The sequence below is a fragment of the Epinephelus lanceolatus genome, chromosome 3 (assembly GCF_041903045.1).
Source record: "Epinephelus lanceolatus isolate andai-2023 chromosome 3, ASM4190304v1, whole genome shotgun sequence".
Lineage (NCBI taxonomy): Eukaryota > Metazoa > Chordata > Actinopteri > Perciformes > Serranidae > Epinephelus > Epinephelus lanceolatus.
The window spans coordinates 23,737,449-24,006,252 of NC_135736.1; the positions used below are offsets into that span (position 1 = coordinate 23,737,449).

Consider the following 268,804-nt stretch of genomic DNA (forward strand, 5'->3'; position numbering starts at 1 on the left):
AAGAAAAAAACCCCCCAAAAAACCTCACCACAAATAAAACTCATTAGTTCCCGGTGATACATTTGTGTCTTTTAATTATTTGTAAATTATCTGAGGTAAAATATCTGAGTAATTTGTAGTATTTGGGATCTTTTCCTCTGTAAAAGTAGCTTTATCATCACTTGTGTAATAATCTGTCATTTAAACCAACAATGGAAACTTTAAAATTTTGTGTGTTGCAAAAGGCTACATGTTAACTCTCACCCACACGTATTATTTTATTTTAGAATTTATCCCTGTGTTTTTAACTTCTGCACTATTTTATACCTTACATTGTTTTTTTTGTTTGTTTTTTTTTTGTTTGTTTTTTTAATTGCATGATTTCATATTTATTGAGCATTGTTGGAGGGAGCCTGAGATGCAAGACTATCATTACCATAATTGCTGTGCACATGAAAATAGATAACTTAAATCCTTCAATACAATAATGGAAGTAATTAGTACTTACTTAAGTACTAAATTACAGCGTTGAGTTACGTATAGTTGATTGTGTCCATTTATGCTATACTGTAAACTTCTCTGCTGCAGTTCAGAGGTAACTACTGTACTTTGTACTCCATTTAACAGCTGTAATTACTAATTACTTAAGTTGTCAGATAAATGTAGTGAAGTACAAAGCAGAATATTTATGTGATGAAGAAGAAACAAAAAGAAACACAATGGGGAGTTATTTTAGTAAAGTATAGGTATCCCAAAGTTGAACTCAAGTACAGCAGCCTAATGATGTGCTTTTACTTTCCATCACTGCAGATTATTTTTATTCATTAAGTAACCAAATAAATTAAGTATTTCAAAGTACTTTTATTTTGCTTTAGTATTTCCATTTTATGCAACTTGCATACATCTACTACAATTCAGAGGGAAGTGTACTTTTTAGTCCATTACATTTATTTAATGGCTGTAAGACTTTAGGGCTACTAATTACTTACAGATTAGGATTTTAAATGCTAAACAAATTAGTTTATTTAAACTACCATTAAGTTTATGAAGTAGTTAAAATTAGCTGCATCTCAACCAACAACACTACAGTGCTGCTAGGGTTGCAATGGTACAATAACCATCTTAAAAAATATGGCACTGTCAGAGAATTGATATTATTATCAGTCACAATTACCCTTAAAGAAACGACAAGGGAAAGGTCATTGTTGACTGAACAAACATTTTTCTACTATAACTGAAACTTCAACGCTCTTCTAATGCTCTGTCTGTCGGAGCTAGATCAAATGAATGATTCGTAATTGATTTGTTATCTGAAGCCTAATTTTTAAGCAAGGAATATTCATACTGGTCTAAATAAACAATTTTATTGTAATCCCCATCTTTGCTGAGCAACAGTTTTGTGTGAAAGGAATTAAAGGCCTGTCCCAAATATAGGCCTGTTGAATTCAGTGATTTAAGCAAATGCTAGCCCGGGCTACTAATTGAAGTTTTATGGTACTTCAGTTATCAAGTGGCTCTGTGTCAGTTAAAGATATACTGTGCTGGACTTTCTTAAAAACAGTGTATTGACTCATACAGAAGTAATTCCTCTGAATCATCACTTATGACCTGCTAGAAGTGTGTTGTGGTGTATTTATTTGCAGAGACTCTGCCCTCTGTCTCTATTTTCCTATCTTCTTCTTATTCTCTGTGTTCAGGATGTTCATGGGTGTGTACCTCTACAACACTCAGGGTCGGGGCTTTATTAAAAGGTAGCAACCAGGTGCCAGACTGTAAGCAGCAGGCATCCAAGAGACACAATACCAAGAAAACAGCAACACAAAAATAGCAGGCAAAACACCAAACGAGAGTGAATCCAGTCTTGGCATTTACTTTCACTTGTGCTGGCAAGCGTGTGTACAAGCAGTAACTGACAATCCTGCATAGTACACCTTTCACTGTGATGTGTTTTTGTTGTGGTTGTGTGTATCTGACAGTCACCACAGTCACAAAGAGAGCTTCCAAATGGATACATAAAAAAACGAAACATGGATATTAATGGCTGCTAATGGACTCCATCAATCGACAGCCTCTAATTTCCATCAAACTACCATAATTTCCTTTAAAAATGATGAGTAATACTTAACAACACTATTAAGTGGACACCCTGTTCACTTCCCTTATAATTAGTACCAAGTGCCCTTTCAAGGAAATGTCCAAAAGTTGCATACCAACATACTACTTAGAACATTTTCATTAAATTTGAAGGAAATAAAGGGAGCTGTAAAATACAGCGATGCCTTAAAAAGGTTATCAGGCAACCATAATTAGAGTGGAAGAGGCAGTCAGTGAAGAACATCGTCATCCTGCCTTTAACCAGGAGTTAGAAACATGTTCTGCATGGTTACCCAGCTGCTCGACAAACACAACAGAGGTTCTGGAGCCACATTTACAAAACAGTATAAGATGAATAGTAGCTCCTAACTGGCCGAGGGATGTATCAGTCCGAACGTCAAGATGTTGTGGACTAAGTCTTAAGTGCTATATCGTAGGCAACCGGAAATGGTTGCGTTTCTTGAAGACGTTTCGTCTCTCATCCAAGAAGCTTTTTCAGTTCTAAGAATTACGCTAGTTCACAAAGCATTAGTGCCAACAGTAGATCCCAAGACTGAGAGATGTTTTAAAAGCATATTTTAGATCACAGTAAAGTTAATATTGCATTCAGTGGCACAAACCAGTCACCTGACGTTCATACATAGCTGAGTGTCAACTTCTCTTCTCTTAGCTCAGCAGGTCTTCTGAAAAACTCTTCAGAGGAAACTCTTACAGTTCCAAGAGTGGTAAGATAAGATCCTCTGTGAATAACCAGGTTTAAACAGACAGATTCAGCTCTGATTTGCGTGCAGCAGAAACTTGTCACCAACATTGGACTGGTGTAGGTCACCACAGTGTATGTCTTCAGTGTCTAAAGGTTGATATATACGCTAAAAGGAAATGCTGCTGAGCAGGTGTGAAGCTGTGAAAAGCTCTTTCAATCTTGACCATTTCAACAAGGAAAGCATTTCTCAAACCTACTGAGTGACGAGCACATGCCCTTTCTGCAGTGTGTGTGCGCATACATGAAGCAGTCAAAGCATCAAGTGCGTCAAATTCTTTCCTTTGTCTTCCTTCTTCTGGCACCACGTTTATCTCTGAACTGTACTGTCAGCTCTGTGTTGGCAGTGATGAAGAAGAAGTTTGCATTCAGAGAAAAGAAGGAGTGTGGCTGAAATCAAGTTTCAATCAAGTTCAGAACAACCGCGTGGACAGGTCTTCACATAGTTTCAGTCCAGCATTATACCTGTGAACTCTGTAATCTGCAGCCAATCTTTTGCACCAACGACAGATCAATACAAGTTACAGTCTGTACAGCCTATGACCTCCTTTATCCTCTGACCCTCTTTTCCAGTTTGACGACATGTTGCACAACTTTGCTCTTGTTCTGTACTGTTAATGAGCCGGAGGTGTGATTTTCCACTGAGGGTGCCCTCAAACAGGTTTAGACTGTGCAAGACGCTAAACAAGGTTGTAACATTTCTAAGGGGCAATTTGTAGCCCACCTTCATCACTGTGTTGATTATTCATTTATCTAGTACTACACCTAATTTTTATAAAGCCTCTCCTAACTGGGAAAGAGAATTCAAGACTACCTGAATCATTTCATGCTCTTCATGAAGCCCTTAATTTTTCTCAGCAAATGTTTAATTATAGAGAAAAAATGCACTGGACTGTTTGTTGACTTGTAATTGTTTTTTTTAATAGTATTTAGATTCTTATTTACTTGAACTTTTTCATTTATTAAAAACATTTTACTGATATTTTTTCAGATATTTTATCAATGAAATATCCTGTAACTGTAAGTAAAATATCTGGAATTTTTTTAATTTAAATACTCACAGCGTGGGTTCTCTCTGGGCACTCCAGCTTCCTCCCACAGTCCAAAGACATGCAGGTTAATTGGTGACTCTAAATTGCCCATAGGTGTGAATGTGAGTGTGAATGGTTGTCTGTCTCTTTGTGTCAGCCCTGCGATAGTCTGGCGACCTGTCCAGGCTGTACCCTGCCTCTCGCCCGATGTCAGCTGGGAGAGGCTCCAGCCCCCCTGCGACCCTCAAGAGGATGAAGCGGTTAGAAGATGAATGAATGAATGAATGAATGAATGAAAAAAATCGAAAATATTTTTAAAAAATTAGGAAATATCCGAAAAAAATATTATAAAAAAAATCTGTAAAATATCCCAAAAAAATACAAGAACAATTATAAAAAATATTAGCAAATTCTTAACCAGTAAAATTAGATACTTACCTAATTTTCCTGGCTGTTTTTTTTTTTTTTTTCAAAAAAAAAAGTTCAAAGTGTTTGGTTCCTTTAACTGGGATGTACACAGAGGCAGAGACAAAATGGCGTGTTCCTATTTAGAGCTGCAGCATAAATGAAAGGTGTAAAAGTGGGTGTAAACTTTTTGCATGATTTCTTACACCATCATGTGTGTTATGTCAGATTAGTATCTTTTAATTAAATGCATCTGTGCAGCTAATCAGCATCATTGCTGGTATGATTGCTTGTAGTTGTGGGCAGGTGTCAGATGATGAACGCAGCTTTAAACCCCTTTCTCACATTAATCCTGTAACATAACAGGTTCAAATATTCATGTCTGTCATTCACACATAACCTCCTACACATAACATGACCATTCCAGGGAAATTAGAGGCAAAATCTGTAATCGAAATGTCAATCAACAGGGACACCCCAGCACCTAAATACATAATAGACCGGCAGAACTTTGACTAAAACAGATGATAGTGTAAAGCAGCACCACCAGTACTGAACTGGGTAAGGTTGTGTGTTCTGTTTGAGCATTTTTTTTTCAGTTTGTAAGAGAAAAGCTTTGAGAGTAATGCTTTGAAGCTGCATTAAATAATTTGTTTTATAACCTGGAATTTTTTTTACATGGCCGTGGTTTGCTGTGTGCTATTTTAATTAACCGCTAAATAATTCAGGGAAATGCCAGAAGTAAGCACGAAACCAAAAATAAAAGCAGCTCTTGAAACTGTTGATACGTGGATCCCCTTAATAACAAGAAATACAGAAAGAAAACCTTGCTGTTGGAGGTGTTATTTGTTGAGGAATGGTGAATGGATGTAAGTGGGGGTGAAGCTGGATGAGGGATGTCGTCTGTTAGGTTGCTCGGGCAGAGGGAGACTCAGCGTGGGGGTTCAGTGTCAGGCATTTTTCCCACCTGAGCTGATTACAGGTCCCCCAGAAGGTACCTAGAATGAGACAAGGGAGAGGTATGCACCACACTGAATAAGAAAAGATGAGGGAAGAAGGGAGGAGGGGATGGAGGAATGTTGGTAGGGATGAGGGAGGATGATGGGTGAAGGGAAGGGAAAGGGAGGGTGGGTTGAAAATTCTGAAACAAACAGAGCAAGATGGGTTGACCAGGTGTAAGTAGTCTTGGCAGGTAACCAGGGGTGTGGTTGAGGCATGGCCCTCCTGAACCTACTGTAAGTTGACCATGGCCTTTTTATTACAAACATTACAACATTACAAACCCTTTTTGTTCCCCGGGCAGTCTGTCCTTGCTGAGCTGCAGAGGAGACACAAACAGGGACATTTGTACAGACCAAAAAACCTTTGGAAGCTATTCACTTATTTGTTCAACACTGGCGTTTAAACCTCACATTAGCTTCAGATAAACTTTGGAGAGTATTTTTTTACACAGAATGAGGTCTGAGGATTTTTTCCTTTGTCACTAACATTGAAACTGATTTGTGAGCAGATCTCTTCAGGACCAGTATGAACAAGCGTAATTACAGCAAGCCAAACCTGTTTCCTCATAAACATGACTTCTTAGGAATGACTTTGAATTTCATCAGAATCTGAGTCCAACTTTTCTCTTTGAACTCAACAGTGATCTGATGTCAACTTCTTGGTCAAAGGTCACTGTGACTTCAAAACACATTAAGGGGCATAAATCAAGAATTAATTCGCCAATGATGACAAAACTTCACACAAATGACAACGGGATAAAATGATGAATTTATGACATTTTAAGGTCAAAGGTCAAAGTCACAATGACATCATAATATTCTCCAAAAACACTTTTCTGGCCATTAAAAAACATCTTAACTGAGGTACTCAGATACTGAACTGGTAATCTTGAAATTGTTCTGATTGTAAAGATCTTCTGTGCTGCCGGCCTCAAGAGGTAAGGTAGGGTAAACTTTAATGTCCCCAGAGGGCAATTTGAGATACAGACAGTAGTCATGAGAACAATAGATAACACAGTTTAGAGTATCCAGTATCACTCACTGTCAGGGGTAATCATGGGCATCAGTGGTCACTGCTGGCTAAAATGTGTGAAGCATCCACATTTTAGAGTTTGTCATGTCTTTGCAGCAGCATCCATATTTGAAGCATTGTCTACTGTCATGGCCACAACTTTGTGTTCTGTCCTTTCCCTCTGGTGGTCCACCACAACCACAGTTGAGTGCGTTTACATGGACGTAAAAAACTCATTTGATCGTTTTTTGGAGTATCCCGTTTATGTGCCATATTCCATTTATGAGAAACCCGAATACGCCAGTTGGAGTACTCTGAAAGAAAATTGGGACGTATAACACGGTTTCTCGATGCTCACGTGAACACCATATCCCGAATATGATCATAATCGGGATAAGCCTTACAAATGGGTTGTCCGTGTAACTGCACTGTTTTTGTTGGTCCAGTCAAAGACAAAGCTACAGTTCTCTGTACTTCTCTGTAAAAAGTAAAGACACTGGAAGTTATTCACTGGAATCATACATGTCAAAATAGTGATAATTTCCAATTTAAGAAAATGCACTTAATAGCTTTTATTAAATTTCCATAAAGTCTTCACTACATTTATTATGTGAGTCTGGACAAACATGGATGTAAACAGCAACTTGACTGGCTGGAGGAGGCATTCAACCTCGAGGCAGTAATCCTAGTCTTGTTAACACTTAAGAGGTTCCGACCCTCAGGACCTGAAGCACTGCTCTACAAGACAACATGATGTACAGTGGCTAACAATGCAGGGCCTGCCTTGGCTGTCTTGTTTGTAAGTGGTGCAACATCTTCAACAAACATACAATTAACAAAGTCACCAAAACTGATTGACATGCAGACATTTGGGAGCCCCGAGGGTCTGGGGCCTGGAGTAGTGTCAGATTTTGCCCTTATGTAAGCATGACCGGGTTAACCTGTTATATGGGCCCCTACTGCTCCCCATACCTGCCTCTGAGCAGCGTGTTACTGCCATTTTACCTTCATTTAACACATTTTGGGAAATACACGTATCTCTTTCTTACTGAGAGTGAGATGAGAGAATTGACAGTACTCTCATTTCTGAAGGATGAATATAAAGATAAAGCCAGCAGCTGATTTACACTGGCTCCGCACAAAGACTAGAAACAGGGTGGAACAGCTTGGCTCTGTCTGAAGGCAACAAAAGCCGCCTACCAGCACCTGTAAACCTCACATATTAATACATCACTGTAGGCCTGTATTTTGTTTGTGGACCTCTGGGAGATGACATACAAAACTGTTTCCCATTTTGCCAGGAATGCTTCTTCACAGGAGGGTTATGTGCGGGACTATTTCTTTGCTGGGAGCAGAGACTTTCTTGAGTCTCAGTGGGTCAGACTTGAACACAATGTGTAAACGTGTTATGCTATAGCCTAGCTAATCAGCTGCTGGCTGCGTATTTACATGACAGTGGCATCTATCATCTCTTCCAACTCTCAGCCAGAAAGCAACAAAGTAGTAGCCCTGAACCTTAGCCGCTCTTCACTGAAGCTGCTTAAGGTGCTTCTTTTTAGTGCACGGAGGTGTGTTCTTCCTCAGCGGATTTCAGATACTGTCCCTATGGTTTCATATTGGATCCAGAGCACTATGGACAGAGCACTGCTTATACCTTTAGAAGCTATACGCTTCTGGCTCAAGGACCAGCCATTCAACTTTTTCACATTTGGGACCCTTTTCTGGGCTGTACTAGAAATGATGGGGCCTAGGTCCTTAGGAGTGGACTGTATGGATTAGTATTGACTGAGGTCTCATAACACATCTCCAAGTAGGTTTATGTGCTCAATATGCCACTATCTCTTCAACATACCCAATTACCCCTTAGAACTGTGATTCTGTAAACCTTTATTAATTTATTCATCTTTATTTTTGTTTTGTCTGTTTTGATTTTTGCTTATCTGTCTGTGTGTGAATTGGCAGTTTGGTGCGGCTTCTGCAGTGATACGGGCACTGCGCTGGACCGTCGTGGTGTAGAGGGAGCTGAGCCGGAAGACGAAGCTTTTGATTTGCTGGTCCATCTATGTCCCAACCCTCACCTATGGTCATGAGCTCTGGGTAGTGACCGAGAGAATGAGATCGTGGATACAAGTGGCCGAAATTAGTTTCCTCCATGGAGTGGCTGGGCTCAGCCTTAGAGATAGGGTAAGTAGCTCAGACATCCGGAGGGAGCTCAGAGTAGAGCTGCTGCTCCATCGCATTGACACACATCACCAACAACAACAACACACATCAACGGGACGCATCTGATCAGGATGCGTCCCGTTGGAGGTGTTCTGGGCATGTCGCACTGGTAGGAGGCCCAAAGCAGACCCAGGATACGCTGGAGGGATTACATATCTCATCCGGCCTGGGAACGCCTTGGGGTCCCCCAGCAGGAGCTGGAAAGCATTGCTGGGGAGAGGGATGTCTGGGGTGCCTTGCTCAGCCTGCTGCCCCCGCCACCCGGCCCCAGATAAGCGGATGAACATGGATGGATGAAGGGATTTATTTTGATTGTTTGGTTTGGTAGTCGGTGTATTAGTTTATTTTGTATTGTTATGATCCTCAACTCAAAACATATAATCTAAAAAAAAGAAAGAAAGCAAAAAAGTCAGTTTCCCAAAACAGTTCTTTAACTCCAGTGATGTGCTGGATTAACAATCTCTTGGATTGTGGTGACTTGATTAAACACAGCTTTATTAGGTAGGCTACATGCAGATACACTCGTAACTAAAATTATATTTTGGCAGGTTTCTTGTCAAGACATGCCAAAGAGATAGATAATAATGAAGGACCTGATTCCTTTAAAGAATTTGCACATGATGAATTTAGCAAAACCATCTGAACCAGGGGCTCTGGGGGTCCCTGACTCTGGGGCCCCATGGCCATTGTCAGGTTAGTGACAGCCCTGTGTTTGTGTGCGTGGTTGTGTGTGTCCCCTGTAATCATACACTGAAAGTATGCAGTACTTGTGGTTTGGTTTGTGTTGCTGCTGAAGGATTGCTTGCATAGGTGTGTAAACAACTGCGCGCGCGCAATCATGTGGTAGTTTTGACAGGGCATCAGAGAGAGATAGAGGGGGACGAGAGGGAGAGTTGTAAGCAGCAACACATTGGTAAGAACAGGGAAGCAGGCGCGCGGCGGCACGGAGACCCGCCGGAAGAAGCAGCAGCAGCAGCAGCCTCAGCGCGAGCTGGACGCAGACCGACACAACACCGGCAGCACGAGCGACACCGAGGCGGTCAGCGGGGCGGAGAGGAGGAGGAGGAGGCACCTGCACCGCGACTCGTTCTCCCCCGCTGCCTCCGTCGTCTCTCCCTCTGTCTCTTCGCTCTCCTCACCCCTCGTTCCTCTCGGACCGCCGCCGCCGCTTCCTCGTTAAGATGGCTGACCCCAGCAGCGACGGAGAGGCACCGGAGAACGCGCGCGTCTTCGCCCGACAGGGAGCCCTCCGCCAGAAGAATGTGCACGAGGTGAAGAACCACAAGTTCATCGCGCGCTTCTTCAAGCAGCCAACCTTCTGCAGCCACTGCACGGACTTCATCTGGTGAGTGTGTGAGAGGGGGGAAAGGACACAGGTGATTCACTTGCTGCTGCTGCTGCGGCTCCGGTCGGCCTCCTTCCACACAGACACTGTTCAGACAACCGCAGTGTTTCATTCATTGTCATTGTCAAAAACACTGCGATGCGCCATTCCCCCAGTTTTCCACAATGCGACAGCAGCGCGGGCCTGTCGGGGGGAGATGCGTTGTCGGCAGCCGCAGAGCAGGCGCTGCTGCTCGGCGTTTACCGCATCGACCCGACACCCATCTCTGAAACTGGGGGTCTGGTGGAGGAATGCAGCTGGAGACACAGAGACACAGGGCCCCACTGTTGCTGCTGCAGCTGTGTGTGTGTGTTGATGTGGTGCTGTGTGAGTGTGTGTCCATGTGTGATTCGATAGCCTATCTGTTGGTGTGTGTGCATGCGTCATTGTCAGTGCATCTTTTGTGAATTCCCCAAATTTCTCATCCCTGTTTTCTGTCCACAGGGGCTTTGGGAAACAGGGATTCCAGTGCCAAGGTAAGAGCAGTGGCTCATTCACAAATCCTTCTGCTGCATATGGCTGTGGGTGTGTGGACGGATGTTCACTGTCTGAAGGAGTGTTGTTGTGTGTTTGTTGTATTCTGGGCCGCAGGTCTGCACACTGTTAGAGTGACCTGTTGGCTCTTTCGTTGACGCTGTGTTGGTGTTGGCAGGCAGGTGTCGAAACTCAAAGCAGGTGCCTGCCAACAGTGATAAATGAGAGTGAGAACACTCTGAGAGGCTCGAGCTGAGGAGACAGTGTGAGATGTAAGAGTAGAAGAGTCGGCGGAGTGGTTGAAAGCTGAGATGTCTGGTTTTGGCCAAGGAGAAATGGGAGGAAGAGACAAACCAGGAAGTTGAGCTTTATTTTTGTCTCTCTCTCCCCTCACACTGAGCCTGACATCTGATTGAAATTGTAAAATGGTGGGTTTGAGTGTGGGTGGGTGGTGATGTGTGTCCGTGAGTGGGTGGTTGGCTGGTCGTGGTGACGGGTGGGTGTCTAGACACGGACCTCTGCACAAAATGGTTTCACAAACAGGCCCCTTGCAGCAACACAGTGACACCCCTCACTCACATGCACGCTACAGTAATGCAGCAAATGTTGTGCTCGGGGTATCACTTCCTCCTCTTCACTGATCCATCTCAGACACCCACCTCAACTCATCTGTCATGTGACCTGCCATGTGAGCTGCAGGAAGAAAATGACCAGTGTTTCCACATTAGGCTCTTACTCAAGACATCATTGACTGGGAAGAGTTGTGCAAACCTGTGTAATTTTATCAACAGTAAAAAAGTCCCACTGATCTCCAGAGGCTTCACTTCTCACAGCTCTGGTGGTGGTTTTACAGGAAATGCTTTGGGGGTAGAGCAAAGTTAACTCTTTATGTGCTTGAGTGACTGCGCACAGCCTCCTGGACCGTGGTGAGCTTAAGAGTGTGGTGGTGAATTAACCTGAGCTGTTAACACACTTTAGAGAGCACAGACCAGTCAGACCCTTGCACAGGTAGAGCACCTGTCAGGTCAGGTTTCGTGGTGAGTTTCCAACAATTCACCGACAACTCTTACATTTGTCGACGGCCCCAATACAACGGAGAGATCAAAGGATTGTTGTGATGTTATTAGTCAGTGATCTTTGTTCACACACACTGAAGATATAGAAAGGAGTTAATCAGTGGATCAAGTGAACAAAGAAGCTATCCAGTGAGTACTGATCTAGTTTGCATGTCAAAGGTAGAGGCATCTAGGGTAACACAAAAAAAATTAAATAAAGATCCACTTGCTCAGCTGTCACTGAGCTGAACTGCAAAATAAATTAGGACAAGTTTGATTAAATTTGGTAAAGCTGCACCAGTTAGGCCTTGATCATACTTCAGGACAGATGCAAACAGCTGCACATTTGCTTGCAGACAGTGGACGTCTACAAACCACAGTCTGGGGTTTATATGTACACAGACATGTTCTACAAATGCAGGTGTAAAACACTACGACAACGATATGATATTTGCTAATATCATAAAGCCTGCCACAATATGACGACAGTTTTATTCAATATCCTGTTGCAGGAGAAGCTGCCTCTGTTTTTGCTTTTGTCCAGAAAAGATAAAAAACAACACCTCAAATATTGTAACCGCTTAAATGCAGTAAAGTTTACTGTAATCTGACTCCACTAACATAAAACAGCACATGGGATAAGTTAACCTTTAGGACTTTCGGCCAGAAAGCTCTTTTCTGGAAAAGATCTTTTCATTTTAACCCAAATCATTATCTGTTTCAAAAAACTTCAGGGCCATCTGGCTCAAAGCCCTGAAGGCAGACTTCTTCCAGCAGCCATTAAACACGGATTAACAGCAACATCATTTAAGAAAAATCTAAAATTCAGCTCAGTAATAACTTTAAAGGTTGATAGACAAAACAATTGTTTTTGCTAATCGCACATCATCAGCTTAAGCACTCTTGCGTTGCATAAATTAGCCTAGCAGCTAGCGGATTTCTCCTCTGCTCATAGCTAAACAAATTACATGTATTATTTATACTTCTTCTTACTCACTTTTGGTTTAAATCACTGCATCTCCTCAAAACAGCAAGGTTTAATTTCAGCCTGCATGCATGTTTTTTCAGCTGAACATTGAAACAGCAGCTAATGTCTCTGTAGTGAGAAACCCAGCCAGGCAGGTTTGTTGTGTTTCCTGAGTATTTTATCTCTTGACGGCATTGTTTACATGTGGCATGTGCTCCGTCTGTTAACCCGTATTTTCTTTAAAATCCAAAATATTTTCGCATCGCTGATTTATTCCAGAGTGTATAATCCTCACCATCTTTTTCTTGGCTGCTTGTCATTGTTAGTCTGGCGCTGTTTTCAAAGTTAATGCATATCCTTAAGATGATATGTATCGATGCTTTCACTTTGCATCAGTGATATTGGATTGTTGATCATCAAATTGATACAGCAATCAAGTTTGATGGATCAGCCCTACTAGGAAACATCATGACAACCTCCTGACATAAAAAAGAGCTCCTATGTTTGTTGTATTTCAGTGAACAACATGAGAAAGTCAAAAAAAGAGAGAAAAAAGTATAAGACTGCTTAACAAAAGAACAAAAGTATAGAGTACAAACGAGTATCCAGTTTGGTTTTCTAGTGCATGTGCAGTTGGTGTGCTTGACAGTCGTGGGCTTGATGATGAAATTATGTCACAAGGACCCATGTAGATGCAGCAACCTTTGGTCGATTAATTGATTGGTCATTGAGATAAAACAGATGGGCAACTGTTTTGATAATCGTTCAGTCAAAAATTCGGTCCTTAAATGTGAAAAATACCTTTTTTACCGTTTGAGATCACAGCCGTGGCCACATTGTGCACCCATTAAAAAATATATGCAAAAAAATCCATCACTGTCTTCATATTCTCGAATCAAAATCCAAATTCTTCTCCTAGAACAAAATATGACGTGTGGTTACGTAACCTAGTACCAACCAGTTTCAACCAATAATATCCGTCAATCAATCTGCAATTTTTCGCCACACGGAGCTAAGATTAAGTTAGCTAGCTAGCAACAGCATGCTACATCAGTGTGTCTTCATTTCCCCAAAAACACTGGGGTTACGGCCCTCTGGCTGAAATTAACTCACTTCGAGGAAAGCTCCAGATTATGTGCAAGGCATTTTACAGTGGACTGTCTCAGCAGCTAATGTTACATTTAACATGTGATAGACTGTGTCTCTCTCCATCTGGCAGATATTACTGTCCTGTTGGTATACACTGTCAGGGCCTCACTGTAATGACACACCCATTTTTTTATTTTATTTTTTTTGCAATCAAATTTATTGGTCCCAGCAACATGCTAAACCTGCCTGTTCTGTCTTCCTTGGAAATTTATCATGATACTGAAATTAGATACTATAATTATTACTACTACTGTTACATACTATTTTGATAATCAATTATTTGTCATATTTCAAGCACAAATGTTAAAAAGCTTCTCCCTGCTCCCCTGATGTGAGGATTTCCTGTTTATCTGTTTTATATCATTATTAACTGAATATCTTTGGCTTTTTGATTGGATGAAACTGGACCTTTTAAGAACCTCAGTGTGATGGGCATCCTTTGACATGTTTTCATATTTGTTGCCATTTTACTGACTTAACAACTAATCGATTAATTGAGAAAATTATTGACAGATTAATTGATAATAAAGATAATTAATAATTAGTTGCAGCCCTGCTTCACACGGAAATATTAACCCTTGACCTGCAAACCAAATCAGATCCCACTGGTATGACAGGTAGAAAACAATGAGAAACAGCATGTGGGTCTTATTTTGTTGGATTTTCTTGTCTTTAATTTCACCTAATTTGAGAGTCGGGTAGAGAAATCAGTACACAAGAAATATGGGTGGTTAAATAATGCCACCTTGAGGTTTGTTAGTAGTTGTTATGAGTTTAAAGGACTTCTCATCCGTGTTTGATGAAAGGTTAAGATTGGAAGTTCATTCTTGAAACAACAGGCAAAACAGCCTCACGTTTGATGCGTTTGATTGTATCATAACTGCTGTTTCCAATGTCAAGATCATACCTCCAATCTCAGTGGTGAACATGTCTTGGCAGAAGGCTTTGATTTGGCGACTTGCAGGTCATAATATGACAAAACTGAGGAGAATTTCATGAGAAAGTCAGTTTTTAGGCGTTGTCTAAGCAGCATTTTATGACTGTATTCCAACTTGTATTCCAACTTGTGTATTCCTACTTCACAGTGAAATATAGGTATTTAAATGCTGTTAAAACACAAAAATGTGTCTGTTGGCCAGCCTTTGAATCAACAGAAAACAGTGAAAAACAGTTTATGAGTCCTGTTCATTTGAAATGTATACGTCTTAATATGCAGTTAGTGGATATTCTTTTCCTTTATTTTACCTAACGTAAGAGAAAAGCAGAGATTTGTGTAAACAGTGGCGTCGTAAAGTGAGCTAGAAGAACAGGAATGGTGTAGAAACAGTTCTGTATGAACTGGAGGAGCACAGACCCACATGCAAATCGGTGCTCACTTCTTGGTCAAGAGGAATACCAGACATGTGGTACAGACTTGTTCTGACGTGTACGTCAGATTGTGTGTTTCAAATGTTATGTTTGTGTGTGAGTGACAAAGGTGCCTCCTCTTGTGTGGGTGTGTTTGAATACCTGTTCTGCAGGTAAAGATTTCTCTTCTCTCTTTCCTGACATCTTTTTTTATTGGTGTTCATTTGTATGCGTGTGTGTGCACACCTGTGTGCACTGACAGGAAAAAGAGGAAGTTACTCTTATTTCCTGCTTAAGAAAGATCCAGATGTCTGATCAGAGTTTGGACGTGAGGGTTATAAGGTCAACTCTCTTTTCAGTTTTCATATCAGAAGAGTTGCAGTAAAGTTTCACAACTATATGTGGCGGAACTATTGAGTTTCCACAAAGGCCTTATTTAATGCAGATTTTTTTTTTTTAACTTGTTATAGTTTGATATCCGCACATTCCTAATAGCATTAATGATCTGTTGGCTCTGTTATATTAAGTATTCTAGTAAACCATGACAGTGAGCCAGAATGCACAATAGGACTCTAAAACTGAAGCTGCTGAAAAGAATTCAGGCATCAGTAATTTTATTTTTTACACCAGGGCTTCTCCTTCTATGACATGTCAAAATATCTCCAGTTTCGTCCAACATTTTTGGAAGACAGGAGCCCAGAACATAAAAACCCAATTCAGGCTACTTTAGATTTTTTTGGACAATGATAACAAGACTAAATCAAGACCCAATCTTACACCCAGCACAAGGTGGCTTGCAGGGCTACTGTTGTTGCTAGTTTGAGTTGGACACACTTGACATTTTCATGGCCTGTGCCCATATCGTGTAAGTATGTACTTGCGTGAATCTGTCTGCCGATGGGCGTGCAGGTCTTAAAATGAGGTGTGGTCAGGTGCATGGTTGGTGGATTTTGTGTCAGAAAGCGACTTGCTTAAATGTCCCATGATATTTGCTGCTGTGACCTTACTGCTCTGACTGCATTACTAGCAGTAAGAGCATTAAGGTGCAGGGCGCAGATATGCCGCAGGGAATGGGATATGGCACTTTAATTGGTTAAATTCATGTTTCTCCAAAAGCCCACCTATGATTAAGTAAGGGACTAAGTACAACCCTTTGCCCCTTGGGCCTTACTTTGCACCACCATTATGCCCTCTTTAACTAGCAAAAGTGGAGTTGGACACACTCAGATGCCCCTTAAATACACATGTGCCATAAACTTTAGACCATGAGCTATAGATCATTTAAATAGGGCCATAAGAGTCCACAGCTACATTAGCAGGTCTGTGAGGCTGTACTTTGGCACCAGAGTACTGGACAAATTTGACCTGATGATGGGGAGAGATGAAATGTCAGTGGATCATGAAAATCGGTGGGAGTTATCCTGGAGACTGGACCAAAATTCATGATTATTTATCAAGTAGTTGTTGAGATATTTTGAAGTGTTCAAACTCCATGCATTGTTTATTTAAGTGTTAATATAGAGGACATTTCAAAACACAGATGGACAGGATGGTTTTTAGATTTCTAAAGAAGCAGCTACTGACATGTATAACTTTACTTGAACTGAAAGCGATCACTGTTTTATCACAGTATGTTCTAAAGGGACGGTTGCAGGTGTGTCACTTCTGGCAGATGTTGTAACTCCACCAAAAGTTGACTAGAGCAAAACGTTTTTTTTTTTTTGACTTGTTGAGGAAGTTTGAGATTTTCACTGATCTTTCTATTTCATGCCTTTTTAACCTTTAGTCATTGGCAGCAGACATAAACTCTTTATCAACAGAAATAAGACTGATGACGTGCAAATAGTATCTGTATGAGCTAATGTTGCCTCTGTGCCCACATTATAAGTGAAGAAACTCATAAACAGCAAGAATGGAGGGAAAAAGAATCTCAAAAATACTGGTTATTTCACCATTGTGAAGTGACATTGTTATTGATTGGATCAAAGCTGTGGTTTACCTTTAATCCTGATCACTGACGGATCAGCAGTTGAAGTAGTTTCTTTGTTATTGATCAGGTGACAGGCCCAGTTAATCTAAAGATATTGATTACAAGATAAGTTTGAGGCAACGTGGCTGAGAAAACAAACATATTTTAGAGTACGCCTGTCTACAGTGCAGCGCCTGCTCGTCAATAAGCTCCTTCACAATGAATTTTAAAGTCGACAGATCCTTGCAGCGTCAGTGCTCTGAAAATGGCAGATGTCAGGGTGGCTGAATGGATATTAATATGTCTGGAAAGGATATGAATTTTCAAAACAATCTGTATTAGGGATAGACGGATTGTTGGTGTCCTGATCAGCAGGGCTGCAATTCCTGATAGTCTTTCATTTAGCCATATTTATTTACTCCTCAATTTGCTTAATTCACAAAAGTATTTAGGTAGTATTTAAAACACAGAAAACTTGGACCTAAATGACTAAGGCCTATTACCTGTCAAACTGGTCAATAACCTAATCAGTTAAGTGAAGCTGTTACAGCTCTACCAATATAAACAGGCAGTTATTTGCTTTACACTGATGAATCAGTACCAGTGATTTACTAGCTGATAACTGTCGATGTGAACTCAACTGACCCACGTCACGTGACAACCACTGTGCGTGTTAAATAGCAGAGAGTAAGCTTGTATTTCCCTTTAATACTCTCCACTGTATACAGCCTAGTTCTGGTCAGAGACATGTGTTTATTCAGTTGTAAAGTTAATGCTCATTCCTGACTGTTAAAGGCTAAAGAATATGTGCGAATGGAAACAATCTTTATGTGTGATCTTAGTAGGTTTCAGCTAGTCTTCAGGTTTGTCTCAAGCTTGGTGTCGTCGTGTTTTCTTCAGCACCACCGGGGTAAAAATCCCCAACAAAAACAGTCTGTTCAATGTTTGCCATCTACAGTAACCAGCCCAGAGTTTGTTTACATTGTATCTCAGTGTTTGAGTGGTCCGTTTCCCTTGAATGCTTAGTTGTCAAACACATACAGCAGTCCACCCACTCGGACGCTTGGATGCATTTCTGATGGATCTTCAAAGACTTTTTCATCTTGCATTTAATAATGAAAATAAATCTGAAAAGTCTCTTTGGCATTAGTTTTGACTGAAGCAGTCGTTAATGTCTGAGGTCAAAAGTGCAATCGTGATCAGCACGGCCATCATCTAGGCCATCATCTAAGTCATGATAATGGTTTGAACTCTCTACTCTTTTTGCCTGTCTTACAAAGAGTGCAGTGTTTACGATCATCCAAGATTAACAAATCAATCTCACATCTGCTTTTGAAGAACCAAGATAGCTGGATAAGATTTTACAGAATCATGTTTAGTTCATAGATTGTATTTGATTACTGTACTGGAGGTGGACTGTAGCCCACAGACGATTTGTTGTTATTCCATTCTGTTTGGTTGACTGCTGCATTTGCACTTTTATAAACATTTGTTAATAAAAGTTGTTAATGTTATACATGTTTTGTTGTTATTTTTCAATATTCTTAGGCCTTTGTAATGTTTGCTATTCTGTTTCTGAACGGTATAGGCGCAAGCCGACATTTTGGCGACTCCCTCTGAGCCCTTTAAAGTAATTCTTAATTAGCCACGGTAATACCGTATACCCCGGGAAAATGTGGGGAAGGTTTAACGGTAACAAAATTTGGATACCGCCCAACTCTAGTGGACATAGCCATCTTGGCGTCACAGATTGGTTTGTGATCCGCTGTTTTAAAGCCTCAAGTTTGGCATTTTGGCCGTCGCAATCTTGTGTTTTTTGGAGCCAGAAGTGACCATATTTAAAGGAGAGGTTGGAGCTATGGATAAGCAAGGGGTGGCTCTGGCTGAGAACCCAAGGACACCAAGCATACCCCGCTTTAACGCCTATTTTAATCTAAATGGAAGCATGATTTACAAAGGAAACAGAATGATGTGTTGAAGACGACTTGAAACTAGTGATTGAGACCATGAACTCATTAGGAAAATGTTTACTGATGTAAGAAATCAAGTTAGAAGTCGGTTCATTTTGTCATAGACTTCCTCACAATTGGACTTTTTTTGGAGTCGCCCCCTGTTGGCCATGAGAAGAAATGCAGGTTTAGGCACCTCCACATTGGCTGCACATTCCAGACCAGGAGATTACCCCTTGATTTAGCCACATGTGAACACCAAGGCCCACATGTTTTCTGTGGGGTGTGAAAGTATGGTCGGGCAATGTATTGAATTAAGTCAGCAAGACTTTTGCACCACATGAAAAATGTCTAAATGCGGTTTAAATCACATTAAATTGGCTGTAGCAGGTCATCAAGAAATAGACCCTGATCAAGGTATCCACCATGGTTCGTATGATATCTTACAAAACTGGCTCATGATTACTTGGGTCGTATACGAATTGTGGTGCATTACTTTTTGTAACAGCGCACCAACAGTGTGTGAAACAGCTTCACCGTAGATAGACAAACTCCTTTTTAAATTAGCTGAATCGATTGTTTCAGTATTATTTCATTTTTCTTTAATGTAATTGAGGGAGGTTTTTGCTGCCATTTTGCCAACAGTTTGTTGATCCTTCTATTGTTCTTTTTACCAAGTGGGAGATATCGACGATGTAAGAAATTCCCAATATCCCCAGCTTAAGATTACAACTATGAGGCTGACGTGAACATTTTTTCCTGACTTAGTTGCTCGCGGTTATAGTCTAAAATGATATTATGAGAACATGGCATTATTGCCCCAACGTGTGTACACTACACAATTTTACCCCTGATTTTCCATTCGATGACGGATTTTGAAGACAAAAGCCCCAGATCAGAGGCAATTCAGCACACATTCCAGTGAGAGATAATTGCTATGTGTGAATTTTTAAATACGCGATCTAAGAGATGGGCTGATGTGTTGCAGATGCCCAAGAGAAATCCGGCAGGTTTCTTGGTTGTGTCTTTTCCTGTGTCACTTCCTGCACATTTCTAAAGGGCCAGTTTGTAGGATTTAAGAGGTATCTATTGGCAGAAATGTTATGTAATATTCCTAATTATGTTTTCATTAGTTTATATTGACTTGAAAAAAAGAATTATGGTGTTTTCCTTTCCCTAGATTGAGCTGTTTATGTCTACATATTGGGTGGAGTCTGCCATGTTGTTACACAACAGCCAGAATGGACCTGTGAAACACTGGCTGTAGAAAGGGCCATTGCGTTTTCACGTTGGCCACACAAGAGAAGTTTCAACCCTGCAACCTTACTGCTAGAGCCACTAAATCCTACACACTGGACCATTAAAGGTAGTTTGGAGAACAGACCAAACCACAACAACCTCACGATACCCCGTTTTAAGACAGACTGTTGTTTAATGTGAACAGTTCAGCAGTCTGACGACTTTAAAAGTCACATAATGTGTAGGTGCCATCAGAGAGCTGTTCAGTTGTAGGGTCTTATCTTGTTGGTTCAGTATATTCAGGCATGCTTAGGCCTGAAAAATGGTTATTACAAGTGTCCCTGTCTGTGGTTTGTGGACTGGTGCTCATCCAAGATGGAGGAACTTCCTGATGCTCCTGTTGATGTGAAACTGTCGGCCCGCTGTCATCCTGGCAGTCCATCGCAGGAGTCTTTTTTGGAGCGGCTCTGATTCGCTGCTAACGCTGTCTGTCAGATAAAATGGGGCGGTTTGCATGTATGTGTGTGTATTAGTGTGTAGACTTGACTGTGGGGCTCAGCCTGGTTGCTAGGCAACAGAGCAAAGACCTCCTCGGCAGGTCACTAGGCCTGTCTTTCAGTAGTGTGTGTGTGTACGTGCACAGGTGTGTGTGTGTGTGTGTGTGAAAGTGACAGAGGAGATTTATGAACAAAAAGCTTTAAAGTGTGACTGCATCCTTCGTTGTGTTTTCTGTTGCTCCAGTTCTGTTTCTGTCTTTCTGACACACTGCAAACACACAAATGAATCTCCACCCCCTCACATCGCCTCAAACCCAGCTGTGCCCCCATCCCTTCCTGCCCACACACACACATGAACACACACATGCACACACACATGTTCCTCTCTGACTTTATTTCGTCTTCACTCTTTCTTTTCCTCTCATTGTCTTCTTCTCTCTTCTCTGTTTCCCTTTTTTCAGTCTCTCTCCTCGCAGTTTGTCTGCTCATTTGCATTGTGCAGCGCTACACATGGACAGAGTTATTTTGAGGCCTTGGTACCACAGTCAGGGGTAAAACCTACATTTACAGTAGATCCAGGTGTCCACTGATGTGACCCACCCTCTCTCCTATGCAAACACACACACGCACTAACATAAACACTCTGTTGCTTAACTGCTAGAAAGCCGTGGAAAGTGCCGCCAGTTGCCACAGTGCCTCATGAAAATGTAACGACAATGTGAATAATTAAGATTAAACCACAGCGTAATGTCACCCTGTGTGTGTGTGTGTGTGTGTGCTGCTCTTGCTGTGGCTGTTGTTGCAATGTGTGCTAATATTTTCATAATGATGTTGAAACCCGAACCGTATTCACATCTTAATTCCATTTGCTGCCGTTCACCGTAAAGTGGAAGTGGTTTAAATCTGCACTGCGCAAGATTTTTATGCAGAAACACACCAGTGTTGTGAGGTCGAACCACAAAGTCAGACTACAGTAGAGAAGAAGGATATACCCTATTTATCTAAATGGAGTTCTGGTGTTGGTCATGTTCACGTCTTCATCTGCAGGAAGCGACTGATCAAAATTTAAAGGGATGGACTGTACTCTATTTCAATCTGACCCAGAGTGTGCAGTTTATAGGTTTTGATCTGATCTCAGTTCAGCTGGATGTCTGTTGGATCAGTCGCAGCTCTGCACAGATATCGAACATACCTGAGGGTTTAATACTCTGTTCTCATTAGCAGGGGTGTAATTCAGTAGTTTCATCATGATACAATATTATATTGATTCTTTGGACAACAATACAATATTTGCCGATATCACAAAGTCTGCCACGATATGATTTTGACTCGATGCAGTTTAGGGTTCTGCGATTAATATGAGACGATATCATCTGCCCATTTACCGAAGTCTTTTACAGAGGAAGCTGCCACCCCTTTCTTTTTTGTTTTTGGTCATAAAAGATAAAAAACCCCCAAATAAATATTGTAAATATTTGTAACCCGTTGAGTGCAGTATCATTCTCTTCAATTTGATTCCACTAACACATATAGCATAGCGCATGCTTTCTGCCAAAGAGACTTTCTGGGAGAAATGTTTTCATTTTAACCCAAACCATCATCTGTTTCCTAAAACTTCAGGGTTATCTGGCTTAAAGCCCTGAAGGCTAACTTCCATAAAACATGGATTAGCTTCAGCACGTTTACATTGCATAAATTAGCTTAGCGGCTAGCAGAGGTTTCCTCTACTCACATCTTAACATATGACATTTACTATTTACACTTTCTCTCACTAACCACTGGTTAAAGCCACTGAATCTTTCGACAGAACAGCTCGGTTGAATTTCAGCTGTAATGCTTGTTTTTTCAGCCTATCATTACTGAAACAGAGCAGCTAATGTTTCTGTATGGTATTTTATCTCATAACAGCATTGTGCTCTGTCTGTTGACCTGTATTTCCTCTGAAATCCAAAATATTTCCACACTGTTGATTTATTCCATATGTAACATTATCCTCATCGTCTTTTTCTTGGCTGCTTGCCATTATCTTCCTGTGCCTGGCACTGTTCGACAGTGGCACAGAATTTCAAAATAAAGGCATATTGCAAAGGTGATGATATTGATCTGTGTTTTCACTTTTCACAGCTGATACTGGATCGTTGATCGTTGAATCAATATATCGATCAAATATAAACTAAGCACAAAAAGTAAGGAAATTTGTGTTTGGTAGATTATTTCTTTGTTGTAACAATGCTTCTTGGCAATAGGCTATATCTTGTACAGTTGGAAAGCCTGTTTATTTCCCTTTAAAATTGTGCCACATTTATAAGGAACATGCATTTGTGGGATGAGCAGCAGAGCTGAGTATGTGGGTTGCGCCCACGAAAAATTTGCTAAATCTTCTCTGCCAATGCCAAACAGCTTTTTGTTGCTGTTGCTATTGACTCTTGATTTGATTTTCTGGTACCCCCAGGTGCTGATAGACGGGCTTTCCAAGGGTATAAGATTTATTGCCAAGAAGCATTGTTACAACAAAGAAATAATCTACCAAACACAGATTTCCTTACTTTTTTGTGCTAAGTTTAGATGGATCATTACACCCCTACTTTTGAAGTCATTGAGCCCATTATTAGACTACATTAAAAGGAGCACAAATTCAATCATACAAATTTAGGAAACAACCTTTTAAAAACCTTTTTCATGGACAAAAAAGCTTCAGACTTATGTATATCATAATTACCTCTCTAATATCTGCATAATATTGCTGTGAAGACATCAACACATTTCTCCTTCAAGCAGCTGTATTTATTCAAGTTTCTCTCAAAAAAACCCTACATTTTTCAAGATTACATTGAACACATCATGATAACACTACACTTTACCATAGCCTACTACTCATTTTTACCATTGAGAGCTTGAACGCATCATCATGTAACTCAATGCAGCCTCCCTGAGCTGTTAAATGGGGCCACTGGCTGCTCAGAGCTGACGTTAACTAGCTCTCCTCCTGCTGATTTTTAACACAGATTTGTTGTTCACAATGCAGCATTATCAGGGAAAATTAGGGTGTGTCCCCTGACGATAGTGAGTTTACTGCATCCTTTTGTCCTGAAGGCGTCCAGGGGAAGATCTCTGTTGGTCCCGAACATGTTTTCCATTCTTATCAGTGTTTCCCTTCTTGCAGATAACCAAGAAGTGAATCGGACAACTGATTTTTATCTTATTCATTTATTAGTAAGATTATCTAACCAATTTTCATGTGTACATTGTAGCTATAATTCTGAGAAACAGCCCTCAACCCTCAATTGTAAAGCTGTTAATTGATCAGCAAGTCAACAGAAATGGCAGCCTTTTTTAATTTAATGTTAAATAGAGTTTGAGTCATTTTTAAGCACAGCGTGCCAAACACTCGCAGATTTTTAACTTCCCAAATGTGAATATTTTTGCTGGTTGTCTTCAGCAAACTGAACCTCTTTGTGTTTTTGGACTGTTGGTTGGACAAAATGAGCTATTTGAGTGTGTCAGCTTGTGCTTTGGTGAAATTGTGATGGACATTTGTTAGTTGCAGCCGTGGTGAAATTCACAGTGATGGATCAGACCAGCTTGTCCATCTCTCCTACTCAACTCCTGTCAACATTTGGTACCAAACAGCATTTTGAATCTCTTTGTTTGCCGTTTGTCAGCATTCAAAAGTCAGCTCATCAACACACGTGTGAAACGTTCTTATGTATCGCATGTTAAATGCTTTATCTAAATTCACATTTGAATTTTGATTTATATTTTTACATGTGAACTGTCTGATAACCACATGTAGCTCTGTCATGTTTCCTGTGTAGATCTTCACACATCACACGAAACAACTGAAATGTTTCAGCATTTACTTGCTTGTTTCAGCTTATCAGCATTATCTTTAAATGCTTCAAGTGTAACCTATCTTAATTCATACATTTATTGCCACAAGATTTGGTCTGTAAAACTTTTTAGCTCTTATCACTGCTGTGGACGATGACACAGTCACGAAGTCTGATGCTTTAGCTAAGAAACGATTAATCTCTCTGACCAAAGATTTAAATTGTGAGCTTCAAGAATGCTGAATTTCAGTTCACTTTGCATACTGTTTGGCAGCTTAACCTTTAACAATATATTATAATTTATTAGTTGTTTTATATTTAAGCAACATCACATGAGAGGGAGTTTTGTTGCTGAATATAACAGCAGAAGATGCCGAAGATAATTGCAGTTGTGCTGATATTCAGTACAACAGTACAACCTCGGTTTTGATATTGCTTTTATACAACAGTTCTACGATTTGTCTCATTATTTAATGATTTATTTAGCATTGCCAACATGAATAGATCTGTAACTGGAAGTGAAGTGTCCAGGTGTCTTTACTTCCCTTCGTCTTCTTCTGATGACTGTTCAAAATTAAACTCGAATGTTATCTGATTAAATATGTTCCTCTTTGCGGTGCAACAACGACCCTTTATGTAGGCTAATTAACTGTTAATGTAATTAATAGTTCAGAAAAAGTGTTCTAATTAAATTAACAGTTAATTAAACTACATCTGGGGTCAAACTTTTAACGCAAAGATGAACGCACCAGGTACTTCCTCAAATAAAATTCAAGTTTGATTATGAATGGTGATCAGAAGAGGACGAAGGGAATGAAAGACACCTGGATACTTCACTGCAAACCTCCAGGTGTGCTCATATGACATCAGCTGCAGCCTCGTGCAAATCAAAGCCGAGATGATGGTCCGTACAACAGCGCTCCCTCTTGTGGGATATGGCTTCATTTTGCATTAATCTTCAGAATCTGTAAAGAAACTAGTCAAATCAAATGAATATTGTGGAGTCAAAAGTTCAGTATTTGCCTCTAAAATGTGGAAGTATAAGTGCAAAGTTGGATAAAATGGAAATACCCAAGTGCAAGTAGCTTAAAAATGTACTTCAGTACGGTACTTGAGTAAAAATACTTACACCACACCAGCCATCTTTCCTCAGAGGGTTTTTAATGTATTTCCCTACTTTGGAGCAGAGCTGCTTCTTGACTGTAGCCTGATAAACGATTTCAAATTTATCAAAACTAAACTTTGTCCCACGCCTTCTTGGGCAAATTTACACTTCCTCAAAAACCTGGACTGTACTTTTGTGTGTTTCTGTTTCTGTCTTTATCATCAGCGAGTGGACACCCATCCAAGAATAGTTCACCCAAAAACAATATAAATAGTATACAAGTATTCACCTCCCCAGGCTCTTTATGGTTCCAGAAAACGTTTTCTATCGAATGGCATCAAGGAGTGCGGAGCGGAAAAATGAAAGTCTATCAGTGGAAACAGACTTTGACAGAGGCTGTAACAAAAGATGGTAAAAGAGGCATGCGCACAACAAATTGCGTCATGGGGGGAGAATCAGAAAATACTTTGTTTAGCAATAGTTTAGAGAAAATAGTTCAGACACTTGGATAATGCTGCATTTTTTTTGTGTGTGTGTCTTGTGTTCGGACTCCATTAAAGTCTGTTCGCACTTAAATGCTTTAATTTTCTGATAGAAAGTGTTTTCTGTGACCATACAGAGTCAAGGGAGGTGGCCACTACATGAATTTATATTGTTCTTGCTCTTTAATCATAAATCTATTTAGTTTCCTCATAAAATGTATGAAAAGAGAATCAGGATCAGCAACCATGTGCGATATTAAGACAGAGAGTGTGCAGTATTTCATTCAGTCGCCACACTGAATGATTTTAGCACAACTTCAAGCAGAGAGCAGGAACATAGTCACCAGGTGTGTAGAGCCCTCGTGAGACGTTTCCTGCAGCAGCTTTGATGTTATGGGGCGTGATTAGGAGATGTCCCGCCATTCTGTGGATAAATTTAAAATCATCTTAAACTGAAGCAATAAAACTAAATATAGACGTCGACAGCAAGGAGGGAACAAATGGGAGCTGCTGGAATATGAGTAGCCTATTGTGCAGTGACTAATGCCACATAATTGACATATTGATTCATGTCTTTGTTGCCTTTCTGTCGCCTTATTTGGTGTTGCAAGGGAGCCCGAGTTTGACATTTGCCTTTTTTCTCTGTCTCTCTTTCTCTCCACCAGTGTGCTGTTTTGTGGTCCATAAGCGCTGTCATGAATTTGTCACCTTTTCCTGTCCGGGAGCCGACAAGGGACCTGCCTCAGATGTAAGTAAAGAGAATGGGAGTCAACGGTGGAGCCGGTGTTAGGTTAGATATTTATTAAACACATGGTTAGTGATTGTTTTGCTCCCGAGTGATGTTTATTAATAACATTAGCAAGGTCAGCACTGGCTTTGTGTGTGTGTACGTCCGAGTAGTTCCTGTATTTGCAGCTAGATGAACACACACATCCAAACACACAGATGTTACCTCCTGTCCTCCTGCTGAGCTGTCAACCCCAAATCACACCGAGACATGCCAGTGAAAAGAGAATGTGCTGCCTGGCTGCCTCAGGTTAATGGACCACACACACACACACACACACACACACACACACACACACACACATTTTGTGAGTCAGTGGATTTTGAAGTCATGTAACTGATGTTTATTAATCTCTAACTCCTCTGTCTTTCTTTGTTTTTGTTATATCACCAAAGCTGTTTTTGCTGTTTCCTATTTTTAAGCGTCCTCGAAACTCACTCAATCAGTGCTCCATTCTCTCTCAAAAAAATACTTTCGCTCTCTGTCATAATGGAAGCAACATTTTAAGGATTGGTTCACCACATATACTAAATGGCCTCGGGATTAAATAAGTCTCAGGGTTTTCTTCATGTTTTGGGCCCCTTAGTTACAATAAGGGAAATCGTAGTGAGGCAGAATAAAATGTTTTAGACAATAGTGATAATCCAACTATATGGCAACAATTTGGGGAAAATTCCTTCCTGTTTTACATGACAATGCCCCTGTGTTTAAGACTAGGTCCTAAAAATGTTTTTTTCCCTGCACAGAGCCCTGATCTCAACACCATTCTCGATATGGTTTGGGATAAATTTGAGCCTTGTCAGCCACCGTCAGTGGCCGACCTCACTGATGCACTTCTAACTGAATGGGAGCAAATCCCTGCAGACACAATGTCGCAAAAATCTTTCCCAGATAAGAAGAGGTTATATTATTGTATTATTGTTACAGTATCATACTAATCCACATAGCTTAATAAGATCCATAACCTTTACATATACCTGAATGTCCTGGTGTCCACATACTTTTGGCCACATAGCAAACCTCAACTTGTCAAATTCGTGTGGTTAGATACCACTGTGAGAACCTGTTTTTTTGTGATTTGGGTGACCTGACCTTTTGTTTTGTTTGTGTTTATGTGCTTTTGTTTGTTTGCTTTATTGTTTTGTACTTATGTGTCATCAACCTGTCAGGGACTGCAGATACAAGTTAGTCTCTTTGTCAAAATCTGGCATATTCAGGCTACATGATGGACCCAAGTGCTCATGATAATTACACATAAACACTACCCAACAGGAAAACTAGAAAACTGAACTTGCAGTATGGACTCTTTTAACAGAGTCTGAGCCGACCACAGATACAGGAACCCGACTGAAATGACCTGGATTGCTTTAAATATTGAATTCAAGTGTCTTCTCTCTCCTCTCTGTGTCTGTGCCTCTGCAGGATCCTCGTAGTAAACACAAGTTTAAGGTCCACACTTACTCCAGCCCGACCTTCTGTGACCACTGTGGCTCCCTCCTCTATGGGCTGATACACCAGGGCATGAAATGCGACCGTACGTACACAAATATCTGTGTGTGTGTTTGTGTGTGTGATCAGACAGTTCGTGCATATGGCACAAATGAAAGCGTGTACTTTAGAGGCTACAAATAAAACTTGTCCTCTTACCTGCTTTTCTGACCCAATCACTTGAATAAATGTTGGCATTGTATGTTCCTGCAGACAATGGATACGTTACATTTGCACGTCAATGTGTAACACATATGTTGATATATATGTTTGGACGCTGTGGTTAATCTGTAGTTAGGTTTAGGTGCAGTACCACTTGGTTATGGTTAGGGAAAAGATCACGTTTTGTCTTAAAATACCAGCTTTTGGTGGCACTATCCATGCAGCAAACGCAAGAATGTCTGAATAAAATCAGCTTCCTTTCATGGTAGTATACCCAAGGAAAACACAGTGACGGGTCGATAAAAAGCAACCACATTTGGTGGTTAAAAAGCTGTTGGAAACACAGTCATTCACACATCATTCACCGTCACATCCACCTCCCAGTGACAAAGTCAGCTCATATTTTTAGTCACTTTTGAAAGGTTGATATGATACCTATGAAATGGAAAAAATGTAACGTACTGATGTTTTTTTGCAGAAATATACCATGCCAACATTGTCTTCTGGGAACCAGGCTGATTGATGATATTCAGCCTGCATAAATGTATACATTTCCACCTCATCACTTTTTCGACCATTACAATTGAACTCTTTCTCAAACTGACAAACTTTTATAATTTTAGAGCTTAAAAAACACTAGTGATCGAACACTATATAATTAATTTAGCCTTTTTCTTTTTGCTTCTTTTTAACAGTTGGTCCAAGCATCAATACACAGTATGTGAAAGTGTCTTTTAGTGCCTTTAAGTTTACTCAGAAACACTAATGGTGGGTGGTGTGGTGGTGCGGTGGTGCAGTGGGTAACACTGCTACCTCACAGCGAGAGGGCTCTGGCTTCGTTTTGGGCCCTTTGGAGTTTGCATGTTCCCCCTCTGTTAGCGCGGGTTTTCTATGACTTCCTCCCACAATCTAAAGACAGAGACTAAATTGCTCATAGGTGTGAATGTGAGCGTGAATGGTTGTCTGTCTCTAACGTTCTGTGATTGTCTGCTGGGATCGTCTCCATACTCCAGTGTGTGCAGCACTTCACTTGGCCAAGTGTCAAGTGTCAGGGCTGTTGGTCAGAAATCACAGAAATGGCTGCGTAAGACTGAACTTCTGTCATTACAATTAATACTGTTTTACTCTATAGCTCTCATAATCCACATATTGCTGCTTGTGATGTGTGGATTGTAGTTCAGATAAAATCTTTCAGTCTGAATTTAGATTTCATACATCATTTACAATAATGACCTGCCCATGAGTCATAATGACAGACAGTTAAATGGATGTTATCAGCGTAATGACCGACAGTTGGAGAGATATTATCAGCTTCTCATAACAATGAGTGAATAGTTTTTACGTTCCTGCTGTCGTGTCATATTTATTGCTGACCATTTGCCTGTTGGCAACAGAGACACAAACAGGAAGTGGGCTACATCTCTGTAATGCTGTCTCCAGCTATCACTAACACTATTTAGTGGGTAGACAGTTCCTCATTGTACCTGTGCACACAGTGTTTGATGGACTTTGACTCAGCCTTTGCAGCAGTTTACATACATTTAAATGTAGTCGCTAGATGCACGCAAACACAAAAAGAAAACAGGTTGTTTTGAAATGGTTGATGCTTAAAACACTGTGGAAGCTTACAACACAGTTCACAAAGGGGTTATTGGGCTATATATTAATCCACATAAACAAACGACATGACTCAGAGCTCAATGTTTCTTGCAAATTTTATTCATATGAACAAATTTAATTTCTTTATAGCAAGCCTCCCCCTCCAAAGCACAATGCACCGTGCCACACCATAAAGACTGTTCAGGAATGGCCTGAGGAACGCCACAAAGAGCTCAAGGCATCAACCCCACCTCTAGATTACCCAGATCCCAATCTAAACGAGCACCCGTGGGATGTGCCGGTAACCCAGAGCCAAGTCCAGTCCTCGATGGGGCCTCCTTGGATCAGACTTGGCTCTGACTTGTCAAGGCATGGACACAGGACCTCTGGGACCACGACGTTGGCGACAGATCCTTTGAGTCCTATGGGTTGCGAGGCGGGGCATCAGCACGTCACACAGATGCTCGATCAGATTGGGATCTGGAAATTTGGAGACCAGGTCAATGCTTTGAGCTCTTTGTCACATTCCCTCTGCCATTTCATAGCAGTTTTTGCGGTGTGGCACGGTGCATTGTCCTGCTGAGGGTACTACTGCCCTCGAAGAGTGCTGTTGCTATGAGGGGATGTACTCAGTCTGTAATGATGTTTGGGAGGGTGGTGGGTGTCAAGTGGCATCCACATGAATTCAAGGACCAAAGGTTTCCCAGCAGAACACTGCATTGTAAGAAACGATCAGTATCATTCACTTCACCTGTCAATGGTTTTAATATAGTGGCTGATTGGTGTTTATATACATCAGTGATTAAGGTATGAGAAATGTTTGGTTGTGATATCACGATTTGGCACCAGTTAAATTTCAAATTAGATAACTAAAATAGACATTACTGTTGATGGCTGACAGGAGCTGCAAAACAATAGCCACCTCCCCTCCTGAAGCATCGATATTTTTCTGAATTGCAGGAAGCCACAGTGTTCTTCTCACCTGTCCCTCCTAGCCGTCTGTCGTACCGGAGGGACCAGAAACGGCATCACAATGCTTTTAATACACAAGCAAGGGATTTATATATTTCAGATCTGCTGCCATGATGAGATGAGATGTGTTGTTCTGCCACATCAAACACTTGTTTTTTTCTGGGTCATCCCTCCATAAAGTTTTAATGGACAGTGTGGCCGAGCGGAGCCAGTTAGAAAAGATGTAGAAGTTACATAAATGAATGACGTGTTTAGTGCACAGCCGGACGGAGTTATAAATAAAATCCACCAAGTTGTCATATGAAAGGTGCTAATCATGCCGAGGAAAACATACAAACGATTACTTTCTCACACCCCAGCTCTGCACCACCTTCAGTGAGTGGAGTGAAATGTGGAGCTCTGTACATCAGAGCAGTCTGACATCTAGTGGACAGACTAAGACAGTACATACAGAGTGTCTGGGTATATTTCTCAATCAGTGCTCAAAATTAAGAGACACACTATTGTGTGTTTTTTATATTTGTTTGTGCAGCCATACTCAATACAAATAAAGTGAAGTGTTCATCAGGCAGGACATTATGGGAAGTGTAGGATCCAGTATTTTGGACACTTTGAGTCCAAAATGCCCCTCTTCAGTCTGTCTCTTGTGAGTCCTCCACCACAACATTGCATCACTGAGGAGTGAAACATTGGTATTTTTTGAAACCTGGATCCTATTTTCCCATGTTTTTGTGTCAAAGTGCCTAATGGGAACAACATTTTTTGGAATTTTGGGACCGTGTTAAGTGAGACTGCTGCAGATGCTAAAAAGGCTGCAATACATCCACACCAGTCGTATGTGCACTGTCATAGTATGTCCCTAAAAGCGCTCATATTTGCCACTGACAGGCTCAGATTGGTATTCTAAGTGTATGACAACATTATGTAAAGGATCCTATAGAGATAGACCTTTTTGTTGAAGAGTAAGATTTGTTTTGTTTAAACAGAAAATGGCCCCAAAAATCTCTATTGCCAAACACACCAGAGTCCATTTAAAAAAGCAGTAATTTTAACAGCGTAAAACACACTTCATTCAGAGTCGACAGAAACAATAAAACTCACAAGAACCATCTTCTTTCATCTTTCCACTGTTCCAACAATCACCAACTCTGGTTTCGTTGAAATAAAAACCATGATTCAAGCAGTTAGATGTGAAAATATGCTGGCTCTGTACACACTGAAATTACTGTTTATTTAAATGGAGTCTGGTGGATTTGCTGACAGCAATTTCGGGGCTGTTTCTGGTTAAACAAAAAGGTCTTTCTCTGTAGGGATCCTTTCCATAATGTTGTCAGACACTTAGAATAATAATCAGAGCATGTCATTTGCAAAAATGAGCACTTGTAGGTACGTACTTTGATGGCGCACATATGCCCTGACTGGTTACATTGCAGTCTGTTTAGCTGCTGTCTCTCAAAGTAACAGACTTATTTCAAAACTTGTTCCCATTAGTCACTTAAATCCAAAATATGGGGAAAATAAGGTCCAGGTTGAAAAAAACAAAACAAAGGCACTGTTGAAATGTAGTGATACAGTACTTACAGCATTGTGATTATAACTTGAGGGTGTTATACGCTCTATAGATTTGTGGTTTTGGGCAATATAAATATAATTTAACTTGCGCATTTTCGTGTGTCTGTGTTCAGACTGTATGATGAACATCCACAAGCGGTGTGTGGCCAACGTCCCAAGCCTGTGCGGGACAGATCACACCGAGAGGAGAGGACGCATCCACATCTCAGCCCAGATCGCTGACGGCACTCTCACCGTCACCAGTGAGTGCACTCTCTGTCTCTTCATTCTCACACACACATACACACACACACTGATCGCCTCTCAAAGCTCTCTATCAGCCCAAGACTAAAACTGGAAAGTCCATTAGTCGATCAATGATCCAACGATTGACCCACATTGCCTCTGGAACATGCATCCACGTGCCAACTCTCTCGCTCTCAGACAGCTGTGGATTGATTATGGAACAGAAACTAAACTGTTGTTAAGTGTTGTCAAATGTAGCCAGAGTTATTTAGGGCAGGACTCACACCAATGCTTACAGGTTCACATGCTGCTGTCCTCTGGAAAGGACAAATTCAACACTAAACTGTCTAAGAGTGTGTTTTTTCTTGGGATGTCTTCCTGTGACACTTTCTGTAACCATGTCCTCAACCCCTCGCAGTCAAAGAGGCGAGGAACCTAGTACCCATGGACCCCAACGGCCTGTCAGACCCCTATGTCAAGCTTAAGCTGATCCCAGATCCCAAGAGTGAGAGCAAGCAGAAGACCAAGACCATCAAATGTTGCCTCAACCCCTCCTGGAATGAGACTTTCACTTTGTGAGTCCTATCATGAGTTTTCGAGGCTTTGACAAACTTATTTCTGGCTTTGTTTCAATGGAAGTGACTCTCTTGGCCCCGTTTTCAGTCACAAAAGCACAAAGCTAACTGGAGCTCCATGCAAGTGACCCTGTCCCCATTCTTTTTTCACCTCTTGCTTGTTATTCAAGCTATTCTGGGTTGCTGTGTGACTGCTAGGAATGGTGCAGGGATGAAAAAGTTGTCACTTGCTGAGGTGTTTACCAGTTTGAATAGGGAGAGATGTGATGAATGTGGCTTTGAAATCAAATTCATTTTTATTTTTTACCTATTTTAAGAACGCCCTTCATCTCACTGTTCTCCCCCTTTTCTCTCTCTCTCATAGCAACCTAAAAGAAACTGACAAGGACCGCCGTCTGTCAGTGGAGATCTGGGACTGGGATTTGACCAGCAGGAACGACTTCATGGGATCCCTGTCCTTTGGGATCTCAGAGCTACAGAAACAAGGGATAGATGGATGGTAAAATGTCAAAATATGGTGGATAATTGGTAAAATTACACAGGTGTAGACAGAGATAACAAAGGCAGAGGGAAAAGGGGTGTGAATATTTTAAGGGCTTTATTGTCATAGTCTGGCGATAATCCTGGATTTTATGATTTTATTCTGGGGTTTAGGTTTAAGATGCTGTCCCAGGAGGAAGGAGAATACTTTAATGTTCCTGTTCAGCCAGATGGAGAGGACGGTAACGAGGAACTGCGACAAAAGTTTGAGGTAAGAAACGGAGACACAAAATGACACCGTGTTTCATTTGTGCTGCTTTTTTGATGTGAGACTTTTTATTCTTTCATTATAATCTCCTGTTATTCCCTCTCTGTCCAGAGGGCGAGGGTGGGGCCGGGGAAACCCACAGATTCATCTTCCTCTTCTTCAGTTTGCAAGTATGACAGCAATGGCAATCAGGACCGGGTCAAACTCTCGGACTTTAACTTCATCATGGTTTTGGGCAAGGGCAGCTTTGGCAAGGTGATTCACATTAGTAGTGTTTTTTAATGGTGAGAAAAGGTAGCCGGGGACTGGTAAACAAAATGAAATCACTGCAAAGCTCATTTATTTCCTTTTTGTTGACTCCTTTTTAGGTGATGCTGGCTGAGAGGAAGGGCACCGATGAGTTGTACGCCATCAAAATCCTGAAGAAGGATGTTGTGATCCAGGACGATGATGTGGAGTGCACCATGGTGGAGAAGAGAGTCCTTGCTCTGGCTGGGAAACCACCTTTCCTCACTCAGCTGCACTCCTGTTTTCAAACCATGGTACGGATACACAACGTTTTACATTAACAAAGACAAGCATCTGCGAAAACATGGCAACACACAACTAATTTATTCTCGTCTTTATCTTTGTTTTCTAGGACCGATTGTATTTTGTCATGGAGTATATAAATGGAGGAGACCTTATGTATCAGATCCAACAGGTCGGCAAGTTCAAGGAGCCTCATGCTGTGTGAGTACACACATGCAACCCTGTATTTCTATACTTGTGAGGACACTCTTGCCCCTTTTACACAGCCTCTTTAAGGCAGGAATTTCACACCTCGCTGTTCTGTATAAAATGTACAGTCGCGGAATGGAGGTACCGGGTGATCTCGCCTTTAAGCCAGCAGCGGAGGTAGAAACAGCACTTAAACGACCTTTGGGTATAAGAGATAGCCGGCAGGATGGGACCATCGACAGAACGTTACATTACATGTGCGACCCACTGCTGGTGGATTTAAAAAGCAGCTGATAGCAGTTAGCAGCTAACTCAAAGAAGAAGAACAGCGGCCGAAAAATGTCCACAATTTGGGAAACAGTGAGGTTAAGGTGCTCTTTACACAGCGAGCAGATGATGCCATGTAAAAGAAAGGGTAAATGATGATGTCATTGCCGTGGTAATGCCACTGTTATTGTTTATAAAGCACTGCCGGCATCTATGTTATATGTCACACTATAGGCTGATGCTGTTGTGTTACATGTCACACCGATCACGCCTCTTTTTCGTACACAATGCCAGAAAGCTTTCTAAAATCACACACTGTGGCACTATGCCGCCATCATTGCAAATGTGGCATAAAGAAGGGACTTCCTAGCAGCCCTACAACGCAATATTTGCGTAAAAAAAGCGATTGACCTAATGCATTTTCTAGCTCCCTTATTTTAACCATCACAACTAAACGCCTAACCCCAACCCTTACCCTTAAGGCTCATTTATGCTCAGTGTTAGATACATATAGAGACACAGACAGTTAGACAGAAAGTCTGTCTGTAATCTACATTTATGGTGTCCGTATTTGTGCATGATCTCTGAAAGCTTACGGATAGAGAGAAACAGAGGAGCACACTGGAAATTGTGGGGTAGTGTAGCATAGTTTAAGTGAGAGACGACCGTAGGACACAATTTAGACATTTAAATAAAATGGAACAGAACAAATTGGTAATACTGTGAAAAGAATTCTTCGCCTACATGTTGCAAATGGCCTCACGGATCACTGACGTCTACAATGCTGCCTCCATTAAAAGGTTCATTATCACGACCTCCTCCACCATAACCATGTTTGTTGTTGTTATTGTCAGAAACTTTTGACTCTGCCCTCTGGTGCCACCTATTGGATGTATGTTTGCCAACATTAAGGACACATGGAGATAATGTGGGCAGTGATGGTTACAGCATTTGAAATGAACCTTTATATTTTCATTCATGAAAGGAATATGAATGAGCCTTTACGCTAACCTAAACCTGATTCTGACCTGAACTTTAAAAACCAAGTCTGAACCCTCAAACAAGCCTTTGAAGCCTCACTCTCAAGGTCTAAAACTGAAATTGGTTCTGTAGATAGATATACAGGTACACACACAGACATACACACTAAAGAGTTTATTAATAGGACATTTGATGTGATGTGATGCTCCTCTTTTTCACTTCTTACTGTTGATTAAATGTTTTTATACAGTAAATATGCTAAGATAAATATAGTATGAACTTGTGCAGCAGTTGCAGTAGGCAGTTCAAGTATAAGTGCAAGTAATGCTAACAGTGAGAGATATACAGAAGAAACAGCTGGAGGTATGAAATGATGAAATGAATGCAGTTTAAATGCTATAGATCAGATATATACAGTACAGACAGGGGGTATGTGGCTGTATATAGTGCAGTAAGTGTATGTGCAGTAATTTATGTATTGAGTAAGTTTGAGGAAGAGGCAGTCCCAGTGTAATAGCGAGTTAATAAGTTACTAGAATATTTTGCATTTAAAGGTCCAGTGTGCAGGACTGAGGGGTGTCTAGTGACAGAAATGGTGTATAATATTCATAACTATGTTTTTATTAGCATATAACCACCTGAAATTAAGAATTGTTGTGTTTTCGTTACCTTAAAATTATCCATTTATGTCTACATACATAGTGGGGCTTCCTCCAGAGAGTCAGCCGTGTTGTTCTACAGTAGCCCAAATCAGACAAACCAAACAGTGGCTCTAGACAGGGCCATTTACGTTTTCGTTCTACAACCTCATTGCTAGATGCCACAAAATCCTACTCACTAGACCTTCACCTAGACTCATATTATCATGTCAGAGCAAAGCAGTTATAAGTTCTTAAAATGCCCATTTGATTTTAATAAAAGAAGTTAAGCTGGTGACTGTGAAAATGCTATTTTTTTTGTATGAATGAAGTTGAAATTGAAATATGTTAACATATCTTCAAACAACCTCAAAATATATGGAAACATTAAAATACTGTGGAATTCTGACATCATAAAAGTGCCAGAAATATGTGCCGATATAATTATAAACTGGTGTGTGTGTGTGTGTTTTAGGTTCTATGCTGCAGAGATTGCTATAGGACTCTTCTTCCTTCACTCCAAAGGCATCGTGTACCGGTGAGTGCGTTTGTGAATCAGCTGGAGTCTGCATGTACAGCTTACAGTTATTTCAGAATACAGATGTGCATAATATCTGAGTGCGTATGTGTTTATTTTCAGGGATCTGAAGCTGGACAACGTGATGCTGGACGCTGAAGGCCATATAAAAATAGCTGACTTCGGCATGTGCAAAGAGAACATGTACGATGGAATAACCACAAAGACTTTCTGTGGAACACCAGACTACATCGCTCCAGAGGTGTGTTTACGTGCTGTGACGTACTTGATTGGTGCTTTATTAACGTCTGAATAAGACTCACAACTCCACTATTATGTCTTACAGATCATAGCGTATCAGCCTTATGGGAAATCTGTAGACTGGTGGGCCTTTGGAGTTCTGCTCTATGAAATGCTTGCTGGACAGGTTTGTATGCATTCAGCGTAGCCACTGTTTTTATGAACTGAGAACGATTGTGACAAGAGGAGTGATGACATATATTTGTGCCCGTCCAGCCGCCTTTTGACGGAGAGGATGAAGATGAGCTGTTCCAGTCGATCATGGAGCATCACGTCTCTTACCCTAAATCCATGTCCAAAGAAGCTGTTGCTATCTGCAAGGGGGTGAGAGCGCATACTCCAATGCACATAAACAAAGAGACTCAGTCCTAATGTGGCCCCTTCAACCTCTCCACGTCCACTATGAACACTGTAGAGCGCGCCAAGTTAAGGGCTCTCAGTCTAGAGTGAAAGTGTGTCAGAATAATTTCAACAGAGAGGCTACATCACAGCTAACTGTCTGTTAAATTACATAAACCTGTAGCTACGCTGTCTTTCCTCTGCCTTTTCATGGTGGGTTTAAGATCCTAAAACGTGCAGTAAAGTTAAATTTAAAAATCTGTCATTTAAAGAATGCATGTAACTTTGTCAGCTTAACATAGACAGGTAAGGTGGGAGAGAGGGGGGATGACACACAGCAAAGGGCCACAGGTCAGAATCAAACCCAAACCATTTTTAAGGCCTCAGCCTATATGGGGCGCACGCAGTACCAGGTGAGCTGGAGGTCGCCTCATTTATTTTCTTATTTTGGATATGTTTGTACTGTTTAACTGCAGTAATTGCTGCAGCAGAAACAGCGATAGCATCTTTTTTATTCCATGCATTCCTCTTCCTTGTCTAAACCTAGGATCTACATTACCCAGAATGCAACTGGACCCCCGACAGTTCAGTCGGAGAATCTGGTGTTATGCTAATAGTGGCTAATGTAGCCTTGAGCTGACTCCATACCATTTTTCAAAACGTGTTTATCCATAACTCAAGATTTCATATGCTAATGACAACAAATATCTGATGGGACAATTTATATCCCAAAGGTCATCTTGACTGTGACATCACAATATTCTGCAAAGGCATTTTTTCTGGCCATTATTCTACACCATAACTCTTACAGGAAATTATTCACTGGAATCATACATGCCGATATAGTGATGACTTTCATTTTGCCAAAAATACACTTAATATCTTCCATTAAATTCCTTCACAGTGCTGACTACATATATTATGAGTCTGGACAGACATGTATTTAAACTACAACAGCAGCTTGACTGGTTGTACTGCGAGGTGGTAATGCTAGTTTTCACTTTCAAACTCTTCAAACCTAACTTATACTGACTCAAGTGACATCGCTAGAGGCAATTTATCAGACCTAACACAGCTCCCTGTGGAGCCACAAAAAGCTTTTATACAGTTTTTCCCACATTATCAGTGGTTCTCCCCAACGTCTGTAAACAGACTTTGATGCGTTTAGAGATATTGGGCTGTTAGGTTGTGGTGAGATGGCTGCAGTTGCTGTAGCTTTGTATACATTTACTGAAAACTGCAATGTAAGTCAATTTGAGTAGAGATTCACCTGCTTGTTTATTTATCCCTTCGCCTTAATGCGGCTTCATGCAGTGAAGGCGAGTGTGTGGGGATTGATCACAGTTTCCACACATGCACACACACACATATTCAGACGCTTCTCACCTTGTATGTCTGTATGTGATTTTAGTTGATGACCAAGCACCCAGGTAAGCGTCTCGGCTGCGGTCCAGAGGGAGAGAGGGACATCAAGGAGCACGCTTTCTTCCGCTATATAGACTGGGAAAAACTGGAGAATAAAGAAGTCCAGCCGCCTTTCAAACCTAAAGCTGTGAGTATATTACACACACACTCTCTTCATCTGTTGAATAATATGTGATCTTTACTGATTACCCTATAATAGTCACAGTATGGAGGGAGATGACAAACGTAGTCAAGGTAAGTTATAGATAAGATCGATCATCCCCCGAACCCAACCATCACCTGCCATTGGTCACTACTCTGACAAATGCTGAGCTGAAATTTGTGAGTGTAGTCACCAATGATGAAGCTGAGATGTCACCGGCTCACATCCGGACCAATGGAAATCCACAGTTTCGGCTGTGAGTGATTTGATTGGTTGATGCCATGTTTTAGTTGTATTTCTCTTTTTTCTCTTTGTTGTTGTCGTTTTTTTCCTCTCATTCCTCATCAAACTCACTCCATCCCCCCCATCTCTCTCTCTCCACCTCTCTCCTCTCCTCTCCACGGCAGTGTGGGCGTGATGCGGAGAACTTTGATCGCTTTTTCACACGCCACCCCCCTACGCTGACCCCCCCAGATCAGGAGCTTATAGCCAACCTGGACCAGGAAGAATTCCAAGGCTTCTCATTTGTTAACCCTGAGTACCCTCACACAACTCACTGACCATGCCACACATCACTGGGCTGCACTAGTAATCCCCCACACCTCGGACACATACATTACAAACAGACACACAATCAAAAAGATCACCATGATGTCATATCCAGACTGCATTCGGCAGAGTGAAACGTTAAAGGAATAGTTCAGCATTTTGGGAAATATGCTTTTTCCTGAAACTTCGATGAGAAGATGGGTGCATAAAATTCAGAGCTGGACCCAGGAGGCAGTTAGCCTAGCTTAGCATTAAGACTGGAAGCAGGAGGAAACAGCTAGCATGACTCTCTCCAGAGTTAAAAAAAACAAAACAAAAAAGGAATGTAAACATTTGTGATTTCAAGGAAAGTTAAATGCAGTAACTAAAGACTCAGAGCTCTCACAGTCAGCCATCAGTAAGGATGCTAACAGGTTAGCTCACAAGCGGTAGTTTATCTTGGTTACTCCCAGCGGTCACATGACCCTCACCTTGCAGGTTGTTGCGGTTGCTCAAGAGTTTTCCCCAATGAAAACCACACCTTCTTTTCATTTTTCGTTATGGATTAAACAAATGAGATAAAGCGTCTTAAGTAATAGACTTTAGTTCTGGTTAAGGATGTCAAGTGTTAATTGTTTATCAGTTAGGTACTGAGAATATTTCTGACAGGTTACACATGTAGGTTTACAGGTGAATTTTTCTACTCTTCAGTTTACTTAACTGCACCCAACCTGGGTCTGGTGGGAGCTAACGTTAGTTAGCAGGGCCGATCATTCAGTGATTACCACCTGTGATGCCAGTCTGGCCCAACAGCATTGCTGTGGAAACATTTTGCCCACCCTCCAATCTCCCCCCAACTCTCCCTGGTGAGTAAGTGGCCCAATGTTGAGCTGCAAACCCCATTTAGCATTGTTTTACTGTTAGCTCTGTTAGCACTGTTAGCAGTGACAGCACGGCTAGTGGTGCTAACATAGTTAACAATGCTAAGGCAGCTTTGACTTTGACTGAGTCAGTGAAGCGCCAGACTAAAAGGGAAGGTGTGTTGTATTTCACATCATTTTCATCATTTTCTTAAAAATTAACTGGGTAGTTACGGGTTAATGGGTGTCGGGCTACTGAAAGCAAAACTTGCAACCCTAGTTGTGGTAGTAGTATTCTAAAGGAGAGCCAGGCGATCTGTTTCTCCCTCTTGCTTCCAGTCTTAATGCCAAGATAAGCTAATCACCTCCTGGCTCAGCTCTGTAACTGATGCTCAGACATAAGATGTTATCAGTCCTCTCATTTATCTCTCTGAAGAGAGATCAATTAAGTGCATTTCCCTAAAAGCTATTTCTCTAAATAACGTTCAGATGGAAATGCAGACAGGTGCTCAACGATCAGGAGAATTATTCAGATATTCACGTGTCAAGTTGCCAGTAGGAGACCAGACTTTGTTTCCAGCGGTGACACCGTTTTCAGTTTACTGTGGTTTAACACGTCATGTGACACTTGCTGATCTCATATCAGCTCTACTGGCTGTATTTCTATCTTTAGTGCAGAGATGTTGCTCGCTCCCTGAATGCCGCCCGGCTGCTCCCACCGGCAGGTTCACATTGGGGGTCCGACCTGAGGGCCGACCTGAACCTGCACTGTCTCTGTGTCACCCTCCCTGTGATTGCATATTGACTATGATGACCTATCAGTAATATTGATGAGTGTACTATGATCACATATTGGTAATATTCATACAGTGTACGTGAAAACTGACCAATTGCTTTGCTATGATTGTTTAATCAGTTTCCTAATGTTGACTTTATTTTGTCTATAGGACCAAATACTTCTACACTTTCTGTTCAGTCAGTGTTGTGGTGAGCTTAAACTTTTTGCTGATTTGATTTTTAAGGATAGAAGTCTTTATACATGCAGTCAGCAAGAGTGTAAGTCTGCGTCAAGTTAGTGATTTTTGACTGAAGTCTCATTACTTTTCTCCTTATTCCTTACTGGAAACATTCACCACATTACACTGTGTTTTTAATGACATATCTCTTAGCTCGTAAACCACCATATTGTGGGGAGAAATCACATATGACGAGTCTTGTGAAGCTGGTAGTTTGTTAGGATGTCCAAAAGTGCCAAAATAGGGTTCAGAATCACGAGGATGTGGAGAAAATATTGTCCTCAACAACTGTGATGAAGGGCAGCCATCTTGTGCCATTTTTGCAGTACATGTATAATTATTAGAATATGCATCCTAGCTTATCTGTTCTCCAACAATAAGATTCCCTTGGAAAGTCATTTTCATATATAAAATGAATGAAGACGTGAGTTTCATTGTGAGGCAGATTGTATTATCTTTTTGTAACTGTGTAACGATGCACGGTTCTAACAATGTGTCAAATCTTGTTCTTTGAGCTCGTATCAAAAAAAAGGAGGCGGCATCACGTTGACGTCACTGATGCACAAAGACGCTCGCTGATAAAGATGATTGTTTCTGCCAGGTGGAAAAAGTGAGCACTTATTGTGACGACAGTAACTGTGACGAATCAATGGGGACATACTGAGAGAGATATGAGAAGGATAAAAAATATATATATATGGAGTTCTATATCAGAGAGATATCTGGATAAACTGTTCTGGATGAGAGAGATGCTTCTGTGGATTGTGTAATTGTCCTGTATGACTGGAAACTGATAATATACTCACTGGTGCCTACCAGACTACTCCTGCTGTGTCTGCCTTGTTACTGTTGCTACACCCAAAATGGTACACTTATATAGAAACTAGTTCTTTGTAGATGTGCTGTACGTATATTTGGTTTCTTGCTTCTAGCTTCAGCCAGGAGCACACTAGCTCAGCTTAGCATAAAACATGGAAACTGCAGGCCCCCAGGAAAGCCGCTCAGCCTTGCATCAATTTTTTTTTTGCAGGGGCCACTCGCTGAAAAAAACCCTTGCGACCCAAAAAGCGTTTTCCCCATTGTAAAAGAGACGTCTGTAAAACTGTTGACAGGACACCTCAAACTGCAGGTCGATTATGACTCTTTCTATTCTGAATTTTGGAGCCAGGGTTGTTTTATATTTGTAAAACTTTCTCAAAGCAGAGAAAAACAATTAAAAAATCTGTGACATCATCACAATGCTAAGTCTATGAGCCGAGTGGGAACTCATGGGCGGGGCCACCGGGAGAAACACCACTGTGCATATTCAGTGGGCTGCATATGGTGTAAGTAAACCCTGAAGCTAGAAAACTTTTTTGGTGTATGTGCCAGGCAGGCAACTCAATTGAAATATATCAGAGCCATCATGGCGTTCAGTAAATATCAGTATCTAGTCATTAATAAAGTCTATGTGAAATGAGCTAACAAGCAACACAACACATCATTTTCCAATACAGTTGACTTCCAAAAACATTTTGTCATCAGTTACCTTGCTGTTAAAAGGGGGCACCATCTTGTAAGGAAAGCGCTCTGTGCCTGCTATTGTGGATCACTGCTTATCTTTTGTATTCTGTTTGACTAAATCAATCAAATCTAATGAAGAAGAGAATAGAAAAAGAAAATGGATTCTGCTGGGAGAAATTGAATCTCAGTTCCAAGCAAAGTTATTTACACAAACTAATCAACATAAACAACATATACATCAGAGTTACACAATCACTACTTTGTGAGCACAGAAAAAAACTACAGCCCCTATCAGAATTTAGCAGTGTGAGTACTGACATTATCATAACTTGGTTTCATAGGCATTGATAAAAGTCACCAAAGCTCTCGTCTAAAATCTTTTTTTTTTTTTTTTAGCTGTAATCTCTCTTTTTAGTGTTCACTCCTCTCTATCCGACTGTTACTACAGACACTCGCCTCTTATGTCAAGCAATGACGTTTAACGGACTTAGGTGTAGTGCTTAAGGGAAATGGTGTTTGTTAAAGGCAGTTAAAAAACAGAATTACTAAATACATAATAAAATTAGATTGCTTAAAAAATCTAATTTACACATATGAAGTGTGCCACACAATGCACTGTTAATAAAGCCTCTGTTCCAAGGCTGTATTTGTAGTTATTAGCAAGTTAATAAAATTTTGAATAAGGTTGTTTGGAACCCAAAAGTTCTGATTGCTCTTCAGTGCTCTATAGAGTCTTTGATATTTTGTCATGGTTTGGGAGCGTCAAATTTTTTAACGTAATACACCAACAACAATCTGATTATGTGTACAGCCCCCAAAATTAATTCCTCAATGTGGAGTTTCTCTTTTATGAATGACTAGTAACACATTATAACATAGCTGTAATCATATTTAATTATACTATATTGCACACATGAACAAATACTTACAGCCTATTAAGTGTTTATAAATGTATACAAGCTTTTAGGTTTAAATCTGATCATAATCTGATAGCTTGAAGGTTTCCTGACTTCAGAAAACGTAAATAGAAATAGACTGACAAAGAATTCAAGGTTCCTGACTAAATTTCATGTGAAGGTTTCAGCTGTATCTCACGGCCTTCATCAATAGATGCTGTTTTCTCGGTTGTCATGGAGTGATAAGTATTTCTAAATAAGTAAATACTTAATACATGTTAAAAAACAAATGCTTCTTTTTTTATTTTTGCGTCGAACACGAGTCTATATTTTTATTTTTGAGACAATACTGCTTTTAAAAGCTATATGGGGGTTATTATAGAATCTCATCCACAAAACAAAAACACTGCAGAGGTAAAATATGCAGCGTCACACTTGCCTCATACATTTATATGAGCTGATTTAGTGGTGAGTTCGTGGACCTGTGGGAGAGGTGGGAAAGTTTCCAGCCTCTCCTCATTTCAGCTGGAAGCCCTGTGATGATACAAAAGGCGGAGGTAGGATACTAAATGCTTTGTGTGTGTGTGTGGTACATGTGTCTTGCCTGGGGCTCACTGCTTCACTTCCCTTGTGTTAAATCCTCTCCGGTTGTGGTTTGGTCTGCAGCCGATCTGTTTTATCGATCCTTGTCTGTTCTGTACTGGAACGTTTTCCTCTCTCTGGCTTTGGAAGTTTGTCTTAGATCTTTCTGCATCTGTGCTGTTGAAATGTTTCGGTGGGTCTTCATCTTTTGACTGTGTTTCTGGGTTCTGTCGGCAGGGTGTGTTTGTTTTTTGTCGACTTGCTCCCCCCAGTCCTATATAGAATCAGTGGTGTGTTTTGCAGAGTGTAGACTCCTTGTGGTGCCACCGTTTACAGACGATCAGAGGTGTGGACTAAACTGTACTTTAAGACGTGCAATTGGACTCACAATTTAACAGCAATGACTCATGAATTCACTCAGACTTAAAAGACGGGGTCACAATATTTCAAGTCTGTCTTAAAATAATAATTTATGTAACTGTAGAAATTTGCAGGGCTGTAACCAAAACTGGCATTTTAGAAATGCTGAGGTCAGGAGACCAGATTCCTCTCATGCAACCTACTCAACATAAAAAAATCTGCTCTTAATCACAGCTATTAATCACACTACTGTTTCATACCTTGTAATTTTAGTCTCTAAGTGCTCTTGTAGTTTCTATTTGTTTATTTTGCTCTTATTTTATTTTTATATACCTCTTAACATTTCTTTCTTTTACTCTATTTATCTGTACCTGTTGCTGTCCCTGTGCAGTTGTATCAACTGATTCTTCCCTGCTGTGGGATTAATAAAGGTTTATCTTAATATCATAATCAGCCTTGACTGCACCAATTTGTGTATAACTGTAGAAATTAAAGTCTCCTCAGGCTGTACAACACACATTAAAGGAGAGCTTTACAATTTTTAAAGGCTGTCTTAACGGTCCTGTGTGTAGGATTTAGTGGCATCTAGTGGTGAGGTTGCAGAACTGAAATTTCTCCTGTGTGCCAAGCATGTAAGAGAACTACAGTGACTGTTGCAAAAACGCAAGTGGACTTATCTAGAGCCAGTGTTTGGTTTGTCTATTCTGAGCTACTGTACAACATGGCGGACTCAGTGAAAGAGGACTCGCTCTGTATGTAGATTCAAACCGCTCATTCTGAGGCAACAAAAAGACAGTTATTCTTATTTTCAGGTGATTATAAACTACTGAAAACATAGTTGAAAATAACACATACCATTTCTGCCAATAGATGCCCCTAAATTTTAAACACTGGACCTTTAAACCAGTAGATAGGTGCCCAAATGGACACTGGAACTTTCTGTAATTTCTCCGTCTGTTTATACTAGCCACTGAGAGATCCCTTCATAATGCTCTTTCACTAGACGTGATGGGGGACAAAATCCACAGTCCTCATTTGGTGCAAAAATGTGGTCAAAAGTTTGTTTGCTAAAAGCTAATATGAGGCTTCAGCAGAGGTTAAACAAAAGTGATTATCCCTCAAAGTCGCAGTCTTGTTACTGTTTTACATTTTCAGTTTTATGCACAATAAATAAATTTAAATTAATTTTTATAAGGTATAATATTTTTGGTAATGGATGGGTTGCATGGGAGTAATTTGGTCCCCTGATCTCAGTATTCCTAAACTCCTGTGTACGGCCCTGCATGCAAGAGTCAAAAATAAGAAAAACACCTGATCATTTAAAGCTTTAAAGTTTTGGAAAGCCTTTATGAAAGTAATAAATGCACATTTTAAAAGGCATATAAATTTATTTTTGTAAATGTAATACGCTGACTTCATAGATTTAAAATGGCATTACATCTGGTGAAGGGCATATAATGAATCGTTAAGGACTCTAAACACAACATTTAGGAACTGACCTGACTTGAGACTTACTTGTGACTTGTAAAACGATGACTTTGTCCCACCTCTGCAGATTATTAAAACGTGTCTCTCCATGTGCTGACACAATTAAACTTCCCTTGCCTCCTTCTCTACCCTCCATCTTTGTGCTTCTATGGGAGAGCTGTTCTTTTTGCTTGTTGTCAACCTTTTTTTTTTAAACGCTGTTCAAATTCACTAAAACTTTATTTCTGTAACACATTCTCTCTCTCCTTCTTTTCTCCCTCTGTGTGGCAGAAATCACGCCGTGACGTCGGCAACTTCGACAAGGAGTTCACCAAGATGGTGGTGGAGCTGACGCCCACAGACAAGCTCTTCATTATGAATCTGGACCAGAACGAGTTTCAAGGCTTCTCCTACACCAACCCCGAATTCATCATACAAGTGTGAGGAGGTCCTGTTGGTTTAGACGCAGCCCGAACAAAACTTTACTCGAACCAGTACAGCCCCAGTTACATCCACGAGGACTCATCCAGCATCTCATCGCACCACCACTGAAGCTAAAGCCACAGTGTCTCATCTACACACACCTCCGACCCACACCAGCATCTAAACTGGGCAACAATCAGAAACCACCTCGCTGGCTTTAGCTGCTGGTTGGTCACAGTGAGACTGAGTTTGACCAGTAACCACACGGTAACAGGCCAGTTTCCAGAAAACACCAGGCATGTGTAGTGTTCACACGACCTCGTGGTGTGCAGGTCAATACAAAGAGTCATAGTGAATGTGTAACTGTGTGTATGTGCTCTTATCGATCAACAGCAGTGTGTGTTTGTTTACTTGATTTTTTCTCCTCTTCGGCCTGTAAAAGTTGCGTCATGAACATTCCATGATCAATACTTCATGTATGTGCTCTCACACACACAAACACACACACACACACAATCTTAGGTCACTTTAGGGGAAGTCACAGACTGATCCTAACGCCTCGTTTCTACTTGCATATGTGCACAGAGATGAGGCAACCGAAAGTCTATTCATTCCTTTGGGAATCTCCGCGATGTCCGCTTTAGCTGAGAAACTCCTCCCCTTCATAATATTTCGGTCTGGACCTTGCCTTGAGTACATTAAAAAAATGAAATTCTGCGGTGGATTTCGGAGAGACTGCATGACAGTGTGCTAGCTTAGCTAACAGGCTGTTTTCTTAAATTCAGTTGCTTGTCGATTGTTAAGTGAGTTTGTTAAAAAAATAACTTGTTTATCTCATTTTAACACATTGTGAATCTGAGGGAAGTTATTCTGTTAAAATATGGTTATACATTATATACAGTCAGATTGTCTTTATGACTCGTTCAGCTGTTCATACTTTTTGTAAATGAACATTTCATGAAACATACCAAGCCCCTGGCAGGTCCTGTTTTTGTCCTGTAATGTTCCAAGTGCATAATCCAAACTACTGGATGGCGAAAAACGGACAAAATGAGGTTTCTATCTATCCGTAAAGAAATGCACTGCCTTTTATTGGACACTAGAGGCATCATCCGTATATTCACAGATCTACGGACATCAGTCACATACATAAGCGGAAACGAGGCGTAACCCTAAATTTGCTTCCCTAATCTTAACCCATACCCCAATTTCTGAACCAATCAGCTATTGGTCTGATGACAACAATCCTCTGGGGGCATTAGCCAGTATTTCAGGAGATCTGGTATAGCAATTGGATATGCGGGCCAAGACTTCCCCTTTCATGTGCTGGTCATTTTTATCTCTATAAGCAGATATCAGCATATAAAAAAGAAAATTCCACTGTTTGGCCACTACGAAAATTGGCTTTAAAGCCTGGCCCACTGCCTGAGGGCCTGTTTCCGCCTCTGTGCATTGATTGTTTACCTGCTGCTCAAGCAAGATTGGCCAGAAATGACTAGAAATGAAAACCTGAACACTTCGGATACTAAAATCTTATCCTGTTGCCCACAGATTCTGCATACATATGCAGATATCTGTTCATAGAGATTACCCTAACACTAACCTGACCCAAAAAACAGCTTTTTCCAGATTGAGACATGGCTTTGGTCCCCAGTTGGACAAGCTGTCCGCAGTGAATTGGGATCCCATACTAAAAATGTACGTACGGACAAACGCTAAATCGGCGTCTGCCAAAAAATGGTTGACATTTTCAACAGTCAGGCCACCACCTCACCTGTCTGCGTTGCCAGTTTCTCGTCTCCAAAATGTTCCGAAGCATGGGTCAAAGTTTCTCCCATCAAGTCTGTTTTTATAGATCACAACTTTTGTATTGGACGCGGCAAACGCCTCTTTCAGGCCTCCTTTTGTGTGTACGCAATGTTTATAGTCTGGTGTGTTTCCCCGAAGGTAACCTAAATCACACACACACACACACACACGCACACACATGTCTGTGCAGGCTGCGGTTTGGAGAGAAGGAAGGATTTTAAAGGTTCTGATTTTAACCTCATGTCTAAGTTAGTCCTGAACTTAGTCTTAAGCACGTATCGTCTTCCGAATTGATGCAAAAAAAAAAAAAAAAGAAGAAAAAAAAAGAAAAGAGAAATCCCCCCAAATGCCTGTCTGGCAGTGATATTTAAAAAATGTCTCTGTCTTTTTCTCTTGCTTAATCTCTCTCTTTCTCTTCTCTCTATGGCACTGTGTACGCAGTGGGTTAGTGCTGTGTAGGCCTATACAGTCTTTGTGGTGCAGCTCCTCTATGCATGCCATATCTGTTGGTACAGTAGCTCCCTTAAGATTTGCGTTTGACATCGGGGAGGATGAAAAAAACCTCCGGTGTTGTGAATTTATTGATGCAAGTCAGTTTTGAAATATCCATGCTCAAATTTTAGTTTCCACTCCGAATGCTGTGTATGCCTTCTCTAATAATGTTGAAATATGCTACAGAGAAATATGAGATTTTGTGAACTGAACATATAAAGTAGATGTAATAATTCTGTATGACTTGTATTTCGGTGTATGTGTAAATAGGAATGGGATCTAGAGCTAGAAGTGGTTTTCATGTTGTAATACACTTCTATACTATTCTTCACAGCCCCGTCTCCCTTTCTCTCTGCTCTCTGTCCCTGCCAGCACTCAGCTGTCACTTTTTACTTTGATTTCCCATTTTTATATCTCCCCTTTCTCCTCCTCTTCCTCACCTGTTCCCCAAACTCACATTCACATCGGTGCGATCTGGAGAGGAAAAGGAACTGGGAGACAAGTTAAGTGAGACAAGAGGGAGAGGGGGAAAGAGGGGAGAATAAAGTGTTTACTATGCAAAAGGCAGGAGAAGAAGGAGAAGAGGAGGATGAGGAGAAAAGGGCAACTTTTATAAAGCAACTTGAAGAAATTGTGTAACAGGAACAGTATACATATGTTGCATGCGCCGTCTTTACCTGCGCGTGAGAGACACTTACAGTATGATACCTACATTAAAGTGAATTATCATATACCATTTCAGTAACACTGGCTCTTGTGTTTTACTCGGGTGGACCTCGGAGTGACCTTGGAGCAGGAGCTTCAACCTTGCATGCTTACAAACAGAAAACAAAAACTACACATAAGCAGTTTGCATTAAATCTAATGTATTAAACATAATAATAGTCTGTTTTATAGTGCTAAAAGATGACACTCTGGTGACATTTTGGTTTGGCCTTGGGTTGGGCCTACAGAGCCCAGACTGCGCCCTTGTAAGATATCAGGCGAAAACAAACATAATCCCTGTCAGATCATCAAGGAGATCGGCAGACTGCTTCTAAAAATAACTTTCAAGGCTAAAAGTGACTTGTGTTACAAAGATAAATGATAGCTCTTCAGATTTGGCTCTGCTCACAGAGAGGAGAAAGCTACTCATAAGTGTAGCTGCAATTTTCATTTATACAGGAAAGGAATTTAGGGTAGTACTGTGTGTTACAGTACAAATTGGTTTTCAGCAGGTTCCTGTCATGCAACAGAAACACATTACAAACAGAAACAATCAGCAGAGGCAAAACAACAAAACATACGCAGCTCCAGAGACAATGCAGAGTAGAGGTCGCAGAATGGGATATGAGATTTAAATGAGGTGTTGCAGGTATGTCCTTCCATCAGATAGTGTTTATGTGTGTGGGTGAAATGTGTAATAGAGGTTATTGCTCTGATGTAGTGTGGGATCTCATTCCAGATTTTACTGTGAATGATAGTGATAATTTTCATAATTGTTGTACATAATAGGGTTTTGATTATTTGTTTCTTCTGCAAAATGTCAGAATATGGTGAAAACATGTATAAGATAGTGGAAAGTAGCAAATCCACACTTTTGACAAGCAGAGTCTGTTGACAAATTTGCTTCATAATTGACATCAACAATTTTCCAGGATTAAGGCTTGATGTTCTAAGGGTGGCTCGGTGGTGCAGTGGTTAGCACTGCTGCCTCACAGTAAGAGGGTTCCTGATTTGAACCCAGGGTTGGGGAGCCCTTCTGTGTGGAGTTTGCATGTTCTCCCCATGTCAGTGTGGGTTTTCTCTGGGTACTCCAGCTTCCTCCCACAGTCCAAAGACATGCAGGTTAATTGGTCTATATGGTTCTATATCGCTCATAGGTGTGAATGGTTGTCTGTCTCTATGTGTCAGCCCTGTGATATTCTGGTGACCTGTCCAGGGTGAACCCTGCCTCTCGCCCAGTGTCAGCTGGGATAGGCTCCAGCCCCCCTGGTGACCCCCAACAGGATAAGCAGTTACGGAAAATGAATGAATGAATGAAAGGTTTAAATACAAATGAATGTCAAAAAAAAAAATAGTCAAAGCGATCGCACCCTTTGTGCCCTCACAGCTCTGCTTAAATATCAGAAACAGCTGATAAACAGGACGTCATATTTAATAGTAGGTACTGGTTTTAAACATTAAATATTTTCAGTTACTCTTAAAACTGACACCAGATGTTAGGTGGAAACTTAATAGTATAATTTAGGGTATTGGATACAGCCTGAGCGGAAGAGTGTAGAGGCTTCTCAGGGCTGCATTTTTGGGTAAAAATATAATGACACTGTTTTCATTTACAGATATTTCTCCTACAAAGACACAAGTTGATAATCAATGAAGATAGACTTAACCATAGAAATAATAATAATATAATCAATGTCCTCATACGAGACAATAATAAAGTACTTCCTAATTAACAGCATCTGAGCTTGTTAGTGTTGATAAAGTTGGTCAAATTTGTTGCCATATCAAATATTATTAATTAAATAAACAAGTTTCAACTTTTAAATGTGATCAGGTTTTGTCCACTTTTGTGTCGAGATCGGCTGCCGACTGACTTAGCAAAAATGGCTGCCGTCTTTTTCTGACATGGATTACTATATTGTGCTCTTACTACCACTAGATGGCACAAATAAGTGTCCACGAACAAAGACAACAGGTCTAAGTTAAGCAGAATGAAGCATGCAGTCAAGTAAACCCAAAATATGATGTCCTCATATGAGGACACACGGTCTCAGGAGGATAATAATAAGTGAATTTAAAGGCTCATTGTTGATGCTGGAAATGGTAGCTTTAATTTTTGTCAAATATTTCTTACATGATATTATTATTATCATTATTATCAGAAAGCATCAGGTCCCTATCAAAGAAACTGTAAGTATGTTAGTTGTTGGGTAAATGTGTTTTATTTTATTTTATTTTATTTTACTTTATTTTTTTGGTATACTGACAATTTTATGAAAAGAATGCTTACTATTCTAATTATACTTTATTATTTAATAAGCTTATATAAATGAAGAAATTAACATGTCCTGACCACTGTGCTGCTGTCCATGGTGCTGAACTGATTCAGGCTACAGGTTGACCTGTTGACCTTAACAGGCACACACACACACACACACACACACACACACTGGGGGCGGGATCATCCAGCAGTTGGTGCCACACACAGTTGAGTTACAACAATCTCGGTGGTGTCCAGATGAGCTGCTGCAGCTGTTTCCTCCCATCAACTTTTTGTTTTATCGAGGATCTTGGTCTTCTTCTACTGTTTTCCTCTCTGATTGTGTGTTTGTACTGCTGATAAAACATGGACACATCCCAGCTCAGTGATCCAGGTCTTGTGCGGGTAGTTTAGATGTAAAAAGTCCCGTCCTTGAACCTGCACAGTCTGAGTGTAGCGCAGGTTGTAGAAGATGTGCACAGAGTTCCAGTTTCCTGCAGCCGTCTGGATCCACACGCACATCAGACACCGGGGGAAAGTTTATAACAGTTTCTAAAACCCGCTGGTCTCCGTCCGCTGGAGGACTCCTCGGTGAGGAGGAGGAGGAGGAAGAGGAGGAGGCTGGGCCGACATGAGGCTGTGTAACCGGGGAGTGATGATGCTGCTGACCACAGCGGGGGCTTTCTGCGCCTTCAGTCTCATGACCATCGCCGTGGGCACCGACTACTGGCTGTACTCCCGCGGGATGTGCCGCTCCAAGAGCCAGAACGACAACGAGACCGTCCGCAAGAACGAGGAGGTGCTGACCCACTCGGGTCTGTGGAGGACCTGCTGCACCGAGGGTAGGACACACGCTCCTCTACAAGTTTTACCAATATATACTGGTTTCTACAACTACAAGGAACCAAAACTCACTGCAAAACTTTCAAATATTTAAATATTATTGTCAGATATCAGCCAATACATTAGATACAAATATATAGAAATTGAATTTTGAATAGAATTTCAATGGAATTTAATTTGAATTTTTGAATTTCTGCTAATGCACATAAGAACATCATGTATGAATCTACAAATTCATGTAAATAAAGTCACAGCCTCTCACAGAAAATGGCAGATACTTAAATAGTACAGTGCAAAACATTACAATAAAGTAATTTAACTTTAACATTTCTGCAGTTGGAAAAAGGTGTAGGCTGAAGGTGCAATTTGTAACACCTACCCTTTTAACAGCACATCATATTTAGCAAAACAAAACAAAACAAAACAAAACAAGCCAACAAGGCAAACAACAACAATAAGAAAACCAACTTACAAAAGGCAGCGTACACACTTTAAGTCCTTGTACCCTGTTCTTGTATGTCAGTTTTGAAGTCTGATCATCCATTTTCATATTTAATCAATCCGTTATTTTTAAACCTTTGTTTAAACCTACTTAATGTTCTGCGTGTTTTCAGTTCGTCACTACAACTGTTCCATACACTCACTCCTTTAACTGAGACACAGTGTAGTTTGGCATTAGTCCTCACCAACAGTTTTCTGAACATATAAACACCTCTCACAGCATGTTGACTTTCTCTCTGTCAAACACATTTTGGATACCTTCAGGTAATAATTGTTTTTTTTGTTCTGTACATAATTCAAGCTGTTTTACAGTTGACCAAATCTTCAAATTTAAGAGTCTTTAGTTTGATCAATAATGAGTTTGTTGGTTCTTTGTATGAGGTTTTGTATTTCTCAGTATACAACAGTATACGGTGTATAATGAGGCTTGATTTAGAAGATCTTCATATAATATTGCAGCTGACTCTAAAATTTTGGCTTTGATGTGTGGCTTCCAGCGTAGTTTATTGTCTATCACAACCCCTAGAAAATTTAATTTCCAATACTCTTTCAATGTCACTTTATTTATCACAAGTTTGCTAATTATCAAAGTGTAGATCACACACACTAAGTCCCTATGGGTGACATGCCTATTACTTCCACATGAGAGCGAATGTACACCATGTCTCTATACTGGGTGATAAATAAAGTAAAGTCATGTAGTAGTACCCTAAGCTATAATGGTATTATAACAGCTTATAAGTGTTTTTATTCTGGGAGAATATTCACTGTATTTTTACCATCACAGCATCACAAAGTTTAGGATTTTGCAGTATTGACTATAGAATAAATATTTAAAAATGGTGAACATAATTTATAGCACCCAGTGTTGTTTTAGTAAAAGTAGCGTATTTAATTGAGTACAAGTCCTGCATTAAAAATGTTACATCATTACATGTCTGCAAACATTATTGGCAGAATGTACTTAAAGAATCAAAAGTAAAGAAACAAAATGACTCAGGGAGTGTTATTTTAAGTCATTGTAGTTTACAAGTCCACAGTGATTAGAACACATACAGACATTTGTTCCAGTGTTTCCAAAAACAAGAGGAACACATTGTGTCAGTTTATTAAGGCCACATACATTTAATCAATTAATCAGCACATGAATTTGTACAAAACATTCCTCAATACAGTATGACAGGAGCTTTAACATCAACTCACTCCTCTCCATCTTGGGGACGTGAGCAAGATTATGAACACATCATTAAATGTTACCTAAAGCTTTTTCATTTTTGCCTTACTGTAACTGCACCACATGTAGGCTGTACACAGAGGAGGACAGAAGGCTTCAGAAAGGGCTGTTTGAACATCTGCACACATGTGAAATTTATGTTCCAGCATATTGGCTTGTGTTGTGTATACAGTTTGCAACACTGGCGCTGCACATCATCATCCTCACCTAGATCATTCCTGATGATGTGACCTAAATCTCTTACATTGTTCAGCACATCCAGCGCCTGGTTTGCCATAAAGGAGGAAGGAATGTTTTGCTTTTGATCCTCCTTGGTTTTAGCAATCAGGATAACACGGTGTTAGTATTAAATTCAGTGTCATACTGCTCACCATATTTTGAGCAGAGTCTGAGTAGTTGCAGTAAGCCAGCACCATGAGGAGGACTAAATATCAGTGTAGCTACTTAAAGATAATTTGATGTGTAAGTAGCACTGTTAAAGATAACATTAACTATGTTATATACTGTTGTGTTGTTTAATGCATCACATGTTGTGAGCTCGTCATATGTTTGGCATCTAAAACCTTAATGTAGTAATGATTGTTGCCAGGTAAATGTAGTAGAGTAAAAAGTAATGGTGAAGTAGAAGTATTGTAAAACTTCAGTTAAAAGCCTAGTCCCAGTTAAACACCCAGTCTCTTTTACTAGCCTGGTGTGGCTACACATTTAGACAAATAAAGGCCTGTCTCTGTTAGAGGCCTGGTCTGGTTGCCAAACAGTTCTTTTTTTATAGAAGTTCTTCGGATGTATAAAACCAGACTGTTGACTTCCCACTTGACCAGCTTAGATCGCACATACAACTATAAATGTTTACACTTTTGTCAGTGTTAGCTTGGTACAGTTAATTTTACTGAAACCATGAGCACCAGAGAGGACTGTGATTCATTCAGATTTACCTGCATGATGAAAAAACAACTGGTGACTTCCTTTCGATGAAGCTGTAAGTTATTCATGTTCCTTTAGTCCATAAGGGTCCCCTGATCCAATGAATCAAAAGTGTTTTTCATAAGAATGATTCCAAGTTATAAATGTCCTCCTGAGACCCTGTGTCTTCATTAGAGGACATCACATTTTGAGTTTACTTGACTTTATACGTAATTCTGCTTAACTTAGATCTGTTGACCTCATTTGTGGACACTTTTTTGTGCCATCTAGTGGTAGCAAATGCACAATACACTAATCCTTGTAAAGTCTGCAGCCAATTGCGACACAAAATGTGGACAAGGTCCAAAATCTGATCGGATTTAATGGTCTAAACTTGTTTATTTATGATTAATAATGTTTGTAGTTTGATATGGTAACAAATTTGACCAATTTTGGCAACAGTAACAAGCTAAGACACTGTTAATTAGAAAGTGCTCGTTTGAAGACATTAGCACTTCATTAATGTCTCATTTGAGGACACTGGGACTTAATTATCTTTGACAGTGTTTCGTTTTTTATACTTATAGGATCCTATTGTTCCCAAGTAGCTAGGAGAAATTAAAAATGCATACCAAACAAGAGATCGGGTCTCAGGAGGATATTGTTTTAACACGATGAAGGTGTGTGTCAGTATGCCTGGTGCCGTGAAACAAGTGTCATAACACATAATTGATAAATTATTCAAAGCCTTTCCCAAATATAGGCCTGTTGAGTTCAGTGATTTAAGCAAATAAATAAATAATAAAAGTTTCATGGTATATAATAAAATAATTGAATGGAAATAGTCAGGGAAAGTGCAAGTGCATCAACACTGTAATAAAGTTCAGTAAATCAGTAAATGTTACAGTGTTACATACTGGTAGCACCCAAACAGTGGTGATGTTTGATTTTCTTTCACAATCAGAGATTAAACAAAGTTTAAACTTGCATTTACTGTAAAGTTTAATAAGTACACAAGTAAAACAGATTTCTTTATTGCCTTTTAAAATGCTTCAAGAGTGCAAATAATCTATTGTACCATAAAATATCAGACTTTCAGGGGACAGGTAAACAAAGAGAATAAAAATAAACTAATAAAAGCAGCGGCCCTGAGGGGGAGTTTGTTCCTCAGACATTAACTAGCCTTCATTAACCAGCCTTTTGAGCCAACAGCTGTCAGTTAAAAATACATTTGAGGCGTCATCTTTATTTTTATCTCTTCCTGCAGAATGAAAAACAGTTTCGTTAAGTCTTCTGTGAAAATCCGACAACACTTCCTGTATTTTAGCTCTGATGGGTTCGGTTGAGATTAATGTTCACGTCTTGTTGAGGGAGGGAGGGAGTGGAGTTTAAGACTTGGGTGTGTGATGGATGGAAATGACATTTTCAATTATTTATGGCTTTTTAATAGCAGCCCTCTGTCTCTCTCTTATCCTATATCCTCTGTTTACTAATTTTCGGAATTAAATGGGAATGTTGAGCTGTCTCTCCGTGCTTCCCTCCCTCTGCTGCAGCCCCGCTATCTCTAAAGCTCCAAAATGGTTTAATGGAAAGGTAACAACACATGCAGAGGAAATCAATGCTTCAACAGTCCTGTGTGTTTGTGTGTGTGTGTGTCAGTCTGCGTCACAAAAAGCCACAAGCAGACAGACAGACAAAAAGACAGGAAGCTGAAGGCTGTCTGTGCCTTGTGTGCCATACATAATCATAAGATGAGGCAGCAGTGTTGATTTCTTCAGGATTACACATGACAACAACAATAAATAGTGACATGTCAGGCGAAACATAGACACAGATAAAAAATAAAACCAAACCAGGGCAGACGGGGTTAGCTTGTGGTTGTGTGCACTCATTAAACACAGCACTACAGTGAGACATTTTTAATGGGGCCTCTCTGGGTTATTTTCATGTCAAGCCACAACCAAATTGTCCTCCAAAGTAACAGTGTGAATAAAGACTAATGGCACTAAGCTGGCAGAAGAACACGCCGCATAATGCAAGTGCTCAGAAAATATCTATTCTTGTTAAGAGTGAGGAAAAATATGCAAAACATGTTATCTCATCTCTCTTTGTATCCTGACAATAATTTGAATAAATGCTCTCTGAGTAGCGTCTCTCTCTCTCTCTGACCTGTTCAACGCGGCCGAATTACAGCTTGCTGAATGAGTTTTGTTTTGGTAACCACGGCAACCGAGTCCCATCATCAATACTGGTCAATCAGTGCAGCACATAGGGACACATTTATCAATATATCTCTGCATGTGCAAATGTTGAAAGGCACTGCTGAGCCAGAGGTTACTGAGAGCAGGGAATGTGTGCAGCTGATTTATGAATCTTCAGCAGATCAAAGTTCATGTTAAAGTATACATAATCCATGTGATAGTGACCATCTGTTTGTCATTGATTGGTGGGACTATAGAATATTTTGTTTTATGGTTTGAATTCTTGCCGAAATACTGTACCAGGAGATTTTCCCTGAACTGTGGGATGTTTTAATATGCTGAATATGCGCACAAACTGAAGCACTCAAAGGCATGAAGGACACAGAAAACACTTGAAATGGCAGCTAGTCAGGACTGCATTAGCATTATTAAATTTTCTCACTTTTCTGCATTTGTCAGCTTCCTCCTCCAATCCAATCATGTTATCACATTTGTAGAGAGATAAAGATGTTGTGAAGACACAATAATGATCCAAACACTGTGTTTGGCAAAATAGACATTAATTGACAACCCATTCTCGTTCATAACTCATTCATACAACAGCTTGGTCATTGACTTCAGATACCCCTCCAGCAATCTCAGAGCCCATCAGCTATCATCTGACAAAGATAAGCCTCTGGATGTGAGGGCTAATATTTCGTGACATCTGGTGTAGCAAGTGGATATCTGGGCCAAGACCTCCTCATCCATGTGTCAGTCAGTTTGGCTAGTCTCTAGCTACACATGAAAGCAGATAAGTTTTTAAAAATGCTAATATGAAGCTAAATTGTCGTCCAAAATTGCGTTTTGACCAGTGCAGCCATCCTCTCGACATCTCGACTGTTTACCTGTTGCTAAAACCTGATTGGTCAATATTACTTGCATTACAAACACAAAGCAGAATGCTTCCCTTACCAGAATTTTGTCCCGTTGCCCATGGATCCTGTATAATGCAGATATCTGTTTACAGAGATTACCTTTGTAGCCTCAGTTTTGGGTGTTTCAGTTTCTGCTCGTTACATGCATACAGTGTATTTTCAAAATAAACTTCCATGTTCAAGGAAACGTAGGTTTCAGCACCAAAACTACTTTAGCTTTAGGCAACAAATCTAAGATTGTTAGGTTTGGGAAAAGATCACAGTTTGGGTTAAAATGACACAGATATTTGGTTCCACATGATACCATTTATACAGGCTATACATGAACACTTGTCTCCTGGGTGAAAGTCCTGTGTTAATTTGACCCATCCATCCACCCTGACCTCGTCCTTATGCAGACTATTTCACACTTTATACTATGTCATTTGCTCTGAGTGTCTAATATTGCAGTGGATGGGTTTACAATGGGGTTAGATGATAGCCAGGTGCGTCTCATGAAGATGTTAAAAGGAGCCTTGTGCGTAAGTAGATGACTTGAGAATGAGACTAGGGTTGTTATATAACTTGGGTTGCTCAAGTTAAATATCTGCTCTTGTACAAATTAGATCAGCATTTCAGTCAAATTATCGTTTACTGATACAGTTTTTCATAATTGTTAAAACACTAAACCCCATTCTCTGAACCAAATTTTCAGTGGCCTAAACTCATTTTTCAAATCTTTTGGCCAAACCTTAAACACTGTTCAGGTACTTAGACTCAATTTGCAAAACTCATCTGCTCTTTTTTGCTAAACCTTAAACACATTCTCAGTCCCTAAACACATTTCACACCATGATACACTTATGTTGCAAAATTACGGCTAATTTAGTGTCCCTAATTAACCTAACCTGCATGTCTTTGGACTGTGGGAGTAAGCCGGAGTACCCAGAGAAAACATGCAAACATGCACCCCACCCCGGGTTTGAACCAGGGACCCTCTTGCTGTGAACTACTGCACCAACATGAAGCCGGATTTTGGTTTGTTTTCAGGTTTTTGGAGAAAAGACATATTCAGTCTTAATTGGATTCCCTAGTGAGCCAAAACTGAGATGAACGAGATGTCTAAATTCGCCTCTGCAGGACTGAACTTAAATCAGTGGTTCCCTACATAGCGGTCATGACCCCCAAATGAAGTCCTAACAGAAAACTGAAGGGTCCTAAGATGATTTAAAGGATATAATGTCCAGAATGTACACAAGAGGTGAGAGGACACACTTCCTACAGCAACTCGGTAGAGGACAATCGATGCTCAGACAGACAAATGTTTTTTCCCTGTAACTCTCTGGGCCGTAGTCTGATATCTTGATGTGCCCTATATTCAGAGCCAAATGTTCTACATTAAGCTTTGAGCTGAACTGTATAAAAGCAGGCAAAAAATCAATAAGAAACATCCCATCAGATGATAATGGTCAACATCACATTTAGCATAATGCAAGTCACTGTTAGAGAGAGCATGTAGAGTTTACTGGGTCAAAGACACTGTATACAGTCTGTATGTCAGATTATAAAATGATACAGAGTGAAAGGAGTTAACGAATCAATGTAATGTGTTTCTTTCACTTTGTCTTTTCTGCAGGGACATTTCGGGGGGTTTGCAAAGACATTGATCACTTTGCTGAAGATGCAGACTACGAGCAGGATGCTGCAGAGTATTTACTGAGTGGGTAACAAATGTGCTCATATAACTGTGAGATCCAACAACTATAATGGAAGTCTCCGGTGTATTAATGTTATATATACCCGATTCCTCTCCTCTCCTTAGGAGCAGTACGAGCCTCCAGCCTCTTTCCCATCCTCAGTGTGGGATTATTATTTCTCGGAGGTGTGTGTGTAGCTGCCAGCGAGTTCTACAAGTCACGTTACAATGTCATCCTCAGCGCTGGTATACTCTTTGTCTCTGCAGGTCAGAAAAACACGCAAACCTACGTGCATGCACGGATTTACAGTATTTATCATCCCTCTGACCGCCTCCATCTCTCTGAACTCTTCCAGGTCTCAGTAACATTATTGGCATCATCGTGTACATATCAGCCAACTCAGGTGACCCCAGCCAGAGCGACAACAAGAAGAGCTACTCCTATGGCTGGTCTTTTTATTTTGGAGCTCTTTCCTTCGTGCTGGCTGAGATGGTGGGCGTCCTCGCAGTGCACGTGTTTATAGAAAAACACAGACAGCTTCGCACTAAAGGCCGGCCATCCCTCATTAAGCCGGCCATCTCCCGGAACTCGTCTTACTACCGCAACCGTTACTACCAGAACCGCGGCCGCCGATACAGCTACAGGAGCAACCACAGCGGAGGGGAGTCGGCCTCACAATCCTTTCGAGCCTCCATGGTGCGAGACCGAGAGCCGTCCCTCTCAGCTGAATCCAAAGTTTTGGCAGGTTTGCCAACACCAGTGACAGTGGGCTCAGATTTCATGCTCTACACCTTAACCTCGCCTCTCAAAGACGATAAGATTGACATGGCTGTGGACGATTTAACTTCTGCAGCTGCTCACAACAACACAGAGATGCTGCCTGGAAACTGTGCTGCCAACAGAAGGACCACGCCAGTCTGAGAGGACAGGAAGTGGGGGAGTATAGACCTTCAAAGACTAAACATAAGAGGAACTTCTGTGAAAGGAGAACGTTTAATGAAAGGAAGTCCTCTCACTTTATTGGTAAAGAAAGAGGAAAGACTTTGGGGACTGAAACAGGGCTGCATTGACTAATCTGTCAGAAAATAGTGAAAAAAATCACACATTCCCAAAACCCAATGTAGCGTCTCCAAACTGCTTGTTTTAGTCCAAGACCCAAAGATCTTCAATTTATAAAGCAACAAAATGAAGCAAAACCTTGTGTTTGAGAATCATGAATCAGAGAGTGTTTGGCATTTTGCTTGGAAAATGCATATTTTTATGCTTTTTGTATGTTTTTCTGCTATGTTGTTACAGTAGCTATTAAGGATGCCCCGATCAAGTTTTTATGTCCCCGAACCGAGTCATTTGAGTATCTGCCGATGCCGAGTCCTGATCCGATATTTCTATTTTCCTAGATAATACAGCTGCACGGTGCACGCTTCAGGTACATTGAAGTTATTCAAATCAAATGTATATGTTTGACAACTGGGGACAAGTGTCATGAAAGGTGCCCAGAAATAAAATGTAATATTATTACTAACTGAATATATCTTCAATGCATTAAAGGATGACTTTGGTATTTTTCAACCTGGGCCCTATTCCCCCATGTGTATGTGTGTGTATGATTCATGGGTACAACTTGTTTTAAAACTGGTTCAGTATTGAGGGAGGCAGATGCAACCAGGAGCCGCGAAACGAGGTAAAACGGTAACGGGGGCAAATGCGTCACGTATAAGTTTGCACATTAAAAGTGCTTTTTTCGCCACTGACCGGTTCAGATCGCCAGTGCTATCTCTGTAAATAGCATACTAAGCGTTTTGAACATTGTTTATATAACATTACCTCCACTGTGTCTGTAGCTCTCTGTACTCGTGGGACAGCCGTTTTCTTGAGGAAGAGGTGTTTCGGGATTGGATGTCTTCTCTTCTTCGGCTGGCAGTAGTCATCTTAGGAGAAGTGAGCACTGCAGACCCGATGGTCTGCAAGGCGCAGTGTGTGGACAGGAGTGTTAGCATCCATTTGTAGCACAACTAGCCACAACTTCAGCATCTCGCTGTCTGACAAAGGCAGCCTATGAAAGCTGTACGGCGTGTTGCGCGACATCCTGTTCTTGCAATTCGGATAAGCACAAACACGAACCATTGTTTTCAATCGATGCAGTAAAACTCTCAACTGTACTCTGGGACAACCAGCGCCACTCTGAGCGGCGCTCAGCATGGCTTTTCTGTTTTCTTACGGCAACAAGCAAATCGTGATTTGTGATACTGGGCTTTATAAATAAAATTGAATTGAATTGAATTTATCACAAAATAAGTAAATAGGTATAAAATAACAAACCCTGTCTTTAATCATTTTGGCCTTGTCGCTGTCTCGAGGGACTGTCTCTGTCCCTTTAAGAGAGTAACCTGTTCTCCGGTGTTTGTTGCTTCGGTGCAGCCTTTGCATCAGTTACCTAAATGAACAGTGTGTTTATTTTTGTCGTCTGTACATATTTTGCAATATTAGGCAACATTAATGAACTACTTTTATTGACTTTTCACTCGCGGAGCTTTTATTGCACTTTGCAGCGGCGTGCTGAGTGTGGTTGTCATTGGTTCTGCACCGCTGTCTGTCTCTCCTCTGCCCGTGGTAAAACACCATGCACCATAAACACAAGATATTCTCATACTTAGCCGAAATGAAAGGAGCGCATTTAATTTTCATATTTAAAAAAAAAAAACAAGAAAAAAACAAACAAATAAACTGTCTCATACTGCATTTTTTACCGTTGTTTATGGCGTGTGGTGTTTTGCTGTGGGCAGGGCTCAGCCCCTGCTCTTACTCATACTCAGGAGCTCGGCAGAGTTTGGGAGAGAAAGACAACAGGAGAGCTGGAGACAGCTGCACTTTGCATGTCTCTGCACAAAACCTTCACAAGTAAAAAGACCTGTGACAGCTGGCGTTAAACAAAGAATCGGATCCTCTGCCTTGATCGGTCCAAATCCCATTCTTTAAGATCAGATCGGGACATCCCTAGTAGCTGTAACTACAGAGTATCTGTAGCGTGTGTGTGCAAGTGAGTGTATATAGTGATAGGAATGTGTGTATGAGAGGAAAGGAGGAACACACACACACACACACACACACACCCAAACAACGGTGAATGTCACCTAACTATGTCTCCCTGTTCCTGTCCTCCTTTTTTGTGGACCTAAGCTCAAAATCGAAACCCCATTAAATGCATTAGACCTCTCTCTATCTGTCTCTCATTGTGTCTGTATGTGTGTTTGATTGAGTGTGCGTTACATAGGCATGTGAGCATACGTGTAACAAAAGGTTCTGCCCTCTCGGCTGTGTCACAAAGTCTCTGTTTACATCAAATAAAGCTTATGTATTTAAAACAAAATGTGCTTTGGAGGGACCTAAGTGTGGTTTCAAGTGTAGTGTTGTTGCTTATGTGCTGCACAGGGCACATCTTGTGCCTGTGTGTGTGAGTGTGTGTGTGTGTGTGTGAGGGAGAATATTCAAGTATCTGTCCTTGCATAAGTGGGCACAGAAGCAAATGTCCAAGCAAAGTACAAATATAAAAACAAACAAGTTAGCAAAAATAAATGAGCCACCCCCTCTCCCTGTGCTCTTTGTGTGTGTGTGAACGTGCATGAGTAAGCTGTGTTAGAGATGATGATAGGACAGTATAAACAGCTTCACAGACCTACAACAAAACAGCAGGCAGACTGATGCGTTACCATGGCAGCAGCAGCATCATTCAGGCGAACATTCAAGGCAGTTTTGATGAATACGCTTTCAGTGCCATCATGTACTGACCACACAGGGAAATCAGCACCAGCAGACAGCTGCCACACCAACTGCACAACTGCCTCACAGATTCAGACAAACATTTTAAATGGGTTCACATATATTCACTCTTCCAGTGTTGTAATAGTCACACAAGAAGGTCTTCTCTTTACTTTTATGTGTGCATGTATTATCTTTGTTAAACCCTGGCATCAGTGGGATTCAAATCCACAACCCCAAAGAAACTGGAGTCTTAATCCAGCACCTTTTATTGCTTGGCCACGCTGCCTCTGATACAACACCTTGTTCCTACTTTCTAAGTTCCTCATAATGTCACTAGAGGGCACTCCGAGTCATCAGTGGTACACATACAGGTACACCTCAAAAAATTAGAATATCGTGAAAGATTTCAATATTTCTTGTCAGTTATTTCAGAAAGTGAAAATTGTACATATTCTGGACTCTGGACTGCTGACTTATCAGCTGATTCAGCTGATCACTCATTGACACTCTCCACAAGTAGGGTAATGGTCATTGCTGAAAGGGCTGGCTGTCCTAAAGTCCTCTTTTCAGATGAAAGTAACTTTTGCATTTCATTGAGAAATCAAGGTCCCAGAGTCTGGGGAACGAGCAGAGAGGCACAGAATCCAAGTTGCATAAAGTCCAGTGATGATTTAGGGTGCCATGTCATCTGCAAGTGATGGTCCAGTGTGTTTAATCAAGTCCGAAGTCAACCCGGCCATCTACCAGGAGATGCTAGAGAACGTCATGCTTCTGTCTGCAGACAAGCTTTATGGAGATGCTGCTTTCCTACTCCAGCGGGACTTGGCACCTGCCCTCAGTGCCAAAACTACTAGTAACTGGTTTGCTGACCATGGTGTTATTGTGCTTGACTGGCCAGCCAACTGGCCTGACCTGAACCCCATCGAGAATCTATGGCGCATTGTCAAGAAGAAGATGAGAGACACCAGACCCAACAATACGGTTGAGCTGAAGGCTGCTATCAGAGCAAGCTGGGCTTCAGTAACACCTCAGCAGTGTCACAGGCTGATGGCCTCCATGCCATGCTGCATTGATGCAGTAATTCATGCAATAGTAGCCCTGACCAAGTATTGAGTACATAAATGAGCATACTTTTCAGAGGGTCGACATTTTTGTATTATAAATTCATTACCTGGCAACACCATCACAGTTGCCATGCCAGGTGTACACACTACTTCAGTTTTCAGCACACCTTTTTAAAGCCTCAACATTTATTTAGGGTGCATTCCAAATCACATATTTTCTCTTTTACCACAGTTTTTATTGGCAACATGAAGTGGCCACACTTAATGAGTAGAATGTGATAACAGTTTCTTGTATCTTGTCATTAGTATTGTTTCTGAGTCAAACATGAGAAAATCCTGGCAGCGGTGGGATTCGAACCCACGCCTCCGAAGAGACTGGAGCCTTAATCCAGCGCCTTAGACCGCTCGGCCACGCTACCTCTGTTGGCTTCTCTAAAACCACTCATCCGATCGGTCTGTATGGATTTATGTATTAAAATGGATGGTGTAATACAGTAAATCATGTTGGATTCTAGTTTCTATTTTATTCGCTTTTATTTGGAAAGCCTGTGGAATTTAGTTGAGGAGAACCTGTTACATTTGATTTATATGTAGTATTTAACAGATTTGTCACTGTTCTTATTACCTCCACCAAGGAGGTTATGTTTTCGCCGCCATTGGTCTGTTTGTTTGTTTGTTTGTCTGCAAAATAACTCAAAAAGTTATGAACGGATTTTGATGAAATTTTCAGGAAAGGTGGATAATGGGACAAGGAACAGATGATAAAATTTTGGTGGTGATCGGTTGAAGCAAAGTGGATAAAATAATAAAAAGTCTTGGTCTGACAGCCTCAGCAGCAATTAAGACGGTGAAAATGGCGCCATCTGGTGGCCGGAAAGCACGTCCTGTTCTACTTGCTAAATATTGTTGTAATTCTAAAGTTGAAATTAATGTTCTGTGTTGGAAAAAAGAAAGTGAAAAATACAAAAAAACATTATATTCTGTGTTGGTACAAAATAAAAATGAAATAAATACACCACAGTGTCTCCATGGTGAAGGCATATATAACCTAATAATGATAGTGATGCAAATAACCTAATTGTGATGCAGGCTGCAAAATCTGATGCAGAGGGGGAGGGAATATCACTTACTTGGCGGAGGTCTGCACTCTCTGAGTGCTTTTCTGGTGTTTATTAGGTGGTTGATACCTTTGGCTGCCTTCTGTTTGGTGCTGGACAGGTAGTGCATAGTGGGTTTGCCACTGATTTTCTGAAATGACCAGATGAGACATGACCTGACAACTCCATTACATGTACCACAGATAACATGGTGATGGTATTTCAGTTTCCCTACATTTATGCCCTGTTCTGTAGTGTCTATTGCCCAATAGGAAGCCACACTTACTAAGTATTTCTTTTTACATTTTTATACACAAGACATGCTTGATATCGCTGACTACAGATGCCATGTCAGCTGTACAAACTACTTCAGCCTGAAGCACACCTTTTTAGGTGGGTCCACATTTAACGCATGTTCCACAGTGTCTGCTGCCCACAGGAAGAAGCCACTCTTGTTACTGAGTGGTCTTTATCTTCTCTCAGGACTTTGAACTTTGGCCATTGGCAGTTTTTCAGAAGTACACAGGATAAAATCCTGACAGCGGTGGGATTCGAACCCACGCCCCCGAAGAGACTGGAGCCTTAATCCAGCGCCTTGGACCGCTCGGCCACGCTATCACTGAAAGCCACCCAAAAGCAACTTGTTTACTACGATTTATATGGAGTATTATACAGATTTCTTACTATTATGTTTATTAGCTAGTTGTTATGTCTGAGTGTCTTCTGTCTGGTGCTGGGCAGGTAGTGTACAGTGGGTTTGCCACTGTGATTTTCTGAAATGACCACACCATCATATATTCCAGATGACATGGCCACTGTATGAACTACCTTATTACAGTTTTGCTACATTTATGTCCTATTCCACAGTGTCTATCCAGGTAGAGGCCACATTTATCGAGTAGGTCTTTTACATTTTCATTCACAAGACAACACCATCACAGATAGCTTACTACAGATACCATGCCAACTGTACAAACCACTTCAGCTTGAGGCACACCTTTTTAGGTGGGTCTGCATTTAATTCCTATTCCACAGTGTCTGCCACAGGAAGACACCCCTCTCATCAGTAGTCTTTCTCTTATGACTTTGACCTTTGCAGGGGTGCACCTAGTACAAAATCCTGGCAGCGGTGGGATTTGAACCCACGCCCCCGAAGAGACTGGAGCCTTAATCCAGCGCCTTAGACCGCTCGGCCACGCTACCCATGAAAACCAGAGGACAAATCACTCGATTTCATTTATCTGGAATATCAAACAGATTTGTCACAAGCATGTTTATTAGGTAGTCGATACCTTTGCCTGTCCTTGGTGTGGTGCTTGGCAGGTAGTGTACAGCAGGTTTGCCCACAGCTGCCTGCTGAGCATCGCTAAGATGCTAACTAAGGTGAATGTCAGAGAGGGGTGATGATTCTCTGTAGGTTTGTCCATATAGTCATCTCTCACATTAAAGCCTACGGATTTGATCCTTTGGAGATGTACATCTATGATCAGAACATCTATGGCTTTTCCTAAAACCCTATGCAAGATGATTCGTAGTCTACCTGTCAGTGTATATGGAGTATTAAACTGACTTGTAGCTATTTTGTGTATGAGCTAGTCGACACCTTTCCTCTGTCTGGTGCTGGGCAGGTAGTGTACTGTGAATTTTTACTAAAAGTGGCTGCCTGCTGTTTCTGGAAATGGAGTTAATAAAAGCAATGAGACTGGACCAAAACAGTGAAGTTGATCAGGTTTGGAAACCAAAACAGTGAGCTGAGATACACTAAAAAAAAAAACACGTTATATTTGTAATTTTCTGTCCTATCAAACACAGGATACCTTATCTGATAGCGACATCCTGGGTGGGCTTATCCAAATGCTATGTAAACTGTGCACAGGTCCTCTGTTTGATGCCCACGTTTTTATGAGTCCACATCTCCTATTCTACTCTGACTGCATGTCACAGGAAGAAGCCAGTCTTTTATGACGTGTTTTTCCATCAAGTCTTTACCTCAGCATTTTTTCTTAAGTATACCTACCCAAAATCTCTGGCAGCGGTGGGATTCGAACCCACGCCCCCGAAGAGACTGGAGCCTTAATCCAGCGCCTTAGACCGCTCGGCCACGCTACCTCTATGTTCCAACCAAAACCACTCATCCTATCGTTCTACACAGAGTATTAAACAGACGGTGAAATACAGAAAATCATGTTGGATTGTGTTTCCTATTTTATTCGCTTTCATTTTCCGATAACCCTGACAACCAAAGACCACCTGGAGAACAAGATAGTTCACGTGTATTTTGCAACCTTATACAGTCTATGTTTGCAACACATTCTCCGCTTTCGCCGTATGCTGGCACAACGTGGCAAATATTATAAGGATGAAAACCGGCTTAGCTACAGATTGAAGCTAGAACAATTGATTTATGAAATAAATCAATCAATTGATTTATGAAATAAATCAATTAATATTTATGAAATTGTAGGGGACACTTGACATTCCTGTTACGCAGCAACGTTTGTGTCCCCATTAATTACTTCCTTATATGTTCTTTAAAATGTATCAAATATTTTGACCCATGCACCAAATCGGTACCTTCCAGGTAAGCCGGTTTCTGCTCAAAAATGCTAAGAATGTTGAGAAAGCATTTCACGTATCGTGTGCATTTTTTAACTGCCAAACTGTTCAAACATTTGTTTTCTTGTCCTGTCGGAAGTGGTCTTCCATTTTGGCACAGACCGAAGTTGAGATAAACCTCTTGTCTTCCTCTGTACTCTTTGGAAGAACCCTGGCTACATCCGGTTCCGTCCTGCGCCATTTTGATGAAACAGCGAGGACAGAAGCGGTTTGGATCACCGAAATGGATTTTATGGATTTATGTTTAAGATTTATCTGGATAAGCAACTTTCAACCTCTAGTACAGGAAAATAGCCGTGTGCTGAAGAGGAACCCTTGCGCCTTGGTTGCCTAACTGGTGGATTTGTTAGATTATTCGACAGTTAGTTTGGGCAACATTGTTAGCATAGCGCCGTTAGCCATTAGCTGTTAGCTTTTGTTTTCATATTGTGTTGAGTGGCGAGGTAACGTTAGCTAATCTCGAGGTGTAGCATGTTAGCCTTGACATTAGCTAACTAGCTAATTTAACATTTACACGGTAGATTACGATATCATAATAGTCTTTTGAAGGTCTAACAGAGATAACGTTAAAGCTGTGGACTCGTTGCGGAAGCTTTCACGCAGTTTTGTGGACTTTTTCTGGAGCTTGGTAGGGTTTGTCCTGACTTGACAAATAAGAACTGTCCCAGAAAGGCAAGCCAATCACGGACTGATGCTCGGGAAACTCCAGGCCCGCTGCTAGCTACACCAGTGGCTTGTAGCGCAGCGGCCCGGGCTTTCCAACAGAGACATTTCACAACGGACTTGGCCTCATTCACACCCTTGTGGTAGATTTACTTTGTGCTGCATGGACTCTCTTGGATTTGGCATCCTGTTATGTTTTATCGGACTCTAAAGGACTGACGGGGCTCACGGCGCCGCTTCATGGCGCTCTGGCCTCACATCTCGATTATTTTTCTTTGGCAATAACAAGGACTCTTTCGTCATCTGCGGGCTGAACCTTTCCCCATTTTAGTACTTTCTTTGTCTACAGTGTTTCAGCGAATATAAAGAAGGTTTACCAATTAAAGTCACCAGATTTAGCTGTGTTCAGTGTTGACGCTGTTTTATTTTGTTATCTTACCAGGCCTGTGGGTTTTTTTCTTGTGCTTGATTGACTTAAGTGCTTAGACCTGTTAAAATGTCGTGTGTTCACTATAAGTTTTCTTCCAAACTGGACTACAACACAGTCACTTTCGATGGGCTGCATATCACCCTCAACGAGCTTAAAAGGCAGATTATGGCCCGAGAGCGCCTCAAGGCCACAGACTGCGACCTGCAGATCACCAATGCGCAGACTCGAGAAGGTAATGTGATCAACTAACACGTTATAAAATGTGTCACAAACATGTCAGTCGTTGTTGGGCGTTGATTGGTGGTAATTTTTGTCTGTCTTGACAGTAGGACTGATGGCAAAAATGTCTATACTCAAGATGTACAATAAACAAAACTGACATTTTTTATGTATATACACACTGTGATACATCACCTCAAGACTTCAACTAAGAGCTGTTTTCATTGCTAACGAATCTGCCAATTGTGTTCGCCATTAATTATGTGGTCTATAATAAGTCAGAAAAAATTGGGAAATGCCCATTGCAATCTCCAAAAGCCCAAGATGGCGTCTTCAGATTGGTTGTTTTGTCTGACATATGGTCCAAAACCCATCAAGATGTCAGATTACTATGATAGAAGACCAATAAACCATTAAAATGACTCACAAGAAGCTGGATCTGACCAATTTCTGGGATGATTGCCCTAAAGTGACTTAAAATGGTAAATCAATTTTCCAGACAGATACAGATGGACTTTCTGTCAATCCATCTTTATAGTACTTGTTGTCTAAAGTAACTATGTAAAGCTAAACCAAAAGAAAAAAGTGAGTGCCGCCCTGGGTCAGAATAAAGGACTCAAAAAACCACACAGGTGCTCTTTGTCAACAAGGAAAAAATTGATGTATAAAAAAGAAGAAGGATTGTCCTATTCGTAAACAGATATCAAAAATGTAACTAAACTTAAAGTCCAAGGCACTCTGGGGTAGTGTAAAAATCCTTTAATAAAGCGGGAATATCAACGCTTTTTGACTAAATGCGTTTATACACGACCAAAATAGTCAAAATGCGTTGATATCCCCAGAGTGCCTTGGACTTTTAGTTTGGACTACCTTTTGTTGCGTTTTTGATATCTCTGTTTACGAATAGGACAGTTCTTATTTTTTTTTATATAACTATGTAAAGCTATTCCTGAACCAGGTTTCTTTTTAAATTGTCAAAATGCACAGTGAATAAGATATAACAATCAAATATTATGAGTATTAAGCTTAAGCCAAAAATTATAATTTAGAATATAAAAATATTCCTGAGATTTGTATGAAGTATATGATCCTTTAGTTACTGTTATATCTTTTCCATAGCCTTAGTTAAAATTTTAAGATGATGCAAGCCATAGTAAACCCGCCCTCACCCTTTAGTCTGGCTCTTAATAACAACAAATAAATATTATGCAATGTAGTGGAAATTGTTGTCTTGGCAGTTTGTGGTAAGACACTGTGTACACATCTGATTAACTTAATACATCTGTTTTGTTTTCTGGACCCCAGTAACTAGACTGTTTTCTGCTGAACATTGTTTTGTGTTTTCTAATCATTTGTGTCTCGTGTTTTACAGAATACACAGATGATGAAGCTCACATCCCGAAACACTCGTCCGTGATCGTCCGCCGCACTCCGCTTGGTGGAGTAAAACCTGCTGGCAGGACGTTCATTGTGTAAGTATACCTAAAATACAAAATTATTACGAGACTCATGATTATGTAGCAACGTAGTTCATAATTTAAAGTCATGAATATGTTTACACTGGATTTAAGTAGACATCAGAGGTCTTTCTATAAACAAAACGTATTCCTGTTATGATGTAGTTTTGTCTACCATTGATGGTTTCTTTCTGTCCTGTTTGTTTCTACAGAGATCGTTCTGACACAGCTGTGGTGGGATCTTCTAGACCCGTATGTAAAACAAACCCAAAATCAACACACTCTCCTCCTCCTCTCACCTCTCTCCCTCTCCCCCTCTTTCTGGCTTTAGTCACCTTTCTCGAGAACATTCTGTCAGCAATGATTGAGTCATGTGTATCCTCTGTTCACTGTGTGTTGGCTACATTTGTGTTGAGATCTCAACCTCTATGTGTTATTTGATGTCTTTTTGGGAGGGTTTCCTGGAGTCACCGCAGTTAAATAGTTTGTTGTTTCTCTCTAAAAACCCTGGGTTTCTGTTTTGAAGTAAGCAGATTAACGTCTAAAGTTACTGAATAAGATGAGGTTAAGATGAGAAACAACAGACTAGCCACCATTGTTTTTGAATGCTCTGAACTGACCAAATGTTGAACTGTTGCCACTTTATAAGTGATTGAGAAATAATTTAAACTGTTAATGACTGTATTTCATAATGAAATGGTTTTGTAGCCTGCTTCAGGCCAGGCAAATGTATTTTTAAAGGGGTTTGTAAAAGGAAAATATGGTACTTTTGTATTGATAATTTATTGTCATTTTATTTTCTGTGAAAATATTTAATTTTTATGTGGTTTAAGAACCCAATGAAGAAAAGTGTGGCTGGGATCGATTGTTATTAACTTTGATTACAATTACAAGACTAAAATTGTGTGAGTGGAAGACTCGCCAGTGGTTTTTATTTTGAAAGATCATCCTGCTAAACTTTACTATACTTAAATATGTTAACATTTGCCAATGTCACTTGTTTTATCCTGTACAATTTCACCATGAAGATGTTCTATTCTGCATTGAGTATGGACTGCACATAACCCTTAAACCTCAAAGGCTCACAGATTTCATCTTAATGAGTTAAATGCTTTGAATTAATTTAGTTTCTAAGTGTCTGTTTTACAAAGACGCAGGTACGAGTTCAAAGTGTATTGTTACAACTGTGGTTGGGGGGGATCAGTGAGAATCTAGTTTTGATAATTCAGATACTGTGACTTGGCCACTGACGTATAATGTTGTGACATGATCACAAAGCACTATGACACATTTTCAGTAAAGTAAACATCTTGTCAATCTCTCGAGGCCTTCCATGGTTGCTGCAGTGAGACGTATACTGGTGTAGTGTGTCCTGTAAGCTGTAAGCTGCAGAACCTGTCAATAAAGTTGTTCAGTGGTTCAGTGTCAGAACCACTTGCACCAGATCCCTGTGTGTTCCCTCCACAGCACTCTGCCAGCAATACCCAGTCTTTGCTCCAAGCCCTGCATATCATGATGGAGAACCAATCCTGCCCACTCGTTTATTTTCTTGAAGAACATTTTCACAAGAATTAGGCAGAGCAGCCATTTTGTTTGTTGTTGTAAATTTTTCTTTTATTTTTGGTCTAAGTATGAGACTCGGTTCACGTAGTTAATTGAATCCCGTCCTGCATTAGAAATATTCCTCCAGTTGATTTCACCCTTTACTCTTTAGTGGTGTAGGGGCTGTTTCAGGGAACAATTTAAAGGAACACTTGACAACTCTTGGTAGTTTCTTTTTCTTCACCAGGCACTTCCTTTAAAGTGGAAACAGACAGCTTTTCACTACCAGTTTCATCAGTTACTTCAGTTGCTCCACCATTTTGACATTTCCACGATTGGGGGATACTAACTGCAAAGAACTTACGGATACCTTTTTTGTAACTGGTGATAGTTACCAGGGAAATCTCACTTCCTTAGTGCTATAAATCAAGCCTTCACATTCCACGGAGATGGAGAAGTGAAAGCGAGAGTTAAAGGTAACCAATCTATGCCCTGATGGTGTCCTTATTCTATAGCCATTACATTGTATAATCAACATTTCCGTCATAATGCTAAGTTAAAGCAAACTTCTCTATTTCCACTTTAAAGAGACACTTTTGCATTTGTCTCATCAGCTGTACACATTTGACATTTTACAATGTTGGCATTTCTTATTGAAACAGCTTGGCACCACTCCCCGCAAGCTCATTAGTTTATGGAAAGCAGTCTTGTTGAACTTGCGTCGATGACAGCCTCTAACAGCTATGACAACCTCTTTTGACAAGCTGGTGCAGAAACTTAAATCACTGTGGCCTGGTGAAGGGAAACTGCATGCTAAAATTAAATGTCAAGTATTCCTTTGAGAAAATCGCCCTCTCCGTACTGTAGCAGGAAAAGCTTTAGGACTTACAGACGGATGTGCCAGTAGTGTACACTTTGAATTTGCTGATGGTGCCCAAATAGTGAGGAGGGTTGAAGTGTTTAAGTAAATGCTTTGGTCATTACTACAGTTGAGATTAAAGACTTACAATATAAGCATGTCTGGACATGTAAAGAGCAGCCGGAGTATAAGTTTGCTTTACTTGTTAAATGTAAATGAAGCCAATTTATATGCTGTTTAACAGATGTAGTGAACATCATAAATGTTTTTTATCTGTAAGATTATTCAGGATAAGTTCCCATATGCACTGGTAAATCCTTTTGAAGCTTGCAACTTCGGTAAATGTACAAGAAGTGGATTTTATATATGACCTGTAATACTTTAATGTCACCTGGCCAGTGAATAGACATTATTTTTTGCAAGGATACTTTTAAAAAAGTAGAGTTACTCAGTGGACATCAACTTATTGTTCTTGTCTTTTAAAAGGCACCTTCTTGTTTGTGGGTTAGGTAATTATGTTTGAATAATTTCTTAATATATTCTCTGAACAATTTCGATCTATAATGTAACTGACACAACCCTAGACAAGGCTTTCACAACAAGTTTTTAAAAATTCAGTGCTGTCAGTAGAGGGATGAACGTCGTGCACAAGCCTCGTAAACTATGTCTCGATTTAATTGCTCACATGTCTAACAGCGTTATTTCATGCACTCAATCCTCGTCAAAGACTCTAACTTTGGTGCAAAGACTTAAATGGAGACTCTAAGGGACTGGACACAGATGTGGTGGGGAGCTATCTGGGTTCTTATCTTCCACTGTATGTCTATAAGATATTATGTGAAAACCTTTAATGTCTCTACTCTGATTCTCCTGCAGACTGATTCTTCTCCATCTTTGTCACTCGCCCAACTCGCCAAGGTACTGTTTGTGTACAACGCAGGCTGTACTTCCCAGAATATATTTCCTAAGTTGAAGAGTTTCCTTTTATCTCGCGGGGTTGACATTCTTCTTTTATCTTTTTTTGTCCCCTCTCTCCATTATGTGTTTTAGACTGCTAACTTGGTTGACGCTAATGCATCAGAGGAGGACAAGATTAAAGCCATGATGTCTCAGTCCAATCATGAATATGACCCGATACAGTTAGTATACACACACCTTGTTTTGGATTTGATTAAGCTTGTTACGCAGCGTACAAAACAACATAATTCTCTATTGTTTTAAAAATATGTTGAACTTGTCTCTGTAGTTACTCCAAGAAGGCAGTCGGTCCTCCACCGGCTCACTATACCTGCTTTCGTTGTGGAAAAGCTGGTCATTACATTCGACAGTGCCCCATGCTGATGGTAATTATCATGCGTCTTTGTGGTATTTATTTATTCTACATTGCAGTGTAACTTCTTCGCTTCTTTTTGGATATTGATTGTTATGTTTTTACTTTGTAGGTCCAGGATAAGAGTGTCGAGGGTCCCAAGCCAGTGAGGATTAGTAAGGGTATTCCTCAGAGCTTCATGGTGAAAGCAGAGCCAGGCACCAAGGGAGCCATGTTAACCAGCACTGGAGAATACGCCATACCTGCTATAGATGCGTAGGTGTCAACCAAAAGCACCCACAAAATACACACTGTTTTGCATACTTGCATGGCACATTAAGTGATGCCAATTTTTTCTGTTATTACAGGGAGGCATATGCACAAGGAAAGAAGGAGCGCCCTCCATTTGTTCCACATGACCAGTCGTCATCTGAGGACGATACAGACCCAATCCCAGATGAACTCTTGTGTCCAATTTGCAATGACCTGATGACAGATGCCGTAGTTATACCCTGCTGTGGAAACAGTTACTGCGATGACTGTGAGTCTGTACTCATAATGCGCTTTAGTGAGTCAAAACTAGTCTTTGCCAAGCAAAAAAAAAATAGCTCAAATATATTACTTTCTGTGTTTTCAATTCGCATTCATCAGTCATTTAGGGAAAACGCCGCTGTGAGAATGGTAGAAATATCATAATCAGCTGTGGTCTCTCCGGAGCACTGCAGCCCCAGGACATGCTGCATTTTGAGTAGTTGTTGAAACTCTCATTTTTATGTTCCACAGTGTATTGGAATGATTTCACGCTCGATCACAGGGAAAGTCGAAAATCATTCTTGCAAAAAGTAGAAAATGATCCTCTCAAATGTATGTAGACTGGCCAGTTTTAGGGGAAGGATAGTTTAAACAGAAATGTACATTGTCATATAGACAAGTTTGTCAAATGAATGTGAGCTTTTGTCTAAATAAGAACTGTTTGTTTTCAGGTATCAGGACTGCCTTGTTGGACTCAGAGGAGCACGTCTGCTACACATGCAAACAGTCGGACGTTTCACCTGACAATCTCATTGCTAACAAGTTTCTCCGACAGGTAACCTTCTTATAAATGCATGCATTTTGAGGCGTTACATTGTTTGGTTCATTTCACCTGAACTGAAGCAAAACTAGAAAAAAACAAATTTTTAAATGTTATTATCTGTTGGACTTCACACAGGCTGTGAACAACTTCAAGAACGAGACAGGGTACACCAAACGCGTGCGTAAGCAGGTCCAAAATGCAGCTCCGCCTCCACCGCGCCCTCAGTTGGTCAGGCCTCTGCACTCAAGACAGCAGGACCCACTGATGGCCAATGTCACTCAGCCTCCTCCAAGTGCACCCCCCGCTGCTCCTCAAGCTCAGGTCCCGCCTCCTGCTCCTGCTCCTGCACCGGCTCCTGCTGCTCCCTCTGCTCCTACTCCTCCTCATGCTGCTGCTACTGTTGAAGAACAAGCTGATTCACCAGCTCCTGCACCTGTTGCTGACCACCAGTCACCTATGCACCCCACCAGCCACGGCGAACCACCCCCACCGGGGTAAGTTCAGTCTAAGATGCAGTCTATGCACCTACATAAAAGCACATTCTCAGAAAGTGATGTTCGAGGTGGAGAGCCATTTCCACTACTCATGATGTGTCTATTTATGTTTCAGTGAGACAGATCCAGAACCTTCTGTGACACCAGAGTCATCAGGAACCTCTGAAAGTGGATCACAGGTGAGTCCACCTTGAACACCTCCATCTCACTAACTTAAAAGCATTTGCTGCAACAAAAGGCTCAATATGACAGCGCGGATAATCTGCTGTCGCTTTTGCCTTTATTTAGTCACCTTATGAAAAGTAAACGCAACAATTCATTCTTATTTTCAACATTTGTTGGGCAGATTTTACAATTGAGTGTGCTGAAGGTTTTCCCAGTTTGGGATTCGAGTCAGGAACCATCTTGGAAAATGCATGTTGGCCAATTTATCAATGGCAAATTTTTTAGGCTGTTGCATTTGTTGAAAAGAAGTATACTTGGTCTGTGTCAAGATGCGCTGTAAAGCTACTCACTTTTGATAATCCCAAACACATACTTGTGAATCCCTGAATACAAAAAAACCTGTAACTTCTCTTGGGGTTAAATACATTTTTTCTCACTGCGTTTCCTCCCACAGAACTACCATTTAACTGTTATTGGCCACCCGCCACCTGTAAGGGCGCCTCATCCACCAGGTAAGAGGTTCAATTTAGGTCACTTAAGGAGATTAAGTGAGCTTGAAGGAAAGACACTGTAACTAACAAACTGTCTCTCTGCTCTATTAGGTCACCAATCAAGGCCACATCACTCTCACAGAGGGGGAGGCAGACCCTGGGAGAGGTAAGGACCCGTCTGTGGGACTATCTGATCTACTAAACATTTGTATTGTAATATTGAGAGCCTCACAATGTTTTGTGTCCCTCTCTTTGCAGCAGGTTTTACAGAAGCAGAGGAGATCACCCCCCCACTCACCTCCAGACAGCTCCACCTCCTGCACCTGTTCCCCCAGTGTACCCAGCTCCGTCCCTCTACCCACCCCCACCACAGCCCTACCCCCCTCCATACACCTCTGGCCCTAGCCTTATCCCTCCTACCATCAGTTACCAACCTCAGCCTGTTTATGCCCCTGGACCACCGGGGCTCAACCCTCCCTGGGTCGCCCCTGGTGCCCAGCCCCCTCTTATCCCTCTTCCCCCCCTGTCTCAGCCGCCCCTCTCTAAGGAAGATTTCTACAGACAGCGGCATCACAGACAGGACAAGTGAGTTGTTTCTTTTTCTTCAACACTGCTACAGATTTTTTTCCAATCTAAATGGATGCAGAATGAATATTAACATCACTCAGGGATGGGGTTGTGAATTCAGTAAGATGAAAACTATTAAAGTTTTACACTGAAGTAGTTTTCAAAGTTTTTTCTTATTCCTTTTATCCACAGAGCTACATCCAAACTGGATGAGTTTACTAAAGACTTCCACAAAGAGCTTATGAAGTACAGAAATGCACCAAAGAGACGGAGACCGTCTTATTCAAGGTAACATAATTAAGACAACCTATCAAAATTGGTTTTTCGTTTTTGCATTAATTACATATGCATAATCCTTAAAGCCATTTGTTACATTTTTGCATAATCTGGTTTCTTTCTTCCTCTTGTTCTCCTTCTGGTCTTTTCAACCATTTCCTTTTCCAGATCCCGGTCATACAGTCGCTCTCCATTTAGCCGTTCTCCTTATTCTCGCTCTAGATCCAGATCAAGATCTAGGTCCTATTCTTATTCCCCTAGTCGATCCCGCTCCCGTTCACGCTCCCATGGCAGGTCTTATCCCCGCTCCCCTTATTCTAGACGAAATGGACGTAGTTATGGACGCTCACGGTCAAGGTCCCGCTCTCGCTCAAGGTCTTACGGGTATCGGCGATCTGGCTCACCACGTTCCCCTCCCCCCTACCGCCCAGGAGGCTGGGAGGGAGCAGAAGGAGCAGGACCCTACAGGTCTAGATCACGGTCTCGTTCCCCTGGCCCTGGTGGCTTCCGGAGCCGCAGCCCTGGTGGACGAAAGCCGCCTCCTCGGGAGCTACCACCATATGAACCGAAGGGTTTAAGTCCCGGTGGCAATGATCGCTGGGAAAGAGAAAGGTATCGACAGTGGGAGAAGGAGTATGCAGACTGGTACAACAAGTACTACAAAGACTATGATAACCAACATCCCTCACTGCATCACAGAGGTCGTGGAAGCAGAGACAGGGAGAGAGACAGAATGTCCCCATTATCTAGAGATTACTCCCCTCAAGGGAGAGGAAGAAGAGGGCGAGAAGAGCGAAGTGCTCCCCCTCACCATCCTCCATCATCTTCGTCAACAGGGACCAAGTCCAGCACTAAAGTCTCGAAGACAAAGAAGGTAAAAAGGAAGAGGACTGGGGAGGAACCAGAGCCATCGCATCAGTCAGTAGACAGAGGTGATGCTACTCCCGTCAGAGATGAACCAATGGACGAAATCCCTTCACTCACTAAAACGCCTCCCATGTCTTCAAAGGCCTCAGTTGGAGCCGCAACCTCTAAAGCTCCAGCCTCAAAAAGCACTGCTGCACCTGCTAAACCCTCAACCAAGTCAACATCCAAGACTCAGGCTGATAAGACGAAGAAAGAGAAGAGCCAAAAGGTAAAAGCTAAAGTTAAGACAGAGGGTGTGAAGGCTAAGAGTGAAAAGGTGAAGAAAAAGACTGGGGAAGGAGTGGTGACTAAAAAGAAAGACTCCTCTTCTGCCACAAAACCATTAAAGACCGTTAAATCCAAACCAGAAGATGCCCCCAACTCAACCGCCCCTAAAAAGGAAAAGAGTAAAAGTTCTTCAGGGAGGCCTGCGCTGCTTAAGACTCCTCCACTGTCCTCCCAGAGCATGCCTCTACATCATCCCTCTCTTCATGACGGCCCAAGAGGCAGCCACGACATGAGGGGGAGAAGAGATCTTCCACAGGGCGGTGGTCTTCTCCCCATCCCCCATCCACATGGACTCCAACTTCTCCACCGACCTCCCTCCCCTGACAGTCGGAGGAGGATGGGAGAGGAGGGCCGCTCTTTACTTGGACCTCCTCCTGGAAAGCTGAGGAGAATAGATGGGCTAGGGGGTGGAGGTGATGTCATGTCCCACTCTCACATGTCTCATCAGCCCCCGCTCCACAGACTCCCACCCCCCTCAGACAGACCTGGTCTTCTTCCCCTGCCAGTGAGCCGTGACATGGGCCGGGGAGATGCAGATCGGGGACCCATCAGACCTCTTATGGACCTTCAGGTGGGTTTGTAGCTTGTGTAGTCGTCAGAAACACCAGGAAACAAAGATTTATGTTTTCACAGATGTGTTAATCATCTCAAGTTATTGATGTGTATTCTGTATTTTCATAGACCAGTTGATTCCATAATTGAACAAAAGTGTATAAAATGGAAAAAAGTAAATGAAGAATAGTGGTGAAAATGGCACATGGCTTTTTTAAACACCTTTTTTTTTAACCCAGAAATCTAAACTGCCGTCAGTTAAACCTAAATTGCTGTCAATCAGCTTATCATTTCAGAACTCATCGTTGCAGTAAAAGCACAGAGCCGTTCTGAGTTAATCCCCTTGTAACATTTTACATTTGCTTCCATCCATATCCAGGTGAAGCCGACCCAGAGGAGGATAAAGCTAAACCGAGATCTGGGAAGAAAAGGCAGCACTGAGACGGCACCCTCAGACAGAACACCGTCAGGTCCTGAAAAGACGACCTCCACCTCAGACCGATCGACTGCTGCTAACAGCTCTGAAGGAGACAGACCTAGCGGTACAGCAGAAGGTGGAAGAAAGGAGCCGTCTGCATCTTCTGAGAGAGGAGTCTCCAGAGAGAGACCAGGAAGTGCTGGAGAAAGACTGCAGGGCTCGGACAGGGAGCAGAGCAGAAGCTCAGGATTGGACAGAGAGCGAGACAGAGCTTCAGGATCAGATCGAGACAGAGACCGAGACAGAGACAGGGGCGTGGCGTCTGACAGAGACAGAGACAGGGACAGGGACAGGGACAGAGTCTCTGGCTCCCAGAAGGTAGCGGCTACAGTGGAGAAAGACCCTGAAGGAGAGAGGCCATCAAGGACAGAGCGCAAGAACTCCAGTGGTGGAAGTTCAGGAGGGAGGTCTGTCTCTCTGGATAAAATGACCATCGCTGAGAAATCAGCCATCTCCAGGAGCATGACGGACCTTCAGGAGAAGCCAAGCACATCCTCGAAGGAGAGAGGGGAGGGGTCAGAGCGATCTGCCAAATCTGCCAGGTCTGTTAACATTTGTTTCACTGCTGCTTGTCAAACCATCCATATCCATGATGGAAAGAAAACTCGTTTTGCTGATCATATGCAGTGGCTCTGTAAACACAGTTGTTATTACGTGTAATTATATCTCATTCTCATTCCCCAGGAGTGTGTCCAAGGACAGAACAGAGAGGAGTGTCCCCTCAGGAGAGAAACCAGCTGCTGCTCACAGAGAAGGTAATTTGAATCTCTTTATGTGTGTGACGAGATGATAACTTTGATTTTGTCTTGTGCCATCTAATTAAGCATTGATTAAACCCGTGTTTCCTCCCCTCCTCCCTCCTCCACCAGCAGTGAAAGATGGTGAGGAGTCTGTTGTGAGGAGCAGACCCAGGATCAGCCGAAAGGCTTTGACGAGCCACACCACGAGCTCTACTAGGTGAGTCTGATGTGCCCTGGTTACTTAGAAACCATTTGATTTTTCATTTTGAAATATTGTATATTTTATTTATATTTTATGTTGCATTTGTTTTGTTGGTTAACATCACTGGTGCATCCTGTAATTTTTGTGTTAAATACCTTGCTGTAAATCAAACTTCCTTCAGGACAAAAAAATATAGAATCAAAGTTTATGTGAGTGCTGTTGCTTGGAAATTCGGGATAGGCATCGAGAACTGGCACTTAATTGATACCACTTCCTTGAGTCAGTATTGATAAGCTGGAAAAACAGTGCTGCCATCAGTATTTATGTAACATTAATTAATTCTAACAAAGCTGTTTTTTTTTTTTTTTAATTCCTTACCATCCCCTGACGATGACAGAGCTGCTGACGTCAGGCGATTTCATTTGCCGTGGCACACTGCTTGTTCACATTCTGTGCTCTCCAGTCACAGCTGACAGCAAAAACAACAAGGTTTCGTCTTTGCAGTTAAATGCAGTACATGTCAGAGTTAGGTGTATGTTAAGGGTGTAAAACCAGCAACCTCATGAAACACAAATACAACATTGTATAAATCTGAAGCAGTGCAATGTGTTTCACAGCTTTAGTGAAACAGCTGCTGCACCTACGTCAGTGCTGCCTCCCAGCTCTGGTGCTGATGAGATTTGCCAAACTAACACTGCACCTGCCTCATCAAGTTTAACTTTTAATCATTAAAAATAAGTCTGCTATTATTAACTCAGGACACAGTTAGAACCTGTTTTAGGCATTTCTAGTGAATGTTCCTCAACAGTCCCATAGACAACGGGTGTGTTCATAAATCCAATCTGATGCTCTTCACTAAAATTCGAGCACTGTTATTTGAAGAAAGAGTCATGCTGCCTTGATAGTGTTGCGCTCTGAATAACCGACGGGCATGATCCAGTTTGTGCCACGGTACACTCTGGTGCTCACAGTGACTGTTTACCAATGCATCCAGTGTTTGATGTCATTATAGCCACACACACCTAATTTTGTGTTGCTTATGGTTGTTAATATTTTCAAATGTAGGGAGATGACCACAGCCCTTAACCCTGTTGTAATAACTGCTAAATATTTTCATGTCTTAATGTATTGCACCAAATTATGGAAAGAAGAATATTGACAATTATCGGTATCAATAAAAATCTAATGATGCCTATCCCTATTGAAAATACAGTAGCTTTGGGTCTTATTTTCTGTAAGCTGTTGATTTAACAGGAAATAAACCTGTTATAGACTTTTGGTTATATTTTAAACATTTGAAATAGTTTCTACTAAGCTTTTAGGTTTGGGTATCAAAACTCATTACGGTTTGGGTCACTGGTATCCCATCTTCTAACTCTAAAGCGTGCAAGAGTATTTCCCAACATGTTGAACTATTTTCCTTTACATTTTAGAACACAGGCTTCTTTTGTTAAATAAAAAGATAGAGCTGAAACGATTGTCAAGAACAATTAATCGGCTACTATTTTGATGATTGATTAGAAGCCAAAAGTTTCTCTGTTCCCAACTTCTGTGTTTTGGGAATTAACAGCTTTTCTCTGTCTTATTAAATAATGTGAGTTGAATATCTTTGGACAAAAACCAATTTTTGCAAGTGCACACAAGCAGTTTAAAAACATCACCTGGGATTTTGGTCTTTCTTCACTATTTTCTGACATTTGATTAATCAAATACAAAATCAGCCAATTATTTGATAATGGAAATTATGGTAACTTGCAGCCTTAGAAAAAGTATTTTTGTATGCCAAGCCATATTGGCAATTGTGTGAAGAGGAATGATTGTATGTAACCAAGTCATGTTCCTCGACCCCCTTAAAGGGTCCACAGATTTTACACATCTCAAATATGTGTAAAAAAATTGTATAAAGCCTTTGTGGCTCCAGAGGGAGCTGCAAGAAGTCATAGAAGTTGTAGCGAATTTAGCAAGTGAGCTTGCCAAACTTCTGTAGCCCACTCCTCTTCTCTGCTGGAGATGAGCAGCTCAAAGCTACATTAGCTGCTATTAGCATTGAAAGCCCAAATCTGCGGTCAAACTGTCAGCGTTGTGAATGTAGACGGCAGGTTTTCACAAGGAAGACGACTGCATGGAATAAAAAAAAAGGTGATCTCTCTGTTCCTGCTGCATCCGTTTTGATAATTTTTGTTGTAGTCTGTCCTCTGTGAGTCTGACAGTTCTTACAGCTGCAAATTGGTGCTGTACTCTTATAAACATGTCTGTTTTACCCTCAACACTAGGTCAACTCAAGAAGCAAAGCGGGACTCGGACAAAGATCAGAAGAGCGTATTGTCTAAACCTGCAGAGCAGCCTCCATCTAGCCCTGTGAACAGCCGAGGCCGCAGCCCAAGTGTCAGCCCAGCAGCCAGCCCGGCCAGGGAGGAGCCGCTCATTCAGCCGCCTCCTCGCTCAAAGTGGGAGAGGGAAGATGACGAAGAAGGCCAGGAAAATGGACTCAGTGCACCCAAGGAGCCCTCACCGGTGCCACAGAGGAGCAGAGGCAGAGAGGGACAGACAGAAGCACCTAAACCTGTGAAGGGCGAGGGACGGGATGCCACAAGGGAGGAGAGAAGAGGAGCGGTGAGAGAAGAGAAGAAAGGGAGAGCACCAAGGGAAGAGGGTAAAGGTGGCAGGACGGCACAGGCGAATTCTGACAAACCAACTAAAATAAAACTCATGAGGGAGGAGGGGAGAGGTGGAGGAAGAGATGAGGGGCGAGGAGTGACGGGGAAGGAGGAGAGAGCCGCAGAAAGCAGAGGAGGACGAGAGGAGAATCGTGGCCCAGAGCCCAGGAGACAGCGTTTGTGTTCTGACCTGGGTCGCGAGACAGACGAGGCGGCCTTTGTGCCCGACTACAGTGAAGGCGAGGGCTCCGAGCCAGAGGGAGGAAGGAGTGGCAGCGGCAGTCTGTCCCTCAGCCACCCCTCCAGCCCCACCCCAACCAACCACAGCGGCTCAGTGACCACGGGGGACAAGAAGAAGAAGAAACACAAGAAACATAAAAAACACAAAAAGCACAAGAAACACGGCGGCCAGGAAAAAGAAGGAGAACAGAAGCAGCACAAGCACAAGCACAAGAAAAAGAAACACAAAAAGAACAAGGAGAAAGACGCGGAGGAAGAAGAGGAGGAGAAAGTGGAGAAAGCAGAGGAAGAAGGGGCTCCGTGCTAACGAGAGCTAAGCTAAGACTGCTCCCTCAAATCTGTAACCTTCTTTGTTAATAAGGAGATAATATATCTAGAAATATCGGCTAACGCTGGCCTTCTGCTCCAAGTGCAACTGTGAGGGGATGATGATGGATCAAATAAGTCTTTGACTGTCCACGACACTGGAGGGCTGTCTGGCAGTTAGTCACTTAATATCACTGCAGGACGCCAAACTTACCGACGGTACTTTGTTGTGCCTGGGCTGCAGCATTTTGACCGCTGCTGAGATTTCTTTAATGTTCAATGTGAGCCTCGTCTGTGTGACTTTGGGTCGGGAAAAACTCAGAGTGATGCTGTGCTGGCGCTGTTGTGATCAACACAGAGCCGGCCAGAAAGGACTTGATGATAATAACTGACCACGCAGCAGTGAGTCTAAATGATAGGAATAACAAACACTGTACTCAGGGATGTGATTGCTTCTTTGTAGAGGAGGAATTGCTGTTTCTCTGCCTCTTTATTAATTTGTAAATAGAGATGAACTGTTGCTTCACATAATAATTTTCCCTCGGTTTGTTTTGCTCACATCCCTGTGTGTGCTGTTCAAGGCTTAAGTACTGCATAACCTTCGTTGCTATGAAGGCCGTTGTTAGCTCTTTTCTTTATGGACTGTACGAGCAGTTTTGCATGTTTTAGCACATAATGTACAAATCGGTTTGGGTTTTCAGTTTTGATAATCTCATTTGAGGCAGCCATTGCTGCTAATTCATGCCAGTACAGCTTTTTTTAAATGTACGTTTAAAATGAAGGCAAAAAAAAAGTTCCTGGATAGAGTACCTATCTAAGCAAGGTTAAATCACTGTAAGGTAGATTTCCTACCAAAATTAGTATGAATGAATCCAGTAATTTTTTTGGAAATGGTGAGGATAATAATATTTGTGATTAATGTGCTAAAATGTACAAAATCACCTGTTTGGTCCTGTTAAGTTAAATCAAAGCTTCATGCATCCACGCTACACTGGATTGTATAAAACTAGGATGTGTTTATTAATAATGTCAAATCAGTTGGCATGTTTTTGTTCCCAAAGGTGCATTGGCTGCGTGTTGAGTGAGTGAGTGAATGTGTGTCTGTTGGTGTGAAAGTGAAATGAGACAGTGGGACAAACTGGAGGACTGTTGTTCTTACAAACGAGTTGTTTTTCTTTTTTTTAAATTAAAATGTTTTGACCTCATGAAAATGTCTGAGTTGTATTTTATCAGTGATTGAATACCTCATTGTGTAATGACCACACAGATGAAGGTTATACACACTGTTGTATTAAATTGACCATAATTGAGGAGTTTGTATCTTCAAGGGCAACATTAGAATAATTCAGGTGTCTGTAATAAGAGCTTTGCATATGGACATGAATATGAATGAATGAAGATGGTACTTGGGTTAAACACAAAGGATAAGTATGTTACAGTTAGTTACAGTTAAAGATAAATCAGAACCCACGCTGGAAAAAAAATTAATAAAAATTCTTAGAAATTTAATGCAATCAGTGTAGCCCTCAATTCTTGAAGAAATTCTGCAGAGGATGCCGAACACTGTCAATGAATGGTGCTTGAAATGGAGACTAGTGAATCAAGACAAAACGCAAATAGTTTTAATATCGGAAGAAAATCAGTGAAAAGAAGTTCAGTTCTTTCTAAATTTGGTTCATTACTGCTGTCCTGTACCAACCAGTATAAATACCTTGGACTGGCGCTCGACGAGGGCATGTCACTAACAGACACCATCAGTGTTCTACCTCCGTCAGTAGGTAGCGCACTGGGATCTGTACTGATCAATGTAGTGGCAATGTAGGATTTTGTACTTGAACACAACACTATAATTCATGTGCATGTCCTGTGTCTGACTATGCCTCAGGTGTTTCCAAGATCATACATGTTGTAACAGAGCACTATAGAGCCATTCAATCTTTCCTGGGTGTCCATAAATTTGCTTCAGTTGTGGCCATTAGTGGAGATATGGGACGGACACCTCCAAACATCAGGCATAAATGTCAAATGCTTCAGCTTTGGAATAGACCTGTGAAGATGTCAGATCAAAGACTCAATAAAAAGATTTTTAATAGGGACACCTCCCACTGTCATCCCTGGGCTAATGAGTTGAAATCATTATTTTGTCATTTATTTTTCAGAACAGGTTACTTTGTGATACACAGGAGATTAGGAGTTAAATGTTTTGCATGTTTAAAGAAAAATGGTCTGATGCTATACATGGTATAAACCAAAACTACGAACTTATTGTCTCATAAAGAACAGCTATAGTGTGGAACCTTACATGAAGTGTAATCTTAACAAAAGACAAAGAACCCTCTGTGCACAGTTGCGCTCAGGAACGTTATCATTAGCCTCCGACTAGAAGGTTTGACACCACCCCAGAGGAGGACATACTTTGTTGTGTAATTAAGGTGAACTTGGGAATGAGGTTCACTTCTTGTTTTACTGTCCTGTTAATGAAGACAAAGAGGTTGGTAAGATGACCTCTATCTAAAAATTTGAGTTTTGTTTCAGAAAGGGAACCTTTTTTGTGGCTAAATTTCTTTGCCAAGCCTCGGATAGGAGGCAGTGTATTCTGTTTCTAGACTGGATTGTTAGTGCAACGTCATTGCAATGGTTGTAAACCCATGAGAGTTGGGCACATGTAGTGTGCATGACACAAATAAAAATCAATCAGTCTTGATGTGTAGCGAACTTAAGTCACTCTGGACTGTACATGGCTCACAGTCTTATCAACAACTACAAGACAAATCTTAATTATCAGGGTTCACACCAGTCTCAGCATTACTGGTAAACATCTTAAAGCTGCGTTCACAACTGTCATGTGAAAACCAACACTTGGTAAAAGCCACTTAAATGTTGCACATAACAGTAATGGCCTTAGTGCTGCAATGTGATAATGAAATAATACCTACTGCGGAACATAACACGTAACAGTGTAATTATTCTTTCTTAAATATAGAAATTATGACAGTATATTATGTGTTAATGAGAGGTTGTTAAACCATGATGCATTTTTTACAGTCACTACGGGTACAACAGTATTAACCAGGGAAGAAAATGTGCTCATATCAAAGTATGCTAGTGAATAAATTCAATTTCTGTTGCACTCTCTTAACCTTAGCATAGTTTTACAAGCGTGCACTCATAAATTTGACCTGACAGTGTGACTTATATATGAAGTTCTTATCTGAAGACAGTTGGCTGCATTTCATGTCCCCTGCACCATTTCTGTATTCTTAAAAATTTGAGTAGCCCTGACTAGCTGAGGCCTGTAGGTTGGCTGTCACATTAATTTCCTCTGTGCTCCCATCATCTAATAATGTGTAAACACAACAATAGAGCATTAATCAAAATGCCAAACATTTGGAAGGGTGGTTACTAAAATTAGTAAAAATGCTAGGATGAAGTAGGTACGAAGATTAAATAGTAGATACAAATAGTTGCAACATGGTCTTAAAATTCTCCTGCTGACACTTGTTACAAGAAATTCAAAGTACAAGGGAGACACATACAGTATATGTGATAAAAGAACAAAGATGTACAGCAGCTCATTGGGTGTCAGATATATTTAGAAATAAGGGGATTTTCAGAGGATGAAGTATGTCCTCGAAAGCAGTTCCGCAGACACAATGGTGAGTCTCAGGATCTTTGGCAGCTCATTCCTTTACCAACATGAATAATTAAAGCAAAACGTCCCACAAGGAGCCGCGTGCAGTGAGACAGACTGAACACTGTGTGGAGCTGTAAGTCCTGCAACTTTTAACTAACACACAGAAACAGATTAACAATAAAAATCTTCTCTCATATGCCTCAGCTCCAAAACACAACCCCACATGCCACTACCTCTCTCCTCCCAGAGCACACAGCAATAAGCTTCATTGTGTGTGTGTGTGTGTGTGTGTGTGTCTTTGTGTGTGCGGGCATGTTGTAAGTGTGCGTACCTAGTCGGAGAGATGGCGTGACTGCTGGATCACAGAGGAAACAGGCTGAAGGCAGGAGATGGGTTCACAGACGGGTTGAGGGACCGCTGTGAAATGAGAGAGCAGCAGATGTATTTCCCCCAAACAGCAGTACATAAAAGCACATTCTCAGCTTAGTCCCTTCATTGTGTGTGTGTATGTGTGTGTGTGTGTGTGTGTGTGTGTGTGTGTATAAATATATATGTAAGGTCATCCTTAATGGACTCAGAGATCAGTGAGACCATTAGAGAAGATTAATACATTGTTTGTTTTAACCCCCTGTCCAGATTATCATCACACCACGTTATTCCTCTCATCTACCAGCCGGCAAGGTTCACTCTGCATGCATGTGTCCACACGTGTGTGCGCATGTGTGCACCTGTTATCGGCCTGTGTATTCGTGTGTCTGCTTGTGTTTTGCCTTACAAGCATGACATCATTTCCTGTCATCAAGGCCAAAGGTTGCTAAGCAACTTCACTTCTGCCGATTGTCAGAAAAGATGCTTCTCTGCTGACTGGCTCACAACCTAACTCTCTCTTATCCTGTCATAAATGTAATGTCTGAGGAAGATGCTGGCTGTGTGTGCATGATTGCCCATGCGTTGTACGGACCACTGTGCATTTATGCTTTGCAGACACAGTACAGGAGAAGCTGAGGGAGAGCGAGAGGGAGAGGGATGTGTAAATGTATTGTCTGATAGATATCAGTGATTCCTACAGCTGATAAAAGGGATGAGTCAGTGATGTTAATGCACGGCACAATCTCTCCAGTTGTTTGTCTAAAATGTAGCTACATATCAGAGCAGCTTATTATGCTGGTGAAAAAGCATTTTCAATTTGTCACTCTGACCATAACTTTTTTTATACATTTAAGTTTTGCTCTGATTATAAATGCAGTAATGTTTCAGATTACACGCTGCAGATTGCAGTGTAAATATTATGTACATATCAATAACATACTTACTGGGTATGTGTACAAGGACGCATGTAGATACAACTTTGTGTTTAGGAGGAAGTAGTTTTTAAATACAGAGTACAGATTCAGTAATTACAGGGTGCAGTCATGTTACTGGATAATATGGCAGACACATCATTTATATCAATGAGGATAGACTAAGTAATAATTATGCATTTTATTTATAGGCACCTTTCAGAGCACTCAAGGACACCTTACAAGACACAGTTAAAAAAAAACAAGCAGCAATGTATCCATTGATCATAACATCAAACAATGCTGTAATATACAACAAAAGTTAATGAAATGACTAGATGGAAATCAAGTAAGCAGTATAAGTATAGTAGTATAAGTATTAGAAACACATGATGGAGAACAACTCAAGGTCACCACAGACTTGAGCCTCCCAAAGTGATTGTTAGATCAGCACCTCCCTTAAACAGTTTCAACAGAAACTGAACATTATAATCTTCATGTAGTGGCGCCCCTAACAGGGGGCCAAACCCTAGATGTAATTCCTGGCCACCCCAATAAAAGGCTATGGCATGCATCATTTTTCAAGCTAGTAGTATCATGTGAGACTAGACTTCTCAAAGCACCCATTGATACCAACTGCACAGGCATAGCTTGTTAGTAAGGAGTCTAAATAATGCTCTAAAGTTAGGCAACATTTTGATAAGGGTACAACTGGCAGGGCATTTCCAAAGGGGTCCCTTGAACTCTCACTTCAAGATATCTGAAGTAAAATGGATTCTAAGGGCACCCACGAGTCTCCCCTGAACTCGAGAAGGCTTGTACCCAGTAAATGTTTTGTTTCTTACAGTGTACTCCTTCAAATGAAACTACCAGCCTATTTGAAGAACAATGAATCACATTTAAACAGGATTGGTTGTGCAACTGAAAATGTTAATTATAGTGTATGCACATTAGACAATAATAATATTAACTGTAAAATAAAAAACCAAAGTATATCAGTGTCCAATTCCGTAACTCTCGCTTTCTACTAACCTATATACTACAAGAGCATATTGAATTCCTGAAATTCAGTTATGGCTTTTGGTTTTGGTGTGCCGCCCAAGACGTTCAGCAGGGTGGCCAGATGGGGCCATATTCGGGGCCCCACTGCCTTAATGAAGGATTTATTGCAGGATTGATGAATATGACTGCATTGGTTTTAGCTAGGTGGACCTAATGAACTGGCAACTGAGTGTCTTTAACAAGGCTGAGATTCTACAGCCATGGTAGCAGCTCTGTTAGTCTGTTATTGGGCAGAACAATGCTTTGAGCTAAACGCTAACATCAGCATGCTAACACGCTCACAGTGACAATGCTTACATGCTGATGTTTGGCAGGTTCAATAGTAAACACATTAATATTTTAGTTTTGTTTGTTAACATGATACATTTTCCAATTAGCACTTAACACAAAGAACACCTGAGGCTGTCATTAGTTTTGCTGGTATTTGATCAAAACCTAAACTCTGGACAAATTAAAAATTAGACTCGATGATGGCACTGGGTGAAAAATTCAGGGATAACCAAAGTTATTAAAATTCATCCTGAGGGTAACATGAATGTCTTTATTAAATTTCACGGTAATTCATTCAACAGTTGTTGAGACTTTTCATAAACGTGAACCTCACTGTGGCACTAGAGGAAACATCAGGGAATAACCAAAATCATTCAGGTTATTTTATCTGGAAATGATGAATGGATGTAAAAAAAATTAATGGCAATCCACCCAATAGTTGTTCAGATATTTCAGTTTGGACAAAAAGTGGTGGACCAACAGACCTAGAATTATAGATTTAAACATCTAATTTTTAAAAACATTTTACTATGGTTATATTTTTATAGGTAAATTTCAATCAAAGACCATAACTACTTCCTCAGTATATTGGTATGGTCACCCTGTGCTTCCTGTTGATCCCAACGACAACGTTTGGGGTGAAAAATGAAACCAAACGTGAAAGTGCTAAAAACCGCAGTTCCTCTAATGACCACTTGAGGCTGGCTGTAAAACAGTCTCAATCTTCATAGACCCCCATGTTAAAATACCCAACTTTAAAGCAGAAATACATGTGAATACAGCCTGGTACAAGAACAGTTTTGGTCTCTATAGCTAATTTTAACATTCTTCACAACTATATGGGAACGATGTTTTTCTTACATCTCATCCGTTTACATTTTATTAATTAAGGCTTAAAGTTCTGCAAATTTAAGGGTCTCTTGAGTGACAGGCTGTCTGCGAGGCATCACCACAGTGACACAGTGCTTCGCCTTCTCGTCTGAATATGGTCTCTTCTGGCTTCAAAAAAACAAAATGTTGTCGGCCGAAAAGCCAAACTTGAGACTTCAAATCGGGAGTCAACAAACCAATGGATGACGTTAAGGTAGCTACGTCCATTATTTTATACAGTCTATGGTATGTACCACATAATTATTTAATACATAACAGGTACTTTAAAAAGTACCTACTGTCTTATTTCTTTTTAGGTCCCACTTAGATGCAAACTTGTTACCCCCCGTTTTATTTGCTTCACCCATACCCACAAGTATTTTATGAAAATATTTACACTGTAATTTGTGGGCTGTAACGTTAAGATATACCACAAACACTTAGAACTGTGCGTTTAAGCATCAAAGTAAAGACTCAGGGGCAGAAAAAAAACAAATTAACAGAAACAGATAATTACTGTTGTGTTCTCTGTCCCCCTGCTCTGAAAACTGAAACTTTAAGAAGCTGATATCGACACCGCTGACCATGCCGCACGCGTGTGTGTGTGTGCTCTGTTAACCTCTTGATACACTGCTACTGTAACCAGGTCAAGTAGAGCGGCAGGCAGGCTCAGTGTCACACTGCTCATGTGTTTGTACACACATGTGTGCATGTACAGTATGTGTGCCTTTGCGCTGTGTATCAGGATGTGCCCTCAGGTGGCTGTCATGGCAATTTCAATAATTGATCAGGATTATTGATCTGTAATCGAATTCCTGCAGTGTGTGTGTGTGCGCGCGCGTGTATTTGTGACAAAGGCATGGTATAAAACACTTCCCCGTATGTAATGTTATGTGATGGTCACCATGGAAACACACCCAAGGGGCGCCTACCACACACTGATAATAATGTTTGGCCTAGATACCCATCCTCAACCGATAACAGAGGGAATTTATTTCAGCATGTGTGTGTGTGTGTGTGTGTGTGTGTGTGTGTGTGTATTTCAGTGACTAATGTAAACCATCATTTGAACACAGCACAGTGACGGAGCTGGAGTAAAAAATGCATGAAATGATTCTGTGGAGCAGAAAGAGTCTTGCATGAGTTACACGAGACAGTAAGTGTGAGAAGGATGAGACGAGCTGGAAGGAGAGGGAAAATGAATGGGAGTGGGAGTGGAATCACACAGCTAGGGAGACCCAATAACAACCCATTACTACCAACACACATACACACAAACACAAACACACAGAGGCTTCCAACAATGCTCATCAGTTTTCTTCTCAGGGAGAGTAAGATCTTAGCTGTAGAGGTCTGTGTGTGTTGTCCTAGATCTCTTTAACTGTGTTGCTGAGATACTCTAAATGTTTGATGTTTGCTGCTGCTGCTGTAACAGTTATGATAGCTGCGAGGAGTCTTGTCAGCTGTGGGCGTTGATTGGGTATTGCACGGTGTTTCCCTACTCAGTGAAAATCTAATCTTAGTTTCTAGCCTCGCTGGTGGTGAATCTGGCGGTCAGTCTGTAAATCCAGCTCTTTGGTCCAGAGCTAAATATCTCCATGTTTGGCACAGGCATTCTGCAATCAGATTGAATTAGGTGATCCCCTGACTTCATATCTAGCACCCTCCTCAGATAACAATTTTCACTTAAGATAAGATAAAATAAGTCAGACAAGGCAGAAATTTATGTGATGGAAAGTGTTGTGCAACAGTTGCAGTACAAAGTAGGAAAGAGTACAAATATAAGATATCAATAACAGAGCATGTTTGGAATGGTAGTGAACAGTAAACAGAAGCACAAAGCCAAAAATATGAACAAGGTTAGTGGTAAGGTTGCTCTCTGGTGAGTTGCATATATGTATGAGAAATGGCATATCTACAATTTCAGATTTCAGGTGCAGGTAAGTGTATATGGTTAATTCAGTATATTAAATGATTATGTCCTTGATGTTACACCTAATATCCCATTCAGAAAGCTAGTTCATGATGAAATACGAATGGGTGACAAATTAACACAAAAACAAACATGAAGTGCACGATATTGGGCCACCACAAGCCTCCAGAACAGCTTAGGTGCTCCTTGGCAAAGATTTAGAAGTCTGTAAAACTTCATGGGTGGATTGAACCCCATTCTTCTGAAAAATATTCCCTCATTTTGTGTTTTAATGATAGTGGTAAAATCCTTTTCCCATCTAGGTGAGGTTGGTGTGTAGGTGAACTACGATGGCCAATGTGAAAACATAATAATGCGAATGACTCATCTAGAGCCAGCCAGTGTTTGGGTTGTCCATTCTTGGCTACTGTAGAACAACATAGCGGACTCTGTGGAAGAGGACCGACTCATTGTGTAGATACAAACAGCTCATTCCCACATTACAAAAACATTGATTCTTATTCTCAGGCGATTACACACTAAAGAAACATACTTACGAATATTAAATACCATTTCTGCCAATAGATGCCCCTAAGTCTTACACACTGTGCCCTTTAAGAAAACATCTACGTTTCTCATGCTATTCCTGTCTGTAAACTAATGACCCCATGGAGTGTCCCAGGAATGAGTCATTAAACTTCTAAATTAGTTAGCATTTTACCACTCACGGTTCCCTCGTCTCAAAGTCAGTGGGTTCTTAGAATGGGTTTTTGATCAGATAAGGTCTGTGGTCAACACAAGCTTAAGAGACTTTCACATTTTGTTCTACAACATAAAATATGTCAGTAAATACCCCCCAGTAAATACTCATGAACTTTGAAGCTTCTATGGGTCTTAAAAAAATGAGACCACAGAACGTCATCATGCTGAGCCATGCCAAACACAGCTTTTCAGTCTTGTTATGGTCCTGACATTAGGTCATGTAACTGTAGTGTAGTTACTTTATAGCCAATCGTTAGCTTTTCACTCACGCATTTAGGCTTTAATAATCATAAAAACAGTGTTCACGTGTGAAGATTATTTTGCTGAAAAAACCATCATAAATGCTTGTTTGCCATAGATCTTATTTTTTGGCAATAATCCAAAAAAATCCAGTCAAAAAATCCCATAGGATTTTGGAGGGAACTGGTGCAATGCTAACTTCCATGTTAGCCTACAGAAAAACATCAGCCTTGGGGCACTTCGTTAGTATCAGCATTTGTTGTATGTGAAGATAATGCTAACGTACCATGCTAACATGCTAAAGTTAGCAGGCTAATAATCTAGAACTTTGCATTTTAAACTAGCATGCTAAATATTAGCAAGTTAACATGCTTACAAGCCATAACTTACAAGCAAAGATCATAGCAGGCTTATAAGATAAAATTCTATATATTAGTCTACTTACTATACAAGCTAACATAGCATGTGACATGTCAGCTCAAAGCTTTGTAGTTAGCACAACTAAGGCTGAAAAAGTGATGCAAATTAAGGCAACATGAAGCCACATTTTAGCTTGCATCATTTGTGCAAATGTATCCACTAAATCTCCTTCAGTCCCTCTCCCTTTTCCTGACCTCTTGTATCTGTACATTTACTGGGATAAGTGTGAATTTTTCACTTAAGGTGACTTCATATGCAATCACTGACACCCTGACAATGTTGTGCTGAGCCTGGCAAGCTGAGTCTGAATGTCTGAAAATGTCCACTGCATAAAGGATACACCCACTGGACCTAGGGAACAACGTGGCTTTTCCTGCAACACAGTGAATTTTATTTCTTTTGCCCCTCTAGTAGGATCTAAATATAACGAAGTCGTCTGTCTATTTTTAATGTCTCTAAATTTGTTTTCTAGTGTGTAATGAGTATTATAGCCTCTCAGAGCTGCTACCATGGGACTCTTGTTTTCTGTCTAATGGAGTGTAAACATTAAACAAAACATCCCCAGAAAATTATTTGGAGGCGATATGTAGATATTAAAAAATTAGCAGGAGAGCATTTAAGACTAGTGCTCCCTGTAAGCTGTTTGCTTAGACCTACTGTACACTGTAGTTCTAATATTAGTTCCCAAAGTGGGATCCAGGGACTGCCTGGGGGCCTCCGGGGAATTGGATGGAGCCCCCAGAAAAATGAGCAGAAGTTGAGTTTCAGCTCTATTTTAAGACGGTAAAGATGCCGATTGTGCTTTTTTCACTCTCTGCCTCAGTCTCACCGAGGCAGCGTTCACCCGCTGTGTAATCTACACGTCTTTTCACTGATGAAGGTTCATTAAAAACATGTTATTTATAATATGGAAATAAATTAAGTGAAGCCAAATTATAGACCGTGCTGAAAAGTTAAGAAAGCACATTTACTACAATTTTAAGGTACATGCACTTCACTTGAATCTTTCCATTTTATCCCACTCTATACCTCTACTCACAACATTTCAGATAGGAGTTTTACTCTTCACCGAAATTAATGCCTGTTTGACATCAATAGTCACTCCAGAGGTCACACAAGTCACATGACTTTGGCTCGAATCAAAAATTTAATGACTTTAGACTTGACAACATTAAAAAAAAAGACTTGCAACTCAACTTGGACTTCAACACCAGTGACTCCTGTCTTCACTTGAACCTGAGCCTTTGGACTTGTAAATAATTGATACCTTTCCCCCAAGCCCAAGGAATAAAAAGTATGTTATTTATTACACTTCAGTTCAGTTCTCCTTCATTTCCTAATTCAACAAACGTTAATGCTATTATTTAACAGCGAGTCAACACTCGTGTCACTAGATAATCCACTTTGTTTGAACCAATCCGACAGCATCCACTCAAGTTGCAGGAGAGAGCCATGATGAAGTGTTACGTAACTGAGTGCCAGTTAGAAAAAATAAACCAAAAATAGACCAATAAGTCAAGGCTAATATTAAAATAGCGAGCTAATGCTTTTTTTAATGTCGTTAATCTGTTATTAAAATGGCATGGTGTTTGGTGAGAAGCAAATTACAACTTGTTTGAGACTCAAAAATTCAAAGTTTAGAAGTTGGGACTTGATTTAGGACTTGTCAGTCTTGATGTAACCGCCATGACGTTATCCATTGGTTTGTGGACTCTCATTTTGAAGCTTTGAGTTCAGCATTTTGGCAGCTTTCATCTTCGTTTTTTGGAGCCGAAAATGTGAAAGAGTGAGGGGTGTATTTGACTGAGAAGTCGAGGACATAGCTAGAGTCAGTCACTCAAAGTGGCCGCCCTCAATAAAGCGTAAGCCTTAATAAAATGTGAACGGGTGAGTTATAAAGAAATTCAGCTGCCCTACAGTTGTCATGAAGAAGGAAATTAGCTATAGCGACCCAAACAGTTTTTGGACCAGGCTGTAATCATGCTTATTTATGTTTTAAAGTTGGGCATTTTAACACGGGGGTCTGTGGGGAATGACTCTGTTGTAGTGGGTTTGACTGGCTTCTGGAGCCAGCCTCTAGTGGCCATTCAAAGAACTGCTGTTTTTAGTACTTCAGTGCTGGCTTCATTTGTCAGTCCTGGAGATTGCTACTTGGTCTTGACTTGGGACTTGAGTGCAAAGACTTGAGACTTACTTGTGACTGGCAAAAGCGGTGGGACAAGAACGAAAGTTAAGGCGCCGAAAGTCCGAGTAGGGTGGGTAGTAGGTATGGTGGATTGGCCCAACAAACACTGACCTTCACCCGGGAGAGCGGTGTTTGCGTCCCGTAAGATTATAAAGCCAAACCCTGTTCTTTTTTCCTAAACCTAACCATGTGTGTTTGTTGTTGAAGGAAAAAAAAACATCAATTTGCGTTGTTGTACTGACGTAGTGTGTTTAGTTTGAAAGAGACTGTATGTCAGCGTTAAATTTCCTGTGAAAACAGAAGTGTATCTTGAAAGAAGACAATGCATGTAACAGACAACTTGACACCCAGAACGTCAACAACCAACACATCCAGGGTACCTTTCATGTGGTATGTGGATGTGGAAAGTCCATGACCAAATGTCAGTATGTGACGAGGTCGGAGTGAGAATGTGTTGGCCGAGCTGGCTTCATTTTTCAGCCCTGGAGGTTGCTGCCTGGTCTTGATTTAGGACTTGAGACATACCCCAATAGTCATTTTGTAAAATATTATATAGTATCATATATGTCTGTTAAACTCCAAGGTGAGATTCTGCTTAATGAGCACTGTTTGCCACGAAAACATTTGCACATTTACTACACTAGGTAAAATCTTGAATGCACAACTTTAACTTTGTAATGAAGTGTTTTAACATTATATTGCTACTTTATTTAAGTATAGATTCTAGATATTTCCCCAGCCACTGTGACAGACATGCAGTATGGGTCAGTAGGAATTCCTCGTTCTCTGAAACATGACGTGGCAATAAGTTGATTTCAAGGCATTACGCTGGAGCTCTGCCACACCTCTGGGTCTGGTGAATCGACATCCCTACTGAGTGTGACTGTGGAGCATTTCTTACATGACAGCAGCACCCTCCTCCCGCCCACACACACACACACACACACACACACACACACACACACACACACAGTCCGGGGTCGCTGGCTGGTGAGATAACCGCCAGGCAGAGACAGAAAGAGGGATATTGGGATGGGGTGCACTGTGAGGCGGAGGAGAGGGGACCAGTCACATGCTCTGACTTGCTCCGTCAGTGTCAAGTTATCCGGTATTAAGAATATAAAGCTCTCAAGCCAAAACTTTCAAAATAAAACGGCTGTTGGAGAAGAAAGAGTGCCATATGATTAATATTACTGATATCATTATTCAAGTTTTTCAGATTCACTCATCATTAGTCTGTGTGATGGGGCGGTTCCACAAAATATGAGGACAATAAAATACAAAAGGTAATTTAATTTAACAACAGCAGTTAAAACAATTAAATCAAAAGGTCATTTCTCCTGAAAAAATTTGCTATAAAAACTGCGGTTTTCTAATTCAAACTACCCAAATAAATGCTGAGAGAAAGCCCAAATAATAGCCCTAACATTGTGCCACAGTTTCCATCAATTAATCTTTTGGATAGTAGACATGACAGCTGTGCCAAACCAGGCAAAAAACTCACCTGCTGTAACAAGTTTCAGGTATCCAGCATATGTCACTGTTAACCCACCAGGTCAGCTCAGGTCTGCGTCTTTATAACTGACATCTGATGAAACTAAGTATTTCTTAGTACTATTAAATACTGTATCGTCGCTTCCGGGACTTTATCCTCTTATTGTGAAGGTAATATCCGAGTATTCCCGGTCTGCCTGTCTCCGTCTGGCTTGACGCGGCTCTCCCTCTCCCCGGTGCGCCTGAACTCCAGTACCTGACACCGCAGAGCGCGTCCAGCGGCTGAGGGGACGCAGACGCATGTGGGAGCCGCCTGGTTTTATTTAACTTTACTTTTCCCGGTTATTAAAACTTCTGCGCCATATTCCTCTCCATTTTTCTTCTTCTTCTCTTTTTCATCCTCCCGACTGACGGACTGAGTTTGGATATTGGTAGAGGGGGGAGGAGGAGGAGGCAGAAGACCAGCGGGCTGCTCTCAGATGGAGCACCAGGGCTCCGGGAGCTCAGGGCGCACAGCCGACCCGGAGTGAATGACGCTTGTGGATGGACGCTGCTCCCCGGTAAGGACGGCAGATAAAGTTTTTTTTTCGGATTTTTGTGATATAAAAGAGCCTACTTTTTTTCTTTGCTCTCCTGTCCCGGGCACTGCGCTTTCTGAATGCCCATGGCACAATAGAAAATGTCCAGATCCTATGATGTCGCTCTTTGTCAATGGCGCTGTGTCTTCAACAAAAAGGAAGAAATTAAAATAATATTCTCACAGGCAGTTATAAAGTGCCTGTGGTACTGCTAGTGACCTTATCATACTTTATGGCAGCGTTATATATATTTTAACACGTCATTTAATGTCACAAAATGATGTGAGTCATTTTAAGATGTTTGGTTTTATGTGATTCTTCAGTTTATTACAGGATTAATTAGACTGTTTCTGGTCTGAGTGTGATGCTGGGAAATGCTACAGCCTCAGAGATGTCGTCGGTATTTGATACTGATTGGCCTTCAGGAGGATGGATGTAACTGTGTAACACAAAGAGTAAAAAGAAAATGAATTTCTGTGTATCTGTGGTTTGCTCTGTTTTAACTGAGCATGACGCTGTGGTAAAGATTTAAGGCAATTTGTGCATTTGTGATGAGTCCACAGTAGAAAACTTAATGGGTTTCAGAGGTCTTACAGAGGTGTGAACATATTTTGTTCTGGTGACTGGTTGAGATTCAGTAGGATGATTTAATTTCCACATGGCCTGGCTGTTAGCAAGGGAGGCTCATAATGAGTTTTTAAAGTGTTTTCAACAGACTCATCAGCAGGTTTTTAAACTACGCAGAGGAATGGCTTTATTTTATTTTTTATTTTACTCAATGGTTAATTGATGTCTTCCCAGCAGCTAGGCCTACTGTTGCATCACAACAAAACGCCTTAAACTGTGCGGCCCTGGACTCCTCACACAGTCTAGGCGACGTGCCCATAATGAAAACACACAGGAAAGAAGGATACTGGCAGATTCAGTCTCATTATTTTCATCAAACACACACACACTCCTCTCTACACTGTGAGCCTGCATGCCAGCTCTCCTGTCCTGTCACACAGGCAGAGTGTATGTACGCCTGCATGGACTCATCGTTGGCCCAGACTTCTATTGTCCTGATTTTTCTTTATATTCCTTTTCCAAATAATCCAGCTCTTCCTCCAACTTAATAATAAACTAGTAGCTTTGGAATACATTTGCCACAATCTCATGGGATCAATAAGCAGTGGAATGAGCACACGGTGGACCAGTGGGGAGTTTGCTGTGTACTCGAGACAGTGTGGACTGTGTCACATGCTCCAAGCCCCATCCCTTCGCTGCCAAGCTCCACTGCATACTGCCCAATAAAGCAGAAAATGTGATGAAATTAAAAAAACGAAGGAAAAAAAAGAAGAAATGAATCCGCTCTTGTGATCACACTCTTAATTCAAACAGAGATTATCATTTACTTTGACATTTCCTACATGATATTCCAATGCTCGAAGAAATCCCAGTCAGTACTTATAAGAATTAACCACAGGCTGCTGTAGCTCGACATGTCACTGCGTTTTATGAAATTTTATAATAATTATAGCTTCAGGAAAAAATATAACTCAAAGAGCTGTGGGTAGCACTAATCATTATGAGTGAAAATTGACTGTAAATGAAAAAAAACACCCCACATTTTACTCCTCTCGTAGTAATATGAAGAGGCAGTGTAAGCTACTTTCCTTCTATATGTCCAGATTGTTTAAAGCCAGTCTGGATTAAAAGCATCAGCAGTAATGGCCTGTTGTCATCACTGAATTGTACAGCTGTAGGATTATAATGAAAGGGTCTAAGTGCTTCCTGTTGTCTGTGTTGACTCTGTTTGCACCTTTGCTCACGTCTATTAGCTCACTCTATTCTGGTTTTTGTAGATTTATGTTTCCTGCACAGGACTGCTCGCTGGCTGTGGTTCCTCTCCTGAAGGTCGCTTATTGTTTCTCAGAAAAACACAGAAGGATTTTTTTTTTTCCTGTGCTGCTGCGCTGGAGGGTATAGAGTCTCATGGACAGCATGGCAGGCTTGACAGTCAGCGCAGTTCCGGTTTGTTTAGAGAAGCTGCAGTGGCAGGCACAATGCAACACAGCAGAAACACACACAGTCACATGGATACACACACACACACACACACACACACATGCATGCATCCATATGTTGCGGTGTCCTGAACAGTTTGCCGGTGCCCCTGCGCCCTCTTTTAGGTCCAGGCTGTCCACAGCACGGCCATGACGGGCACCCAGGACCCAGACCTGCATGAGCAGCACAGAGAACCAACGCAGGAGGAAGGGGATGAGGAGGAGGAGGGGGAGAAGGTGCATGTGTCAGTTGAGGGAGAGGAGAGGGAGCAGGAAGGGGAGGAAGAGGAGGAGGAGGAGGAGAAAAAGGAGGAGCTGCCGTACCCCACTCTAGCACCAGTGGTTCTTTTGGCTCTGACCCAAACCAGCCCACCTCGCTCCTGGTGCCTTCGAGTTGTGTGCCACCCATATCCTTCACCGCAGGCGTTGCACCTGAAGCACTGTGAACATGTGTGTGTTTCTGTTTATAATGTGAGAGAGACATTGTCTGTTTGTGTTTCAGCTCTGTACTTTCTCAAAGCCCTTGTTCCTACAAGGCACCTAATGCTGAAATGTTTACTTTACATTTAAACACACGAGAGACGAGAAGGTCGGTATTGTGCATGTCCAATGTCCGTGTGTGTGTGTGTGTGTGTGTATGGCTCAGATATTTTATGGTTTAGAGGTTTGGAAGACCTCAGGTATTTTCCTTGGACCCATTAGCTGTAGGAAAAGATGGGTAACATTTTTCCCTGATTGGAGGTTTCCATAGTGACAAGCCCTAATGAATCTCCAGGGTTACAGTCGCCTGTCAGTAGCATTGTTACTGGCCTCCATTTATACAGCAGAAGTCACAAATAGTAAGAACTCACGTCACCTCCCAAACCTCGCTCTGCTCCTGTCTTCATCGTCTCACCTCCCGTTCCCCTCCCCGTCTCTCACTCTCTGTCTCAACCCCTATCCACTTCTGCTGTCGACGTGAAGGTGTGAGTGTGTGTATGTGTGCAGTTATCAGCGCTGTAGTGTGTGCGTGAGTGGCTATGAATACTCCAAAGCATGCATAAACGTCAGCAACACCTCAGGGATTTGTCAAGGCTTTCCAAATTGAATATTTTCCACTGCTTATGACTCTATGTGTGCGTGCCAGTGTGTGTGTGTGTGTGTGTGTGTGTGTGTGTGTGTGTTCCTCTGCTTGTGCGTGCATGTGTCATTGTGCTCTTGTCTGTGCACGTCTGCGGGTATTTGCCACTGTCAGCACTCTGTGTACTTTATAAAATATAAATACATAATTGCTGAATAAATAAAATGTACACCAAGAGGAAAAGAGAACGAAACTACAAATGCCATAAACAAAACTCCCGTGTAGCCTGCTGGGCGGTTACCATGGTCGCATCCCAGAACGTTGTACGCTCACTGTGTCAGCACTAACTTACCGAACACACTTGCAAACACACACTCACGACCGTACGCACACATACATGCGAGCGCACACACTCACACAGGCATGTGAATGCCCTCACACAAACGAGGGAATCTCCCATGGAGAGGCTCTTTAGAGGAATCACCTGGTTGCTTGGCAACAGCGTAGCTCTGCCCCGTCGGCCTGGTTACTTCCGATTGCAGTGTTTGTTTGTTTCTGTGTGTTTGCGTGTCTGTCAGTCTTCCTATGCGTTTGCGTGTCCATACAGCGCGGCTACTGGCATCTGTCCCACTTTATGTTTATTCATGTTTCTATACTTCATACTTGCAGTGTGTGTGTGTGTGTTTGTGTATGTGTGTGTGTGAGACTGTGTGTGTGTGACTGAGTGTGTGTGCCACTGTGAGTGATCTGCGGGGGAAGTAATGTGGGTGGACGTTGTTCGACAGGGACATTAATGTGAGCGCACTGGGACGGGGGGCAGTCCCCAAGAGCTGTAAGTCCCATTTTTTCCTGAGGTGACTCCTCCTTTCCTTCTGCCTTTTTCTGCACTCAGTACATATTACAAATTCATTTCCTATCTCCTGTCCTTCCATTTCCTCCCTCTTAAAAACACAGCCATCCTCCTTTTGTGCCGTGTTTACAACATACTGTACATCTCTCCACCCTACAGCACATCTAACAAATTTATTTGGAACAAAAACAAGATTGGCTTTCGCTATTATATAACATTCTCTTGTTGTGTTTCTTCCAAGCAACATTGATTTCTGTAATTTCCTGTTTCTTCGGGGAGGAGACTGTAAGTGTGGAACAAGGTGTCTGCCTCGCTGAAGTGCTGAGCTCCTCCATGTGGCAGTTATCCCGTTCCTTTAAAGTGTAATATATGACACACACAGAGAGACATACACACACATGTAGGGGAGGTGCGTGGGCAAGCACAAACACACACACACACAGGACATAACTTATTCAGCAGTGCATGAAACATTCAGAGCGTTTCCTTTTGTTTAAAGATGAGAAAAGCTGTATCTGTCACTCCTATACAAGTACCTTTCTCTGAACTCCTCTCTTCTTCTGCGCTCCATCTCCTTTCTTCTGTCTCTCATCCCTCTGTACTCACTATCAATCCCTTACTCTTCTATTTATCCCCCTCTCTTCTCCTTTGTCTTAACTGCCTCTTAATTGGGCTGAGGTGTGTATATGTGTAAGTGTGGGGTGATGGGGAGATGACGATGGATAGAAGGAGGTCTTACTCAAAGTAGGGTGAGCTGTCAGAATCATTTCAGCCAATTAACGTGATTCCTGCAAGTGTTTCCATGGTTACCGTCTGTCATGCTTGAAGGGGGTGGAGCCAGAGGAGTTGACGACTTGACAGTAACTTAACTTGGCCCACCTTCAGTAGAGAAACCCTCGCCTTCTCTCCCGCACACTGCACATGACTTTGAGTCTAACTGGGTTACGGTTCATCAAGTCTGTGTGTGTGGTTACCAGAGTGAAAGCAGGGGTCTGAGCAGCAAAGAGCATAAAGAAACTAGTGAGCAGGTTGTTCATTCACACACTGGAGTTCACATTTGAGGATTTCCATTTAAACCACCTATTCCTTAGATCAATACTACTTTGTAGTAAGGCACCCTTTATCTCGTAGATAAGTTGTCTTTATTCATAGTTATTAATAATTTGCCAAAGCATTTTAGATCATATATGATATATACATTATAGATTATACAGCCACTTTATTAGGTACACCTTTTGCCTTCAGAACTTAATTCTTGGTGTCGTAGATTCAACAAGGTGCTGGAAACTCAGAGATTCCGGTCCATATTGACATGATAGCATCACACAGTTGCTGCAGGTTTGTCGGCTGCACATCCATGATGTGAATCTCCCGTTCCACCACATCCCAAAGGTGCTCTATTGGACTGAGATCTGGTGACTGTGGAGACCATTGGAGTACAGTGAACTCATTGTCATGTTCAAGAAACCAGTTTGAGATGATTTGAGCTTTGTGACATGGCGCGTTATCCTGCTGGAAGTAGCCATCAGAAGATGGGTACACTGTGGTCATAAAGGGATGGACACGGTCAGCAACAATACTCAGATAGGCTGTGGTGTTTAAACCATGCTCAGTTGGTACTAAGGGGCCCAAAGTGTGCCAAGAAAATATCCCCCACACCATTACACCACCAGCACCAGCCTGAACCGTTGATACAAGGCAGGATGGATCCATGCTGTCATGTTGTTTACACCAAATTCTGACCCTACCATCTGAATGCTGCAGCAGAAATCCAGACTCATCAGACCAGGCAACGTTTTTCCAATCTTCTATTGTCCAGTTTTGGTGAGCCTGTGTGAACTGTAGCCTCAGTTTCCTGTTGTTAGCTGACAGGAGTGGCACCTGGTGTGGTCTGCTGCTGCTGTAGCCCATCTGCTTCAAGGTTAGACGTGTTGTTGGTTCAGAGATGGTCTTCTGCAGACCTTGGTTGTAACGAGTGGTTATTTGGGTTACTGTTGCCTTTCTGTCATCTTGAACCAGTCTGGCCATTCTCCTCTGACCCAGAGAACTGCTGCTCACTGGATATTATCTCTTTTTCAGACCAGCCTCTGTAAACCCTAGAGATGGTTGTGTGAAAATCCCAGTAGATCAGCAGTCTTTGAAATACTCAGACCAGCCTGTCTGGCACCGACAACCATGCCACATTCAAAGTCACTTAAATCACCTTTCTTTCCCATTCTGATTCTTCAGCAGGTCGTCCTGACCATGTCTACATGCCTAAATGCATTGAGTTGCTGCGACATGATTGGCTGATTAGCTATTTTTGTTAACAAGCAGTTGAACAGGTGTGCTTAATAAAGTGGCTGGTGATTGTATATGTCATTAATTAAAACAAAGTTGTGTGTTGAGCCTCTTCCAGCATTACACTTGTTTTGTCTTTTAAGGTAGCTAACCCCCTAACCCTAACCCTAACGAGGACAACCCCTATTAATAACATACCAATACAGCAACTGCAGACCTGATGGCATACCTCAAATGGACAAACTTGTGACTTGCCAATGTTTGTAAATGCAATTAAAGGGACAGTTCACCCCAAAATCAAAAGTACATATTTTCCCTCTTACCTGTAGTGCTGTTTATCAGTCTAGATTGTTCTAGTGTGAGTCACAGAGTGTTGGAGATATCAGCTGTAGAGATGTCTGCCTTCTCTCAGATATGATGGAGACACTTTCTACTGAACAACTGCATCTACTAATGGACGAGAAGCTTGTGCTTGTGACAGTGTGAGATGCAAACATAAATGGCATCCTCCTCAGCTGAGCTGTAATGTTAACTTGCTCAGTGGTGAGCTTGTAGTAGATGCATGCTTCCCTCGGTGCGGTGACATAGTTGGCAGATGTAGTTTGGTGGAAAGACAATAGCTCCTTCATGAAACTGCTCACAACAAGGTCTGTGGATTATCTTGAGCAAGTGGGTCAGGATTTCTGGAAAGAGACATTGCTGCTGAGTTTTTCAAATGTATGTTTGTGGCATCTTGAGCACCACAAGTTGAGTGCCATCTAGTTCCATTATATTTGAGAGAAGGCTGATATCTCTGACACTCTGCAGCTCACACTAAAACAATCTTTATTGATAGATAGCACCACAGGTAACAGAAAAAATATGAATTTTTGATTTGGGGGTGAACTGTCCCTTTAAGTGTTGTAGGATCATGAGTTTATCGCTTGCTACAATCACCTCTGCAGTCACAAATGTGAGTCTTTTTTATCTGGTGTATGTATTCTGATTTTGTGTCAGAGAAAAGGTATAAGAAATGTATCACAAGAAAAAAGTTATAAATAATGACATATCAGTGATATAAAAGCAAAAACAGTAAGATATATTCAAAGTAAAGTCCATCAAGTTAATAAATGAAACCCTCATCATTTAAATATGCTTGGGGTTTCCCTTTATTAAAGTTAACATTTTTTCTGTAGGAATCCAGCTTGATAGACATTTTTATCATTGACTGAGAGCTGTTTTTTAAATAGATGCTTCATGGATTATCCATTGAGATATCTGATCGTAAACCAGTTTCAACCTGATGATGACACTGTAAGGAAAGTTAAGAGGCAGTTCTTGAAGGTTGGGGGCCATGTTGCATGTTCCCCAACCATTCGGCCGTCAGGACGCCCCATTGTTGTCTATTCTTTTCACTCAAAACCACAGATGTGAACCTTGTGATGGAGCTAGAGAAAAAGTAGAGTAGTAGAGTATCAACAAATTCATTTCAATGAGGAGACAGAAGAATGAAACTTTAAGTTTAATGCGACATGTAAGTATGTAGATTAACAGATGATTTGAACAAAAGTCTTAGGCGCTTTGACACCAGAGGGAGATTATTTGTGATCGTGAGACATCAGATCAGATAAATCCCCCCATCGAGTCTAGACACTGGTGGAAGCGGCGGCGGCAGCGGTGGCGGCTGATGACTTTGGTTGATGACTGCTTAGGCAAATAGGGGCTGCATCCGAGAAGAGTAAGTGGTGATGGAGAGGTGGAGGGTATGCAGAGCAGCAGCATGAAAGGACTGCGGGCTGAAAAAGAACCATATTTAAAATGAGGAGCAGAGAAATGCTGATGGAGAAGGTGTGTTGCTGTGCTATTGGTTGATTGTAGATCATATTGTCTTCCTGATGGAACTTTCGCTCGAGCTTCATTAGCGGTCATCCTCTGGGTACCACGAATATCTGCACCAAATTTAATGGCAATCCATCCAGTAGTTGCTGAAATATTTCAGTCCTGACCAAAGTGGTGGATCAATCAGCCGATCAGCTGACATTAAAAATCCTTAGAGTGACAGTGCTAGTACGGCTTATGAAAATACGATCCTTTAGCCAAGAAGTCATTAATAAGGAGTGTTTGGGAATGTTAAGACGTCATTAGTGAAGTAATTTTAGAATAATCCATCAAGTTTGCAGTAAGTAAATGTTAATAAGTTGTTAATAAATGGATCCTCGATGGTTCCTCATTCTCTGCAGAGCTTCTCCAAAAGGCAGGTGGTCAAATGCTGCACCGGAGAAGTCTTCTTAATAAATTTAAGAGTTAAGTAAAAAGACAAAGCAAATGTCATACTGGAGGAGGATATACACCAGCCAGAGGGATTTTTACAGCCTGGCAGCCCAGAAGTTGTTTTTCTTAATGGTTTATAACCGAGATATAAAGCTATAAAAGTTACAACTTCTAACCTCTTAAAAAGGGTGCCTTCTGAGACAGCGGGGCCACACTGAAAAATCTCAGGCTAGAAAAAATAAGGCCATATACTCTGCGTGTATCCAGATGGCCGGTGTGTCCCTATGGATGATCCTTTTAAGTTAATGAACGTTGCATATGAAAATGCATCCACACGCTGGCCTTAGCATGCGTATCCCAGCCAAGGGTGGAGGATGATGCCAGAAAGATCATAGTGATGTGATCTGATTTGATTTATAATGCCTGCCTGACCTTTATTACCTGTGTTGGCACTGGAGGAGAGAGAGTTCGAGAGGGGGACCGCATGAGAGAGGAGGAGGAGGAGGGGGAGGAGGAGGTGGTGGTGGCTCTCGGAGAGGGAGGAAGAATGAGAGGATGAGAAGATGAGGCAATTAGGGAGAGTGGAGGCCACGTCACATTTTCAGTTGTTTACACTTTAAGCTCTAATCGTCAGGGTCTTAACCTCTCTGATCCTGCTGTTCGGCTGTGCTTTTTTTTTTTTTTTTTACTTAAGCATGAAGCCATTTTTCTTTTCCTCATCTCTAATTTCCCTTGTTCCCTGCCCCTAGTTCTTTGTCCTCCACCTCTCCCTTACAGTATCTACATTTCTGTTTCTCACCCTGTGTGTCTCGCTGCCTCTCCATCTCTCTGACGATGTTAATTATTAAGTGTAGTTGTAGTTTATCTGTTGGCTGAGACTCAGGTTTCTGACAGAGAGACGAAAGCTCTACCCAAGGGCACTCATATGTGGAGATGTGCAGAAACAGACAAGGAGGGCGGTTCGTGGAGAAAGGAGAGTGCATGTGCACGGGAGAGGAGAGGCAAGAAAGATGTGAGAAATGATACGGAATGAAGATGGGAAATTATACCACACTGTATAAAGGAAGAGGGATAGACGGAGAGCAGGAGGAGCAGAGCAAAGAGAAAAATAATTGGGCCAAAGAGAGGGGGAAAGACTGGAGAGGAAAATGAGAGATGATAGAGGGAAAGGTTGAGTGTGAGAGCAGATAGAGAGTGAAGCGGAGGAGAGGACGTTCCCTCTGTGTTTCCTCACTGATGTTGAATGATAGGCCAACCGTGGAAATACTCCCATCTCATCCATCACTCACACCTTGACCCTGCCCCGTCCCCTTGTTTTACTATGCGTAGGCACCTATGTGTGTGTGTGTGTGTGTGAGAGAGTGTGTGTTTTATGGACACCCAGGGTTATTTAACTGTAACTTTTACAGATGGAGCAGGATTAAAATGACCCTCCTCAGCATTGAGGAAATGAAGGATGCAGTTGCACTGAAGGACATAATTTTCTATACAGTGTGTGTGTGCGCGCGTGTTTATGTGTGCGTATTAATTGTGTTGTGTTCCAGTCCAGACAGGATGCAAGCGGATTGTGAAACTCAGAAGTCAGTTCCCACGGTGAGATGGGGGTTCCCATGGCAACCACAGCAAAGGGAGGACACTGGATTACCCTCTCCCTCTCCCCCTCTCTCTCTCTCTGTCTCAAGGGTGATAAAGGATTGTACTCTCATTAATTTTTCCGCCCTCTCGAGAGCAAAGTGTCCAGGAAGGGGACTCTGTGTGTGAGCGCGTGCGCACATGTGTGTCTATGTGTATGTGTCCATGTGCATGCTCTAGGCTTTGTTATGTATGCGTCCTTGGCTCTTGAATACATTCCTGTCATCCATTCAGCAGTTTTTCACATTTGCGCTCAAATGTGTGTGTGTGTGTGTGTGTTTGCATGAGCACAATCTTTCCTTTAACTTTCTACTTTAGACTACCCCCCCCCTCCTTTAAACCTCTCTGCTTTCCACTTCTGAGCCGTGCTCCTTCTTCCAGTTTGACAGCTAGCAAGCAACACAGATGCACAAACACCCACCACACGGCAGTTTACCCTGAAAATGACTTCAAATGTCTTCCCAACTGTTTCATGGTAGCTGTCTTTCTTTTGTAGCTGCAAATATTAAACATGTCAAAATGCTCTGTCAGAAGTTGTGCTTGTAAATTAAAGTTGATACATTTAAGCTTATTATAGCAAGTTTCCAGCCTTATAAAAGTTGTTTTTTAGGTTAGTACATTCAGTTCTGCGCTTGCAAATTTGATTTTACAAGCTGTGAGGCACAAAATTCACACATGGTGTTGTGTATGTGTGTGAGTGTGTGTGTACTCAGGGATATTTTGTAAGTTCAGTCTGGTGATGTTTTGTACAAGATAGACATGGCTCGACCTTTAATGTCTACCAGTCAGCTTCTTCAGGGTTTCCTCTGGGGTTTCTACCGGCATCACTATTGGCTGGATACAGAAGTGGTGACAAATCAAAGGAAAAAAATCCGAATAATGAACTGAGAAACATAATGGATGCAGATGATTCCGCACAGGGCACGAGGGGTCACTCAACGGTTTGATGAGAATAAAAATGGTGTGTGAATCACATCCTGTGGTCATCACAGTCGCCACATCTCAATGGGAGATTTTAGAGTGACACATTAGACAGTGCTGTCTAATGTGTTTTTAAAGAATGATGTTTATCATGACAGGAGAGCTCCTGAGAATTTTAAAATCTCTGACAAAATGCACTGAAGCTGTTCTGGCAGCTTGTGTTGACCCACCAACTTATCAAAACACTTCATGTTGTTTTTTCCTTCAGGTTGTCACCAATCTGTAATTCAATTCATAGACTCTAGAAAAACATGAACGCAGCATCTGTCACACATCGGTTTGGGTTTACCAACATCTTGACAGATACTGGAGCCAGAAAATTCAAATTTGGGCAAAGGGGAGAACCCCTGGGTGTTGGTTTGTTGTGATTGGCTGAGACTCCTGCCAATCAACCTAATGAGCAAAAATTTACAAGCACAGCTCCATGAACTGTGAAAATATTGAATATTGTTGTAATCAATGTTTAAACTCTGCTGTGGTGGTTTTGACCCTTAACCTGGTGTCACATGGTTTGAGCGCGTGAGCATTTTGGCCATTCTGCTGAATTGTGTGACTCTAGGGATGTTCCAGCCCTGCGGACACACACCCTTCCTGCTGCAGGTAAAGCACACACACACACACACTCACATTCACACAATCTGAAATTACAAACTAATTATGTTCAGCTTTGAGACTTTATTATCAAGGGTCTGAAAAGTTTTTGCTTTAATTTTTTCCCACTTAATCAGTTTACACTAATCCTCTGGGTGCGTGTCTCTGTGTGTGTGTGTGTGTGTGCAGGCTCTGGATGATGCGATCTTTGTGTTTTTTGCTGGGGAAATGGTGGTGAAGATGGTGGCTCTCGGGGTCATAGGTCAGAGCGGTTACCTAGGCGACACGTGGAACAGATTGGACTTCTTCATTGTTATAGTGGGGTGAGTGTTTGATGGACACATACACCCGCACGCACACACACGTGCACACACGCACACGCGCATCTGACATTAAATATGAGCCAAAATTGTGTGTGTATGTGTGTGTTTTGTGTAAAGCTTAGACACTTGTTTAATGCCAGTTAAATGTCAAGCGTGTGTGTGCGCGTGCTTAGACGAACCGGCGCAAGTTTGTGTGTGTGCGTGACAGCTCCGCAGAATGACAATGGCATCATTGGGTCCTGAGAGACAGAGACCTTGGTGATTGGTAGTTAAAAGGCTATGTATCCCAGAGACAGTGCACTGCGTCCTGCTGGATTCCCTGTGGACGTTCAGGGTGTGCCAAGGTCAGGCTGATCAGGATGCCAGTGACACAGCGGTGGCTTTCCCTCTCTGCAGAATGCTGGAGTACTCGCTTGATGGACACAACGTCAGCCTGTCAGCGATCAGGACCGTCCGGGTTCTCCGCCCACTGCGAGCCATCAACAGAGTTCCCAGTGAGTTTTTCTCCTTTTCCCTCCAAAGCACACTCCACTCAGAGAGTATTATGGCCGCTTTCATTGCCTCTCATTGTTTTGGCTCTGAGCTCGAGTACATTGGATTTTAAACGAAACAGTGACTGTGAGGTGAAGTGCTGACTACAAGCTTTTAACACATCCAAATTAGGTGAACAGTATAGGGCTCCCCTGACTTTAGCACAATGCAGCAGGTTAAGGGCTGTAAAGAGAGAAGACAGAAGGCAATTAAAGAGATTTTTACAGTCAAACTGTATAACATTTTTCACTGGACAAGTCCCTGAGCTGCCTGCAATCTAACTCATTGGGCCTCATTCACAAACAGCATGTGCGCATATATCTGTACTTAAACCATGCATAATGTTTTAAACACAAATCCAACATTCATCAATACTTGGCCCAGCTGGGCAGTAATGTGTTACAGTAATAATATTACTTTTTCCAGTAAGGAGTAGCATCACTAATGTAAGGCAGGTTTCTCTCTCATGCCTCACCTATAAACTTCCTAGTTACTGAATTAACTATCAAAGGGCTGTGGGTGAAGTAAGAGCACGGGGACAACTTCTCTGTGTAACTTGATCCACTTTAATGTCCAGAAAGAATGTAGGACACAACATCAACAACAATAGTGGCATATCACATCTTATATATATATCACTCTGTCGAACTTAATTTTAACTCTCAATACCTGCGTGTGAGGTGCACAATACTAAATAGTTCCAAATTTTATGGAAAAAGCAAAATAACATAAAATATGTAAACAATATATGAATGTAGTTAACATTGAATTATGTAGATGCAAAAAAAATGAACAGAGAAAACAAGACAATCAGCAATCATCGTCCTCATGAAAATATATCTCATCTTACACTAGTTATTGATAAAATTTCAGTAATAACACAACAGTTAAACCAAACAACTTGTTACAACATTACTTTTGTTTTCACATCACTACTGATGTGAAATACAACATCATATCAGTGGACTCATTTTCATAATTTTTGCACTGTGCACACATGTCACAAAGCAGCAAGCTAGTTCTGAAGATGGAAATGCTTACCTTAAGTGGCTGGAAATAATCCCATTACTTTGATTTTGTCAGGAGGAAAGATGACAAGAACACCATTGCTGCAGGTAGTCAGACTAAAACTCTTACCACTACAAAAACCCAACCCCGACTGACACCACAACAACAGAAAGCTCCAGGAAATATATCACACCAAAGGTGAGCCCTCCTTGGCCGTAGAGGTCAGCTGTAGGCCTCCACTGGTTGAACAACCAGAACTGGATTTTAATCATGGGCAGCTGCAGCTACAACAAAGCAATGAAGCTTGTGGCTGGATATGTGGTGGATGAAATGTTGCTCCATGAGTGCCTCTCTGTCTTTCAGGCAGATCTTTGGGAAAATACTGGTCACAGGCAACAGAAAACCCCCAGGTGAAAGTTACCTAGCCTTAGCTACACTAAGCCTGCCGGTGATTACCCTGACATTCACTCAGAGGCACACATCAATTTTTGGGAGATACGCAATTACCAATTTCATGGGGTGTAACAGAATAGTGATATAACAAGTAGTGTAATAAATTACTGGAAGGGAAATGTGCCCAACAGTGGTAAACACACACTTTTTAACTAAATGCATTGCATATTAATACTGCATTCATTATAAAGCTTTAATAGACAACAATGTTTAAAACTTTTAATTTACTAATGCATTGTGTCCCAGTCTTAGCTTTCACTGGAATATATGAGAATGTCCATATTGAAATATAACAGTTTGGGTTTTCATTATTTAATTAACGTGGTCAGTAATGATCAGCAAGTCCCACCACTGTCTAGTGTCATGAAACTGCACACACATAAAGGGTAAATAAAAAGTTCTGGTTTACCTCCAAGCAGCTCTTAAGATATCTAGCCTTGCTGGAGGCGGCCTGTGCCTTCAGGAGAGAGAGCACATCTTTAGAGACGTAACATTTCTGAAAAGAATGACAAATCAGCTGTTTTTTTTAAACTGTGTGCACAGAAACAACTTCACCATGTTCGCCATGATACACCTTTAGGCAAACTTGTTTCCTTATGTAGAGAAATGGGGGTGCGGCAGTATGCTCATTGCAAATAGCGGCACATACCTGTCAGTCTAGAATGATTCTGATTCACTAACATTTGTATGGTGATAAGAACAACACTGGTCGGGGGGCACGTGTCATGAATCAGACAACATTTTGCCTGTACACTTCTTTCGTGCACAAACTAAGAACATTTCAGCGCATATTTGTGAATGAGGCCCATTTAGTGTTTGACTTGCTGAAGATCAGATTGAGGGCAAAGAGCCTCAGAAACAAGAGAGATGACATCAGAACAAGCCTGGCGCAGCGTCAGCAGGAAAGATACCAAGTGTCTCCTGAACTCTGTAAGTCACAGACCTACATTGTTCATCGAGTGTGGAAACACCCTCAACTGAAAGTCAGCAATCGCAATCATGGCCAAGACAATGAAAAATGTGTCACTGTCCTTGGACTCTCTGGCTGCACTGTAAATTCCACTTGATTTCATTGCTATTAACAGCTGCAGCTGCAGCTTTTAGATGGACGCATGTATAAACAAATCAGGGCACAGTGGACAAAGTCACGGAGATCATTATGATGCTTGCATTGTTCTTAACAGCGCTGCGCACGAGCTTGCCAGCCAACTTAAGGTTGTTGTTTTTTAAACTATACTCTGTGACCTTGGCTCGATTCACACTGAGTTCCTGTGAAATTGAAGAGTGTTTGAAGTAGCCAAGACTAGAAGCAGTAAAGAGGAAGAATTTGTATCTGTGCTCTTCAGCAGAGTGGAGTGGAGGCCAATTACCAGCGTTTGAACTCTAATTATTTGCCATTCAATTAATTGCACTGCTCCAGTTTTGTACAGAATACATTAAGAGATATCTCCTGTCTGGCCAACGCCTCCTGTGACGTGGTCAAAGAAGTACTCAGATCTTTTACCTTAATACAAGTAACAGCCCCACAGTGTAGAATTACTCTGTTAAGAGTAAAAGTCCTGCATTCAATCACTCCAGCTTAATTAAATCAATACGATAGCAATATCCCATATTAATGCACAAAATGTACGGTGGTGAAGAGGACATTATTTCATTGTGTCTGGCAGTGCAGCAGGATAAAATCTTTTTGGGTTAGGGGAGGAGGTTAAAAATAATAGAAAAGATTATTTCAAGAGACATTCCAGGGGACTCTAGGTGTTTTATTTTAGAGCTCAAAAGACCACAAGTACACCACAAGTGATGTGTCTCCTTCACATCAAGAGATTGATGGCAATGTTTGGAAGTGTCACATACTGGGTTAGGCAAATGCTAATAATGAAAGAGTGATGCATATATGAAAAGGAAACAGGGTATGTTTGAAAAGGTCCGGGGATGATTTCTGCTTTTGGATCTATTAGATGATGAAGAGGAGGAATGAGTACTTCCTAATGGAAACCTTGCAATATGGTTAATCTGAGCTCAATTTTGTGAAGAAGATGAAATACATTTAATTTTAAGATGCTTTTAGGATTTATATAAAAGATGGGTTTATGCCTGAGAAGGTGCTCTTTGTGATTTTGCTCATTTGTGCCTCAGTGTGAGCTTTAATTGACGAGGCACCCATTTGTTTGTTGTATTATGCATATGTACACATTTGTATATAAGGAACATTTGTAATAAACATATTGTTTTATTTAAAGTCCTGCATTCAAAATGTTACAAGTAAAAGTACAAACATATTAACATCGAAATATACTTTAAGTATCAAAAATAAAAGTACTCCTCCTGCAGGATGGCCCATTACAGAATTATATGCAGTTATAATTATTTATGTATTGAAGTATTCATCGCTGTATGTTGAAGCTGGTAAAAATTAAGCTTATTTTGATAACTGTACTTATATTTTGTATTATTTATCAGAATCTGCTAAGAAACTAAAGTTATCATAACAAATGTAGTTGGAGTGAATGTAAAATGGAGTTAAAAGTACAGTATTTCCCTCTGAAATAGAAGTATACAGTAGTATAAAATGGAAATACTTAAGTAAATTGCAAGTACCTCAAAATTGTTGTAAAGCAGAGTTAATGAAATAAGTAATTCACCAGTAGAGATATTGTCTTTTCATAAAGTGGGCTCTCTATGCATTAGAAAGACGCAAATATTTTCGAAATCGCTGTTACATGACCAGAGAAAACAGAGGAAAGGGGTGGAAAACCTGCAACTACCAGAATGCACTGCATCTCAGTGGACCAGTTAACACTCCCGTTGGTAGGTGACATAATGCGAACTTGTGCGTTTGACACAATGACACAACAATCTTGTATTTAAACGGTAAACTGAAACATGTTTCTGAAAACATTTGAGGTGAGAAATTGGCAAGGCAGTATCAGAATCCTGGTTTGTATTTGATCAGCGCTGTTTTGTTTTACTGTCTGATCCCAGTTCTTTCAGCCTCCATCTTCACTATGCAGGAAACAGTATGGTGCCCACACTGGATCAATAAACGCTCCCGTCGGTGGGTGATGTAAAGTGGGCTTGTCTGGTTTGACACAAGAAACAATACGGTGCTTACAAACAATCTTGAATTACAGTTACACAGTAAGCTAAAACATTTGAGGTGAGAATTAGACAACACAGTAACAGAATCTTGGTTCATTCATATTTTATCAGCACTGCTTAGTTTAATCATTTGAGCCCAGTTTTTTCAGCCTTAGCTTTTACAATACAGAAACAATATGGTGCCCGCTTCTTCTCACGAAATGCAGAAGTACAGTCCATAGGGAGGGAGATCTGGATGCTGGTGGGATGAAGGAACATTTACCACAGTTCATTTACACATACGACCCACACTGTTATGATACAAAGCTGGTTGAAAATCGGCAAAGTGTCCCTTTATGTAAATCTATTCAGTTATGTTTCACCCCTGCCTGTCACTGCCATTTCACTAAAGCTACTGTGTACATGCAGATACTGCTAGTTTGTGTGTCCTGTGCTGTATGTGTGTGTTGGCAGGTATGCGTATCCTGGTGACCCTCCTCCTGGACACACTTCCCATGCTGGGCAACGTGCTGGCACTGTGCTTCTTCGTCTTCTTCATCTTCGGCATCGTCGGCGTGCAGCTGTGGGCGGGGCTACTGAGGAACCGCTGTTTCATGGGAGAGGATGTCAAAATGTGAGTTACCATAGCAACCGCCAGATGTCACAACAAGGGATGCACTGGCCTCATTAGTCTGAAACCCTCGTGTCAAAAGTTTGCTCACAACTGATTAGCTCCTTTCACTCAGCCATTATTTCCAAGAGGGGATCGATAGCACTGATAGTCTGATCTTGTTTGTTCTCTAATCAGCTCCGCCTGGGAGGAAGAGAGTGTGTTTCCTCCTGGAACCTCCAGCATTAGAGATCTCAAATCAAGGGATTAAGGGGGCTAAGTGACTTTTGTGTGTCACCATTTAGGGACTCTCAGCGGCTGTTTCAACACGAACCCTCAGAGTTTCACTAGCACATGATCCTTTGTGTCACGCTCGATCATTGTCTTAGTGAGGCCGTTACACCATCGCTCTCATTCTCGCTCCCGCTCACAAGCTGGATGTTCACAAGCATGGTCAGATAATATCACATAACATCAGATAACATCATGTTCACCACCTGACCTCACTCCTGCTCAGCCGTCCCACTCAGATAATAATCCCTGACAGCGGTGTACTTAGAGGTGGAAGAACATTCAGTAGAAACAGCCTTTACACTGCTGTGCTGTTTGGAACACTCAATTACAATTAAATTAGATTGTTTAATAATGAATGTGTAGTTACTACTGTAACTGAATACTTACTAATAATGATGATAATAATAATAAACTTAATTGCGATAGCAGCTTTTAAAACAATATTCCCTGTTCACCCCTCAGATGCAGACTGGCCAATCATAGCATAGCATCGGCCAGCTCCGTCAAGGGTCCAGCAACTACACAGCTGTGCTTCACTGACTGTAATGCTGTGGTTTGAGATTTTCTTCATTTTCAGGCTGGTTTTGTGGATTTGGAGCTAAATGTTGTGCCTGGGGCACGTCGTGTATTAATGATACTCGTTACCTGGAGAGGTTGGAAAAAGATATACGTTTTTTCCCTGTTAAAAACCTAAATCAAACCCTGAAAAGTGTAGGGTTAGCTAGCTAGCTACTGAAGATATAGCCTACTGAATGTATACACTATAAACTGTTGCTTTTTAATGATTATAATGACGAATAAAGACCTACCGTACTCTGCAGGAACCACTGAAGGAAAGCAGAAAAACTGCTGATATTGAACCAGCTCTGTGTCATCACATTGTGTGCCGATGAACATTATTTTGCTTCCTGTGGCGGAGGTCCGGTTGCTAGCAACACGGGGGGAGGCCAAACACGGTTCATCTGCGTACACTGTGATGCCATACAGCTGGTTCAATATCGGCAAAGTTTCCCTTTATATTCATTGTCTTCTGTGGCGATCAGCAGTGATGTGGTGGTTCACTTTTACACTGTGATCTGTAGCCTATAGTTCGGCTTTAGCTTCTAACTATCTTTGTCTTTTTAACCTGTTGTTGCTGCTGAGTCAGTTTGACATCCTGGATATATCCTTCAAACACAGACTGTAGACCCCTCTGTCTGCTTCTCTCTGGAATCACTGTTTCAGTTTTCAAAAATTTGCCAATCTTTCTTCAGGGGGTGCAGTTAGTTACAGTGTGGGCTACATCCTAGCTCCAACTGCTCCAAAGAGGTGGTGCTTAACGAGGGTCAATTGGGCTGTAAATATAGTTTTTCATTGGACCCTCTGCAGTCTACACAGTGGTTAGAACAGGTTTAAACTGGTTTGTTAGTCCATATGTTCAGCTGATATTCTCTGATCCAATGCCAACAGTGCTCACCCCAGCCCTAACCCTCTGTTTCTATTGTGAAGTTTTGCTAAAGCAACACACCTGTTAATTCCAGCTTGTTATAGGCTTTACTTTTCACTTGACACTGAAACAGGAACCTGTTCCCATTTAAATCTGCACACATTTTGATACTGAGATTCCAGTTCCTTTTACCACTGACTGGTGGTTTCTTATATTCTTATTGAACTGTTGCTCAGAGGGCTCTTTGTCTCTTTCTGATCTTTCACTTGTCAGTCTGGATGAACTGTTGTACAGCGTTTTGTTCTCTGTTTACAAAACAAACCCTTCATACAAAATAACATCTCGTTGTAAGGAGGGCTTTCTACAACTTGAAGGCATGAAAGACCATTCAATCATACACTGTAAGAAAGAAGAGTTTCAAAAGGGTTCCTCCTGATGGACTGAGGCTCTACTGAAAACCGTTTGCCTCTGAAGAACCCTTATTTTTTTAAAGAGAGGGTTCTTTAAGGATTCTTTGTAAGACCAAGGACTCCATTAAGAAGCCTTTTCATCCAAAGAATCGTTTTGGGAAAAAGAGTTGTTGAAAGTTTGGGTGTTTAAAAAATATTTTACTCATGTTTCAAACGGTCTTTTTCAAAAAAGACGTATCTGTAATACCCTCAATCAGTTAATTTTACTTATGTTCTGCCATAATTGATACATTTTGCCATCATTTCATGCCATACAGTGACTCATGGTCTGCTGAAATTTGTTTTGTCTGTCTTTTTACTGGTACCTGGTACTTGGCATTTTGTATCTGGCTCTAATTTGGAGCTGAGCTCAGTTTCCAACCCATGAAACACTGAAGAACCAGTAACCCAGTAATAGTAATGATTTCATGAAAATCTCCACCCCCTAAAAACATAATTATGAACCAGGGGTGTTGTGGGTTGCACTGGACCACATCAACCGCTGCCCTTTGGGGGCCTCATGAACCATGCTGGACATGGTTCCCTTTGCCCCAGGCTGCCCTGTTAAATTAAAATCATGATTGATGGTTCAGAGATCTACAGGTAGTTATTACTGTCCCCCTGGGTGGGATCTAGCTGAAACTCTTGGATTGTAAAAGGTTTCTTGATTGAAAGTCCTGGATGGGTTTTTGTTAGCACCCTTTGAAGGTTGAAAGGTTCTGGAGAGAATTCCTATAGAGGGTTCTGGGTGCTGGGTCATGTCATGCTCTGCGTTATCATGTTCAGTGTGTTTCCATTAATATAATGACGTACAATGTATCCCGTTCTGCTTTTGCGTCCTAAGACTGCCTGAAAGTAGCAGGGATAAGGAGCTGGCCTGTGGTTTGTTTTTGTCCTCGTCCCAGTGATCGGCACATCTGGGTGATGTTAGTATATGTTGGATGGGTGTCCATACACATCCCCTAAAATTGCAGAAACATGCCGACACACAGTCCTGTTCTTGTGCATAACTCTCTCTCTGGTGTTGTTGTAGCTGACCGGCGCAGTGGGAACAGGCTGGTGGTTCTTCCAGCTCCGCTGTATTAATTTGTGCTCGTCATTTGTTTATTGTGTTTAATACAGGCCCATGAATATTTATCCATATCTCATAATCATCAGACTTTGATCCTCTGCCTGACCCTCCCTGTGTCCAAGGATATTCATTTATTTAAAAAGGTCTAGGCTATTTAATTGTTCTTTGACCTTTTTTTCATTTTAATGGGAAGTGGAAACCACTCTATGTGAATGCATAAATGGGTCAGACCTGCGCAGCACTGGATTTGAAATGAAGTGTAATAAACAGAGGCTTCTGTGCTTTGATTACCTGCTGTGAAGCAACATGACCCTTATCATTTATAATGCCTATTAGTTCTTCTGGAGTCATTTTGGGGAAGTGATTAGTACACGCAAAAGTAGTGTAATAAGTAGCTTATTATAAAAGGTTCTACAAGGAACCACCAACCAGAGTTCTGCTATGTGGCTGAAGAACCCTGTATGGTTCTAGTTAGCATCTATATTTTTAAGTGTGTCCTCTCAGCTGTCCGACTACAGAATGAAGCTTTTCTGTCAGCTGATTCCAAACTTTAATGTAAGTACAGTGAATCAAATAAAAAAAAACCCAAATACAAAAATTAAGATAAAAATAGTAAAATAATAAATAATTTTTTTTTTTTTTAGATACGTTTTAAGAGGTAACTGTGATTTAAGAGTGGGTGAAGACTCAGTTCTCTGTTGTCACACTGGAGGCCGTAGACTCAAAATAGTTCAGTTCATTATGACGGGAACACAGCATCATGACAAAACAGAAGCTGCAGCAAAGACCAAAAGTGACGAAAATCAATTTTTTATTGTTATTCTAATTCTATCACCGAAGCAGGAGTCTGTGATTGTATTTCTAACATACAGCTGTATAAGGAAAGACAATATTACATTGTTATTGGCTTTAATCTCATGTGGTCACATTAGACTGCTGTAAAAGTACCCCATACAATTTTACTCAAGACTAATCCTTCTCTAGATTTTTTTTCAGCGAGCAATTTGTATTTTTCTGCTTCATAAACAACAAAATGACCTTTCTTAATAAGAAGTGCGGAGCGCTGCTCCTCTGTGACCCTTCTCTACACTACAGATGATTGATTGCTTATCTCTCCAGTGCACCCTCCCGCTTTTCTTTTTTTCCTCCTTAATCTGTATTTCACTCTCTGTTTCCTCATTTCCTTCTTAAGCACCCCTGTGTATTTCATACTGTCTTTATGCTTTTCCAGAAAACAGACCTTTTGTACAAACAGAAGGTCGATACAATGATTTATCTTTCCTAAAACTCATCCAGACTTCACCTGAATTTGTCCAGAAACTTACTGTTTGTATTTCAGGCTTCTTTTTTTGTTTTGTTTTGGCAGTTTAAAGCACAAGACCAGCAATATACTCTACATGTTCCTTATGTTTCTTATTGGACCAAAACCAACGACGAAATGATTCCACCAACAAGTAATAGGCTATTTGTGTAGCTGCAGTCTGATGGAGCTTATTCCTCTGTGCTATAGAGCTCCATTGTTGTCCAAAAACTATTAAAAACACATTAGTGAGCTACAGTGTTGCACTGGAGGACATCCATCCTTCCATTGTCTGTAAGCGCTTATCCTATTCGGGGTGTTGGGGAGGGGGGAGATGGAGCCTGTCCCAGTTGACATTGGACGCAAGGCGGTGTACCCCCTGGACTATAACTGGATGACATGTTCCTTCATTTAAATGAACATGGGCACTATAGATTATTTTGAGTCAATCTCACATACAAAGTCCTGTTGTTGTAGGTTGTTCCCAGTAGTTCACCAAATGTCTCTTAAGCCCCTTCCCCACTGTACAAAACAAACACTAACACCTGCTAAAATCTGGCTTTTGTATTTAATGAAAAAAGTTACAATCGTCATTCACTCCGGGGTCAAATGACTTTGCAGTAGTCACTGGTATTTATAGGCTCCTCCTTAGGTTGACTTCGATTGGCAGTGATGAATATACAATACCTGGGAGGACTCACTAATTTTTTCCCCTTTGCTGGCGATTTGCTATGACAGGCCGCCAAAAGTACCTTTGTTCTCCATCCAAGCAATGCTTGAATATTGTTTACTTGGCACAGAGTTTGAGAGAGCAACATATTCTCACGCCAACCTTGTCACATATCGACATTTGGTCATTGACCTTCCACGTCCAGGTATAATGTGAAAGGTACCCTGGGTGCATTGGCTGTTGACGTTCTGGGACACTGTGTCAACTTCTGCCTGTTACATGCATTGTCTTCTTTCAAAATACACTTCTGTTTTCACAGGAAGTTTACAGTTTACATACAGTCTCTTTCAAAGTAAACGCACTATGTCAGTACAACACCACAAATTGACTTTTTTTTCCCCTCCAACTACTAACGCACGTGGTTGGGTTTTGACAACAAAAGCATGCGGGTAGGTTTAGGAAAAAAGAACAGGGTTTGGCTTTATAATCTTACAGGACGCGAACACCGCTTTCCCGGGTGTAACTCTGTGTTTGTTGGACCCATCCTTCACCCCTCCCACCTGCCCTACATGGGACTTTCGCTACCTTAACTTTCATTCTTGTCCCGCCATGCTTCCCCCAACACCGCTGAGCGCCGTCAAACTATAACAGCAACCAGCCGCTTACAATCCCCACGTTAAAGGATGGCTTTTATCGCCAGTGTCTGACGTGCAAGACCCCACCCAAGTGCCGGATTTTGACGACTTCTGAGTGAGACCGGGTTTGAGAGAGACACTGAAAAAGTAAAAGATATATGCTGCCTTCTACTATTTACCAACCTGTTTTTCAGCCCATCCGTGTCGTTGAATGCTACACACCAGAACAAAAAAGAAAAACACAAAGAAAGGCATACTTGTTAACAGCAATGAGAAAGGAGTCCATCCCCTATTTTTAGCAGGTTTTCTCATGTTTAAAAATTCTGCATACATCTGCTAATTTGGGTGGAGATGGGGTATTAATCCATGACTGGAAATAGTCCCCAACAAATGCAATGTTTACTCCTGTAATGACAGCTTTAACGCCAGTGTCCAGCTCTTGATGCAAAAACATTTCTATGACCCATTTTTAAAGACTTAAATCTTCTTAAGGACTGAATGGGCTCGGGGCTGCGTGCCACAGACAGGAAACAGAAGTTGAAAAGTTCTTAGAAACAGACTCAAGCATTGTTGGTCTTTTCATAGGATTAGTTCCCAATAAGGACACATACAGTAGCTCCTCTTTTAGATTCACTGTTTGTTAGTTGATAATAAGATTTTTAGACATATGTTGTAATAAAATATTATTAAATGTTTGTCTCCTCTTCTCCAGGAGATATAACATTTCCTTCCTGAGTGGCTACTATCGGCCGGACGGCACCGATGAACACCCGTTCATCTGCTCAATGGAAAGAGAGAACGGGATGCTTCGGTGCTCCGATGTGCCTCGACGCCGTGTGGGCCGGACGTCCTGCTTCCTGGGCGCTGATGATGCCCGTCCACAGATAGAACTCAGAGCAGATGAACCAGTGCCATGTGTAAACTGGTACCAGTATTACAATGAGTGTCGGGCCGGGGAAATTAACCCGCACAAAGGAGCTATTAACTTCGATAACATTGGATATGCATGGATCGCCATTTTTCAGGTAAATGTTAAAAGGATTTGTGTATAAAGGGAAACATCTTCAATCAGTGACTGATGATGCTCAGTGATTAGTCTGGGTCTGTGCTTTCATGCAGGTAATTACTCTGGAAGGTTGGGTGGACATCATGTACTACGTCATGGATGCACATTCTTTCTACAACTTCATCTACTTCATCTTCCTCATTATAGTAAGTGCACACGCACACACACACACACACACACACACACACACACACACACAAAGTTGATTACATAACAGCCAGACATAGCATATTGCTTGTTACAACAGTGTGTAATGTGTGCCCTGTCATATCCAGGTGGGCTCCTTCTTCATGATCAACCTGTGCCTGGTCGTCATAGCAACCCAGTTTTCTGAAACAAAGCAGAGAGAACATGCCTTAATGAAATCGGAGCAGCGTGCCCGGCAACTCCACCAATCAGCTTCCACGCTGGCCAGCGACAGCCAACCGGGCAGCTGCTATGAGGAGATCATCCGCTACCTGGCGCACCTGGGCCGCAAGGCGTGGCGACGACTGTCCCGCTACTACGCTCAGACACGCACGCGCTATCACTGCGTCTGCGTGTGCCGCAAAGACAGAGGAGGTGGAGCTGCCAGAGGGGGCGGGGCTGGGGAAATGAACGGACTTGCCCACCGGCACTCAGGCCACGCTCCCAACGATCTGTCACACCTTCATCAGCTTTATCATCATCATCACCAACATCATCACCAGCCACATCAACAGCCTCAGCCTGAGCCTGCTGTCAGAAACGGAGGGAATGGTTTGAATTATCCCTTCATATCGCCTCTCTTCAGTCATCTGGATGCAAAGACCCAGGACCAGAAGAGGCTTGTTGCCACGGAGACCGTCAACAGACTGCCGCAGCTGGTGGTGGAGCATGGTGAGAATGAAGGGGTGTGTTTGTGAGTGTGTGAGTGCTCTTAAGGCTGTAGCAAAGTCAGGGCATTACAGGGATGGATGCACAGATTTCGAGGCCCTTGGCAAAGCCCAGCACTGGGCTCTCTGTACTTGAGCAACGTTAGAAGTGTTTTTGTTTTTGTTGAAAGAGCTTTAAAGGAACAGTGTGTCGGATTTAATGGTATCTAGTGGTGAGGACCACGGATTGCAACCAGCTAAAACTTCTCCCAGTAGGATTCCCTCAGGAAGTTTTTTTTACTGAGGAGCAGAATATTTGCAGAGGTCTCTTCCTCTCCAAAACAAACGGACCAGGTGGTTAAAACACTGAATAAGGGGCTGTACACGTGCCATGTTTGTTGCGCCCTTAAATTAATTGTTTTCAATGTAGATGCACGGCATCTCTTAAACGCCTGAGTGGAGCTGTCGTGGCGGGCATGCGTTCCTGAGCGCCTATTTTTCAGGGTGCTACGGCTGCCCCCCGAGATAAACCAAGTTCAGCTTTTGGAATGCAGCAGCACACACATGTGACAAAGACCAACCAATCACAGTCGACAGATATCCTTTCCTTCTTCCGTAAATATCAGTCTGTGATAAATATGGGAAAGATAATCATTTTGGTGCAGGGCTGCCAAAGCTTTAAATCTGTCCCACGGACGATATGCCTTCACACCTGGAAGAATATCAGCTCTGCACTCAGGATTTCAGGTAAACAGGTTATGATACGGTGCTTGTTAAGGTTGCTTAGCAACCCCAGATGCAAGCTGCCGCCGCACTCTTGAGAGCTAGCTCAAAAAAAGGAACAGAAGTAGCACCCGACCTTGCGTTTTCCAGGCGGCTATAGATGCTGCATGTGTACGGCCCCTAGAAATAAAATAAGCAAATAAGCATTTCTGTGACAGGCCGCTAGCACAGCACCTGCTAATGTGTTCTCAACGTTTTTTCTCCGCTAACTTAGGATCTAGATGTTCAGGACGTTATTTTACTGGGAGCAGAGGTCTCCCTCTCTCCAAAACAAACAGACCCATTGATTGAAACCTGTAAAAAAATTAATTAAACGGTTTCACGTAAAAAAAAAAGAAAGTATTTTTGTGACTTACATACTCGTAAGTTGCGGAGGGGCTGCTGACTATGGTGGCCAATGCGAAACTCCAAATGGCCCTGATTTAGAGCCAGTGTTTGGTTTGTTGGTTCTGGGCTAGAAACATGTCGGTGCAACATGGCGATCTGTAGATCCTGGACCTGCTCCCTATATAGACAAGACTGGCTCATTCTAAGATAATGGAAATACAACAATTCTTATTATCAGGTGATTACACTAAAGAAAATATAGTTATTATTCCATTTCTGCCGATACATCCCCCTGAATCCTACACTGCACCTTTAATATGCCTCAGTCTGTGTTTTGCAGTATGATTTGATTAACTGTGCTATGCTTCATATTCATTCTTTTAAGAAATAATCTCTCAGTTCAGGCTCTGTTCACCCAAATTACCACAAAGCGCATTTTCCCACTCACCCTCAGCAGCATTTAGACATGCAGATCACAGACGTCTGACACAGTGGAGGTGAATTTAATCTTGTTTTTGGTGCTCAATGCATTATGAAAGAGAAGAAGAGCTTTTGCATGCTAGAGACTGCGCAGTTTTTTAAAGACATTAACAAGCTTTCGGTCATAGACCTTGATCAGGCCTACAAGGCAAAGTGAATGCAAGAGCACCGTGGTGTATTTGTACACTCAGGTAATTAGCCCCAAGGCAACGCAGCTGTCTGTCCCTTACATAAGATCACACACGGGGTATTGCAAGTCCCATGGCATTTGTGGACGGCAGATATGGAGAATTAGTGTTACGACGTATGAAGGGGAAGGGAAACACACATTCACAGCAGTCGCATACTACATCAACAAGGATGCTGTGAAAAAAACATCAGGCACATGCTGTCATATCTCACAGCACCACAGTTTAAAAAGAAAAATATATCGAATTAGAGCACAACACTCAAGTCAAACCTTTTATTCAAGCCTAAAGGTTGAGGTGTCACAACTGACAACTAATCCAAAATATTTCTCTCTGACCTTTTTATCCACATCTCCTCCTCTACGCTTGATTATCTGAAATCTGAGCTGAAGTATAGGATAAGATGTGAGAGTTAGGATGTGAATATTCATGAAAATGATTTACAGTAGGATATGGAAGACCTTTGAAGATATTTTTACAACATTCGTTGCATTTCATGTGATAACAACCCTAATTGAAAGTCTTTACTTATGAAAAGAAAAAGCTTTGAAAAGCATTTGAAAAAATAATAATCTAACAGCAGCATGCCTCGCCAGAGTCAATGTTATGTTACTCAGATAAACCGCACACATTTTGAACTCAAGAACATGTCCTTGAGAATTTTAAGGTGTTGATTTCTCAGATGTAAAGGGTTTAAAGGGGTACTACATAAAACCGCACTTCCATAAAATTCGGGGACTCACTTCGGAGAGACATAAAACTGGATGGTCAAAATCAAAGCAGCAGATGCCAGGATATCCTGACTTTAAATCACTTCTACGCTCCAAAAACCCAGCACTCCACACTAGGCTTGGGCGGCATACGGTATATCACAGTATTTGCAAATCCTGACAGTATGATTTTCAGTACCATCAAAAATGCAGGCGCTTCTCTTAATACCGAAATGCTGTAGCCTATTGAGGTAATGCAGTGCACAGCATGAGCCACCAGAGGTCAGTTTCTACTGGTGAAACAGGAAGCTAAGCTAAGAAAGTTGGTGTCTGCCAGTTGTGGGGATAACGTTACAGGACTGTAGCTGGCTAGTAATGGCAGAGGAGGAAGCAGCAAGGTGAACAGCTTATTTTCAAAACTTGGTGAATTAAGGGTTTATTTTGTCAAAACCAGAGTTGGTGATTGTTGAAACAAAGACTACTCAAGATGGTTTTACTGAGTTTTATTTTGTTTCTGTCAAGGTTGAATGAAGTGTGTTTAACAGTTAACGAGGTAATTAAGCTAGTCTTAATTCAGTGAAAGACTGAAACTTGAATTCAGAGGGTGAACGGTTGTATTTTTCTGTGAAATAAGGAAATAGATGTAAGAACATTTCCTCTCTCAACATCTTCTAAGTTTATTTAATTAAAAAAACTAAGAGAGCTTGTGGAACGTAGCAAACTTGACGCTGGGCTGGGGGTCGGTGGTCAGACTTGCCTCCTAAGTGCAGTTTGTTTGGGCAGTTGTGAACACTATAATTGCCTTTTGCGGTCTCGGTCCGGTTGTTTTGACAACCGGACCGAGACCCTCTTGAAGAGGTGGTCTCAGTCCGGTTTCAAACGAACTCTGGTGCGGATCAATTGTTGTGAGAACGTGTTTCAACCTCAGTCTGAACCAACTGCAGTCACATGACACATTGTTTGGGTTAAACATGAGCATGTTACAGTCCTGGAGGATTATTAATGTGCGCCTCCTCCTGTACTGCCTTAATATGCACATTCAGCACATCCAATGCGTCAAAACATTGTTTTCTAGTTGGAGCCACACCTAGTTTTCAAACTGTATGGTTTGACTAAAATGAACAATGACAGCAATATAGTCCACGATGAGCAGCTCTAAAATCAACCTGCGTAGTTGTCCCTCCATTGTGACATTAGAAAGTATCACATTTATCTTTCAAGTGTACTCTTCCTCAACGTTTTATTTACTTCCTGGATTTTTCCCACGTGGAAATTCTGACCAATCAAGAGCAGCTTTCTCGCGAAGGTATTTTATCTGGTCCGCTTGTAAATGCTGCCGTGAGAACAGGAACCAACTCTAGGCAATTATGCAGCTTTGTAACAAAATTCGTCCCTGATTCAGACCAAAGCAAGACAACTCTAGGTCTGAAAGCACACTTAGTGCTGCAGTGTTTGTCTGGGTTTTTTTTTTTATGCAAATACTGTCATGCACCGTACACCCCAATGAAATGTCAGAAAGGAATGAAGGTATGAAAAAATAGATACCGACCAAGCCTATTCCACAACCCTAATTGATAATGCAGACTTCTCATTAAAAAAAAATGTAGTCCCAAAGCTGAAATAACCCTGGTGACATCATGATGACACCACCTGGGGCCATTTTCTCAAGCTTTGCAAAGCTCCTTCAGTTAGAAGACATAACGACTGTGTTCACAGACTGAGTCGCACTCCCCATTATGAGTTCCCTTGATGTGTAAAATCAGTTAAGTAACAGAGAACATACATATCAAATTTTAATACAATGCAGTAATAAATTCTAATTGTAGCTGGCACACTTCCCTTATGCAAAAAAAGCGAGTAGAAATTATTCACAATGTGCTTGCATGTGTGGGGATCCTGGACCTAAACACTGAAAATCACTGCGTTCTTTAGCGCAGAGCCATTTTCAGCCAAGTCTGCCTGCTGAAAGTTTCCTTGCAGCACACATTATCTATAGAGGCACACCACAGAACGACTAGATTGGATTCACTATATCAGTCTCCAGTGAAACATGAATTTGTTGTAATTGTGATGACAAGTGAACTGCTCGTGCTAGATTAGTGTTTGTTGTTATGTCATTGGAGCATTCCTCCCGAGCTGCTTGCTAATGAATTCCGCTGAAGTCTTACTCCCGCTTCACTCCACGCCCCTTCCCCCCAACACACACACACACACACACACACACACACACATCCCTGTTCTAATAAAAGAACTCCCCCTCTACACAAAAGCATCCCAACTGCACAGTTGCTTCCATGTTACTGAATTTTTGTCTCCCAGAAATGAAATGAAGGTGCTCTCCTTTACTGAGCAGACAATATATTCAATGAAAGAATGTCATGCGCAACACACAGAATCAACTATATATTTGTTAACCTTGTGCTGCATATGTTTTTTGTTGTGTGGCTTACATCTTAATAATCTCCTCCTTTTGTGTGTGCAGGTGGGTGCACTGGGCACCCTGCGTTACCATTGCCAGGTGAAGTCCCAGGAGACTCCTCAGTATGCCCGTACTGTATCTACTACAACCAACTTGGTGACAATGAAAATTTTAATGAGCAGCCCGAAGACAGGCACCATGGGTGCAGCAACTCATGCCATGGCAACAGCCCGTGTCATAGTAACAGCCCATGCCACTGTAGCAGCCCCTGCCGTGGTGATTCACAGGTGTCTGAGCCAAAGAAAAGGCTGTGTAAGCGTTGTTGGGCGGGACTCCAAACTAAACTGGAACTCATTGTTGGCAGCAGATACTTCAGCAGAGGAATCATGATTGCAATCCTTATTAACACACTGTCGATGGGCATAGAGTACCACGAACAGGTATGTTTTCTGTGTGTGTGTGTTTGTGTAAAAGACTGCATGTTTGTGTACGTGCGTGCATAGCTATGTGCGTGCCTCTCGCAGATTGGATGTGACTACAGTTTGATTGAAAATGGATGTGCTAATCACTGTGTGTGGTGGAGTCAATATACTTACCCTCCAATCAACACTTACAGCACCAAGCATATGGGATCACAGTGTGCGTGTGCGTGTGCGTGTGCGTGTGCGTGTGTGACTGTGTGTGGGTGTGTGCACGCATGTATCAGGAGGTGGGGAAACTCATAAGACCTGAAGTGTTAATTAAAGCGTGACCCTGGGACGGGGGAAAGAGAGTGAGCTGTGCAGAGACGGGGCAGAGTGAGAGAAGCGAGCCAGAGCGTATGAAGGAGTGAGGAGGACAGATCTGACATTGTGATTGGCTGAGAGGCAGGGATAGACTGTGGGAGACGGGGGAAGATTGCGTTTGGCCCATTTCCTGAACAATATGACAGATCTGGATGGCCTTGACTTCTTGAATAAGTAATGTTTAAGGATAAGGCCAGCTCTACTTTATCCTTTTTTTATTATCAACAAATCCTCTGAGGAGACCAAAGCGAACAATGAATGTATGAATGAATATTATGACACATGAATACGTCGCCAAAGCCCCATATAGCTTTTTTCTCTGTGCCATAGAAATCGATTGTCATCTAAAAACTATTAAGAACAAACAAAGAGCCATACAATTTCATTGGACTCACATTCCCTCATTTCAGTGAGTGTGAACAGTGCAGTTTAGTCTGAAACACCTCAGAGACTTGTTTTTTGATCTCAGGAGAGTTGTTCTGTGTCAGGAAAATGTCACTGAGCATGCTCAGAGACACAGTTACTTGTTTACACTGCTTTGTTGGTTTGATGAGTCGGGAGAAATAAACCACAATGTTTGTATTCACTGTAATGAAGAAATGACACCTAATGCCACAGTACACGGTGGCTCTTTTATGTTGTGTAACACAATAGTTTTAATTTGACAGCAGCTCTGTGGCATGGAGACATAAGATATATCAGATTACTTGTTATTAAGATTTGTTAATAATAAAAAAGTTCCTCTCATGCCCCCGTTTGAAATGTGAAAGCCTTTCATTCCCGTGCCATCCTGCAGACAAATCAAATTGTTACACACCAATAATAATAATGTTAACATTACCAACAAAAAAGCCAAATTCAATATTGTTTTATTTTAAATGTCATCATCTAGAACTTCACATGAATTATTGTTGTGCTAATGTGATGGGACCCAGTCAGCAGAAAAAATGTTGGCATTGTACATTTCTGTAAACTGCAGATATGTTACATATGAGTGTTATTATGTGGCGGATACATTGAAGGTTAACATCTCAACAATGCCGTTGTTACTATGTGATTACGTTTAGGCCCAAAAATCACTTAGCTATGGTTAGGAAAAGATCGTGTTTTGGTGTACAGTACATGGTGGTAGGGGCACAATCCTGGCAGGAAAAGCTGCGATGAACAACCACTTTTCAATGTTTCAGTAAAAAAACACAGCTGTTTTCGCACTATCGCCACCAACGAGTCTGTTGTTCGTCTTGAACAGTGGTCTGCAGCTTGGCAGATGTCTCCTACCTTAAACTCCTTAAGACAAAGGCAGTTCATATATTTTGTCACTTTAGAAACTTGCAGATGTAACATATTTGTAGTATGTGGAAACATACAATCAAGAAAAGACAGCAAAGGAGATACTCGCGCACCAATACAACTGGGCTGGACAGTGATGATGGTCAAGGACTGAAATGTTTGCTGCTGGTTTTACTGACTTTTTATTATTTTTTGCACTTTGAGCACCCTTTGTTTTGTGCATGAATGTTCTAAATAAATTGTCGGTGAAGATTCTCAGTCATCCAGGTCATGGTTTTCGTAAGTGCTATATCGAACTGAAGAAGCTTCTTGGATGAGAGGCGAAACGTCTTCAAGAAATGCAAGCGAGTCCAGTTGCCTACGATATAGCACTTATGATACTTAATAAACTGACTTCTTTTTTGCATTGATCTCAGCCTGTGAACCTTTTTTGTGGCTGTCCAGCCCAGTTGTATTGGTGTGCAGGTATCTCCTCTGCCGTCCTTTCTTGGTTGTCCATTGTAGTGACGCAAGATAACTTTTTTTGTTGCCCTAAGTAGGCGTAGTTTCATGGCAGCACTAAGACTTTATGGGAAAATACAATGCCAACATTTTCTCCAGGCAACTGGGGTTGAAATTCAGAGAGTCTGAATTGTCTGCATGCAGCTGAGCTAGCAGCTAGCAGCTAACAGTGCTAACTCCATAAACACCACTAAGCAACACCAACAGTGCTGACAGAGCTACCGGTGGAAGTTGGGTTAAACTTGAGGGTGGTGGCTACAATTCTGGGATGAGGCCATTCCGATATCAGCAGTAACGGACGTGTAAGTGCAGTGCAAATTGGCAGCCATGAGCTACACAATTGGACATACACATGCATGTGTGACCAGACTGACCTACCACAACATACCAGCTCAGATTATAACACATACAAAGGGAGCATGACTTCATCTTCTGCTCAGGACGCCGTTACTTCACGATACCTTAACATAGCAAGTAGTAGTTTGCTGCTACATTAATGCTCTGAATGTCACATACAGAATCTTTAACCTTAGATTATTTAACTTATTTGACAGGAACCTGAGAGCAAGACTATTTTTAGGTATTATCAGTCTGAATCAATCTTGATAGCTGTGCCAACATGAGAATGTTCCTGTTTGATGTGAATCATATTAATTCAGCTTTAGATGTGCTCCTTCCAGTCATAAGTGTCCTTCCTGCAATAACTCTACAGCCCCAGGAGGGGCTCGCACGGCAGTTTGAGTATCGTTGCTTTAAATGGTATCAATAATATTATAATAATAAAAGTGTATTCACTTGCTCTACTCCAAAGGACTGTGGGTAAAAATATACCTATATTCACATCAGGGAGCAGCCTCTCTTTCCATATCTAAGACGTCGTCATCCACCCAAACCTGCATTGTAGCCTTGAGTGGCATTTCAGAAATCCCTAACATGTTGACTCTACTACTCTCTTCACTGCCAGTCTGTCTGTCTCTGTTTATTTGTTCATTTTTCTCTCTGCCTGTCCAATATCTGCACATCAATCTCTCCACTTTTCTCTCCACAAACGCTGCGCCGTTCCAGCCGCAGGAGCTGACAGATGTTTTGGAGATCAGTAACATGGTGTTCACGAGTCTGTTCAGTCTGGAGATGCTGCTGAAGCTCATGGCTCTCGGGCTCTTTGGGTACATCAAGAACCCCTACAACGGCTTTGACAGCATCATTGTCATCATCAGGTGGGGCTCTGGGGAGTTTCTTTGACTGTGAGTTTTCCCCCAAAATGGGAATTCTGTTAGCAGATATTTGTCTTGTCATTGGAAATCCTTCAGTGCGAGTCAGCAGTGCAGTTACATCTCCCAAACTGTCACAGTGGCTCTGGCTCTGGCAGTGAAGCCATGTGGTTGCACTCTTCGTCCAAGGGGCCTGTGTTCACTCCATTATGTAGTACTACAAGCTAAATTATGTATCTCTGCTTGAAGGCTTTGCTTGTTTACTGTGCCAGTGCACACTGCTGTCACCTTCTTTATTGGCTGGTAAGTTGTAAACAGCATTGGCCCATTTCCTCTTTTCAGTTGCCACGTTGTCACAAGAAAAATTACTTACCGCTTTCCCTACCTGGAAGCAAAGGCTTCTGTGGGCGAAACTAATGCTGACTTCAAAAGAATTATAGCTGAGGTTAAGTACATATTGATTCCTTTGGTTGCTTTAATGTGGGTTTAATATCGTGTTTATAATCAGCTTGTCATCGTCGTGTGTTTCAGTGTGTGGGAGATTGTAGGTGAGGCAGAGGGAGGCTTATCGGTGCTGCGTACCTTCCGTCTGCTGAGAGTTTTGAAGCTGGTCCGCTTCCTTCCTGCCCTGAGGAGGCAGCTGGTGGTGCTGATGAAGACCATGGACAATGTGGCCACGTTCTGCATGTTGCTGATGCTCTTTATATTCATATTCAGGTATATTCTTCCTTTCTCTGAAGGCGATACTGTAGGGCTGACTCACGAGAGACTCACAAGATAGTTTCTCAGCTTTAATTACACAGATTATACCTTACAAAAATCACAATCATTACTTCTGACCTTTTCTTACGCTGTTGTAGAGCATATTGCCACATGTATCATCACCTTTTGTGCACACACAATTATTCACCCAGGCAGCATTACATATCCATATTAAATTACCATGTAATGAAAGTAATGCATTGTGTTTTGTGTCTGTTTGTGTGTTGCAGTATCTTGGGGATGCATTTGTTCGGCTGTAAATTCGGTTTGCGACAAGATGGCGGCGACACGTTACCTGACAGAAAGAACTTTGACTCGCTGCTCTGGGCGACTGTCACTGTGTTTCAGGTTAGACAAAGACACTGGCGTGCACAGTCTCTCACACAAATACACACATACAGATGCAGTGGAAGAAGAATACTCAGATTCTTTAGTAGAAGAACTAATACCACACTGTTAAAATACCCTGCTACATGGGGCGTCGGTAGCTTAGTGGATAGAGGCGATGCCTCGCTGCAGTGGTCGCGAGTTCCACTCCTGCTTGCAACCCTTTGCTGCATGTCGTCCCCCCAATCTCTCTGTCTCCCCATTTCACACTGTCCTGTACATTAAAGGCAAAAAGCCTCAAAAAAATAATCTGAAAATAAATAAATAAAAATACTCTGCTGCATTTCAAAGTACTGCATTAAAAACATTCTTCAAGGAAAAATATGGAAGTATTATCAGCAAAATGTAAAGTATAAAAAGTAAAAGTACTCATTTTGCAGAAAATGGGCCCTGTTAAGCCTCGTTTCCACCAAGCAGTACGGTACAGTTCAGTTCAGTTGGATACGATTTTCTTCTGTTTGCACTGTGAAAACTTGTGGATGGTACCAATGGGACTGTTCCATACCGTTCCCATTTTTGGTCTCTCCTCTGTTGGGGTACCTAGCACACAGATCTGGTACTAAAAGGTGGAGCTGTGAACACTGTAGTCTGTTGATTGGTCAACAGTGGACAGTCACTCTGCTCAGGGCTAAGCTGTGACTGGTTTTGAGGCTCATGTAACCACTCTTCATACCGTGGAGAGTTTTATTCCTGTAACTATAAAATGAAAGGATGTTTTGCTGCCTCTTGCAGCAGCTCGAGTCAGAGAAAAAATAACTTTATTCACTGGGCCGACTGCCGGTGACTTTTAGGGTGGAACGTTAACTTGTAATGTTACTCAATGCATGAGTTGACGATGTGAATCAATCAATACACCTTAAATTTGACAACTTTAACCATCACTTTAGTTTTTATATAACATACACTTTGAGTAATGAGTGGATTTTCAAGTGTTTGTATATACTGATTTCAACAGCACATATTCCAATGCTCACTCTGAGAAAAAAAAAGCATTGTGGAGCATTGTTCCTGTGGGCTCCAGCAACACTAAACCCCAGAGCTTGCCTTAGAGGGACTAAATGCACAAACCTGCTATTTTTAATATACCCCATGGAAACAGACTCTCACTGCAGCCTGTTTTGTTTTGTTCTGAAAATGTCGGCATGCAGCCTTGTTCTGTGGACGATAAACGAGGTGCAGACTGATGAAGGAGTGCTGGACGGAGCAGTGAGTGACAACAATCCTGCCCACATTTAAGAGTACTGTTTGCAGTAGAAAAGCTAAGCAGACCTAGGGTCTAGGTACCATGTCTGAAGGGTTACTTTTGGTTCCAAAGGTACCATACCGAAAGTGTTTTGTGGAAACGGCGCTTTAGTGTTTTACTATTACTGAAGATGCTTTTGGATTAATATTCATGTGTATGTTGCATTTTACTGCTGTAGATGTTTAATCTACATCAGTGCATCATATTCTATAAGATCATCATATGTTTGTAGCGTGGCTGTCAGAAAAAGTCAGAAAAAGAGCTCTGTTTCCAGCTTTTTGACAATGTGTTTTTCAGCTGATCCAAGAGGGCTTTTACAGAGTTTATTTATAATAAGAAGTAGGATCATTTTCTTAACATAAAGGAACATTTTATCCTTCAATTTGTCACAAACATGCAACAGCAACACATCTTAAGATACATGGTTTTCACTGGACAGGAAGCGTATGAAAAACTGTGATATGAAAAGAAGTTAAAGCTATCAGACAAATGTAATGGAGCAAAAGTACAATATTTACCCCTTAGATGCTGTGGAGCTTAAGTATAAAACTGCATTAAATGGAAATACTCAAGTAAAGTACAGGTACCTTAAATTTGTACTGAAGTACAGTACTTAAGTGAATATATTTAGTTACACTTCACCACTGCATTGACTGCACTGACAAATACATTGAGTGAGCTGTGGCTTAGAGATAAAGCAGGTTGTTTGATCCCAGACTCCTCCAGTCTGCATGTCAAACTATCCTTGAGTAAGATACTGAACCCCAAATTGTCCCTGATGGCTGTTCCATCAGTGTTCGAGTGTGTTAATAAACTGAGTAGCAGGTGTATGGTAGCTTCGGCCACCAGTGTAGGAATGTGTGTGTGTGTGAATGGGTGAATGTGGCTTGTAGTGTGTTTGGAAGACTAGAAAGGCGCTATACAAGTGCAGTCCATTTATCATTTAGAGGTATTTCCCCATCAGTGAATGAATGTTAAATGTAATTTTGAAATTAATTTGGTTTAGATTCAAACAGCAGCTGCTGCTGTCACCGCTTGTAGCCCTGACGACCCTCTCCATTATTTCATTCGCTCCAATTTGGGATCGCTCACACTCGATATTTCAACAAAATATAAAAACTCTCCCAGTGGGCAGGTAAGATACGCTTCACAAGCAGTGTGGGAGGAAGAGTAATGAAACAAGCACTCCACAGGAGCTCATTTAACACTGATGAGCATCATTACCGTTCAACTGACAATGAGATATTAAAGGAAGAATCCACTCGTATTATTCTTATTATTATACCTCAGACAGCTGCTAACATTGTGGGTTGCATCTCTGGTTGTGTTTGTATTTTTCATATCCGCACATACGTTTGACATCCACCAACTCTCTCCTCCCATCTGCAGATCCTCACCCAGGAGGACTGGAATGCGGTGCTCTATAACGGGATGGCCTCCACCACGCCGTTGGCTGCCCTCTATTTCGTCGCCCTCATGACCTTTGGCAACTACGTCCTCTTCAACTTGCTCGTAGCCATTTTGGTGGAGGGCTTTCAAGCCGAAGTAAGGGCAAAGATGTAGTTTTATTTGAGCTGCTTAGAGAACGAGGCAGGGGGAACGAGACTAATTGAGCTCTGTTGTGCTGATGATACCAAAGCTGCCTACAAGAGAATAATCTCCACCATCCTGCCTGTGTGGTTTCTCCCCTCTCTCTCTTTATCCATGACTCTTTTTCAGTCGTCCTCCCCTCCTCTATGTCTCTCTCGCTTTCTATCCCCTTGTCTCTCTTTCTCTCTATCTCTCTTTCTCACTAACATACGCACGCACACACAAACACGCCTAGTTCTCTCCAGGGTAGGGATGTGTTTGATATCGCCTGCCATTCACAGCTGGTGAGCTTTTGTTGTTTAGTTTTCATCTTTTATCTCCAGCATCAGAGAGCACTTGCTCCCCCTCCCCCCCCATCTCAAACTCACACACACACACGCACACACACCCTTTGCCAAAGCCGTCTGCCTCCATCTTTCTGGCGTGAATTTTAATTAAATTCAGTAAAGCTTTATTGGCGTGACTACAGGAGATCTTTGCCAAAGCCATGCACATAACTCAACTAGAGAACACTGGAGATCCCCTTCGCCCGTCTGCCTCACGCTCTTTGTCTCTCAGTCTCTCCCTCTCAACTTGCTCATATTTTTCACTTTTACAACAGTCAACAGACAGTGAGAAAAGAGAAGGTGATGAAGATTATGATGATAGTGGTGATTCCAGTGATGTGTGTGTGTGTGTGTGTGTGTGTGTGTGTGTGTGTGTGTGTGTGTGTGTGTGTGTGTGTTTAGGGTGATGCCAACAGATCTGAGACAGATGACGAGAGACAGTCGCTCTCCTTCGAGGATGAGGAGAAGCTGAGAGAGCTGTACGCTGCAGGTACAAACTCTTAAATCAACACTGCACTCACTTACAATCACCTTAAAGGATCGCTTTGGTTTATTGCAGCTGGCTGCTGCTGTTGTTGCTCTGTTCACCTTTCTTATTGGCAATATAACATCGTACTCACCAAAATTTGCTGAGACCTGGGAGTGTATCTTTAAAAAGATGTCAGAAAGCAGACAGATGATCATACAGGTTTTGAAGCAACATCATGCAACCTTTATTAACTTGAAATCATTAAAATGGTACTTTGACTTGTAATCAGGATAATGGTGCCTCTTTCCTTCCCACTCTGTGCACTGAATGCTTATCCTGGCATTATGTAATTTCTGATACGTGGGTAGGATCTCCCACAAGAAGTGCGTAATGCTTTACAGCACCACATCACACACAACCAGCTAGCATGGCAGAGGTGAAGAACCATTGTTGTAAAAGTTCCAGTGTGATCTCATACCTACACGTCATATTTTGCCACTTGGGCAGAGGCCCCAGGTGTGACTAAAATGCCTCTGGTGTCATTATAGTGACACCATAAAATTTTTAGCAGTGCGTGAATTATACTTTGTAATTGAGCAAACTAATGCGGGTTGCAAACTGTTTATACCGTCCTGACATAAACTGTAGTGATCTGTCTCACGGCTAACTGGAGAACAACGGCAATCTGACAGCAGAGTCTGCATCCCTGCTAGTGTCCAGTGTTTCCTATACATTGAATTATTTCTGGTGACCCGCCACAATATCACAACTGACCACCACATTTTGAATTTTATTTTTTTCCATTATTTAAAACGGGTCACATCTTATTTTATTGTAGAGCTGCATGTAGCGCATTGATTCATTAAGCCCTTCGTTGCCCAGCTCTCGCTCTCTGTTTATCCGATCACAAATGAGAAAAGATTTAGCTAGCGCACCCCACTGTCCCTCTGCCTCACTCCCCGCTGCTAGGAGACTACTTCGCTGGGGGGGGGGCGGGGGGGGGGCGGCCCCAGCACAGGAGACAGAAATTCAGTCGACAGCTGTAGCATCTCAAATATAGCCAGTGCAAGCCTCAGCATCAGGAGTCACAGCAGGTTGGTGGCCAGTAGCAGCACTGACCTGTGTAACCCATGTAACGGCAGCAACAGAAAGTTTGCTGATCCGGCGGGGAGTTGGGGTGGCCTGGGATCAGAACCCTAATGCTGGGGTTTATGCTGGCTGAACTTGAGTTGCTACAGCTGGTAACTGAAGGTCCATATTTACAACAGTGGTGTACCACTCTGAAATTGTAGCAGTGCCAAATCGCAAAAATGCCAATTCTTGCCCATTTTTAACAGCAATGTCTAAAAATATTGGTATATACATTTTAAAAATGTCAATGTTTTTTCTTAAAAAATAAAATGTGTACTGCACTTCAGGTCCTATAATTCCCTAAACAAACAAACCAAAAACTTAATGTTGGCACATCCTCTGTGTCTTTGGTAGTACCTGCAGTTCAGAAGATAACAGAAACTATCACAATAAGTTAAATGTTTGTGTCTGCCTGTGTGTGTTTGCAGAGCTCAAGATCCAGGCCATGATGCTGAGCCCCAATGGTCTCCTGAACCCCAAAGCCTCCATGCCGCACCACCCTTCTCTTCCTGCTCCTCCTCCTCCTCTTCCTCCTCCTTGTCTGCCAGTCATCACACACACCGCAGCCACACCCAACTTAAACTCCAACCAGTCACGCCGGCCGAGTGGTGCTTCCATGGACATCCACAGCCTTGATCAGAGGTCACCGGTGAGCCTTGGACACCTGCCTTCTCTTATATTATCACCACATTAAATATCAGTGATAAAGTTGATTTACAGAAGCACTCAAAAAGAAAATGATGAAATATATTAAGAAAAGGAGATCAAGGCGGATCAAGCTGTGTTTTAGATGTGATAAGGAAGATGAATTTATGAATTCTAAAACAGCGGATTGTTTTGCACAAATTAAAACCCTTCAGTGTTGTCTCACTGAACAGTTATTAACTACATGAGAAAAAATAGCGGTTTAAAGCCTCTGGAAACCCAAATCCACAATAGCCTTCCAGCTATGTAATTTAGGGTCTTATGTACATAATACTAAACATGTAAAAACAATTAGAAATCAGTTTCCATCCAAATTCGAAATATCTGTCTTTTAAGTTTTTGTACATTCTTGAAATTGGGTTTGATTTGGCCGTGGTTATCTCTGAGATTTATTACGCAATAAATTCCAAACCAATCATAAATCATCCGTCAGTTGTCTCATCCTGCCCCCCAGTGGCAGCACAACAAAACCTTTCTGCTCCAGCTAAATCTGCCAGCTAAACTGGCTGAACCGCTCAGCTGTGACCCAGTGGAGGCTCTGCCTCCGGCGGGCTCCCAGCAGCACTCGAATCAGGTTGACCGACTCCAGAGCCCGGACAATCCGAGCCTTTGCAGCTTGTGGAGATGCAGGAAGAGGCGGCTTGTGAGCGGCCGGGCTTGCCCCCCGGGCCCGGTGCCGGTGTCGGCTCGCGGGAAGGGGACGTCATGTGCACCCTTCCTCACCCCTAACCCCAACCCCAAGCAGTTAGCTTTGCTACGCATAAACATATCCCCAGTCGCGGAGGTGATGCTGCGGGAAACAACACAATTTTAGCCGGAGGGGAACATTATTCGAGGCGGGCAAATACTTCTACACAACGCCAGAGAGATGGCCGGCCGGCACCGGTCTCTCCCGCTTTGGGGGTCGGTGTGTGTGTCAGAGTAAAGACATATTTAATCTATTAAGACTGCATGTGTTTGAATGAAAAAGGCTATTATCAGAAGAACGGAGCAGATTTATGTTTTCAATGAAAACGTATCTCAATGAAGAAAGGCAAAGCGCTAGCCTCCCGTTGTCATTCATCTCAGCTAACATTGCATGTAAAAGTTATGCTAACTATTCTACGAAGTGACATTAATGTGAATCACATTTTGAAACTTACCATTCAGTGACCACCTGAAAGGAATCATTTTCAGCTTCTGCTTCGTCCTCTGAATCATCAGAGGGCTCAAACATGTACGGCTGGATTAAATTTGTGGCAGCCATTGCTGAGCCAGGGAGATGTCAATCAAAATGAGGGAGCTGTCAATCAGAGCGTTATCTGCCACGCCCACTCTGTCCTGGCAAGTGGTCTAAACAGCAAAATGAGCTGTTTTTAAACCAGGTTTTCTAATAGTTATGAATGGTTATTTTCACTCAGACTTTTGTGGATGATTAATGAGACATTCGACTTTGATATAATATATGCATTTTTACTATTTCAAGCTGTGTTTCCAAAGGCTTTAAGACTTAACCTAACCATCGACTTGAATGCCTTCCCTTCCACATAAAACATTTACAAGGCCAAATATCTTGCAACCACCATTTTTCGGCCTTCTATTTACTCATGTCTCAGGTCTGTGTCAATATGTCTAATACCCGAGAGGTTCCAAGCAAACTTACTATCAGTTCGGATCATGTGGTGTGTCAGAATCATCACAGGAGAGAAATGTGGTTTTTGAGGCGTGACGGGGAGTGTAACCTGTGTGCTGCAGAGAAAAATGACATGTATTGCTGCTCTTTTCGACTGTTGCTGCCTGTTAATTGGTGGCACGCTGCTGTTGGTGATGGTGTTCTCTCCAGCTGTGGATGTTGGAGTGGTTCGACGATGGGGATTTTCCACTGAAGTTTTCCTGGCCTTTTTGTCGTGTGTCAGGTGGTTTTACCAATTTGTGGTGTTTCTTTTGCTTGTAAAGTGTCGTAGGTGCTTTTCATTGTCATCACCATCTTTTGAATCCAGTTTCACACAGCACACTGCACATTTTTCTTTCTTTTTACGGTACAAGCAGTGTTTTTGTCAGATGTCGTGGTGAACAAATATATTTGTTCTCTGAAAAGCTTTTTCTTATATTGTATTTTTCTCCTCCGTCTCTGAAACATCAGATTCATTTTCCATTAATGTCCTGCCCCCATTTTTCTGTGCACAGTTTGTCAGGTGGAGAAACGCTCACTTGTCATTTGTTGATCCAGCTTCTGCAGAAATCAGGAGCGCTCTGTGACGTTTTGTTTACTCTGTGTGCAACTATTTTTTGTTTTGATTTTTTTTGGGGTGACAGCCAGGAGATATCCTGGCAGTAGATTCATAGTCACACACTCAAATCTCAGCCAATACAAAAGATGTTTGCCTTAAATATAAAACAAATTGCTCAAACAACCAAAAAAGCAGAGACTTGTAACAAAAAAGTAAAAATTGTAGCAGAGAGACCACAAACACAAACTTGTTCCTTCAGATAAATAGAAAGTGTATTAACATAGGAACAGAGACACTGCTGGGATCCATTCCTTCTCTCATTAACGCTAAGTCCAATAAAACAAAATAGTCTGTCCTGTTTGACAAACAAATAAATAGATAAATTACAGAAACAAAATATATATGAGTCTAAAATGAATTCCATCTTTCATTTCCTGGCAGTAGTTTAAAGTTTTCCAGCCACATTTAATTTCAATTCTTTCAAAAAACTGCAACACATACCTACACACACACACACACACACACACCTGTGACAGTCAGACGGTCCAGTGGTTTTTCTGTGACTGACCACTTTCGATGTTTGATTATGTCCGTTGTTTTATCTAGCTTGTGTTGAATGAGGGACTAAACTACCTTGACATAAAGCTTTATTTTTTACTGCGGTTGCCAAGCTACTGCTTGAATGGCTCTTGCTACCACCTCTGGAAGGCGCAGCTTTTTGACTTTTTTGTGACATCAGTTTAAGGCATCCAAATTGCACTGTACTTTGCTTGGTTACAGTTCGATTTGATACAAAGGATCTACCCGCTAATACTAACACAGCCTGGACAGGTCACCAGACTATCACAGGGCTGACATATAGAGACAGACAACCATTCACACTCACATTCACACCTAAGGGCAATTTAGAGTCACCAGTTAACCTGCATGTCTTTGGACTGTGGGAGGAAGCTGGAGTACCCAGAGAAAACCTACGCTGACACTGGGAGAATGTGGAAACTCCGCACAAAAGGGCTCCCCCACCCAGAGGTTCAAACCCTCAAACCTTCTTGCTGTGAGGCGACAATGCCAACCACTGCCCCACCATGCCACCCAATAGTAAATATAATATACTGGTGCTGTGAGGGGAGCAGATGAGGCAGCAGAGTCTGCTGCTACACAGGCTGAAGTCGTACAATGCCGCAAGGGTAATGCCAGGATGTTGCTCCTTGGAGACGAGCACCCCTTAACAAGCTAATGACCCAGAGGAAGAGGTGGATATTTATTTGAGAGCGGTCAATTTCAACATCTGCCCAGTTAGCATGAGCTAACATAGGTGCAGTGGCTGACATCCAACAACGAGCCGTTAAACTGTCCCATCAAACTCAAACCGACACCAAACAAATGTTAAACCAATTAGGTAACGTTAGCTGTGTGATGCTAATGGTTTGCCCCATCACTGTGTGTGTGAGCCAGAGCAGGGAAAGGAGGTGCTAAGCAACGTGCTACGTGCAGCTCTGTAGCAAAGTCATTTTTACCCAATTTAAACAGTACAAAACAACACTCGCGCTTATCAGTTAATGGTCAGTGGTCGGTAAACAAGGTTTAGCTATCCGTCACCAAAAAAAAAAAAAAAAAAAAAAAATCTAAATCAGCAATCCTAGTCGTGATCATATTTCAGTTAATATACAGCCCTAATGTTTGTCCTCATGTGTAGGCTGGTATTTGCTCCATAGCACCTCTACTGGCCAAAAACTCCACAGGCTACTTTTAATCTGTGAAGAATGAAATTATTTGTACTCCGAAAATCAGTCAGAAGTCCAACCAGTTGTTCCTGTTGTTCAAAGTTGCCCTCACAGGTTCCCTGGGACAGTGGGCCAGAGAGCCGTCGCTCTAGCTGGACCAGCATCGGCCGAGCCCCCAGCCTCCACAGGAAGAGCCAGTCAGGAGAGATGGAGTCCCTGCTGTCCGACACGCACACGAGCTCCAACCACAGCAGCAGGGAGCAGTCTCTGGACCAGCCGGAGTACCTGCAGGTGCCAGTGCTCCACCCGCCCGACTGCAACGGCACCACCTTTCACCTCCCTGACCACTGCTATGACGACGCTCCCTTGACCTCGCACTGCCACGGCGATCAGGAGGATGAAGAGCCTGAGGAGGTGCAGCTCTCTGCATTCATGTTATTCATTTAAATATAGACGTTGAAGTGGTTCATGATAAAGTCACAAAGAAAAGGCGTTTTGATGGTGTCCCGCTTCAGTTATTCCCAGTTAATAAAAGAACGTGTTTCGGCATGTTCAAAAGTTCAAAAACTTGCTGCTAATTATGTTGCGAAGGCATAAATTCCAACCTTATTACCCTTGGACACTTTGAAAATATTTAATTAGCTGAATTTAAATTATAAGCAGTGTGGAGGAAATATTGGGAACATTGTTTGAAAAACCTGTGCTGAGTTGGAATTTTTATGTTCTGGTACAACATGAGGTCACGACTACAATTCACTGTTTCCACCGAGTAAATTAAAGTCAGTTTCATTTTGAATTATAACATGACCACTGCATGAGTTCGGTCATCTAATGAGTGAACATAATGATATAGAAAATGAACTAACAATGACAACAAAAGAAGTTATTATCATGTAGTCTTATGCAAATGTGTGTGTGTGTTCCTTTCAGAGTTTATGTAAGAAGCTGAAGAAGATGCTGGAGCCATATGAGCCTCAGTGGTGCCTGGAGCATGAAGAGTGGTCTCTCTATCTGTTCGCTCCACACAACCGGTAAAAACACACACACACACACACGCACACACACACACACACACACACACTACACACACACACACACACACACAGTGCCCCTGATATCCTCCTGAGTGTCCTAGGTGCCTTAAAGCACAGCATGTGTGAAAATTCACAGTTGAAGTGTGAAGGTTGCAGCCAAGTCTCAGTAATACACTGTTCACTTTATTATCAATTAAAGCTGGCAGAGTGAAAACAAACACATTTTGTGGACATGGCAGCGATGGAGGTGATGTTTGTTTAGCACAAACAGGACGAGCTAATTTATTTCCTTGTCTGTTTCTCTCTACAGGTTCAGGTTGTGGTGTCAGAGGGTCATAGGTCACAAGATGTTTGATCACATCATCCTCCTCTTCATCTTCCTGAACTGTATTACGATTGCACTGGAGAGACCCGACATACAGCCCAACAGCATAGTAACACACACGTTTTTCGTCTTCTTTGTGTTTTTAAATGTGACATTAATGCATTTCTATTTCTTATGTAAATCACTATATCTGAGAGCTGCATCACAAATATACTTCCCTCATCTTAAAGGGACAGATCAGCAAAAAATCAAAACTACATATTTTCCCTCTTACCTGTAGTGCTATTTATCAGTCTAGATTGTTTTGGTGTGAGTTACAGAGTGTTGGAGATATCAGCTGTAGAGATGTCTGCCTTCTCTCCAATATAATGGAACTAGATGGCACTCAGCTTGTGGTGCTCAAAGTGCCAAAAAATACACTTACAAAAACTCAACAGCAATGTCTCTTTCCAGAAATCATGACCCGGTTACTAAAGATAATCCACAGACCTTGTTGTGAGCAGTTTTATGTCGGAACTATTTTCTTGCTACTGAACTACACATGCCAACCATATCACGGAGCAGATGGAAGCTTGTATGTAGTCATGGGCGAGAGGCTTGTGCTTGCAAACATTAATGGCGTTCTCTTTGGCTGAGCTTTAACCACAGAAATAAAATTAGAGTACTTTTGTCACAGACATATGCTTTCATATATTAATATACACTTACATATCCTACCAAAATGCTACTATTATTATTACAATGTTATTGCTAAAAATTAATGTTATTGTAGCTATTGTCATTACTGTTTGCCCTGCATCTCTCTCTGTCTCTCTCGGTCTCATTTTCTCTCTCTGTCTCTGTCTTTATGTATCATTTTCTCATATGGATCACTGTAAATGTATTATGTTGATCTGTCCTGTACGACATCTATTGTACGTCTGTCTGTCTTGGCAGAGGGATCCCTCCTCAGCTGCTCTTCCTGAGGTTTCTACCATTTTTTTCCTGTTAAAGGGTTTTTTGGTGAGTTTTTCCTTATCCTCTGTGAGGATCTAAGGACAGAAGCATATTCTTATGCTATAAAGCCCTCTGAGGCAAACTCTGATTTGTGATATTGGGCTTTATGAATAAGATTGTACTGAACTGACATTGCCATTCAAATCAGCAGAGCAGGATGGCTCAGAGCGGCAGATGCTGGCTAATTTCCCTATAAATTTTCATATAAACAAACCAACTTATGGCAAGACGTGAAGAAAGAGTGCAAGCTGTTGCTCAGCCAGCAGCTGGGAGGCAGAATCTATGGTCTCAAACTATCCGTCCATCCGTTTTCGTGACCGCTTCTCTTGAGGGCCGTGGGGGGGCTGGAGCCTATCCCAGCTGACATTGGGCGAGAGGCAGACACACCCTGGACAGGTCAACAGACTGTCGCAGGGCTAACACATAGAGCTAGTTTGTGTTAAATAAATTACAGCCCCACTGACGTGTGGTGTCATCATAACAACTAACAACAGTTGCCATTTTCTTCTGAGCTAGTCAAATGACCATGGAAAACAGTTCAGTGTCCTTTCTGCTTGTTTTATTTCTATGGCTGTGACATATGTTAGCTCAGTGGTGCTAGGTGAGCTAGCAGTAGATGCATGCTTCCCTCTGCGCAGTGATATGGTTAATGGGTGTAGTTCAAAAGAAAGAAAATAGTTCCTACATGAAACTGCTCACAACAACGTCTGTGGATTATCATGAGCACCACAAGCTGAGTGCCATCTAGTTCCATTATATTTAGAAAAGGGCAGACATCTCTATGACCAATATCTCCAACATTCAGTAACTCACACCAAAACAATGTACATCGATAAATAGCACTACAGGTAAGAGGAAAAATATGTATATTTGATTTTGTGGTGAACTGTCCCTTTAAGTTCAATGTGATTCTAACCTTGACCATAACATCCAGTCTAAATCTAAAACATTCCTGTAAAGACGTGAGGACTGGCCACGCTGTCAAGGCTTCAAATTCGATATCAGTCCTCACAAAGATAGAAGTACAAGATCACACACACACAACACAAGCTGTCAATTACAGAGTAGTTCATTTGCTTGCTGCTGATGTAACAGCGGTTTGGGAGTCATTATAAGAACACGTGCTGTTCTCAGTATGTTTTTATTATGTTTCTACTACAATCGTAATGGATTTTTTTTGCCAGCTCATTATGTAACACGTTGCAGTTAGAGTCCAGAATCAAAGCTAAAGCTACTAAGACACGAAACCCTTAAATTGACAAATGTGCTTCTCTGTGTGTGTCGGTGCGCACTCACACATGTATGTGTGTGTGTGTGTGTGTGTGTGTGTGTTTGTGTGTGACAGGAGCGGGTGTTCCTCAGTGTGTCCAATTACATCTTCACTGTGATCTTCGTGGGTGAAATGATGATCAAGGTAACCATAACAAGACACGTTTCCTGAACGAGCACTTCAGTGCAAAGTCATTTTCTCGTCTTACTTATAAAAGGGCAATTTTCTTCCTGGGTGGGGATCAGAATTGCTTTCAAACTCATTTTACACCTCATATTAATTTATTATTTCAGTAATTTTGCTGGATCTGTGTGTGCCTGTGTGTGTGTCAAGGTGATCGCTATGGGCCTGTACTTTGGGAATGGCGTGTACCTGCAGAGCAGCTGGAACATCTTAGATGGACTGCTGGTGTTTGTGTCGCTCGTGGACATCCTGGTGTCCATGGCGTCAACAGGAGGTAATCGAATCTTTGGCATCCTGCGTGTGCTTCGTCTCCTCCGCACACTGCGACCACTCAGGTGAGAGTATGGGAGATTTTCTCTTGTGTTTACTCCGTTAATATTTAGCTTACTTGTGTAGCATGTGCGTGACTGTGTGTGTGTGTGTCGCAGGGTGATAAGTCGGGCTCCTGGTTTAAAACTGGTGGTGGAGACTCTGATCACATCTCTCAGGCCCATCGGGAACATCGTCCTCATCTGCTGTGCTTTTTTCATCGTGTTTGGAATTCTGGGAGTCCAGGTAAACATTTATACTGTCGAGTCCCTGTTCACCCGCTGTCAGCTGAAGATAAGCCTCATTATTTTAGGGATTTTTCCGCATTGAAAAATACTCAGTTTAAACTTACTTTCACCCGGTTTTATATGCCCAGACATCCAAAGCTTGTTGTCTTTTCTGCTGCAAGAAGACACTGATCACCGGGGTTTAAAATTAACGAGGCACATCTCCGAAAATGCTTCAGGTAATAAAAAGCGGAGAGGAAAAATTGGGAGGAAATGCAAATGAGCTGCTGATTATGCACCAGAGTCCCTGGAAGTAATTAAAAATACAATGGTTCAAGTACGGAGGGATTGTGCTGAAAAAGTATTTTTTAAATTGGATTTTCACCTGGATTTCTATGCTTTTAATAAATAATGAATTAATCTGGTTATTTATTTATTTCAGCCCATTTTTATCAGTTTTTAATATTCAGAATAAACTGATGAATTACGTTTTTTAAATAAAAACGTACCCAGTTGTCCAGGATATAAAAAGAAGGCTCTTGGGTCCCAAAGTAAATTTCAGAGGTCTTAAATAATCAAAGCTGTTTTCTGTAACAAGAAAATGTGTTTCATCAGTTCTTTTGACAAGGAAGTGCTGTTTATTTGTTGTGACGTACTGGATAGATTTATCTCTTCAGGATTCAAAATCCCTCAAAGATCCTGCTCAGCATGATTCTTGCACTTCTTTGCGGGTTGCACCCACACAGTTGAATGCACTCACTGTAAGTCGCTTTGGATAAAAGTGTCAGCTAAATCAATTTAATGCAAATTACTTTAAAGGAGAAAATCTGTGAGGGAAAAATGCTCTTTGGTTGAGCAACTTGTAACTCACATCCACATTGCTTCATTTTTAGGGGTCACAAGTTAAGCTGGGTGTTGGTAGTTGATGCTTTTAAAGTATCAAACAAAATAACTTAGAACCAAATAGTAATGAATCTTCTCCAGTCAAACGAGATCTGCATTCATTACTGTCCTTCTATTTAATGTGATGTGTGATTTTCCCTCTACAGCAGCAGCTACAACCCATACACTTATAAGTATGGCTGTACTACACAGAGTGTTTTCATTCACATGATGGGTATCGAATGAAGTAGAAACAAAAGGTATTAAATGAAATACTCAGTTGGTATTGGTATCACTTTAAGGATACTGGTGTTCGCACTGGTATTCTGATATTTTAAACAGTACTCAGCCCTAATCACAAGCCAAAAAGGTTTTTAAAATATTAATTTCAATGGTATTTTGGCACTTAACTCATTCAATGTAAAGGGTTTCTGTAAACTCTCATCCTCTACAGTATTTCCACGTTTCCACTTTTACAAATATTCCTGCAAATATTCAAATGAATGCTTGCACAGGAAATGATGCTTAATGAATGCTGGAGCTAATATTAACACGCAGGCATATATTTCTCAAATACACACTTCCACTGAATCATCTTGTAATGAGAACACTCCATGCTGGAGTGTGTGATGACTGTGAAGCAGGCTGGACCAGATGGTTTTAGACTCCCTGATGAAGGCTTGATGCCAAGCTCGTTTTTTACGTCTCACATGACCATTAAAAAAAAAACATTTTACTAGTATAAAAGAGAGGGCCTTGGAGTTTTCCCTGTGATTTTTGTGTCTGCATATATCCTCAAGCAAACTCAATTTGAGTCCAGGAAGTGCCCCTACCCAGATATTTTTTGGACCAGATGGAGCTTGGTTATCTTAGCCGCCACATACAGTAGGCCTGTAGGCGCTTGCTGAGTAGTTTACTGTACTGTACTGCGTCAACCTTATCTCACTTTTTGAGGCTTTGTTTGTGTTACCTTGAGGATACAGTGTTCTTGTGTGTTTAACTGAGTGCGCACATCTGTCTCTGAATGCAGCTGTTCAAAGGGAAGTTTTTCCACTGTGACGGACGCGATGTGAGCAACATCACCAATAAAACCCAGTGTCTGGAGGCAGGATACCGCTGGGTTCGACGGAAATACAACTTTGACAACCTGGGACAGGTTTGTCACACACATTTACACCCACCCGCACACACACACACAAAGGCCTGACGCCTGCTTTTACAAAGTGATTGACAGCATGTCACTGATTCCTATGTGTCTCACTCTTCCAGGCGCTGATGTCACTGTTTGTGCTGTCATGTAAAGACGGCTGGGTCAGCATCATGTATGATGGTCTGGATGCTGTCGCAGTGGACCAGCAGGTGAGCACACACACACACACACACACACACACATAGAAAGGAAGAGAGATGTTGTGTGAAGTTAAAAATGAATATAAGGGAGACGTACAAACCATTCAGCCGGTGTATATTGTATTTCACTGTGTTGTGGTTCTGTTTCGTGTCAGTCTCAGGCACCATTTGGTCCTGTTTGTTTGTTTCAAGCAGAAAGGGGAAACATTTCAGGAGAGAGGGGAGGTGTAGGGAAGAAAAAGGCAAATGGATAAATAGATTTGACTTGACAGTGCTTGCAGTTTCAGTGCTGACTCAGGATTTAAATTGTCTTCTTGTTTATGCTCTATCCTCTTCTTCCTCTCCACCCATCCTCACCCTCTTTCGTCACTCCTTTGGTCCTCCTCTTTTTTTGCTTTTTGTCCCCATGCTACCTCTCCTTCTCCTCCACCTCCTCCTCATCTCTTCTTCCATTTTCTCTCTCTGTGTCTCTCTGCAGCCAATAAGAAACAACAACCCTTGGATGCTGCTGTTTTTCATCTCTTTCCTCCTCATCGTCAGCTTCTTTGTGCTCAACATGTTTGTGGGTGTGGTGGTGGAGAACTTTCACAAGTGTCGCCAGCAGCAGGAGGAGGAGGAGGCGCGGCTGAGGGAAGAGAAACGTCAGAGACGACTGGAGAAGAGGAGGAGAAGTGAGATAATGGAAGGGGAAGGGGAGGAGAGGGAATGAGGGGGAACAAGAGATATACGGTATATGGCCAAAAGTATATAGACACCTAAACATTACGACCATTTATGATCATTAATATGTCATTCCCAAACCATGGGCATTAGTAATACTACTACTACTACGACTACTACTACTACTACTACTACTACTACTAATAATAATAATAATAATGATAATAACAATAATAACTTTACATCTATAGCACCTCTCAAAACAAAGTAACAAAGTACATTATTATAAAACAAAACTTAATTCTACAGAAACAGCTTTTCTTAGAGTCACTGGTGACATTACGATGGCTGCAGATAATAGGAAATGCACTATACTGGTGTTACTCAACCTCTGTTCTGCTTTCGACACTATCAATTAAGGTATCCTTTTAAATTAAATAGTTTCTGTGCATCAGTTTATGTCTGATACAGCGTTTCTGTCTTGAGGTGTCCCACAGGGTTCTGTTGTGGGTCCAGTGCTGTTCATGCTATACATGCAGCCTCTTGGGCAGATAATTACCCGTTATCTCTTATAATCTTTATGCTGATGACATCCAGTTTTTTTGCTCTGTTCTTTGGCCTGGTTTGGAATTAACAGAATGTTTTGAAAAAGTTTTTAATTTACATTGTTTTGGCCATTGTTTAAAATATGTTCAAAATCCAGAAACATGTCTAACGTTGAGTGAAATAATTTCTTGTATTACTAATTCAACATCTAGCCCTGCGATGCACGGCCGTTAAGACGTCACCAGTATCACTCAATACACATTGGCCTTTGCAGCTAGCTCAGGGTAGAAATATCTAATGAGGAAGTAAAGTTAGCAAGTGCTAGCAGATGACTGGGAGGTGTGTGTTTAATAATGTATGGCTTTCAAACAACAAATATAATCCACGGCACATGAGCGAGGCAGGCTCTTGCCACGCTGGATGTAGACTCTGCACCAAAATGTTTGATATTTGCAATTTTGGGTGAGGAGCTCTGGTCAGCCATGCTACAGGAAAAAGCATCAAGACAACCAAAAGAGCGCCAGTCTGTCTGCTGTATGTGAAAACATAAAGACACTCCATACCATATTCCCTTCTACATTTCTGTTACAATGCTTGTGTAAGGGCACAGAGCACGCTACAGAGTAAGAGCCTCGCTAGTGCGCCCCATGATCGCTGTATCGGCCTACCTATTTTAAACGACTGAATGGGGTAAAATATTATGGAAAAACTTTGGTAAAAATGTGAACCCTGTCTTTTGAACCCCATGATTTGAACATTCACAGTAAGACTATTGTAATGCTCTTTTTACCTGGATGAATTATACTCCACTGAACCATCTTTAAACTGTAAAAATGCAGCTGCTCAGCTCTAAGTTACAAGAAATCACATATCACACTAATTTTATCCTCTCTTTATTGGCTTCTTATTAAATTTTGTATTCATTTTAAACTACTGGTGCTAACTTTTAGAGCCCTGCAAGGTCCAACTCTCCAGAATATTGCCAACCTCCTCCATCTTTATATGCCAAATGAGGCTCTTAGATCGTCTGAGCTAAAGTTACTGGATGTCCCTCAAACCCACCATAACTCAAGGTGACCATACTTTTCAAGCTGTTGCCCCCAATCTTTGGAACACTCTTCCCTTTTCATTGCAATCCTTGGACTTGTTTGATATTTTATTAAACAACTTAAATTGTTTTTATTCACACAGGTTTTTTGGTTGGCCTATCCAAATAGCTAATAACCTGTTCATTTGTCTCTGTCTTTTATCATTTGCTGCGGCTGTGTTTTATCTTGTCAGCCCTGTGCTGTGGATTGTTGCTATCTGTATTTTTTTTTTATTGCTTTTTGATGTCCAATTTGTTTTTAATGTTAAGCACTTTGTGATTTTGTATCTGTGCCAAAAAACAAACTTGCTTACTTACTTACTAAAAAACATGTACGAGATATAAAACAGGATTGAACAGACTGCTATCACAGCCTCCACTCTTCTAATAATGCTTCCCACAAGATCTTGAAACCTGGCTGCAGGTTATTTGCTTCCGTTCAGCCACAAGAGCATTACTCCCAGTGTCCAGTTCAATCTGGCTGTGTCTTAGCTGCCAAAGATGCTCTGCTCCAATTCAAACCAATGTCCACTGGGCCCACGACTACAGCATCTCACTCACAGTTTTTCTTGTTTGTTTATATCACTTCTCCTTCAACGGCTATGAAGGAAGAGAAGGAATATTGTTGTTCTCCTTCTAAACAAACTAACGATAAGACAACATGGTGTTTTTAGTATTTAAAACAACAATTAAAACAGGTTTCAAGTCAAACTGCTCTAAACAGTATCGAAAATGCGGCTGCTGAATAACAATGTTAAGACTCTCCATATTTGAAATGCTTCCAATGGACATTTGACACGTAACGGAGCTCTTGTGCCACCAGAATTAATTGCAGCTTCATCCAGTGGACATCCAGGATTAGTGAGGTCTGGCACTGATGTTTGGCGATAAGGCCTGGCTCTCAGTTGGCGTTCCAGTTCTTCCCAGAGTGGGAAAACCATTTCTTCATGGTCATTGCTTTGTGCACCAGGACACTGTTCTGTTGAAATAGGAAAGGGACTTCCCCAAACTGTTGCCCTCAAAGCCTGAAGCACACTATTGTATAAACTGTCATTGTATGCTGTAGCATTAATATTTCCTTAAGGGGCTGAGCTCAAACCAGGAAAACATCTCTAGACCAATCAAACATGAGACAGGAGCGTCCACATACTTCTGGCCATATACTGTAGATGTAATACGACATGCCCACATGATGAACCTCTCTTTCCCATATACATACTGTATGAGTACATGCATAATTTCTGCCCATATTATGCTCAGATACACACTTCTACCGTACACACACACACAGACACACACACACACACACACACTTTCTCCCTCTTGCTCTCTACCTCATTTCTGTCTCGCTCCGTCCTTCTCTCTCTGCAGTGTAATCTCTAGTAGTGCTTTCCTCTTTGTCAGTTAACTGTCTGGCAGCAGACAGCAAGGGTTTCTGCCCAAAGACACCTTGAGGTGCCATGCAGTGTGTGTGTGCGTGATGGATAGGATTGAATTCCTGAGGTGGCACTTTTAGTCGACACACACATACACATACACTTACGCACACCGACACACTCATGCGCACAGCAGTACGCCACTTGGCACCCACTTCATCAGTGACTTCATAGCCCATATCATATTTTTCTTTCAGAAGCATTTTAATGACCGTGTGTGTGTGTGTGTGTGTGTGTGTGTGTAATGCAGGGGCCCAGGAGAAGCCTTATTACGCTGACTACTCCCCATTGCGTCGATCCATCCACACCGTATGTACCAGCCACTACTTGGATCTCTTCATCACCATCATCATATTCACAAACCTCCTCACCATGAGCATGGAGCACTACAACCAGCCTCAGGTAACCATGGCAACACTTTCTATCACCTGCCCTAGAACCATAGTAATGAAGCGGTATGCGGTGGTACAGTACAGCCACAGTGGGTTTTTGATGTGTGCGCCTGTGTCTGTGTGTCCCGCAGTACCTCGAGGAGATACTGAAGTACTGCAATTACGTCTTCACAGTGGTTTTTGTCATCGAGGCCATTCTCAAACTCATCGCATTTGGCCTGCGCCGCTTTTTCAAAGAGAGGTATTCAAGCTCTCACATCAATGCAAAGACACTCACAAACACAAAGCTTTATCCTGAAAGAAGCTGAAATCGTTTGTGTGTGTGTGTGTGTGTGTGTGTGTCTATGTCTGTGTGTCTGTGACTGTGTGTGTATGTGTGTAAAGATGGAACCAGTTGGACCTTGCCATCGTGTTGCTGTCCATCATGGGAATCACACTAGAAGAAATAGAAATGAATGCTTCCCTCCCCATCAACCCCACCATCATACGCATCATGCGAGTCCTGAGGATAACAAGAGGTACACAAACACACAGTGACACACACACACACAAACACAGTGATATGTGGCTGATAAGAGCTGACACGTTACGATGTTTCAGTGCTGAAGCTGTTGAAGATGGCTACAGGAATGAGAGCTCTGTTGGACACAGTGATGCAAGCTCTGCCTCAGGTAAGAGGCAGCACTGATGCTGTGAAATGTAACATGTCTCTTTAACTGAGAGCCTGGTTTCCAGATCTGAAGAACTGCAGACAGCTTGTTTTATTCAGTGATTCATCAGGGCTGGCACTGACTGCCCCCCACAGGATTTACTAACATTCCCCCAGCAGACACCAAATAACTACCAAAACAAGCATGACGACATCCTCGTGTTTGGCTAAAGGCTAATGGCTGATCCTTAAATGTGTCAGTGTGGCTGATGAATGGACAGTTCAGTCATAACTTTATGGCACATAACTTCACAGCTGCTTTGGTGCGATTGTTTTGCTGCTGGGTATCTGTGAGAAGATAAAATATGAACCAAAAAGTCCAGTCTGAAAGCTTATCATCACAAAGACACCACACAGCAATTTATTCCCCTTTGAGGCAGGATTGTAAAAGTCTGTCAAGTTGTCACAGCCGCAGTATTTTTCCTCCCCTTTTTCATTGGTTGTGAGGTGAAGAGTAAAATTAGCCAAATATTCTACTAGATGCAGACAACTGCACATATCTGATTGGCCGGAGCAGAGGATTTCCAGGTGACATTGCGCTGTGATGCGGCAAAAGTGATTTATGAGCCTTGATTCACAGGATTTTTGTTTTTTTTTGGCTGGAGCTCTCCACGATGGCACCTGTCTCATTCAGGATGCTGCGTTTTTTTTTGACACAGTGCTATTGTTAGTCTAAACGAGACATTCACAAGCAAAGAGCGTCCACTGAGATGCGCCTGAAAATGTCTGTAGACAGGGATGCAGGTGGCCCTGGATAGCAATGTCAGTTTGTTGGTCCACCACTAAAATACCTCAGATATTAAATAGATTATCATGAAATTTGGTACAGATATTCATGGCCCCAAGAGGATAACACCCCCTGACTTTTCCTCTAGTGCCACCATGAGGTTTGATATTTGTCCACGCCTATTCAATGGACTGTCATGGAGACAGCGCCACGCTCCTGTGACCCCTTAAAGGTACAGTGCGTAGGATTTAGAGGATTTAGAGAGATATTGGCAGAAATGGAATATAATGTAATGTTTTCTTTAGTTTATAATCACCAGCAAAACACACCTCAAAGATTTTCAGATGGGTTTGAAAATGAGCTATAGCCTATCGCTTATGGAAAATAAGGAACTCCGGACAGCACTGTGTCAGAAGACTTCACTCACAAATATCCGCATGGGACTGAGCTCAAAATGCAAAGCGCTGTCAATCACAAAGGGGTTCAGCCTTTTAGACAATTCCTCCAACCATCATGCATACACTGAGCCTCTTCTCCCGCCTACCGCTCCATTAGGTCCCAGGGAAGCTGAGCCTCCCTGGAAGTGACGATTTTGTCGCATTTATCCAATGCCCGTCTCGCTTTGCTGCATGAAAAAAACCTGCTCAGCGCTGTCTCATAGGAATGCTTGGAGGCTCTGCGTCCACTGTGCTGACATGAGAATGTATGACAGGGAGGTCGCGTTTGAAAACTGGTGATAAACAGCTGACGTTTGAACATCATAGTCATGATGTTAAACGCATCCTAGCACACGTTTAATGCAATGTAAATTCTTATTTTAATGTAAATTCAGTAGTGCATATTTGACCATTTCTTCTATGAAATTTTAGGGGAAGTTCAGCCTCCCTTGTTGTCTCAGAGCAATCGCCCCTGATAGACTCATCCAGAAGTAATCCCTCTCAATCATCACTGATGACCCACTATAAGAGTGGTGATGCATTTTTCTGCAGAGACTCTGCTTTCTGCCTGTTTTCTCATTTTCTTCATCTTCTCTTTTCTGTGTTCGGGATGTTTATGGGCGTGTACGCCCGCAGTGCTCAAGTGAGGTCAGGGGTCAGGTGCTAAACCGTAAGCAGCAGGCATCCAAGAGAAACACAGCACTGGCAAAATGCAAATATAGTGAGGCAAAAAGCCAAGTGAGAGTGAATTCAGGGTTGACTTTTACTTTCACCTTCGCTGGCAAGTGTTTCCAAACATTAACCGACCATCCTGTATAGTGTACCTTTAATAGTTGTGAAATATGCAATAATACCTGCTATGATGCTACAGTATGTCAAATTGGTCCGGTTTACATCCAAAAACTGCACATTCTACTATGTTTACTGTCAAAACTTTCACTTTGCTAATGCTAACTGTGCTCTCTGTTATGACAAGTCCGCTCTGCGCTGGAGGTTTCAGGTTTCTTTGCTGGTGTGTCCAAGATTGTTCCCCTGTCGATATGAGTCTCCCTTATTAGACAGTGACTGGCTTTCATATTTGTCACATACCTAATCTGATTTGCTCCGCGTACATTTAAATCTCAGATTTTAGGGAAGTGCACAGAGATCGCCCCCCTTTAGTAGAGAAAAATGAAAACACCTCTCTGGTGACAAACTTTACACAGATACAAGTTGTTATAGTCAAGGTCATTCATTTAAGGGGACATAAACATAAGACAAGCACATTATTGAGTGAAGGGGGACATGCGCATCAACCTCATCTGTGTGAGCATGCTGACACACCAAACTGAGACAGTGAGCATGATAAACATTACCACTAAACATCAGTGTGAGTGCACTGAGTGTATTAGCATATTGAAATTAGCATTTAACTCAAAGCACTTAGACTTAAGCTCTTAGACTTGTTTGAATATGAAATGTGTGAATAGCGAACAGTGAACTTGGAAGATGCACTCTGGTGTGGGGGAAGCCTTCAGGAAATTACCACAGCTCCTGCACTCAGGGGACCCTACCAGAGTGGGTCGTGCTGCACAACAAATGAGAACAGGTATGCAGGTCAAGTAGACATTTATAAACTGTGTGTGTGCTACTGAAAAATTGCTAAATTATATACCTTTTGTTCCTCTCAAAATGGGTGTTTCTAAAATCATAGCACGCAGAGCTTCACGCTGTCACTCCTGGATCCTATGTATGTCTATGCATTAGTGCAGCCAAATACCCATGATCCTTCACTGCCTTCCCACATGCAAACAATGCCAACTGTCTTTGAAGCGACAGATCACTGCTGGGGACTGAACCCAGGTCAGCGGTGTCCGTGTGCACTTCATCAATAGGTTAATCTGTCATCTAATCTGACATCTCGCACCATGGGGGAAGGCAAGCCACAGCCCTGACAATTGCTTTGTAGTTACAATAAACAGGCGAGTCTGCAGTTTATGAGGACTGGATCCAGGCTGTGAAACTAAAATCTGAGATATGAGTCACCTCCAGGTTATCATGATGGCTCCTAATGTGTTCCTGAGATGTAGTTAGCTGCAAAACAATAAGGCTTAGCAGTCTCTGTCTACGGGCTCTCTCTATCTGTTTGCATGTTTGCGTCTCTCTCGATGTATACTGTACATGTCTTTTTTTCTGTGTATCATACACTGTATATATCTGTGTGTGCGTGTAATGTGTCTGTCTAGGTGGGGAATCTGGGTCTGCTCTTCATGTTGCTGTTCTTCATCTATGCAGCTCTGGGAGTTGAGCTCTTTGGAAAACTGGGTTAGTGTGTGCGTGCATGCGTGTGCGGTGCATGCATGTGCGTGTGTGCGGGCACGTGAGTGTGTGCATGCATATAAATCGGACGCACAGATGTGAGTGTGTGTGTGTGTGTGTGTGTGAGCGTATGCCTCAGCTGACTCTGGTGAGATACCATTGGATTATGTAACATGCATAAATTTTGTTGTTACATACATTAATTATGTCAATTTAGAATCAGTGTTCTAATGAGTGCTCTAATCCACACACAGTTCTCTTTCTTCTCTCCCCTCTCCTTTCTCTCTCGCTCCACGGCCTCTTATACTCTTTTTCCTCTTTTCATCCTCTTTCAGAGTGTTCAGACGAGAACCCATGTGAGGGTCTTAGTCGCCACGCTACCTTTGACAACTTCGGCATGGCTTTCCTCACACTCTTCAGGGTGTCGACCGGGGACAACTGGAATGGGATTATGAAGGTTATTTCTCTTCCTCTCGTCTGCTGTGTGGGAGTTTTTTAAGAAGATGGATAGACGAGAAAGTCCGTGCCTGTGTCTGTGGATATGTGTGTGTCACAAAGCACCGGTTATGAGATAGGCGTTGCATTAAGCAGAGAGAAGATCACTGTTTTTATGACAGACTAAGAGCTGCTGACATTAGAGGGTTAGGAGTGTATTATTCTTCTGTGACAGGCTCAAGGTCTGTTCACACTCAGATCCACATCTCCCCCTGTTGGAGAAGAGAGGAATTACAACACTGTGCATCAATAAATCATAACCTATTATCAGTTTTCCTTATTGCTTCATAATATCTATCCTCTTCTGTTACGCTCCAGGACACGCTGAGAGAGTGTCGCCCGCAGGAGCGCCACTGCCTCACCTACCTGCCCCTGATCTCTCCCATTTACTTCGTCACCTTTGTCCTGACGGCTCAGTTCGTGCTGGTCAACGTGGTCGTGGCTGTTCTAATGAAGCACCTGGAGGAGAGCAACAAGGAGGCACAGCTGGAGGAGATGGAGGAGAGGAAGGAGAGGGAGGAGAGGGAGGAGGCCGCCCGACAACTCAGTAATGCGTCTGTGGGCGGAGACTTGGTGCCAAATGTGGACACACCTGCCCAGGTAACGGACAGAGAGTGTGTTTCCTATTTCTGCATGTGTGGAAGGGGAGAGGAGTGGAGGTGACAGTAACAGTGACAGCGGTGATGATTTCATGTGGCAGGTGCAGGTTGAGGACGAGGATTGTTCCCATGGCAACCTGCAGAGCATAGGACGCATGCTGTCTCTCCCCAGCGACAGCTACGCTCAGCCACTCAGATACTCCCCTTATCCTCCCATTTGCCATGAAGCGTACTCCAGCTACAGCTACTCAGGTAATTTGGTTGTTTATAGCCAATTAAATTAAGGAACAGTTCTCACTGTGCTATAACCACTAACAGATTGCTGTAAAGGTTATTGCTTCCATAAATAGCAGAGAAGGCAGTTGAAATGTGATGCAGCACAACAAGAGGCACTGTTAGTACTTGGAGAGGGAAATGTGTTTTTAATATTATAGGCAAATTGGTGGGGCCACGACTGCAGGTTCCACCCCACCCTTAGTTTTTCTTTTGTGACATCACACAGGGGGATGCTTTAAAACAGCAAATTCATCATATCTGAACAGTAACACTGAGTTTTAAGTTTTATTAAGCGCACAAGGTAAATGACAAAATATAACAATAGAAAGTGATGTACAGAGAGAAGGTGGAGAGCTCCCAAAAAGGGCTTAAGCATGACCTCTACCTAGATTTTATAAAGCAGTCCTCACAATCAGAGAGATGAACTGTGTGTAGTTTATGACATAAAAAAATTAAACGTGTAAAACACATGTTAATGTTTTCCTAAACATCTTGTTTAAGACTCCTATAATTGTATTATGATCAACAATACCACAACTTCCCTACACGTCTGTAGCACCCCAGACCCATACATTTCAACTGAGGACATTTTTTTTTAAAGGTCATAAATATATACTTCAATAAAAAGTGGCTAAATATTTCCTAAAACAGCAGGCCACTGTAGTTTTTAGCAAACCTTATTCAATCAGGAACATATTTTCAGATATTTCTTGGCTGTGATTAATATATATTGGGTGCTTCAGTAAGTATTTACAGCAACAGGACCATAGACTATAAAATATTGGAAGTAGCCATTGTAACATCACCCATTGCTTTGTGGACTCGTTTTGAAGCCCCGAATTTCACATTTTGGTCATCACCATCTTTTTTAACTATAAGTGATCATATTTGGACGTGAAGGTGAAGATAACCCTCACACTAGCTGTTAGCTTTGTTAGCTCTTTGCATTTACAGCTATGGTAAACTGTGATAATATTAATGCAACAACTGCTGCAAATTTTTGCAAGTGAAAAACAGGTTTACAACCATTAAAACAAAATGTACTTACCAGAAAAGCTGAACATCTGATTCCTTAGAGCAGTGGTTCCCATCTGGTCCAGCAAGGATAAATCACACACAATATTTAAAATGCTGTTTTGTCAAGGCTTTATTGTCTTCATAATTTATTGTTCTATTGAAGTAAATGAAGGTTTTGTTTCCACTGAGGAAAATCTTTTTAGCTTACAAATATACACAGGAGGTCTGCCTCTCCCTGATGCCTAGTTACATTTCTGGGGAGGTGCATGTCAGGCTGTGGCGTAGGCTCTAGGTCGATGCAGAGCCTACAACTTAGGTACAGCGTCAATTCGATTCAGTTCAGAATGGGACCAAGACCCGCTTTTGGACCATGACCCACCAGTTGGGAACCACTGCCTTAGAGCGTCTTTTAGTGCAACCAAAACATTACAATTAACTTTCATGAAGTGAAAACACACTGAAATAGCTACAGCTAACTTTACGGCTATGGCTCTCTGAGTCTGAAGTTATGCTATGCTAACGTTACCTAACCAGCGTTATCGCAGTGGAGGTGATTTGTCAGTGGTCTGCACCCACCTGTCACTCAAAGCGGCCACGCCCATAATTTTGTATCTTTGAGCCTTGATAAAATGTGAACGGGTGAGTTATTTAAAAATTCAACCCCTGTAAAACTGTTGTGAAGGGGAGAATTAGCTATAGTGACCAAAACTGTTTTTTTGTGCTAGGCTGTAAACATGTTTATTTCTGCTGTAACGTCGGGCATTTTATTATATTTGGGTCTATGGGAATTGTCTGCCTCTGGAGCCAGCCTCAAGTGGCCGTTAGAGGAACTGCAGTTTTTGACTCAAAATGACCAACAGTGTTTGCATCCCTGGCGATGAAAGAACATGTTATTCACTGCAACATTGTGGCTTATTGATGTGTTTGTAGTAGTTTTTGCACAGAATGGAGCTCTATGGTGCAGAGCAATAAACTCTGGATACACAGATGATGAGTTTACTGACTTAACTCAGTTAATAGATGGTTTTGGCCTTTTTTTAATCATTTGTTCACTGTGGGAAAAACAAAATATGTTGAGAAAAAGAATTCCCTAAGATAGGATCGATATCTTACAGAAAACTGATCTCTGATGATCAGAATAAGACTTTCTGGGTAGTAAGACTGAATCTGTGCATTGATCCAAGGTCTCGAGACAGTTCTTGTTTTCTTCTCTAGAAATAAAGCACCTCATTCAATTTTTTCCATCAATGTGCACATGTGATCTTTGCCTCATTATTTTCTGCAGGCTCCATGTCATCCCTGGGCTCCAGTGGAGGCGGCTCACTGCTGCAGGTTCCAGGAGCTCTGCCGGCCATCAGCCACGCTTCACTGGGGACTGGACGCAGCTCCAGGCCAAAGATCTGCCTCAGCACCACTCAGAGCATCGACAGATACTCCCAACACAGACTGAGTGCAGCTGACAGCATCGAGGGATACAGATTCAGCCCGGTGCACAGAACAAACAGACACAGACTCAACTCGGCTCACAGTATAGACGGATACAAGTTCAGCCCGACCCATCGGATAAACAGACACAGACTCAGCTCGACTCGCAGTGTGGACGGATACAGGGTCAATCAAGACCACAACGCAGACAGACCTAAACTCATGTCCAGCCACAGTATAGACAGACACTCCTCGCTCAGACTGCATCCCACCCACAGTGTCAGCAGACGTCCCTCGCAGTGGCTCAGTCCTGAAGACAGTTTGGACAGAAACAAGCTGAGTCCCTCATACGTTCCAGATAGTAAAGTCCTGAAGAGACCAGCATCCTTCCGAATTGCAAGTAGACAGTTACGCAGACAGGTGTGTTATTATCATCTCTTCTTCTACTCTCAAAGTGTTTTTGCTATTTTTATCTCTTTAACTACAAATTGTGTGCGTTCATTTTTTTAAATTACCTTCTATGGAACATTTTGAAAAAGATTTTACTTGCACAGCTCCATGCATCATGAAGATTGGGTCTTCTTTGTATGTGTTTGTGTCTTTGTGCATGTGTCTGCAGGAGGCTGTGCGCTGTGACTCTCTGGATCAGAGCGGTTCAGCTGATGATCTGGCAGAGCCTCATCTCACTGTGCCCGCCGCTTCTTCCACACCGCCACGCCAGCGATCGTCCAGTGTACACACGCTGAAATATACACACCCCCAGAGGGTCATCTCATGCAGGAGCCACAGCCGGAGCCACAGCGAAACCACTGGGCAAGAACAGATACCTGAGCAGGCCATCTGCGGCTCGCAGCCGGAAACAGATGCTGACAAGAGGCCTGTCAGCCCGCAGAGGCCGTCCAGTCTGAAGATCCCCAGTGGTGAATCCACCTTATCAGCGCCGCTCTGTAGCTCCAGAGCGGCCAGCCCCAGCCCCGGCCCCAGCTCTGACCCCCACTTAGACGACACCGATGAGGAAGTCAGCCGCATTAACAGTTCTGTTCACGCACGCTCACACACGCAACCCCCTCCCAGCTCCTCACACAAAAGCAGACACCTTACCCCGAGCCCAGTGGAGCACAGGAGCCGCCTCAGCCATTCAGTGTCTCCAGTGTCGGGCAGGAACAGGAAGCAGAGGATGAGCCCGCCACCAGGAGAGGAGCCGGTTACTATGGCAACCCAGCCCATGGACAGCAATGTTGAGCTGAGAAGGCGGACTCTGTCATTTGACGCCACAACCCTCTCTCCTAATCAACCAGAGGGAAGTTCTGTGGACGACTAAACAGACTCAGTGACGTTGGATTTGTTATCGTGTTCACGAGGAGGAGCCTGATGTGCTGCCGAAGCACACGAGAGGGGCGGGAGCTGCAATCCAAAACAGGAAGGATACGTGTTTCCTACTTTGGGCCCCGCCCATTGCCTCGTCCCGTCCAATCACAAGATTTTCACAGGGTGTTTGAGCAGGTTCCTTCAGACTGTGTGTGTATGAGTGTGTGTGTTGAAAGACTCTAACCCTTTGTGCTATTTGCACACAAGATGCACATAAGAAGACGTTTCCTTTTCTTCTATCATAGTCCTAGCTTTAGTTCAGACATAGTAGTCACTCCCCTGCTATATTTATTCAAATGTTAACCTTCCCCTTGCTTGCTCTCCTCCTTTTGCCCTCACTCTCATCCTTTCCTCGAACCTCAAGCCCAGGTCAGAGTACAAGACAAAATTACCTGAAATGTGCAGCGTAGATTCAGTTACTGACTGATCTGCTCATGTACATGTAGACATGTTGATAAACAAAGCAATCTGTTTATCTGCAGGTTATTTACTTGATAAATGAATAAGTCTTCTCGTCTATGAAACAGAAAGATTCGCTGAATTGTTAGACAAGGAAAAGCCACAAATCTTCACTTTTAAGAGGCTTGAAAATTGATTATCAAAATAGTTGCAGATTCTGTTGATCGACCAAACAACTGATCTTTCTTTTTTTTTCAGTTCGACACACAGCACCTCATTCAGTCTTATAATAATTTTGTAATTTGCCAGAACTGTGTACTTTTAGTAAAGGTCCATGCTCTGTGGTGCAGAAATTACAAAATGTTTATGTTTACAAAAGAGATTTTTAAGTGATAAACTCACAAAGGTTGAAACTGACAAATAATTTTATATGAAAATGCTTAATTTATAATTGCACGCTTATGTAGATTGGTGCAGGCACATTTTATTAAAAGTTATTGCTCCAAAAAACCCAAATAAATTGTACAGAAATATCAGAAGTGGAGCAAAATGAGAATCTTCTATCTAACAGAGTGTAAGTTTTTGTTTCTTAAATATGACCAATCTTCCTATTTTTCATACCTCTGAACCTACAGTAAACTGCCACTGGAAGTTGCGTGATCATTCTCAGATTTCAGTATTTCTGGGTCAAATCAAACGTGGACATCTTTGTGATGTTTGAGAAACCCTCCCTGCCTGAATCCACCCATCCCCCACAGTCAGAAAAATCGATTTGCGCTTAGATCCTCTAAGTCAAAATCGTGTAGTGTGACCTCGGCTTTAGTAGTTTCTACCTCGCTTTTCTCCTGATCCCACCCATTCGAATGTTCAGTCAGCTTAGTTTCTCACCCACTCTCCACTTTCCTTTTCTCTGTCTTAGTATTCTCAGGGTAGAGGTAGTTCAGACGCAGGTGAGTATGAAGCGTGTGATCACAGGTCTGCAGAGTTAGATTGCCCCCTGCTGTCTGAAGCTGGAGCTGGCCAGTCTCGCCTGACGTTTGAAGAGATTGTACTGTACAGGTGCAGGGTGAAGTTGAGGCAGGAGCAGATGTACAGAAGGGCTTTTTCAGGTGATACCATGGTGTGTAAAACTTTGTAGAAAAAAGGCTAAGATTATATTTTATTAACACAGCAGCAATGATATGAGAACTACAAAGGTGAATTTCTACATTTCTGAATGTCAATTTATCTGTTGGTGATGATGAGGATGCTTGATGATGATGTTAGTGTCATAGGATGTTGATTATAATGATGATGATGATAAGGAGAAATCTGGATGATGCAAATGTTCATAATATTATATAATATTCCTGCAGAATGAAAGCAGGGAATGATTTACAGTAAGCTCACCTGCAGTAACATGATTGGACAGTGCTGGAATAAAACCACTTCCTGTCTGACTTTCATTTGACTCCATGATCTTGCCTCTATATCCATCCTTTACCCCTGAATAAAGATATGTAATAAAAACAAAGTATGGGGGATTGCACAGGGTGTCCATTGGGTCTTAAAAGTTTTAAAAGTTGATCAATCAATTTAGTGACAATTAAGGCCCATAAATCTGAACCTGTGTCTGTTTTACATATATCAGTCATTGAGGTGCTGGGTGCACATGACGAGCCTCCTTTCCCAGACAGGGCAGACATACTATACTATGACTTTTTTTATGAAATTTTGAAGACATACTATACTATGACTTTTTTTTTATGAAATTTTGAAGACATACTATACTATGACATTTTTTATGAAATTTTGAAGACATATTATGCTATGACTTTTTTATGAAATTTTGAAGACATACTATACTATGACATTTTTTATGAAATTTTGAAGACATATTATGCTATGACTTTTTTTATGAAATTTTGAAAACATACTATATTATGACATTTTTTATGAAATTTTGAAGACATATTCTGCTGACTTTTTTAATGAAATTTTGAAGACGTACGATACTATGACTTTTTTTTATGAAATTTTGAAAACATACTATATTATGACTTTTTTTATGAAATTTTGAAGACATACTATACTATTTCTTTTTTTATGAAATTTTGGAAAAAATACTATACGATGACTTTTTTTATGAAATTTTGAAGACATACTATATTATGACTTTTTTTATGAAATTTTGAAGACATACTATACTATGACTTTTTGATGAAAGTTTGGAAAACATACTATACGATGACTTTTTTTTATGAAATTTTGAAGACATACTATACTATGACTTTTTTTTTATGAAATTTTGAAGACATACTATACTATGACATTTTTTATGAAATTTTGAAGACATATTATGCTATGACTTTTTTATGAAATTTTGAAGACATACTATACTATGACATTTTTTATGAAATTTTGAAGACATATTATGCTATGACTTTTTTTATGAAATTTTGAAAACATACTATATTATGACATTTTTTATGAAATTTTGAAGACATATTCTGCTATGACTTTTTTAATGAAATTTTGAAGACGTACGATACTATGACTTTTTTTTATGAAATTTTGAAAACATACTATATTATGACTTTTTTTATGAAATTTTGAAGACATACTATACTATTTCTTTTTTTATGAAATTTTGGAAAAAATACTATACGATGACTTTTTTTATGAAATTTTGAAGACATACTATATTATGACTTTTTTTATGAAATTTTGAAGACATACTATACTATGACTTTTTTATGAAATTTTGGAAAACATACTATACGATGACTTTTTTTATGAAATTTTGAAGACATACTATACTATGAATTTTTGATGAAATTTTGAAGAAAAATTATACAATAACGTTTTTATGAATTTTTGAAGACATACTATACCACGACTTTTTTTATGAAATTTTGAAAATATACTATACTATGACTTTTTTCTGAAATTTTGAAAACATACTGTACTATGACTTTTTTGTGAAACTTTGAAGACATACTATACTATGACATTTTTTATGACATTCTGAACACTTACTATACTATGACGTTGTTAATAAAATTTTGAAGACATACTATACTATGACTTTTTTTTATGAAATTTTGAAGACATACTATACTATGACTTTTTTTTATGAAATTTTGAAAACATACTATACTATGACATTTTTTATGAAATTTTGAAGACATACTATACTAGGACATTTTTTATGAAATTTTCAAGACATACTATACTGTGACATTTTTTACGGAATTTTCAAGACATACTATACTATGACATTTTTTATGAAAATTTCAAGACATACTATACTAGGACATTTTTTATGAAATTTTCAAGACATACTATACTATGAATTTTTTTTTATGAAATTTTGAAGACATACTATACTATGACTTTTTTCTGAAATTTTGAAGACATACTGTACTATGACTTTTTTATGAAATTTTGAAGACATACTATACTATGACATTTTTTATGACATTCTGAACACATCCTATACTATGACTTTGTTAATGAAATTTTGAAGACATACTATACTATGACATTTTTTATGAAATTTTGAAGACAAACTATACTATGACTTTGTTAATGAAATTTTGAAGACATACTATACTATGACTTTGTTAATGAAATTTTGAAGACATACTATACTATGACTTTTTTATGAAATTTTGAAGATATACTATACTATGACTGTGTTAATGAAATTGTGAAGACATACTATACTATGACTTTTTTTATGAATTTTTGAAGACATACTATACTATGAATTTCTTAATGAAATTTTGAAGACATACTATACTATGACTTTTTTCATGAAATTTTGAAGACATACTACACTGACATTTTTTATGAAATTTTGAATTCATGCTATATTATGACATTTTTTATCAAATTTTGAAGACACTATACTATGACATTTTTTATGAAATTTCAAGACATACTATATTATGACTTTTTTATGAAATTTTGAAGACGTACTGTACTATGACATTTTTTTATGAAATTTTGAAGACATGCTATACTATGACTTTTTTTTATGAAATTTTGAAGACATACTATACTATGACATTTTTTATGAAATTTTGAAGACATATTATGCTATGACTTTTTTATGAAATTTTGAAGACATACTATACTATGACATTTTTTATGAAATTTTGAAGACATATTATGCTATGACTTTTTTTATGAAATTTTGAAAACATACTATATTATGACATTTTTTATGAAATTTTGAAGACATATTCTGCTATGACTTTTTTAATGAAATTTTGAAGACGTACGATACTATGACTTTTTTTTATGAAATTTTGAAAACATACTATATTATGACTTTTTTTATGAAATTTTGAAGACATACTATACTATTTCTTTTTTTATGAAATTTTGGAAAAAATACTATACGATGACTTTTTTTTATGAAATTTTGAAGACATACTATATTATGACTTTTTTTATGAAATTTTGAAGACATACTATACTATGACTTTTTGATGAAAGTTTGGAAAACATACTATACGATGACTTTTTTTTATGAAATTTTGAAGACATACTATATTATGACTTTTTTTATGAAATTTTGAAGACATACTATACTATGACTTTTTTATGAAATTTTGGAAAACATACTATACGATGACTTTTTTTATGAAATTTTGAAGACATACTATACTATGAATTTTTGATGAAATTTTGAAGAAAAATTATACAATAACGTTTTTATGAATTTTTGAAGACATACTATACCATGACTTTTTTTATGAAATTTTGAAAATATACTATACTATGACTTTTTTCTGAAATTTTGAAAACATACTGTACTATGACTTTTTTGTGAAACTTTGAAGACATACTATACTATGACATTTTTTATGACATTCTGAACACTTACTATACTATGACGTTGTTAATAAAATTTTGAAGACATACTATACTATGACTTTTTTTTATGAAATTTTGAAGACATACTATACTATGACTTTTTTTTATGAAATTTTGAAAACATACTATACTATGACATTTTTTATGAAATTTTGAAGACATACTATACTAGGACATTTTTTATGAAATTTTCAAGACATACTATACTGTGACATTTTTTACGGAATTTTCAAGACATACTATACTATGACATTTTTTATGAAAATTTCAAGACATACTATACTAGGACATTTTTTATGAAATTTTCAAGACATACTATACTATGAATTTTTTTTTATGAAATTTTGAAGACATACTATACTATGACTTTTTTCTGAAATTTTGAAGACATACTGTACTATGACTTTTTTATGAAATTTTGAAGACATACTATACTATGACATTTTTTATGACATTCTGAACACATCCTATACTATGACTTTGTTAATGAAATTTTGAAGACATACTATACTATGACAGTTTTTATGAAATTTTGAAGACATACTATACTATGACATTTTTTATGAAATTTTGAAGACAAACTATACTATGACTTTGTTAATGAAATTTTGAAGACATACTATACTATGACTTTGTTAATGAAATTTTGAAGACATACTATACTATGACTTTTTTATGAAATTTTGAAGATATACTATACTATGACTGTGTTAATGAAATTGTGAAGACATACTATACTATGACTTTTTTTATGAATTTTTGAAGACATACTATACTATGAATTTCTTAATGAAATTTTGAAGACATACTATACTATGACTTTTTTCATGAAATTTTGAAGACATACTACACTGACATTTTTTATGAAATTTTGAATTCATGCTATATTATGACATTTTTTATCAAATTTTGAAGACACTATACTATGACATTTTTTATGAAATTTCAAGACATACTATATTATGACTTTTTTATGAAATTTTGAAGACGTACTGTACTATGACATTTTTTTATGAAATTTTGAAGGCATACTATACTGGGACTTTTTTTTATGAAATTTTGAAGACATACTATACTGTGACATTTTTTATGAAATTTTGAAGACATATTATACTATGACTTTTTTCATGAAATGTTTAAGACATACAACACTAGGACATTTTTTCTGAAATTTTGAAGACATACTATACTATTTCTTTTTCTGAAATTTTGAAGACATACTATACTATGACTTTTTTTATGAAATTTTGAAGACATACTATACTATGACATTTTTTATGAAATTTTGAAGACATACTATATTATGACTTTTTTTTATGAAATTTTGAAGACATACTATACTATGACTTTGTTAATGAAACTTGAAGACATACTGTACTATGACATTTTTTTATGAAATTTTGAAGACATACTATACTGACATTTTTTTTATTAAATTTTGAAGACATACTATACTATGACTTTGTTAATGAAATTTTGAAGACATACTATACTATGACATTTTTTATGAAATTTTGAAGACATACTATAGCATGACTTTTTTTATGAAATTTTGAAGACATACTATACTATGACTTTTTATGAAATTTTGAAGATATACTATACTATGACTTTTTTTATGAAATTTTGAAGACATACTATAATATGATTTTTTTAATGAAATTTTGAAGACATACTATCCTATGACATTTTTTTATTGAAATTTTGAAGACATGCTATACTATTTTTTTTCTGAAATTTTGAATACACACTATACTAAGACTTTTTTTTCCGAAATTTTGAAGACATACTATACTATGACTTTGTTAATGAAATTTTGAAGACATACTATACTATGACATTTTTTATGAAATTTTGAAGACATACTATCCTATGACATTTTTTATTGAAATTTTGAAAACATGCTATACTATTTTTTTTTATGAAATTTTGAATACACACTATACTAAGACTTTTTTTCCCGAAATTTTGAAGACATACTATACTATGACTTTGTTAATGAAATTTTGAAGACATACTATACTATGACATTTTTTATGAAATTTTGAAGACATACTATGACAGTTTTTATGAAATTTTGACGACAGACTATACTATGACATTTTTTATGAAATTTTGAAGACATACTACACTATGACTTTTTTCTGAAAAATGTTGTAATGTAATGTCATGTCTTCAAAATTTCATAAAAAAGGTCATAGTAAAGTCCGTTGTCAAAATTGCATAACAAATGTCAAAGAATAGTGTGTCGTCAAAATTTCTAAAAAAAATGTCATTGAAAATGTCATAGTACAAATTTTACAACATTAAATACAAGATTTTATAGCATACTATACCATGACTTTTTTTTATATTATACAACATACTATACTGTGACATTTTTCTCTGACATTTTGACGATATACTATACTATGACTTTTTTTTTAATGAAATTTAAAGACATACTGTAATATGACACTACTTTTGAAAGTTTGACGAATTTGGAGTTATACTGTGACATTTCATTTAAAATGTTGAAGACATACTATACTATGACAATTTTTTGTGAAATTTAAGACATACTGTTATATGTCTTAATTTTTTGAGCTTTTAAAGACTTCCTATAGTATGACATTTCTTGTGAAACTTTGAAGACATACTATACTATGACATTTTATGAGTTTCTAAGTTTTGTAGTATACTATAAGCTTTTCCAAGAAAATTTTAGGACATACTATATCATAACATCTTCATGACACAATTTACTATATCATTTTACAAGATTTTTAGAACATACTTTACCTTAAAGTTGTTATTGTTTTTTTTTTTTTTGCTAACATACTATACCGTGACATTTTACTTGAAATCCTTCTGATTAGGTCGTTTTAAGTTTTCAAGAGATTTTTATTACATCCTATACTTTGATTTTCTAATGATGTTTCTCTGGCATTCTATGCAGTTATTTGATTTTTAAATGACTTTTTATGATATAGTATACAATGACATCTCTCTGAATTTTTTATTACACAATACTATAACTTCAACTCAAGTCACTTCATTCCAAAATTAAGTTAACATACAGTAAAGCTGCTGCTTGCTGTTGCTACTAACTTCAAAATAACTCAAGTACCCTTCCTAATTATGGTCCTCCAGCAGATTAATGTGATTAATATGCCTAACACATCCCTGGATCTTGGTCTGAATACATAATTTTATCTATTAAAAAGAGTTTCTCACATTGCAAGAAGCAAAACAGAAATGATTTAAAGATGATGTGAACAAAGGCACACTCACAGCTCTGACAGTGGTGGTGGATAGATTTTATTTTTTTTTCATATTTCTTTTTACCACTTCAGCATATCACAATAAAATATTTAATCACATGAATATTTCACACTGAAACACTATAGCATTCAGAATGCATTAAGCTATCCTGCCTTTATTTTCTTGCCAAGAAAATGTACCACTTTCTGCCACCTACACTCATTTTGTTGCGATCTATTGATCAAGCTGCCTGCTTGTCTCAATTTCAGCCAATTGGAGGCCACATGTCTGCAGGGCAGCTTGTGATTGGTCAGACTGACTGTGGGCAAACAGAAGCAGATAAACGGAGCTACAAAGCTTCCCTGTCCTCCATATTTCCTTCACTGAAGACCTTGTATTCCTCAATAAGGCAGATGGAGCATCATCACTGGTCTACATCTATGTTAATCTGCACCTCACTGAATGAACATGCAGTAAGGGTGTGTGTGTTTGAGTCTGTGTCTCCAGGTGTGTATATATATATTTATATATGTGTGTGTGTATTTCCAGGTGCAAAACGTATATCCAGGTGTGAGTGAGTACAGCTGTGTTTGCGTGCATCAATATCTGTGTGTGTGAGCATGAACAAAAGAAGACAGTATTCTTGACACAGAGAGTAACAACTAACTAAGCCAGCAGTTGCCATGGTGAAAATAGATCATACATCATCACATGACCCAAAACCCCACCAATCCCAGGAGAGGATGGAAAGCCACCAATCAGCAAGGCAGGAAGTTGTCCGTGCCTGCGTCGTATTCAGTGTCGCTCAACTCACACCTCTGTCCATCTGTCTGTCTGTCTGTCTGTCTCTAGAAGGCAGGAGCCATGGGTCTCTGCTGTGTGAGTTTCTGGGGGTCCAGCGTTTCAGTGAAGGGCGGCGCTTGATAGGGGTTGGTGGTTACTATGGTAGCTCCGTTGGCAATGGGGTACGGTGTAGCTCGAGCATTGCCGGGGGGAGGATCCAGGTGTTGCCATGTGAACAAGTTCGTGTTGCTGCCGGTTAAGAAGCGCCGCAGTGCACTCAGCGTCAGTACAGCCTGTTAGTAACACACACACACACACACACACACACATGCACACACACATGTATTAGCAGTGGCTGTTAGTTATACACTGGTTTACATTAGAGCCACACTGTCACAGCAACCTTCACAGCAAGAGTCGACAGCCATACTAGCGGCTCTGTGAGGCTGTACTTCCCAGAGCTGGATGGTAACATCAGCATGCTAACATGCTCACAGTGACAATGCCAATGTGCTGATGTGTTGCAGGTAATGTCTGCCGTGTTCACCATCTAAATTTTAGCATGTTAGCATGCTTAAATTGGCTAATTAGCACTAAACACAAAGTGCAGCTGGTGGAAATGTCATTATTTTTGCAGTAATCTGTTCATAAACAAATGTATTGGACAAACAGAAAACTTGATCTAATGATGTCGCCACATGGAAGGTTAAAGAATCACCAAAGTCTGTAGGATTCATTCTTGAGACTGTGAATGTCTGTACAAAATTTCATGGCAATCCATCCAATAGTTGCTGAGATATTTTAGTCTGCCATCACCAGAATCACTCCATAATGTGCCTCAAAAACTAACAACCCATAATCAAGGGATTCCCACAACCTAAACTTTTAAGAACCTTGTGGGGTTTTGGTTCTGGGTTCGTTCTTCCCTGTCCACTTCGTACAGCATTTACAAATGAGGACATGTGGATATAAACGAGCTGGGCTGTGGCCCAAAATGGAATCCAGCATGTCGAATCACTTCACAGTTTCTCCACCAGATCCATTGGGATCCCTACTTTTTCTATAATCTTGTTATAATCCTTTTAATTTTTTTCTCTGCACTGTCTGGCTCTGTGTGGATTTGCATGTCTGCCAGATGCTAATAAATCTTCTGGTGCATCTTTCCATCATTAATCTCTGACTCCAGCTCGTTCTGAACTGCCTCCTCTCCCCAAATACTAACAAGGGCCAGGACATCTTGGTTTGTTGTTGTTCTTTGTCAAAGTATTGGTTTTCCTATTTGATACAGATTCAGTGGTAAAATAATGGTTAATGTTGTTACATTTGTCATCCTTGTTATAAGAACACAACTGCTATCTTAATCACACTCAACAGTGGCAGCTCATGAAAGTTCCTGTTACTGCAGCACTTATTATAATCTCTTGAGCCATGCCAGAAATGAGTTCCAGGAACTTGTCCCCAAGATGAACAGAACAGTAGAAACAAAGCAGAACCCATGAAGATGTTTATATGTCACATTTCATTTCAGCAAGTTCCTGCAGTGGGGAAGGAGCTATTATGTAAACCTGGACACGTGCACTCGAAACAGAAGGATGGAGGATTGAAGAAATGAAAGAAGCAGGGTACAAAGGTTTGGGTCACATGTTCTTAAAGAAAAATCCAGCAATTTAGTCCTTTTTTTAGTCCTTCATATGTGTCAATCTCCAGAAATGCTAGATCCTCCATTTCCCATAATAACTTGAAAGTATCTTACAGCATTATCCTGCTTGGTAAATCCCCTTGTCTTTAAAACTCCACATCCCCAGTTTCTAAGACATATTTTTGTTGTAGGTTATTAGATAAAACCTGACATTAGTCAGGTAATTTTTTCATTAGAAAGCCAGACGACAATAAAAGTGGGGTCGAAAGACAAACTGTTGTACGCTTTAAGACTGTTTAGCTTCTGGAGGCAAATTTGTGATTTGTGATATTGGCCTATGTAAATAAAACTGACTTGACATTGTGCAGCTGTTTTCACAGGCTGAGTTGGTCTGCTCATGACAAGTAACCGCCTTTAAACTTCCCCAAAAAGTCAAGAGCCAAAATCAAAAGGAAAATTGGAACAATTTGCCGCAAAACTATTGGAGAAGAAACAACCTGGCAGACCAAAAAAGGATCTTTTGTATCGACTACACGTACTTGACACAATAACAACCTAACATCTCCAACAACCTCTGACACTGAGATAAATGGCTGCTATTGGTTTGGTGGGAAAATTGTTTTAACAAGCTCCATTGAGTTGTCAATGGATAATAAATCAGTCTGTCTCTGGTTGTTCTATGGGAGAGAAAAAAAACCTTTTATTTGAGTCTCGCTGATGGCAGCTCTTTTTCAGGAACACTCTGTTCACTTCCCCGCAGTTACACACATTCACACCTGAAAACTGCCCAGCAGAGCCACAGTCTGACCTGCAGCTCCACTGGAGCAGTTACAGGTTAAGAGCCTTGTTCAAGGGCTCCTTAGTTAGTGGTTGTAATGAAAGACGTGCAGGCTTCCTCTTTCACTTTCCCCACCAAGATGTATCCTGCTGATCAGTGGATCGAACTCAGACAACTAATGAACATGTATTGATTTTTAAAAATCTGTGGTCTAAATTGATAGTTCTAAGAAAACTTTTACTACAATCTAACATGATGGTGTTTTTGCAGTTTTTGTTTTACACATATGATGAGTGGATTACAGCTGCATACATTTGCCGTATAGTGATATATATCTGCATTGGAAAAATATTAATATATGTAGGCCTAGCGTAAAATTGGAAAAGCTCTACTCTGAATTTGCCAATTCTACTACGAAACTAGTATCATTGATGGAAATGTGTGTGCGTGTGTGTGTGTGTGTGTGTTAGACTAAAGCGAGGGTGGGAGGGCTCTTTGGCAGCAGCCTCTGCGTGTCCTCCATGAAGGAAATGTTCTTAAATGTGTTCATTGCCAGCAGACACTGATAACCCTGAAATACACATATACACACAAATATGATGATGATGAACACACACACACGATGATGATTAACACACGCACACACACACATCAATGTACACACAGCCAGACGGCAGGTTTTAGACACACATACAGTATAAACATACAGACCCAGGTCAGGATGGAGAAGAAGCAGAAAGCGATGGTGGCTCTGGCGGCGTCGGAGCCCTGGGCCAATGGCAGCTCGTCTGGAGAGGTGGCCTGCCACTGATTGGCCAGAAAACAAAAGCCAACAAACCACAGGAAGCTGGCAAGACCTGGAGGTGGGACACAGAGGAGTCAGAAAAAGAAGAATGTGCATCATCTTTACCAGCTGTGACAACATTGAGACGGTTATGTTATGTGGTGTTTGTGACACCTTTTATAGTGGGAACTAACACAGAAGCCGTTTGAAGTATTTTGCAGAGTGTTTACATGTCTGTCTAATGTCGCACCATGTGATCACGAAACTTCACCGATGTGAAGCTGAGATCAATATGAAGGCCGGATTTTTTCTGATTTTTAAAAAATAGGATATTACTCTAATATTCTTGGGTTTTAACATGTTTATAACATGCCTTTTGTAATTTGTTTTTTTAATATTGCTCATATTTCATCATACTTCAACAACAGTCCATGATATCTGTGCAGAGGTGGGAGACGTGCACATTTCCCTCTGAATGCAGTACAGTAGAAGTATAAAGTAACAGTAAATAGAAATACTGAAGTTAATGATACTTGAGTAAATGTACTTTCCACCACTGTGCTTGTGTGTGTATATGTACCAGAGAAAATGAGGTCCAGCAGGACAGCACGTCTTCTGTCCTTGATGCTGCTGATAGAGGGGAAGTAAATGTCCAGGATCATGAAAAAGATGCTGCCGAGGAAACAGGCCACGCCCACGGTAACACCATAGTTACAGGCATCGGCATTGTTGTTGAAGACACAGAGCAAACGCTCGCTGCCGATGTTGATGTAGCCCTCGTTCACAATGCAGCTGAACACCACCATGGAGAAAACCTGCAGGGAGACACGTGAGCCGGTTTATTACTGTAACAGGCAGAAGAGAATGAGCTCACGCTGCTGTGTGAATGCTTTTCATTCCTCATACAAACATGACACACACAGATCAACCAGTGTAAACACACACTTTTCAGGCAGTGTGTGGATGAGGCACAGAGGGTACAGGGATACACTTCTCTTCTATAGGCATGTAACAGTTTTAAAGGGGTAGTTCACCCATATTACAAAATTAAAACATATTTTGTGAGTAATGGGCAATAATGGTTTTACTCACTTTGCAGTAATGCTTTGTGCTGTAGACTCAGCTGTTTTCAGTTGTTATCCAGTTTGGTGAGGTGGGGATCAAACAAAATTTATTAAAGGGCCAGTTCACCCAAATTACAAGACATTTTTTAACCTGCTCTTAATGGTATTAAGCCATGCAGATTTATATTTCCCTTTTATTTGCAGAGATTTAAGGATATCCAAAACTCTAAAACGTCTCAAACCCGACCCATACGACCACAAAGGTTGGTGGGTCCTACCCTCTAATATGACCCGCAGGAGCATATTCTAAATTAGCGCTGTACTGGTGGCAGGAGGTCTACACTAAAGACACATATAAGACTGTTAACGTTCACAGATTTAAACACATGGTTAATGTTGTCAAACGGTCACAGTTTGATTAGGTTTGCTACTTGGTTAGGTTTAGGAAAGTCCATGGTTTGGGTCAAAATAAACATGTTTATTATTTTACCGATGTCAGGTACGTAACATATTTAAAGTATGTTATGTATGTGATGTCAGTTAAATACGTTATAAGTTATATATGTGTGTTAAAAAAACTTAACTGACTTAATGTTTTATAGCAACAACAGCAGCGGTCTTCTGGGACAAAGTCCTGTGTTTGTTTGACCCATCTATCCATCCTAACCTCCTCCCCCCACAGACTCTGTCACCTGACTTCCTCCTTTTCTCCCGCCATATTTACTACAGCCACTAGAGGTTGTTGCCTAACAGCAAATGTAAATATGGGTCGTAATAACCTGTGACCTATTGGGAGAGGACAGCTTTGAAATACTGAAGGGCAATGTGACTCCACAGACATTGTTTCTGAGAGGACTTGTTGAGTTTATTAAATGTACAATACTTAAGTTTTGCAAATTTTTCTAGTGAAGAGCACAAACAAAAATCAATTTACCAGTCCGGGATTAACTGAAGTTAGTTTAGTCACAGTTTGATAAAAATGGTAATTCATTTAAGGACTATGTAAGCAAAGAGCAAACTTTGATTTTAACTTGATCTCTCTAGGAGCTGCCTTCAGGACTCTTTCTATTGGAGCTGAAACAACTGGTTGATCAATTAATAGAAAATTAATGTGAGACTATACTGATCAATCATTTAGAATGTTTTCGTCAGTGTCAGCTTCTCAGTTGAGAGGATTTTCTGCACTTCTCCGTTTTATATGGTCGTATATGTAAATTGAATATCTTTGTGTTTTGGACCATCGGACTGACAAAACAAGACATTTGAGGACCTCATGCTGGACTTTTTGGAAAATGTGCTGCACACTTTTTACAATGACATTTTATAGACCAACAAGTAGTGGATTCAATGAGAAAATAATCTTCAGACTAATCAATTATCAGTGTTGGGAAGGTTACATTTGAAATGTAATAGGTTACCCTGTTATAAAGAAATATAATATGTGACATAAATATTGTAATAACTTCATCAAAGTAATGTAACTCATTACATTTGATTAACTTCTAACAAATGTTTTAAACTGGGCAATAAAGCTGAAAAATGCATGTAAATAGGGCTATTCCAAAAGACGATATTCATGCACAGTGACATGATGAAAGGCAACAGACTGAATGTCATATTCTACATATAATCTTTGTACTGAAAAGAATATATTTGGATGTAACCCCTTTGAAATGACCAACATTTTGATTAGTAACTGTAATGTCAGTAAGTTTTGTAATTTAATTACATGTAACTATTTACTGGATGTAATGTAGCTACACAACATGTGACAAGGACTGTCAACGACATGCAAAATAAACATTTACCAATCATTATATATCTCTGTTTGAGTTGAAACGATTGATTTGTCGATTGACACAAAAAAATTATCGCAATTACTTCACTAATCGATGAATCCTGCCTCTCACTTGTGAGTATTTGTTGCTTTTCTTTGTCTTATGTGATGGTTAAAGGAATATCTGGGGGTTATGGACTGCTGGATGGACAAAAAAAACAGTCTGATGATCATCACGTTTGGATTTAGGACATATTTGATGGGCATTTTCACTATTTTGTCACATTTTATAGACCAAATAATTAACTAGTTTATCCGGACAGTAATCAGTATGAATAACCAATATTGAAAATGATCCTCCATTACAGCCCAGTCTCTACAGCAATTTGTGTAAATGTCTAAATATCACATAAATTCGTAATATGTGTTTTTTCCTATCTAAATGCTTCCCCTTGACCTGATTCAGTGTTTACTGCTGTACTTTATCTTGTTTTATGGAACACTGGCAAACTGAATTACCCTCAACTGAATTGAATTATGAGACAGAGACATCAAGAAAGAGAGCTCTTATTATCTGCATCTGTTAACTTGCTGTTCCTCGTTTTAAAAAGCACATAGTTCCTCCAGTGCACATTAAAGGCTGTATGGTGAGTCACAGCTGCACAGCATCACACCACAGACACAGAGAGGTGTTAGATTCTGGTGCTCAGGGGGCATTCAAATCCAAAGCGTTCACATCTAGACACAAAGAGGCTCCAGATAAACATATGGTAATCAGACGCTGGTCCTGGAGCTCCAGCCAGAAGCTGCATCACTGAAATGATTTCGGTTTATTAGACAACAGGGATTTAACTCAAAGATACTGAGCCTGTTTATGAAAACACTGATTTAAGCTGTTTGAATTTAAACCTGACACAAAGGCAAGGAGCGAGGCACAGACAATGTGAATGGGAGAGACAGAGGGAGAGGAGGGGGGGTGCAGGTAGGCCTGTCCATTGATGTCAACCCACACATTGCAGAGGAGGCTCACTTACCCACGACATCAGTCTGAGGATTGTCCGGGGATGCGTGAAGAAGGCGACCGGGTCGAAGGCGACGCTCCCGGCCTTCCCGGCGCCGTACGCGCCCGCTGGCTCCATCCCTCCGGCTTTAGTGCAGCGTGACGCCCGCTGAGAGAAGGAGAGGAGACGGTCAGAGAGCTGCGCGGAGCGGCGGTGTCTTCCTCCAGCCTCCGTGTGAAGTCACACCGCGTCACCGGGAACAGATCACAGGCTGCACCGCAGAATTAACTGTCAGTGTTTTTATCATTACATTTAGCCCATTATTTTGCGTTCAACCTTAATTTTTTATTTATTTATTCTTTTAGATCAGGCTGATTAATAGCAAGATTTTCTTTGTCAGAAAAAAATATATATGCTAAATTTAATTTCCCATACAGTCTACTGTTATTATTTAGGGCTGGCAATATTTCAATATTATCATTTACTGGCTCTTAGTGGAACCTTATCGTGATGATACAATCTGTAACAATCTGTTACCCTTTTTCTAAATTGTGGTTCAATCTGAAGATATTAAAGGGTAACTTGGGTATTTTTCAACCTGGACTCAATTTTCACATATTTTTTTGTATCTAAGTGAATAATAGGAGCAATGATTTTTGAAACTGGTTCAGTATTACCTGAGAGCCTTGCAGACAGCAGCAAAACCAGTTGCAATGTAACTGCTTGGGGCATTTGGCACCGTCAATTTACGTCCATTTAAAGTGTTTGTTTTGCCACTGACAGGCTCAGATTTTTATATTAAGCATCTGACAACATTAAAGCATCCCTACGCTTTGTTAAAGAGCAAAACCCTTTTTTTAAACCAGAATAAAAGCTCTTAAATCACCATTGCAAAACCCACCAGACTCCATTTAAATAAACAGTAATTTTAGCATGTACAAAGCCAGTATATTTTCACATCTAACTGGATGAATTGCCCATAGAGAGAGGGGGCCTTCTACCAATGTGTTGGGTGGAGAATGGGCCCTTATGAGTGACTGCCACCTTGAAAATATGCCTGTGTTCAAAGAATAACTCGCATTAAATTAAAAACAGTGCGATTTGATATGCCCCCATCTTTGTCATGTGGTTGTTTTTTTTTTTTTTTGTAAAATAATCAATAGCATCTGTAAGAAAGTTATATGCATATTCCAAATAAACTATGCTAAACTGTTACAAATATTAAATACATAATTTCTTATTTTCTTTGGCTTTTTGTCATATACAGATATGCAATGATAATTGTTGGGTAATATGTACGTTGATGCAACTACCTTGCGCCACAGGATCTTACTCTTTAATAAAGAGGGTCTATCTCTGAGGGGATCCCCTTCATAATGATGTCAGACACTTAGAATAACAGTCTGAGTCTGTCAGTGGCAAAAACAAGCACTGTTAGTGGACGTACATTGACGGTACCCAATGGGTGATTACATCGCAGCCTGTTTCACCGCTGCTGGCTGCAGCATTCATGCTTCACACTGAACCAATTTTTAAAAAACTGCTGACTATATTTGTCATTTATACATACAATATGGTAAAATAGGATCCAAGTTGAAAAATACCAAAGTTTAGCTTTAAGCAAAATTATGATTAATAGAAATTTAAGTTTTTGTTTATACACATGTTAAGTTTTGTCCAGTGGCAGAGCAGCAGGGCTGTTGGCTAACCAGGTGATAAGCCAAAGACACAAACTCTTAAAAAGACTTGACATTGTTGTTAGTATTTGAATTTGTAGATTATTTATTCAGTCAACTTTTCAGATAAAATGCCTTTAATTTTCTCTACATGAACGTTTAAATGCTGTTTCACACTGCCAGAAAACATTAGCTCTGATGTGAAAATTAAATGTCTTGATATTTAATATTTTGGTGGCCCAAAAGTAGTCAAATTCAAATACAACATATTTTCTATATATCTTTCTTTTCCTTTTTTAATGTGACTAAGGTAAAAGGACATTTTACATTTAAAATATAACTTTATTAGTGCTCTCTGGTGGACAAACTGTGCAATAGAGACACTGCTTCTAAATCACCTCAAACATATCTGACATTTCTGTACTGCAATTTTTTGTTACTTATCAGCTGAACTATCAGAAATTCTGCATTACGATAAATTTGATGATACAATATTAACTATTTTTGTTAAACAAATAAAAGGTCCTGTAACCATCAGAGTTTTAACTGAAGACTTTATTGGATTTGATTGCACAGACGGTTGATGACAGCTTGGTTGAGGAGATAAAACCAGATCTGTGTACTGCCTAAAAAGTATGACACAAAAGCCACACACGCATACGCACACACAGGTGTGCACACTTACACACACACACACACACACACCCACACACTGTACTCTCTTTGTGTCTGCGTTAAAGCTCATCCTTGGTTTTGTTGGCTTTTTTTGCCTCTTCAGCTTTTGCTGCCTCGATGTACTTTTTCCTGTCTTCATCCTCCTGCAGACACAAAGAAGTTTATTTTTAACAGAGAGATAAAAAAGGCAGCTCTCAGACAAACACACAGTCACAAAAACTCAAAGCGCTGCAGTGATGGTAGCGTTTTTGGGCCGTCAGTTTACCTTAACTCTGTCTTTTTTGGCTTTCGCCATCTCTTTATCTAAAAACTTCACCAGGCCCTTCACGTTCCTCTTTCCTTTGTAAACCACCATCTGACAGACACACAGACACACTGAACATTATTACCTTGATATGTGTTAAATGTCCCCCACAGAGCAGAGATAACACTCACATTTTTCAGCAGGCATTTGACCATCATTAACGACTTTTATGAATAAGACTCACAGGGATGTGTCACATCATATATCTAACCTAGTGTGCACACTGTATGTTTTCATCTCTGTAATAGTTCACATCTTTGTACAGTGAAATCATCACATTAAAAAAACTGAAATATTGAAGATATCACACAAAAAAATCCTTAAAAAAAGAATAACTGAGATGCTCCATACTCTTTCAGCATACAGAGCAGGGAACAGGCAGACGGATGGGTAGGCGCCCTGCATTGACATGTTGATGTCATTGGCTGAGGCATCAATGCGAGCAATGACCACGTCCTCCCGATCCTTCACAGCCTCGGCCAAGTCCTCCCACAGTGGGAACAGAGCTCGGGACTCTGAACTGTAAGGGAGATCTGAAATACACATTTAGTAGTAGAGATTTTTAGGCATAGGTGGTGTTTAAATGCAAGACGCAACACAGAGAAACAAAAGTGTAAAGCTAAGAAAGCACAAAGAAAACGAAAACAGTAGATGATAAAAATGCAGTGTGACCCAGGCATACATGGATTTATTGATTTGAAGGTGAAATGACATCTAATTTTGTTTTGTTTAAACCTGTGTTAATTGATTTATTTAGGTACTTGGGTGCAACAAAACAAGGTGAAAACATAACAGACATTAAGTTACTGTCCCAAATGCGTTAACAAGCAGTTCTCTGTTTACACATCCAGCATTGATGAAGCAATTTTATGATTAATTAGAAGTTGTGTTTCTGGCCACATGATGAATACTAGTCCAATGTTCATCCTCCTTTTAGCTCTGTTTTTGGTCTCCATCAACTTCTGAGTGAAATATCTAACTCTAAATGCTCCACTGTGTTCACAAGCTAGTCGCTAACTGTGTCCGCTGTTTGGTGCTGGGCAGGTAGCTTGAAGAGGGTTTATGAGAGCTGAGAAAAGCTGCCTGCTAGAACAGTGTTGGCGAAACCATTAGCTGAAAAATGCTAAAACGCTCTCTAGAGCATTTGATTACACCAGCTTTAAACTGCTGTTAGAACAATGCTTACGTGTAACCTAGACCAGTGGTTCCAAACTGGTGGGTCACAAGTCCATTCTGAATGGACCACAAGCAGGGTACGAAATCTGCACCAGCTACCAGCCAAATGCTGGTAAAATATGTAAATGGCGACTAAATGTACTTCACTCATCAGCCAGAAAAAAAAAACTATTATAATCTAATGAGCGACTGGTAGGTTTTGGAATCCACTAGCCACAGCGGTAGGTGGACAAAAAAGTTAATTTCCAACCCTGACCGCAAGTGACTTGTAAATGTGACGAGTTTGTAAAAAGCCCATTAAATTTTTAAGTGTGGTGAATTTTCAGCACAGAGCTTTTATTTTGAAGGGCTGTTTCCTGCTGTAGAGTGAGAGACTAATGGGCAGCTACTTTACAGAGACAGCAAACTAGCTCGATGACATGGCCAAATGCAAGTATGACACTGAATGTATTAATCTGTGTGGACCTTGAACTAATGACTAAGGAAAGATCTGGACCCTGTGGCCGGACCAGTTGGGAACCACTGGTCTAGATGTTCAACCCAAATGCTAGAAAAAATGGTCTTGTCTGAGTCTGCAAACTACCAATTTGATACATTTGTATGTTCTTATGTAATTGATTAAGTGAAACTTTACTTATTAAACATCACATATGGGCTTAAAAAAGTGTTTTCGGTGACACAGTAATAGCGGGAGAAGTTGCTGATGTCTTGGTAAAAAAACAAGGACTTTTTGTAGCATAATCCCAACAGGAATCACAGCGATGTCTCGGTACAAAACAGATGCTTTTCGTGCCGCTATCCCAGCAGGGAACCGAGGTGTTGTCTTGGCAAAAAAAACAAAAAAACCTGCTTTTTGTGGCACTATCCCTGGTGGAAAAATGGCAATGGGTGGCTAAAACACACCTATGTCTTGTGGCTAAAAAGCTGCTGGAAAAACAGCAATGACTTGCTAAAACAACTGGTTTTGTTGTTTGTTGGTCTGGAACAGAGGTCTGTAGAGGTCTAAATGTTGGTAATGCCTATGAAATGTACAACTGTAATGTTTATGGTTTGCAGACACGTACAATGCCAACATTTCTCCTGCTAACTGGGCCAAGATGTTACACTTTTCAACCAAGTGTAACCCTTAATCAACCCAAGTGTCTAGACATCATTTCACCTGCAAATCCAGGTCCAGCCCTACTGAGTGGTTTTTAAATGAAGAGTGTATTTACATACAGAACAAGACAAAAACAGTCTTGTTGGGGTTAAAGGCGACTTTCTCCAGAGTCATTCCCACCAGCTCCTTCACCGGCTTTGTGTCCCATCCCTCGGTTATCGGCTCGCTCTGCATCTTAGGCTGTTACATCAACACAAACACAAACACATTATGTGTGTCAGAGGCAAGTGGTTAAACCAGTGCCTGTTATGTAACACGCACTCAACAGGAGCGACTGTTACCTTAGCCTTGCCATCGAGGTATGACTGGCAGAATGTTTTTATGGTCTGTACATCCAGAGTATCAGAGGGCAGGTGATAGGTCACATGATCTGTCAGGTTGACCATTCGGATCAGAGGAGCCTCGAACTCCCGAACCCGGAAGTACTCCATCAGCCTGCCATTACGGGGCTCGTCCACGTTCACCCACACAAACAAAATCTGAACACACACACACACACACACACGCACATGCAGGGGTGAAGTATGCCATTGGCTTATATTAATAATGTGTTGCAGTGCTGCTGTGTGAAATAGCGTGTGTGTGTTTGGTTTCTACCTTCAACCTGAATGCTTCTGCGGCACTGTTAAAGGCAGCGTGGATCTCTTTAAAGCCAGCAGAGCTTTTGTTGACAAACAGGAGGGCGTGGTTTAACACAGGCGATGTTAATATCTGAGTGGCTGTCTGTGAGAGAGACAAAAACATAAATACATCTCAGTTAACAGTGTATGGTTACATGTGTGTTTGCATATGGTTTTAGCAAATACAAACTGTTGAATCAGATCTCAGCTGTGTTGTTATACAGTTTATACGAATATCACAAATTTCAACTTTTATTTTTTTAGTGTTGGCCTGTCGAGATCACTAATATATACAAAAAAAACCACTGTTTCAATGTAGATGGTTACATCTTGAATTCATGTGTTTCTTTTTGTTTGTTTTGTTTGTTTTTACGGTGGACTACAAAATGAAATAAAAAATCAAACGCTCTACAGAAACCCCTCCATGTTTCTTTATGTTTAATCGTAAAATCCACACATTTTGCAATGATCCATCACAATAAATTTCAGTAGAACATTTGCTTTAAAGATTCACTTTCAGGCCCACAAGGGGTTGAGTCTGAATTTGAAAGCATAGATTTCGGGTAGACTTCAGATTTAACCCATACATTTGGAAAGAACATAACCATAAATACAAAAATGTTATTTCTCCAGCTCATAAGAGTTCATATAACCCTGTTTCATTATTATTTTTACAGTTATAATTATTATTATTAGTAGTTGTAGTAGTAGTAGTATTTTTCAAAGAATGATTTTTATTTTATTTTACTGATTGTATTTCTCAGATGGGTTGCCCATTTAGGATGCAGATGGGCAACCCATGCAGAACAACAATGCAGACTCTGTGGGAGACAACGGGCGTCATATGTAGATATAATCCGCCAATATTTAAGGCAACAAAAACATAATGATCTTAGTTTCAGGTGATTACAAACAAATGAAAGCAGAATTATGAATATTATGTAGAATTTCTGCCAATAGTTGCCTCTAAATCCTTCACACTGGACCTTAAAATAAAAGAACAAAATCTGAAAATCAAGTGAAATATTTGGCCTCATTACAAGAAAACCTCCTAGTTTTCATATTCATGCAAAAGGGCATGTGACCTTCAGATTTTCACCTTAAAAAGATACCAACCAAAACCAAAACCAAAATTAAATTAGGAAATTCTGCCCATGTATTATTGCAAACCCCATTTCAGTGAGTGTAAATACAAAAAAACCCACACTGTCTGTGCATGCGTGTGTGTGTGTGTGTGTGTGTGTGTGTGTGTGTGTTTGAAAATGCATTATGTGTGTGTGTTTGAAAATGCATTATACTCTACCTGTCCAGTGTACTCAGTGACTGGGTCCATCTGGTAGACGGTGATAAAAATGATCAGCATCTCTTTAGATGTCTCAGGCATCATTTTGTAAGCCTGGATGAGCTTGGACTGCAGCAGACACATACACATGCACACACACACACACACACACACACACACACACACACAAATTTAGAATGCAATGAACCTCTGGTCTTGAACTACCTTATACATAATAGATTCCACTGCCTGATGTGATGGTTTAATGATTTAAATCTCATCTCTTGCATTCAAAATGCCCAGAAATGTAAATAATTGAATCAGTACTAAGAAAACACAGAAAGTCAGACATATACAGCCATCTGTCTGCAGCAGTGGTAGAGGAAGTTCTCAGATATTTTACTAAAGTAAAAATGGCAATACCACAGTGTAGAAATACTAGTTATAGTCATGCATTCAAAAGTTTGCTCAAGTAAGAATACAAAATTTTTAGCATCAAAATTTATAGTATTATATTATTAGACTAATTATTGGCTCATTAATGTATTTATCACTTTAAAGTGGTTTTATATGTTTAATTACTTTATATACTGCGAGGTAGCTTAATCCTTAATAACACATCACGGTTTATTTGTTGATTATATTTTGTATTAATCATCTGAATCTACAAATAAACATGTCACTTTGGTTATGAAATACATGTAATGCAGTAATAAGTACAATATTTCCCTCTGAAATGTAGTAGAGTGGGGTATAAAGTAGCAGAAACTGAAAATTAAAGTAGAAGTACCTTAAAATTGTACTTAAATAAAGTTACTTTCCAGCACTGGTCAGAGGTGTGTGTGTTATGTTAAAGTACCTTTCTGAAGAGCATCACAACATCATGTGTGAGACCATGTTTGCTGATGACTTCATCGCTCTCTGTCACAGCAAAGTTAATATCAGGAAGGTCGATCGCTGCAGCATAAAACACCTGGACGTACTCGTGGTTCAGCTCCTACACACACACACACACACACACACACACACACACACACACACACACACACACACAGAGTTATTAAGACAGCTAATTTGCAGCCATGACGCTGGTGAAAGGCAGGAAGCAGTCAGTATTTACCTTAAAGAATCCAACCACGGTCAGCTCCTCTGAGGTCTCTGATTGGCTCAGATCAGCGATAAGGTCACTAGCAGACCCCGACCTCCTTTTCAGCCAAGTCAGGATGGAGGCCGAGCTCTGAGGAACTTAATCACAACAACATCAAATGAATCATTTTTACAGATCATATTAAAGAAATAGTTACTATTCTTACTGAGAGTTAGACGAAAAGATCAATCTCATATCCGTCTGATAACTATTGAGCTAGGGCCAGATGATTAGCTTAGCTTAGCATAAAGACTGGAAACACCCGGCATGGCTCTCTCCAAAGGAAAATATATGCCTAAACTTCTAAAGCTCACTAGTTTACAGCATTAATGTCATGTATTTGTTTGATCTGCACACAAACACATACGTAAAAACATGTTATGCGCTGTAACTATTAGCAACCAGTAGCCAGGTGAGTTTCTATTGCTTGCCTGAAAACCTCTCCTGACAACAAGACTCTAGGATAGACCAGACCAGTATCACGTCATAGCCAATGCCTTGCTCCCATTAAAGGGAAAGAAACATGCTGTCACACCAGGAGATAAACAGGAGAATCCAAAAGGTGTTCTGTAGTGGGTTCAACGAGACTTTCACACTGAGATTTGAGGCACATAAGATATGTAAATACTGTCAGTGTGTTATATTACTAAATGATGCTGGTGACATTTATTACTGATGGATAGCTAATGTTAGCTTGAGTGGGAGGCTGCTGCAGTACAGTCAGGCCCTCAGGAAGCGCAACAGGCTGTGGAGCCAATTCTCGAAGTGGCCAAGCAGTGGTTCTGCAATTTCCGGGGTCCATCATGTGACGCCACTGGGCCCAAAAAGGCTTTTTCCCATAGACTTACATTGGGAAAGTGGATGTGTTTTTGAGCATCACAACTCCTGTGAAATGACTCATTCCACTATCAAGATGAAACTTATTCGGTCTGATAACATCTGGAAAGTCTAAAAGAACCACAGGTTGAAATTATTTTAACCCCACTGAAGCTAGCACTAAACTGGAAGTTGGCCGCTCAGCTGTGCTCAGCCGCTGTTTGTCTCTAGTGCACATGCTCCGTGGCTCTAATGATGCAGAAGCGGTGTCAATCATCTGGGTAATTTCAAAGCATGGAAATCTAGCGATTTGGACTTAATGCGCCACTGAGCAACTTCCATGGGAATGAATGGAGCCCCGCCGCCAATGCTGTATCCAGGTCTCTTAATACATCCATGAGTACAGTCAGTACAGCCTAGATCAAACAGTTTCCTATTAACACACTGGTTAGTGACAGACAACACTTTGCCTGGCAACACTGTTGATTTATTTAAACAGATGTCCAGATGAGCAATATCAGGCTACTTTGTTGGGTCATTAAACCACTTAGATGGGTGACGACTGAGGGGGAATGACGACGATCAGCCTTTATTTAGGTCCGGATAGACCATGTGTCATAAGCACGTACCAGGACAGGGCACAGGGTTGTGTTTATCTCCTGAGAGGTACAGCCTGATTGTGGCAAGGCCCGTCACATTGAGATCTTTAGCCAGGTCCTTCTCTTTTGTCACATCAACCACTGCCAGTGTGACCTCTGACCCCTGGAGCTCCGCAGCAGCATCTTCAAACGCTGCTGAGATTCGATGGCCTTCTCCAGACAGAGGAGTATCTGCACACACAGAAACAGACACAAACAGCACACAGTAAGAACAATTACTTAAGTACTATAAGCAAGTTTTTGAGGTACTTTCACTTAGCTTGTACATTTTGTGCTACTTTATAATTCCACTCTACTACAATTTAGACTTCAATTTCCAGATTAAGATCAATGACGCAAAATACAATCAACAAATAAATTAGAATGACATGCACATTAACGATAATGATCCAGTAACATGATACCATTCTGATATGGGCTATTCTGCAAACATATTACTTACTTACTTTGGGTACTTTAAGTATATTTTGATACTAATACTTATGTACTTTTAAATGGCTACAAATATGACATGAATTATGCCAGAGAAATATAGCAGGGATTTAAAAGCATGCCAACCAACCCCGGTCTCCCCTATAGCCTGTATAAACACTCAGGTCAAGATCAATCTGTGTGAGTCTTTGTGTGTAACTTACGGAAGTACACCAGCAGCTGCTTGTGCTTCCTCAGTGCCCTGTTGAAATTTCCTTTCTTCAGCTGTAAAACTCCATCCTCCTTCTCGGGGGATGATTTATCTGCCTGTCGCTCAGGTTGTTTGTCAGCGGCGACAAACACACAGAGACAGAAGGCCGTCACCCCAAGCAGCAACAATGTCCTCATGACGGTTCACCTGCAGACTGACAAAGTGGACACTGGAGCAATCCTGACAAGAAGGTATGAGGGGAGTGGTGAAATGAAGGGCTGATATACAGGTGTGTGTGTGTGTGTGTGTGTGTGTGTGTGTGTGTGTATCAGTGCTGAGCTGGTAGTTGTGAACACTTTTGTTATCTGCCGACCAGACCCACCAGTCTGTAGCTGATTAACTTCCCTATCTAAGCCCTGCTGTATCTCTGCTATTGGCTGCTGTTCATATCAAGTATATCACTAATATCTAAATGCCCTTTGCCTAACACTGTTAGCCCCAGCAAGGTCAAAATGGAAGCACAAAAGCACACACTCACCAAATACACACATATTCACTAAACAAACACACACACACACACACACACACACACACACATTATGCTCCATTCACCTGCTGGCACAGATGTTAGAAAATAAAACAACTTAACAGCTTTGTCAAAGTAACCGAGACCATTTTTATTTCCCTATCAACATGATAGACTGATAAATAATAACATAACATTCTGATTACAAAAAAAAGACTTCAACTTGACAGAGCGTCACACATTATTACAACAGCGACAGGTAAAACAGGTGCGGTAATCAGTCATTGCACTGGAGTGCGTCGACTCAGCAGCACAAGCACCACACAAATCCTTCAACCACAACCTTCACCCTGTTTTCTATCTATGGCTATATGGTTAAAGAAACAGTTCAGCATTTTGAGAGATACACTTTCTTGCAGAGGGTTAGATGAAAAGATCGATGTCTGGTAGAGATGGAGCTATAGCTAGGAGACGGTTAGCTTAGCATAGAGCCTTGAAACGGGGAAACAGCTAGCTTGGCTCTATTGTAGGGTAACACAGTCTGACTATAAAGCTCACTAATTAACACATTAGATCTCGGACAAAAACCTTGGGTGTGTTTGTAAATCCAATCTAACATCCCACACTGAAATAAGAGCGCTGTTGTTCAAAGAAACAGAGCGTTCTATTTCTACATTGAATAGCAAACAGTTAAACACACATTCACTTTGCTTGGTGCTCTGCTGCTCCATCTCCTTAGACAGTATGCCCAGAGTTCGCCCTGATGCTCTAAGTGTTTTGAATTACCAAACTATACACTGCAGCAGCTCTCTGTATTTACAGTTTGTGCCAGAGAGTTATCTGGCACTCGGAGTGAGTATTTCCGAATGCACCCGATGTGTATATCTTGTGTTAAAATGGGGGATTGTTGTCATGGTTACATCATATTGTTCAGACTGTTATTACGAACAAACAAAAAAGGACAAATTGCTCAGGTGTAATTTGCAGTGAAGACATTTTGGGGATTTCTGACAGCAGTAATATCTCCCACTTGACAGCTGGAAACACCAGTGGTGACATCTAAATAAAACCCAATATTTACAGTGATTAATTACACTAATACAATAAATTCAGCATAATTCAACTCAATAAAAGGAGCTAACAAACCACAACAAATGCCTGGTATGAAATAGTACATCATTTTAGCTATTCATTTGGCATGACCACAGAATGTATACAAAGATGGACAAAATTGCAGTTGAATTTTTCCCCAAACATGGTTTTTGTCATTTTACTGGTGTATGTTCAAGTTTTCGTTTCTTTGATGAAGTTGGTTTTATTTAGTTATTTGATGACCAATCAGAGTGCTCGTAATCAATGGTGCTGCTCGTGGTTGATTGGACGGGTGTATGGACAGGAAGTGGAGTGATGTCCGTCTTTATATACAGTCATTGGGTGTGACAGGGTTAGCAGTTGGAGTAGCCATCGTGGAATAAAGGCTAGACTCCACTGGTTGCCTGGCAACCTGTCAGGTAGTTGGCCAAGCTAGATGTTTCCTCATGTTTTGTTGGTGTCTTTATGCAAAGCTCAGCTAACCTTCTCCTGACTGTAGCTGCAAACACATACACACAAACATACGAGTATTTATCCTCTTGTTTAACTCTCAGTAAGACAGTGAATAAGCGTATTTCCCAAAAAGTCAAACTATTTCTTTGAGACACAAATCTGATCAGAAGAGGGCAACTACTGAGACACTTAAACATATAGTTATGATCATTATTTTACTACTGGAAATTAATGCAAAGACAAAGACCAGGTTGATTCAAGGCACAATTAGAGAGTTTGAATTGTAGATTGCAAATCACAATTTTGTGTTTCTGCTCTGACCATAATTCACATTATAAACCTGTTTGACTCCAATGTGAGTAAACTTAACTGATGCAAACCTTTTTTTTTACAGTAACAAAAAACATTACTTTACATTTACTCAGTAGCAACTTCCAATCCTGTGTTAATAATTGACAGATTTTACCTTAAAGGCCCTGCATACCCACACAGGTGTATTCACTCACTGGTTGATTAGACCTGTGCATGTTGAGGCTGGGCAGAGCTGGACTTACATCACGTCACCTGACTTCCATGCACTAATAGGAATGATATAGGTGTTCTTTTATTTCCTAACAGATGCAATATAGTCAGCAGTGTTTAAGTCAGTCACCTGTGTGGATTTACATTTGACATGAAGACAAAGAATTTTGCAGAGAAATAAATTAGAGCATGTTAAGTCTGTGTATTTTCCACTAGGCTTTGTTTGCTTTACCAAAGAAAATCATATCTGGCCTTCAAACCTGGACAAGTTGCCCCCTTCATAGTTAAAGTAAACATTAATGTTAGCTTTATATACATTAGAAAAAGACAAATAACAAAGATTTTGTTCACTCAGTATTCAAATATATTAAATACAACTGTTAAATAAACAAAACCAAAATGATGAGAGAATGTCCTTTGATTAGTCTTCTGTCTGTATGTTTTAATGGTGTAAAGTATCCTGCACTCGCTGTGTGCAGATGCAGGGACGGATTCAGTGCTCTCTTTTTCATTGATTTTAATTAAACACCCCCACAACACATTCTTACAGAGGGTCAAAAGTGCTTTTGCCTGCTTTCTTCTATGTATCAGAAATGCTTGTGTGCCGTGCCTTAAAATGTTCAAAAGTGTGATACATCTCAAAGATTAAAAATTGCAAATTAAATATTTTTTGGTGTCAGATACTCACCTGCTGTAGGTTAAAAGATGGGAAATTTGTCCTTTATAGTGAAAACATTATATAAAAACGTCCGTGAACCTCTGGCAGTGTAAGCCCTCTGTCCATCTCTATGTTCACTATGGACTGTATATCACACACTCATTACTTCATTCCCTGTTGCTTCCCTGTGAAGCTTTGGGGGTGATGTGTTTACATTCCTAGCTTATGACAAACTGTTATTTATCCATGTTTTGACAGAAATATGTGATGAGTAGTGCAGGGTTTTGGTTGAACTGAGGACAGGAGGAGGAGTGTCATCTTGCGAACGTGTGCAAGTGGTTTCCACAATTTGGGCAGGAATGATGTACGTCTTGTAGGCTTTGGACCATCAGCGGTATCAGACAGCATCCACAAACAAAACTGAAACATATGCAGAGAAACAGCAGAGGATGTTAAAGCTTGTTTACCACTGATATTAAATACTCATGCGTGTGCACGTCTGTTGTCTCACCCCATCATTGTTAGAAGAACACACATGCACCAGGCAGCCTTTCCTGGCTGGTGAGTGACTTTAGTGGTGACGGAGTGGTGGCAGTGAGGGCAGACTATCAAACTGGGGAATTCCTCCAGATGTGACACTGAGACAGGAACCGGCAGTGGCTGCGTCACAACTGCTGGCTGAGATTGTCGGCTGCTGACAGGCTGTGTTACACCAACTGGAAGGACAGAACCAAGAGGAGGACGTCAGGAACAAAATTAAAAACATTTAAATATCCATGTCACCTGCCCACTTGGTTTGTATGAATGCTATTAAGAGCAATAGTAAAGATCTAGCCTTCATACTTTGTGTAATTGGATGGATTATGAATCCAGAGTTTTGTGACGTCACACCAGTTGGCACCGTCAGGACAGGAAAAGGATCTGGCTGGACTGTAACTGAAAAAAAGAAAGAAATAGGTCTTCATTAAATTTGTAAATGCATCTTTTTCTTGCCTGTTCAGCCCAACATCCAGACTGCTGCAACGTTTTCTTCCCTCAAAACAGCCTAGGGAGTGTATAAATCTTAAAATGCCAATGTGGCTAAATGGGGCTTTATCAAAGTGATGATATGAGACAGCTCAATGAGGTTTGGGGGATATGTGCCAGTAAAGTTAAAGGGACATTTAACCCCGAAATCAAAAATACATATTTTTCCTCTTACCTGTAGTGCTGTTTGTCAACCTAGACTGGGTCAGTGTGTGTTGCTGAGTGTTGGAGATATCAGCTGTAGAGATGTCTGCCATCTCTCAAATATAATGGAACTAAATGGCATTCGGCTTGTGGGACTCAAAGTGCCTAAAAAAAAAGCCTTGTTATAAACATCTGTGCATTGTATTGTATAGCAAACCTGCTGGAGTCATGGGCGAAATGCGTTGTTTGTTTCAAATGAAGACTACTTTGAGAGATTCATAGCTACTCATGCCGTCTTATCTTGTGCTTATCCGCACCACGACCGGACAAGGCCTACACACAAGACTCCATGAATGCCCTCTACCCCACGCTGTGAGGGTCTGCACTTGCAGCCCACCCCACAGGAGAAAACCCTAGGCACCGTGAGGATGCTACACTGTTACAGGTAGCGGGTGTTGCTGAAGCAACATCATCGGGTCTGACACTCAAGCAGAATGCCATACCATCCAAGTGGACTCTAGATCCAGAGTCTGGGAACCACGGTTAATTACGCCATGGGCAGGTGCTATCTGACAGCCACCCAATTAAATTGAAAGGAGAAGCAATCAGCCCTCTTGTGTGTGGTGAATCTACTTATTTACTATCAATCTGATGTTTCCTGACATCACCTGCACCAAGTTACAAAGTCTGGCAGTGATGTGCACAGGGCATGTGCTTTTGAATGAAAAAAGCATTTGAAAAACTGTGTCTTTCCAGAAATTATGACCCGGTTACTCCAGATAATCCTGTGAGCAGTTTCATGTAGGAACTATTTTCTCTCACCAAACTACATCTGTGCAGAAAAAGGTGTGTATTTACTCATGGACAAGTCTTTTGTTAGTGGCAGCTGGAGATGTAAATATTCGTGGCCTCCTCCTCAGCTGAGCTGTATCGTTAGCTAGCTCAGTGGTGCTAGGTGAGCTAACAGTAGATGCACGCTTCCCTCTGCTAGTGATACAGTTGGTAGGTGTAGTTCATTAGAAAGAAAATAGTTCCTACATGAAACTGCTCACAAGGTCTGTAAATGAGTTTTTCAAATGTATTTTTTGGCACTTTGAGCAACACAAGCTGAGTGCCACCTAGTTTAATTGCAATGGAGAGGGCAGACATCTCTACGGCCGATATCTCCAACACTATTTAATGATTTTGGAGTGAACTATCCCTTTAAGAAGACAATATTTGGTCACCTCTAACTTTCTCAGCAGATCTGTTGTCGTTAATCTCTATTCATGTTGAGTTTGTCAGATGATTGGCGTTTTAAAAATAAAGATTTTATCACCTCATCAGAGCAGCGTGGGAAAGAGGTTAACATGTAGCGTTTATGTGCTGTCATTAAAAGTCCAATGTGTAGAATTTAGTGGCTTCTAGTAGTGAGTTTGCAGAACTAAAAATTCTCCAGTGTGCAAAAATGTGATTGGCCCTATCTAGAGCCAGGGTTTGGTTTGTCCATCCTGGGCTACTGTAGAAACAACATGGCAGACTCTGTGAAAGAGGACCAAGGATGATTCTTGTTTTCAGGTTATTATTAACTAATGAAGACATAGTTATGAATGTTATACACCATTTCTGCCAATAGATGCCCCTAGATCCTACACACTGGACCTTTAAATAACTATCTCAGCTTTGAATTATAAGTAGCACCTGATGAGGCATGAAACAAACTGGGAAAGGGAAACCAGTGAGATTTTATCTTACCTGCTTCTCCATAGGTGGGAGGAGGTGATGGGGGGGCGTGGAGGGAGGCGTCATAGGAGGGGGGAGGGGGGTATGCTGCTGTGCCGTGAGCAGGAGCGTGGAGACTAGCCTCCTCATACGAAGGGGGTTCCATCATGAGATCATCCAGTCAAACAGGAAGCTGGTGATTAAGAGGAGAAGCAGATGATTTTAATGTAATAATCACACAAAGGCTCCTGACAATATTTAGTTCAGTAAAACCTGCATTTTCTCCTCTACACTGCAGGATTTTCTCTTTACTGCAGTCAGAGACATTCGTTTAAATCCAGCAATATGTCAGAGAAGAGATGAAGAGTTGTGTTTTGACGCAAGTTTTCTTACTGAGCCATGTTTACTTTCAACAAACTGGCATTTCACAATGAAACAGGTCATGTATTTTCACAGCGCACTTCATCAGGACACGCAACTTGTTCAGTTGTCAACAGACTGAATGAAGCCTGGAAACAGACATCAGCTGTGAAAAATGAAGCCAAACCGGTCACAGTATCCACTCAGAGGAGTCAAAGTCAGTCGGTGTAGAGAGATCAAGAGATCATTCACATCCCCATTCAGCAGAGACATTCTTCGAAAACAGCCTGCCATCTCCTCCTCGTGCACAAACACATGATCACTGAAGTGTCACTTACACTAGGTCATGTGTTTGTAGTGAGTGGAAGCTGTCTGTTTGTGCTGTTCATTCAGCCTGTTAAAAACTAATGGTGGAACATAACTAAATTTACTCAGGCACTGTATGTACGGCAATTTTGAGGTACTTTACTTGAGTAGTTATTCTATATTATTCTATGCTATTTTATAGGGGTGTGGGACAAATCGATACAGCACAGTATTCCTATAATTTTGTGTGGCAATTTTGTATCGATACACCAATGCCAATTATCAATTTTTTAATTATATTAATTTTAATTGTATTTTTAAAAGTTGATTTTAAGGATTATATACAATATTAATATTACAAATACAAGTTAAACTTTTGGTTTAACCACTCGATACAATTTGTTGCGATAAAAATGTATAATGTGAGATTAACAGACTGACAACTTTATCTTATTAGATAAAACAGATGTTGACAAAGTTTTCCTTTGGTGACATAATTTACAGTTGAAGACAGGTAATAAATCGCAATATATCACAATACGTCGTGTGGCAACATGTTTAAAATCGCAATAATAACGTATCGTGACTTAAAGGGATAGTGCACCCAAAAATGAAAATTCAGCCATTATCTACTCACCCATATGCCGACGGAGGCCCTGGTGAAGTTTTAGAGTCCTCACATCTCTTGCGGAGATCGGCGGGGGGAGCAGCTAGCATACCTAATGTTAGACAGCGCCCCGGACTAACGTCCAAGAACACAAAATTGAATCCACAAATTATCTCCAACATGCCCATCCGTAGTGATCCAAGTGTGCTGAAGCCCCGACATAAAAAGCTGTTTCGAAAAACGTCATATGAACTCTGTTTTTAGCCTCACTGTAGCCTGTAGCTCTGACTGCTTCTCTGTGCTCCGCGCTCACGTGCGCGCGCTCAGGGTGATCGGTGATGCACGGTCTCTGAAGAGCAGCAGTCTCGTCAGTACTGATGTCCAGATTCTCAAGTGCAGGCATCGCCAATTCCCAGTCTGAGCAGCAAAGACTTTCCTCATCCGTTGGCATTGCTTTGAATTTGAAACAACTACACCACCAGGTTTCCAGTGCTCTACTCCGGTATTCTGCGGCTGGCTGAGGCTCATGAGCTGCGGCGGCTGCTTCGTCCAGTAGCCTGAGTTCCGCATCCGTATACTCAGGCTAAACAAATACGGCTCAACAAAGAAATGCTGTTCCTCCTCAATTTCAAAGTCTTTGGACATGTTGGGCTGTCCTTTGCTAAAAGACCATAGTGCAAATTATCTTTGAGCTCCGTGGTTACTGCTGTCCCTCCCTGCGTTGCATGTGTCACGTGATGTAAACACGGGTAAGCAAAACTCATGCTTTCGCTGGTCTCGCGCAGACGCGCACACATGAGCGCAGAGCACAGAGACGCAGTTAGAGCTACAGGCTACAGTGAGGCTAAAAACAGAGTTCATATGACGTTTTTCAAAACAACTTTTTATGTTGCGGCTGCAGCACACTTGGATCACTATGGATGAGCAGTATGGAGGTACTCTGTGGATTCAATTTTGTGTTCTTGGACGTTAGTCTGGGGCGCCGTCTGCCATTAGGTGTGCTAGCCCCGCCGATCTCCGCAAGGGATGTGAGGACTCTAAAACTTCACCAGTGCCTCCGTCGGCATATGGGTGAGTAGATAATGGCTGAATTTTCATTTTTGGGTGCACTATCCCTTTAAGTATCGTGATAATATTGTAACGTTGGGGCTCTGGTGATTCCCATGACTCCTACTTTATACTTCTACCCCACTTTATTTATTTGATTATTAGTTACATAGCAGATTCAGATCATCATAGGTGCGACCTCTAGGTCACCAGGTAGAGTGTGCACCTCATGTAGGCTGAGTCCTTTGGAATGACCTGGGTTTGATTCCTACCTGTGGCTCTTTGCTGCATGTCATCCCCATGCTCTCACCCCCCTCTTCCCTCTCTCTCTAGCTGTTCTATAATAAAGGCAAAAAGCCCTAAAAAATAATGTTAAAAATTACTAAATGTAAATCAAGAAACAAACACTGATTGTGATGCTAATGGTTTTGTTCTTTTATTTGAGTAAAATTTTGAATGCAGGACTTTTACACTGTGTTATTACCACTTAATTTTTTTTTAATTTATTAATTAAAAGTATAAGATCGGAGTACTTCTTCCACCACTGTTGAAGACTAAGTAAAGTCCCTCTGCAGATGAAGACCATGAGGTTGAAAGCTCCAGAAAAGCTAATAAACGGACCTTGAGTTAAGATTATTTTGTCACAAACAATTCGTTTTTGCTGCACATCCAGATCCAGTGGGCTTTTCTTATCACTGAATATGGAGTGACTTTGAATATTAGAAATAATCGGGAACATGTATCATATGATTGTCTCTTCTCATGTCGATCTGGACACAGCTGCAGTTCATATTTATGTCTGTTGTTATTGATAGAGGTATGTGCTCCATCAGCTACTCTCTTTTGTCCTGGCACAGTCCCAGCTTTCAGTGTACCTGTGATATACTGCTCTGTCACTGCAGCCTCTATTTAGTCCCTAACTGTCAAACACCACTTCTTTCTTTCAGCCCAGTGTGTATGAAGACACTGAGCTGCTGTGAGATGTCACGTTGCTGCAGTCTAAATCTGCAGCTCTGCCTCAGTTGTGGGAGTTACTGGTATCATATCCTCCCTCCGCTGCTGCAGATTAAACAATGGAGAGACACGCTTGAGATCGCTGTGTGTATTCACCACTCTGAACTGTCACAGCAGAGGTTTAAAGTGACAGCATCAAAACAAAACAACACACTATTGCATTACAGCATTGTCAGTACAGAGACAAAGTAAATATCCTGTGCTCAGTTGATTTCAAAGTTAAAACTGTGGGCAGTTTCATCTCTTTATCTGGTACCAATTACTGTATAGAATACATAACATTTCAATACCACAACTTTTTCCTCTTATTAAATTGCTGTAAAGTATTTTGGCAGTGGTAGAAGAGGAAGTACTCAGATATTTTACATCAGTAAAAGCAGCAATGTCATAGTGTAAAAGTCCTGCATTCTCAATCATACTAAAGTAAAAGTACATAAGAATAAGATCTGTCATATAATTGGATGATAATTGTTGATGCATTAATGTGTTCATCAGTGGGAGCTAATTTGAATAACTTTGTATACTGCCATTTTTCTTAATCCATAATAATACGTCATCATCAATCTGTTTATTTATATTTAATATTAATAATCTGAGTCTGCAAAGCAACTGAAGTTGCCAGATAAATGTAGCGGAGTAAAAAGTACAATGCTGGCTTATTAATTGCAGTGGAGGAGAAGTATAAACGCCTCAAAATAGTACTTAAGTAGAGAGAGTACTTGAATGTACGTGACACTCCACCACTGCATGTTTTGGTCACACTCACTATCGTCTAAACACAGTCCAAAAAGCTCAGTAAAACACTTACTTTAAATCAAAATAACAGATTGTTATTATAGTATGAACATAGTTAATCATGAACCATGTGATTCCACCTGACTGCTTCTCCAAATTATGGGTTTTCATTCCAATAAGTCACCTGAAACCAACAGTATCAGTCATCACACATACCTGCTGAGTGCAGCCAAGTAAATCTAGCTCACATGGGACTTCTTCTCCTGTGTAGTGAAGATATATCCAAAGCCGTGGTGTCTGATCCAAACAAGCGCAGACCTGCCTCCAGCCCAAACAAACAGTCTTCACAGAGTCGCACTGTGTCCTCCTTCACTAATTAGTGTGATGTTTGAGATGTAACAGAGCAGTGGTCTTACCTTGGACAAATGAGGAAGCTCGGCTGGCAGGAGGAAACACGTCCCATGTTGGTGGCAGTGGTGACATCACAGCCTGTTGAACCTGTTCTCCTCTGGAATTAGAAACATTTTACTTCCCACAGAGTGAAAACCAAACCCTCTTTACCTGTTCACCGGTTTGCCTGGTGTGAATATGCAAACTCATCCTGAGGTGGCTCTTTGTTTACAGCACAACATATATTATCTGCAACACTGGCTCTGAAAACATACACAATTTCTGTTACCAAGAAAGGTGATAGAATCGTGTATGTAAATATAAATGTGTTTACTGGATATCTATGCAGTAAGTAAAGTTAGTGTGAATATTACAAAATAACAAAAACAGTGTACAGTATTTCCTTTGAGTATTTGTAATTGTAAATGCTTCATAAATACAGTTGTCACAGAGTATTTGCAGTATCTTGGTTCAAAAAGTAGTCATAGTAGTATCATAGTCTCTAAGATTTGTTTTGCTAAACATGTCATTCATTCATTCATTTATTCATTCATTCATTTATTCATATTTATACAGGAGGGTCCAATGAGAGTAGTTCACTCTCTTTTGGATTATCAAAGTTAAAAACTCTTAATAACCCCTATAACCCCTATTTAATATTTATAACCAGTATATAAACTTTGATTTGAACTCCATACTGAGCCCCAACATGTCCAATATTCATTTATTTTCCATAACCTTATCCTGTCGGGGGTCACAGGGGGGCTGGAGCCTATCCCAGCTGACATTGGGTGAGAGGCAGGGTACACCCTGGACTATCACAGGGCTGACACATAGAGACAGACAACCATTCACACTCACATTCACACCTACAGGCAATTCAGAGTCACCAATTTAACCTGCATGTCTTTGGACTGCCAGAGTACCCGGAGAAAACCGTTGTCTGTTTGCATGTTCTCATGTTCTGAACATGCAGACTCTGCACGGAGGGGGCCCCCCACCCCGGGTTCGAACCAGGAACCCTCTTGCTGTGAGACAACAATGCTAACCGCTGCAACACCATGTCGCCCTCTGATATTTATTCATTCATTAATCAATAATTAAAAAATAAAAATGTAGGGCAGGTTTTTAGTGGGTAACTTTTATCAATATTTTTGTCATAGTTTCATATTTGCTCAAACTGTAACTGTATCCTGACAGAGGTAAACTAAACAATAATCTGTTGAGTTACTGCCCCAAACAAGCGAGGTTAGAATAAATTGTGAGTTAGATCAGCAGTTTGATGCATGTGCAGTAATCATCTGGACATCCGGAGGGAGCTTGGCGTAGAGTCGCTGCTCCTTTGCATCGAAAGGGGTCAGTTGAGGTGGTTCGGGCATCTGTTCAGGATGCCTCCTTCCATTAGAGATGTTCAGGCACGTCCAACTGGTAGGAGACCCGGGGCAGATCAAGAACACGCTAGAAAAATACATTCTCACTCCAACCTCGTCACATGTTGATGTTTGGTCATGGACTTTCCACGTCCAGATATCACTTGCAAGGTACCCTGGGTGCTTTGGTTGTTGACGTTCTGGGACAACATGTCAATTTCTCTTCTTTCAAGATACACTTCGGTTTTCACAGGAAATTTAACGTTTACAAACAGTCTCTTTTAAAATAAACACACTATGTTGGTACAACACTGCGAATTGACATTTTTTTTCCCTTCAACAACAAAAGCATGTGGTTGGGTTCAGGAAAAAAGAACAGGGTTTGGCTTCAGAATCTTACGGGACGCGACCACCGCTCTCTCAGGTGAAAGTCGACATTTGTTGGACCCGCCACCACCCCACCCACGCGTCCCTACTCGGACTTTCGCTGCCTTAACTTTAGTCCTTGTCCCGCCGTGTTACCCCCAATGCCGCCGGGCACTGTTAAACAAAATGGCAACCAGACGCGTTTCATGTAGAAGTTACAGAGTGCTTTTTTTCGTTGGCTTCTGTCGCCGCAAGTCACTCCCCATGCGCCGGATTTCAACGACTTCAGAGTGAGACTGGGCTCACTGGAGGGTTTATATATCTTGTCTTGCCTGGGAAAGCCTCAGGATCAGGGGGAGCTGAAAAACGTCGCTGGGGAGAGGGACGACTGGAGTGTTTTGCTTAACTGTGACCCAGCCTTGGATAAGCAGTTGACCACGGGTGGATGGATCATTAAATGACATTTGCAAAAATCTCTAGGGCAGCTGTCAATCACTGCTTATGTACACGCTTCACTGCTGACAGCAGCTTGCACAGCAAAGGTAAGTAAATAGAGGAAGATCGTTGATGGAAGAAACTTGCTTTCACTTTACAGAAAACCAGCGGTCTTCTTCTGTTTACTTGTTTTTGCCATGTATGTTAATGTTGGCAAAGGATGGAAGGGCAGGTTTTTTATTGCTGGTGATTGTTGGAGACCCCTCTGCTCTGATTGGCTGTTTCTATTCAGGTGCGGTGGATTCTTGCAAATGCTATTAGGAGCACTGGGAGGAGCCAAAGGGACACAATTTTTTCCACAGATTAATGTCTCATGTACTTCTGTCAGGATACATTGACAGTTCAGCAAATATGACAAAAAGTTAATTCTATAAAAGTTACCTACTGTCGCTTTAAGTTACGCCTCACAGAGCTGTCAGCCTGACCCCAGAGTCCATCTTGTCAGATTGTATCTTGGTACTCACAGCTGGTAATTATGGTACTGTTTTCCTACATGTAAAAACTGTGTGCTACTTATATCTGTGTCTTGTTTCTCATTAATCTATGATCTATAGTGTGCTCTCAAAAAATGCTACAATGCAACTCCTTTGATGAGCGCACCATTAGTTATGATTCTTATCTGCCTGTCATGTTGCTGTCACGCAGGAATGAGAAACACAATGTTGCTTTATCTGTATATCTCTTTCCTCCTGTGGATCATCACTCAAGTGTTTTCTTTCTGTCTTTCTTTTTCTATTGTTTCCTCTATAAGCTCCATTTCTCCTCTTCACTTTCAGATTTAAATCCTCCTCTGCATATTATGTTGTTGACTTTCATGGCCCATGTAGATGCTTCTCATAAACATGTTAATTGATTAATTTATCATTGAACTATATTGTCTGGTAAACGTATTCATGATAAACTTATATTTTTTTTTCACACTGGAAAAGTCAGAAAGAGTTTAAGTCAAAGTTAGCTCAGAAATTAAATGTCACATTTACACACAGTGACATCATGTTGTAGAAAATCAGGCTTTTAATTAAGACAAAGCTAAATACCGTTTAAAAGTAATTAAAACTCTCATGAGTACATTATTACGTTTGTAATCCAAATTCATTTTATTAAGAAAAATAGGAAGATGCTAGGTTGATCCTGATTGGCCAAAAACCAAAGTGACATCACAGCTCATCTTTAGATGTGTCGTTGGATGCTACCTCTTCAGACACATGGGCCTCCTGACAGAGGGAAAGATAAAACAGGAGACTGGTGAGTGACGTAGATTTATAATTATGGGCAAATATATAAAGTAACAGTAAAAATACGAACCTCATCACCATCCTCATCATCTTCCTCATCTTCATCATCTTCCTCCTCCTCCTCCACTTCCTCTTTAGGCAGCACTCCTCCATCATCCAGGAACTTAGAAAAAGTCTCCAGATCTCTTTTTCCCGTGTAGTCGACCACCTGAGAGGACGAGATGGAGAGACAGAGAAGAAACGATGGAGGATAGGATAAAAAATAACCAAAGGCTCTTCACACAAATGGTACGAATGTGTCTGCATGTATGTTTTTTGTTTTATGTCTTAAGTTTTTATGTTAATGTACAGCACTTTGTTTCGGCTGTTGTTGTTTTTAAAGTGCTCTATAAAGTTGAGAGTTGAGTATGTACAGTTTGTGTGAACGGACATGTGTGTGAGTTCATGTGTGTACCTCTTTGCCACCAGCTGGGAAGTATTTGAGTGTTGGGAATCCTTCAATGGGGACAGACTCCACCTCGTTGGCCGTGGCGTCCATCTTGGCTATGATGATGTCATCTTTGTCGGCATACTTTTCGCCCAGCTGTTCCCAGATGGGCGTCAGTTCCTTACAGTGGCCACACCATGGAGCATCTGCACACACACACACACACACACACACACACACGGTTTTATATCAGTGTTTCCTTAAGTCACTGCAAAACATTTATTTTAACATTAAAAAAACCCACAAAGTTTCTCAAATTTATTTTCAAACAAGGCAGATGGCTTTCTGTCAGGTTTGTTCCAAACACAATGTAAGGTAGGAGGTATGTTAAAGGAACAGTTCACCCAAAATAACAGAACACTAACCTCCCTCTGGTCCCAGATCAAGTTATATATTGAATGGTGTTACGTAGTACAGTGGAGAATTTGGGCCATTGAGGGGAAAACAATTTGAGATTCTGAGAATATAATTATAATACTATGAGAATAAAGCTGTAATTTTGAGAAGAAAAAAAAAACCCTCAGAATATTATGAATAAAGTTATACTATTTCAAGTAACAAAGACGTAATACAATACAAACAAAATCATAATTTCATGAGATAAAAATTCTAATATTGCATGAATCAACTTGTAAATTTAAGTATAAGTTTATTTATATATTATTACAACTTTCTCCCATAAAATTACAACTTTATTCTATTAGTATTGTGACTTTATTTCTTTCTTTTCTTTTCTTTTGTACCTCAATGTGGCCCTAATATTTTGAATGAAAAAGAGTGGAGTACGCAAAAAAACCAGAGCATATGTGTGCAAACAGACTCGGACAAACAAGGCGGTCAAACAAAAGACAGCAAAAACGTTATAAAACCTTCAAAAATCTTCCTGAAAATTCCTGTGCAGTGTTGTCCAAGTGTCTTGTATCTATTTGTGGACTTATGGAAATCCAATCAAAACTGCTTTCACTAAACTATTCTATAGTCTGTTTGCACTGATGGGCTTTCATTTTTCAGGTGCTCCGCTCTCCTTAACACAATTTAACATATAGCGTTTTCTGGGACCACAGAGAGCCCAGGAAGGTGAGCACTGTGTACTTTTATTTTTTTCCTTTAGGTCAACTTTTCCTTTAATACTGTCACATTCAGATCACATGATGGAGGATAAGATTGGAAATAATCTCTGTATCACCTGGCTTTCTTATCACGTGGCTGCTTCTCACTCGTTACTGGAGATCCTAACTGTCTTTGCGCTAACGCTGAATGATGTTAGCTGTCTAACACTGAGCGACGGTTGTATGATTGTAAAGTTGTTGAGGGGTTACACAGTCCTGTGTATGGTCACTGCAACACAGTATCAAATAAATTAGGGTTGAACGACCTTGAATGACTTTGAAGCTGACGATGAGGCGTCCAGGTTCATCAGAGCTTTCAGATTAATCCAGTTTTTCTAGGCATAATTGTGATGTGATTGTTAATATTAATGATATTTAAGGGCAGGCAGACAAACTGACTTACAGAACTCCACAAAGACGTTTTTAGTCGGGTCCAGAGCAACAGACTCAAAGTTCTTCCCCACCAGGACTTTGACTGGTCCTTTGTTCCAGTCCTCTGGGATCTCCTCAGACCGATAGTAGGGCTGCACCACAAAACAAGATTATTAATATTGTGTTTACTGCTGCTGTGAAATTGAGACTTGTATATGTGTATGTATGTGTGTGTGTGTGTGTGTGTGTGTGTGTGTGTGTTACCTTGGCAGTGCCGTCCACAACCTCCTGGCACAGCTGTCTCAGTGCATCTGTGGTGAGACCTCCTGCAGGGATGGTGAACTTCTTTGATGTGTCCATGTCGATGATGCGTGCGGTGGGGGCGTCCTTCTCGGACACGCCAAAGTATTTCAGCACATGAGAAATAGCCTCTGACACGTCGATCGCAACAAACAGCATCTACATAACACACACACACGCAGGAGACATGACAAGCAAAGACAATAAGGTAAAGGAAGTTTTGGTCTTTCTGTCGCTGGCTTCATTTCAAACACACACACACACACACACACACACACACACACACACACACACACGACTGTTACCTTGCCCTTGAACTCTTTGGCAATGGCCCTGGATTCGTCCACCAGGGCTTTCTGACTCTCCACAGAGGAGTTGATGAACAGCAAGCTGTGCAGGAGGATGCTGGAGGTGAAAATCTTCTCTGCAGTCTGAAAACACACACATAATGTCAAATATAACTTCTATACAATTATACATTTAATTTCAAATTATTATATAATAATTATATAATTAAGTATGTTAAGTTGTTACCTCCTGGCTGAATGGGATGATCAGCTCCAGGCTGTTTTCCTTGATGAAGGCGGTCAGATTTTTTTTATCCAGCTTCCCGTCTTCTGACAACGAAAAGTCTGCTCTGCCGTCATCAAACTAAAAAAACAAAACACACACACACACACACGTTTGTTTGACTCAACTTTGGCAGACCTAAGCCAAACCTTTTAACCTACACTTTGTTCTGACGCAATGGGAAAATAAATCGATGGTCACTCTACAGACACTTTACCAGCAACAAATTTGATAATTGCTTAGTTGTATATTTATATATGAAACAAAAGCTTCCGACTGTGGCTCATTTGTAAGAATTTTCTGCTTTTCATTGTGTTATATCATTTAAAAATTCAGTATATTATATATTTGTGTTTGGGCTGATGCTTGGACAAAACAAGTAACTCTTAACATATAACACAAACATTTAACCGGGAGACACAGGGAAATAAAATTGAATAAAACAAACTATGGTTAGCATGTAACCATGTCCCTTCATCACTCTTACATAATCGTTTGTATTTATTTTGAAGGCCTAACTCAAGCCTTGTCATTACTCAGTCGGAGTCAGTAAAACATCTTTCTATCCATGTGAGGATATCTGGGCCTCACAGAGGAGCATACTGTATGCACTCGATGGCAGCAAAGCTAACATCGCTGCAGCTTCTTGTATCTTGTGCTGCCTTGGTATAGAACACTTGACTGTGCCTTCCAGTTAGTATCATGACATGTTTGCACCTTTTTGAAGAGCACCACTGAGCTGGCTTTGACTTCATACTTCTGGAAAACCTCTGGACTCGCTGACAGAGCAAACTCTGTGTCAGTAATATCCAGAGCGAGCTCCTTGAACACCTTGGCCACCTCACCATCCAGATCCTAATAAAGAAACAAATCAAAATATGAATATGAATGTAAGTATGTGATTAAATGGTTTACTAGTAAGGATAAATAAAACAGGTGAACGTACATCAAAGAATCCCACAATAGTGATGTTATGGGAGTCGATGAACTGAGCTGCAGAGTCTGCAGAGTCGAGCACCAGAGCACCAGGGCCTGCACGACGCTTCATCCACTTGATAATTCCCTCAGTTGACCTCTTACCTGGAAAACACGCACATACAAATTCATATCAGGCGCTTTAACGCACACGGATGTGAGATAAACAGAAAACTAAAGTGATAGTGTGGCTCAAACCAGCCAGGTTAAAAAAATATGCAAAAACATGCTGATTCAGGCAAACAGGGCAAGTTAGCAAATGAAACTGTGAACACACACACACACACAAACACACACATACACTGATCCGGTTTACTGCTAAGGCACTATATAGGTACATATAAATAAAGAAAGTTTGACATTTTGGGAAATACACTCATTTGTTTTTTTGTTTTTTTTTTCCTGCGACTCAGAGGAGAAGATATACCACTCATGCATGCTTTCATTAATAAAATGAGTATTTTTGAACACTGGAGAGAGCCATGTTTCCAGTCTTTATGCTAAGCTAAGCTAAGCTAACCAACTTCTGAGATGTAGCTTCATATTTAGCATACAAAAACCTGTATGATAAATACGGAATGAAGGTACAGCCATCAGCCAGTTAGCTCAGCTCAGCGTAAAGACTAGACAGTTAACCTGGCTCTGTCTAAAAGTAAAAAATACCCGGTCAGTCACCGCCCCCTCTCTACGGAACGCACTAACCACATCACCTAACCTAACCACATCAAAAATGCCCCCACACTGACAGCATTCACAAAGACTCTCAAGACCCACCTCTTCAGACAGCTAACCCTCCATGTTTTTATTCCCTAGTTGACTCAATCAGTTTTAATCTTTCATTTTATTTTATTGTCTTTATAAAATAATTGTCTGTTTTTCTTTCATATATCCTACTCTTCGTAAAGCGCCCTTGAAAATCGCTACATAAGTATGATGTATTCTTCTTCTTCATGTTATTATTATTAAAACTGTAAAAAAAAATGACGTGGTTTTGCAGGTGCTGGACTAGTTCTTCTAATAATTGTTTAATTCTGCTAGACGTAACAACAAATCATTTCTCTGGTACCACCGTGACAATTACCAAAAATTAAAAGGTGCTGATATTGTGGGTTTATGTGGCCTTGGTCCAGACACTGAATCTGCCCACTCCACCAAGTTCAAGTTGATTGATTCGTCTGACATCATGACATGAAAAAGTGGTTTCTCGCTTAAAATAAAAAACAATCAATGAGCGCCGCGGGCAGGGCTAATGATGTTGTCAGACTGGGGCGCGTTCAATCTGAAAACCTTGTGCAACATTTTGCTACAGTTTCTGGGTTGAACAACGTCTTTTCTTGAAATGGTGTAAAACAGACTTTGAGGTACACTTTCTCTCAACTGGTGTGTGTTTCAGAGGTGTTAACCAATCAGCAGCGACATGTATATAAACCGAATTCTGGTAGATCTTTACTCATTGTACGAGCAGTTGTGGTTCTTAATTCACATTGTGCAATGTAAACATATGTTCGCCGGTAGATAGAGACCTTTGAAGTGACCTGAGTCACACTAAATTAAAATGCAGTGCTCCTTTGAAACACAATAGGGTCTTCGATACACCAGCTTTTCTGTTTAATGCAGCCCTGTTGTGAGTGCTATAGATGGTGCTATCAAGGCTGTTCTAAATCAACGTGTATTTTCAATATTGCCTGACATTATAGTTTGTTTTTACTTCGCAGTGTGGACTTAAAATGACTCAGACTCAGGTGGATACGTTGGTCTCAAGTCATTGGTTCGGGAAATGTCAGACTGAAGATGGAATTGGAGTTTAAGGAGTTGACCATTCTGTCTGATATTATTTAAAGATTTTTGGAGAGAGCTAGGGTAAGTGTTTCCTTAGGTTTCCAGTCTTATGTTAAACTAAGCAAAGCTAAGCTAACTGTCATCTGGGTAAAGCTTCACAGTTAACACACAAACATGATGGTGGTATTAAAATCTTCTCAACTGATTTTTTGAAAAGAAAAAATTAACCAGATGCACAGTCAAATATTAAAGACAAAACTGTTGATCCAATCAAATAGCTCGAGGCATGTAAAAGACAGTAGACAGGTTTGGCAATGATCAGGTAAGGTAAACACACACACACTCGACAGTAGGTTCACACATGACTGTAACTGTCAGGTTACAGTTTGTGATGATGCACACTGTGGTTGTGACTCTGAGAGGCACAGCAGCGTTACCAGTGTGTGCCCGTGTGTGCCTGTGTGTGTGTTTACCAGTGTAGTCGACGGGCTGTTTGCGGTCTCCGTTCACAAACAGTTTCAGAGTGGGGAAACTTCCGATGTCAAACTCCTCGGCCAGCTCCCTCTCCTCTGTGGCGTCCACTTTGGCCAAACGCATCACTGCTTCCTCCTTCAGCTTCCCAGCAGCCTCTGCATAATGTGGCTCCAGCTGTTTACAGTGGCCGCACCAGGGGGCATCTGCACAAACACACACATACACACTCTCTTTATACAGTAGGGGACTGAGTTCAAATGTGTCTCCATGTAGAAGAAATACTCAAAATCAATAACCAAAGCAGCAGACATGCAGCTTTACTCCGCAGGCCTCTGTTCGGTTGGAGCTATCACATGCAAAGATACACATGGAAATACGCTGCTGATAGCAACAGTGGCAGTTTGGCTCGGCCTTTATCTCCCTCACTTCTTTTCCTTGGCGTGACCTCTCCGCTCGCCGCGTTGACCTCATCTGTGGGAGAGTTTAACAAGAGAGCATCTGGACAGGAGAGGCCACGTGTTCTCACGTTTGGATGATGCCTCAGAGCTCATGAGGCTAAGAAGAGACGAAAAGACATTTATATTGTGATAAACACTTCAAACTCAAGTTTCACTTAGTTAGCTATTCCTGAAGCTTTCACGGCCTTCCTCAGCTTCATTTTAGTATTCAGTAGGTGCAGATTTAGGGGAGAGGATGCCTTATTATCTGAACATGTGCATTTGTCTCTGCCAATAAAGACATGAACATAGCAGAGACTTTTATTTTGACAAAATTAAAGACAATCTGGGGCAAACACATTCACCAGAATGCAGGAAATTAAGTGTTTGATGCTTAACTTTTGTGGCAGAGGACCCTAAACCTCCCGTTTTATGTGTCCCCCAAATTAAAGCTATGCCCCTGTGTGCTCCCCGGGTCAAGAATGATCCTTCATCTTCATTTCACTCCTCGGTGTCTGCATGAGTTCTGTAGAAAAGTGTGAATCTTGGACACCTTTTAACAAAAAAAAGGTCAATGCCAATCCATTTTAGCTGAACATATGTTGTCACTGATGCTAAAAAGAGAGCAACAAACGTAAGATATAAGAAGTAAGAGGAGCAGATGTTCACCTATTTGGAGCAAAAAACATTGTGCATCATTAATAGTGATCCCTACATGAGATATAATTCAGATCTACTTACAGAATTCAACCAGCAGAAACTTATTTTCACTGAGAGCTCTGGCAAAGTTGTTGATGTGGAGAACCATCACATCCTTCTCCTCCTCTATCTCCGTTGTTTTCTCCTTCTTTGGTGTCTCCTCGGTTTCCTCCTCCTCCCCCCCTGGAGTCTCCTCAGTTGCCTCTTTCGATGTGTCTTCTTGTGTTTCTGTCTGTTTGGTGTCAGTGTCGTCGGCCCGGGTGCAGGAGGCCCACAGCAGCAGGCCCAGCAGAGTTATGGACAGAAGTGTGTGTGTCCTCATGTTGCCGTTTCTGTCTGAGTACCTGCGCTCAGGTGTGGACAGCCACAAAAAAATGTGTCACTGAAAGTTTGTACCTTTATCTGTCTCAGATGGAGAGTGTGTGTCAGAATTTTACTGGCCTTCTGTGTCATCCAATCAGATGGTATGTCTGCGGGGGACTCTTTTCTGTGTAAACCAATCACGTGCTGCCCTGTAGATTCAGAGCTGAACAAACTGGCTGTTTGTTAAAGCTTTGAGAACTCTTTATCTTTCTCTCCTTTTTGTTTTGTATATTTTAAAATGATTTTCTTCTTGATTTAGCTTTCAGTCCTTGTCACCCACACATGGTAGCGTGCACACGTGTATACCTCTTTAATTTTCCACTCCTCTCTCTGGGCCTTATCAGAATCTCATTTGCTTAAAAACAGACAGTGTATGGATTTCAAGCTCTCTCTTCTTCACTTGTCTCTTTTATCTTGCCATTTTGTGTTTACTCAAACTAAAGGAAGCACTCCACCTCTCCGCCCTTTCTACCATTTCACAGACAAGACGCAAAATCCAGGATATTTAGAGATGAGTAGGGGAAGATGGAGGCTGCTTAGCACACAACTATTTTCTGGTCCTTTGAGGTCAGAGACAAAAATGTGACATCAAAATGTTTGTTTTCTTTGGTGATGGTAACATTTGTTTATAGTATTGAAAGTAAAAAAGTGGTCTGTGGACTAAACATATTTTAAAACTGTGTTAGAGATATTGGAAAGTTGTTTCCTCTGGTTAGTTATTAGACAAAGGAATCAGCTACATTTTGATATAAGATTTGATTGTCTGCAATGGGTGATAATTAAAATAATAGTATTTATTTGTATAGGACTTACATAAACAAGGTTACTAAGTGCTTCACAAAGTGCATAAAAGTAAGACAACAAAACAATACAAAGGAAAGAAATCACAAAAGTTACAAATCAGGCACTAAAAAGGAAAGCTTTCCTATGAAAACATGTTTTAAGCAATTATTTAAAAATAGGTAATGTGCTAGCCAGCCTGATCTCCTCAGGCAGAGACTTCCAGAGCCTCAGGGCCTTGATGGCAAAAGCCCGGTCCCCACTAGTTACCAACCTTGATCTAGGGACGACTAGTGAAGGTAGGCTTCAGGATCTCAGGTCATGACTCGGAGCAGGTAGTCAGAGGCTCAGCTATATAACTCAGCGCTAAGCCATGTTGAACTTTAAAAGTTATTAAAAGAATCTTAAAAATCAGTTCTAAAATTAACTGGCAACCAGTGGGGGAGGCGAGAATTGTCCCAGTTAAAATACGAGCTGCAGCATTCTGTAGTTGAAGCCAAGCTACTGAGGATTTACTGAGGCACGTAAACAATGCATGATCACTAGCTGACATAGTTTCATCATAAAGGTGGGTTAAATGTGAGCGGAGTTGGTTGGCACGTGTCAACCAATTGTAAAATTAATATTTGTAACTGTAACTGTGTTTTGAAAGATTAAAACTATTTTTGAAAGTATAAAAACAATGTTTATATTGTTAATTTATTATTATTTTGAATGGTCAGTGGCAAAAGTAATTGGGCATTTACAAATGAAATGCTTAAAAATGTTTTGGTTTTTTAAAAAATGAGCAGATATTCTATTAAATGTTCATGTTTTCTGGTTCTTGTTTAAATCAAATGTCCAAATTGTTTCTATTGGTTACTTTATGTTTTTTGTAACTATAGCATTTTTTCCATTGCGCCTACCAACTCATGAGGTGTTTCAGCACAAATGCAAAACATTTGTGACTTACATCACAAATCACCTAATTTCAGAAAACAGTTCCATTTTTCATTTTCAAACATTCATGGAGTGGGTCCATTCTTCGATATTAATTTCAATAGCGTTTAGCCCCAACTGAGTATGCACTCTGGGGTAAAATGTGCTGTGACACACACCCCAAAAGACGGACATGTCCAGGAAACTTTCCAAAAATAAAATCCATCCAATTGTCTGCTACATCTGATCTGTTTGATGCACTGCAACCAGGAATAATACATTTTTCAAGGCCAGTTTTTGGTGACATGGTTACATTGTCCTGCTTGGCTCTTGTCTCGCAATGAGACACCTCCCTGGAAAGGGGCAGGGCTATGACGACTGGTTATCTGGTTTTGACGTAGAAACTGGATCAGAATCTTACTGGCGTGTAAAGCTACAAGGTGGTCTGATTTTGAGGGAGCTAGAGGAATGGCAGTGGTAGGCAACTTCACATTTTCATGGCTTTTATTTTACAACCTTGTGTTTATAACAAACACAAATGCATTTTCGCAATATGGGACCTTTAAATATATAAAAATAGATATTTAAAAAAATCGAAATATAAAACATATTTATCTATAGCTGAGAGTCCTTCATCTTTCATCTGCTGCTAGTTAGAATGATCAAACAAAAGTTATCTTGGGAAGTACGGCAGAGAGTGAAAAGTCTCCCCCTGTCAGAAACTCAGGTGAAATTTGGGTGAACCGACCCTTTAAAACAAACATCACATACATGATGAGCTGCAGTGAAGAAAACTGTGCACAACACACATCGATTTGTTTCTGTTTTTATTAAACTTTTTGAAAGTATTAAAGTTGAAAAGAAGATAAATAAAGCTGTGAGTGTGACTGTTTCCGTCAGTGTGTCTGTGTGTTTCTGTGTTTAATGCTGCATGTGTGTGTTCTCCGTCAGTGTGTGTGTGAGCTCCGGGTTTGGATCCCAGTTCGCCAGCAGGTCACTGAAGTCCGGCTGAGCGCTGTCGAGGGTGTGTGTGTTGTGATGTGGAAGTGCGTTGTAGTGCATGTGTGTGTTAGCGTCTGTGTGTGTGCTGTCCTGTGAAGGTGTGTCACTGTTTGCGTGTGTGACGTCAGGTGCGTTGCTGAAACTGACCACAGAGCAGCAGGGGATCGGCTCAGTCCAGAAACTGAGCGGGAGATGCCGCTTGATCATCGGTCGGCTGCGGCCCTGACTTTGGCCCCTGTGGTTGAACAGTTCAGCCAGGGGCCCCAAACCGCTGTTGCCCTTAGCAACCCCGACTCCTTGATCATCAGCACAAGTGGCCAAGCTGCTTTCTTGCTCCTCTGGACTTCCTGCTCTTGCGATTTTCAGCAGGTCATCATAGTAACGCAGACGCCCGCTGGTGGCGACGGAAACTGAGTCGCTGTAGATGTCACAAGCTTCTTGATCACCAGAGCAGTGACCGAAATACCGCTGGACGTCACGGCTGATGAGATCTGCAAACCTCAGCAGCCGCTTGGTCACATCCAAAGTGTGGTGGGTGGGATTTAAGAAAACCTCGTCCAAACATTCCTCCTCTTCCTCCTGTGCTTCAGATTCTTCATCCTCCTCCTCAACCTCTCTTTCTTCCTCATCTTCTCTGACCTCTGGCTTTTCCTCCAGAATCTCCACATCTTCATCTTTCCTGCATGGAGAGTGCTGGAAAATCAGGGGGTAGTAGGCTGGAGTCGGGGCCTGGACGAGGAAGCTTCTGATGACGCCTGCTGCCATGTTGGCTCATTGACACTGGAGAGACAGTAACAGAGGAGAAAAACTAAGAATTTAATAGGAAAGCATTTTGTTGAAAGGATAAAAAAGTAAATTGGTTGAAAAAGAACATTTTAATTACCTTAAGTGCCAGGTTCAGATGAATCTGTGCTTAAATCAGAGGTCCGTCCTGGGTCATTGATGGATCCACTTTTCTGTGTGTGTGTGTGCATATGTAATACTGGACCGTCAGGATTGTCAGTGTATATATACCTCAGCACACCGCTGCAGACGCGTGTGTGTCTCCCGTCGGATGAGGCAGCTTCCAGAACAAATATTTGCATGCCGGATTGGCCAAACACACTTTGTTTACTTTATCACCGGGCAACCGCAGAGGGGGTCCAAGGCTAATGGATCCTCTGCTAGGGGATGATGGAGAGTAGTTGTACATACACACACGCCCGAACACACACACATCGTTGTTTTTTCCCGTCCCTGTTATCAGACTAGTTAAAGGATAAAAGAGCATGAAATCAAATCATATGCTGTTTTGACTTCTAAAGGGGAACACTCTGAACTGACATCAGCAGACTGAGATACAACCTGGGTGGACGCAGCTCTCCTCAGAACATGATGCACTATAATGTTCTTTAAGTGGGAAGCATCACGACATGAGATCAGACTCGCAAGAGTCAACCTCGTCAACCTGCCAATCCTCGTCTTCAGAAAGATGATAGCATGCTCAGACACACCATCAGTTTTACCTGTGGCTATTGGCTCACTTGCTGAATAAAAATTCTGAAAAGGCTGTTGGAGGAGAGACGCAGGTGCCAACAGATCAAGTTTTAGAAGAGAGCAAAGTGCCCTCGAGCTGCCCGATGAGCAGATTAGCACTTTGACTGAAACCTACTGAAACCTACTAGAATGTCATCTCAAAGAATAAGGATTGTATTATTTCCTATTTTTGTTAGTGTAAACACATCTCATAAAAGATCCCTCAGCCCAAATGCCAATTAGCACAAACTTAAGACTCTTAAAAACAAGTCCTAAACTTCCCGAAACAGCCAGGCACTGCAGTTTTTTAGCAAATGAGACTCAAATAGGGCTCATTAGGGTCTACTTTCAGCTGTGGATTAATACACATTTGGTGCTCTGGTGAATATTTACAACAGCAGGATGGTGTATGTGGAATTAACTCAAAATAAACTACATGTCACTCAGTGCAAGTGTGGCTCATTCATGTGATTTTAAGAGATTTGGGGCAACAAAGGAATGCAACTTTGGCTACACAGACAATATATGTTTTGGTTTTGGCCTTTTTTTCTGATAATAAGGAAAATATACAATATCACTCTTATATTTTCAGACTCCTACAGTATGATCTTAACGTAATTTCCCCTAAACATGACTTGGATGCTTTATTTGCCCAAAGATCCTGATGAATCCCTAAACTAGCTTGAAAGTCATAAAAAGACAAACTAATTTTTAAGTAGCTTTTCTGTCTTGAACTGTACTAGCTAATGGGATAAATTTATTTCAGTGTGGCCGAGAGGTTTTTACTCGCTGCATATAAAAATCTGTGGGTGTATATTACAAGCAAATGTTCAATTCAACATATAAAGACTTTCCAATACTGAATAAATCAGTCAGATTGTCCAGTTATTAAAATTTTAGCAGCTGTTTCTAAAAAATGGGAAGTTCACACATTTGTGCTCTTCTGTTTTCTGCAACTACTTTATGATTTCATATTTTTTTCTTTACAAGCCCAAACACATACATACATGGACTTACCAAGAAGGACATTTTCTCTCAAAGAACTATCAAATTTCTCAGAAAAATAAACTACCTGACACATTTGTAAAACAGGATTCACCATATTCTCTGTGTCCTCACACTTTACTAAAGCTCTTTAAAACAGGACTGTAAATAAGTCTAAAATACTTAAAAACAGGACATGTTTTTACAGTGAGGTCATTTTATCAAATGAAAATGTTGTAGATGTTCTGTGCAATTTCAAACTGATTTGCATTTCCTCAACATTGAACCAGAAATATTCTCGATCTTTGGAATCACAGAGATCTTTGCTACAATCAAAACAAAGTACAGTTGATTTGAACAATGATGAGCAGCACAATATTTGTCAGTGGCGTGTCGCTTTTAGGAGATAAAGTCATGCTGGTTTACTTTACTCAAGATAACAGGATAAAGTAAACTTATCGTGTATGCACAACATGTAAGCGCATGGATATAATGTGTCATAAAAGCAGTGATTCAATGATTCTAGGTCTCACTGATTAAGTTCTGCACTTCACCAGACTTCACCGACCTTTACAGACATCTGTAACTCTGTAAATATGTGCATGTGCTTCTGTTTATATGTGCATGATGAGCATTAATGTGTGTTTGTGTGTGTGTGTGTGTGTGTGTGTGTGTTATCAGGACACCCTGACTCCCCTGGCCTGCCTGTCATTAGTATCCAGGCTTCTGTGTTGATTTTAGGACTAAAGATCAATAGCGGCAATATGTCAGCTCTCAAGAGCCTGACAATGAATTACACACGTTTTTAGGCACACAAGCACATGGACACACACACACACACACACACACACACACACACAGATTTTTCCGATAAGTGAAATTCATTATAATGATTTAAGAGTAACAAACAAACTCATTCCACCTACAATCTTACATCAATGTTTCAGAGACAAGCTTCTTGAAATGATAGAATTACATATATACACTGATCAGCCAAAACATTAAAACCACTGACAGGTGAAGTGAACACTGATTATCTTGTAAAAACATCATGACAGACCAAGTACACCCTCTCAGTCACAGTGTACCATGCCACACTGCAAAAACTGCTCCAGAATGGCCCGACAGATCTGACCAAGAGCACTTTGGAGGCCAGGTCGACAGCCTGAGCTCTTTGTCACGTTTCTCGGGCCAGTCCTGAGCAGTTTGTGCTGTGTGGCATTGTGTTGTGCTGAGGGGGTCACTGCTATTGGCAGTGAGGGGGTGTAATTGGTTTTAACAGTGTTTGAGCAGGTGATGTGTGTCAAGTGGTATCCACATAAATGTCAGGATCCAAGTTTTCCCAGCAGAACATTGCACTGTAAGGAACTCAAACTGCAAAGCAAAACACTAAATTAAACATCCGTATTGTCAAACTCTAGATGGTCTTTGTGATCAGTTTCAGGTCTTTTAATAGCTGTTCTCAAGCTGTGCCAGAACCTGGGAATCTGGCCGTCATCATCAGGCCACTCCAGGTACGTCCTGGAGTTCATGACTCTCCGCAGCTTGCAGAACTTTTTGGGGATGGTCTCTTTGTCAATAGGCTCCAACAGAATCAGCACAACTGTGTCGTCATTTTGGTCAAACAGTCTAAAATGGGTGTAATCCAGCTCGTACTTGCACCACTCACTCCTGATGAAATGCTGAGAAAGGACAAACAGAGTTCTGTGACTCTTCTCGATGGCGTCCATGATGTTGTCCAAGATCCAGCCTCCGGGAACAAAGTCTCTCTTGTGGAGGCAGAGCTGGAGAGGAGGCTCGGCCTGCTCCAGCTCTGGGACCAGATATGTTTCAACCCAGCCAGAGTCCATGTCACTGTAGGACACGAAGGCGTCATACTCAAGCTCTCCCTTTTTTAACTTTGGCTTTCTCTTGGCTCTCAGCCAGGCCCAGGTCATCTTCATGTACCACAAAACGCTGAATTTGTGACACAAACCTGCAACAAGCAGAAACACTAGCAGTATGCCTGAGCAGAGTAAAGAAAAAGCTAAAGCTGTGTGGCACTCAAACACCGACAACCTCGCATCTAACGCGCTCTTTCCTCTTGTAGAGTCAGGGGACTCACAGATGTATGACTTGAACTCATCTCCAATTGTGACTCGATGATTAGTCCAGTCAGTCGTCATGAAAGCTACGAAGTCACATGAACAGACAAATGTGTTAGCACCAGCCTCCAGGCTCGTCAGACTATTATAATCATTTAGACTTTTGCTGCTGATTGTATGCAAGTTGTTGTTTTGAATGGAGACAAATACAACACTAGGATATAAACCCCCATCTGGCAAATGACTGATCTTGTTGCCAGAGATGTATAAATCTGTGAGAAAAGGTAGTTCGATGTTGAACACGGTCAAATCGTTGTCTGACAGATCGAGGACACGTAAACTCACAGGCAAACAGGTGGTGACTTTTGTTAAATGTGTTGATGAAAGGTTTAAGAATTGGAGACTTGGTGGCCAGTAACAAATATCAGGCATTTTATGAAATATGTTTCCACTCATGTCAATATTTTTAAGTTCATTTAGTTTGGTGAAGAGCTGGCTGTTGATTGAATGCAGGTAATTCCTGCTGATATTGATGGTTTGCAGAAGCCTAAAATCACTATCGCCATTGCACATGATGTTACTAAGGGCCATATCAGTAATCAAGTTGTCACTGAAGTCCAAATACTCAAGCCTTGTAAGAGTGGCAGCAGATTCACAAGGCAGGAGGTACACCTTGCAGTTCTGCACAGTCACCCTTCGCAACACTGGTAGCAGAGATTCATCGGCAAGTAGAGCTGGGAAGAGGTAAAAAGCAGGGACATCAACGTTTTTCACTACAATAGCCTCCAAATGGCCCAAGCTTGAGGGAAAACTCATGCCACCCGACAATCTTAAGACCAATTTAGAATCTTCTAATGTCAGCATGTTTAATCTGGAGTCTGACATCCAATTCATAAACGCCAAAAAAGCTGAAATCGTCATGACAACATTTTTAAAAATAACACTTGTAGTTCCGCCATGGTATGCCGCTCTAAATGGGGACATATAAGTGTCCTTGGTGAAGCGTGTGTCAGTGAATGTCAGCGTTGTGTTTGGGTGTACAACATCAGACAATATAGTTTCTGCCAGCGCTTGATTTTCCTTAAACAGACCATTCAGACCAAGTGTTACATATTTAACTGGCCCAACTTCTCTCAAACTTCCTCTTTTGTAGTCTTGTAGATTCTTTCCATCAAAAACAACCTCTTCAAGACCACTGAGGCCAGAGAAGTCACTTTTTCTGACAGACTGAAGTTCAGGTCCTCCAAAATATAGGGTCTTTAATTTCTTCAGTGGCTGGAAAAGATTACCTTGACCCAACATTTTATATTCGTTCCCCAAAAGATTTAAGTGCTGAAGAGAAACAAGATTCTCAAACCATCCAGCAGACAACATCTCCAGTTTGTTGAAGGACAAGTCCAACTTCTCCAAATTTGTCAGCGGGACAAATGCTTGCTCATGGATTTTTTGGATGCTGTTGTTATTCATGATCAAAGACCGTAAACTGGCAAATGCTGCAAAGTCATCTTTCATTATTGTCCTCAGTTCGTTGCATGAGAGATCAAGTTGAGTGATGAGCTTCGAAGGGGCCGCAGGGACGGTGGTCAGGTTTTGTCCTGAGCAGTTACAGGATGTTTGTTCACAGCTGTGACACTGTGGTCTGGAGAGTGAGAAGCTTTGATGTATTAGCAGAAGTACAAACGTGAGAAATGTAAAGATTCTCATCTTGATTCCCTATAAAACACAAAAGAAAAGAATCAGGCTTTATCTTGAAAACTGTCCTGCAAGCAATCTCAGAATAAAAAAATACAATTGTTGGCTGAGGCTACAACGATGACATACACATGGTCAGATCTATCAAACTACCCTGACATTATCTGAGATACATATTAAAAAGGCAAATAAACATTATGAATAAGACAGATGCTGTCTGACTTCCCCCCTAAAGGCATTTTGGGTAATTACAACAGATAACAGTAATATTTTTCTTGGGAAATACAGTTGCATTCATCATTTGTTTCACTACAATATGGGTCTTTTTCACAGCAGACATTTTGACTTATCATAGTAGGAAAAGTAAAGGTGCTTCTGATGATATTAAATATGGCTCTGTTCTATTTAAATATCCCATAAGACATGAAAATGTGACAGAGGGTATGTTTACATGCACACTATTCCACCATTATTTGAAATATGACAATATTCTGAATTTGACGCCCAGCATGTAAGCAACATAAGCCCGATATCCCAAATCAGGTCTTATTATGAAAGTAGCATCTTCAGGTAGAGACGTGGGATATGCTGGTATTATTCAGGTTTTAGAAACATCCTTTGGCTATGTATCGAGTGTGTTGCGAAAATGCATCTCAGCTGGGGTTTTAAACCACAATTTGTGATTCACGGCAACTTACCTGTTTACGTTTGTTGTCATGGACGCCTTGTAAACAAACCAAGGAAATTAGCCAACAGGTTATAAGCTTGGCACTGAGATGCAAGATTCGTGGTCAGACAAAGAAACACACCTACTTTTAAACATTATGACAGTCTTGGATATTGACAGGTTAGTATCGAAATGCCAACCTTTTCAAGAAGGTGGTTGAAGGAATGAAGGAGGGAGGCTGTGTTCACACAGTCGAACTAGTCTGCTGCTAGTGGAAAAAAAATTCCGAAAGAATCCCGGCACAAGTAACGGCAATTCCACTGTCCATATTTTCACGTGATAAAGGACATGTTAGAGCATGTTAATTGGAGTATACCTGGCTGAATGTAAACAGGAATATTAGTAGAATATTCATTTCCATTAGCCACGTAAACAGCTCAGTAGGAATATTGTTCTTTTTCGGAATAAAGGTAAAACACGTAATATTTTGTGCATGTAAATTTGGTCCCTGAGCCAGACTGCACAGTACTAGGACCATAAATGGAAACCAGCTATCACTAATTTTATCATTTACATTGTGATTTTTCTGCTGTGACATGTCAAAATGTCCCCTGGAAAGAGGCCAATAATGGAGGTAAAAGCATGTCACAAAACTTTTTTAAGTAAAATGGCACCTGCTTCACAGGTGTCCAGTTACTAGAAAATAATTCACACCTGCCACCCAGTCAGAATTGGTAATTTTATGTGTCTCAATTGCTAAAAAAAACATACATTATCTTACATCTTGTAATACTAACATATTTCTTTGGATACAGTTGTTTCTGTATCTAAATGATGTATCAGTGTGAATTTCAAAAGGAATTGCAATATTATATTTAGAAGTTTCTACCATTTACAAAATGTCAGATTGATTAATTTGTGTCTTTTAATACATCATTTGAATACATTAAAAACAACAATGTGAAATAGCTTTTTAAAATCTATTATCAAACACTGAAAACACCTATAGTAACTGCAGCAGCACACTCCACAGTCCATGAAGCCTGATAGAAGACTGAAAATAAAGTAAAAATACCTTCGTGAGTCTCCGTGTTACACTTACAGTTGAAGTATCCTCTTCTTCGGCACAATCGTGACTTGACAGAAGGATGTATTCAATGATTTAAGTGTTTCCTGCTTCACTAGTTATAGCCTGCCACAAATTAGGAAGTACAATGACAGAAATAATTTCCTGGCAGGGAGAGGTTCACAGGGAGGTTGTTGATTTCTTTGGTCTCACATTTCGGTTGCATGTAGAGCTGACAGAGGTTGTCACGTGACGGATGGGCAGCCAGCTTTTGTTTGAACAAAAATACACTACTCAAAAAATGAAGGGAACACTTAACCGTCACAGTATAACACCAAGTCAGCTGAACTTCAGGGATATCAGTGATCACAAGTGATTGTGAATCAGTTTCAGCTGCATTGGTGCAAACAAAAGTGACAAAAGGTGCAAAGGAGAGGCAAAAGTAAGACAACCTCCAAAGAGGGAATGGTTTTACATGTGGTGGTCACAGACAGTCGCTCTCTCCTTATCCTTCCTGACTGATTCTTCTCTAATTTTGTGTTCTGCTCGCATCCTTGTCACCAAGGACCTGCAGCCCAATCAGGTTACACAGGTAGTCCAGCTCCTCTAGGATGGCATATGCTGTTTGCTGTGTCTCCCAGCACAGTGTTAAGAGCATGGAGGAGATACCAGGAGACTGGCCGTTACATAAGAGCTGGACAGGGCCGTAGAAGGGCATCAACCCAGAAGCAGGACCGGTATCTGCTCCTTAGAGCGAGGAGGAACAGGAGGAGCACTGCCAGACCCCTACAAAATGACCTCCAGCAGGCTACTGGTGTGCATGTTTCTGACAAAACTGTCAGAAACAGACTCCATGAGGGTGGCATGAGGGCCTGACGTCCTCTAGTGGGACCTGTGCTCACAGTCCAGAACCGTGCAGCTCGACTGGCATTCACCACAGAACACCAGAATTGGCAGGTCCGCCATTGGTGCCCTGTTCTCCTGACAGATGAGAGCAGGTTCACACTGAGCACATGTGACAGGCGTGACAGAATCTGGAGACACTGTGGTGAATATTATGCTGCCTGTAACATCATCCAGCATGACCGGTGCGGCGTCAGTGATGGTCTGGGGAGGCATATTCTTGGAGGGTTGCACAGACCTCCATGTCATAGACAACTGTATCCTGACTGCTGTTAGGTACCGGGATGAAATCTTCAGAGCGATTGTCAGACCTTACGCTGGTGCAGTGGGCCCTGGGTTCCTCCTGGTGCAGGACAATATGGGCCTAGTGCGGCCAGAGTGTGTCGGCAGTTCCTGGATGCGAAGGCACTGATGCTGTTGACTGGCCCTCCCGTCCCCCTGACCTAAATCCATTTTAAGCACCTATGGGACATCATGTATCGGTGCATCTGAAGCTGCCAAGTGCCACCACAGACTGTCCAGGAGCTTACTGATGCCCTGACCCAGGTCTGGGAGGAGATCCCCCAGGAAACCATTCACCTACTCATCGGGAGCATGCCCAGACGTTGTCAGGAATCCATACAGACTCGCGGGGGTCGTACACACGATCCACAAGTTGGATCAGCCTGCGATTTAAATTTTTTTACTTGATTTTCGGTGTGATTTTGAATCCAGCCCTCAGCAGGTTGACAATTTTGGTTTCCACTGACTGTTTTTATGTCATTTTGTTCTTAACAAATTATACAATGTACATCAGTTAAGACTTTCAACTTGAATAATTCATTGATCAAGATCTGATGTGATTTAAGTGTTGTCTATTTTTTTGAGTTGTGTATTTATGCAAAAACACTTGCCAGAAACAATAAAAAAAAAACTTAGGTGAGCGCTTCTTGCGTTGTGGCTGGGAGAAAAAACATAAACCAGCTTCACTTATCAAGTAAGATACATCAGTTAGACCCTGTAGATGTGGATGTAAATTTGTCTGTTTAAAGATTTGCCAAATGAGAGCTGGGAGAGGCTCAGAGCCAACCTGACTCTGCAGAGGGAAAATGGGTACACAACTGATAGATGCATGTGCACAGTATTCAAGCTGAAACTAGCTCTATCTGATCATCAAAAGCACTTGATTGGTGCGGGCATTTTCCCAAGCAACAAGGTGAGTCCAAGTATCACTGGAAATAATACTGAACCCACATTGCTCCCGCTGGCTCTGCCATCGGTGCGTGAGCATCTTTAAATGTTGAACTGAGCAACAGGTGGCTCCTTGTATGATAGTCTCAGCCATCAGTGTATGCATGTGTGTGAACGTGTGTATGTAACAAGTAATGTAAAAGCGCTGAGTGGTCAGAAGAGCCAGAGAAAGGTGCTTTACAAGTGCAAGTCCATTTACTAAAGCATGTTTTTTCTTTTGTTTCTAACAACAGGGCAAAAGACTGGTGATGCTCGTCAGTCTAGGACAAGACTCAATATTTCAACTACTTTCCTTGATCAACACTTGTTGGTTTAAAAAAAGGATCTGCAGATCAAATAGCCAGTTTGCTAGTTTACAACAAATACAAATTTCAACTCTAAATATTTGAATATACTGTTGTGGTCTTTGAAGGAACTCTACAATCACCATACAGAGAACATCACATCAAATTTGGGAAATATAGGTCCGAAAGTAGGGACTTTACCACTTTCTACAAAATGGGAAATTTGGGGTTTGTTTCTGAAACTTGTTTTTCCTTCTTTCGTAATTTAGTTTTGGGAATATTTTCACACACACACCACACACACACAGATGACAAGCTGCGGCTTGAGGGGCAGGGGTGAAGAAGAATGAAAAGGGAACCAGCTGCATGTGCTGATGTATACAGTTTTGTAGCATGTGGGGCAGCCTGCATCATGTTTTCTACACAGCCTTTAAGGCAAAAGCTTTAAATCTTATGACGATTAGGATTAGGAATATGACAAAACGCTTTGAAAAATGACAGTAATAGTCAAAGGGTGCAGACAGAAAGAGAGAGTGGTAGAGGCAGATAAATTTAAATGCTACATTCTGTTATTCAATAAAAACTGATGTGTTGTTCAAGTACAAAACCTTTTTTTTTTATTTTCTATGATCAAAACTGCAAAACATCTAGAAAAATATACAACAAATCAACCTTTCACAACATTTAACATTTGAAAATGGGAACATAAAAGAGAAGGAATATTCACATTTTCCCCATTAATGATAAAAGAACATTCATTTTTATTTCCTTTCTTTTACATATCAATGTTTTATATGTTTGCAATTATTGTTTAAGGTCTGCCGCTTTGTTTTTGTTTTTATAAATTTATTTCAAACGTCTCCACAGTAGCCAGAGTCGTTGGAGAGTTGTGAGTTGGAGCTGCGGTTGGACGAAGAGTTCCATATGTCCAGGTTCATGTGCGGGCCAAATGGGTTGAAGCTGGAGTACTGGATCGGAGCGCACGTCGCCTCTTGCTCTCGGCTGAAGGGAGAATGAGGCGGGGTGACGGGGGACACGGGGGACATCGGGGGACATCGCTCAGGCTGGAAGTGGCTCTGGTAGGGCTCGCTCTGGGGCGTCCAGATGGATCCAAACAGACTGGACATGGGGGAGAGGCTGCGGGTACCCGAGAAGTATGGCTGTGGAGGACAGACATCGAGAGGTAATGTTAGCTGTAAAGCCACTTTATCTGAGATACTGAAGCTGCTTTGTGTGCTGTCTAAAATGTTATACATCAATGACGTTTTCTAACCTTACCTGTCACTGTGCTCTGCTACCACTGGCCACTTTGCTGTCTGTTCCCTGCAGTGATGACCTAGCTGGTTTCTCTGCTTCTTATTTTAATCTCTCCTTTTCTGCTAAAATGAAATGACCTTCCTGCTCTGTTTTTTTTCTGCATCCTCAGAAAACACAGATCATCTTTATGGTTGAGACCCTGTTCAATTCCAGCTTTGTCTGTCCTGTCCATTTCTAGACTGTCACACTCTCAAGTAGAGCTTTGGCTCTCTGTCCAACCCCGACTGGGACTGACCCGACCCGTCAGGTTCAGGTCAGGCTGGGCTATAATTTATCAATATTCCTCTGGGTTGAGTTCCCTGTGTTTTTTTTTGTTTAAATATACATATATATTTTTTAATGAAACCAGCAGTTCTTTCTCTGAATCAAGAGGGAAACAGCGAGAAAGAGGCTGCAAGGTAACTTGGTTGGCAGTGTTTGCCTCTGCTCCCCAGCAGTGAGAGAGACGTGCCTAACATCAGCATGGACTGCTGAGCTCATCTAAAGATGGCGATGCACAGAGGGGTGCAGCCCATTCTGCAAAACCTGTTGTGCACAAGATGCAAAGCGCTGATGACAGACTATTGAAATACCAGATGGAAAAGAGGAAGGATAAATGTTGGAAGGAAACACATCAGCTCTTAGCTTGTATTAAGTGTTTTTATGAACCTTAGCTCATTTTTTATTTCATGTAATAAACGTTAAGATATTAAAATACAAAATATAATAATATATAAAATATAATATTATCATATTATTCTTTTTTACAGTAGAAATTCTTTTTTTTTTTTTTTTGGATTGGGCACAGGCCCAAAACTGCCATGGTTATGCAGCTTCATGTAGGGTTGGCCTGTTTTTTTGACCCAATCAAAGCTCTACTCTCAAGAGGCAAAAATACCATAAAATAATAATAATATTCAGGAATAATTATAATAATAAAAAAACAAACTACAGCCTTGGAACCTGTCTACTATAACCTGACTCAAATATGAAAGAATACAGAAATATTTTTCTACATGTATTCTCAAGACACTTCAAGTAGACTTAATGCTGCTTGTATTACTCCTAAGTTAAATCTGCATTTTCTTGTGCAGTTATTTTATGTAGCTTTGGATGAAAGTAATCATAGTTAAATGTCATCACAGTTTTACATCACAGACACTGGAACTTTGAGGCAGATTTTTGAGACCAGTGTTTGGGGGTAAAAAAATTCACACAAATAAAAATAAAAGTTTTTAAAAATCAGATACTAGCCTTCTCTTCTTTTAAACACAAAAATATAACTATTTTTTCAGCACAAACTGTTTTGAATAGAATACATCATTGTTGGTTAAAGTTCCCATGAAATCAAAAATACATTTTCCCAGTTTTAATCTTGCGCCCTATGTGAATTCCATTTACATCCCAAAATTAGTATCAGAGCATTTTTACATCAAAATCCCTGCCTTTCCTCTTCCTGTTAAACCTCATGTGTGTTTGATGACACTGACAGTTCATCCGTTCAAATGAGACTTTTGACGGCTAACTTCCAACGCAAAACAACGTAACAAAGGTCTAATTCATTCATCTGTCCCTCGTCCCTGATCTAATGATGAGGGAGGTGTATGCGGAGCCAACAGACTTATTAGCACAAGCCTATGGCATTTTATGTTGTATAAATTAGCCTAGCAACGAGTGGAGATTTCCTCTGCTATGAAGCCAGGATAAAATATAATAATAAAAAGGTACACCTGCAGCTTATTAGGACATGTATGTGTTGAAGTTTCTTTTTGCACTTGTGCTTAAATACACACAGACACTGACATACTGTAATTTTGATAAAGCACACTCAACTGTGCAAAATTGACAGCTGTACAAAAAAGGAGAAGCAGCAAACGAAGGAGAAGTTTATGAAAACACATTCAGTAAGGCTGAGTCTATTAAAGCAGATGTTCTTGTTCCTCATTTCTGTTCTGACAGCAGAGTGATCAAAGTATAAGAGCAGATTACTTCCTCAAATGTTCTACGAATCACAACAGAGGAGCCACTGGTGTCTTCAGTTACTGTGTGAGTGTGTACTTCATGTTACACACTCACGTACCTGTCTTGTTGCAGTTTCACAAAGTACACTGCCTCTTCAGGGCAGGAATTTCATGCCATTATTGCTTCTGGGATGTCTGAATGCTGTCTATAATCGCAAAGTGGAGCAGAGTGATACTTCTGTCGTTTGGTTCTCTGTAAAAACGCCCTGTAAGTCTTCTGATACAGCAAAAATGTTACTATGTCAGTGCATGTGGGCCTGTGGTCACATTGTAATCACAGATCTATCAGTTGTGTAAGCAACCGTAAATCATCACTGTTTCCTTCAAGCACCTGTTTAATGTTTATGGTCAAGCATTATAGTGGCACTGGTGTAACTTTCAACAATGCTGTATGTAACTCTGCAGGTAATAATATATTAAAATAAAATGGTATGCTTTTAAAAATTTGCATTTTTATGTTAAAAAAGTTTGTTAAAACAAGTTGGACTGAACTTCACCAGTAAAGTTGACACTGCACTTAAATACAGCACTATTAACCACTAACACAACATAATTAATTTTGCATGATTCTGTCCTGACTTATTTATGTCATCTCATATTGGAATAATGTCTGCAACGTTCTCTTCCGAAATTGGCTTTGGGAGAAGATATCAAAAATGTTCAAGTCAAAAGTCACGAGTCATTGGTGTTAAAGTCCAAGTTGAGTTACGAGTCCTTCTAGAGTTTGTCAAGTTGAGTCCGAAGTCATCAAATTTGTTACTCGTATCTGACTCCTGTTCCCCACTCCTCCACCTACCAACCCAAAGTGTTGGTATTTGGCAACGTGGGCGTGAGACTCAACAATAAGCTCTTTCTATCCAGAGTTACAGCACAAGTGTTATTTCTCAGTGTTTCTCCATTTACACCATAATTTTAACCGTCAAAATAAATCCCCTGCAACTTTCACCACATCCTGTACATCGATATTTAAATATAATTGTGCAATGCTTGGAAAAATGAACTTCTCTTCTTATTAAGTTCGGGAACTGAAACTAAATTAGCACAGATTACGAAATGCAAAGCGTGCTGTGGCCGTTGAAAGAAAATAAATGTCAGTTCGGCTTATCCCGATGCTCTTTCTGACCTGGACAATGCTGCATTTAGCCATACATTTTGTTTGTGTTTTGTTTAGGCACTGTAGAGAGATCAGTAAGTGTTTCCAGGACACTGTCTGGGTAAGGACATGCACAATGGACCACAGGTTTTCTTCTCTGCTCCAATCAGCAACATGTGTTTGCTCACAGCACCTCACTGTGCCACATATGTTCTTCAGTGAAATAAGCATTTCACCTGTTTTGATCTGCCTCTCAAATAATCAAGATAAAGAATTTTTAAGAACTGGAGTCAAGAAGCAAAAGTGGAATCAGAGCCAGAACTGTTGAAATCCAAACAATCGGAATCGAGCCTGGGCCGCTGCAGAGGACTTAGCTTATGTGAGGCGCACTCACTACCAGGTGATTCAGGGCATGGGCACTTTGAGCTATCTGCAAGGTGTCACCACAATGTGTGAGTCAGATCCACTCCTCACTCCTCTACAGCTCCACCCTTTTGTCCAAATATGGTCACTTTTAGCTCCAAAAATTACAGATGGCAAATATAATCTGCAGATAAATTGTTCATGAAAATACTCATTGGTCGCAGCCCAACAACCTGGCTCTAAATTTACTCCCCCTCACTATGATAAATAATGTTCAGCTGCAGCGGAGAGCAGCCCTATTGCCCAGTTGTGTTTAGCCCATTTGAGTTTAGTATAGTGACTCCTCACCTTGCTACCCACACAGGCTGCTGTGTCCCAGGTTGAGGGCGATTCCTGATGCTGTTCCTCACTCCAGCTGCTCTGATTGGCGTGTGCATTCTGGGCCTCCTGACCAGGAAAACCACTTGGAAACGTTCCGTTACCTACGAGATGATCAGAGCAAAGAAATGCTGAACTTGAATCCAGAGAACCTTTACAGAAGCAGAGTCAATGATGGTTCCAGTAACAGTTGTCACCTAATGTAATAATAGGACAGAGTGATATAACTGGGTAAAGGTAAAAGAAAACTGCATTGTACCTATGTAGTTGCTGTCCTCACAGTAGGTGTAGGGACCGTTGCAATGGCTGTTGGCATTATTCCAAGTAAACCTGCAGGAAACAAGGAAACATTTGATGCGACGGTTTTAACAGGAACAGACTGAACTGCAACACTGAAACGCAAAGACACATTACTGTAGGACTGGGAAGGTAAATATTCAAACTGTAGACCAGTATCAGTAACCATGTCAGGACGGAGCTAAAGTGCCTTACTAATAAAACTATTTGTAGCTGTTAGGAGTGCTGCTTAGACAGAGGGGTGAAGTGACATAAAAGTTACTGAGTTTTGAGATGAATACACACATTTACCCCAACCTAGAGATTAACATTCAAAAGTTATTTTAATTTCTTCTATTTTACTTTGGTCACAAAAAGAGGAACAATTTACTGTCCAGTTTTTGGACACAAACTCATTTTCCTCCCATGTTTAGATAGGAGGAGGAAGAAGAAGAAGAAGAAGAAGAAGAAGAAGAAGAAGAAGAAGAAGCCCACAAAAAAATATGTATTTAGAGCCCAATGAAACGCTGTTGCGGCAAACCTTAACTAACAACTTCTGTCTTTCACCTCCAGAGGACACAACAACACTCAACTACATTTGGAGTCCTGGCTCATCGGCTCGTCATTTACTTTGTCCGTCGGCTGTTTGGTGCTGAATTTGTCATTAAAATTAAACCCTTGACTCAGTGTTTATTATAACAAACCTGCATTCAAGCACCTACCCATTGTATGAGGCGGTGGTTGCTGGCTGAGGTATGTAGGGCAGAGCTTCGGGGGTGTTGTATCTGAACTCATTGGTGAGAGGGATGGATGGAGCTGACCATGTTTCTTCAGGCAAATACTGACCTGTCAGATCTGAGGGAGCACACAGCAACATGAATCAGAGGTAATGCTCAAACCACCTTTGTTGAAGACATGGACAGGTCTTTGTTTCAGGCTATAAAAACTAAGTATGTATTTATGAATGTCTTTACCCATGTTGCGGTCTACTCCTGCAGCAACAGCAGCAAAACTTGGGGCAAAGCTGGATGCTGTGGGATCTGGGCTTTGGCACATATCTTTGTGGTACAAGCTGTTCATGCTAAACAGAGAGAAAGCACAAGTTACAAGTCGAACAGAGAAGAGATAAAAACACATTTTTATATTTTCCATAAGTTCCCTTCAAACAAAACAAATTATAATCAGACTTTCTTCATCAGTGGCCTGGTCATGGTGCAAACAGGATATAAAGAAACAGCAGACTTTAATCTTTGGCTTACAAACTTTAGTAAAATCCAGTTGTGTGTTTCTGTGTGTGTGTGTGTGTGTGTGTGTGTGTTTGCTGAGGTACCTGAGAGCCTTGTAGTTTGTATTCATGGTCTGGTAGCAGTCTCTCTCTACTGGGTAGACGCCGTACTGCATGGATTCCCCTGTAAAAACCAACATATCTGTCAAAATAATGTAACTGACCCTTCTCATCTGTTACAGCTGCAGTCTGGTTTTCGTAATGATGCAGCAAAATTATGGAACTTAATAGTATATTAATAGTCCTGGTTTTCCTCGTTAAGGTAGTGGACACGTTCCTCACTTTTTCTAGATGAGGTAGTGCAGGCATGCGTCCGGGCATTGGGGTCTTTGTCTCCCTCCATGCTGCTGGCGCTGCTCCAGCTGCCCCAGCTCCCTCTGCTGGCCCTCACACTGCCTGATGAGCTGCCGGAGTCCGAGCCCGACTCACACACTCCACCACCGCGCCGATCTGTAGCACACTTCCTTCGAGTACGAGAAGGACACACACCTGCCGGACATCAACGAGGCCAGAGAGATTAAAATTAAGTGTTGGGTTATTATTGAGTGAAGCTGCAGATAGGTGTGACAGGTCGGGATGTAAATTGAGAACCGGTTCCAGTGCGACATGTTTTTCTGACAGTTACCGAGGGTAGATATCCCTTTGTATCAACAGCGCATGCAGGCAGGCTTAGCAGATATTTTTCTTTTACTGAGAAAACGTAAATAAATGTACAAATATTATTTTTTTAATCCATTTTAGATGAGGACAGACAGACCAGTGCTGCAGCTAGCTCTCGGGCCATAGCATGTTAAGACTCAGAGATAATAAAACAGTTGCACTGATGCTGAAAACCTGTGTAGGCCTACCTTTTCCCCCACAGAAAATTAATCAGGAATCAATAAGGGAACTGATAAAGAACTAGACTGATAAGCAGCAGAATCTGTAATGGCATTAAAACACTTTCAATTCCCATCCCTATGACAGATAAGAACGACACCCACCGTTCTGTTTGAGGGGGCTCTCAACACTCAGTCCAGGCTTTGGTGCTTCTGATTTTAAGCCATTGCAGCAGCGGTTCCTGTTGCGGGGTCCACTGGCAATGCGCTCACCTGTTTTCCAATCAGGTTCTTTCTCCCTCTCTGGTATCACTACTACATTGTGCTCAGGAGCACTAGGGAAAAAAATCAGACATAAACAACAAATCTTACCTTACTGTTTGGAGCTTTTCAACACTGTTTGTCAAGAAATATCAGAATAAATGTAAATGGATTAATGGATAAAATACAGGTAAGGTGAAGTTTACCTGGAGACATGTTCTGTCTTCCTGCGACTCCTCTTTCCCTTATTACTTCCTGGTGCAGCGCCAGCCTCTGCACTCTGTGCTTTCTTTTTCTGGCCTTTGCAGTCTTCTCTCAGCTGCAGACAGAAAAGAATAAAGTAATAATGTTTTTTTAATGAGAACCATCAGCTTTATAAGGTTTGGATATTTAACTGAATACAAACATAGGAAATTTCAGCTCCTTCCTTACCTCCCTTTCAGAACTGTCCCTTTTCTCAGAGTCGATCTTCTCTGCATAGTGCTCAGTGCAGCTCTTCTCTACAGGGCTGCACACTAACAGGCCGGGTCTAGGTCCTGGACCCACTGTGACGTTATCTGGGAAACCAGCAGGCATTTCCATGGGAAACATAACTGCTGCTGGCACTCTCTCTCCTATAGTGCTGTGGGCGTCTTCTTTATAATCTGAAGGTGTCTTTTTATCCAGCTCACTGATGAAAGTTGGTTCGTTGTTGTTGCAGACATCGGGGTCTGGGGTCAGGGGAGGGTCTGGTGTCAGGTCCTCGTGCTCTTCATCCACGGTCACAGCACCAGACGAGGCTGTGGATGAGCTCGACTTGTACTTGGTGTAATAGAGTGAAACCTTGTGTTTCTTTTGCGGCTGGGATGTGGTGGTTAAGGAGCCTCTCTTTGAGGATGACTGTGGACGTGAGGCAGGGCTGTTGGCCAAGGCTGGGGAGCCACGCCCCTTACCTTTGTCAGAGGTGTGACAGGTGTCCACATAGCTCTTACAGCTGCCCTTTGTTTTACTGCACAAACAAGACACAGAAATGACAAGGTATTTGAATGTGCTTGCAGAATTTGTCTTCATGCAAATAGTTAACAGTCTCTACACCATGTATCAAAACTACAGAAAAACACTGGACATACTTTACTCCGTTGGGTGTGATATTATTGACGGAGTCGTTATCCCGGGACAGGACAGAGTTGTGGTTGCTTCTGATGCTGGGTGAGGAGAACTCACTCAGGATATACTGGGCCTGATGGAAGGCCATCAGACACACACCGAACAGAGAGAAGCTGAAAAACAAACAGATACAACAGATAACGTGTTACACTTCCCATGCCCACAACAAAACTACAAAAATGATAATGACTTACTACAGTGAGTAGTTCAACTAATATTAAAATGATCTTTTTTGTGGGCGCCGGTGGCTTAGTGGTAGAGCAGGCGCCCCATATACAAGGCTGTTGCCGCAGCGGCCCGGGTTCGACTCTAGCCCGTGGCCCTTTGCTGCATGTCACCCCCCCCCCCCCCCTCCCCCCCCCCTATATATATATACAGTACAGGCCAAAAGTTTGGACACACCTTCTCATTCAATGCGTTTTCTTTATTTTCATGACTATTTACATTGTAGATTCTCACTGAAGGCATCAAAACTATGAATGAACACATGTGGAGTTATGTACTTAACAAAAAAAGGTGAAATAACTGAAAACATGTTTTATATTCTAGTTTCTTCAAAATAGCCACCCTTTGCTCTGATTACTGCTTTGCACACTCTTGGCATTCTCTCCATGAGCTTCAAGAGGTAGTCACCTGAAATGGTTTCCACTTCACAGGTGTGCCTTATCAGGGTTAATTAGTGGAATTTCTTGCTTTATCAATGGAGTTGGGACCATCAGTTGTGTTGTGCAGAAGTCAGGTTAATACACAGCCGACAGCCCTATTGGACAACTGTTAAAATTCATATTATGGCAAGAACCAATAAGCTAACTAAAGAAAAACGAGTGGCCATCATTACTTTAAGAAATGAAGGTCAGTCAGTCCGGAAAATTGCAAAAACTTTAAATGTGTCCCCAAGTGGAGTCGCAAAAACCATCAAGCGCTACAACCAAACTGGCACACATGAGGACCGACCCAGGAAAGGAAGACCAAGAGTCACCTCTGCTTCTGAGGATAAGTTCATCCGAGTCACCAGCCTCAGAAATTGCAAGTTAACAGCAGCTCAGATCAGAGACCAGATGAATGCCACACAGAGTTCTAGCAGCAGACCCATCTCTAGAACAACTGTTAAGAGGAGACTGCGCGAATCAGGCCTTCATGGTCAAATAGCTGCTAGGAAACCACTGCTAAGGAGAGGCAACAAGCAGAAGAGATTTGTTTGGGCCAAGAAACACAAGGAATGGACATTAGACCAGTGGAAATCTGTGCTTTGGTCTGATGAGTCCAAATTTGAGATCTTTGGTTCCAACCGCCGTGTCTTTGTGAGACGCAGAAAAGGTGAACGGATGGATTCCACATGCCTGGTTCCCACTGTGAAGCATGGAGGAGGAGGTGTGATGGTGTGGGGGTGTTTTGCTGGTGACACTGTTGGGGATTTATTCAAAATTGAAGGCACACTGAACCAGCATGGCTACCACAGCATCCTGCAGCGACATGCCATCCCATCCGGTTTGCGTTTAGTTGGACGATCATTTATTTTTCAACAGGACAATGACCCCAAACACACCTCCAGGCTGTGTAAGGGCTATTTGACCAAGAAGGAGAGTGATGGAGTGCTGCGGCAGATGACCTGGCCTCCACAGTCACCGGACCTGAACCCAATCGAGATGGTTTGGGGTGAGCTGGACCGCAGAGTGAAGGCAAAGGGGCCAACAAGTGCTAAACACCTCTGGGAACTCCTTCAAGACTGGTGGAAAACCATTTCAGGTGACTACCTCTTGAAGCTCATGGAGAGAATGCCAAGAGTGTGCAAAGCAGTAATCAGAGCAAAGGGTGGCTGTTTTGAAGAAACTAGAATATAAAATATGTTTTCAGTTATTTCACCTTTTTTTGTTAAGTACATAACTCCACATGTGTTCATTCATAGTTTTGATGCCTTCAGTGAGAATCTACAATGTAAATAGTCATGAAAATAAAGAAAACGCATTGAATGAGAAGGTGTGTCCAAACTTTTGGCCTGTACTGTATATATATATATATATATATATATATATATATATATATATACACATATATATATATATGCAGCTCTGATCAGTGAAGGACCATCACTGGGCCCTTTTCTGCTCCTGGCCCCTCCATAAAACCAACCACTTTTGAATAATGTTTGTGGTTTGTGTTCGTGTTAGCTTGTTATCATGTACAAAAACGACAAGTAGTTTGACAAACAGAGGTAGGTGTGACTTAAGATCTGTGGCATCTCCATAGCTGCATATTCATAGCTTCTTTTTTTGTGGAAAATGGGCAAAATATCATTGAACATAAATTATTTCAAACTGTCTTGTGAAATGGATTTTTTTATTTTATTTTTTCCATTTTCAACAGCCATTTCGAAGGTACTGACCATGTGAAGATGAGGGTGACCACCCAGAAAGTTTCTTCCCAGCTGGGGCCGGGAACCACCTGAGCGCAGAGAGGCAACATGTGGTGGGGCAGCGTCACATTGAGGGTGAAAGGGAAAGAGGTGCCGCGTGATGTCACCAGGGTGAGGTCCCGGATCACCCAGGAGGAGGTGAAGTCTGGGGTGAAGCTGAGGACACAGACAGGTAGAGACAGTGAGAGACAAAGAAATGGACAAAGAAAGAGAACAAGAAGACAAAAAGGAAGAGGACAAATTGCACAATACATGAGAGAGGAAGAGACAGAGCAGAAAATTACTTGTAAGATGTGGGTACAGCCCATGGTTGAATAATAAAGTACCAACAAACAGGCACAGATAGAAACCCTTTTTTGTTTTTACTCTAATATGCAGCAGATTACAATATCATTAAAATATCAAGTGACAACAGTAAAAGAGAAATCTACTGTTAACTAATAAAGCATGCTAAAATTCCACTTACGCAATGGTGATCTCAGAGGAAGTGTTGTGGTCGAGGCTGAAGGGGCGACACTGTAACACCTCAAAGCCAAATCCCTGACACTTATATCCGTTAATATTCATCAACATGACAGTCAGAGGAAGCTCTCCTGCGTTCTCCACCTTAAAACTCTTTCTGATGGCGAAAAGCGGCTTGTTGGTGCGCAGGCCTAGAAGTGACAAACAGTAATGTTTTAGCCGTTTGTTTGTTCCACTGTCTTATCTTCTTGCTAAAAGTGAATATGTACCAATAAACTCTCTTACTGAACAGCCATGTAGTGATATTAAGTTAAACATTAAACTCACCATCACGACACTCCATTAGAGTTGACTGAGGAACATTGAAGCGCAGAGATGCTCCTGGGCCAGGAAGTTTGCCTCCGACTCTTAGCAGCTCTTTGGCCCCATGGCCCTGCACCGTCATCATGTCAAACACCGTCAGGTTGTTCCTGAAACACAAACACAACATGCTTGATAAAAACATGCTTTAGTAACACAATGAACAGCATTGGCAGGCTATAGGCTATCTCTCCACTATTGTGAAACATCTCTTCCAAACTCCAAAAATCCTCTGCCACTAAGAAACCTGAATACATATACTGAAAAAGCGCATGAACCTCATCCTATTAATTTGACTCTGTACCTGATGATGAGAATGGTGGTGGTGGGTTTGTGTTCAGAGGGAGAATAGACCACAGCAACCTCTCTGGCCTCCCAGGGCTGCAGCAGCAGACGAAGGACACCCTCCCTTGTCATGTCATCCACATTCTCACCCGCCTGCACACAAACACACAGAAAGAGGGGAAATATTGAAGGAAAAGCAACTGAAGCACAACAACAATGATGGCCATGCATTTAATGAATCAATAAAGTTTGATAAGTATTACATGCTGGGAGCCAAAAATCAGTGAGTAAAGACAAAAAGATTCAATAGTGCCACGACTTTATTTCCCAGGAGCGTTCTCAGGATTTACCTTAGGGGAAGAAGCCAACAGAGAAAACTCTGTAGTGCTGATGTTGACAGAGAGTGGGCTGATATTAAACCTGCCGATCAAATTACAGAAAACAGTTTGACAAATCAACTCGAGGGATGTGCTGGAGCAAAATGGTACAATGCTTCAAACACTTGAGGCACAAAACAACTGTAGATGACTAATTCTGTTCAGTATTTAACATAATACTCAGCGTACCATTTGGTTAGAAGGTCCAGAGCCTCCAGGGGGGCAGGGTACAGCGAGAGGATTCTAATCTCTACAGAAACCACTGAAGAAGAAGGATTCTTCAGCATGAACGTCTTCACCTGAAACAAAAAATAATGTTTTCTATTTGCTGTGGACAAAAGTCCAACTTAAAAACCATGTACATATACACCGTTTTTAGTGAGGAGTCATTAAAAAGTAACAAAAAACTCAAACCACTTTTTTTTATATTTAGTAATGTTTCAGGTCCAAATCTTGACATTTTAGGGCATAGTATTTGAGTTCTACATATTGTGCTCTTGTGCCCTCTACTGGTTAACCATCTGCCTTCTGTCCAGGATAATGCAACTAAATGACACTCAGCTTGTGGTGCTCAAGGCGCCCAAAAAATACATTTGAAAAACTCAACAGCAATAACTTTTTCCACAAATCATGACTTGAAGATAATCCACAGACCTTGCTGTGAGCAGTTCCGTGTAGGAACTCATTTCTTTCTACCAAACCACACACCCCCAAATATATCACTGTGCAGAGGGCAGTGTGCATCTACAGCTTGCTCACCTAGTAGACGTGAGCTAGCTAGCATTACAGCTCAGCCAATGAGGACGCCATTAAAGTTAACATCTCACACTGACACAAGCATGAGCCTCTCGTCCATAAATAGCTGCATGCTTCCTTCTGCACAGTGATACTGTTGGCGGAGATCTGTTTGGTAAAAAAGAAAATATGTCCTACATAAAACAGCTCACAACAACGTCTGTGGAGACATTGTTGTGAGCATTTTTAGACCACGTCTCATCCCAGAAATCATGATCTCCCTCATTGCTGTTGAGTTTTTCAAATGTAGTTTTGGCTCTTAAAGCATCACAAGCCGAGTGCCATCTAGTTCCATTACACTGGAGAGAAGGCAGACATCTCTATGGTCCATGTCTCTAACACTTGGCAACTCATATCAGAACAATCTAGACGGATAAATAGCACTACACCTAAGAGGAAAAATGTCTGAAAGGTCCCTCTATGTCTTGCCCACCTTGCTCTCATTGACGGGTGTAGCACCAAAGTCCAGAGGAAAGGACGTCTCTACAGGGAGTCTGGGCCACCTGAGAAGACAAAAGGTTTAAAATGGTTATTAACAGTAATAAAAGTGTGTAATGCTGGATTACAAGACACACAATGACATGAAAAACAAAACCGTGTGTTGCATTTAAGACTGACCTGCAAGATAGTTTGTCTTTGTGGCTCTGCCATCGAGAGCAGAGCTCAGCAGCCAGTTTGCTGTCTACAGCCCAAGACGAAGGGAAAAAGTCTGGGAGGAGGGAACGCTGCCACTCTGAACGACCTGATGGGATATTAGGGAAAATTAAAAAATGACTTAACGAACACTAAAAGGCTCAGACTGTGATTTTTCTCTCAGAAGAGGTTATGAGGTGTCACGTCTCACCTGTTTCAGACATTCTGAGAGGACAGGGACGTCCACACTCTCGTTCCACCTCAAACACCACCTCCCCCTGCTGACAGACACATCATCTATTACCACATCTGATCCAATATACTGATCCACAGCCCTACACACTACTACCTACTGCTGGTACTTTACCTTGAAAGGAGAAGAGCTAAAGTAGAGGGGAACGTGCAGGGTTGTGCCCAGGCTGGTGTCCAGACTGAGGGTGAACACCTGGTTGACGGGCAGGGCCCTGCTGAACAGCTGGAGGGACATGATATGCCAGCAGCCCTGGGGAACTGTGAGTGGAGCACTGAAGTTCACCACCTGATAGACAGAGGGCAGCACAGACATGAGTGTCAAATCCTATCCTGAACTTGGGATACTTTGAGAGTTAAGTATAGTGGGTCAGAATTAACTTGGCATATACTAAGAGAAAGTTTGATGATCATCATCACGTCATCATGTAATCAGAGCTGCCTCCTATCATTACTCGAGGCAGTGGTGCATACCTTCATTACTCCCTGCAGCTTCTGTGAGAGGCTGGCGTTCATCACAGTGACGGGCAGGAGGAGGGAGTTAGTCAGCCACAGATCCACCTGGTCTGCATCTCTTTGTTTCACCTGGAACAGGTTGAACAAATCCCCCATGGTCCTTCTGCAGAAAGCAACAATAAAATGACGTAATACTCAGTTAAACAGTTTTGCACGTTAGCAACACTTCCTGAGCATTAAAGCGCTTAAACAATTTCTGTAATGGACTTATCTTCATCACAATAGAGACTATAAATATGTGCACCAGGTGCTTTTCATTAACTACAGCCACAGTGTTTCCAAACAAAAGGACATTAAAGCTGTGCTTTAATTCTAATGGTTTATCAGGACAACTTGAGGGTAGTATGGCAAAAGGTCTCAAACTTACCTTGGTGTGATATGTAGTCCAGGGAAGCTGAAGGTTGTCTGGTTTCCCAGAATTTTTAAACTGATATGATTCATGCATTTCCCTCCATGACCCGGCATTGAACCTGACGGAAGAAACAAAACTGTTGTTGAAGATAAAATTTTCCAGAACACTTGGGGTCAAATGCAATTGCACTTAGACGAAAGTATATAAATTGAGAAAGAATGATTTGAACTGAAATGAGTGTTCACCTCTGCAGGCAAGCGTTGCCACTTTAGTGAAGTTTTTTGCCTCTGGTCTCAGGAGAAGCTGATTAAATTCCAGGCTGGCCTCCACCTTTGATAGCACCTGCATGTCCTGGGGAGATAAATCATCTCGTCAAAGCCTATAAAATGCTACCTTCAGTACCTATAATATAGCAAAACAAGACAAACACCTCACCTTTACATACAACTTCTTGCCTCCAGAATTTAACATATAAACTCCTATTTTTGGTTCGCCTGCAGAGAAAAGAAATAAAGTAGAGAGCGAAAGATCAGACAAATAAAAACATTTTACATAATGTACATTTTCTGCTATGGAAAGGTCTCCCTTACATTTTTAACATGAAGAGAACTTGCTGAAACCTGCTTGCCGAGGCAGAGACAGATTTCTTGAGCAAAACTATGACAAATAGTGAACAGAAAAGTGACCTCTATGTTCACAAAAACGTAACAAGACTATACACCAAGTCACCGTCAGCTGACAGAAATAGTCTGATGCTGTAACACTATGACAAGTTCTTAGAAACACAAATTTAGTTTGCTGATGTGGTCCAATACCAAAGACTGTGTGAACGATCACCATAAAACTATCTACAGCAGTTGTATATCAGTGCAGCTTTCATTTGATCTTTAGCTTCTGTATTACTCTGGACATTGAGATCAGGAGAGCAGAACTGATGCCTCCCTATATTTCTTTCATCTCACAGCAGCAGAATCATTAACATTATCTGATCTTTACCCCAGAGTCAAAGTAAACAAGATTTAGGGGGAACGGAAAAGCAGCCACATGCAATTCCAAAGAGCCTCATTAAGTCTACGTCTAGTGTCACAACATAAACACTATTTTTAACCTTGTGAACTTTTGCTTCAACAGCAGTCCACTACAGAAACAGGTCTAAAAGATAGCACATCTACTGAGGTAATCTGAGTGGAGGCTGAGGAAGCAACAACACACTAATGTCAGTCAGTTTTAAGCTGTGTGGTATTTTTAAGTCACGCAGTGCGACACTGTCACATTCCCACAGCTAATTTGCCTCCAGACTGCGGGTCAGACAGGTCAAACAAACCCACCTACTGCAGCCTGTCCAGCAGTGGGGGCCATCAGCAGCACCAAAATGTGCTCAATGACGTAAGGCTTGAGTTTGTCCAGGTCAGTGGGCCGGTCACCACGCGCCGACAGATTAATCTGCAGGCTGAGGCGCTCCTCGCTCTGGAGGCAGGACCCCTGGGACGGGACAGGAAAGGCATACCAGTCACGCACCAAACAGAAGGAGAAGCATAATAGCAACCATTTGAAAAATTTAGTAAATTGGAACAGATACTAACAGAGATAAAGTCAAAAACAAAAAGGGTGGATGTTAAGAAGACAAAAAGGTATGAATTAAATAAATGAAAGATTAGTCAAGGTGACGGTGAAAAAATAACAAATAGTAATGGAAGAATGTGAATTATCTTGTTTGCTGTGATCAACATCAGAATAATCAGATGCACATACACGAACAGACAGGAACAAGCAGACAGTAACCAGCTACTACACCCCACCCTGTGACTAACACCCTCTTAAAGCTGACAAGTCACTACTGGGAGAGTGCAAATCTCACTGCAAACCACTGGGTGAATCAGCACTTGATGACCTGTAGACAGATGCCTTATCTTTGTGCCACCAGGGGCCTTGAGGGTGCAATGGCAAACCTAATCCCTTGAAACCAAGAGGCTACTGCTTACTTCCTGTAAGGTCATTTAATCTGTGAGCAGCACCAACGTGACCAAAGGCCAGTTCTCAATTATGTTAGCGATGTCTCGAAAAAGATCTAAGGAGCAGGTGTTGATCTTGGATACGAGCCGAAGGTCACAGCTGGGCCACTCATGCAACAGAACGCCGGGATGATTTCAGTTTGCATAATTATGACAATATAGTTAGGTTGTCTGCAGCCGCCTCTTGCATCATGCGTATTGCGCCACATGAGCAGTGGGAGCCCTGCGTCAATTATAGAGTCTCTTGAGAAAGCAATTAGAAGTCTGGCAGGAGCTTGCACCCTCCTCAGGGGTTCTGGAGGAAACAGAAGGCGCTCCGATGACAAGCCTGGCTGTCTGTTTAAGTTTTAGACTGGCTGGCCTTCTGCCCAAAGGAGTGGGCATGATGAGAGCAGTGAGGAAGCATCACTACTCACTGCAAAGTAGAAACCAGCTAAAAATGGTGCAAGATCGCACATCACCAAAAATAAGAGCACTTGGTTAAATGCTCTCCTTTGTACTTCTGTGTTTTTCCTCAAAGTCCACCCGGTGCCCTTCCCTCTCATGCTCTGACTGCTCACAAGTTCATGTTCATGTTCATGAATGTTTTTATTAATTAGTTTAATCCTGAGCAATTAATAGAAATCATGTTGTTAGAAAACAGCAGAGTATCTGGGAAAAGAGAGTCTCTCTGCCTCCATGACTTCACACCTAGCTCTTAAGCCAATCCAAGTACGATGTGGATATTTGAAACCTGCAGTGCACATACACCAAGAACATATGTTGCAGTAAAGTAGACATAGGAGACACATTATGTCCCACAGTTGAACTTTTGACATGATAAATATAAGACACATATTACTTACATATTACTCCAAGCATAGTGCTTTAATATTTCAGAGCATGTGTAGAGAAGATCTTTGAATAAATACCTGAGGATTGTTGAACAAACTCTTCGGCAAGCTGCACTCCAGGAGTAGACCCAGTATAGTGATGTTGGAGGCATCTTCCTGCAGCAGAAACAGCACGACAGAGCACGTAATCAGAGGTTTAAAAAATAATGTAAGCATTAAAAATATATAACAAAACATCAGCAAGTTGGAGGTTTACAAACAAGGCCTTCAATGATCAGTGGCTATTTCAAGGCCACACATGACTGAACTCTAGTGGTGCTAGCCATGCACTACATTTTTTTACACAGAAATTCCATACTCCAACAAAGCAGCTTTGGTTGGTTTGGTCACTTATTGTGCAAATTAAAAGGAGAACTCGCTGGTCTGCAAACACATACCGCTAAACACAGTGTGGTTGTCAGCTCCTGTAATCTTTAAACATGGTTTAAACATTGACAAGGAAATCAGTAAATACAATGCTGATCATGTTGAACGCTGCAATGCGGGTTTATTGGATCTACAATAAGTGCATGTGCATTTAAACCTGAGTGTGACAGGTTGTCTGATACAACAATTAACTCTCTGCACCACTGAGAAAATCAAATTTTAGTGACATCTAGCAGTAGCACAATGACATCAACAGCACTATGGCTATGCAAGTTACAGAATGACTCATCAAATTCTAAACTTTATTCAGTCAATACAGCACATGTACAGTTACTTTATTACACGGTCTGTTGTTCAAGGTCCCATTTATAGTGTTTATTACTTCCCTCTTTTCAGAGAAAATCCAGTAAAACTTAACCCCCCCAAAACCTGCAGCAGTGTGTGTCAGGTTCATATAAGAAGGGTGTGTGTTCAAGCTACACCAGGATGTTAAGTTGCTCTTTAAGCATTTTAGCCAATAATTCAAACACAAGGCCAAAATGTTTTACATATGTTATATGGTTGATTATTAGGGCTACTCTATGCTAAGTTTTAGCAAATCTAGCATGGTAGTTACGTCTGAATTGTGTTAAGCTTTACATTTCTCCCGTGCTGTTTTGAATTGAACACCAGCGCAGGGGCTTCCTCTTCCTCCTCCTCTCACTATCAGCTTAAACATTATTTGTGATATGAAGCTGAAATGCAAAGAAGACTGGCGCAATGTGAATTTGGAGCAAGTGTAGCAACTGTATAGATGGAGAAGGTTTTTGTTAAGTATAGTTTAAAACATGTGGCGCTGGCTGAGAGGACAAAAGTCTGCGTTCAGCGTAAGCAGTAGCCTGAGTGATCATGAGAGCTAAAGTCTGTCTGTTCTTGGCCAAGCTGACATTTTGCAACTGCCACCCCACTTCCTGTTGTGGAGGCGAGGACTCCTTTCAGATAGCTTCTCACACACTTTCATTGCTTCTAAAACCATGCACTAATTTGTCATTGGTTGACGGTGTTTTTGCATGGCTTTGAAATGTGTACAAATGAATGACTGTACAAAGAATGCGTCACTTTGAATGGATAGTTTGTGGTCATACCCTGCATGCAAACATTTACAATTTTAAGCATGAAAAAAGTGATTGTTTCTTGACATCCTTTGTGTTGACTGCACACACTGAGCGGTTTCACCACAGCCAGAGCTTGTCAGTGTGTATCAGAATACTTCTGTATGTTAGTATGCAGGCATCTGTTTATCAGAGCTGGCAGGAAAAGGGGAAATCAGCTGTTTCCAATGATGAGCCATTAGTCACTACTGCATGGCCTGCACAAACCAACACAGAGACATTTAAATACATACCTGAGTTTGGGTCAGCTTAATGCTCTGGATGTGAGGGAATACTAGCAGACTATCCTTTCTTTGGACAGACTTTAACAAACCCCGGTGAACTCCCACACCAAATACCTGGGAAAGGAACAGTTAATGTTTATAAAGGGATTCTCACCACCATGTGCATTTTATTAAGGCCAGATTACGAGCAAGCACAAAAAGGGAATAGTATGATTTAGTCTGAACTGAACTTCTGAAGCCGTTTTAACATGGTGGCTGAAGGTGAGATGCTAATAATGTAGCATTTTCCAAACAATATGTATTCAACTGTTTTCCATCTGCTTCTTGATGGAAAACAAACAAAACAACAAATAGAGGGTATAGATTGCAAGTTAGGAAGGACTAACAAATGCTATATGGAGCTAGAGAAATATAGAACAAAAAGTTAAGCACCCTGTAACACCAGCCTTGCACATATTACTCACTATATTAACTGTATTGAATATATTAACCAGCCTGCATTTAAGATGAATAATGCATTCACAGCAGACATTAAGCCCTAAAATGACTGCTATTCAGCATCATACTGAACACAACACATAATAACCTAGGTTTATGGCACCATTATTTCAACTGTACAGAAGAGGGAATGGAACAGAAGTCTACAGATATATGTTTAAGGAAAATGCACACCAGAGATTTGTGCTGTTGGTCTCATTGGCAACATAAAACAAAACAAGGGCATGACTGAAACATTTACATGTCTTTGAGGCACGTGAAGGGAGTGGCCCTGTTGGAAGCAGAGCATGAGAGTCCAAGCGTCTGCGTGTCTGGGCGTGTTTGCTTGCCATTTATAAGCTACATGTGAGAAACACTGCGGTGCAGGTTTAATGTGAGATGGGAAAAAATTCACAACTGCAACACATTTGTAAGGCATTTTGGAGTAAACCTCTAGAGGTAATTCTTATTTGCTTTAGTTCCAGTGTGGTTGACTAACACCTGAGTTCTGACCTCGGCTTAATGTTGTAGCTGCTTCTCAGGAACACGCAACAGGCATGTTACAAATGTCACTTGGAATATGAAGGACATGCCTGTCGCTAAACAGTTACCAAATTAAAGACAGCTGGGGTCAGGTAAACCTCAAAGTGGTAGCACAACCAGTTAGGGTGGAATAACAAGGCAGACTCAGGGACTGTAGAGCAGGTAAGCCCAGGGGATACAGCAGTTTGAAGCTGCATTATCTTGAGTGAACACGGATGGGTCTGCTAAGGTGAAATATGTCATCATAAAAGCTGTAAGAACAAGATGCCGTTTTAGCTCCAGGCAGTAGTGAAGCACTGAATAAATTGATTTTTACTGAAAACAACACCACCACCTTTTCTGCATTATGTCTACTCCTTTTAACGGTGATCTACTTGCCACATTTTTTACTTTGCAATGTGAGGTCTAAGGCAGTTTTGAAAAGCGATTTTAAAACCAAAAGTCTAATAAAAACTGGGTTTTTGACTTCCTTTGTTTATGAGTATGTGCATGCAGGATGAAAAGGGAAAACAAACATGTTTGTGCCAGCTATGTTCTGAGTAGCAGTCTGGTGTGGTGCTGCTCTGGTTCACAAATTATTGAAGAAAAATAATGTTTGATGTAATTAAAGTTTGTTTGGTAGCTCTGTCATAGAAAGGACACACATTGTGGCAACATGTGAGCATCTTTCACTCCACTACCTGGAGGTAAAAGCTGAGGAAGAGGAAGGATCGACTGCATTACAAAGTGGGATTTCAGCATTATCCCAACAGAACATGACCTGAGACTATACAGCAGGAGGTGTATTAATGAAACTGACCTGGTATGACAGCAGCCCATGGGCCGATGTGTTTATAAATAATGTGTTTTCTACATTGCCCTCCTCAGATGGGAGGAAAATTAGTTTAAAAGATGCCTTCCCTCTGGGTGGGATCACCTAGGACGGAGAGGAAACATGAATTATTTTAAGACATTTCTACAAAGGACAAGACACACAATTGAGGATATTAACCGTGAATATATTGTGCAGCAAAAGTTGTCCACACACACTTACCCTTCTGTGAAAGAAAGGTATGTAAAAATGCCTGCTGGATGTAAACATTGACAGCAGTGTCACAGGAACCTCCTGGCTGGGGTTGTGTATATATATGGTTTCCGCTCTTGGCAGCCCCAGCGGCCTGCAGAGACAGACAGAACAGCTTCATAGATAAGGGGATCTCAACACAGCCTTACCCACAGAGCACCGCAGCAAGCTGAGCAGCTGGTATGCACCAAATTTTAAGCAGCACTAAATTGCTCATACACAATTATCTATAGCTTAAAAAAGATCATTCCACTCCACATTTAACCCATCAGGACGGGAGTGGTTAATGTTCATTTAACTACAACAACAATAACAACTTCAACTGGGACATTTAGAGTCAAACTGCTCATTTGACATCATGTAACACCGTGTAACCAGTGTTTCTCCACATGATCATAAGTTATATGTTACAATAAACAAGAATATTGCATTCTTCTTCACACACTGAGCCCAGTGTAACACAGCAATTCATGTGAACAAACAGCTCAGTACTTTAAGTCACATTTAACATCAAAACCCGGAAACAAACTCACACATTTTTGTTTGTAATCAAACAAGCATTAGATTAAACTTTAATCCACAATGTGTCAATATTTACAAATTCGACATTAGCCCAGTAATTCTATCAGTGCAATAAATCATCGAGGGAGTCACTCAATAACTAGTATTTTGCATTCTGTCAACGTTCAAAGGCCATGAGAGGAGAATCAGCCCTTTGCCTCTTGGCTAACAGATGGGAAACAAACATATTATCCTCATTTTTAATCTGATAAAAGGCCCCAGAGTAATAAGTAAAACCACATATACAAATAAGCACATAAGGAAGGCTGTGAAATGGCTTTGGGTTACATTAGCACGAGGATTAGCTCTCTAAGTTTGGCAACTTCTGCTTTATATTCTTTTAAAGTGACATGTCACCGCTTAACATTTTTTTGTTTGGTGACACCCAGAGTGAGGCGACCAATCAATACCTCTCACCACACCCTTTTCCACAAGCTCTTAAAGTTAATTAAATTCACAATTTAATCACATGTCCAATTTAATTAAAATGCAAATCTCTCTTTATAATCGTATGTTCTAACTGCTGTGTTCTTACACAGAAGGAACATTACAAGGCAATTTAAATGAGTACCAATATCTTTCATTAACCATGTATGGTTGAGTGAGGTGGGATGAAAGGTACTTTCATGTGGGCTACATTACAATGATTGGGTCTTAGAGATGATCTTGCATACTACAAAGTGTATGCATGGCTTTAATGTTATTAAAGTTTTATTTCTTTGGATATACAGAGGGTAGTAACAATTACAATAACCAAAAATTGCAATCTAATACTGCCACTTTGAAGTTTTTATTGTTCACTGTTAGTTAAGTCTGTGTCAGAGAGGTGCTGGTTCATCTTTATACTGTGTTCTGATGCCACAGTTGATTGTTTTTTGGGCAATGAATGAAACTGTTAAATTTTCAAAGGGTGTGCTTGTGTTCACACTCAATAAATAACCTTTCAAAGAGGAATGGGCTCAAAATATTTTTTGTATATGAAGGTTAAAATCATTTAACATTTTCATGCTGTAATCTATTGCCAGCAAACAAATTATGACAACTGAATAAAGGTAAAATAAATTAACCTGATGTTTTGTGGGTCATCAAGAACACAGAAAAGTTACTCCTTTGTCAGTGGTTGGACTGCTGCACTTGACATGCATACTAAACTACATAATCTACAAAACATTTTAGAGGAAACTGGGACTTTTAAGAGGATATTTGGTTTTTCCTGAAGTAGCAAATACTACATTTTGAAATACTTGCAACCTACACACACTGAGAACTGTCAAACTTTTGGCTATAAATGTTTCAGGGACACTGCTGTCACAACAAAAATGGCAGCACAGCAGCTGGGACTATTTTGAAAATTCATCAAACTACTAAAAGTACTATTAGAAAAACTGGTTATTCCATTCTGCCGCGTTACAACTTATCTGGCAACTAAAAGTTAACCAAGAACTTGAGTATGTACACGTTTTGTAACATCTGCAATGTTTACACTGCTGTGAAGGCAAATATTTGGTCGACATACAGTTAGATCTGATATAAAAATATAGTCAAGGACAAATTTTATCTTTGCTGTGGGTTTGCTTTACTTACGTCCTCTGATATTTGACAGATGTGTCTACTTCAGCAAATATACCAAGACGCTAAGCTATCCCTGGACAATTCTGAACCTAAATCTTTGTAGATATTAAATAGTCTTCTCTTTTCCATTCAGGCAATGCAGAGAAGCTATGCATGTACAAGACTGGGTCAACAGTCAGTGTGTCGTGCTTAAACAAGCATCAAACAGCACATGGAATTTGGTTGAGGAGAAACTCCTGACGTAATTAGCGTGGGGTCAATGGACGTCTGTGTGTACATGCGTGCTGCTCTCTGCAGAGGAAGCGCAGCAATACAAAGGTAGCATTTTTACTTCGTTTCATTTTATACACACAGTTAAACTTTAGGTCAGTTCCATTTAAAGATCTACATGTAATTATCCTCAACATGAGCGCTGTAGAGTGTCAAAATGTGACATGAAGTTACAGAAACATCTTAAAATTTTTGTATCTCTGGTCAAAAAATCACTATGAAGACAGAATTGCAATTTTCAGCTTTGAGTCAGCTGTTGAGATTTCAGCAGGTGACTAAAACACTGATAAAAAAATAACTTAAAATAACATCACTCTATAAATACTACTAGTAAAACACGCCATTACCACAGTCGTAACATTTTCATTTGAGATGAGCTGTAAAGCCTCAACTGACGCATCTTTCACTTCCTGTTTGTCAGTGAGAGTTTACTTTCATTTTTGGCAACTGAAATACGTGCACAACCACACTTTAATGGAGTATTCAAATCTTTTCTACTTTTTCTTTCCAGCTATCACCGTGGTCTTAGTGTGCAGTGTTTTGGATTAACTCCCACACTGCATTGTGAGTTTCTGCCTAATAAGCACAAACATATTTTTGAACATGGGATCTGTTCCTAACCACAGCATAACGCAGTCTGCTGCAGATATTGTCTGTAAAATAATCATTAATCACCAGCAAGCCAGACACCCGAGCATGCTCAAACTGTAACACAGATAAAGTGGTGTGTCTGGTCATTTGCAGTTCATGTTGTCAATATAACTTTACCTTTCATAGTTTTATTTTGTCATGTTTTGTTACATTAGTTGTATCATTTTAACAATTTATTTCCTATTTATTTTCTCTATCCGAGCTTCCCAATAGTTCCAACACATGTTCTTCAGTCACATCTTGAGGATCATTTACTACTCACTCAATAATTAACAGTATAATTACGACTGTTCCCACAAAAAAAAAAAAAACCACACAAACTCATGTGTGGGACTTTGATCTGATATGACTGTTTTGATCTCAACTGCGCATTTCCTGCAGCAATATTTCAGTCAGATATTTATCCAGTACGGTCAGGATTTTTGGTCATTTGCCGTCTTTCTACATTCCAAGTCTATGATGCAAAATATTACAAAATAGAAGCAGCTTGTGACTGTTTGCTTTTAACAAGAGTAATGGGGACTGCTGTTCAACCACAGCATTACGTCTGATATTCTTTCTGTTTTGGGAGTATGTAGGCAAACAGTGAAGTTCTTAACCCTTTTGACTGGGGTCAACCCTCACCAGTATGTGTCTGGATGCTGGGAAAGGGAGCTTACTGCCATACTTGGACATCCTGTCTGGTCTTTAAGGCTGAAGGGCCCCTTGCTTTATGAAATATTCCCTTTCTGTGGCATCCATCACAGTGACAGATCACTTGCTATGACGCCACCACCTTATTTTAACTTAACTTAGTGGAGTTTTCCACCTTACCGAAGACTGAGTTATTTTGAAATAAGGTACATTTTGTTACTGGGCGTGTAGTAAGGGGTTTCATCATTTTCGTAACTAAATGAATATCATCTATGCTTGTTAGGAACGTCATAATAAAACTACGAAGTGAGAACAGTACTTACTGCGTCCCAAACTCCAACGCTGGGGGCTGAAAATGCAAGGGCCTCCCAGTCTCCCGCGTATATAGAGAGGAACTAGTGGAGAGAAGAAAAGAGCAAGAAAAAATAAGGCCAATGGAAAGTACTGTAATCTCATCAGTTTCACTAAGAACTTTGAAAAATGAGAAGAAAAACATCTCTTTGTATATTTTACCGACACATTAAAATAAGAACACTGTGTCCCCTTTCCCACAGAGCATGTGACAGTTCAGAGAAGAATTAACAGTCAGAACTATTAATGTCTCAAGCCACTTCACAAATCACTAACTCCACTGCATACGAGACCATGATTATGCCAACACAGAAATTAGATAATTATCCTAAAAAAGAGGGGAGGCAAGTACTACAGGTCACAGAACATAATTTAAATGAGGTCTTTTAATAAATGTCATAAATACACACCACACTGAAGGTTGCAACTAGAAAACACATGGTGTTATTGTGTTATTTGACACATTAACTTGTATTGAACAAAACTTCATGAATTGATGGTTATTTTTTTGTAAGTTGCACATTTCCTGAACAATCATTTCATACTTTTAACAGCTAAATCAATTGTCTGTATTTTCTTGAATTTCCTAAAGCTGGGCACACATTAAAAAAAAAAATAAAATAAAAAAATCCTTATTACCAAAAAATACATTCATTCATTTTCCATAACTGCTTAAGGCTGGAGCCTATCCCAGCTGGCACTGGGCGAGAGGCGAGGCACACCCTGGATAGGATGCCACACTATCTCAGGGTTGACACATAGAGACAGACAACCATGAACAATTGCACTCACACCTATGAGCAATTTAGAGTCACCAATTAACTTGCATGTCTTTGGACTGTGGGAGGAAGCTGGAGTACCTGGAGTGGAGAAACCCCACGCTGACACAGGGAGGACACGCAAATTCTGCACGGAGGGATTCCCCAACCCAGGGGTATGAATGAACCCACCCTGGGTTTGAAACCAGACACCGCTGCTCCACCGTGTTGCCACCAAATAATACAGTTACCATTAAACTAAGCTACACCTTTAGCTCTCTCTAAACTTAATAATTCCCTATGTATTCACAGGTAGAGTTTTAAACTGGGATGACGCATGACCACAGTATCTGTTGATACTGGGTACACTGGTTGTCGATGTGAACAAAAAATGTGTATACTTATTAACACATACAGCATCATTCAAATGGCAGACAGCCATGAGCCACCAACAGGCCAATATGCCAAAAACAAAACAAAAAAAAAAACAAAAAAACAAAAAAACAAAAAACATGAAACATAAAAAAATATGTGGTAAAGAAAGGATACAATTATGATCACAAGTACAATAATTTATCTCATTTCTGACACCGTGCACTATACAGCACTGAGAACCGTCTATAGGAAGCCATGCAGTTTGAGAATGGGGTTATTTTTAATCAGTTATGAGTTGAATGTACTTAACCCACAAAGGCCTGATATCCATGTCATATAAAGACGTTCCACAGAAGACCAACATAGCAGGTGCATATACAATCTATGTTGCTTTGCACAGCATGTAAGCCACACTAAATATGAGCAGCAAACCACAAGTCAGGGTTAAAACAGGAAACCCTCTTCTCCAGTCTTTCTCCAGCAGCTACTTTTGGAGCTCCACTCTGTTTTTATTGGTGACTGTGTGTGTCACATCCTGTGCTAATGAGCTCTGTAACGGGTGCCTTCAAGTAGCAGCTGAATTGAGCTTGTGCATGTGTGTGTGTGTGTGTGTGTGCTTGAGTGAAAGCAACACTGGACCTAGTTGACAGAAGACTCACACAGCTGTTGACCAACAGAAGAAAGCAAGGGGAAGGAGTGTTCATGTAGCCATCTTTAAGGAGGTAATTTTTCTGTATGTTTCCGTGGCTCTGTTCTTACTGAATTCATGACTCTTGTGTGTTATTTAACTCTACTGCTCACTTGAGGAGTCCCTCTCTTTAAGTTACTCCTTGTGCACTTTTTAAACTACAATAATCCGGAAAAAGACTTGCTATTTGAAAAATCAAACTACAGTAGCATCAATCAGACATTAGGTCAAAACTCAAAGATATTAAGTTCATAACATACCACAAAGAAAATCAGAAATGACTCACATTTTCAAAGCTTAAATTTAGAGACTGTGTGATATTTCTGATTGGAGTGACTAAAACAATGATCAGAATAGTTGCTGAATAGTGATTTGACGTTCACGAATGAGCCAAGTCTTTGAACCGGCTCTTTGAAGTGAATGAGTGAACCGGCTCTTTAGAGTGAACAAGCCAGTTCCTAATTTCTTTGTTTTTTGCTTTAATTTACTCTGTATCCATTAATTTCAGATTATTTGATCCGGAACAAGTTGAGAGAGACTAGTTTGTGAGGGAGAAAGACAGTGCAGCCGCTCACTTGTTCACTTCAAAGAGCCGGTTCAAAGGCTCGGCTCGTTCGCGAACATCACATCACTAGTAGGAAGCTAACCCACTTTCCGCTAGCGCTTGCTTGTATTGACAGGCTTGTTGTTTACCAAACTTTATATCTGCAGAGTCTATTCTGGGTCCACGTTACCATATCCCGATCACATGATGCGATATAATCAGCAATGCGATTCGTCGATGAACCCACTATCACCCCCCCACACACACAAACAGCAAAAAAACAAAAACAAAAAAAAAACAAACAAACAAAAAAAAAAAACGAAAAAACAACAAAGAACGAATGAACAGCATCTTTGAACCGGCTCTTCAAAGTGAACGAGAGCCAAAGAACCGGCTCTCACAAGTGAATGAGAAATCCCATCACTATGCTGAATAATTTTCACTCAATGGACCAAATGACCTTTTTCAACAGCAGACATTTTGAGATGCCAGAAAGGAAAGCACAGGTGAAACTGGGCTCAGTTCCATTAAGTGTCCCAGTGACGTATTCCAGTGGGCCAGCATGCTCCATACCAGGACGCCCCCTACGCAGAATGCAGCCATCATTTTTTGTTATCAAATACACCTGTGCTTCTCCTCCTATGACAAGTCAAAATACCTGCAGTGACAAAGGTCTTTCAACTAATTTTTTCAGCTCTAATGTAGAGCACCAAACAGCATGTCAAAAAGCAGGATCACCCACACAAACGCACAACAAGCCTCAACTGATGTGATGCTTGAGGCCTAGTTTTGGAAAACAATATGCAAGGCTATTTTGATGCAAGTTGGGGGTCAACTCTTTTCACACTATCACCAGACTTTCAAATGATTAAGAATCCTGTCCACATTGATTTCTAGGGCTGGATGACATAACCGAATCATCTAATGCTTCTAAATATAATTTCCTAATCAACTTACATAACACATAAACTCCAAACCAATTATACTAATAGTGCAAAATATTTCTCTAAATGGACTTTGAAAACAATGTGCTAAAACATTAAAATATAATAGAAAGTGTCTGTTCTGCATTTGGCAACAGAAAATGCACAATGTGCAGGCTCTGTCTTGCAAGCTTTCCTGATTTCAACACACTTGAACATAAGTAATAAAGAATTTTGTAAGAAATGCAAAGCTGGCCCTGAGGCAATTCACTTTTTTACACAACACAATTACTTTTCACAACTACTACCTTGATTGGGCCTGCGTTCTTCCCTGATGTTATCCTGCCCTGACATACCTGACTTCAGTTTCTGTTTTGTTCATTATCTGTTTGTCATTAAAATCAGCTGAGCATCTGTCTCATAAAAACTAAATTTGATTGCTCTTATGAAGCCTTTTACAGTTCCTCCAACTGCTGACACATTCTCCTGCTGCTAGGACATGTCTCATAAAGCAACTCCGATTTTTTAAAGGAAGCAGCTGTGGGATTTGCAAGACCTTAAAAGATGAAACAGGTGAATGTGTTATTGGACCAAGCAAAAACAGGGGCCAGGTGCTTGAAACTCTGTGTGGATTCATGACTTAAACTCTGTACAAACAAAGACAGAATGTGCATACTCATTTTTTTTTGTCATACGCCTGATTCCGTTTTATAAATCTTAATCACTGTCCAACTGGGCACATGTGCACGAGCCTCATTTCTACTTCCACAGTTCACCATAAATGGAAGTAGAAATGCCCTCGAACAGCCATTTACACACGATAGTTGTGCTCACTCTGCCACTCATTTGACCTGACATTGAGAAATACGACAAAGAACAAGTGCAATTTCACTGACTGTGTCACATCACTGAGGTAGCAGCGTCAGCAGCTGTAATTATGCACAGCTGTGGATATGTGCAGCGTCATTGTGATAATATTTCGATCATTAATAGGCTATAATTAAACTTAGAGGGATGATCAATGATTCATTCACCGTACTCATGTTGAAACTGACTTTACAAAGTGCCTCACAATAATAAAATCAAACGATCATTAAAAGGTAAATGATGGCTCGCATGTCAATAGAAAGAGTAGACTGTAAACATAACAATTAGTGAAACTGGCAAACAACTTTAAAAATAATGTTACTCTCGCTCATCTCTTGTGCATCGCATCATATATACACTCTAGGAATCTGACAAGCTGTTTTAACACATTCTAGAAAAGACACAAAGACTGGAGGCATGTCTTCCACCAAAAATTATCATTCATGATCGTCTGCCTCTGCTGAGATGCTCTGGGGGAAAATGTCAAAACAAACTTGCTTCACGTCTGAAACACTCCCAGTATTTTACATAAGCAGCCTTACATATATTACAAGAAAAACAGGCGGTGCCGTACAGACCTCTGATGATTAACATGTACACACGGCAAGGAAGAGCACAGTACACAAGGTTATATAATAAATGCAAATGTAAGGAAAACATGCGCTGAGTGGGTAGTTTCCTGTTAAGGTAGCAATCTAATTTGCCAATCTCATTTACAATATTTTAAATGGCTCGCCATCCTTTTTCCTAAAATAAACATACCTACATATAAAAACCTGTTTTTATAAATTCCATTATAGACTACAACTTGATTCGAGTTGATAGAAATACTGAGGCCAGCCCAGTCCACATTTTCCAGTGCTGTGAGGTTTTTAAAAGGACATCAGACTGATCTCAGTTCAGTCATTAGAGGAAGGTTTACAGGAAGGTCTTACAGTACTGTACAGACATATATGTTCTGTTCAGGTTAATGTGGTTATAGTGTTTAACAGGACAGTGTTTCCAGTCTACTGCCGGGAGACTAAATTACAAACCTGACATACTGTGCTGTCAGATTGAGCATCATGCACAATTAATTCTGTAACATGTAAACTACCACTGAGAGAACTAGTGGTGATGTAGATTTTAGAGAAGACGGATTTCTGCAGAGGAAAGCTAAAAATGGCAACAGTCTGCTAGTTGTATTTTACATAGCTATCTTGCCACCTACTGAAGCTCTACTGAGCTGGATCACTTCCTGAGCAGCAGCTACACAGCCTATGTAGTCAATTGACAGGGAAGCAGAAAAGAAAAGGGGTCAATGCTGAGACGACAGAAATGAAAAGACTACTGACAAAGACTAAAAAACCCCAAGCAACACTTTATCTTCCTTCCGCTCTGGCCAGTCGGGTGCTGATTTTTTGCCTCAAGATAGAGAATAAAAAGATGGAGGATCTGCTCAGTCACCATATAAAACAACAATTTACTTGAGGCCAAACTGAATTGGAATAATTATCCACAATGGGTAATAAGAGCTTGCAACACACAAAGACATCAACTACCTCAAAGACTTAGCTGTTTTCATTTGAAGATACTGTGGTCATGATGATAGATGTCTACAAGTAATCAAATGGGTAAAGAAAAACTGGGATGTAACTTGGTAGAATAATGGACACAGAAAAGGTGTAAAAAGATGCAACCCTATTGCATCTATATTGCGATATTTTGAAATCTCCAAAGTATAGTAGACTACTAAAATACAAAATTATTAGATGAACTACAATTACAATAAAGTACTGTTATAATACAGTTAACTAAAATATTGTTATAATTAAGTTAAATAAAGTACTGTTATAATGAAGTTGAATAGGTCCAAGTAAAACCACTGGTGCTCACATTTTGAAGCACCCAGGTTGTAAGTGGATGGAAGGGTTGATGTTTTGCTGTGAACCTGAAGATCCCAATCAACAGTTGGTGTTGACAATTAGCACAAAGTTAAATTGTTGCTGCAGCACCTTTAAACCTGAGGATTTTTTCACTGTGAGCTGGAAACACACTAACAGCTCTCCAACTCATATATTAATAGTATTTTCAAGCCACACTGGTGCTCCGTGGTCGCAAAATGTGACTCAATAGTCGCAGGCTGGAGCCCTCCAGATACAAAGACACACACTTCCTCTGCTCACGCTATTGTTAATCTCATTAAGCTAAACCATAACTGCGGTACCGTTAAATGTTATAATTTTTTTTTAACAGCTCTCTAGTCCATGTATTTATAATATCTACAAGTTGCAGTGGTGCTCAATGGTCGCAAAATGCGACTAAATAGCAATCTGGAGCTCTGCAGATTAATACACCTCACTTCCTATCTCTCAAGAGAAAGTGATCTGGATTGTCGGAGGAGTGTGCATGATGCATCATGTTTGTGAATCTTACTTTTTACTTTTTGTGTGTGTCTGTGAGAGGGTAAGAACCAAGAGAGAGAGAGTGAGACAACCAAAACTCAGAAGCAAGTCTTAAGCCAGTGGCTTAAAAAAAACATGACATGACCACTTATACGCGACGCTTGCAATATAGTAATTTTACACATAGTACATGGATCAAGCCGTGATACATCGAGTATATTTGACCCTATGTGGAAGTAAACACTTTTAATTGCCGGTTTGAGAGGAATGCACATCCATTTTTTATGACATAACTGAATGAAAAACAACAAAATCACTGCTTCATTGTTCTTCTATGTTATGATGTTGATAAGATGTTCCACTGCGGGCTACCAACCAGTGAGCCCTCAGCACAGTAGCAGGTGAGCATTCAGCACTTGTTTGCTGTCAGTGTTTGTTTGCCGTCGGAGCCTCAGAGATTAGCCTTCTTTATTTAGGAACTCTTCTATTTACTTAAAACCGCACTACTTTTCAAGGGCTGTCATTACTTGTTGACAGATATTACAACCTATTGTCACCAACACTAAGTTCTTGCCTTTCACTTTTCAGGCAAACACCTACTCTTTCAACAAGCTGTAGCCACTCATTCCCCTAAACTGTAAAACTGACTCATGATTTATCACCTGCCAAATTACAATATTTCACTCTCTTTCTTCCTACTGTAGATTCAGCCCATGATGAGAAATGCAATTCTACAAAACAAAACAACTAATAAGTTGGCAGTGGGGTTTGACTAGATAAGAGGGACACTCTATGCTCTATGGCATAAGAAGTGCTTCTCTTTCTCGAGCTCTCTGCAGGTCTAATCGTTTGTTAATTCATAACTTGTCAAGCAGTCAGAGTGGAAAAGCTGTGTGTGTGGGTGAGCATATGAGGGGTCAAATGTGGAGAAATGAGGTCATCTGCCTCTGCAGAGGAATCTTGGGTGAAAGCAGACAGTTGATATAGATCTGACATTATCTATGAAATCTCAAGTCAGCAGTTTTAACATTTAATAGCCATTTATCTGATGAAAAGCAGATTACTGAAATAACAGACAGTGTAAAATGTACATACTCTGATGAATGCAGTCATAAAACTGCTTAGTTTTACTATCTAAAAGCCAGATTCAATGTTAAAAAGTGGAAAACATGCTGTGCTCTCTTTAATGGTGTGCAGTGTCAGGTTCTCAAGCAGTGTCATGTTCCTGTGAGCTTCTCTGAAAAGGTGAAGGAGGGCATACACCTTGTCATATGTATTAACTCACTTTTCTCTGAATTCAGCAACAGCTGGCCTTACAGAAAAACTCAGCCTCTCAACAAGCATGCCACTGAGCTGTAGTCCAAGGGTTCTGTCCACAGCCACAGTACAAAAATAACAAGTTATGTTTGGCGCTATTTGATCCCCTGGATCTAACTCAAATAAAGTCAATGTTAGCAGTGACCTCAGCTGTGCTCCAGGGGAGAGGTTAGGGCCAGTGGAGAGTTTAGGTCAACTGATGTTCACAAGTGTTTTCAGTAGGCGAGGAAACAATGGGAGTAACAGTGAAACTAAAAACACATGTGCCACAATATTAGCACTATAATAATGTAAAGAGGAGGTCAGTATCGATAAGATAAAACTTTTAAAACTCAACAGAATAAAGGAGCAACTGTAATATAAGAAATGATTGTGGTGGAGATTCAAGTAAAGAGCTTAAAAGACAAGGCAAAGAGCAAAGTCATTTTCACAAGAATGGATTCAAGCAGATATCATTAACTGCTGGATCTGCTTTGCTCTTTATGCTGGGCGAGAGTGACGGCAGGCCTGCCAAGTGCCTGATAACCCTGGCATGAGAGGCCTCACAGCCCACAGCCTGGAGGTCTCTAGGTCAACCAGCACTACGAAGCCTCCTTTGCTTCTCACCTCCCTGAGCATAAAAATAGCCATATTCTCACACTGTTAAGCAACAGTTAGCTCCATGTAAACCAGATGAACTTTATATCAAGACTGAAACCTGTCACTTTAAAAGGAGTACTCCAGCAATTAAGCGCTGCACTTAAGAAAGTTGGGATTTCCCATAATGCAAATGACCACATCTTTTATACTCGACACCCCAAGTTTGTAATGCAGGTTTTCTGTTATAGATCTGCAGTCTCCAAGCCCAGATTCAGATAAACCTGATGACATCATAACTATGTAAACTGGGTTATTTTATTTAGACTCAATGTTTTCACAGGTTGAGTAGTACTCCTCACGACTATCAAGTTGACTGTTAAATGTAAAATTTATCATAATTCTACCACAGAAAATGTAAGCATCACAATACCACATAGTGCCTTTAAGATGTTATGGCACTTTTTAGTCCATTAATATTTAATGTTTGGGGCAGCTCACACATACAGTTGGCTGCATTAGCACTCAATTTGGACAACAAACTAATTTCACACTATTGCCACAACTGTGTGATCCCGTCATTTTTGGGTTATGTAATATCATCACATTGCAACTATGCAGTAGTAAGGTACTATTAAATCATGCAGGGCAATAAAAACGAGAAATGCATATTATTTGTTAAGGCAGAAACTTCTATACCAAAAGGAATTGTGGGAAACGTGTAGCCTGGTAAGTTATAGGACAGGCTGAGGACTTTACAATACTGCCATTGCTTCTCTAGAAAGATAAACAGAGCAGAGGCAAGCACAAATGCTAGAATATATGTATGGGACCCAATACTATCTATTTAACATCAATAAGAAGGAATAAAAAAGCCTAAAGGTTGTTCTGTTTCTGAGCAAGCTATCAATAAATAACAGCATGAATCGTTGATACTTTGCTGCCAACGTCTATTTTCCTAACAATTTCTGCAGGACCAGAAACAGCTGGGATAGACAGACCTACCCTCCTTTTTCTTTCAAGGAGTTCTAAAATTAGTCAGGAATTTGGTTCTGTGCCTCTCTAACACACGCCCCCAAAACTCTCTCCGTCACACACCCCTTCACTCACCAACATAAACAACACAGCCTGCATACAGGGGAAGACTTTTAAAAGCCTTTTTAGAAACCTTCGTTCCTGTTAAACTGAAAGCGCTCCTCGTCATTTGTCTTATTGAGTACGAAAACATGTCCCCCCACAGCTACAGTTTAATCCTTCACATCACATAAACCATTCAACAGAGCTTCACTATCATTTTTGGTCTGCTGAATGAACTCACATTAGATGAAAACTTCTTGTCTGGACTACAGCTCACAACCATTCTCTGGTGATGCAGAGGCAGACTTGTTTTTCCATTGGGCTGTGCACAAACCCAACCCACGCCACAGCCTGGTTTCCTTCTGCATATTACAGTATAATTCTAGTCTATAGTATACACGAGAAAAAACACATCAGTATGATGCAATCTGTATTCTGGTTTGGAGTTTATTGGTCATTATGTGGCTTGGCAGAACATCTCTACATATTTCCAAGTGCCTCTCAAGAACAGGTGGAAACCTTTCATTAACTTCATACAGCTGTAAATATTCTTTTGAAATTGCTGAATGTATGTGCGACTTTTTCTGACCAATGCTTCAACAAGCTAAGACAGATGGTTTAAATTTCTTTTACACCTTTTTGTCTAGGGTTGCTGACTGTCATGAATGTGTGATGCATTACAAACGTGTGAAGAAACCCACAGAAGAGTTTCCATTTTGGTGCTGTTCCCACAAAAGACAAGCTAAAAAAAAGCGTACCTGTCTTCAAGTGGAAGACCATCTTTTCTTCGTTCCTTCTCCACCTGAAAAGGAAATAAAAATACACATTAGTCAATACGGTCAAAAAAGCAAACTGCAACCCATTTATTTCTACATTCACACTGTGGCCTAGAAAGAACCACATCAGGAGGCTCTGTGGGATGTAAGTCCACTGGTATGCCAAACTGCCTTCTGGCTACCATGATGATTTTCATAAACAAGAGGTCTGGTGCACGTTGATACACCACCAAATGCTCTGATATGATTCACTGTGCATCTGCATTTTATTTCTCGAAATGTCAAAGGTTTTGTTTTGCATAAAATATTACTTAACTGTAAATAAACTAGGAAAATCCAAGCAGAAAACTGGAATCGCCTTGGGAAACTAAAAACTGGCATTACATCTTTTCCACACTGACTCGGAGGGTTAGACAGCAGGCAGCAATTTCTGTTGGCAGAGTTTACTGTAGTTCTTAGAATAAAACATCCAGTTTATCATCCGCTACATGTTTTCACACTGTGCATACGGGATTACTGAATGAATACAGCATCTCTGAAAATCTGGTGACGACACACACAAAAAAAACACACGTAATTGTTAACTGGTGAAATAAGGTTTTCCTTGATCTTAGGTCACAGTATCTTCATCTTGAACAAGAAGAATTCCCTTAATAAAATATCTGTGCATCCATCCATCCATCCATCACCTAATTTAAGTTCTCTGCATGCGGTTGCAGAATATCTCATTTATTGACACGAAAAATAAACATCAACAACATCCCCCCATTTTTCTGTCTCTTACTTTGCAGCACTTATAATTTGTTTCCTTTAGAGGACAGAGTGTCCTTCAACACACTCACATGAGTATCACAAATCATGTAAACTTGAATAAATGGGAAAATCAAGTAACGCTGAACCACGTGCACACTTCAAACTGTTCCCTAACCACATTACACTGTACATGTCAATGTACTCCATATACTGAGTAACCATTAAGTTAATTTCTCTGGAAGGGAAATTTGACCAGCAGTGCACTTTGTAGTTAATTGAAAACTGACTGATCATTCTCACAGTGGCATGGCTTGGATCAAACCCTGATTTTTGTGTGAAGATGGTGTCTAATCTTCTCCACATTTTCATAAGTGATTGTTGCCAGAATCAGTTTGACAATCATCGAAGGAAATCCCTTGAAACACAGCATAACTTTTCATAATCCGCGCACCAGCAGTACTGCTTGAAAACCATAAACAATGAACATGCACACAGGGTCTACATTTTGCTTTTTACTGAATATGGATTACTAAGTAAGGGACTGAAAATTACAACACAGCAGTACAAACACAGTGAAGTAGGTAATGTGCACCATGCATGGCCTACAGAGATAAGCTTTGGTCTCCTCAAATGCAGAACATACAGTTTCCATAGGAACAATCTGGGGCCTTATGGCTACATCATGTCTTCATGATGATTAAGATTTGTCAACCAGTAATGTATAGTGTTTCCATGGAGGTAGCAACTATCCCTTACATGTCTCTGGTTATGTTAAGCCATTGCAGGGAATGCTGCAAATCAAAGACTGGTTTATGACAATATTGGATTCAATGAATTTAGGGATTTTTCCATAAATGTGATGGTGTCAAATTCTCATAATTTATCAGGCATTTAATTAGCTGAATGAGCTAAAAGAGACATCAACACACATCTATCTATCTATCTATCTATCTATCTATCTATCTATCTATAGTTTCTCACATAAGAGCTTGAAAAGTTCAAACTGATGCATCCTTGTTGTATTGTGCATCATGTCCTACAATGCCCCCAGCAGATTTTCCAGCTGATTTAGAACAATGACAGAACGCATGTGACTGCTGCAGGTGAGCTATTAAAGCACAATAATTATTCAAAAGCAGCACCATTTGTGAATGAATTGGATTCTAGGGATTTGAAGATGAACGCGGGGATTTAAAAACATGTGGCCAAGGTCTGTATACAAAACACAAAACTCAAACAGACAGATGAAAGAGATGAAAACCTGAACTAATCTAACAGTCACTGCGGGACTGGGGACCATCTATTCAGACTTGCAGCCAACCCAAACACATGATCCCTGGTCAAATCCAAAACACAAGCCAGTGTTTACAAAATCTCAAGTAAGCAGGATGAGACGAAGATGGCAACAATTACAAGCTCTAGTTATGCACAGGACATCTGCTCAGTCATGGTCTCTGCTGCCCAAATTTGATATCTGGTTTAATATCTACTATATATATCATGGCACATGATGCCATTTCCTTCTGCATCACCACTCCAGTGTGCCTGCAGCAACATACAGTACGCTACTTAACCAGTTGACCAGCAGCAGCACTGGAGTATAGATGAAAGACATCCATGTCATGCTCTGTTTCACAGAACCCATGTAACTGAGACAGCCACTCCATTCACTGCTGCCTATCTAAACATGACACCTAACAATGTCAACAATTCTGCCATCTGCCCAATTGGTGTGCAAGGTAGACGTGAGTGGAAAGAAACATGCCCAAACACTGACATGCTCCCCCTTTCCCCTTTATGTAAACCATCTTATTTTTAAAAATTAAACAACTAACCTAAAAATTATTTTCAATGCTTAATCAACTCCTCTTGTGTTATCTCTGGTCTGGGCATGTCTAGAGTATAAATAAGTATTTCAAAATCTTCGCAAAACATAGCAACAAAATCTAAAATGTATTTTGTAGGAGGCATATCTGCTTTTTATTCTATATTTATTAAATTTCACAAAAGCTTGCCATTCATCTTTGAAAACCAGACTAAACAAAATGATCCGAATGAGTTTGATGTAATGTGCCTTTTACTCATTTTCAAAGCAACTGAATTATCAACACCATTCACATCTGTTTACACAGGAAGGCAACAAAAACGACACACCCCCCTCAGGTAACATGACAGTCAGCTGGTGACCTCATGACAGGTTATCAGTAAGCACAGAACTCCTGATGTTTGTGCTTGCCTTGCTCCATGATTACATAATCATTACACCCGCCTACTTGAAGATTGTTTAGGAAACTGCAGCTCAGATCTTTAAAAAATATCCTGCACAATAAAAAGCATATCATGCAGACTACAAAATGAGGAAATAATCTTAATATATTGTGCAGGAAAGAGCTGCAAAGTAGTGTGCAGACTGTCTCATTGCTAACATGCTCTCAGTGTGTACTACAGACTGAACTCCACAATGGACACTATGTACAAAAGAAAATAAGGAGGAGCCACATGGCAGGTGGCCTCCCGCTCTGGTTTTACTCCACAGTATTACTGTGGATACCAGCTCGATGACTACAAAATTCACACAATAATATAACCACATAATCGTGTGTGGTCACTGATATTTCCTCACATAAATATGCACAAGTCAACCAGCCGCACAGTGGAGTCAAACACAATGGGGATGCACTACCCACACACGTGCTCATGCATCTGTCTGCATTTCTTGGGGATGATGTGAGTTTTGCATATACACTCTCAATTTCTCCTCTATACAAATACGCCCAAAGAAAGAAACTATGATTACCTGAAGTTGGATTAATGGGTCTGCATCCTCTGGTTGCCAGACCTCGACCACGCTGGTGGACATCTGACTCAGAGCTTTGTAGGAGCAAGAAAATAAAATTATCAGTGATGGTTGGAAAATGGGCAGCATGGTGAAATGCATTATATTTCAACAGACTGGCTAATTTAACTGCATACTGCACGTCTCGGTTATTATTACAGGTTGTGATAAATGAATTAAGTGAAACAGCGCGGATTGTGATCACACAGACAAGTGAGGAAATGACTTCGCCTCGACAGGCTGACAAAGGCTGTTTGCTAGCTACTTCATTAGCAGGAAGGTTAGCTCGGTGGCTAACGAACTTGGAAAACATCTCTGCTGCTACTGCGGTACACACGGCTTGTTTAGCCGTGTAGAGTTAGCTTACAGCGATATGTAGCTTCAACACAGGGACAACAGTGACAGTTAAATGCCCCGGTAAAGCCCCGGTAATACGTTACTTCCATGTCTGGACAAGTTATCATTTCGTTTAGGCAAACAGTAAAGGGAACTGGGAGCTAGCATGAACTAGCAGGCTGACAAAACATAAACGTTAGCTCTTCCATGTTGGTGAAAATCAAAATATGCTCAAGTCGCTACTTAAAAATGAAGTCAACATTTTTAATTTTACAAGCTGTTTGAGTAATTAAGCTTGACAGCTATTTTCTAGCATAAATGCTGCTGTCAAGTCAGCCCAGCTAAATTAACGTTTTTACATTTTTCGCAACGGTCGCGTTAACGGTCGTTACACCCCCGGAGCGGAATATAAAGGTGAGCACAAACCTTGCAGCTGAGCCCCTCCGTGCTGTACGCAGGGTAAAAGTAATTGTAGTATTCCTAGTAGTATATTGATCCACGTTTTCCTGTGACAGTGGCTGCCTTGTTGGAAGTCCTGAAGCCCCGCCATGCTGCCCTCTCAGCTAGCAGCCTACCTTGTGTTTCGCTGCGTTGGTCTTTCTTTCACTCAGCCAGCAGCAGCAGCAGCAGCAGCAGCTCCCTCCCTCTGTCCCTCCCCGCCTGCGCACACACACACACACACACACACACACACTGCACACTGAGGGCACACACCACTGACACTTTGCAACAAGCCTGTTTACGTGTCTGCTGCAGAAGGTAAAATATGACCAAGTTGACTAAAAAAAGGCCATCGTGCAATATGTATAATATAGAACCACAGTGGTGGGAAGTTGCTAAACATGCACTCAAGTGCTGCAATTAAGCACACATTTGAGGTTCTTTTACTTCAGTATTTCCATTTCATGCTCACGTTCTGCACTCAAGTACAAATTTAGGTACTTGTGCATAAGTATTTTTATTTTCTGCTGTTTTATATTTCTGCTCCACCACATTTCAGAAGGAAATGTAGTGTACTTTGTACTCCACTACAACTGACAACATCAGTTACTAGTTAAATTGTAGGTTCAGATTGATTCAAAATATAAATAAAAAATCATGGTGTTGTTATAGATTAAGTTATCCATCTGTATATAAAGTAGATTAGTTTCAAATTTACCAGCTGCAACATTAAAGTGATGTGCACATGAATGCACCAGTAACTGTAATAACGTGATATTATACATATTATTCTGCACAATGTAACTTTTACTTACAGTACTTTAATTTATCCAAGTACACATACTCTTGTACTATACTTAAGCATTTTTATTTATATTTCTATTTATACCTCTACGCCACTACATTTCAGAGGGAAATATATTGCAGTTTTTACTCCACTACACTTATTAGTCAACATCAGTTACTAGTTACTTTGTAGGTTCAGATTATTAATGCAAAATATAAATAATAAATCATGATGTATTATTATAGATTAAGCTACCCAGCTGCATATAAAGTATATTAAATTAGCTTCAAATTTACCAGCTGCAACATTAAAGTGATGTACACATTAATGCTTCAACAATTGTGATATTATATAAAATGATAATAGTAATAATAATAATGCCTTTATAGGTGCCTTTCAAAGCACTCAAGGACACCTTACAAGACAGTTACAAAAAAAATACAAGCGGCAATGTATCCATATATCATAAAATAAAACAACTCTGTAATATACAGTGAAAGTTCATAAAATGGACAAAAATCATCATAAATATTAGGTATGATATATATTTTATTCTGTGCAGTGTATCTTTTACTTTACGTGCTTTAAGTATATTTTGATGTTAACACTTATGTACTAGTACATGGAAAAACCTGCACTGCTTAACAACACTTAAACACACTATGGTTTTGCTCCTTCTACTTACTGAGTGATGGAATTTAACTAAATAAATATACTCTAGTACTGTATTTAAGTAAAGTTTTGACACACTTGTACATTATATGAACTTTTCAATTGTATGCTACTCTTAACTTCTACTCCACTACATCTCAGAGGGAAATATTTCATTTTTTCACTGCAGTTACTAGTTTTTTTTTTAGATATGCTTAGTATTAAGTGAGTATTTTTACTTTTGATACTTTAAGTACATGTTATTGAACATACCTATGTACTTTAACTTAAGTAACATTCTGGATTCAGGACTTTTACTTGCAATGTGTTTAAATTGTTGTAATGATAATTTTACTTTTTACTATTAAATAAATACAAATCTATTTTTACCCTACTTGATATTAACTTTGAGCAAAACATATATATAATTAAAACTATTTAAGTATCACTTTAATGATATATAATCTTCTGTCCATCTGTTGTCCTGTACATTAGGTTAATTGAAAGTGGCCTAATTAGTGCAATAATAACCTTTAGTGAGGGCAAGAAATGTTCAGCCAATGAAGCTGCAATTGACAGCAGTCTTTATGTGAGTGACAGTGAGGTAAAACTATGCACAGGCCTCTCTGACGTTCAGCATGTCAGACTCATAAATCAGTTAGGACAGGTTGGGCAGGTACGCACATGCACATACACTCAGGTTACTCTTCTGTGGGTGTGTCAGCTCCATCTAACAAAACTGCAGCTAGGCATTTAGATTTTTCCTGGATTATTGTTGCTACAGCCAACAGCACACTTCTAATAAGGAGCTTGTAGTTGCCATAATAAACAACATGTAAGAACAGACATCTGCACATTGTTTAGTGGCAGATTATCCTTACCAGCATAAATA

General features: G+C 40.8%; 11 protein-coding genes and 4 non-coding genes across 21 annotated transcripts; 4 read left to right on the forward strand and 11 right to left on the reverse strand.

Annotated features, from left to right (window-relative positions):
• The first annotated feature begins 9,374 nt into the window (after positions 1-9,374).
• On the forward strand, positions 9,375-48,419 carry LOC117254945 (protein kinase C beta type-like). 2 transcript variants are annotated; one of them, XM_033623421.2, is made up of 17 exons: positions 9,375-9,850; positions 10,334-10,365; positions 26,618-26,700; positions 28,162-28,273; positions 32,646-32,774; positions 33,176-33,332; positions 33,697-33,831; positions 33,987-34,083; positions 34,192-34,335; positions 34,449-34,622; positions 34,721-34,812; positions 37,162-37,224; positions 37,327-37,465; positions 37,550-37,630; positions 37,720-37,827; positions 39,254-39,394; positions 46,913-48,419. In XM_033623421.2, exons 1-17 carry the CDS (start codon positions 9,687-9,689, stop codon positions 47,063-47,065), a joined length of 2,004 nt encoding a protein of 667 aa, XP_033479312.1. In that variant the 5' UTR covers positions 9,375-9,686; the 3' UTR covers positions 47,066-48,419. The 2 variants fall into 2 exon arrangements, with proteins under 2 accessions (XP_033479312.1, XP_033479311.1); XM_033623420.2 differs by lacking the exon at positions 46,913-48,419 and adding an exon at positions 39,817-40,548.
• A 3,809-nt stretch (positions 48,420-52,228) lies between these two features.
• cacng3a (calcium channel, voltage-dependent, gamma subunit 3a) lies at positions 52,229-64,042 on the forward strand. Its single transcript, XM_033625084.2, has 4 exons — positions 52,229-53,152; positions 60,525-60,608; positions 60,711-60,851; positions 60,941-64,042. The coding sequence occupies exons 1-4, from the start codon at positions 52,942-52,944 to the stop codon at positions 61,504-61,506; spliced, it is 1,002 nt and encodes a 333-aa protein (XP_033480975.1). The 5' UTR covers positions 52,229-52,941; the 3' UTR covers positions 61,507-64,042.
• A 1,703-nt stretch (positions 64,043-65,745) lies between these two features.
• trnal-aag (transfer RNA leucine (anticodon AAG)) lies at positions 65,746-65,827 on the reverse strand. The gene has a single exon. It is a non-coding gene; the product is annotated as a tRNA-Leu (tRNA).
• Positions 65,828-67,041: 1,214 nt separating this feature from the next.
• On the reverse strand, positions 67,042-67,123 carry trnal-aag (transfer RNA leucine (anticodon AAG)). Its single transcript has one exon. It is a non-coding gene; the product is annotated as a tRNA-Leu (tRNA).
• Positions 67,124-67,626: 503 nt separating this feature from the next.
• trnal-aag (transfer RNA leucine (anticodon AAG)) lies at positions 67,627-67,708 on the reverse strand. Its single transcript has one exon. It is a non-coding gene; the product is annotated as a tRNA-Leu (tRNA).
• Positions 67,709-68,532: 824 nt separating this feature from the next.
• On the reverse strand, positions 68,533-68,614 carry trnal-aag (transfer RNA leucine (anticodon AAG)). Its single transcript has one exon. It is a non-coding gene; the product is annotated as a tRNA-Leu (tRNA).
• Positions 68,615-69,284: 670 nt separating this feature from the next.
• LOC117255919 (uncharacterized) lies at positions 69,285-86,242 on the forward strand. 3 transcript variants are annotated; one of them, XM_033625167.2, is made up of 20 exons: positions 69,285-70,446; positions 71,806-71,905; positions 72,103-72,142; positions 75,168-75,209; positions 75,342-75,430; positions 75,538-75,634; positions 75,734-75,876; positions 75,969-76,141; positions 76,584-76,687; positions 76,811-77,169; positions 77,285-77,348; positions 77,789-77,846; positions 77,937-77,991; positions 78,084-78,410; positions 78,585-78,680; positions 78,837-80,433; positions 80,794-81,434; positions 81,577-81,647; positions 81,762-81,849; positions 84,108-86,242. In XM_033625167.2, exons 1-20 carry the CDS (start codon positions 70,281-70,283, stop codon positions 85,036-85,038), a joined length of 5,241 nt encoding a protein of 1,746 aa, XP_033481058.2. In that variant the 5' UTR covers positions 69,285-70,280; the 3' UTR covers positions 85,039-86,242. The 3 variants fall into 3 exon arrangements, with proteins under 3 accessions (XP_033481058.2, XP_033481060.2, XP_033481059.2); XM_033625169.2 differs by having other exon boundaries at positions 81,765-81,849; XM_033625168.2 differs by having other exon boundaries at positions 78,087-78,410.
• A 13,121-nt stretch (positions 86,243-99,363) lies between these two features.
• Positions 99,364-166,314, forward strand: LOC117255282 (voltage-dependent T-type calcium channel subunit alpha-1H-like). 2 transcript variants are annotated; one of them, XM_033624019.2, is made up of 35 exons: positions 99,364-99,726; positions 101,916-102,195; positions 111,348-111,442; positions 111,623-111,756; positions 112,153-112,250; positions 117,301-117,460; positions 123,995-124,307; positions 124,402-124,494; positions 124,624-125,206; positions 130,152-130,528; positions 133,730-133,881; positions 134,407-134,592; positions 134,868-134,985; positions 137,657-137,812; positions 138,586-138,673; positions 140,212-140,432; positions 144,525-144,836; positions 145,353-145,453; positions 145,767-145,890; positions 148,123-148,191; positions 148,381-148,565; positions 148,659-148,785; positions 150,679-150,804; positions 150,918-151,007; positions 151,477-151,669; positions 154,978-155,129; positions 155,251-155,360; positions 155,504-155,637; positions 155,720-155,790; positions 159,218-159,296; positions 159,626-159,747; positions 160,104-160,385; positions 160,492-160,636; positions 162,963-163,522; positions 163,722-166,314. In XM_033624019.2, exons 1-35 carry the CDS (start codon positions 99,697-99,699, stop codon positions 164,421-164,423), a joined length of 6,768 nt encoding a protein of 2,255 aa, XP_033479910.2. In that variant the 5' UTR covers positions 99,364-99,696; the 3' UTR covers positions 164,424-166,314. The 2 variants fall into 2 exon arrangements, with proteins under 2 accessions (XP_033479910.2, XP_078022284.1); XM_078166158.1 differs by having other exon boundaries at positions 99,365-99,726; positions 160,486-160,636.
• Positions 166,315-173,019: 6,705 nt separating this feature from the next.
• Positions 173,020-181,138, reverse strand: LOC117254594 (synaptogyrin-1-like). 2 transcript variants are annotated; one of them, XM_033622949.2, is made up of 4 exons: positions 180,838-181,089; positions 177,543-177,777; positions 176,890-177,035; positions 173,020-174,054 (listed from the first exon to the last, which is right to left on the reverse strand). In XM_033622949.2, exons 1-4 carry the CDS (start codon positions 180,940-180,942, stop codon positions 173,827-173,829), a joined length of 714 nt encoding a protein of 237 aa, XP_033478840.1. In that variant the 5' UTR covers positions 180,943-181,089; the 3' UTR covers positions 173,020-173,826. The 2 variants fall into 2 exon arrangements, with proteins under 2 accessions (XP_033478840.1, XP_078022287.1); XM_078166161.1 differs by lacking the exon at positions 173,020-174,054 and adding an exon at positions 174,061-176,749 and having other exon boundaries at positions 180,838-181,138.
• A 1,879-nt stretch (positions 181,139-183,017) lies between these two features.
• Positions 183,018-191,237, reverse strand: LOC117254730 (protein disulfide-isomerase). The gene is made up of 11 exons (XM_033623125.2): positions 190,954-191,237; positions 190,289-190,489; positions 188,817-188,941; positions 188,556-188,693; positions 187,718-187,825; positions 186,392-186,517; positions 186,076-186,273; positions 185,854-185,974; positions 183,811-183,992; positions 183,421-183,510; positions 183,018-183,298 (listed from the first exon to the last, which is right to left on the reverse strand). The coding sequence occupies exons 1-11, from the start codon at positions 191,135-191,137 to the stop codon at positions 183,215-183,217; spliced, it is 1,557 nt and encodes a 518-aa protein (XP_033479016.2). The 5' UTR covers positions 191,138-191,237; the 3' UTR covers positions 183,018-183,214.
• A 355-nt stretch (positions 191,238-191,592) lies between these two features.
• On the reverse strand, positions 191,593-201,553 carry LOC117254731 (lipopolysaccharide-induced tumor necrosis factor-alpha factor homolog). Its single transcript, XM_033623126.2, has 5 exons — positions 201,348-201,553; positions 197,096-197,255; positions 195,035-195,127; positions 194,703-194,907; positions 191,593-194,611 (listed from the first exon to the last, which is right to left on the reverse strand). Exons 2-5 carry the CDS (start codon positions 197,229-197,231, stop codon positions 194,506-194,508), a joined length of 540 nt encoding a protein of 179 aa, XP_033479017.1. The 5' UTR covers positions 197,232-197,255; positions 201,348-201,553; the 3' UTR covers positions 191,593-194,505.
• A 3,269-nt stretch (positions 201,554-204,822) lies between these two features.
• On the reverse strand, positions 204,823-212,576 carry pdia2 (protein disulfide isomerase family A, member 2). Its single transcript, XM_033623573.2, has 11 exons — positions 212,232-212,576; positions 211,053-211,256; positions 208,772-208,905; positions 208,543-208,680; positions 207,790-207,906; positions 207,561-207,686; positions 207,220-207,414; positions 206,987-207,107; positions 205,442-205,620; positions 205,058-205,195; positions 204,823-204,966 (listed from the first exon to the last, which is right to left on the reverse strand). The coding sequence occupies exons 1-11, from the start codon at positions 212,509-212,511 to the stop codon at positions 204,910-204,912; spliced, it is 1,689 nt and encodes a 562-aa protein (XP_033479464.1). The 5' UTR covers positions 212,512-212,576; the 3' UTR covers positions 204,823-204,909.
• A 2,421-nt stretch (positions 212,577-214,997) lies between these two features.
• Positions 214,998-216,900, reverse strand: percc1 (proline and glutamate rich with coiled coil 1). The gene is made up of 2 exons (XM_033622926.2): positions 216,136-216,900; positions 214,998-216,032 (listed from the first exon to the last, which is right to left on the reverse strand). Exon 2 carries the CDS (start codon positions 216,015-216,017, stop codon positions 215,172-215,174), a length of 846 nt encoding a protein of 281 aa, XP_033478817.1. The 5' UTR covers positions 216,018-216,032; positions 216,136-216,900; the 3' UTR covers positions 214,998-215,171.
• A 66-nt stretch (positions 216,901-216,966) lies between these two features.
• On the reverse strand, positions 216,967-223,595 carry LOC117254631 (toll-like receptor 2). The gene is made up of 2 exons (XM_078166162.1): positions 223,270-223,595; positions 216,967-221,548 (listed from the first exon to the last, which is right to left on the reverse strand). Exon 2 carries the CDS (start codon positions 221,537-221,539, stop codon positions 219,146-219,148), a length of 2,394 nt encoding a protein of 797 aa, XP_078022288.1. The 5' UTR covers positions 221,540-221,548; positions 223,270-223,595; the 3' UTR covers positions 216,967-219,145.
• A 2,676-nt stretch (positions 223,596-226,271) lies between these two features.
• On the reverse strand, positions 226,272-266,648 carry tmem131l (transmembrane 131 like). Of its 2 annotated transcripts, none has more exons than XM_033624367.2 (34): positions 266,460-266,648; positions 265,659-265,732; positions 262,091-262,134; positions 251,796-251,867; positions 247,756-247,879; positions 247,522-247,638; positions 245,712-245,816; positions 243,980-244,057; positions 242,385-242,538; positions 241,492-241,550; positions 241,302-241,407; positions 241,072-241,174; positions 240,663-240,807; positions 240,307-240,477; positions 240,151-240,217; positions 239,925-240,048; positions 239,740-239,809; positions 238,701-238,810; positions 238,485-238,554; positions 238,154-238,287; positions 237,817-237,959; positions 237,494-237,680; positions 236,998-237,183; positions 234,578-234,727; positions 233,901-234,456; positions 233,675-233,787; positions 233,373-233,542; positions 232,672-232,878; positions 232,435-232,513; positions 232,079-232,185; positions 231,827-231,959; positions 231,088-231,158; positions 230,799-230,932; positions 226,272-226,837 (listed from the first exon to the last, which is right to left on the reverse strand). In XM_033624367.2, the coding sequence occupies exons 1-34, from the start codon at positions 266,581-266,583 to the stop codon at positions 226,529-226,531; spliced, it is 4,596 nt and encodes a 1,531-aa protein (XP_033480258.1). In that variant the 5' UTR covers positions 266,584-266,648; the 3' UTR covers positions 226,272-226,528. The 2 variants fall into 2 exon arrangements, with proteins under 2 accessions (XP_033480258.1, XP_033480257.1); XM_033624366.2 differs by having other exon boundaries at positions 240,151-240,220.
• Positions 266,649-268,804: the final 2,156 nt, after the last annotated feature.

Coding starts and splice junctions, on each gene's coding strand:
- LOC117255919 (XM_033625167.2), top strand. CDS start 70,281: ATGTCGTGTGTTCACTATAAGTTTTCTTCCAAACTGGACTACAACACA. Junction 75,210..75,341: donor CACTCGCCCAACTCGCCAAG/GTACTGTTTGTG, acceptor TATGTGTTTTAG/ACTGCTAACTTGGTTGACGC. Junction 77,992..78,083: donor GGAGGCAGACCCTGGGAGAG/GTAAGGACCCGT, acceptor CTCTCTTTGCAG/CAGGTTTTACAGAAGCAGAG.
- cacng3a (XM_033625084.2), top strand. CDS start 52,942: ATGAGGCTGTGTAACCGGGGAGTGATGATGCTGCTGACCACAGCGGGG. Junction 53,153..60,524: donor GAGGACCTGCTGCACCGAGG/GTAGGACACACG, acceptor TCTTTTCTGCAG/GGACATTTCGGGGGGTTTGC. Junction 60,609..60,710: donor TGCTGCAGAGTATTTACTGA/GTGGGTAACAAA, acceptor TCCTCTCCTTAG/GAGCAGTACGAGCCTCCAGC.
- LOC117254945 (XM_033623421.2), top strand. CDS start 9,687: ATGGCTGACCCCAGCAGCGACGGAGAGGCACCGGAGAACGCGCGCGTC. Junction 32,775..33,175: donor CGGCACTCTCACCGTCACCA/GTGAGTGCACTC, acceptor AACCCCTCGCAG/TCAAAGAGGCGAGGAACCTA. Junction 39,395..46,912: donor CGCCTTTCAAACCTAAAGCT/GTGAGTATATTA, acceptor TCTGTGTGGCAG/AAATCACGCCGTGACGTCGG.
- LOC117254594 (XM_033622949.2), bottom strand. CDS start 180,942: ATGGAGCCAGCGGGCGCGTACGGCGCCGGGAAGGCCGGGAGCGTCGCC. Junction 177,036..177,542: donor GCTGGACCTCATTTTCTCTG/GTACATATACAC, acceptor TCCCACCTCCAG/GTCTTGCCAGCTTCCTGTGG. Junction 174,055..176,889: donor TCTTCTCCATCCTGACCTGG/GTCTGTATGTTT, acceptor TGTTACTAACAG/GCTGTACTGACGCTGAGTGC.
- LOC117254631 (XM_078166162.1), bottom strand. CDS start 221,539: ATGAGAATCTTTACATTTCTCACGTTTGTACTTCTGCTAATACATCAA.
- LOC117254730 (XM_033623125.2), bottom strand. CDS start 191,137: ATGAGGACATTGTTGCTGCTTGGGGTGACGGCCTTCTGTCTCTGTGTG. Junction 187,826..188,555: donor TTGTGATGCTCTTCAGAAAG/GTACTTTAACAT, acceptor TGTCTGCTGCAG/TCCAAGCTCATCCAGGCTTA. Junction 186,518..187,717: donor TCACTGAGTACACTGGACAG/GTAGAGTATAAT, acceptor TCTCTCTCACAG/ACAGCCACTCAGATATTAAC.
- tmem131l (XM_033624366.2), bottom strand. CDS start 266,583: ATGGCGGGGCTTCAGGACTTCCAACAAGGCAGCCACTGTCACAGGAAA. Junction 245,817..247,521: donor ATGGGCTGCTGTCATACCAG/GTCAGTTTCATT, acceptor TTCCTTTCCCAG/GTATTTGGTGTGGGAGTTCA. Junction 242,539..243,979: donor GTTTGTTCAACAATCCTCAG/GTATTTATTCAA, acceptor GTCCCGTCCCAG/GGGTCCTGCCTCCAGAGCGA.
- LOC117254731 (XM_033623126.2), bottom strand. CDS start 197,231: ATGATGGAACCCCCTTCGTATGAGGAGGCTAGTCTCCACGCTCCTGCT. Junction 194,908..195,034: donor AATCCATCCAATTACACAAA/GTATGAAGGCTA, acceptor CTGTCCTTCCAG/TTGGTGTAACACAGCCTGTC. Junction 194,612..194,702: donor GTTCTTCTAACAATGATGGG/GTGAGACAACAG, acceptor CATATGTTTCAG/TTTTGTTTGTGGATGCTGTC.
- pdia2 (XM_033623573.2), bottom strand. CDS start 212,511: ATGAGGACACACACACTTCTGTCCATAACTCTGCTGGGCCTGCTGCTG. Junction 211,257..212,231: donor GTTTCTGCTGGTTGAATTCT/GTAAGTAGATCT, acceptor GTGTTTGTGCAG/ATGCCCCCTGGTGCGGCCAC. Junction 204,967..205,057: donor ATGATGAGGATGGTGATGAG/GTTCGTATTTTT, acceptor TCCCTCTGTCAG/GAGGCCCATGTGTCTGAAGA.
- percc1 (XM_033622926.2), bottom strand. CDS start 216,017: ATGGCAGCAGGCGTCATCAGAAGCTTCCTCGTCCAGGCCCCGACTCCA.
- LOC117255282 (XM_078166158.1), top strand. CDS start 99,697: ATGACGCTTGTGGATGGACGCTGCTCCCCG. Junction 134,986..137,656: donor CGACTGTCACTGTGTTTCAG/GTTAGACAAAGA, acceptor TCCCATCTGCAG/ATCCTCACCCAGGAGGACTG. Junction 155,130..155,250: donor AGCACTACAACCAGCCTCAG/GTAACCATGGCA, acceptor TGTGTCCCGCAG/TACCTCGAGGAGATACTGAA.